Source organism: Corvus moneduloides, chromosome 3 (genome assembly GCF_009650955.1).
Source record: "Corvus moneduloides isolate bCorMon1 chromosome 3, bCorMon1.pri, whole genome shotgun sequence".
NCBI classification, from domain to species: Eukaryota; Metazoa; Chordata; class Aves; order Passeriformes; family Corvidae; genus Corvus; species Corvus moneduloides.
Genome location: NC_045478.1, coordinates 51,574,051 through 51,843,115, shown reverse-complemented (window position 1 = coordinate 51,843,115; position 269,065 = coordinate 51,574,051). Strand labels below are relative to the sequence as shown.

Below are 269,065 nucleotides of genomic sequence, written 5' to 3'. Positions count from 1 at the left end.
CAAAGTGTTAATACTTGTGCTTTTTGCCCTTATGCAGAACTTTTGGTCTGAGTCAGAATTGTTCTGAAATCAATGGAAAATGGGACCTTTAAACTATCAAAATCCTGATGCTCTAGGATTACACTTGTCTCCAAAAGGCAGCATTGCCTTGTCAAATTAGAGCTTGACAAGTCATCAGGTGACAGCTCATTTTATTTTTGCTGTGACACACCTTATGCCTCCAGACACCTGCATATCCCTAAAGAAGTTATTTAAACTTCCAGAATATTCATTTCCCTTCCCTGTGTTTCCTTTTCTCGTCAAATCCAACCAGCATTGGCTGGGTATGAGGCTTCTGTCTCAGTTTGAGCTTCTCAGTCCTCCAGTGTTACAGGGACATAAATAAAAGCTGTGCCATGTGAAAACACAGAACTGTTCAGTATTGAGCAACTTTTGGTGCTGAATTAATTACACAGAAGAAAAATGTCAGTTGTGGGCATCATGGTGAGTTTAGGGCATAAAACCATGGTTTGTCTGCGGAAACCTTTCCTAGCTGTTCTTTGCTGGGCGCAGAGTGTGGTTGTGTTTGAATTTCTGCTGTTGGTAATGCAGTTAGGGCTGAAGACAAAACAAAAGGAAGCCTGTCTTTCTCCTAAAGGATTGGTAATCCAATGTCCTGAGCCTGGCAACACTCACAAGCAGGTTTTATTTCATTAATATAAATGGTAGATACTTACTTGAGTATATATATCTACTTTTCAACTACAGCTACTGTGTCAAGAAAGGGCTTGACAAAAAGTTTATACCTATCAGGATAATTTTTTATTCTTTACTTATTTTCCTACCCACCAGTGTTAGGTTTCTTGATTTGATTTTTGTGGGATAATTCTGTGTGACAATAAAGTAGATTGAGAACCAAAGAAAGCCTTGGTAGGATCTGGGATGTTGAACAGCAGCATTGTGGCCTTGCTTCATCCTGTGAATAGTTTTCAGCATTTCCATATTTAGCCCACAGTGTATTTAAGAATTCAACTCAGACTGTAACTCTAGGAGGTAAACATTTTGTTTAATCAGGGTCTTACATATTTTCTTGGCTGTGTTCATCATAGGAAAACTTCTGAACTAAAATTTGGAAAAGAAGGTCAAAGAGGTTATTATTTCATTATATAGTCATGTTTTTTATGAAGAAAAATGAAGTAGAAAGCACACTAGTATTGCCAGATCAATTTTATAATGCCAACACCTTTAAAGGCAGCAGTTGCTAACTAGTTTTACATGCTACAGAGCAGAAAAATAGTTTATGTTGTAAGTATCCTTGCTCAGAAGAGAGGAAAAACACAAGAGCTGATTTCTGTGCCCACCTATGTACAGATGGGAGCCTATGTGAAAGGGAGATGTTCATGGCTGTGCCCACGATGTGCCAGTGGGTGTCAATCAGCCTTGTATCCTGGTGGCTATTGATGACGAACCATTAATCTTCACAGCACTTTGTTTCTAGTATTTTAATATATTTGAAGAGATGCACAACTGTCACTGGCAACAAAGCATCTCCTGATCATTGACCTCCCATGAAAACTCCAACAAACAGGACTGAACAATAAGAAGGATTCCAGAATGTGTTTAAAAATACTTTTGCTTGTTGAATCACTGCACATGCTTTGCTGCATTCAGAGAGTTTAGTATTTGGGTCTTGCCTGAAGCTAATGACAAAAACATCTCTCACCCCTGTGAAAGCTGAAGGCCTGCTTTAAGTGCTGTGGAAACAAGTTCGGCACCTCTTGATGTCAATTTGATTACATGTAGGTGGATCTGATTACACTTAATGCATACAATGCCTTAATACCCTCCAAGGCCAAGAGAATTCAAAAAATGGCACTTGCTGAATGGTTTCTGTCCTCCAGCTTGTTCCTCTGAACTCAGCACCTCATTGGGAAGCACGACAGCAAGTTTTCTGTGCTAGCAATATTTCAATAAGGCACAGTGTATCAAGGTGAACCAGAGGCTATCCAGTACTCCCTGTTCTTGATGTCTTCATCACAGGGCAAATTTAATACCTACTTGATTTCATATGCTGCATTTTGCCTGATTTGTGTAACGAGATGGTTGGCATATTCATTCACTGTTCTCACATATGTGTTGCCTAAACACTGTGCTGAAAATAGCAAAATATTTGGGGGACTTCTCCTGCCCTCGTTCTGCCCTGGAAAAAACTTGCTGTTGAAATGCACAACGTCTTAGGGGTAATAATAAATAAAAGGAAGGATATCTCATTGATATGCAGATTTCTGTCTGCAAGTTGTGCTAGAGCCGCTTCATCATTTTCAGTGGAGTTAGTCTAGACTTCCCCAAAGTGTTTTCACACTTGGCTAAGGAGAAACAAGAACATGTTTTCTGTTCTCCTCTTATAGTAGCTTCCAGATTGACATCTCCATGGAGGAGTGAGTATCCACAACAAAGGCAGGCTGCATGCTGTGTTTTCCATGCTCCAGCTGCACAGGAGCCATCAGGGCTCCACGTAACAGGGCGCACTGATCTAGCTTCTCTCTCTCTTTGGTAGATCAGATTTGCTAAGTGCTTAATGGCACTGAAGTTCTCCTGGTGACCAGGCTGGTATTGCCTTCCTTACGTGGACTGTTAAAGTGCACTATTATTCGCCTACTCAATTAATTGCCAAGGAGACAGAGGAAATACGTGCCCAGAGAAGAAAATGAAGCCATTTTCATTTGCTGGCTAATCAAAATCCAATGGCTTTTGAAGACAGTGTGAAATGATCATTAATTAGGAGGGATACCTAAATCTGAAGTTCAAAGAACCCTGTACAAGCCAAAGAAACAAGGCCTGGAGGACAGAACTCACTCTCCCACTGGGAAAGGGTGGCTACATGGAAGTGCATGAGACCCATGACCTGTGGAGCATGACCTGCCTAGCTGCATAAATTTATCATGTTTTCTTGTTAGGCTTTATCCCAGAAGGGAGAAGGTCAATGCTTTCTAGCAACACAGATCCTATTCCTCCATGTCATGTTAGTTGTTTGTCATGCCAGGGACTGGGGCAGGGCATCTCTGAGTCTCTGTGGTGACCTGAGCATAGCCACTATCATGAACCAAGTGGAATGTACTTAGAAGGTACTTTAGAAGAGTATTCAGGGCAGTAAAATAAAACAAAATTCATTTCTAAACTAAGAAAAATCTAGAAGTCTGAAGGTCTCCCAGCAGTCAGTGCCCTTAGCTTGCAACAGACCTTTGCTCTGTTTTCACTAAAAATAAGCTGATTTCAAAACTTACTGCCAATTGTGCGGAGGAGTAGATCTAGGATTCGTATTTTGCTTTTGCAAAGGATGTATATACAAAATATAACACCTGAAGGTATTATAAAAGATACTCTGCAAATACATAGAAAAAAGAAAGCATCTAATAATGCCAAGGCCATGGGTTCAATCCCCATATGGGCTGTTCACTTACCAGCTGGACTCAATGATTGTTGTGGGTCCCTTCCAACTCAGAATATTCTCTGATTCTTGTTTGTTTTTTTCAAAACAGTATCCCTGAAATATTTTGTGAGTAAAAACCTGTCTTCAGACTCAAGTCAGAGTTGGACTGTGGTTTTGAGAAGAACTTTTGCCAGCATTGTGCCTATTTATTAAAATAATTATGTGGTAACCCCAGACAGCTATATGGAAACCTGAGGATAATAGAAGAGAGCAAAACTAGAGAAACTTAGAAAATAAAATACAATTTTCCTAGAGTCAAAGGGCTGGGCTATTTCTCTCCTGGGAAGTAAAGACTTTAATACATGTAGATCTTACCCCAACCACTATCTTACAGATTAGCCTGAAAGATTGTGTTCTGGAAGGGCACGCAGAGAACTCCATGTGATAATTTCCTGGAATTTCTGGATTGAAACAGATAAGAGCTGCATGTTGACATCTGTGAATTGATGTAACCTTTTGTTTGTAAGCTGATCAGACTATGATCAAAAAAGAACTATGATCAAAAGCCTTAGATAAAGGATTCAATGAGTTAAATTCAGGAAAAAGAAGCAAAAAAAAAATTTTAACTTTAGTACTACATAGATTGAAGTGGTATTTGCAGACTCCTTTACAGAAGGACTGCTTCCTGGTTAAATTTACTGTCTTATTTCTGAATGCTAAATCATATTAAAATGTGTATACTGATCAGAAATCTTCAAGAAGGCAGTATGTATGGTTCCAAAAAGTACAAGTACGGGGAAAAAAATAGAGTTATTTACAAATATGTCGTATTTGGCACCTTCTTCTTGCAAATGAGGAAAATGAGGAAATATGGACATGATAAATAACATTTCTAAATCCTACAATTTTGAAGAATACTATACTAACCAAAGTTATAGTATCATTACTCTTCATAGAGCAAATTGGAACAGATCTTCAAGAATAAATACTTCCTCTTAATTTATAAAGTCTAGGTATTTTCATTGGGGTTATCCTTTGCAGTAATAGTGATACATGGAAGTTTGGAAACAAGGTCAGAAATGTCTAGACAAGAAGTGGAGTTTTGCCATGGATTTTAATAAAGTCAAATTCAGGCTTACTATGCCTTCTGTCCAGTACCATGCTACTTGCCCATGACATGACAGCCACAAGCCCTAACACCAACCTGCATTTGATGTAGTTCAGTGTGAATAACGACAAAATGTTTATGGGAGAAAAACTGTTGCAGTGGCTAAGTCCACTTTACACCCCTCAAGTTGCCTTAAAAGTGGTCTCTCCTTACAACACTGTGCTACAAAGTTCTCCCTTTGTCTAGATTCTGCTGGTCACTGGCTCTCTCCCCCTCCCATCCCTTTTCCCATTGGCCCCTGTTATGCCATTCAACCTTGCCTCTGCCCCCAGCCCTCAGACTATTGGTTTTGGATGCTCTGCCCGCCTTTGGGAGTTTTCAGGATAAAAAGGATGCGGGCTTTTGGTTGTTGCTCATTCTTGCCTCTGTTGCTTTCAGGGTGTGTTGCCATTAAATGCCTCGGAATTGCACACAGAGAACCCCTCTCACCTCTCTGTCTCCAGTCTGTGCATAGACTGTGTGTGTGAGTGGCTGCTCATGACTGCCTGCGAGGGTGAGATCGTGTGCATGCGTGGGTGCTGCGAGAGCACCGCCTGAGCGTGTCCACGAGGGACCCAGTAGGGACAAACGCAGCATCGATCCACCGAAGCCCTTTCTTTAAAAAACTACCTAGACCTGTTACTTAGATTATTGACTATTTAGGTAATTAACTATTTAGACCTGAAAAACTATTTTCAGGCCTGTATGGAGACATTTTTGTGTCCTAGTATAGAAGTATTGAGCAAGCATGTGGCCAAAAGCTGAAGGCTGAAGTTTAATGCAAAGCGCAGTGAAATACATTGCTATGCAAAAAAATCACTTCCTCTCAAATGACTCTCAAGTCTTGTCACTAAACACACATGTAGACAGTTTTCCCACGATTTATCAAGCCACATTTTCAAGGATGAAAATTCACCAGGTTTTCTGGACAAGTGTGTCAGTGCTTGTCATAAAAGATATTTTCCTCAAGTCCACCCACCAGCTCTGTTGTGACAACTTGTGACTGCTGTGTCTTGTCCTTCCACTTTCATCTCTGCCTCTATCATCTCCACAACCCCCTGTGGATACACTGCTAGAAGACTGCTATTAGATTCACCTTGCTTTGTCTTCTCCAGACCAGAAAAACACATCTCTCGCAGTTTTTCCTTTTTTCTTGGATGCTCCATACACTTAACTCTTCTGCTAGTCCTTTGCTAGACTGTTGGCAGACTGACTGCACCCAACTACTCCCAGACTGCCCTGCTCCTGGCAGGGGTGGTGGAACAATTCTGGCTATCAGGTGCCTTGTCACCCTAGGAGAGCCCTCACTGCTCCTGGTCCCTGAGGAGGTCCCTGACAATTCCATATGTACATTCCTGCAAGCAAAGGAGAAGGGAATAATTCCTTCTGTCAGGCCGCTGCTTAAATTCCCACTATCCACCATGCTCACTGGTGTCCAGTGGCTAATCCTCTGAGCCACTTCTCTAGCCTTCTTGTAGGAGACAGCTCTAGCTACCCTTACAAAACCTTCCTGGTAAAATGGTTGTCATAGTTGTGTCCACTTTCCACCATTTCTGTACAATGGCAATTGCAAGGTGTATTTTAGGGGCAGAACACATTTTATATTTCCTGTTTCTAATTACCAAGATGTTAAAAAGAATGTGTAAACCACTTGATAATAACATGCGTGTTAAAGACTGGCTGGAGCATTTATTAGACGAGCATTTCTTTATTCTTTAGCGTGTCAATGTATACAGGGAGGATGGTTTTCCTGTTCCTTTTAAAAAGAAAAATACTAGGCTTTGATTCTCTGGTTTCTTTTCATCTTCATCTAGCATAGAAAGCTTCAGGGAAGGTATACAAAAAGATAGAATAGCAAAGAAATCACAAAAGGAAGATATCAATAAGAAGCACCACTGACAATTCTCTAAGCAGTTTCCAAGCAACTTTTAATGGAAGGTCAGGCACAAGCAAGATAGAGGGAGGAAAAACCAAGACATTATTTCATACAATAAAGTGACTGTGAATGCTGCCAGTTACAGAGGAAATAGATTGGCCAGCCTGAGCACTTATTTATGTTTTCCTGTGAATACAAATGAAAATCCTCTACAAAGGGTACTATCAAATTTGAGCGGGAGTGTTAATTCCAGCAATAGGTTTGCAATACTCCTCAGAGAGGCTTTCATCACTGAATATGTGATGTTGACTTTGTGGTAATAATAATGATCCTGCTGGACTCCCTGAGCTCCTTCTGCCTGAAGATCTATAATGCTTTTTGTCTTCAATTAATCATGCCTTACATTTGCAGCTTCAAGAATATTTGGCATGAGTTATGCGGATGGGGCAACTGAAGGATAGAGGCAAGGAGTGGCTTTACCAAAGCTGCTGTAGCTGTCCACACACATCCTAACACAGACAATGGAATGGCCAGAGGTGTGCCTTCAGCCAAGAGGAGACAACCATATGTGCAAAGAAACCTTGCTACCCAGCACTGTGGGCTGCCTACCACAGTTCCTTGTGGCAAGAGAGAGAGGTTGTACCTGAAGGGCATATTTCTGTATGTGCAACTCCTGTATGATGTTTACTTCTTTCTTCATCCAGCATCTGGCAGCTTTAGAGAGTTGGCAGCTGAAGTAGTCCTTTTCAACCTGAGTGTCATAACAGGCAGTCTGAATGCATCACTTTGGTCCCAAAATCATAGAGCACAAAACATCTCTCTGTACTCTGTGGCTTGTTATCATGGTCAAGAAACAAAACCCCATGTGTCCGTGCCAAAAAAGCCCTAGGAAGGGTTCCAGGGGTTGATTTGGAGGCCTGAAATTGAAGAAGACCAATTATTAGTTACATTGAGAATGCTGGTCCACTGAGTAGTAATAGCAAGTACAAAATGAAACTTTTCTCTTTTAGATTCCATCTTGGTGAGCTGACAAGATGATAAAGTTTGGTTTGATAAAACTTTGCTTCTCATGGCTAGGTGTTCTGATGTCTGCACCAGGCTGATACTACAGCCTGTGTCTTCACATGGCACTTCTCCTTCCCCATCCAGCGCATCTTCAGGTTAAAAAAAAAAAAAGAAAAAGAAAAAGGCAAGTGAAACAATAGTCTGAATTTGAATTTTTAACCAGAGAAAATATTTTTGCCAGCAGTTACTGATGATGAGGTTCTGGGTCAGCATCCTATATGCTCAGAGGCCTGAACAAGAGCATCAAGAATCATTTACGTTGGGAATTCCTCAGCCTTGATCCTGCATTTAATCTGATAGCCCCATGTAGCTATCTTGGATACCCCTAGGACATGCCAGATTCATGTACCACCTCTATCTAGACGCTGTTAGCTCAGAGATTTAATATTGTCAGGCTGCAAAGGCTTTTTGCTATCTGGGAATAAGGTTCTCACACACACACACACACACACACACACACACACACACAAACACACACAAAACAGGCGGCGAGGAATTGCTGCAGCTGAACATGAGACTCTGGGAAGCACCTCTCTGCACATGCTCTTACGTGTGCTTTCCACAGCTGAGGGGTGATGCTGAGGCCACTTGTCTTGCTCTGGGCCCTTGCTTGCCAGGCACAGCTGGTTCATAATCCAGTCCACTGGGACCATAAAGTGAAAAGAAGTCACATTATGCCCTTGAAATACATGAGAGCTAGTGGCCAGATAGTCCAGTACTTAAAGACTGAGATTTGAGTACAAGTTTACAACTGTGATGCCCATACTACAATTTTTTTGGAGAAATTGATAACAGATATTAAAGGGAGTGGACCAGCTTCTTAACGGGGTTTCAGCTACTGAAATCTGCTCAGCTTCTACTTCCAATTTCCAGCAGTGTACATAAGAAGACTTTCCAGAGGGCACAAGAAACAATCTCAGAATTTATTCCACAGTATGAATGGGTTAGTTATAGTGCATTTTCCTTGTCCTAAAAATAAACTGAGTGAAGGTTTGAAGGATAGTTTTTGATAAACAAGTCTGTTTCTGTGTTCTGAAATGTGTTGTGAATTTACTTCTTTCTCAGATCAAGGGTAGCCTATGAACCAGGGTACACATGTCTGACAATATATACTTATGGAAGAAGCTGATATAGTTCAGAAGAACCTTGTCTGTAAAATACACTCAGATATATTTGAAAAAAATGCTGTGAAAATCTCAGTATTCTTATAACACTTCTCCTAATAGACATGATTTTTTATTTTTTATTTAAATGACAGCCCTTTCCAAATTGTATGCAAACCACATGCATCCCAAGCTGCTTCCTGCAAAGAAGGATACCAGTGAGAGCTAATTACATCCTTATTGAATGTGCTGAATTTAACCTGAAGCAGAGGACAGATTTTTCACAAGACATGCTCAGCAGTGGACATGGTAACTAATCATCAGGGGTGCAGTAATATCTTAAGGCTAGTGCAGCTGGTCTACAGAAAACTGAAATAAGACCTTAGGCAGTGTGATTTGGGCTACATATAGACTGATACAGGGGCCAACAGTTGGGCTTCCCTCTATTGTCTTCTTCAGCTGCACTAGACCAGCTTTCTGTTCCAGACCCACTTGGCTGAGGTCACCTCCTGGGCTGAAGTCAATGATGCAGCTGAAAGGTCTAGGTCAGAAGAGGCATGTGAGAGAAGATTTCTACCTCAGAGTAGGTTGATACTGGTTTTATCTGGGCTGCTCTGCTGTCGTCTGCAGAAGTGTGGTGCCTAGCTCTGAGCATGTGGGTTATGTTGTGGGTAGTTGGCTAAGAAGTGCTTTGGCAAGGCAGCACGTGTCTCTGTCAGAGGTTTGTGGTGAGTGTTTCTTCTAAGACAAAATGTTAATAGAATTTCAGTATTTTACTTACAAATCCTTTGTTTTCTTTGCTTGCTTTTAATTTAGCATTGTGAAAACTTCTTCAGTCATGATGGGAAAATAACATCTTGAAGCCCATGAAATTGCAATTATCTAAATTTAAACTATCTTAGGTGAGTTATTTATCATGCTGAAGTCTTGGGCTATATGAGACAGCATTCCTCGTGTTTGCTCACTACACTTCTTCCTGCCCTTAATATTTAACTTCTTCTTTACTTACTTTTAGGGTTGAGGGGTTACTTTGAGAGTTACTCGAAATTTTTTTCAAAGTAAAGATCTGCACAGCAGCCAGCAGCTGTGCTTCTTAGTGGGACCACAGTGTGTGTATGTTCCACAGAACTACTTGCTTCCTTGTTTCTGAGGCAAATTTAAAGCTCTCATCTCAGCCTCCATGAAAAATCTTTTGAGTTTTTTAGAAACCATCTCAGCTGGAGCAGTTTCTTTTAAGCCAACAAAGCTAATGGTGCCTAATAGAACTTCTTGTAACTAAGGAAAAAGCATGACTGGATGAAACCTCTGGGTGGAATTAACTACCAGAAGGAATGAGTTTAAGCCCAGTTTAAGTTGTTTTTGGAGCAGCTGAAAATATTTTTAAAAACAGGCTTCTTGCAAAAAACAAAGAGAAGAAATGACAGCAATAATAACAGGAAATTTGGGACTTTCAACTCATTCTCCATAATAGGCTTTAAAAAAAACATTACTAATGGGATAAAGTAAGGTAATATTATGGCTATAAAGACAAGGGACTGCAGGTAGGAGCTAAGGAATTCATCTTTCTAAATGTTGCTTTCAGGGCAGGGACATCTTGAACAGTAACATACAGATCTGCCTTTTAATTCCTAACCTGTTTCCTGCCTAGGTCCATTCAAATCTTGTCTCCTCTCTCTTGCAACACTTAATGGACGTTTAGTCACTGTTTCAGGATTTATCTAGCTAAAAATGACTCTTTTACTTTCTATAGCTTTTTCTAACACTGTACCAACTTACTGTTCTGTGGTCAGTACCATTCTCAGCCTTCCACTTCTCCCAGCTTTTGGCAGAGGAGTGAATGCAAGACAACGTACCCTTAGTCTCCTGGTAGCTGCTGTGCCCACCCTGATGCCAGTCCCATGTTCTTTCTCCCTCTCTTACTCTGATTGTGCTTGGTGAAATGTCTCAGGCACTTCAGTGAGTCATGCTGCTTTAAGACAAAACTGATGTTTTGGAAGGTTTGGTTTTCAGCTGTGTTGGTTCCCTGAAAAGCCTCACTGTAAGGTTTCACAGACTGTGGTGCCAGTCTCTGGGGAGAGAGCATCAGGGCTTCAGCTGGGTTAAGGTGCTACAGAGGAGTACCTTAGCTGATGGCATTTTGCTGTATGATTCATCAAAAAGGCACCCTTTCCTGTTCACAATGCACCTTCTGTTACTGCAAAATTATCTTACCTGGTGTCGTGGTTTAGGAATGGTATTCCCCAATTTAGTGTTCCCACTGAACCACTCCAAACCATGCACTGCTCACTCATTACCCCCTCCTGCTGCAGCAGCCTGGAGAGGAAAATTGGAGGCACAAAGAGTAAAGATCACAGGTTGAGATAAGAATGATTTACTGGAAACAGCAAAAAAAAAAAGAAAATTAGCAGTAAGGGCAACAATACTAATATTAATAGTAATAATTAATATTAATAATAATAATATTACAGAGTGTATAAGAAAGAAAAAGTGAGTGATTCACACGTGATTGCTCACATCCCAAGGAAAATACCCAAAAATAGCCAACAGCTCCCTCTGCCACACTATGTGACTCTTCTGCAATTCCCTCAAAATGACATGAGGTGGTATGGAGTAACTGTGTCCTGGTCATGCCCCCCTGGCTACTGCTAAAACTGAACCCCATCCTGGCCAGAACCAGGACAGCTGGTCTTGAAGACACACCATCCTGTCTCATCAATGTTGCTGTAATGACCATTTCTTATCATGTCAAGTTCCCTGGACAACACTTCCCTGTGCAGCCTCTACCAATTCCCCATGGTTCTGCTGCATTAAGGGCCTCAAACTCAGGTCCCTTTCTTGACTTTTTTAACCTGCGTCAACAGATCATAATCACTCTCAAAGAATTAATTTCCATCTCCATTTGTGTCCTGCTGCCATTACATGCTCAGTTTCAAGATGCTTTTGACCACACAGTTATCCACGTTGGGGAAGCTTCTTCATATCCCTGCTGTTATCCTCCCTGAGGCCTCTTCTTAAGATTCCTTTATTCTGTGATACCTACAACAGGAAAAAAAAAAAAGAAAGATGACAAATCACTGGTGTGCTCAGTCTATAGACTGCTGTGTCAGCCAGCATTGTATTGCTGTACCTCTTCTCATGCTCATATCTTTTTCAATACTTAATTTATGTTGCTGCAATATCTAAGAGCAGCATCCTGGTCCAGATTTCTGACGTAAGGGTTGAAAGGAGATTACTACTCCATTTTTATTGACTGCTCCATCTTTACTAGTTGTGCAAGTTGCCAGTATGTTGATCCATAGAGTTCAAAATTCAAACCAGAGGGCAATATGCATTGATAAAAATTATCTGAACAGCTCATTCATGTTGCTGGATTCAAATGTAGAAGCACTATCTGGAGTAATATCAGCAAAGAATTGTTGTCATTTGAATTCGCTTGGGAGTTTCACAAACTAGGAAATACTTTAAAAATTTATGTAATCAGAATTAAACAAAGTAAAATAAAAATTTTGGTAGGACTTTGTGGCTTGGCAGACTTCAATGCAGGCTGAAGAGACCTATTTCTCTGCTCCAATGTTTGTTTTTATGAAGACATTTTGTATATAATGATGTGGTGATATGTTACCGTGGATGTAGCACTAAATATAGCGTGAGAATATGTGTGCTATTTGAAGAGATCATACAAGGGTGTGTAGTGGGGGCTGCATTTGCTGTATGTGCAGTACCCTATTTATAACAGACATATAGAATGGATTTAGTGTACCAGAAGTCAGCATGTGAGCTGAAGACTTAAAAGGACATAGTGGTAGGGCTCAACAAACGTGTAAAAAAGAATATGGAATTAATGAAGTGTACTCAAATTTAGCTGCTTTTTGATATGCTAACAAAAACCATCTCTGGCTTGGTTTCATATTGCACCTAAACTTAGTAGTCAATAATAAATATGACCTTGATCTTTCTATTTTTGGTGAGTGAGTTTTTTGCATCCACACAAATCAAGTGAAATCAAGTAAATCCTCAGTGCATAAGATGTACTCATGTGGCAAATTACAAAATTATGTGCAAATGCTGGTACATGCCACTAGGAGCCATGACCACTAGGCCTGGTCTCTGTTTTCTGGTAGGAAAAGATGTTTTTCTAGAGACTACTTCTCTCTTTCCTCCTTCAGAATGCTTAAACACACCTTGATACAGCTTTGATAAGTTTTCTTGACCGTGCAACTTCCATTAACCAGATTAGAGAAGCTGAGCATCTGCATTCTCAATATGACTGAAGAGTAATTTTTCTTCCCCCTGCCTTTTGCACAGGCTATACTGTTCTACTGCACTTTTCTTTGACATTATCTCCAGTGCTAACATCCCTGAGGCATAAACTTCCTTCACAGAGAATTTAAATTTGTCCATAGGCTGTTGGTTTTGAACACTTAACCTATTTGAAGTAGGCATGACTTGCAGATTGATCCTGGAGACCAACAAAGGATGTATTGAGGAATTTCATTGCCCCATAGCAGTAAAAGGAAATGAATTGGTAGACTAGTCTCAAGTTAAAAATTCTTGGCTTACTTACTTACAGGAAGCTGAAGCATCACAAAATCAGAAAATTAAAGATATACACAATTCTGACTTCTTCATCTGTGTTTCCAAAACAAATCATTACAATGTAATTGTGAACACAACTTGAGAAACTTTTAAAATTCTAATCAGCAATTATATATTTAAAGTATTTTGAGAGATCAGCTGTATGTGTAGCCATACAGAATTTTTCTCTTAATTGCATCATTCCTTCAAAAATCATGAGGATTTTTTTGGCTTCCAGGAATAGCAAAGATAACACAGGGATGTACCATCCGCCCTGTTCAAAGAAATATCTCTGTCCAGCTTATTTTCTAAGGTCAGAAGCTTCTGGTCCTCTGATTCCTAAAGGAGGGAGTAGAGCATAAAGCTGGTTGATACCTGTCTACCACCTTCTCCTGTTGGTCTGGTGGGAGAGATGCCTGTTGCAATCCTGCCCTTTAGGGTTTAACACAAACTCCCTCAGCTGCAGAATGCCGTAGCTGCTCCTGGGTCTGACACACCCACTGCAGCAAGGGGAGGATGATGCCTTTGGGAGCACATGGAGACTCTTGCACAGCACCTCTCTCTCCTCAGTGAAGCTCACTGTCCAGGGTCTGTCACGAAAGGAGAACTCAGCATTTGGGAGCCCTGGTCTGAGCTAAAGTCTCTTGCTGTGTTTACTTTGAGCCTGACCCTGACCTAGGGACACTGCTGATCAAGGCTAGTACTCACTTAAATCTAAGTTTTTTAGTTTCTATCTCTCATTTACATCACACAGGTGCTATTAACACAGGTGAACAGTCACTTAGTGTTTAGAGATCCCTGTTGTCATAGCCTTGTGCTCTTAAGGAAAACCTGTGCAAGAATTCAGGAAAACTAAGGAGTTTCCCTGAGTTCCTTGTTGCCTGGCTCATGAGTCCCTTTTATCAACTCCAGGATGAGAACACAGATCTGCTACAGCTGCCAGAGACTGTCAACATACAGTGACTGAGGGAAACCTATATGCTCATCCCCACTACAGTGATGTAGGGTGTTTTTAGCTAAAGGCCCATGACCTTTGAGGGAAGTCATGCAGTGAAATGCAGACCATGGCCTGGACTGTGACATGCATTCAGCCCCTGGCCCTGTGGCTGCACCTCCACAGCCAGCAGTGCAGGAACACTGCAACATCTCTTCCTGCATAAATGAGGAGGAACACTTGGTTTATTTTCATTACATTGGTCTTTTATACATGGTTGCCTTATAGAAGACATCAGCATTGTAGGCAATCTAGAGCCTATATGCTGTGTTTCTATTACAATTCCAGCTTTCCTGAAAGCAGAAGTTACGAGAGCCTAAAGACAGTATTTTCAAGAGAAGTCTATTCACAGATAAGGTTTATAAGGCTAGCTTGTGTGTCAGAAGTACTGAACATACCTTTGGAATCCTGGGCCCAAATGTGCCCAACAAATTGTACCCAGGCTCACAGCACTTCTGAAAGTCCAGCATTCAGACCTCACGGGAAACTTGAGGCAAAGGCTGGAGAGGGACCCAGGACTGGCTTCCAAGTTTCTCTGGCTCAAGATGAACATTCCTGTTTACTCAAGAGAGCGTGCCATGTTAAGCTCCAAGTGTAAAGGAAAATTTGGTCAGTGCAGAGTTACCAAGACTATACTTTGGCAATGATGCTGGATTAAAATACCAACTCTTCACATGAGATTTAATGAGTGCCAGTAGGCAAGGTGAGGCCTGTTTGAAACTTTTTAAAAAAGAATTTTATTTAGTCAAGCCAAAGCATTTTCATCAAAAAGATAGAGAACTTTTTGAACAAGAAATGGAAACTTATTTTCTAATACAGGAGAAGGAACATACCTGTCCTTAATACTTGGTCACATACATGGTCTGCCAGAAGACAACATCCCCTTAGTCATAACCATAAAAGGTTCTGACAACTCTTCTTTCCTGCAGAAGGTCTTGGTTCTAGTTTGCAAGGGCACTGAGGCAGCCATGTACAAGCCAGGGATAGCTGGGAACAGTGCCTGGAAGAGAGCATGATGAGCCTTCCCACCACTGGCTCAGCCTAACCAAATCCAGGCACAAGTGTGGTGAGAGCTGCTCCAAAATTGGACAACCTTGAACAGAAACACTCCTGTGGCATTTTCAGAGTTTGAAAGGTTTTGTCTAGCCCTGATAATAGTCTCTGCACTAGATAGAGCATGAGGACAACTGTCTCCCAGTGTCATCCAGATAATGGGGTGATTGTCTGCAACAAACTCTGTTCTCTTACCAGTCTTCACATGCTGGAGATTGCTCAGCTTCACAAAACTGGGCTTGTACAGGGATTTTTCCATTATCTGGGGCATAGGTCTTCCCAAACATTTCTACAGAATTAGTTTTTGGCTTATTGCATGGATGGGCCTCTTGACATGACTGATTGTGAAGGAGGGGAGGCAGGTCTGGTTTAAGTTTTTAAAAAATTTATTATTAGTAGGTGATGTTTTGACTTCTTTGGCCTGGCATCTCCTGCACCAAAGAGGAGAGCAGGACCTATGTAATGAATGAAACCCTGAATAGAAAACACTATTGTTTCAATTTTTAAAAAAAATAATATTACAAGGGCTAATTGCATGATTTAACATTTGAAAACTCTGCATTCCTTCTCTGCTTTGGAGAGTAAAAGGGCCTATTATCATTTCCAGGCCAGATGTTTCAGTTTATTGAGCCTGTTTGATCCCTGCACCTGTCTAAGACCAGCAGTTGCTGGATTAGTGGAAGGAGCTGAATTAAAAAATCTGGACAACTGTTACTGAACAAGTGAATGGTGTGAAAATGAACAGACTTTCGGTATAAAGGATTTACTGTTTGTGACACAAGGCAGTACACATCATTTATAGTGCAAAATGAGCATGTAGCCTTCATTCTGCATGTCCATGTGCTGGAATATACATTACAAAGTGACAATTACAGGAACTTCCAGTGAGGGAAAGAAAGGAAGGGAGGGAAGCGAGGGAAGCAAGGGACACATTACACCATCCATCTGTGAGACAGCCGTTCAGTTACAAGGAATTATATATTTTTTCTGGTGGATTATGCTGATTATAAAAAGAAGAATTTGGTTCCTGCCTCCACAGCAAACATTACTGTGCATCCTGAAGGAAGCAATGGCTTTTCACTTGCCCCTTTCCTGTCCTCTGTCTCTTTCCTTTGCTCCTTGCTCCCTTAAACATAACCATCGGATAAATTTTCTTGCTTCCTGGTTTGTTTTTTTTCTCTTTTGACTAAATGAACTGTGCCATGTGACTTACAGAAGTTGTTTCATGTCTCAGGTCTGTTCAATTAAGTCACAAATGTGGCCAGCCCTAGTAGGTCAGAGCCCAAGATCCCTCCTGCCTGGTAACCCATCTCTGACAGGCAAGATTAAGTGGATGGCTGGTATTCATACATCTTTACGGCTTAAAACCCCTCAAAACAAATATGTGTCAAATGCACACTCTAGGGGATGAACTGCAAGAGGTGGCACCGTGGAAAGTTGTTTCACAAACTGCCATTGACTTCTGCCAGGGAAGGTTAAACTTTACTGGTTCCTATTACCCCAATTTACTGCTTATACAGAGCAGAGCCTAAAGAATAGGGGAGACATAGGTGTGAAAGTGAGTTAAGTGAAGATAAATGGCTTCCACTGCTGTGTGAGGTGTCTTGGATCATTTCCCAGCCCTGCCTATTTAGTCTGCCTCTTTCATTTGGAAAAAGTCAAGTGTGTATTCAAATACTCAGCAAAAAGTTTTTCCTGCCTCTGCAAAGATCATGCCTAAAGTTGATTGGGTTGAAGACCATGGATGTTACTTCTGATTTACAGGTAGATGCATAGCAAAAAAAAGTGACTTGTCCGATATCAAACAACTCATTCTATGATAAGAAGTGAAACCAAACATCCTCTGTGACAGCTCAGGGGTTTAACTACAAGTTCTTAAGCCCTCCAGCCTTTTCAACAGCATCTTCAGTGCTTTACTTATCTGTAAGCACTGACCCTGGTTTTGTGCAAATAAGCTGACCTAAGTGACTATGACTTGAGCAAGGACAGTTTTATGTGTCCAAGTGCAAAGATAGGCTTGGTCCATGTTCATCAGGAATCATTCTCATGCCCAGAGAGGAGGCAGCTTGTAAGGCTGGTTTGGAGACTGGTATGACAGAGACGAGCCTTGGATCTTCCCAGAACTTTCCTAGATGTTATTGCAAGGCGACTGAGCCAGTGCACAGGCAGGTTGCTGAATATAGACCTGATGTGCTGGCAGTGCAGATGTTCTCTGCATTTGGAAGACACTGTGTGGAGAAATCTTAGAAATCAATTTGTTCCAGATTTCAAAAGCTATGTTTGTGTGCCCTCTCCGTCATTGCCATATTTTACTAATGTAGGTTCCTAAACTCCAGGACTTCCAGGGGACTAGCGCCTAACAACCTAAAAAATCTCGGGCTTCTGGTCAATTATTACAATTAGAGAGCAAGAATAGCACATCCCAAAATGTCCTCTGTTGATGCAGCTGGACAACTGCAGTTTAGTTCTACTTCTTATTGTAATATGTCACACACAGGCAGGAAAGGGACAAAAGCTTAGCATCAGACACTGATTAATCATCTTCATATAAAGTCTTTGAGGAATAAGGAAAAAATACTGATTTTTCATTCACATTACAGGCAGTAGACCATCTCAATTACTTGTTAATGTGCTTATCAGTGACTGTTTTTAATAGGAACATAATGAAGAATTTTAGTTAAAAAACAGAGAAATTACAATTTTTTGTGCAGTTTTTAGTTTGATTTTGCTTTACAAATAATTGTTCTTTTTAAAGCCTTTAACTTACACAAATATGCACACAAGTACATATATATGCATTCAGCTTTTCTTTGTGTTTAATCCTGTACCTAAAAGATGCTTTCTCTTTTCCTGTCTCTCTATTCTAATGAAAAAAATATTTTACCTGGCAACATTTTAGTGTTGTTTTCCATTGGTAAAATGTGTCTCTTATTAAAGATCTCTGTAAAAATCTAATTCTTTTTTGGTCATGGTAGCCAAGGTAAAAGTACCATATATCCAATTAAGATGCAGCTGCCTAAGATAAACTTTGGTGTAATTGTCCTAAAACTAGTTGATGTATGCAAAAGGAAAAGGAATAGAACCACTGAAACTTGTTATTGAGTTATTAAAAAAAACCAAAAACGAACAAATAACCCCCAAATAAAAGGTTTAAAATGCTGTATTAACTAAAATTAGCTTCTGAAGTGTCCTGCCAATTTCAGTTCCATGGTGTAGCAGTTCTTCTGGGATGTTGATTTATAATAACCAAGCTGTGAGCTTTTCTGTGCACAGCTGTCCCAGCACAAGAGGTACAGCAAGCACTCGGCTAATCTGGTACTTCCACAGTAATTTCTGAGTTCCTCAAAACAAATTTGCCAGCAATGTTCTCTGCTTCTGAACTCACCCAGAGTGTATCACTGGCACAAAAATGCTTTTGTGTTTTGGCACTAACTGGCAGACCTGCCAGTGAGCTGGCATGTCTCTCAGATACGAGACAGTTTCATTACCCCGTAACAGCTTTAATGGTTATCCCTCTCGGGCAGTGCAGCCACTCTGAGCCCTGGGAAATGAAGGCATATATTCCCCTTGTTGGATCAAGCCCTTGTCCTCTGTACACTTTGTGAAGAAGCTGCTGAATGCCTGCAATGAAGACACCTGCTAATAAAAATATTTGGGAATACTATAATGTCACATTTTATTTATATGAGAACACAAGAGGTGGAAAGCTCCATGTGATGCAGAGAAGACATGGAAACTCGTGACTGAGTCGTGTTGGTCCTGGTGGCCATCAAGTGGTGTTTGCTGCTGTATCAGCTGATGTTGTCCCAGCTAAGCACAAGATGCAGTAGGGAAAAATAGTTCCCAACTATGATTATGAACTTCTGAGATAAAAAGTGACTAGAACTTGGACACGGCAAGGCTTCCAAGGGTCCAGTTTGAGTTGGGTACATCCTCAAAAAGGGCTACGTAGGCCTGAAAATCTCACATACTCAGAGGAGAGGGGGGTCTGAGGCTGTTGTGAAACACGTAGTCTTTGTCAATATGATCTTATTTTAACTTAAAACGACTTAGAGACCTTTAGAGCACTGAGCCTTCTGAGGGATGGCTGAGTGACATGGTGCCTTTGAAGATACAGCGGTATTGCTGGCAAGGCATCAATAGACAAAACATTAAACTCACCTGGCCTGTCTTGTATGTCACCCAGCCCTGCTTTAGGCACCCAACCTTGGTGGAAATCCACTGCTTTTGTTTGTCCGTGGCTAATCCAGATAGAGGAGGATGGGGAGCTGCAGAAAAACCATTTCCCTTTTCTGAGAAGGATTAGAGGTGCCAATTTTGACATTCTACATATTCTTAAAATTCTTGTGCTGTCTGTAAATGAGTTAAAAAAAAAAAAAGGAAAAAGAAAACAAAAACAAACCCAAGGGACTGCATTGTGTGTGCTGAGCCTGACCTACAGCCTGAAACTGTAAGCCAGAGACCCATTTTGTCACTTTTCACTTGCAGTTCATTTTCACACTAACCCTTCCAGTGTAGGGCTGAGTGAGAAAAAAGTAAACAGGCTAATGCCAAAATCCCCCCTGTGGATAGGATTACTTAGCAGTAAGAAAATTACTTGGATACCTGGGCTGGGGAAGAAGGGGATCCCCTCCCAAAGGAGAAAGGGGATGGAGATACAGAGTTTGGGGTACCAGGTTCTTTACCAGATAATGAGATGTTGGTAGAGAAAGGAAAAAAATCACAACTTTACCTCCTCCCAAGTCGATTTAAGCAATATTCATCAGGAGTGAATATACATACACATTTCCCTCAGTGGCATATTCAATCTAGCCTGTAACTTTTTCCAAAATTCATCTAAAGACTGTTTTGACAACCTGACCCACTAATGCTTCAGAAAAAGATCTGTAGCTCCTGTGCCTGCCAGCCTCACACAGCTTTCTCCGGCGCCTTAGAGAATCTCAAAGCAGCATCAGAGAGTTAAGAGTAGGCAAAGAAGCCTCATCACAAATGCTCATGTCTTAGGTCAGAGTTGGGCTTTGACTATCCAGAGAGCTGACAATTAATTCCTTCTTTTCTGAAGCAATTGTGTGTGAGGCAAGACACACTTCAAAGCCTTTACCACTGAATAATCGTATCGAATTACAATCACACTGTAAAACACTCCTTCACATGCTGATGTAAGTTTAATAATTAAAGAATCACAGTGAAGCTCAAACAGAACAAACAGAAATAGTTTCCACCATCAGAGTGCAACTTCTTTAACAGTTCTGTTAATTAAAAACAGAAGTGAACTTGGAAATAATCAGGGCCTGGTTACAGTTAGACTGCCACTGATAATTTATATACCAAAGTTCTGATATATTTCAAGTAAAATAAAATGAAGCAAGATTGAATTCAACACATATTCAGCGGTAGCAGCTCCTCCTCTTTTCCTTTTATTTAGCTTAGTAGTCCTGTTGTACTAGGCTGTCCACACTGGTTTATTTCCTGAATTGTTCAAATAAATATTTTCAATTCCCTTATAATCAGCCTGCTACTAAATTTCAGAAGACTGAGCTAACCAGCATCTATCTGAGGTGACTAGAGCTGCGTGGTACCAGGATGGATGTGGCCATGTAGAAAAGTTGAATCCCACTGTTTCTGGTCATTAGTGTGTTAATAAAAGAGACCATTTTTTAAGATGTTGAGAAGTCTGTGGGATAGCTAATGAGTTTGGATGAGTTACAAACAGTGATGTGGAACAAATGCTGTTACTGGCTCAGGATGGTTTATGTGACAGTGGAACCAGATGAGGAACAAGAAAGCAAGTGTGGCACAAGCTTGGGTCTCCCGTGGGCCTCTGAAGTACAGGAGCAGAGAGTGACCCAGTGGATGTTTTTTACCTAACTGATGTCACGTTACCTGTCAGGGAACTTCCACTGGTAAGTGGTTTTTCCACAGTTTATTAAATAATCTGTGTGTTTAGTAAAATGAGACTGAAATGCAGATTACCACTATTTTACTAAGCTCTTGGAATGCACTTTTGCTTTTGGGTGAGTGAATTACAGATTTGCTGGGCTCTCTGAAGAAATCTGGCTAATCTGAAACTGAAACCACCTTTGAAATTTCTTGCTGATGCTGACTTAAGGAAGCCTGAGGAGAACCAAAATCACCACTTGTGGTGATGGCTGTAAAATCAGTGCATGAAAATGCTACTTCACATTGGGTAGTGTGTAATAAGCAGTGTTTTCATCATGCAAAATGCATCTTAAACCTACAATTGTCAGAAGGACTGTCCATACCTGCACTGACGTTCTGTCACTGTTCAGCAAGGACTACCAGGTTAATGGGGTCAGCCAGAGTGAAAATAACTTTGTGCTTTGCAGATGAGTGAAGCAGGAAGAGAAAGCCCTCTGCTCTGGCTGTTGGCCTTGAAGTGCATATCTATTTTTCATCAAGAGTGATTTTGGTAGGAATCAGGGTTCAGAGAAGACATCTCTCTCCTTTCTTATTTTGATCTTGAGTGTATGAACTTACCTGGCAAAAGAGTCATGCTCCTGCTTGCATGATCTTGGTCTTGCTGATCCCTTGGGTTCCTAGCTGAGCCCCTCAGGGACTGTGAAGGGTAGATGCACTCCTGCAGAGCCTAGGGGCTAGACATTAAGGTTTGAACCTTCTCAAGGACCTCCCACTCCCTAACTCAGTCTATACTGTTATTGAGGAGAGCAAATTCCAGTTCCCACCCAAGAAGATACACCTTGAGTGACATGATGTAGGGCTATGAAACAGGCAGATTACCTCATTAGCGGGGCTTGTTCCTATCCTATGGCACCAAACTCCTTGGGTCCCACGGGGCACACAAAATCTACTTCCAGCCCCCAAGGCCTGGGACTGACCTTGTGCAATGTCTGTGAGAACAGACAGGAAACCTGTGGCACATAAAGGGCCTAAAATAAGGCCTCCTACAGGCAAAAGCTAGTTCTCCAGTCCTGCTATGCCCTTGAGGAGAGGAAACACAGGGAAAAAATTGTGTTTTTTCTGTTCAAAAATTACTGCAAGGTAATGGGAATTTACAAGGAAGTTGATCAAAATTTCTGTGGGGTATAGCAAGGGTTTAGTAGTCACTGGCAGATTAATTAACAGTGGGCAATAACTCGCCTTCTAGCTGCCTGTAATTGATCCCAGCCTCCATTACTCTGCATCTAATAAAACTTTTAATAAATTATTCTGTATAATTTTCATAAGTCAGAATAAATATTAATAATGTGCAGAAAATAAGTGAAACAGGTGGACATGAATATTCACCATGGGCTCTTGCCACTCAGAGAAACCTAGCAGAATCAGTCTGGTGACCAAAATATATATTTTAGAGTAGCAGGAACAACAAACAGCCACTGTCTTAGCAGAGCAGATGCCATTAACTAAAAAGCACCATAGAAAACACTTCTGCCTTTCGCTTGCTAAATGTAATCTTACATTTACCCACCAAAAGCCAGAGGTCAATGTCTCTTCCCTTCTGGCAAATGCTGGCTGTGGAGAAAAACTAAGGAGTAATGTTCTTCCTTTGAACAGTACTTCCATTAGCAGGAATACTGCTGTTTCTAAGTGGCTTTGCTGTTGAAGCACATGCCACTGTACTTGAGAGGTTTAGATCTTTTAAAGCAACAATGACAACAACTCCTTTTAAGTAAAACATCTTCTTAAACATTTTGAACAGAAACTTTCAAAAAAAGTTTGTGGCATCACTAAATGACAGAACTTTGCCTTTTAAACTTTAGCTTAGGGAAGAAAACCACTTTTTTCTCTTCCTCTGGGCTTATATTCACTTTACACTAAAGTACCCATTCTTCACTTACATGTCAGACTGGAGTAGGGAACCTATTCACTGATATGTGCTCTATCAGTTGTTAGTAAGTGCATGGGTTGTTTGGGCTTCATTTTTTGAAAACCCAGCAGAATACCTGTGGTAGCCTGCTAACCCCCTGATTCTGGGATGCCATGTCCCCCCTGTTCCCTGCCTTAGCCTTGGCCACTCCCTCAGTTTCTCCCTGTTGGCTCCTGTACCCCAACCCCGCCCAGGGACCACCCCTGGGCCCCTGACAAAATCACCCCACACCCAGACCACGAGGTCTCTCGCTCTCTGCCTCCGAGGGTGCGGAGACAAAATGTGAATAAAGCCATCTTACCACCCTCATGGGAGACCCTTCTCTACCTCCTTCATAACCACTGTGTTGTAACACTGCTAGCTGCTGGAGCCAGATCGAGGGGCTGTCCAAAATATACACCGGGATGCAGCTAGTCACACGGCCGTAGGTAACCCCCGCTGTGCTCACAGGGAGCTGCGGCCTCCTAGGCAGAGTCCAGCGGTTACACCAGATACCCACCATCCATATTCTTGCCAGCCCTTGATACTGCTTTCTGTTTTTTCACAGAATAGGTGAAGTTGGAAGGGACCACAGAGGATCATCTGATCCAACCTCCCTGCTCAAGCAGGGTCATCCCAGAACACATGGCACAGGATTGTGTCCAGATGGTTCTTGAGTACCTCCAGAGAGGAAGAATTCACCCCCTCTCTGGGCAACCTGTTCCACTGTTTGGTCACCTGCACAGTAAAGAATTTCTTCCTCACATTCTTGTGGAACTTCCTGTGCATCAGTTTCTGCCCATTGCCTCTTGTCCCATTGCTTGGCACCACTGAGCAGAGCCTGGCTCCATCCTCTTGGCACCCCCCTTCAGATACTGATGGGCATTGATGATGTCCCCTCTCAGTCACTTCTTCTTGAGGCTGAACAGGCCCAGCTCCTTCAGCCTTTCCTCATGCAAAAGGAAGGCACTGTCCCTTAATCATTTTCATAGCCCTGTGCTGAACTTGCTCCAGGAGCTCCGTGTCTCTCTTGTACTGAGGACAAAAATGAACACAGTACTCCAGATGCATCCTCACTCCTTCCAGCAGGATCCTGAGGGGCAGGGTCACCTCTTTTTTGGGGCATAAGGTGACCCTTGTGCATCACAGAGCTGAATTAGCAATGCCTATGCTTCACCTTCTTCATCCTCAGCAAAGGTTTGCTACAGCTGCTGAGCCAGGCTTTCCATTATTCTGCACACTGTCTTATACTTCAAACTAAACACAAGAGATATTAAGATCTAACAGATCAATGTTAATATTTTGCATAACTCTTGCAAATGATAAAATTCTCCTTGGGAAAAAAGACAAGTATATGTATTGCTTAGAACACGTGCTCGCATCCCTGACAAATTTCTATCTTTGAAAATTTCTCCTAAGGCTGTGTTTTGTTATCTGATGTACAATTTGATAAGGCTGCATGTGGCTTCTATACAAAGCGCAATATTATCTCTCCTTTATTATCCATTGTTTTGGTTAAGACCTGACACTCAAGAGACTGTTTTTGTCCCTGAACTGGGGAATTAAGTCTTCTTTTCCTGAATAATTCTTGAAAAATTATTATCAAGGATTTGTTACTTCTGATCACGTACATATTTTTGAGAGTATTAGCAGACAAAAATATGAACACAGTTAAGATACTTTAAGTCTGAAAAACGGCAAGTATTGTATTTCATGGCAAACATCACATTCTATTCAGGAGAATTAGTGTGTAAATGTGCCCTTTACACAGTTCACAGAAGCCCTTCCTCAGTATAATAAGGTGCATATTTATGACAAAAACATGGTAGCAGAAATCAGAGTGATTCTAAGCCAAGGTAAAGGTACTTCTTAGACTGTAAATAGCTGTATTAGAAGATATATCAGTAGAGTTGCACTTTGATTCAGTCTTTCCTTTGAGAAGAAATCCTATTCATGTTTTAGTGTTTTGATACAGTCAGCCTCATTTGGAGGTATTCAGTGGTTTTTGTATGGGAAACCATCTAACAGGCACTACTCAGCTCTTTATGAATAGAAATTCAATTTCTTAAGTATAATAGAGCTGTTCATTGGGTCTGTCCTTGTGTTGAAATTCAAAATATATGTTCATAAATAAAAAGTGACATTATTCAGTCTTGTCCAAAAGGGTAGAAACCTAAACATTTCTTTATGAAGGTAAAATGAGGTGACATGTAACAAAAAGGAGAGGCTTTTTTGTAGCATGGTGTAGCTGGATACAACAAACAATGTGGAGTCTATAATATAACAGCTCTAAGAGATGTGCTATGGACTTTGATGGCAGTCTTCTCTGGAGTATTCTTCATATGGTGCTGAATATCTGAGCAAGGCTGCCCATCTCAGAGCAACTAAACAGTATTTTTTTGTTCTGAAAAGAGTGAGTGAGACTAAAGAATGATTTGTAAATCTGGTCAGTACCTATTTATGTTTTTAAGTCAGGGTAGTTCTGAACTGGCTGCTTGCAAAGGCGATCTTGGTCAGCCTAAGGAGCTTTTCACTCGCTTCGGAGAAAAATTATTTGCGAGGGAAACAAGAGTTTACCAGTGTACAATAAAAAAGATCTTTTTCTTTAAGTCCCTTGGTTTCAGTGAAGGTGAACCTAATTGCAAAACTGGGTTAATTATAAAATTCCTGTGGAGAGTAAGATCCCAAAGATTTTTTTCTGAGGAGAAGGTTCAGTGTTCTGGGTTTAAAAACAGAATCACAGTCACAGAAAACTGGGGGAAATGCCAGTCTGCTTCTTGTTGTCCCCTTTCTCCTGGCATCTGAGTCTCCCTGTGTCTGTTTTTCTCACAGAGGCTAAAATGCCACCATGGAGCTTCTCCTGGGGTCCACAGAGATGTCAGGGTGTGCTGGACACCAAGGCTCCCTGCACCAATAACCTGCATCCATGGGACCATCCGTCCCTCACAGAGCCTCTGTGTGGTAGGATGGATGTATCACCAGGGCATAAGAGTGGGGAAACACTTCCTAAAGCAAGATGGGCTGGGAGAAGGGCTGGTCTGCTGGGATGCAGAGGAACAGCAGATGATCATTACCAGGGCCCATTCAAAGTCACTTTTTACCTCCCAGCATGGGGTACACTGAGGAGATGCAAGGTACATAGAATCATCATAGAATGGTTTGGGTTGGAAGGGACCTTAAATATCTTTTAATTCCAACCCCCTGCCATGGGCAGGGACACCTTGCACTAAACCAGGTCATTCAAAGGCCTGTCCGACCCAGCCTTGAACACTGCCAGAGACAAGGAAGCCACAACCTTTCTGGGCAATCTGGTGCCTCACCACTCTCACAAAGAAGAATTTCTTTCTAATACCTAGTCTAAATCTACCTCTTTCAGAATGAGGCCATTTGCCCTTGTCCTATCACTACACACCCTTGCAAAAAGATACATGGTTTTTAGAGAAGTGTGCTTCTAAGAATTTTGCTCGAACCTCAGCAACCAATAATGTCATAAACCTGAAGACAGAGCTTCAAGAAGCTTTTTCCATATTAAAATACACTGCAGAAACTTTAGGTTAGCAGGGTTTAGGCATTTAATTGCCCAGTGGGGCCTACACGCTGAACTCCTACTCACTGGGTGTGTTGGGTTCTCTGAAGTTCTGAATATAAGTGTTCCTGCGAGCTGACAAGAGCTGTATTCCTGAAAACTTTTGGAAAAAAGACTTTGGCACTTAAGCATAAAATTTTTCTCACTGAATTCAATATGATAATTGTTTAATTTGCTGTTTTAAGTAAAGCATAACATGTTTTTAAAGTTATATCCATTCTTCTTGTATTTCAAAAGATCCATTTAGTAAGTAAAAGGGAGACATTTCATTACTCTTTTCCTTCTATACCTTTTTTTAATTATCATTTTTTCTCTGTTATCTTGTGACAGAGACCTGGTTTGTTCGTTCATTCTGTTCTCACAGTGCAATTTGAGCTGTGTTCAGTGTTATGTTACTTCCTTCCTGCATCAAGAAATCTCTATCATGCCCAATTTACACTCTTTGCTTTCACTACACATAGTCTCAGCATTCCAGGCTGCAGTTAATGGTGGTTAAATAAGACAGAAATGCCTGAAATCCACTAGTGATCCTGCCTGAAACACAGGAGCTGACAACTTCTCTGCTACTTCTCTTCTGTACAAGTTCAACTTGCTTTCACTCTGCTCAAATGCAAAGGTTATATTTTTTTTAAATAAAAGAAAAACCCCAAACAATTTATAATCTGGAAAATATCTCTTCATTTTGTTTAACAATTTGTAAAACTTCTTTGACATATCACCACAGCGTTTTCCCTTCCACTGACATAATATTACAATTAAGGTATACAATTGAGTTAAATTGCCTCGAGGTAAAAGCTCAATTAAAAAAAAAAACAAGCTAAATCAATATGAAAATAAGTAGTCAAAATTTAGGGTTGAGTGAGACCTTTCCCCAAAGCTATATTCCAGCCTTTCATGAAACTTGATAGATTACAAGTGCGACCTGTTTTGCTAAAAAGCAGGATTTCTGTAAGCAAACTCTGCCTAGTCAGTATGTGTGTCTCTTTACATGCTACTGTCCATTTCAAAAACATCTGAATGAAGAATGGATGCTGCCATGATATAGGACTCCTGTCTTAAGATGGGTCCATCCCACAGTACTCCTAAATCTTGAGAAAGCTATCAGATAAATGTAGGAATCACACCAACGTTAGTACTCTCCCCAAAGGCAAATGCTGTAATTTGAGCATAAAATCAACCAGATTACTAGGGAGCAGAAAATCCATGCAAGGCAGCCACAGAAAACCTCTCTGCATGGCTTCTGCTGTTCATGGCATTATCGACTTAAACTCCTGTTCCTCCTCTGCTCCTGATGGTGAGGTTGGGTTGGCCATCTCCTCCAGTCTCTACTCCCACTGCAGGTGTTGGTTTCTAACAAACTCTTTCCCTCATCTCCCCCCAGTCCCTCGGACTCACACAGAGGGGTTCCTCTGGCTGCAGTTATGAATGCAGCAGCTGATCAGAAAGCAAGTGAGGACTTGATAACCTATGGACTGATGGTCCCCAACATGTCTGTTTGGACTACCTAGTCTGTGGTACTATTCTAATTAATTTATTTCATCTTTATGAAAGCCCTCCTTTAACTTCTATTCCCCTGCCTTACTGAAGTGCATCACCCATTAGCCAGTGCAAGTGTAAGGTTCCTCCCCTTAAGAGTATGGCTTCAAACCCAGAAATTGTCCTATGGTGGCTGGGATAGTGTTTGGAACAAGGCTCTGCTGCAGCAAATCTGGATTTCAGCTTGTTTGCTGCAAGCTGACTACTCCCAAGGGAGCAAACATGGAGATCAAGCAGATAGATAATCAGTGCTTGCTTTAGCAGGGTCTTTGGATGCCACAGGGGTGTGGAGAGGAGGATGGGTGTTCTCCTGCAGAGCGTGATGCCGGTGGAAGGCTTCAAGGCAGGATCGCTGTAACAGGACTTCCTCCTCTGATCAGAAACAGAGATAAGAGTGAAACTCTAACTAGAGCACTTCTTCTCAGAAGTAAGATTTAATGGCTTCTAAATGATTGTGTATCCATCTAACGGATTTGGCCTGTGACAGGAAAAAAGGAAAAAGAAAAGGGTTAGGAAATCCAGGACTGATGTTAAAGCTGCTATGAAGCAAATCTCAGCAAAATAACTGAGTACAGGTTCATTCTGTCAAAAAACATTCAGGGAAAACAATAGAATTGGAAAGCAATTAACATTTAGCACATTTACAAAATAACTGGAAAACCCACCTATTTCAGGAAGAACTGAATAAAGGTCAGGACTAGGGCTTTTATTTTTGCTTACCCTTCAGGTATTTTCTCAAGACAATACTAAATTACAGATAGGCACAGAGTATGTAATGCCTGATAACAGCACATAGTTCAGGCAAGTGAAATGTGTGTCTTGTCACAATATTGATGTGCTTTATTAAGGAATGTTTAGACACTGCCTTTGCAACAGTGTAAACATGACCATTAACCAGAGTGAAGAGGACAGGCATGAACAGACAGATCACCTGCATCACCTGACAAAAAATACACCCTTCCAGCATTGAAAAACATCAGTGGTGTAAACAGAGAAGTTGAGATAAGTGGACAGAAAACAAAGCAAATATGACCAGTGGTATTTTCTAGCTGTAAGTTTGTATCTCTGCACTTTGGGGCAGTTGGTGACATTGGCATGTGTCTTGTGAGGCGCTTCATTATCATCTGCCTGCATGAAATGTATTTATTTTCATTGATTCTTAAATATGTATTCTATCAGGCACCCAGGCTCTAAGAAAGAGAGATGTGAGGCATATGCTAAAGTGGGCTCATGTGTATTTGCCCTGTCTCAAGTGCAATCCCGTTTTTCTTTCCACTTCAATGACAACAGTCAGTGTCTGAACAATCAGTCCCAGACGGGACAGATCCCATACAAACCCTCTTCCTCAACTCAATCTTCTGACCAGCCCCCACTGAAAATGCTGTGAATGAGGGGCTCCTGTGCTGTCTTGTATAGGGTTGGAGCAAGGTGTTTGTTTACATGCCTCCCAAAACTGAGAGCAGGAAAGAGGGAAGTGCAAATAAATACATATGAACCTTAAAGACGTGTGAGCACTTCTTTCCTCTCTCCTCTCCGAGACCTGCTCAGCAAACATGTGAGCACACTTTCAGAGACTGGCCTTCCAGATCCATTCTGAGCAAATGGAGAACAACTGGTACCACTTAGAACAATATTATTAGCTCAAGAGCTTGTACCACAAGATTGTAGCTCACATGCTGCAGAAAACTAAAGGCCAAACCTGCCAGGAGGTGCTGATCTCACACTGTCCCCTCAGTTCATCCCTCCCCCCTCTTTTCAGTTTCTCAGAGGCTTCAAATAATGATTCTGTCATTGCTGCAGTTTAGTGAACACAGTTCCCCTTCTCCTCTTGCCATTAGGGTCTTTCATGTCTTATTATCGAGGTGTCTAATCTTCCTGCCTGTTGTTGAGCATTGCAAGCCTTGTTGCAGCTGTTCTGTATGAGTTTAATGTAACTCACTAGATAGAGGTGTGGATGAGACTCTCCAAATGCTTGTGTTCTGCTTAGACGTTATCATGAAAACATAGCAGCCTTGACCTTTCACATAACTCAGCAAGCCCTGTCCCCCAGCCACATAAATTTCATGCCTGTTCATCAGCTGCTGTTATGCAGAAGAGCATTTTATCTCCCTTACTTTTGACATCTTTATTTTGTTGCAGGGCTTACCTAGAAGCTATTCTTTGTATATTTTCACCCCCAGCTTTTGCCTGCTGGCAGGTATTAGACAGCAAAGTGCTGTCTGGACACTTTCATTTGTAGAACATGAGCTAATTAGCACTTTTAATGGGTTTAATGGATTGCACCAGAGTCTTATAGAAACAATGCTTCTTATCTAACTGGCAATAATTGGGAACACAAATGAGTGGATCCCATTATTCCTTGTAATTGCATTAAATCAGCTGATGTCTGAGCTGGAGCAGTACCAATGTGAATCCATCTATGAAAGCTGCTACACCTTGCACTTTATTTTGTCTCTGTGTCCATATATGTTCATACTTGTTTCAGTGAGACTGCCTACATGTGCTGTTTCCACTAGTGTGCAGTTCCCATTACATTTTGGTACCATTTATTCTTCGTAATGAGATCCTAAGGGATGACACAGCTTTTTGATGAAGAGCTACCTTCTATTTCTTAATCCTTTGTTATGCAGTGTTACATGTATTAGATGGTTTACATATTAGATGTTAATTAAAGGGGAGCAGATGGAATCTGTCAGCATCAGAGAGGCTGTGTGTTCAAGTCTGTGAGCCAGCAGAAGCAATCTACTGGTTTGTCAGGAAGCAGCCCGCTGAATAAAACTGTCATGCATGAATGGACAATCAGAACTGCAATTTCTTTGACATTTAACTGCAATGTGATTGATTAATAATCAAGCAATTATAAAGTGGTTAAGGAAAACAGACTTGCTGAGCAGCAGCTGCTGCTTATGTAAGTATATCCTTGATGGCAAAATAGCTTTGATGCCGAACATGAGGTGTTGTGCAAAAACGCAGCACTTTTGCTTTTATTCACTACTCTCCTCCCACCTTCCTGCAAACAGATTTATTTCTGTGTAGTAAAAAACATCGGTGTGATTTTTTTCTACTGCTGGTGCTTCAAAATTTCTCTGTATCTCTCCCAGGCAAATGAACCTCTCAATTTTCCAAGTGTGGGGAGTAAATTGAAGGGTGGGCTCTGAAATTGCTAGTATACACAACAGCTTCTGGTGGGAAGACAGCGAGTGGCTATGCTTCCAAGCTCAGCCTTTTGGTCACTGAGCCCCATCTTTACTCAGAAACGTCCGCAAGCATGGAAGCAGAGAATCTGGTCCCTGTGATGGTGATTGTCACTGGCCAGTGAGCAGAAATATTTTTTATTTTCTGTCTTTGAGTCTTTTCTCAGTGGTGCACATGATGATACAGCTGCAAGAGGGATGCTCTGTGACAGTTGTGGTGGTACATATAGTGAAACAACATTTAGCCCCTTAAAAATTAGATTATGAATCAACTTTTTTTACAGAAAGCCTGAAGTAATCTTCAGAGAATTCTGTGTGGAGATGAGCTGAGGAAAGATCAGAAGCAAATGGAAATAATGACTGGGTAAAGTATGGGAGAGAAGGAAAGCAGAAGTAGAGGCAACTGTAATGAATATTTTTGAATATTTTTGGGTATTTATCAAGCTCCCAATTTTGACTTTCAACATGTCCTAGTGCTGTTTCTTCTCCCAGGTGTGGAACCTTGGTTCACCTAAATCATATTTTTATATCAGCTTAGGACCTGGCAGAGAGACATGAAGTGAATCTGCAGTGTGAGCGAATGAAAGGAGGGAAAGGGAAAAGGAGGCTGTCAAATGGGGGATATGGCATGCTTGTGTACAGAGGCCTTTGGTGGTTTTGGCTTTTCACATCCTCATGCAAAGCAGCAGTCTTCTGATGGCGGGATGCCGCTGTGGGATTGAGTGTGGGCATGTGTTTGGTGAATGCCTGCGGGGAACGAGGCAAGCTCTCAGCTGCCACGACACTCGAGTGCATGACTAGGCTTCACCTCTCCAAAATAAAGAGGTGCAGAAACACCATCACAGCTGGTCAGAAGAGACTGACAGGCATGCCCAGTAAATGTGTTTATGTTGGTAGGACTCATATCTGGAAAGCAATTGTCTCAGCTGAAGTAGAGATAATTAGTTATGAAATAAATGAAAAGATATTTTCTGTGATCTGATGATGTCACAGAATTGCAATATTCTACACTGTGTGAAATGCCTTTTTGTGCTAAAAGGAAGGACCAGATCTTGATTCTTCTGGAAAATCCTTTTAAAAAAAGACGGTACCTTCTCAGGGGTGAGTGAGCAAGGTGGCATGTAAGCAGCTTCCAAGGCCACATGTTATATATTATATATAGGTATAATGCACCTGTTTTGCATTATGGTGGTGGCCAGGCTTCCCAACCCATTAAACCAGGCACTGGCAAACAGAGTATGTCCCTGGTTTTGAGTGAACTGGGGGGTAAAAATCAGTGTGGCATTTGGTGCTGTATCAGATGCTTGGGAAAAATCTGAGTTATACTATCAGAAAAAAAAGTTGCATTTATTGACCAAGTTAGTGTAACATTAGTGCTTTTTATGCTCAAGAGGGCCAACATTACAGAAAACACGCTGATTACCTTTAACCATATTTTTGTAGCTTGTAGTGTCTTAGTCTCGGTCATGTTGAACATAATTATTTCTTGGTAGTCTTGAGTAGACTTTCATTATTTTAGCTCAGGATAGGCACCAGGTAACTGGCACAAATTTCCCTTTAGTTACTTCCCTTTCTTCAAAAAAAAAAGAAAGTCAGTTTTCTACCCTTTGTTATCTTCTTAGTTTGTTAGTGTGTGGCTAAAACAAACTCTCCTAAGGGCTCCTTAGCTTACTCTTCAGGATTTCGGATACAAGTTTGAACCTGTTGGTTTTGAAAATAAGTAATTTTAACAGCTGTTTTCATAGTGTTCTTTTTTCCCCAAAGAATTCACTTTCTCTTCCATTTATAACTACTATAAAATCATCTGTTTTAAAGGTGGCACAGCAGTTTCTCCTAAATCTCTTAATTTTTACTCAATGCCATTTGTAATTGTAACATCCATTTCCATGTTAACCTGATGCCTGACATGGATTTATCTATTGTATATGGTTTTTTAATGCCTTATATTTATCTTTAATTAAGTGGCTACTGATATTTTAGATATTCCTTTAACTTCTCTGAATGAAAATGGTATAGTTTTTTTAATAGCTGAAAGCTTTCCTTTTCTTCTCTCCTTATAATCACTGTAATTAAAAAAATATACATCAAATGTTCATATGTATTTTGTAACTAGGAAAACATTTTCTAACAATTATTTCTTTCGTATCTGAGGACTTGTATCTATTGGTCACCCATTCCTCAAACAATTCATAATTAAAAGTGATTTTGACTTTTGTTAGGAACTGCTAAAAGCTTTCTGAAGATTCAAGTTTCAGGTATGCCAGTCTCTGCTGTAGTCTGTTCCCACCACACAGAACATTAGATCACAATATTCTCACTGTACCAAACGTGTTTTCTTTATTTTTGAGTCAGTGATTTTTATGCCATCAGACAGAGGCCAAATACTGTAAGATGTAAGGAATAGTGTGGTAAGAAAACCACTTCCATCTTTCATGTAATCACTTAAAACCTTTAATCATAAAGTGCCCTGCATTTACAATGTCATTGTAAGAGGCTGAAATGTCCTCTTGCAGTACACCCTTCCCCAGTTCTAACAGATAAAATTAGTTTTTCTCTTAATTTCAACATTCAGGATGCAATCTGTGCTACCAGTATCCATTACTTTTCTTCTGTGAGCTTAGGCTTACCCAGTTCACAGAGGGATTTTATGTCAAGTGCCCTTTAAGTTTCAGTGTGGTGCATGAGTGAGACACGGTAAAGCTGGATCCGATATTGGGCAGATGAAGAACAGGAGAAGCTTACTGAGCATGAGAGGGCTCACTGAAGAGGGTCTGTCCATCTACTGACTGCATGGTCACGGTTCTGAACCACATGGGCTGAAGTTGGAGGAGGTTGTTCCATTGACTTGATCTCAGAACATGGACCCAGAGCTGTTGCTGAGGATGTGACACTGGCTAGAATTTTCTCGTTGAAATATTTTACCTTAATTTCTTAGCAAGAGTTTCACATTCATTTTCATGTGCTGCACAGCTACATTAGAAAAATATATTTTCCTCCTGAGATTAAAGTATAATGACATCTATCCAAAGAATGCTTAAGTATTCACACTTCAGAGAAACTGACCTTTAAGCCACACTTAGTGAAAGTAAGCTAAAATCAGTATTGCGTTCTTGTTACCAAGGACACTTATAATAATCTTCTTAATTGTCCTTGACAATCTTATCATTAAAGATCTTGGCATTAATTAACTATATAATGTCTCTTGGTTGATAAAATCAGCCTTGCTGTCATAATAGGCATTGTACTTCCAGGCATTCTTTGCAGGACTGTATCTATAGCAGGGATCATTCATGCTACTAATGTTGCCTGGATGGCACACAAACATTTGGAGCACTTAATTGTCTGAGAAGTGAGCTGAATGAAGGCAGTGGTGTCGCTGTAAAATATGTTCCAACTCAGTGTTTCTTAAGGGAGCTTTTATGCCAAGATTAGTATCAGTGTTTAATTGACAGCCTCTTCACTTAGTTAATTACTTGGGCTATTGTAGCAGAAAGAGAGAAATGGACAAAGGCATTTGTGATATGAATCACTACCAATACAGAAACAAATATGTGAGTCCTGTGAAGACCTACAGGAAAAATACTGAGTCTCATCTTTCTCCTGCTGGAGTATGATCTTCTTTTAGCATTTTCAAAGGAAATCCTGAATTACTACAATAGCATCGGTGGTTCAAAGGTGGCCAGGTTCAATGCTTTTATAATTTTCATATGACTGTTAGGGAAGATTGCAAGTTGAAGGCTGAAAGTTCAACCCGTGGGCTCTATATCAAAACACAATCAGACAGAAGTTGCATGTAATTCCATATTTGCTCACACATCACAAAATTTTTTACTTTTTTTTTTTAGTATAGGTTTTTCAAGAAATGGGCAGCCTAGAAGTTCAAGTGTGGTCTGTAAATCTCTCACACATTAATGCACTGACTGTGGTTATGCTTAAAATGTGGGTGTGCACAAGGTCTTTCAACTGCAAACGTGGGAATACAGCAGTCTTGTTGAGAGTGCTTTCCAGACGGCACAGTCAGTCAGCTCAGTGCCTCAGCCTGGCCTCTCGGGTGTGCACGCAGTACCCACCTCCAGCTGTGCCACCAGCAGGCACCAGCCAAAAACACACAGCTGCTGGACGAAAGCAGCTTCTATCGTGGTCTTGTGTTAATTTTGCTGGGAACAGAAAATTTTCCTTCTGCCCAAATTTATCCTCCTGCCCATAAACAGAGGGAGACAACATCTTCTCAGTTTTGGCAGTAGGATCTTGGAGGGCTGCGTAACTTCCTACCAATGGCCATGGCAGAAATCTTAGTAACTGCCAGTGAAAAAATCCCTGTCCTCCCCTCTAAGCAGAGCTATAGGAGGCAAGAGGCAAGACTAGAAATACTCCTTTTGTAGCAGGATGACAGTGTCCTTTCTTTTTTTGTTCTGTGGTGTTTCATAACCCATTTGCTGCCCAGTTGTTGTGTATCAGTACAAAACCCCATAGGACTTAAGCAGTGAAGCAGGAAGGACTATGAAACTTCTTCCGTTTGCTAATGCTAGTCCCTCCACAGTGAACAGTCAGGGCATGATGAAACTGAGGGTGAACTCTAAAATCACTATGGGCTATCCTCAAAAGACTGGGGATCCAGGGCAGGTCCTCCAAAGTAAAAAAGATTTTTAGCTAAGATATTTAGCACTAGCAATCCTCAAATTCAGACCAAAACCAATGATCACTTGCAATTTTAGAAGACCTTGGCATGACCACCACTGCTGTGAGCAACAGCTCAACCCCATTAAGTCTTCTATTTCCAAACACAAACTCATCAACTGACATACCACTTTGTAACAGGCTTTTCTGGGGTGCAACTTCACTACCAACTAACACTGTGAGCCACTGATAAAGAAAGAGTCCAGCTCTCCTCCTCTCTGGTCCAGGTTATGCGTCCTCTCCCAGGTTCCTGGTACCCATCTGCTGCCTAGTCAGGCTGAGCCACCTCCGCTGGCTGCTCTGGCTGAAAGCTGGGAGTGAAGAAGAGCAAAGCAGTCGATGGATGAAGTGTCCTTCTAGGGGAGAGCCAGAATCTAGACTGGCCTCAGTATATCATGAATCCATGTATCTGTGATGTATGTGATGTGTCTGAAGGCAGCCAGAAGTCCACACAATGGTTCAATTAGACGAATTGTTAATTTTAGTGGAGGTCTTCTGACTCAATCTGCCAATCAGAGTGTTATTTGTCTTTTAGCTCTTTTCCCATCAAGCCTCCTTTGACTCAGCTTTTAGTATAGAAATTATATTGCTTAGGAAAAGGAGCAGACCTCTATTGCATACTGTCTCTCTTGGTGATCCTTCCAGAAAGTCATTCTCCACTAAGGAAACTGGTAGCAGGTGCTAGGCAAAGGGAGACTAATGCCCATTACTACTGCCGTTGGGTCTGAGCTGGATGCAGAAATCTGCAGGTATGTCCTGTGAATCTCTGCAATACTCATGCCCAAAAACAATCAGGGGATAGAATTTTTCCATACGAAGCACTCAAAGCACTCACTTTTTCCTTCTCTGATGGAATAAATCAGATTCCCAGGTTCAAGTAAATTTTTTCTTATATGACTCTGCTTTTACTTCACACCTTTTTTTTTCCTTGTGATTGTATTTCAGCTTTTGCTAGCCATTTTGCAGAACAGATTTCACAAAACCTTGCATATTCTAAGGCAAAGATAAAAGAATTGCCAAAGTTTGGATTCTTGAGCACTTTCTTCCAGACTACCAGGAGAAGGCTAAAGTTAATGCAAGAGTTTACTCTCTCATTTCCATTTTCCACAAGGGAAATATGAACACTAATGACTGTGTTGGGGAAAGCCCACAGCTGAACAGATGGGAAGACATAAGTGCCAGTGAAATTTAACAGTAGAGTAAAAAGATCACTCCAAAGCTTCTGCATTTGGATCTGAACAAGATCTGAACAGAGGTTCTGAAGGCCACTGATGCTTGAACTCTGACTTACTGTAAACTAAAATATGTCTTCCAGTTCATTCAGGGGCAGGGCTATATTTCATGGCTTTGGATACAGCTCACAAGCTTCCATCACCATCACCCTCAGCTCCTGCCAGATTTATAACCGAGGCCAGCTTCCTGTTATTTCAGGTCGCTGTCATTTCATCTGCCATTAGACACTATGTTTTCATAGCTTTGAGGAATGAATGCTACATTCACTATCTCAACAGCTAGGTTTTCACCCTGACTGCTCATTTCGGAAGTCATCATGTGTCATAAAAGTGTATCAAACAGATGGGGTTTGGTGCATGGGCTAAAATCAAAGACTGGGCCTGTAAAGATGTGCTTTTAAATGACCTGGAGGAGTAAGAACATCTTGTTCTGCATCAAGTTCATTCAGGTGGTTTGTGATATTGTAGTATAAAAACCAACCCTTTTCGTGACTTTCCTCGTACTATTGTTTTAGTCTTGTAAAATGACTCAAAAATGAGCAATGTATTTTGAAATTGCATGCACCCAGGGAAGATATAAACCTTGAAAGAATGAATTGGAGATGATAATAATCTGGTTTCTGGGGCTTGTGTTCAGACAAACAAGTCACAGTGAGGTCCAATTCTTGGCTACTTTTCCCTGTAGAGACAACCACTGGTAGGGCAGAGTGGTGATTTCTGTCCAAAAACTTGAGTTGGCAGCTAACTGCATCTGGGCGTTGATCTCCTTGATGCCCACTGACACAGGGAAACCCTTGCATGAAACCATCTCATTGCTCTGTGAGTCAAACTATCCTAGGCCTTCTGCTTGTTCTCACTGTTGAAGTAAATGAAGTGAAGCTCTAGAAAGAAAACAACTTGTGTCTCACAGAGAAAAGGTGACAGAGTGATAAGAAGGGCACACTTGACTGCTGCTTTCACCAAAAAATCTTTCCTTTACTTAGTTCTGCTACAAGCAGTAGCTCTTCCTATGTCTTTTTCTCTTGTTCTCCATACTCCATCTTGCAGAACTTCTGCTGTTATTTTCTCTGGCAGCTTACTAGAACCTTGAAGCAACCAAAAAAATTAATACAGGGGAAAGCCTAGAATGGAAAAAATAAACTGTATGGAAAAGTGCATCTGTTAGTCTCTGGAACAGTCTTCACAGACAGACTCTGCAACTGGTGTATTTCAGACAGAATCAGTCACTGGTCAAGAACAAAAATGGCTGGAAGAAGATAGATCATTTTAAAACATTTTGTTTTCATCTTGTCTAGCCCTGCTTATAGGCCGTGCCACCTGAGGCAGTTGCAGTGGCAGTCACTATTGCACTGCTACCACTCAGATCTCAGAGTTAGTTTCCCATCAAAGTAGTCGCTTGGAACTTGTAGTTTTGGCTTGCTGGCTGTCATTTTAAATAAAGCAAAACTGATACGTGCTTAGAAAATTTATTCTGAACCCATAAAACCTAGACTTTTTATGAATAAATTGTTTAATATGATCAAATCTCCAAAAGAGTACTGGGATTATCTTCTCTGTATTATTTAAATGCCCTTCCATAAAATGCTGAAGATATTAGCTTAAATTGTCTATCATTACCAGGTAAAACATACATAACATCCTTATTTTAGTTTTGGATTTTGTGTGTCATAATATTGAACAGTTTGATGCATGACAGCTCTTTGGGTAGTGACTGCTACAAGATGAGACCTGGCTACAATAATAAATGTTAAAAAATATTTTGGATTAAGAAGTTAAACAATAATTTATCATTAGTACATTGAAAGTCACAGCAGGTACCCACAAGGCCCTGTATGCTGTCTCATATGAAAAGCAGTATCAGTGTAAGCACCAACATAACATGGCACCAGTGTAAAGTGGGACACAGATCAGGGAGCAGGAAGGGAGAAAGCGGTTAAAGTGCAGTTTTCATTCAATTGACTTCTGGTAGCTGAATGGTATGACTGCTCCTCTGTGTGAGAGATCTCCTGATGCCCAGTGCACACGCTCAGTCCAGTGTGAGTGCATCTGTGCAACAGCAACAGGCCATCTGCAGTACAAATGGTCTGCTGTGCAGAGAGCCACAGCGTAGGGTGTGCTGGTCAAGGGAGAGACTTTTGCAAAGTGCAAAGTACAGAGCTTTCAGGTCACCCTGATGCTTTAAAAAGTCTTCCACAAACCCAGAGTCCTGGAGTGTAGATGTGTCTGCCAGGTCTTTTGCCTGCTCCTTTGCCTTTGCAACGAGCTAAGCTGTTGCAGGCTGAAAGCTGGGACACCATCTAACTATGTCAACATGCTGTTGAGCATGGTCTAATAAGCTCTGTTGAGAGATAGCATCTGTTGCCTCAGTCTCAGCTTAGCACTAACAGGGATATGCCTGCAAACTTTTATCTGGCTGGCTTGGTCTCTGAGATGAATTATTCTCAATGTCTGATTGTTCACACCTTGAAGGAGGATCTTTTTCAGCACAAATCAGCATTGTTAATTCTTTTCTAAGATATAAGGTTGTCTCTCTCATTTTTAGGAAAATAAAGAAGTAATTTAGAAAACTCTTATAATGGGAAAAAGCTTTCCATTCAATCCAGTGCTCTGCATAACCGATAGACATCCCCATTTTTCCCATGATACTCTCTGTAAAGATGGAAAGTGCTCAGGCCTCAAACCTAGCAGCTTCAAACAGGATCAATATAAATTAGCAGAGACCACTCACTACCTTCTGAAGGGTGGATATTTGCAAAGGATTGCTGTAAGTGAATGTCATCTACTCCAAGGCAAGCTGAAAGCTTGAACAATTGCCAAAGATGAGCCAAGCCAAGGGACATGACTTGGCTCTCCCTGCCAAAGTCTCGACAGGGCCAAGGGAACTTGCTGCATGCATATGGCAAAGCATATAAATTAAATGGTTTTTGACAGTGGCCACCAGAAAGCAGTGTCAGCATCCTGTCACTTGGCTCTGCTCTAGCCCTGTCTCACAGGCTGCAGAGAGCAGCTCAGGGTCAAGGGCACAAAGAGCCGGATTACGCCTGAATCCACCCGTGCATGCTGCAGGTCATGAGCTCCCTTTGGTATGGCAAGGAATAAGAATGGCAAAAGCCCTCAGTTCTCAGTCCAGGCTTTTATTTTGCCAGCTACTGGCATCTAACCATGGAAGAAAACTCCATGGCTTTTTTTACTTGTTTTGTTTCCAGGACATTTTTTTTTTTTCAGTTTCCAGTGCAATGGAGAGTGTGCGAGGGCAAGAAAAATGAGGTACCAGCATTGGCCTTTGTGAAAAATTAGTCACCAGCAGCACTGTTTAGCATTTCACACCACAAATCTGTTTGAATCGGATACAAGCCTAAATCCCATGGAACAGGAGGCATGATCTTCCTGGGATTAGTGAGCACACTCTGTTAATATATATCCTAACTTTTGGAATCTGTAGCTTTAATGATATTTATACAAAAAGAAAAAAGAGAAATATAAATGGCACTGCTAATTCAAAATTAATGCCAGCTGAATGTACCATAATTTATCTCTAAGTTATGGCTAAGCATAAGATTTACAGTGCCAAAAATGCAGAAAGATTTTCCAGATATTTCCCACCAATGAGAGAAATGCCTGTAATGCCTGATGGTGGAGTTGGCTTACACCACTCCAGCACCCACAGCCCTGCTCAGGTTGGGAGGCATGTGCTGGACACAAGGGTTTATGACACACCAGCCAACATATAGATAAGAATACACTTTCACTGCTGAATCACCTGCTGCTTCTCCACAGTTTTTAGCTCATGTTGCTTGATAAATAGGTAGGTGAAGGATTAGTATGTGAAATAAAGCGATGCTATTTACTTCTGTGTGTAAAAGATAAATGAGTGAAATGGCAAAACATTGCAAAAACATTTTAATGCCAGTACTAACAGACAACGTCGATAACTCTGTATAATGCAAAACCAACACATACTATAACACAGATGTATGAAGAACAGACCTGTTATACATGCAAAGAATAAATCTGACAGTAAGAGAAAGTCTTTGTAACTGTGAACTTCCAGGCTAACTGGAAGGCTAGGATCCGTACTCATATTGGCACGTGGGCAGCTGAGTCATGCACAGTTTGAGAGGGGTATCCTAGAAAGGGCAGTCAGTCTGCTGCAGGCTGGGCTAAACCTTGGGGACCAGTCTGTTGGCTGAAAGAACTGAGCAGTTTTTACTGAAGAAGAAAGCTATGGCAAGTGATCCAGGTTTGAAAATGACAGCAAGAACAAGTGTTCAGAAGACCTCACTGCATCATTTCATCAGCTCTCTTGTTAAAGCCTGATACCTTCTTTACACCCACCTACCTTTTTCGCCGAACCTAATGACTTCATAGGTTGCCCTAAAGTCTCACTAATTTTCTGGAGACTTTGTTTCTTAAGACAAGGAATTTGGAAAATTTTGAAAAAAAAAATTTATCATGTTAGTGTTTGATCTGAAGCTGAGGGTTCAACCATCTCACATGAAATACGACTGTCTAAATCAAGAGACACATCCCACCCTGAGTGGTTGTCTAAAATAGGTCAGATGAATCACCCTCTGGAGAAAGGAGTACACAATGCCTACAGAGGCTAAATAATTAGGGCTTATGACTTTTAAAGTTAATGAGATGAATCCTGTGCTGGAGAACTGTAGTTTGCAGTGTACTATGTAAAAGGACATGCATTGAAGGCTATGTACGAAACTGAGTATTTTAAATGCCCCTTCATCATCCCATCAGAATCAGCTGAAAACCCTGCTGGGGTGGGGTTGAATCAGCACACGGGGATATACTTCAAGGCTATGCCACAATGTGTATGCACAATAAAGCAGAGTTAAGATTGTTCAGGCAATTTTATGGTTTAATTGATAACACGAAGTCATTGGCTTAGCTTAGATTTCCCTCAGTACAGCTCAGACTGAAGAAGAACTGAAATTATCTTTTGATGAACTCCATCTTAGCTGGTAACCCATGGAATGGTTTGCAGGGTGTTACTAACAGGCTCAGCAAACCTGCTATTTCCACCAGCTTTTCATGAAGGCACTGTAAAAGAAAAGGTCACCTCAGAGGAACAATTCACTTACAAAAAATTTCCTCAAACAATTAATCTACAAAATACATTTTTCTTTTTGCAAGATTTTGCACACTGAGTCATATAATTCAAAAAAACTGTCTCTGGTTTCCCTCTTCCCACCTTTCAGTTCCACTAGAAAGCTCTCCCTAAATTGCTGGTGAAGTTGTCCCAGATGTCCCATTTCCTTCACAGGTGATAATGTTCTTCTGGAAGTGACAAGTAGCCCCAGCTGTTGAAACATTGTGAGGATTGGATGTACAGATGAAGAGTTACTTCGCGTGATGAAACTCCGGTCAGTACTCCAAACACAGGATTACTTCTTGCCCATTTGTTTTGAGACCTGCTTCACATATTACCACATGGCCTTAAGAACTAGTGGGATTTTCCCCTCAGGGGCGTCAGTTTGGTAAATCATTTGCAGGATTGAGAGTTTTGTAAGCTCAAAGCAGTGGTGAAGCCTGAAGGGGTCAGTGGTAGTCTAGCTGCATGAAAAAGATCCAAAACATTAAAGCATTACACAGAAAAAGTAGTCTGTAATTAAGTCTTCATTGGCAGATAAAAAGGAAAGGAGAAACCAAAATCTGGCATTTCCCTCTTGAAGGTTCCTGATGTGATCTCTGACTTCTCTGTCTTCTCTGACTTACAGCACAAAGAGGAAATTTTTTTGGGGGAACTGCAAAATCCTTCATACAAGTAAAATTCTTAGAAACATTTATAAATACTACACATGTCTATTTGTCTTGGTGGTTTTTTTTTTTTAATATGCAACACTATGTTATTCACATATGTGTAATAAAATAATATTGGAGGATAGTGTGCTTAGAAACTTAATGTAAAGGTAGACTGCATAACACATAAAGCAGACATTTTTTTTTCCTATATCACCCCAATTCTTAACAAGACCTTAAGGCTCTATGGTCAAGCAAAATAGTGACCCAAGAGCATATTAACATTTCCTCTGCCTCTTATTTTCATGGAAAAAAATACATCCACTGAGGTCTCAGCCCTGGGAGCTTGTTGCTACCCAGAATTGAACGTTTTGCAATGGCCAATATATTTAAAATAAATTACAATTATATAGCACCAAAGTTTTGACACAGAAATATTTTTTTAGGTAAACCAGCACTTTGATAACAATTTCTGTGTGAAAGAAGGGCGCTCAAACATCACAGTATGCACATATGTATACCCTCTCATAATATAAAGATTAATTCTCAGGCATAGCCAGCATGGCCTGAGAGCGGCTGGGTCTGTGGCCCCAGCTACCTGCTGCCATCCCTGGATTGTCCTCACAGGTAGCAGTCAATCCTTTGCAATCCAGCAGGCCTTGAGGGCAAAATGGGAATCTGGGCCATGGCAGAGGACAAAAGGGTGGAAGGGGAGGCCCTGCTGCTGCTCAGGGATGCTCAGTGCCAAGAGCCGTGTGGGATGTGCGTTAGAGGACAAGAGGAGTGTCCTTCTGCAGAGAGATGGAGCGAGCAGGGCAGCTGGGAGGTGGTAGGGCTCCGAGTGGGGGGAGATGAAAGGAGGAGACACTGAACACAAGTATGCACGCCTCCAGGTCTCCAAAGGCTAAAGCTGTTAAACTTTGGAACCACACTAGCTCCAGGAAATAGCTGAAGTTCACATCCTATCCTCACAGTCTGCATTTAGCTGCACATTTACTCTTAAGTTTATTTTTAATTTTATGGCTGGTTCACATGCCACTTGTTGGCCTATGCTCCTGGCTCTGCCATATTACTTGAGAGTTTCAAAGAACACTTTTCTTTTTCTTTCTGGTAGTACAATGCTAAATGACATTCATAAGCTTGCATGTTCTCCCACTTTCCTTAGTTGTTTATGGCACTTTTTTTCACATTTCTATAGTAACTTTTATTTCAGGAATACACAAGAAGACAAAGTAAGGAAGGTAGTTAAGAAGTTAATTAAAGTTATTAAATTATAATAACTCAGAATTTTTTTGCTTTATTAACAAGATTAAGTGCTTTAAATCATAATGAATCCAGGAATGGAGGAAATAAACCCTTGACTAAGTCCCAGCACTTCCTAAAACTGGGGACCTCAATTGGCACATCTGAATCCTGCACAGAGTGGGACCTGGTCTGAGGAGGCTAGCACTGATTCTTTATTATCTGCCCCTGTAGGGGCAGAGGGAGGAAGAAGATGGGGAAGAATGTGTCCAAGATCTCCAACCTCTTAGCATTGCACTGCAGAAGAAGGACGAGGAGCAAAGGGAATTCCATCAGGGGATGTTCCTTTAGGTTTTCCTGACCCATTATGGGACTAGAGGAGAAAATCCATCATCCAAGGGAACATCTGTAGCAGATGGATTTTCCCCACAAACACCAGAAGAATCTGAAAACCCACAGTAGCTGCAATGATGGCAGTTTTGACAATAATATTCATCTTGGCTGAGGTCAGGAACACACTTCTCTGAATGTGGAACATTCATAGGGAGTTAGTCATAAAAACCCAGACAGCAAAGCCAGCCACAGAACGGAAGATTTTACTGTGTATCAGGGCTGGAGCTATGGTGAACTCATAGCACATTGAAAAGAAAATGTCCTTAGAGCATCTCAGATAGTACTGCTCAAAGCAGTACTCACATACTGCTCAAAGCCTTCACACAGTTGTCAGAGGCTTTTTTTAAAAAACTACGCTTTGTTTGCAGTAAGACTTTTAAATTGTTAAGTCCCATTGCCATTGTGCAGAAAATTTTATGATAGTTGGATGTGGTTTCAGAGGCAATTTTCAAAGAAATGTCCTAGTTCAACTCCTTAAAGAATCCTATATTACGTGTATAGGAAACTCATGCATTCACCTCTGCTGTTAGTGTTAACACCTCTCACCAAATTCCTGCAAACAGTGCCCTTGTTCATGTGAAATCAGCAGTGACAATTTTTGCTGGATTTTTTTAAGTTCCTAAGTATGTGGTAGAAACCTGGCAGACACTGGGAAAAAATGAAGGTTTAACTGGCACCACAATGGTGTTAAAATGGGGATTAGTATTAGCATGTGCTTTGAATTCAGAGTAATAGAAGTAAAACCAGACGCGTTTTGTTTGGCATCTAATTCATGTCCCAGTGAAACTGGCATACCACCATTTGATCAGGCACGAAGCCATCCCAACAGATGGTCCCCAGCAGCAGCAGCCAAAAGACCATGTATGAACATCAAATGTGTTTGAGAAGGGCAGGACTCCAGGCTGCCAATGTCAAAATTGTTTTCCATTCCCAGCTTCCGTGCCGATGGCTAGTGGTGCTACGCAGTCCCTCTGCTGTACTGGGGACAAAACCAGCATCCTGGGGAGGATTTGTGGTCAGGAGCGTTGTCAGACCTTTTGTGCCCACCTTCATCTGGCCTCTTGCGGCAAGCCTTCATCATGTCAGTTTAAAAATGCTCCTGGACACACCATTTGTGTTCAAATAAAAAATTGGAGAAAGAGCAAGCTTCTGCTGCATGATATTCTCATGGCCTGTGTAGGCATAAGGGCACCAAGAGTGCTCACGGAATTCGTGCACCTGGGAGGCAGAGACACATTTCTTTCAGGGCCAAATGAAACGAGCACAGACAAGCACTTTCTGTGCCAGTGCCAGCCACTACACATTGTAAGGAGAGGTTTTGTTCAGTTCGCAATTAGATGGCTCCTGAGCAAATCTGCTGCTCGTGTTCCTGGGCTGTAGGTTGTGAATTTGGTTCGTAGAGGTTTAATTAATCCAGTGTGGATCTGAATGAGCCCCAGCTCTTGACTGTCCCAGTCATCACATCTTTATGTACAGCAGTGCCATTCAGGCCCTGTTGAGCCCTCTGCTTTCCCATGTTGTACCTGTGCAGGGATGTGCCTTCATTACCAAAAAAGACTGGTGCACTGAGATTACAGCCCAAATCTCTGCTTTTCCCTCCCTTTTAAAATCTTACTCCAAAGCAGAAGGTGTTTATACTGCCAAACACTCCCCCTCTATCACATGACAGGAGAAAGGCGGAGGCAAGTGAGCCTAAAACCTGTGAAGAATGCCTGTAACACCAGTTGGGCATGATGCCCCCTGTGCCCACGAGCACCCAGCCCTGCCTGGGCACAGCCAGGGGCACGGAGCAAGAGTGGCAGCAGGAGCTGCCTCCATCCAGCTCCTCGTGGTCACATCTCTTGCTGGTGCTCTGTGCAAAGACAGGAGCACCCTGAGGCCACCGGGCTCCAAGGCTTGATCCCCACACCACACAGCACACAAGGAGTCACTGGCTGTGAAGAGGGCTTTTTACCTCTTCTGCTTCATCTTCTACATGATTTTCCACTCTACGGGAGATTTTAGCCTTTTGAATTACAAAAGTATCCTAAAGTTCCTTTGGAGTTCACAGTGCTGAGGATCAGCTTCTTTTTGCTTGGGTTCATGGCCTAATTGCCATCCATTGCATATTGTGGTGTTGTCCATCAGGGAGCTTCCTGCAGCTTAACAACCCAGACATGTAAGCTTCACAAGCATGCAAACATAGACATATGTATTCCAAATAACTTCTCTCATTGCTGAAGCGCAGCCATCCCGCCATGAATTGTGGCAATTTTTCAACAATGTGCAGCTGCATTACCAAACCGTGCAGGATAGGAAGCAAAGGATACCTCATTTCAAGGAAACCCAGGAGGAATCTGAGGTTGGGTCCATAGAATTAATCCCACGTGAATTTGTCTCCTGACCAGGTTAAATAGTTGGCAAGTAGAAAGGAAAGGAGAATATTTTTCCTTAATACTGGGGCTTTAATTTGCTTATATTTGAACCCTATTGTGTGTATGAACCTTGAAAATAGCTTGTGATTCAACATTAAATGCTTTTGTGCAATTGTCCTGCCAAGTGAAACTTGTTTGAGCTTCACTGATGTTCCAATACCAACAGTTGATACAATCTGGCTAAACCTTAAATTTCCGTTTGTTACGTTCCTTGAATGTTTCCAATACTAAATAAAGTGTCAAAAATGAAATGGATCTATGACTATGTTGGAGTGCAGAAAGAGGGGTTACATGCACTGATTTGTATATTCAGTGAATACCTGAAGGTCTTGAATCTGACTAGGGTGCCAGAGATGGTGCCAAACTAACTCCAAACAGCTTTTGCAATAGCATCTCCCCTCATAAGGCCTCAGGTAGACCAGCTCTAGAAAATGCTGACATGGTCAACATGATGGCGCTTCCAGCAAAGACTTTCAGCACCACCTAATGAATCACAATTTTTTTTCCTGGCAATACCTGCAGGTCTGTGGGAATTCCTCCATCGCAGATGGAGCAAGCCTAGAGTCTGGGGCAAGAGAGAAGCAAAATATTTTTGCCTTTGCCCGCACTTTCGGAATGAAAGCTCATCTAGGAATAAGTCAGAAACAGTTCACTTGTAGTGATTTTAGTTTTGCTCAGGTTTGTTTGACTTTACAGGTACTTTATATTTTTCTACAGCTTTGGTTCTGGGTTTGCATCAAGCAGCAGATTCTTTGTGGGTCTGACATAAAGCCCTGCTTATCAAGCTAGCAAATTTTCAAATCACCTTTTTTACCCATTTAAAGCTTATGCTGGAAAACAGGAAAGAGGCATTTCACAATTTTATCTTTCTGTTGGTGTTGGTGATATGTGGACACTTCCATATAAACTCTTAAAAGGATTGAAACAATGAAGTCTCCAGTGGTATCTTTGCCATTTCATCTCTTGAGCGATTTTTTTTTCTCTTGTGAAAGTTTGCAACATTTTGGAGTGAGATGTGTGCCGTCACCACGCTTAAGGACTGATGCACAGAAGCAATTTCAGTTTATATCTCTTTAACTGGGTTCTTAGCCGTTCAGTTCAAATACTTACTGGGCATATGCATGGGTTTTCCTTTTAAATTCTTCTTCCAGTGGGCAGAAGGGTGCTTTGCTTCCCCGAGCGTCCTCGTCCTGAGGTTTTGATAACCGGCAGAGAGGGTGGGAGAGTTATTCGAGCTTTCCAGAACTGTGCTGCCATCTCCCGATCAAACTTGAGGCTCCCCCTAATGAAAGCCTACTGGGACAAAGGCTAGCAACGTTTTCCCTTCTCTTTCCAGAAAGGACAGTAGAATTATAGAATCATTTAGGTTAGAAAAGACTTCTAAGATCTTTGAGTTCAGCTCTGAACGCAGCACCACCAGGTTCACCACTAAACCACTAAACTTGTTTTGTTGCTTGCTACTTGGGAGAAGAGACCAGCACCTACCTTGCTACAACCTCATTTCAGGGAGTTGTAGAGAGACGTAAGGTCACCCCAGGTTTTCTTTTCTCCAGGGTAGAGAACCCCAGCTCCCTCAGTCGCTCTGTGTAGGACTTGTGCTCTGCAAGGAACTCCATCCCTTTCCTCACACCTGCTCTGTTTGCCATGGATGCTTGTGCAGAGGTCACCCATGGGCAGTGGCACTGAGGCTGGGCTCAGAGGAGGACCAGAGCTGCTGGGAGCTGCTTTTGCTAAGGGTTCTCCCCAGTCTGCCTGGCAGGCAGTGGAGAGGCTGGGCAAAGGCCTATTCTTTGAGTAGATGGTGAGTAACATTTTCTAAATGTTAGTTTTTGGGAAATTCAACCTCGATTTTTAGGAAAGCTTTTTTTGTTTTTCTGAAATGTCCTATCCCACCTTTTCCGATGCACTCACTATTTGCCCACGTCCATGACACAACTTTGAGACTTATATGTCTTTGTCTGCTTTCTTCTCCTCTCCCCACCTCAGTACTGAGACTTGTATAGTTCTCTTTTCCCTGAGGCTGCGTGAGGCTGCACCAGCCTCCGTGCCAGTCGTGCTCCTCTTTTCCTTCCTTGTGGGGTGACTGCCTCGCTGCGTCCCTTTTAACCATGAGGCAAAGGGCACTTTTGGGGTTTCCCCCGCAGCACAAACACAGGGTGGTCCCCTCGGGAAGACGGCAGGCACGGGCACCCGGGGGCAATTGACGCTCCCCGGCTTTGCGAGGCACTGTTCTTACCACAGGTTTAGAAGCAGTGCTGCCGGCCGTGAGCCGCACTCCGAACCTCCTCAAGAATGACGGCCTTGCGCGCTCCGCGCCCCTCCCGCACCGCGCCCACTCCGCACCGTGTCTGCCCCGTGCGCACGCCTCCCCCGCGCCCGCACCGCACCTGCACCGCGCCCGCCCCGCGCCCGCCCCGCGCCATCTCTCACTGAGCACCGCATCCCGCCCCGCATCCCGCCCCGCGCCATCTCTCACTCCTCACCGCGTCCCGCTCCGCGCCATCTCTCACTGAGCACCGCATCCCGCCCCGCATCCCGCCCCGCGCCATCTCTCACTCCTCACCGCGTCCCGCACCACGCCCCGCACTGTGCTCTGCGCCGCGCCCGCCCCGCCCCAGCCGCCGCACCGCATCCCGCCCCAAGCAGGCACCGCACTCAGGACCGCGCCCGCACCGTGCGCACGCCGCACTCGCCGCACGCCCCGCACCGCGCCCGCGCTGCCCCAGCCCGGCTCGGCAGCGCTGCCCCCGCGCCCCGCCCCGCGCCCGCACCGCGCCCGCACCGCGCCCGCCAGGGGGCACGCCAGGGCCGAGGCGGTGCCGCCCGCGATGTCAGCGCCCATTTACCTTCACTTACTGTATTTCATTCATTGTACCTTATTTTATGGTATTTTTACTTTATTATTTGGCTTTGGGGGGGTTTGGGGCGGGTTTTTTTCGTGTCTTTTTAATAACTTCCTTCTTCTGTTTTGCCCGAAGGCAATAAACCCTACCTGTAATAGGTCCAAGAGTTCCCTTCGCAGTGATGCTCTTAAGGTCACCCTTGCTGGCTTAAAAGGAACAAGTAAAGCATTAAGTGCCCCGCGGAACATTTATAACGGCAAAGGGTTTCCCTCTCAGATATTCAGACTCTTTTGCATCCAAACCCAGAGTGATATTTATTCTTTAGCCCCTGCTCCACTCATTTATTCAGGTTTATTTATAAATAAAAGTATATGGCTCAATAAGTGAACCATCATTGGAAATGCCTTTCAGCAATAAGGCATGAATTTGCTGCTATGTTCCTTCTAACACAGGAGTAAAGATTTAATGGTAGCACACCACCTCTCTTACAGTATGATTTCTGTCACTAAAGTAATGGCAAGTGGAGTCAGAGACAGGTGGTGGTATCTATAAACTCTGCTAATGGCCCCATCAACATATGTTTAATGTATTTTAAACTATACTTCACATCCTACTGTTACCAGTACATTTCCTCTGGCACCTCTTCTCAACAAAGAAATTTGGAGAGGAAAGGAAACATTAATAAATCCAAAGTGTTTAATTTGAAAGTAGATATAAAGCTTAACACTCTCATAAGAAGGCTTATTTGACAAGAGATCAGCTCATTACAGACCTCAATAATTTTGTTGCTAGCATTAGTGAAAGGCTTTGACAAAGCAAAGGCTTTTTAGATATAGTTATGGCCTTTCTGCTGTGTTTGGTGTTTGATCATGTCATGCAACAGCATCACCTTCTAATGGATTAGAAAAGTCGACCAGTCATGAGACAACCCTGGGTAAATGTTTGTTGGAAGGCAAAAAGGTCAGTCTACAACAACAGGATTCCTCCTGCTTAGTTTTTTAAAATGTATCTTCCTCTATATACTGCACAGATAGATTTCAGGCTTCAGATCCCCTGCTTTTTGATGAGGGCTTGAGGAAGCCTGCACTGCCATTTCACCTCCAGACTTTCAGAGGGTGAGCTTTGGGTGGTGACAACTTGCCTTTCTCCTCCTCCTCCCTGTGCCCGAGGTGCTGCCAGAGCAGCAGGGCCATAATCCCCGGCAGCATCACCAAGTGCTGTGAGAGCACCGATAGCAGCGATGACAGCACTGATAGTCCTTGTGCCAGCACTTTGCTGATGAATTTGGAGTGAAATCAGCTGTCTTCAGAGTGCAGAGATCCCATAAAGAATGGAAACCTGCAGGAGTAGTCTCCTGTGAGTGTGTGAAGTTAAGACTCCGTTCACTAGGACTGAATTCTGCCTGATCTGCTCATGAAATTCCTACTGAAACCAACATTTAATGTGGCATAGTAAGGAAGAATTTGAGTGCTGTGGTTTCTAGCCAGCCCATGGAGGTCATCCTCAATGTGCATTGTGTCAAACAGCTACTGTTGGACAGCTAGGTTTAGTAGCACTGTTTTAATGCATCACCAGGCACGCTTTCTCCCAAAGGGTTGTATTTCTTGAAAAACATCATAACTGTGATGTTGGCATGCTTTTCCTGGGACTGTGCTTGTCTAGCAATGATGACAGCCAAAATTCCCAACCGAACTGCAGTATTCACAGCAGTACCTAAGCTGAAATCACTCAAAATTACCTATTTACTTGTGCCCTCCTCAGGATACAAGGCCCCTTCCAAAAAGTGGATACTTGATGTGATGTTGGGCAAAGAAAGAGTGTCTGCTGTGAAGTGCTGGTGCAGGAGACATGGGGAGCTCTTAGTACCAAACTCCAGTTGGACTTTCGGTATCCAAACTCCTATGTATTTTTATCTATGGAGTCTACATAATGTATACCTGTAGGAAGACAGTCTCCATCCTTAGCTCCTCTGGGGGTTCAGGAGGAGACAGAGCAGATGCTTTCACTTCACAGCTTTTCCCTCAAGGAAGCTGTTCAGGCAAGGGATGCCCAGGTTTACTTTATATTCTGGCAGAGAAGAGTCCTGCTCTCAGAACTGGGCACTGAGCATCAGTCCCTCTGGTTCTGGGTGAGGGCAGTCACTAAAGAGCTACTGGATAAAAACCAGAATTATCCTGAGAGCAGACATGGCAATTGTGTCCAACATGCACTATGGGGAGAGGCTGAGATCGGATATAAACTCATGAGTTCTGCCCCAAGCCAAGATTTTTTCAAATCTTTAAAATAAGGCTGTGGCCATGCCTTATTTATTTGGATTGATTTCCTAGTTACAAGTACCTGCTTAGGGTAAAAAAAGCAGGCAAGCCTGAGAATTAAAGAAATTACTAGACATTTGCAAGTCCTCTACAATATGCTTTAAAGGGCTATTTGCTATTATAGATAGTAAAAAAACCATTTGTTATCATATTCTAGGAAAAAATACAAGTATTTTCTATTCACATATAAAAATAATTCAAATTGTTTTTGTGTTGTCAGTGTTATGCCAGTCATGCTGTGGTTTCCTCCAGAACATTAGTTTATGGGGTTCTTTTCTGTTATTAAAGAGGATTGTTTCCACTCTAATGAAATGAAGCACTTCAACATGCACTCAGTCTTAATCGAAAGTCAATGAATCTACTCATATATGTAAAGTTAACTTACTAAAAGCTGGACTGGAATATACAGCAACCTGAAGGATCAAGCCCTAGGAATGTTTCCTCTTTCCTCTTAATCATTAAAGAGGATTTTCTCTTGGATACAGCAGAGTGTCCCTTCCCCTCATTTTAGCCAGTGCAGCTCTCTGCCCCAAATGCTGTTACTTATGAAGAGCCCCAGAGAAACAAATCAGCTACTAGAAACTCTTATTTGACTTTTCAATTATGATCTCAAACACCCAAAGTTAGTCTGCATCTCTCAAACCCTGCAGTAAAAATTATAAAGGTGAAACACAGTTATGAGATCTCCTCCATGTTGTAGTGTCACTTTTGGAGCCCATTTTCCCCCTTGCTTTACTTTTTGATTTTGCTCACGGGTCAATGGTAAGAAAAAGTGTTGAAGACGATCTCCCATTTTTCTGTTTTGGCTTTTACATTCCTGGGTCCGTATCTCTTGTCACCAGCTTGCCCAGTGCCTGATTTACCCACCCAGGCAGGAGAGTGAGCAGTGCCTCACAGTGCTTCATGTGCAGCAGGGATGGTGGACATCTCCTGCTGTGTCATGATGGAGGCAGATGAGACTGGATTTTAGCGTATTGCTAGTAAAGTAGAGCCAGACTTGCTCTTCCAGCTCCATGTTTGACCATGTGTTTATAAGGGACACAGCCCAACAGAGGGAGGGTTTGTCACTGTTAAAGAATATGCAGCATATGTACACACTTGGCTAAGACCTCTCAGCTGCAAGAGCACAGCTTAGTGGGATTTCCCTACTACTTGCTTTGTAGAGCTGCTGCTTTCCCTGCATGTGAAAGATCAAGTCTGGGCTATTTGGCATCATCCCCACCTTTTTCTTTCCCCATGACTTTCCATGTTCTGTTATTTTTTTTTCTATAAAATCCAGCGTATGAAATAAAACATCACTTATTTCACTGAATTTTATTTTCATTTTATATGTAAGTACCTCAACCTGCTCATCTTTTTCACCTCTGTAGTCATTCCTGACAAGGTGCTAATAACTCCCTCAGGTGCCCTTGAAATATTGGACTTCACATACAACCCTGCTGAGCCTGTGCATGCAGTATAGTATTGCAGTTTATTTCCTTCGGGTTGTTTGTGGCTCTCTCAGAGCTGCCCATTGATACTGAGGCAGAGATGGTTAACAAATACAGGCTGGGAAAATCAGTTGATCTTCCGTTTGCTGAAGGCCTGATGGAGAGCTGTACTGCAGTAGCTAATGCAAAGTTCTGGTTAAATATTGTCCTACCGTTTGCGCTATACCGTCTGTTGTTTTTACACTAGGGGCTTAGCAGAGGTTGGAGGCAGTATTGACTTTGTAATTAAACTATTTTAACTTCAGGATTTTGTAATCACTGCACTTAAACCATCTGTTATGGTACATGGGCAATTTCCCCACCCCCCCGCTCCACCCCTCCTCTCTGGGAACAAAACGCCATCATGTTTTTAATTGCAAAGCCCCCCTTAGGATGGGGATAGAAAGGGAAAATGAGGATAATTTCCTTTTTCTAAGACAATGTGCAAAAGTGCGTGGAACTTGCACTCCTTGGAAGAGGAGATGCACATAGGACTTGCACTCTTGGATCCTCCTGTCCCAGGAGCAAAGTAGAGGGCTTCAGAGTGGGCACCTCCCTTTTCTGACTGACTACTCAGCCCTCACCAGGAGCTTCCACTGGGAGAAGTAAGAAAAATGGATGGAACTCCAGATCTACCAGGGCAGAGCCTGGCAAGAGAGATTGCTCCTGTGGAGAACCACTGAGCTCTTTGTGCTTAGGGAAAGAAAAAAGAAGATGGGTTAAGGCAGAAGTGAGAGAAGCAGCTTTAGGGAAGCCATTTGTGTCTGTTGACCTACCTGTGTATGTCCCCTGCAAGGTGTCCCACTCCAACACCTTGTAGCTGAAGTTCTCAATGCTGCTCAAACACTAGCACATCTGCTTGGATAATCTTGAACAAATCTCTCAGGATTTGTCTACTCCTGCAAGTTGCACTAAATCAGTATAGAGCAAGTCATAACAAATTGTTCCAGGGGTAAAAAGATCTGGCAATTCACATCAAAATGAGCATCAGCACTCGGCAACCCCAAATTCTGGGCCTTCACCAGTGTAACTAAGTCAACACAAAGACGATTATCTTAGTTGAAACAGTTATGACACAAATATGTATGAATCTGTAATACTGACAGGTATTAAAACCTGGGCTATCTTTCTCTGCCTTGGTAAAACAATTTATTTTCTCACAGCTGTGTGGGATTCTTTTCTTTTGTTTTGTTTCCATGAGTTGTTTTGGTTTGCAGTTTCAGCAGACCAAAATGCTTGCTGAATGTGTATTGAGATGAAGTAGGGGTTTTGCTGGATTCCTGCTTCCTACTTTCCTGCTCTGAATTTAAATCAGTAGGTCAGGCATTTTTGTGCACCCCTTGGGTAAATAAGTCTTTTAGTTTTGATTCATCTTGCCTCAGTTTTGTGTATTCACCTGCATTCTGTTACTGGCAGTCAGATTGGCAGAGCTCCTTTGACAAATACGTGAGAGAGACAAATGCACTCTCACATCTTCTAACATAGACCTGAGTTATTGAAAAATGGAGAGAGAGAGAATTGGCAGGGAATCTTCCTGGTTGTATTCATCAAAATTCACTTTTTTTTTTTCTCATGTTCTAGTTTGCCAAAGAAGGATTTTCTTTCAGGGCAGAGCAAAGTGCTAAATCAGGCAGCAAATGTTCAATATACCTAAATCTCGGATCCAAATGTTCTCCCACATATCATGTCCGTCACACAGGTTGTGTAGACCTGTGCTTTGATCTCAGTCTGATTTTGTTTGGCATTACAGCTTTTGAAGCTCTTCTTGAGGGACAGTAAATAAAACAGAGCTTGAGAGGGGCAGATTTTTGCTGTTTAAGTAGTGTCAGCACTCCAGGACCCGAGAAGCTGATAAGGGCTGGCCACCCTTTGGTGTGTCTCAAACTGCCTGCCCCAGTGGCTCGCTTCATGAACCTCTCACAGGGAAATTACAAATCTTCAGAATTCCTGAAGACTGACAGAAAACTGGTCAATGCAGTGTGATTGTAGGTTGCTGAAAAATTCCATTTAATTCAATCCCATCTGACAACAATAACTATTGTTATTAGTTACACTGGGTTTCACTAATTTCAATCCCACTCTAGCTCTTTATTTCTTTTCCTAAACCAGGACCATTGTACCATGCTGTAGTTGTGGAAAAGTGTAGCATTTGACCCAGTGCTGCTGTAGGCCAGTGACGTGAAGTGAGAGCCGTGCCCACACCCACCCACCCCCACTCTGTGAGTTTTCTTTTTATCTCCGTGGCTCTCCAGCATGCACTTTCCTGGTAAAGCCATTTCATTAATGCCAGCCAGCAGGAACTGCTGAGTGTGCAACACTTCAGAAGAACTGTTTGCTTACTTGAGAAACTAAATGCAGATGTGGAAGCCTTGCCTTACCTTTAGAATTGTCAATAAGATGAAAGAACAAAGGATAGCATTTTCAAATGTGGGAACAGCAGTCTCAGGGGGGCTTTACATGTTTCCATGTGTTGTTCTGCTCAGCACTGCAAGGATGAATATCAGTTTCTTTAAAGATAGATAAGTTTTGCTACAGAAGCAAGATATCTATAAATTAGATGTCGGGATATTTTTACAAGGTATTTTCTATTACTTACAGGATTAAGGGCTGGATTCCTCATATGTATCAACAGCTCTCTGTACCCATCAGTGTTAACAAAGCTGAACTCTAAATGCCACTCAAAAAGCCCAGGCACTTGTTGGCTTATCTCTCTGCTCACCTCTCAGCTTAGCCACAAGGACATACAGCACATAGCCAGGTGTTGACTGGACACATCTGTTCCACTGCACACTCTCTGGACATCATCCGGTTTTATCTTAGAGTCAGTGTGATGTCCAGTTCAATCTGGTCTGCCATGTGGCCAGCATTTCTTGGAGGTCAGAGTTAGCTCTTATGATTAGCACTGTTGCAGGGCTGCAGCCAGCCTGGGCTGGGGCTCACAGAGTAGTCCAAGCAGGTGGAGAAACATCTCATCCTCATATTGCAGACTCCAATGAGACTTCCCAGGATCATGGAAAGCCAGCCATGAAGGGGCTTAAAGCTTGTCATGTACTAACTGCATGACTATTACACGACCTCTTGCCAACCAGATATCTCAGTCTGAGATGATCTCTGTCTTGTTTGCAACAGCTGAGGCATCTAGGATTCCCACATCTAGGATACATGGAGAGGCTCATGGAAATCATGTGAGCCACAATTCTAAGAATCTCCAAGAGCAGCAAGGGCTAAGGAAAGGGATTTGCTGAGCTAACGTGTTTCTTAGGGACAGCCACCTGCCAAACTCTATCTTGTCTGGAGAGGGATGAGAAAGGGACAAAGTTCCAGGCCTATATAGTCCAGTTTTGCTTGAGAATGACTTGTCCAGGACTCAGAGGCATATCACTTCTTGACTACTGACAGAAGTAGTGTGAACCTCATTCCCAGCTCTTTGGACAGAGCAGGAGATTTGGGAGGCTCCTCTTGGAAGACTGTGAAGGGATGGAGATCACATTGATGGTCTAGAGTAGATGTGGACCCTGCAGTGGACAAAATATTGATCTTATTTCACTCTTTTTTTGCACAGGAAATTGCTTGGCTACAGGCTGAAGCCTGAGTATACTCTATAGGGTTGACTGTCAGAAGATAAAGACCACTCTGCAAACAGAGTAACAAACCAAGCTGACTATGTTTTTAGTTTCTTCTGACAGCACCATTCTACTACATGTAAATTTTGGAGCAGGATCAGAGATCTGACTTTCCTCCAAATGAGCAAACACCATGATCAGCTGGAATAGCTCAATATCAAATTTAGCCTATGGCTTAGTTAGTATTTATTTATTTAAGTGAAGTGTTACCTCCCCACTACAATGGACTGAGTCCATTTCAGTTTAATCCTCAATGTTTCACTCTTTAAAAAATTAATTTCCTTAGATTTTTCCACATACCTTTTATACAGAGTGAAACTCACTTTTCAGTTCTAGAAGGAACTTAGTTGTGTAGGAAACTTTTTATATTCTTTTCTAAAATTCCTTAAACATTGCCCATCCTATCAATCATACAATGAGAAGTATTTTGGTCATTTCAGAAGTGGAACTGAAAGAGAACTGTTACATCTAGGACACTGGAGATGTTTCATCAGATCTCTCTCAGGAGCTGGAAGCTGGGTAACTGCTATCTTAAGCATGCCTGAAGATTGGCCATGTGAGCTCTAAAATGCAAGTGCTCAGAAAAACTGAAAGTTGGGGACTGTAAGAAACTCACAGCTGTTGTGGATTGGGTGTAGAGGAGCACAGATCCAGTAGGTCAGTCATTGGATGGCACACCTACATGGGAAAAAACATTTAGAGTCAAGGGAATTATGCTGTTGGAGGATTCAGTACATCTAGCATAGTGCTTGAAGGCTGATCATACTTTGAAGATGAAGCTTGGTAAAAACCATAATAGAAAGAGAGGAAGGCCTATTACTGTATTACACACAGTTGCTATTTTTACTGTGATGGAGATTATTTCTAAAAAATAATTGTAGTTGAATTTAGAGTGATCTCTCTGTATTTTGATGCAAAACAGGTGACTAATCAATTAAGTCTGAACAAAACTGAATTATATGGGAAAATTAAACTTGACAGAAATCAAAAAGGCATGTAGTACTCTAAATGTACAATTTCACTGTATGTCTCTTTTTACTGTAGCAACCAGGGCACAAGGGCAGTATGAACATGTGGTCCTTTATTTGATCAGGGATAATAATCAACTAAGCCAAAAGGAAGGGAAGTAGGTTTTCCTAGTTCAGCTGCTACTATAATCTTTTACGTGTTCCCAGTTGTGTAACCATTGCTCCATGCAGCATTGTAACATGCAGCCATGGTTGAATGGGAGAAAACTGTGCAAATAGCAAAGAACCCAAATGTAGAGAAATGGTATTTGATGTCACTCTCATTATGCAGTGGGCACAATATTTCAGATCGCAGCCCTACTTTTTTCCTGTTTTGCCTGCTTATGCCTTGTTTGGCATAAGGCCTCAGGTCCTTTTAAGAAGGGATTCTGCTGAGACTTGTAGTTGCTGCAAATGTCTGGTGACCATGGCAGCACAGTTTGTGGTAGGATCTCCTGCTTTCCTGATCTTTCACCATCCCCATGGTGTTGGTTACTTGAGGTCTAACTGTTAGTAATGTTGCAGCATCTCTCTTGAGGCTACAGGTCCTACAGTCCTTCCACCAAAGATATCATTCTCATCTGAGGCTGTGAAAGATGCATCTCCTTTCCACCAAAGAAGTTTCAGCTAACTACTTAGACATGCATTGATCCTGTATTACACAATTACTGACCTAGTCCTAACCTTTTACTTCAACTCTTATCTGAAGATAGTGATTCTTATTAATTTCAATAATAAGCATAAATCCTTGAAGGTCTTAAACCCAGAACTAATTCAGGTTCATTGCTTCATGTTGGCCTGAACCCCAACCACAACTTCAGATTTCACAATGCCAGCCTCAGAAGTATGACCAGTAATGTGATTTCCGTCACCTAAAACTCCAAATTGTTGTTCCAAAAACAACTCGCTTGTTTCTTCTAGACCTGGCTTTATCCTAAATGGCTGATTGTCTTTTGTTTCCAAATGTAAATTTCAAACCAGTTCTAAGTCTAGTCTTAAGGCTAGACCTTGAAGGAATCATAACTAGATCATCTGGTCTGACAGTAAGCTTTGTGTAAGCTCAACAGCTTCACAGCTGCAGAAACAGCCCGCTTTTACCTGTTCCTGCCCAAGTAAATAATAATTATAGTTCTGAGTACAACAGTAATCTATATTGTTCTGTCTACATTCTGTTTTTTCTAGAACTAAGAATAGTTCGTGGGTCCCTCTAAGTAGTAGCATTAAGTCATGATTGATGGCCACTTCTAAATCCAACATTATCTTGTGGTCTCAGCTTCATGTTGACCCAACCTCTGAAGTTAACCCTCATGTAAAAGATTACTCAGATTTAAGCTCCATCCTAAGTACATCGCTAGGAAGAGAGCATCAATTGTTCATGAATTAACTATATTGAGTTAAACACATCATGCAAACCTTTATGGCAAGAGTCATAAGCCAAGCTCAGGTATTGTGCAGCCTGATCCAACATGGTAGCCTGAATCCAAGCCCATAAGCCCAGTCATAGCTATTCCCAAATCCTACAAACAGATTTCATCATAAAAACTAGACCTATGACCTGTTGCAGACAGGAAATTTAGCATAGTTTTACCAGCCCTTATTTGCAACAGTTCCTAGGCCCACACCAACCAGCCCATCCTTGCCCAGACTACATCCCTTGGCTAATATCAAATTTACTCCAAACTTTAAAGTTAGATTAGTGATTCCAATTAAACCGTAGCCCAAAACTATTCATACAAAAGTCTATTACTTACAACCTGGACTGTATCAAACCTAAAACTAATTCTAATCCATCCTCAGTTTTCAAAGGCAGGTCAGGCCTCCTGAATTATGCTGATCTAAGCACTAGCAGGCAGCCTCAACCCTTTTAAGTTTAGCTTGATGGCCAATTTTACTTTTAGCACAGTAACTGTTGCTGGGGGATGCCCAGTCTGTAGCAGTACACCTCTGTCCAGAGGTATGCCATTAATGACCTCCATTGTTTCTTTAGTCCAAATACCTGCTTTTCTAAGACTGAGAACATCTCTACAGATTTTCTCCAAGTGCTAAGTGTGGGGTTTTTTTTGTTCCACTGTTTCTTGCCCCATAAGCTTAAAGTCCACGCAGTCCTGACCCCATACCAAGGGAAAGAGTACTGTGCTGCATCATATGAGACATCTGTTCCTATTCCAGTATATCTGTGACCTTCTAATAGTCAGCACCAGATCTGAGATTCTGCTAAACGGCTCCACGCTGCAGACTTCCTTCCTCTCTGTGACCACCAATCACTTACATGAAGATGGAGAGAGGTGGCAGGATACTGATCTGACCATTTGGCATGTGGGATGACAGAACAATACACAGGTTTATGTTTTACAAGTTATTTCACTGTGTTTTCACTACATATTTAAAGGTAAAGGCCAACTTTCTCACTAATTTTGAGTTTGGAGCAATATTCCCATGGTCCTAATTACCTTCAGGGTCAAAGAACTGCAGCTCTCTTCCAGCACAAATTCTGCACAGCTAGGCATGGGCTCATGGTGCACAAGACAAATGGTTCTTCTCCAATACTGGCTTCCTCTTGGTTGATATAATTTGTATTAGAATCAATTTTACTTTAGAAGTGGAAGCAAATTTGACCTGCTCACCCACCTCTTCTGCCTTTCCTAGCACTAGTTCAAAGTGATTGATACTGTCAAATAGATCAAAAGGATTTAATTTTTCATCTTTCTTTCTCAGAAAAAGAAAAGCTTTTTTTTTTTCCTTTAGGCAATATTCATTTGACACTGATTGTGCTCAATATGTGTCATTTTTAACACAGATTTTCAGGCATGCATATATTAAAACCAAAGTATTAATGCATCCACAAAAACGTAGCTGAACTAAGCAATACAAAACCACCAAATAGCTACTCCATTAATTCTTCATATAATTTACTGTAATGCTGGTACACAACAAAAGGTAAAAATCTTCCCATGGGCTATTCACAAAAGCTATGAGTTATTTCATTTCATACAGACAAAACCTACTGAATTCATCAAACAATATATTTGATTGAATTGATGGGTCCTAAAATGGAAATTTCTCATTTGGTTTTGCTGGTTACAGTTATGATGGGTTTGTTTTGTTCTGCAGGACTATGAGAAACTTCTCTCAACTGGCTATTTGAATATTAGAATATTTTTATTGTCCTTTGCTATTGACAAGGAACTGCAATTTACAACTGTGGTACTTCATGCTACTTTGTGTTCTGCAGCCTTGTGGAGAATCTGCACATTTAATGACATATGATTGTATCTTATCTCAGATAATGAGCAGATACAGTAATTTATGGGGAGAAAAAAACCACAAAATCCCCCAACAAACCCCAGTGCAAAGTGGTTCACGTGAAAACAAGAAAATTACTGGAAATGGCGCATATAAATCCTATATCCCATATGAGAAATTACATACACAAGGAGTTATTTTTATGTAGAGCCTAACGGACTAAGACCCTGTCTGCTAGTGATTGCCTACTTTCTCTAAATTCAACATATTGCCCTCACATACACTCAACAGTCTGGAAGTTTTGACCATAAATTAATTGTTTGTGCCATGCCATTTGTCAGCAGAGGGAGCCAAGGATTTCAGGATAGTGACATATCCCTTGCTCTGGTGGCATATCCCTTACCTTCATACTCCCCTTCCCCATCCTTGAAACAGGAGGTATCTCCTCTCCTGTCACTGACTACAGAGGTGACCTGCATACATAGGAAGGGAGCATGACTTTTATAGGACTAATTTTGGGACAAAATTTATCCTGTTCTGAACAGTCATGAAGAAAGAACTCTTTTGCAGTACTTACTTCATTTGCTACAAAGCTTTGTCCAATAAATATTTGTTCGAACCATCTGTGTTACCACTACACATCCTTGTGAATTTTTATAGAAACCAAAGCTTTCTTGCACCATTTTGCTCACAGCGTAAGTCCTCATCCTGAATTAGGAAGCAACTGGGCTGAAGTCTTCTTAACACCTCAATTACTGAATTATGGTGTCTTGTTCCTACATGAAGTGTTTCATATCCAGAATTATTCATGACCTAGTCCAGTCAATGCCTTTGATTACTTTTCTGCAAGTCAGACTTCTCATGATAGAGAGATACTAAAGGAAGTTATGCAAAACTAGAAAGCAAGCTTCATCATGGTATCACCCATTTTCTTCCACCAAAAATGCACTTTTCTTCAATTTCACGATATTCAGCATATATTCAATGGACTAAATGGCAATATGAAAATCAAATATCCTTAGAAGTCTGGATTTAAGTCCCAACTTGAATCTGACGTTGGGACAATCTGACTATCAAATAACACCTGCCATTTCATGAAGAAGTTTGTTTCACAAGTGTGTTCCCTTTTCTGTCCTCTGTCATACCATTAGTGAATATTCTTGGCTTCTCCAGAAACATAAATAAATGTGTGTTTGTGCACAGATTATCACAGCACTTGTAAAACACTTTTTAAAATTAAAATAGCTATCTGAAAGGTTGCAATATTTTAAAATATTTTTTTATTACTTTCGGTCTCAGTTTACACAGTTGCCCTAAACCAACGAAAACTGATGAACATATTTTTGTGGATTTCCATCAGAAGAAACTTTGGGCTCACACCACAGGTAATTCTGAAATCCCATGATATTTAGTGGCATAGTTTCATTTCCTTCAGTTATCCAGCTACAGTAGCAGGCTACTGCAGTTAGTTAGCTTATGGTATTTGCATGTTTTGTTGGTTTTATTTTAAGAGGAAAAGAAATAAAATCTCTATAATATGTTTTATTTATTCCTGAGGACTTTCACTTATACAAGTAGGCACTAAACATTTGAAACTGACTTTCCAGAGCACAACAGTAAAAAACTTAAGAATTCGATTTAGTTTCATTTAAAACAGTAAAAATTGACCCTGTAAACATTTCCATAGGAGGTAGGATACATACATTTGACAATCTGTCAAATATGAGAAAGTAAACAGTTACTCTGTAGTCCTAATAAATAATGAGCAACACAGGCATTAAATAAAAATTTTTATATATAAAAAAAAGATGTAAGTGAAAGACTAAAATAGCATTTTTAATAAATTAGGAATAGATGCAATAATTTCTTTACAACTTATTCTGGCGTGCAAGAATCACTGGCTCTTTCTGCTTACCCTGAATTTCTAACTGAAAAGCTGTAATGGTGAGAACAATCCTGAGAGATTCACAAGCTGGACCCAATCTAAATATGGCTATTTTTCTGTGTGTGGAGGGCTGATAACATCTCTAAAATGGCCCCTTTAACACATCTATGTAATAATTTTATCTTCCACCAACTTGAAGGGGATTGTCATCATAGCCTTAATGTCTGGGGTTGGAAAGTAAGCTTAGGGCACAGACACGTCTCTCCCAGTTAGGTTCCTCCAGCAGCTGCTCCCATGAAGACAGTGTTGATTGGTGGTAAAGATGACACCATATCTCTGCTTGGTGGGGCATGGACCTCCAGATTTTCCTGAGAAGGGAACTGACCAGATGTTCCATACATACACTGTGAAGAAGATGTGGTTTGCAAGTTTGAAGCTGTGGGGAAAAAAGGTTACTATCATTGCAAGTTTCCAAGTTATTGAATTTAACAGAAATCACAATCTAATTTCATTTGATGGAAACTCCTATCTACCAGGCACATCCTCTGAAGGACAGAAATGGCTAATCTTCTGTGCAAGATTAACAGGTAAGCAGTAGGAAGATGTAATCTTAGGGAAAAATAAATGGTGCCCTAGTTTATATCTTCCATGCAACCCTTTTTGGAATGTGAGACCAAACTCAGTTGCCATTTGTTTAAGGCATATACCAAAATAAACCCTTTGGTGTTGAGTATTTGTGCCTAAAATTCACTGTCAGTGGGAGCTTTGCTAATACACACAGTTGTTGAAGCATAGGATGAGGGACCACACCACAGGAAGTATATACTGAGACACCCCTGCCCCAGGGTTCGTTTGCTCTGTTTGACAGTGAGGATCTCTAAGAGACCCTAATAAAGCCCAGCCCTATATTAGTTTACTTAATAGTTAGAAAGTGCTTCCTAATGCATATTTTTGTTCAACTCAGGCCAATCATTCCAGTCCTCATGGACAACGGATCACAGACCTCCTTGTGGAAGCCAATTTCTTAAATTCAATTTTAAGGAAAACACATCTTATGATACATCCTAAGTACTGAGCTGTCCTGGGGTGATAAGGGGTTTTTTTATTCCTCAACCATCTGCTTAATGCCCAAGGACGCTGTGTCTTTAAGATGGACCCAGGGGTTGGAGCCATGGGACCTGGGTGCAGGCCGGTTGAACGGCTGGGGCCCAAAGGCTCGGGGCTCCAAGGGTCTCGGCAGGGCTCAGGAGGGAGTGCACCAGGAGCACTGTGCTGCTCTTTGGGTTTTTTTGTTCCAGCTAGCTGCAAAAAAGTTGTGCTGGTTTTCCTTGGTTTTTTCTCCTCCCTCCCTCCCTCTTGCCTCACTGCCTTCCTTCCCTTCCCTCTGGTCCGGGGAGCCTGCGGGGTGGTCCTGGCTGGTCCAAGCCTCTGTGCCTGTTCCCTCTCTGGGCATTTGTTGTATTTTGAGGTTTGTTTTTTCCTGTTCTACCCTGTTTTGTTTTGTGTTAATAAACAGTCGGTTTTTTCTTCCCACTTTCACTTGCTGTTACCAATTTGTCTCATTGGCAAAGGAAAAGGGGAGGCCCTTTTTCCTTTGGAGGAGGCGCTCATTCCAGAGTGCTTCTGCCTAAAATTTTGTTCCCAAAACCAAGACATGAGCTATTTCATCTCTATGTTGCATTTCATATATTGTATATGTGAGCTACAGTTTAATACTCAGCATTTGTTAGGATGCTAAAAAGTTCATAGCTGCTCCTCAGTTGTTGGCTATACTTACGCATAGGGGTCCGGCAGACAATTGAAGGGGAGGACTCTGTGTAGTATGAGCCTGTTTGTTTTCTTCCACTGTCATCCAAGATATTCAGTGGATCATGTATATCACTGTATGATGGCAGGGACCGAATGCTGCTGACACTGCTGATTACAGAAACATGTTGGTCCACCATTGTTCCAAGTCGGTGAGATTCTGAATAATTTATGCTGTTTCCATAATATCCTAATTGAAGATTGAAAAAAAAAGATGAATGAAACTCCTGGGCAGCGCATGAGCCTGTGATAAACTTCAGAAAAAAGTACTTGTTACCGGCTGAAGCCCTTGAGAATAAGAGTATTTACGTACACATACAGCCTAGGAACATAAGCAACATATGCAATGACTGACCCAAAAGAGAGGTGGTAACAAGGAATCCAAAAGATTGTAAGGGTTCAGTCACGCCTTCAGTACAGAAAATTGCTCTTTCCTTCTAAGTTCAGAATCAAACATAGCCTGCAATCAGTGGCCATAAGAGGCACCATGGGGAGTCCTATCCATAGTTCAGTGCTTCCTTCTGAAGCTTACAACCAAGGAAAGCATACATGGAAAGAAAATCTGCAGGATAGTATGTACTCACTGCATAGACAAATCCATATGAAAGTAACATTTCCACTGTGTCTTTCCTCCAGAAGAGGGAGGTGTTTTGCTGACTATACCTCTGAAGCAGTAATTTTACATTTGAAGTATGAGAAATGAGAGGGCCAAAGTCTCGAACTATTGGTAATGCACATTTTTATACTTCTTTTCACCCTGTGACTGGAATGGTCCATTATGCTGATCCCAGAGGCAAGCTATCTTGTGTCTCCTCTATTTCATAGCAAAGGTTTTGGGGGCTTTTCAAGAGATTGTTAACCTCATCCTGGTTTTGCCTCCTTTGTGCAAGACAGGGTGATGATACCAAAGGAAGATTACCATAGGGCAGCAGATGCATTTGAGGTCAACTGAGGATTCGCCAGAGGAAAATAAACCCTTGAGTAGCTTATTAAACTGCTTTACAATCTCTGTGTGTTATCAGAGAAGTGGAAAACAAGAATGTAAAAATAAAAGCTGAAATACATCTTCCAGAGGGAAAAAAAACCGAGAGAAAAAGAGTTTTACTTCAGCAATGAAAGAGAAACAAAAGGAAAAAGAAAGTATGTATTAATACCGTTGGAAGCATTAGCAGGATAAGCTGCTCCTGGACATGTAGATACTGAGTTGTTCACGAAATTGAAACTCCCGGTATTCAGAAACTGCATATTGTGTGTGTCCTGAGACATGCTGGAGGAACCATAGCTGGAAGGGGATCTGGCATTGTAGGGAGACACGGCACAACTGTTGCTGAAGTAGTCTCTGGAGAACTGCTGTTCACTCAAGGCATTGAATCGGCTGGGCTCTGCTCTGTGGTCATAAACTCCTGAAGTGGAATGGGCCTGTGTTCTGAACATAGCCTGGTAATTGGAATTGTTTCCATAATAATTCTGATTAGTCTGTGACAAAGTCTGATAAAGGGGTTCTGAGTAGGAAGAGCACTGTGAATGTGTCGATAACATGGGACCTACACTGGGAGGTCTCACAGCCATTGGCCCCTGGTTGATGACACTTCCTCGGCTGACCATTGCTGGTGAAATGGGTGGAGTCATGAGGTGACCAGTGCTTTGAGACAGCTCCATTTGATCTGGAATAAATAAACATTAGCCGTGATTAGTGTCCATACCTCAGTACTGCTGTTAAGACACAAAGGCTCTGGGGAAGTGGAGATTACCATGTGAAACCTTTACAAAAGATATGCACTCACCCCCACCTATTTAATTCACAGCTTTTATTTAATGGCTTCAGGCTGTAAAGTTTCTCCTTTCATTCTCCAGCTTGGAGGTGCCACATTCAGTGGGAAATTTCCAGCAGTTACAACCCTCATGTGCTCCAGGTGTTACTGTTCCTTCTCTCCTCACAAGAAACTCACCAAGCCAAAAGTTATAAGATAGTTCTACCATTTTTCCAAGACGAACTATTACTGGCAAGGTAATTACAATTGCTGACTTCTGTAAATCACCACAGAAGGTGACCTCATGAAATGTTGTTTACTAGAGGTCTTCACAAATGCATGTGGTCATCGCCCCTCCTACAGCAACATGTTACCATGAACGGAAAGACTAACAGGCAAATTAGGGAAGGAGACGCTGGAAGAGTTGATACACACCTGTCAGCTGCATACTCTCCCTGTCTCCTGTGGTGAAGGGGTTCAGACCAGAAGGTGCACTGCTGGGCTGGCCAGCTGACAAGGACACGTAGGTTTGCTCTCCTAGGCACTCGTTTTTGACTGAAGTGTCACTGGGCAGAGGAGCGGCTTTGTTGCGATTTGCTAGGAAGCAAGAGCTTGGTGATGCAGTGAAGGTGGCTTTGCTTGCATCTGGAAGGGTAAATGAAAGCTCTTGTTGGCTGTTATGTATCCTCACTGCACATAAATTCTCTTTGTATCATTTCCCCTGACCACAGATCTACATCACACAGTATCAGCTCCTTACTCAAGCCATCACAGTGAAGGTATGAATCAGATTTATTCCCTTGAATAAAATGTCAACAATGAAGTCAAGTAAAGTGCATTAAGAGTGAATCAGGATTGACACTTCACCCTAAAGAATTAACAATGGCAACTTTAGAATGCTTGGACTCTCTTTTCATATTGGTATCCAGAGAAAAGCATTTGTTATACTCAAGAGTTCTGCTTTTTGCAGACTATTGATAAAGTCAGTTTTGCTATTCTTCAATGGAAACCATGATTTTACTTTATGGTTTCAAGTTCTTTACCTAAACACACAAGGATAAGGTAACTGTCAAAAAGGCCAAGTTTTTCTCCTGGAGGCTGAATTAAAAGAAGTGCTGCATCTACTGTCAGACAAATTCTATGCAAGTTTCTTGCAGCAAATTGCAGATTTAGAGTAACAACAACCAAAAAGTTAAGGACTGATTGCCAGTGCTAATGCTAATAAAAAATAATTCTGCAAGTTTCTGAAGTTCCACCGGATTTTTAAGGATTAACTTGGACCAGAACTTGATCCAAATCAATCTTCATTCTTTTGACAGAAAAGGACCTGGAATATATAACTTCAAACCGTCTAACTTTGAAGAAGCCTGGTAGATGGAAAATGTTAAGGGTACTGTTTTCAAATAATTTTATTTCTCTTCCACATAGTAATACTTCAGCCACATGCTACATAGGGCTCCAAACTTGCGTTCCAATGTTGAAGGGATATTTGCATTTTGGTAATATTTAATAAATTCCTACTTCAAGTTGTAATTACAGACTTAAGCTTTGGAGAAAAATGGGATTAGGAATTAAGTAGCCCTGTCTGCTACCTATACCTCTTTTCACACTTCAGTTCATGGCCCTTCAGATGTACCTACAAGCCTTTGTTGCATCCAAGATAGTTTCAGTGATCCTTAGTACTGACATTCCAACAGAACTGTTATGAACTGTGGTAGGTATGTGGGAATGAATTGCTGAGTGAATGGTCACAAACTTTTCAGGTGAATTTGATAATATTGTACATAACTACACCTTCAGGAGAATACAGTAAACTTGCTTCTGCTTAAACAAATACATCAATTTCTAAACATACCAGAGTACACGCAAAAGAACCAAGCTCTAGTTACCTAAATTCTTCATGTATTTATCCAGTAGATTCTGGAGTTCTTGTTCTTTGTCATTGTTGAACTGTGTCTCCATGGCAAGCAGGATGTACTCATCCAGTAACATGCGGATCAAATGAAAAGAACCTTTTGGAGAAGGAAGAGAGAGAGTAGCTGAGTTATCTTTGTGACCATCTCTCACCACTCCACAAGAAGCCAGTGAAACAAACAAATAATTGTGGACTTTAAATGACCTGGCAAGACCAACAAGAAATAGTGCCTAACTTCTAGCTCTAATCTTTCTTTGCACTGGCCCACCTAGCTCAATTGTTTACTGTCCTGTAGGCTATTTGACCACTAATTACATCAAAGAAAAATACTGATGAAAGTGAGACATGCTTTATACTTGAGGAGAGCACACAGTGGAACTAGATAAGGCTGAAGTCCGCTAGAATGCCTCTGCTCTATTTCTGTTTGCCTTGTGCTAAATAACCAGACAATAACTGGTGAAGTCTTTGACCTTATTTCAAGGATATATCACATTAAAAAATGTATGTGTCCCTACAGTCTTTTCAATTATCCTCTGAATTTTAGATAACAATGTACCTATGGCTAAACATATGAAATTACACACTAGAGTTTGTTTCACTTGTTCTACCATCTTCTCTCTTATAAAAGGTTCTTTCTGAGTGTTCCCAAAAATGTAAACATTCCTAAAGATGGATGTGTGAACCTTAATTTTTAAAAGCCACAAACACTGTTAAATTGATTATCTGCTGATTCCAAAATTAAGTATGTGGTGACTACCAAATTCCTTTTGCTTTTATTGAAACATGCCATGCACAAGAACTTATATACAACAGTCATTTTATACCAAACTGATCCACAGGTAAAACTAGTAATTTAAATCTTCTGTCTCTTATACTGAGATAGTTACATATATATGCAGTTACATTTCCACTGTCATATCAAAACAAAGTTTCTAGCACTTAAATGTCAAAGCAGTATCAAACCAGCAATTTAAAGGAAGAATACCTTTTAAAAATAAACCTGTGACACAGGTCACCAGCAAAATATTGCTAGCATTTACTGTGAAATGTTAGTTTGAAAAACACATTACACAGTATTTGTGGCTTTAATCGAATAATCTTTAAATTAGGATAGGTTCCTCAGCACAGGAAATGGTGAAAAGCTGCTAAGTGCTAACAAATATGTACAAAATATGAGTGTTTTTATAAAGCTCCGGTACCAAAACTTGATGCGTTGTTTAGAGTTAGGTTATGCATCACTCGAGCACCGAAAAAGCTCCATTTCAGAAGGAAGTCCTGAGCTCTCTTCTTTAAAGACCTCCCATTTTGCTTGCTTGCCTGAAAGAGAATAGTAAAATACTGTTAAGTATGCTCACTTGCTTTCTGCAAATAGAAGACCTGAGTATCCTTGAGAGTTCAAGGAGTCCTTGACTCAGGCTGATGTGGCAGAGTGAATCAAGCTGCCTGATTCAAGCTATCTTCCTGCTGTGTGACCTAACTTGGTAAAACAGAGCAGCCTTCACTCTTTCCAGTGCAAACATAGAATGGCTGTCTGTCAATGCTGGATGAAGCAAACTGCTCACTGCTTGGGCCCTGATGTACCCTGAAGGTACACAAATTACCTCATATTCTAGTACTAAAAGTGCCAAGTTGTTCTATACAGGGACAGAAGGAAGGGCAGTGGGATGGACAGACAGATGGACAGACAGACGAAAAAGGAAGGAAGGAAGGAAGGAAGGAAGGAAGGAAGGAAGGAAGGAAGGAAGGAAGGAAGGAAGGAAGGAAGGAAGGAAGGAAGGAAGGAAGGAAGGAAAAGAAAGAAAGAAAGAAAGAAAGAAAGAAAGAAAGCAAGCTCCCAGCCTCTGACACTATGGTATTCCACAAAAACATGGAGTAGAAATTAGTCTTTGTACTTTAATTTAATCTGTATAATACTGGTCAGAATTTCTCTAACAGAATGGTATGTTACAATCGTGATGATCAAAGTGATGCTTTTTATACTGTTCATTTCATACAGTCACTTTGCTCTGGAGTGATTTGTTCATGTGGTAACATATGCCTTGTTACTTTCTCAAACAGCAAGCAGAAAGAAGCTGTTGTGTTGAGTTTAGCTGTGTGCTAAAGTAGCCACAATTCAGCATGAACAGAAGGCAGACAGCAGTGGAAGGATTACATGTTCTGTAAATTATTAGCTTCTGCTCTGGTCAACCTAACTTCATATCAGAACTTGTTGGTACTCTTCCCGTAACTACAGGAAAACAATGCCAGGAACCATACCTGTTAGCTTTAAAAATACAGTATCACATAGTAGATGATGAATGGAAAATTGCTTCATCTTTCCTGCCTGACTTGTTTATGAGGAATTGTCTTCTGAAATTGTGGAATGAATGGAATTAAATTTACATCATAATCATTCCAGCCTAAAATAAGTTGAGATTGCTCAGCTTCAACGGGGTTTTTTTTTGCCTAGGGAGTTTTCTGTGTATGTGAGGACTTGCTTTGGCTCTGCTGCCCCGAGTCATCCAAAGCTCTTCACTGTGCTGTTCACATATGTCAGCAATTTTTAGGAAACTCAGAGTACTTTAAAAAGAAAGAAATTATCACTATCTCCATTGAAATTTGGGGAAACAGGCAAGTAAAGGAAAAAGGGCATGCTTCTGGTTTTCCTGTAAGTGGCAGTCTCTCTTCTGCCAGCCAGTTGATGCTAACTGTACTGTCTCATCCTTTTGTATCCATTCATATCAAGATCCTACCTAAAATGATGAGTAAGATATTTCATTTTCAGACAGAAAAAGCCTGACGAGAAGACCAGTGTTCAGCTATTAGCCAACAATATGTAACATCTTATTGTGATAGTTTACAGTAATTAGAGTCACAAATTGGGTACATATTTCTTACTTAGCTGTAAGCCAAAAAATCCTTTCTTTTGTTCTGAGCTGTAGTTTATTAACCCCTACATAACTATATGCATATAAAATACTTGTGATGAAAATGCATCTTGTAAATTGGAGGCAGGCAGGAGAATCCCATCAAAACCATCAATTACTGTGTTAAGCACCTTACAAAGCTACAAAACTGTATCTTCCATCCTGGAAGGTAAAAATCCTTCAGGAGGCTAGCTTCTTTTGAATCCACCCGCTGCAGTAACTTATACCACATACAGTACCCCCTAAATGCCATGGAAAAGAGAATTGCTTCCCATTTGCTCACCTTACTCAGAGCAATTCCCCTGTGATTCTGCAGGCACACATAAAGTGGGAGAGTTTCTTTCATGTAGTTTGTGAAAGTGCTGACTTTAGTGTTTTAGTTACAATGCTTCTTAGTTTGTCACACACATAAGATTGCTCAGCATGATTAATTAGAACTATATCACTGGAATCTTTGACACCAAATGACAAACTTCTGTGTTACAGTAAGGAGACAGGAACAGAGATAAAAATTCCTTGTGGAAAATCAGTGAGACTGCATAAGGATTTATGTAAGGAGTAAGGGGAGTAGGATTTGGTCTGGAGTCAGGCAGGACATTTGAAAGGTACCTTGATAACCCTTTGCTCAACCACAGTATCCAACCATTCAATAAATGATTCCACAGTGGCATTCTTCTTTAGAAGGTCCTTCAGTTCTTGGAACACTGTAATAGAGTCATCTACCATGTAAAAAGGAGAACATATCATCGCACACTATTCTGAACGTGAGAAAAAGCCACTCACCAGCCATATGACAATATTGTAGCATGGAAAGGAAAAGCAAAGAATTAGAGCAGTGAAGAAATACGTAACTCCCCAGCAAAGCAAGCAGACACACATCCATCACACACATGTATTTTAATTACTTAAGCATTACAGTGACACAGGTTGTAAGACAATGAAGTTTTATAAGAAAATAAAAGCAAAAGGAGATTATTATATTTTCCATTCCTTTGTAGATTCAACCTTGAAAACCTTTTTAATACTAAGTTTAGTAGCAAAGCTTTCTCTGTAATATGGCAGATTTGCAGTATCTTATGTTTCCTTTATATTTTACAAGTTTCTCACAACAGGATATAAAGTTAACTTCCTCAATTCCCATTTTCAAAAAAGTGTCTGAATGAACAGTTATCTCTCTTCTCCTTTTCTTTTTTAACCAGTGTGAAAGAAGACAAAGAATAAAATAAAAAATAACTACACAAAAAAAGCAGGAAATGGGCAACTCAAATGAAAATGTGAATAGGATTTTGAACCATTAAAGAGAACAAACTTTCATAATTGAAGTAATAATATTTACAGGACAACACACTGCTATTCCTTTCAGCTCTTGAAACTCTGATCAACGTGACTCCTATGACAAAGTTATCTTTTTAATACAGAAAATGGCTATATCTATTTTCCAACAATGTATATGAAAATTAACTACCTCAAAATTTATACTTTATTCTGTGTATGAAAAAAGCTGCTACACTAAATAGAAAATTACACATATTCTTAAAGCTCAACTTTCAGAAAAAAATCCGATTAATTAAAAAAAAGTAAACTAGTTCAAATACCCATTACATTAAGCCATAATTTTTGACAAATCTTTCAAGAACTGATATGTGCCCATATAATTAGGACCAAGTTTCAAAAGAGGTTTGAAGCTGACATGTAAATTTTTCAGCAACCATTTAAAGTCATCTGGCTGGGATGACTTCCCAGCACAAGCTTCTGTTCTTGGACATGCTAGGGCAACCAATTGGTTTTCTTAACCTACTGAAGGTTATGGTGAACTAGATTAGAGAATGCAGAGTCTATGGGTGCCTTGTCTCAATCAGTCCAAGTAGACTGGTGTGGCATGGAATGAAAGAATGAATTATTTTTAATGGTACAAATATGTCACCATGGACTTACATTCACTGTAGACTTCCCCATCAGAGTCTGTGCTCCCTGAAGCTGCAAGGAGGGCCTGAGAGCCAATACTATTCAAATCAACTTTTTCAATATCCGACACCATGGAATTCACCACATGCTGATCAAAAAGAGCTGGCCGAGCAATCTGCCAGAGAAAGCAAGATAAAATGCTGAGACCCTGTTGTGGTTTAGTCCCTGCTGGCAGCTAAGCACCACACAGCCACTCCCTACCCTGCCATGGGATGGGGGAGAGAATTAAAAGAATAAAAGTAAGAAAACTTGTTGCTTGAGTTAAAACCAGTTTAATAAATTTTTAAAAGAAGTAATAAAAATAATAACAATAATAATTTAAAAGTTTAAAAGAAACCCCAAAAACAACAGAGAAAAATACAGTCCAACAAAGACCAGTGAGGCTGATGAAAACAATTGCTCACCACCAACTGACCAATGCCCAACTGACCAAGGCCCTGAGCAGTGGTCCCCAGTTTTATTGCTGATCTGTGGTATGGAATATTCCTGTGATCAGTTGGGGCCAGCTGTCCCAGATATGCCCCCTGCCAAATTTTCATGCACCTCCAACCTATTTGCTGGCACGTATGGGAAGCAGAAAAGACTTTAGCTGTGTGTAAACACTGCTCAGCAGTAACTAAAATAGACCTGAATTATCAATAGTTTCCAGTACGAATCCAAAATACAGACCCATAATATGAGGAACAAAACTAACTCTATCCCAGCCAAAACCAGTACAGGCCCACAGCCGGGGATCACCCAAAAAACTCCTCAGAGAAGAATCTTATTATGTTTAATTTTATTGTCATGGCTGGGTTTATCACAGATCAGATGAGAGAATGTTTCCCTTTCATTAGACTCCTGATGCTCTTCTAATGTGCCTTCCTATCAGATTATCTTCACAATTTCACGCATATGCTGCTTTTGTATTAATATTTATGAAAGAGAAAACCAAGTCAAGATGAATAGGTGCTGTGTCTACAGTTATTCATGAGGACTACCACCTCAAAACCCAAGATGCTAGCGTGGAAGGAAGTTCCACGAAAGGCATTTTATCCTTTTGTATAAAACCATCACACGGAGGTGACTCCTAATTGCAGATACCTGTATCCTGACAGCACAGCCTCGGAGTCTCCAACTACCTGTCACTCCCGTTTTTTCTTTTCACTCAAAACTCAAAAAAGAAATAGAACATCATGGACAAAGCAGCGAATCTTTGCTAGGCAAGAAGGATCATCTGATATTTTCCAATTTGGTACTAAACAAAATACACATATATTCCACTTCATCATTTCATTGAAAAAAGTTCCTGTGATGACAGTTCATTATAACCATGGCCTTTGCTCTCTTTTCTGGTACAAAAGTTTGAAGTCCTAATCAGATCTATCTATGGTCACTTTCTAATTTCACAGTTAAAACAACAAGATATAAGTCTTTCATGGACAAAGGTCAACCTTGAAAAAATAATCCATTGTATTTCATAGACAGAAAGGTACACTGAATACAACTGACAAAATTTTGAATGTATCATCTTACTCTGTTTACCTGTGCTAGGTGTAGGAATGACGTCTGTCGTTTCAGGGAGGAAACAAATCTTCGTGCAATAGGCAATTTCTTATCTATCAGGCTTTCCGGTAGATTTTCCAAAGAGGAAGCAACCCACTGCTCCCAGTTTTTTGCAAAGCTTCTTATATCTGCCAGTAAACTGTAAGGGAAACAAAAAGTGATTTAGAGAATCACCAATAAAAATTGTCTGGCATTAGTTTAAATAACTGGGTTTCAATCTATGGCTAACAGACTTCTGAAGATATCTGGAAATTACTCCTCAGGTGTTACCAGAAGAAACAGGAGATGACCAATCATTGATCTATATATTGACTGCATATTGATATGTACCTCCTCTGGGAAAAAACTGTAAGCCAATTGGGACATTAAAATGCTATCTAATATTTTAAGGCTATTCTATAAGCTGCCCTCAGAGCTGACAACTATTTTGCCATACATACTCTACTGTTCTAAAAATGAGCATAAATACTGTAAGGAAATTTCTCTAGAATATAGAATTACTGGTATTTATCTGGAATATGTCTAAAAATCGGAACACACCAAGATTAACGTCAAATACCTACCTTTCTGGCATTTCTTGCATTGTTGCAGGGATGAGTACATCTGTAAGAACCTTCAAAAAGTTAACAGAAAATGACATCATGCTTCCACTGGCCATTTATTCATTCATTCATGTCTGTCTTGTCTACTTAGATCGCAAAGTGATAAGTACAGAAAATTTACACAGAATAAAGCCATTCAACCTACTGTCCAGCTATTTACATGCCTGGATTTTTCCAATCACTATTAGATAGGAACAGATGAGATATTCATATACTTAGATAGCACCCATTCTTAATGTATAACTTCATACCAGTAAATTGAGAAAAAAACCAAACAAGACATGCTATCCCCCATGTCTTAGATTAGGGAAATCAGTAGAAGCGAGATGGATAAGCACTTTGTCTTTTCTAGCACCACCAAGTCTCTGTAAAGCAGATACTCAAGCATCTCCCATGTCCTTGAGTGCTGTTGACTCTTCTTCCTGCCAAACTGGACACGGCACTGCAGGTATTCAGAGTTTAGCCACAGAGTTCCCTGTAGCTAAGTGTGGCGTGGAACAGTTTTGGCAAAAAACTGTGCCATCTGGCATGCTCCCTAGGGAATGTTATTGTGGAGGACAAAGTTGTTAGACTATATTCCAGAAATCTCCTTTCACTTTTAATGTAAATAGTTTGATAACAATCCAATGTAATTCCTTCTTCCTTCTGTCAGCTGTGATCTCAGGAATATCTAAACATGATTATAGGTAAGAAATAGTGAGAGACAAAGAAGAAGCACAATAGTAAATTTATGAACTTTTGAGAAATTCAGTCTTATTCAATTTATAATTTATAGCTCCTCTAGTATTTCTTCTTCTGTCACATTAAATCTATCATAAATAAAGTTAATATTAAATCTATTGAGACAGCACATTTAGAGCAGGAAAAACCTCATAAACTCAAGGTACATTATAACCTCTACAAGTAAATGAGGCTTAATGACCCATCTCCTGGGTAGTAATTATGATTCTTGATGCTAATTACCTTTGCTTTGCTATGCTAACTAAAACATTTCTTACTTTACAGCTTTATATGCTTCTAAGAAAAAAACATTTTCATCTTCTCTGGATTTTCCCCCCATATTTTTGTACAGTAAAGAATAACAGATTACAATAAGGCATCAGAGCCAAAAAGCCTCAAGTCTTTTGCTTTGATTGGTTGGTGTTTACTGTTAAGCCAATAGTTATTTCTTCTCATCAATATGTGATGTGAAATCTGTTAGAGAGACACCTATATGACAATCCTTTTCTATTTCTATGGCACATCCTATCAGAGGAACTTGAAGTACTTTGCATCTACTAAATAATCATCTTATCTGACTTTCCAAGTGAAAAACTCAGGAAACTGTGGTGGCATTATTTTTTTTTTCCCCAATGCTCTATAACTTATTCCTGACCTTGCAACACTCCTAAGGGTCACTTTGTTTCAACTATTTATGTCATCATGCCATGAGCTAGACCAAAGAACTCATATGGTACAAAAGCTCTGCAAAACAAGTATTGCTTAAATTTTTTTTAAACCCAGAGCAGTTTAGAGTGCAGCAGTTTTCCTGGTACCTCTAGCAGCACAGGAACAGAAATGAAAGGCAGCAGGCAGGAGAAGCAAGAATATCTTAACCCAGGATTGTTCCAGCTTGGTAACATGAAACCATGGCCTGACATAACCTGTGAGTAGAAGACTGGCATGTGGAATCACCTTACCGATGTGTCACAGACTCTCTTCCCTGGCAGAAATTGCAATAATCTTTTCAGTGAAAAAAAAGGCTTCAGTTTTCATCCAGGATTACCTTAGTCAGCCTTGTCAATGAGCACATGAGCATTTCTTTTAGCTACATTCAAGCAAGTAGGTTGGGGTCTCACTGTTAGTGTGCTGGCTGTGGTCAGGTGTTCAGCAGAGCTGAGACTGGAGTTCAGCTCTTATAGGCACCCATTTTATTTCTTGATTTCAATGATTTCCTTGGTGATTTACAGCAGAAAGCAGTCATGGCATCCTGTCACTCTATCTTTTTACAGATACAAAAGCTGTACTGCGGGCAAAATTATTCATGTAGTTAAATGCTTAACTTACCTTATACAGTATTGAGTCACAGACACAGAAAATGTCAATGATAATGGGATTTTCAAGCAGGGGAAGAAGATGGTCAGGCATTCCTTGCCAAAAATGTAATAGGAAATGCTGGATCTAAAGGAATAGGAACCAGATTCATAGACATAAATCATGCTGTCTTGGCTTCCCCTGCATATGTACCCAGAGTGCATGCTCAAACAACCTTACCTCTTCAAAGTTCCCATTAATTGCATTGTCAAGGACACACTGACAGTGTGTTTTGTACATCATGATAAGAGTATCTACCTGTTTTGGAAGAAAGAAATATTAAACAGAGTTTCTTGACTCCTTCCTTTACTGCTATGGTGATGTAAGTTTCTGCTTTCTGCAGCTAGTATGTAAACACATAATATAAACTGTATTGCAATGCATATTTACAAATAGGCAGCCTGTATATCCAGAAGTGATGAGGATGTCACTCATCGCTAGTTTTAGCAACAGCTTTACGTCATTATTATTCAAGCATTATTTAAGTCATTATTTAAGTCAAGCACTGATGCTGTTGTCAGAAATGTAGCATCTGAACCTGTATACACTGTGAAAATGTGGATAATAGAGTAAGGCAATAGCTAGATTAGTCAGTCAGATGGTAAATTCGCCTCTCTGAAGCTAAGATTAATCCCAAAGAGCAGTGCAAGTTAATCATTAGGCTACTATAGGCGTCTATGAGTGTTCTGAAACATCATCTAGTTGGACAAATGAGAAAATTGCTGCCAGTCATTTGGTCAAAGTTTAATCACTGCCTCACATGAACTGAACTTTAGAAAGCAGAACTCCCTTTCATCTCATCAGGCTACTTTATCTGAGTGGAGTGTTCTCTTATTTAAAAAAAAAAGAAAAAAAGAAAGTAAGTAGTAAGTTTTAAAAATTGTAGCAAATTATAAGACAAGAAATATGCAAACTATTTTAAGGAAGGAAAAGTGCTAGCAAAACCATTCTCATGGTCCTGAATCACAGGTTTGCCACAGCTTGTGAACTTCTCCAGCAAACCAGTCTCAGATTTTGATTGAAACTGGTGCCATCTTATTGCAGTAGGTTCAGGATGCAGATTTCTTTGAAAACGGACCTTTCTGACTCTCAGAGCTGCTTCTCTAACTACATATCTTTGAGAAGTACTAGCACAGTGTGAGACACAAGAACACTTTAAAGAACTGTTTTTGAAAGGAGTCGATGGAAGTTTAAAGTTTGGGTAAGTTCTGTCCAGAAACATTAAATGCAGGAATTACCCATCTATTTTAGTGCAGACTGCTGATTTATGGACTCTCCAGAGATTTGAATTGCAAGCAATTCCTTAGGAGTTTAATGCAGGAGTCAAACTTCACGTATGGGCTGTCTTCAACAGAGTACCTAAATATCTTAGGTTCAATAACCTTTAGTCAGATAAGCTGAAGGATGGAAAAGGCAGTATGAAAAGAAAAAAGGAAATAAAAGAACAAGAAATGAGCAAAGAGCAGCAAGGAAAGAGAATGCAGGAGACACACAGAAATTCATCTTTCCCACAGTCTCCTCATAAGTCAGTAAGTCTGTCCCCAGACGGTCATGCACAATGCTGTTGCCCCAAAAATGAAGACAGAATGAATTGCAGGTTTTTCTCCGTTGTTGGAGCAGTATAAATCAGTTTATACTGCTGTGTTGGATATTCAAGGAACCTCAAACATTTGTCAGATTTAAATTTAATGAGAATGCTGTCTATATGAGAGATGTCACTTCACTGATGGAGACTATAGCAGCAGGTGGTGCACACTGCTGAGTATACCAGTTCTTGGGCTTTCTTTACAAATGGTAAGATTTCCAGCTAAGATTTCCAGCTAAAATGGCTCCTTTTGTTTAGTTTCTCCCTACGGGAATCCTAGGCTTCACTACTTTCTCAGAACAAGCTTAGGAGGAGGGGGTCATAAAAAGTTTTAAAGCAATGTGTCTCAAACCAGTCACCATCACCACCTGCACTGGAGGTTAAATTGAAAAGTTCAAAATGTCTGTCAAAGGATTTCTAGCACAGTGCAGGGATGTAGCAGCCTGTAATATGACCAGAAACAACACAGACGTAACACATAAGCAAAGAGACAAGGACATAAAACATGAGAGAGATACTTCCAACTGAAGAGCTATCCTTAGGATAAGCAATACCAAGTATTGATTTGAGGAATGACTTAAGTAATTTAAAAAAACCCCAAACATGTTCAAATTTACAGTCTCTTTTCAAACAATTAATGAAGGAGAATAAAATTCATCCAACTATTTGTTGTGCATTATTTGTTCTGTTCTAATCAGAACAAAATTTACCTTAAATACAAAGGCATTTGTAAAGAACACAACTCTCAGTTATTTGTTTGTTTTGCTCTCCCCGTCTTACATACCATCAGTTTGTAAAATACTGGGTCAGTTAATAGGTAAATAATTCAACCACCTTTCCATTGGAAAGCCAGTTAATCGGTGTTAGTAAAGGTTTGCCCCCTCTATAAATCAGTCACCTCTGTTTGATTATGGACATTTCTGGCTCTTTCATGTCAATACCTCAAAGGCTAAGATATGAAGAAACATTCTATGGCAAATTTTTGATCTCTTAAGACAGAAGAGGAGTTCACATTTTACCTTGTCTTTAGAAATGCACCCTTGAAGCAAAAGGTGTTGAGCACTTGGAAACTCTGGGAGGAGTGTTCCAGTTTTGGAACTCAGAGAATATTTACGAGTAAAACCACCCTGAAAGGGAAGGGAAAAAACAGGAACATTGAAATAGCTAATGTTGTTACATCTGAAACCAACAATTCATGCTAAACTTGTATTTTATCTCATGAGCCCCTCAATGCTCCAGAATACTTGCATTCAGATAATCCTTCAAAAATATTGATGCTTATCCAGATCTGGACACCAGCTCAAGAAGGTTATTGAGTATGTGTCTAGATCTAAACTCCACCAAACACTCTTAAGGTCTCAAATGATACAATTAAGGTGAAACCCTCATCCTCAAGAAATACAATCTGTGTTATGGTTCTGTCCTTACTGGCTGAACTGTACCTATTCTCATAGGATTGCACTCAAACCTAAAGACCATTTGGCTGAAACCCTTCATTCTATTTTAGCCTAACCAGTCCTTATGTCAAGTCAGTGTGCAGAGCCACGAGCTGGCCTTCTGTGGAAAATCTGTTACCTCTGTGCAGGTTCCCTCTGTACTAAGGGAAGAAATTTATGATCATGCACAAGGCATTTGAATGGAACTTGAAGTGACCTCTTCCTACCCCTTTGCCTACAGGTAGATTTCACTGAAGTGGGAATGGTAGGTATATAGTGCAACTTACAGTGTAGAAGTGTGCAAATGAGACTATTTTTCTGTAAATGTTGACTCATTACTTGGACACCAGCTTCAAGTGAAATTCTCTCAAATACTGATTTCAGAAAACCACAGCTGTAACTGACTTATTCAACATATAGCCTTATTTTTATAAGGGGATATGTCTGACAAAACAGACAGCAAAACACCAAAAGCAAACATCATGTAAACTAATTTTGCCAGTGCTATCTACTATTCAAACACGTATAAAGCTCTAAGTAAAAGAAATTGTAGAAATTTAGAAACATTAGTACTTCTTCATGTAAATACTTTCGTAGTGTTATAATGGCCTATCAATACAAGGAGGGTATTTTTTTTAAACAGGAGTAATCTTAATGATTTTATTATGCAATTACCCATGAAATATATTAAAAGCTCTGATTAAAAGGGATTTGTTCATTTAAAAGAAGGCAGTGATGGTGGTGGGAGGTTTAAGAGAAGATAATCTGCAATGTTTTTTACCTTGCTAATGGACTTATATGACTGTGCCTCAGTTCTAGGCTTAATATTTTAACCTGCTGCCACTTGCCCTTTCTATTTAATGCCATCTGTTTCTAATGGCCATTTAACATTAAGATAATGACAGTAATATTATCTGCCTAATTAACCATGCAGACTCTAATGGTGCACTAACTGGTTTAGATAAAAGAATTTGCTGATATCTCCCCCTACAGAGAGAATACTAGAAAATGTGATAAAACATACCAGAAGTAAACAGTGTCCCTGGCACTCAATAAGTGTTCATTCAAATGCCATTTACTCAGTATATTTAGACAATCAGTGCTTTAACATCTTTTCAATGTCTTTATGTTCCTACTGAGAATTACACCTTATGCAATCATTGTAAATCTTTTTGGAATACCTAATTACATGTACTTTCAAGCAAATGAAAAAAGATGTATCTATCACTCATTCACACTAATGAAAATATAATGCCAAATTTTCAGTACAATGAGATTATTCTAATTCAGTTTTGACCATGAAAGTATTTTTTTTCTCTTAAAACCTGTCTGAATAATTTCAGACAATACAGAGCTAGACAATAAAGAACTCACAAGGATGTGCCCTTTCTCATTTATTTCCATTGACTTATCTGTGAACATTTTTTTCTGGGAGGACAAAGGAACTTTGGGGCAGAAACAAGACAGATTTGTGGAATTGTCAATTCCAAGGCAGACTGGGAATGCCACATCAGAGATAGAAGAAAATATACCTCCATTTATGCCAAAGGAACCAGATATATTCAATCCCAAAACTCTGAACAAATGAATGCCACAGTAGTGCTCATGAGTAATGCTGGGGATATCCCATGGCATAGCACTATCTTTTTTTGATAAGATAGCTGATTATCTGAACAGGAAAAATGCAGCAGATGTAATCTATCTGAACCTCACTAAAATACTTGACATGGTGTCACCATGGGAAATGATCAGTTATGCTGGTGAGAGTGGGGATTAGTAAAAGAATGTAAAAATGTTTAAGAAACTGACTCCAGCTGAAATGCTAACAAGCTGTGTTGACAGGGAAACTACTGGGTTGAAAAGGGATTGAAGTGAAGATTCCTGAAGATCAGACTTGGGGCTGAATAGATTAAACTGGTTGACATGAGCTAATGAACTCACCAACAGAGGAAGACCAAGAGGTCATGTAGAAAGACGTGGATGGCTTTGAGATAATGGTAATAAGGGGGATGAAAATCAATAGAGCAAAGCTACACTCTCAGGGACCAATAAAAATGCCTGCTATCAGCTAGGAGTCGCTTATCTGGAAATGAAAAAGGTGAAAGGCTTCCTGTGTATCAGTTGATCGCAGAAGGTATATTTAGTCTAGTAAATTAAATGGTGTCAGGAAACATTCCCAGGCAATACTGGAACAGTATTACTCAGAACAGCCTCTGGCATTCTTTTGGCCCATGCCAATTAGCAGTATCCCAAACACCTTCTAGTCATATTTCAACAGGTACTGCACATTAGGGACATTTCTTCATGGCAATGTGGCAGAGATGTCCCTGTGTTGTCCTTTTGCAGGTTCAGGAGTTTAGTAATACGGATGCAAGATATTCCATGCTAGCTGAACTCAGTGTCAAATAAAAATACTGTGAGCAACCCTTAATCCTTAATGTACAATAAACCATAATTTTCTACTATAAATATGACCAGAATGACAATGACAATGACTATACTGTAGTATACAGTAGTAAAAATGTAGACTACTTGTGGGGGGCTGGAGAGCAAAAACCAACAAAACCAGATCCAGTTCTAGGGTTCATCAGAAGGGATATTTCCAATAGGAATTGGAAATATGTCATTTACAAGACTTTATGATTTATTTTACTCTAAAGATATCAGAACAAGTACAGTGGAAGGCTATAAGGCTGATAAGACATTACTAAAAGCTGCTTTTGTCCCATCCAGCAAGCAAAAGCAGCAAAAAGGCATAGCACAACAACATGTCATGAAGAGCAAAAAATAGAGAAAGGCAATCCTGACTAGGAGGCACCAATTTCAGTTTATTTTAAAAAAATTTCTTTTCAACTTCCAGTCAGACAAATGAGATTCTGAAAAAGCCCTCCTGCAAAAGTAACATGTAAAAAAAAATAAAGCTAGAGCTTGATCCTTTCCTTAAATATGGTGATGGGTAACTGGATTGCAATGGGAACCCTAGAAGGTGTTTTTGAATCTTATTTTTCTTTGAATATTTAGAGGAGCAAATACTCAGCTTTGTTAAAAAAGGTTATGCACTCAAACATATAATGAAAAATAATGTTCCAATTTTCAAAGAAATTAATGTGAAGGAAACCACAGGTCACATAATATTTGGATTGTAACAGAAGTAAAAGGAAACAGACTACAGCACTTACCTCATTCTTTAGCTTGCTTCCAGAGAACCTTTGAAAGTGAACACACTTGATTATTTTTTTCCTAAGCAGAACATTTGTAGAGATTATATATCTATATACATGTCTGATCTATTAGAAAAATGATCACATTTTTCCAAACGCAATTACAGGTTTTAATAGGGTTTTAATGGGTTTTTTTCTTAACTTCTTCCACTGATTTTCAGATACCTAGGGATAACAGAAAACCTACTGATGTCTTATAAAACATGAAGATTAAGACCACTGACTAAACAGTAAAGTATAAAATCCAGTTTCAGGTTTTTGGTTGGATCTTTACCACTTCACAAATAGCAAAAGGGTAGCATAGGTGCAAGTCCATAACATCTTTATAAGGAAACACATACAGTTTTTGATAGAGATAGTAAATTCAGAGTAGAAAAAGTATATATATATATATAACTTACATTTCTAGGAAAAATTAAGAAATCATAGTGATTTCCCATTCTTTTTCACTACAGTACTAGTTTGATGCAATGAAATATATTTCTGAGATAAAAGATTCCTTAACTGGCAAAAATGTGTTGCAGTACAGTGAATGTCCTATTAAGTGTACAATTGAGAGATTCCCAGTGAAGCCATTGGACTATTAGACAACCCTTCAGTGCAGAAATCAGAAAGAACATTTTAAATTGTAACTACTAAAGTAGAGAATGTGTAATAATAGCGATTCTAATGGATCAGTATAATGATAAATGTTGTTTGACTATTGTTATTTCCTGTACCACTAGCTGCCAACTGATAAGATACTGTGGGCAATATGAAGTCTCATAATTATTAGTGGCAATATCATGGTTTCCTGCTGTTGAGATGCTCTCTGGCTGTTTCCTTCTCTCTGAGATGCTCTCAGAAGTCCAGAGGCTGAGCAGTTGTGGAATTCCTCCTGCCCAGGCCTGGCACAGGTGCCTGACAGCTCCCATCACATAACCCAGCATATGTTACCTAGCCAGTTCCCTTGCCTGTTGATAGATGAAGGCATCACTCAGCTGATTACAACGTGGATCTAATTAACTTCAAGGCTAGATGTATTTGTTTTGGACTCTGGATTTCCACATGTTCAGCAAAATGTACACGGAATGTACAGCAAGAATGTGAGGCAGCATCTGCTAGCACTGCTCTTCCAGAGCCTCACCTACTAGAAGAGACATAAGGACAGATTCCATGGATCACTATAAGCAGCAGCCAGGAACTGGGAGATTCATTTTTGAATCCCTCCACTGCCTGATTCTTTCCTTATCCAGAAGCTTATTCTTAACCCCAGGCTACTGCATCATTCTCTTCACACAGAAAAATCTAATCACCATGACAGGCCAGGCTGTGCAAAGTAAGTATCTGAGCTTCTGTTTTAATTCAGCTAGGGAGGCAATTGAACTGCTGGACCCTGAAAATTCAACATCTCATACAGGACAGCACAGGTCCTAACACAGACAAAAGGTTCCTAATTAGTGAATCTAGTCAGTAGCCCTGAAAATCTTAGAGAGTATCTGTGCCATCTTTACATGAGTGTATGCTGTCAGAAATCCAGCTGCAGGGAACTTTGCAGAACCTCCACTTTCTTTGCACTCATTGCTTGCTGCTACACTGTGACTGCCTGACATAAAGCTGAGGAGTAAGAATTATTATATTCCCTTAAATGAAAACAACTGTCTTTTAGTCAACAAAATGAACAATTTGTTCAAGGTAGTTCTGTATTATGAAAGAAAAATACACTGTGTACCAGCAACACCTCCACAGCTCCGGATAAATACCAGACAAAGAAATAGAATATTCCAATCTATTACACCCTAAGTATTGCTGTGGAGAGAACTCTCTCTTTTTAAGCATCATTGGCAGCATTACCCTCAATTTTTACACTTGTCCTATTGTTTGGAAAAGGTCTCTTTGGATATAACCGAAATCTGTCACCAGTCGAATTTTCTATCTGTGATTATAAACTCATTTATTCCTTTCTTTTCTCAGAGTCCTACTTATCCAGGTATACTGCCACAGACAATGAAAGCCGTCATTCAAGCCATATGTGAACAGAGACATTTGCTTTACGAACTATTAATCTTTGGCAAACCAACAGGCAGCTATCGTAACATATTGATCCTGCTAGCTGTCCCTTAAATAAATATAATTAGAGCTTCCTGGGTTAGGTCTAAACTGATATTAGCCAGTCAAAGGACCTGTAAATATTAATCTACACTGACCGCTCCCTCCTGCCCCACAGGTGCCAGCTTCACACCATTCTCCAGATGTTTCATAATGGAAAGCTGTCCTGGGGAAAAAACTCACAGGGTGACACACAAGCAAACAAAATTAGCCAAGTGTTCTGGAAATGGGATTTTGCTCCCTCATACAAACTTGAACAAATGGTCTGCTGTTAAAAGTTGATGCAGCTCTACACTGACTGTGATGAGGTCAAACTGGAAGACACTAGCAAAATATATAGATCAACCTCTTAAAACACTGAGATAAGCAACAATACTAGTTCTTGTAGAAACAAAAATTAGCGTCTTACAAATACCTTCCCAAAGGAAGGTTATAGTTAGACTTTCACTGTTAAAAGTCTCAAAAGTTATGTTATTTTACCTGGTTAAGCCCTTTCCAGAATACACAGAGTGGTAATATGCACTGCTTTCTTTAATGCCAATTCCATAATAGTGATACCTGCGGAAAAAAAAAAGAAGAGTGTTTATGAGTGACAGGTGAAGTAAAAAAAGCTGTCAAATTGATTTTAAATGCTTTCTGAAAACTTTTCTATACAGTGTCTAATTATTCCTTTCACTGACATGGAACAAAATCTGGTGTCATAGAAAAGAGTATTGTCATGATTTGATCCAAAATTCAAGGGTTAAACTTAGAATACTTTCTCTCTTACAAGAATGTAGCTGGAAAAGAAAATCCAGAAACATATTACATCTCTTTTCCCTAATATGCATTCTGTTTCATTTTACTTCATTTGTTTGAAAGGGTTTGATCCACCAGATTCATTTTATCTTGCTAGCCACTATTACATTTAGACAGTCCCTCAGAGCCATTCTCAGTTGAAAATAGCTTGCCAATGCACCTTATAACTTAGTGTTCTGTCGCCTATGACTAATAATGATAATTTGTCATCCATTCATTCTTCTGTCAGGTTGTAGGCTGACTAACGCTAAATTATTAAGCCATTTACACACATCTCATCCACATTTGTCTCCCCTGTTGCTCTCCTGGAGATTACTGCTCCCAAATAGAGCTTGAAAAAGGAAAGATTGCTTGGCCTTTGCAGTGCTCACACCCAACACTTTAACCAAAGACACCAAAGATGCTAAAGAGGATGGGTTGGTGCTAAGAAAACTGGCTGTGAAGTAGCTACTTACTGCTTTCCACTAATTTTGCTACAAAAATAAGTGACCTCTGAGAGAAGGGCAGGAGAGCAAGCTGGGAGCAGCTCTTTCCTTACTGATCATAGCAAAGTTTGCTTGAGTTCATCTATCAAAGGTAATAGGCCCTGTCTTAAAAATTCCACTCAACAGATTTAAAAACTGATTGTGTTAAATAAAATTTGTCTAAGACTGTTATGGATAGAATACTAAGGTTAATCTGTTTTTTACTAAAATTAGTTTGAAAATACCATGGCAGCTGGTTTAACTGAGCTGCTTCAAAGTAGCACTTTGCAACACACTGTATTGATTTCACTGACACTCCCCAAAAGCTTGAAGAAACGCATTCTTGAGACACAAAGCCCCAGCAAATAGTTCATAGAACACATCAACAAAAGTGTTAATCTCATCTCATCTCTGCTGATCCTGGTAATGACCATTAAAAAAAAAATCACAATATTTTGTTTATTCTTGTATGGAACTGTCACAGGCAAGAACAAAACCCTTACGTGCTTTGTATTTACAAAGCTGGTTAAAGGCATTAGATACAAATTATGCCTAAGAAAATGTTCATTTGGATGATATATTTGCCTAGCCTAGGTAGCTTTGACAATCTCAGCTGAAATGGTTTTTCTGTTTCTGGACAGTCTTTTGTGTGCCTTCAGGATTTTACAGCCAAGAAATGCAACAGAAAGTGGCACCATCACTTTTACTGCTTTCCTGAAACTGAGGAGTCTACCTAACACTGCTAGGTCACTGTGGCACTTGCCAACCTCTAGGAAAGCCAAAATTTTCTCCCCTCTTTCCTTACTGTGATACAAGAGGTATTGAAAATATACATGTATGGATTCTTTGAAATAACAGCATTTACTTAGTCTTTACATTGCAAAGGGAGTCCACTGAACAGGATGTAAAACATAATAGAGCTGTGACTGCTTCTTTAACAATGTTATCAGCACATTTGTCAATGGCCATGTAAGCAAGCACTTGCCCACATCCCATTCCAACAATTTAAATCTCCCAGCTTCAATCGCATGCAATTTTTAAATTCTAAGAAAAATACTTTTACACTTTCACCATAAATTTGGCATCCCCTCTTGCTAAGGTTGGAATGGACCAGAGGCAAGGAAAAGCATTATTTCTTTACAAAGTTAGGATTCAATATCTAGATTATTCAACATCTAATTCAATATTCATACATTTGGGCTAGGAAGAGGAACTGTTGTATGATTTAGATCCAGTGGTAGACAATATACTTGCTCCTGCTGGAATGCCCCAAGATATCAGAATTTATCACTGAGACATCTTGTTATGTAGAGAATAGATATTTTTCAGTACATATTCTGTGTGTATTAAAGGCACAGCTGGTATCATTCTGTTTTTCTTCAGTAATGTATAGCTGAATTTTTAGTGCTAAAAAATACAGCTTTCCATTCACGACACAGAAACAATTAAAAATAATGTGATCTTACTTTTCAAGATCTGTCTAGTATATTCCATAGAGTAATAACTTATGAAGATTATTATTCTCTTACTAGCCAAAGTCCTTAGTTGAATAGCTTATTTTAGGCTCCCTCTTGAAAGTAGTATACCCATCCCAGACACATTGATAACATCTTTAACCTACATCTTCAAATGCCTTCCTTGTGTCTCTTTACATGCATATTTTTATGTGTATGTACAGTATGTTTGTATTTTACTATTTATTATTCCTATTGTGCAATTAATAAAAGGTAATCAGTCACTACAAGGAATTTACTCTCAATTTTTGAAACAAACATTTTATAAAACAAGCTGAACTAATTTTCTCTTTTAATTTCAGTGGTTTCTTGTAACATATGTTCCTACACAACTTGTAGCTCTGATTTTAGCATACACTGACACAAATGATGGCTGATAAGGAAATGACAGGCTTAAGCTGCTCAGGGACTTGCAATAACTTCTTATCACAGGGCCAGCTGCCATATCAGTTTTATTAACCCACTAAATCACTCCTAATAAATAAGATAATAGTTTTCAGACATGATGGATAAAAGCTAAGATTCATCATTGATCAAAGTCTACAAAGAAATTAAATTGTAACTTGAGCTCAAACAGTCTTCCATGTGTATGGACTGAGCAGTTTGAATGTTTTCCCAAATAGCTGCTTCAGGTGGTTCATGTACTGTGAAAGTTACACCTGAGTTCTAGTACTGACCACAGTATGTTCAACATTACCAATCAAAAAGGTGGATTCAGAACAGAGAACTGTTGCTTATGAAATACTAATCTAAGAGAGCAGTTTGCAGTATTTCTGGTGCTGCATCTTCTTTCACTCGCAGTAATATAGAAAATTTCCCTTACTTTCAGCTATGTAGAGTGATTAGCATGGGCATGAGAGATTAATGTATTTTGTTTACAAAATTGTGTCCAATGTGTTGGACCTTCTTGGTCAAATGTTTGCAGGAGTTTTAGTACTGACACTTTTGTATAAACGGGTTGTTGGATGTAAACACAGAGAAAGAAAGATTCTGACTTGAATTCTAGGAATCATTAGACTCAGTTTTAAGTTTGTCCTTTGCCCAGAACTAGAGATGACAGATGCTGTTTGGGAACAGAGGAGGAACTAACATTTGTGTATCACACACCTTAGAACAGCAACTGTATTCCATATGTTAGTGCAGGAGCTTTTCCTCAAATCCAATTTGTGCTCATGTGGATGTTAGAAAGAGCTTGAATCAGTGTGGGAGAAAAACAATTTCCGTCACCTTGAAGATGATGGAAAAAGGAAATTATTTTCTTTGCTTTCTTCTGATCACGGCCAGGCTCTACCAATAGATTGCTGTGCATGCTTGCAGTGTCCAGGAAGGCACTTTTATCCCGGGGCGTTAACTTTTCTCTACAATATAAGAACAATTATTCCATTGGAGAAGAATTGTCTTCTTCCTTTTCATGCTTTTGCAGCATCTGACTCAGTAAAGTCCCGGACAGTGATGCGAGCTCCTAGGCAATATTGCCATATAAAACATCACTGTCAGGAATAGTTAGTACTAATACTGCTCCTACTAGCACTATATTGTAATAATGATAGCAGCAATAAAAATAATACAATGTCACTACACTATCATGCTTCAAAAAATATGATTTAATTGCTAGTAAGAGCTCTCTTAGTAGTCCCAGTAACCCAGAAACAGCCTGTAACGTTTAAGGTCCATGCTGACATAAAAAAAGCGTAACTAGTAATTTACTGAAACTAATTACAGTCCTTTAACTTTCTTATTAATTTAATGGAAACAGTTCTGTAAATGACATTTGTGTGACTAACTGCTACCTGGTGAAATCAGAAATTCAACTGCTCCTCAGTGAGTCTGTAGTTCTGAGGGGCCCGCAACACCAGAGACAGAAGAATAGACTATCAGAGATCATTAAACTGAGAAAGGGTAGATTTAGATTAGATACTAGGAAAAAAATTCTTTACTGTGGGGGTGTTGAGGCACTGGCACAGATGGCTCAGAGCAGCTGTGGATGTCCCATCCCTGGAAATGTTCAAGGCCAGACTGGATGGGGCTTTGAGCAACCTGGCCTAGTTGAAAATGTCTCTGCCTGTGGCACACGGGTTGAAACTAGATGATCTTTAAGGTCTCTTCCAACCCCAACCATTCTATCATTCTATTCCTCTATGATTCCATGATTCTGTGATTTATATTGACACTTCTCTATGACTACTTGCTGCTAAATTTGGTCTCTGAACTGGAAATATTGTCATCTATGCCTTTTGTGAGGTCCTTTTTAGCACAGCAAGATCAAGGTATATGAATCTTAGCAGAAATGAGAATTGCAGAGAAAAAGCCTCTGAGGAAAACTGATGAAAAAATATGGAGAAACAAGTGCCAGATGTTCAAATAAAACCTGCTGATGCCTTATTCCTTTGAGGAAATTGTTCAAGAACAGTTAATCCATATGAAAATATGGCACATAATACCAACAAGGTCAGTAGGGATATAGAATCTTGCCAAAGAAATGTTGGGCATGAGTTATTTCTATATTAATATTGTTTAATGTTGTTGAGAAAAGGGGAATATAGTCACACATGTTCCAACACAATTAATTTTGTAGATATATACATATTTGAAACATATTCATTTGCTTAATAAAGGTTGACTTACTGTGCTTAAATCATGCAGACACATGATATGTTTTGGAAGTTTGGATCCTCATTGGATCCTATCTATGAATCTGTTAGATATGTCAGAACAAATATATAATGAGCATGTGGGAGACTTCTCCCTTGTATTATCTTGTTCATTGTAACTAAGTGGTTCACCAAATATGTTGGGTTATGAACCCAACTAGGAATTCACCAAGGCACTGATGAATTAGGAGGTTGTCAAATATTCCTGCACAAATTGTGAATGCCAGATCTCTTAAAATCTTAAACACAACACCAGCAGCAAAGCTATGTCTATATCATCTTATGCCTGTAATCACATCTTAAGTTCATCACAGCAGACAACACAAAAATTCCTTCTTTTCCCTAATAAATAACCTTTCCAATAATTGCTCTCCTCAAAAACCCTCTACTCAGCATCTATAGGTCACCTACAAAAATAGAAATGAACTTCAGTTCCAGTTTTCCTCTATACATTACACACTGAGTACTATCTCCTAAAAGAGATTAATGGATTACAAATTTGTAAGACTGTGATAGACACTATGGAAGAACTATCCTCTGTTGAAACCAAAAAAAAAAAAAAAAAAAAAAAAGGAATAACATTCCATGAAGACTATATTTCCTTTATTTTTATTAACGGTTATTTAAAATAAATGCTTGAGACATGCTTAAGAAACAGAATGTCTCGGCAAAAATTTGGAATTTAAATTCTTTCCCAACTTCATTTTTTCTGCAACAAAACCTAAAATTCACAAAAAACATTCATTCTTCAGCAAAACTAAGGTGGATTCAACTATCTATTTCTTGTATTTCTAAGGCAGGAAGAAAAGCAAGTATAACAACACTTAACAACCTCCCAAAACTATGAGTGTAAAAGTTTATCTTTCAGACATTTCTAGTATCACTTAGGAAAACGAATCTTGTAGGTTTTTTTTTTCCTTTTCAGTCTCCCTTTGTTTTGAGTTTTGCTTATAAACTACTGAAAGACAGGAGTGACTTTGTCTTTCAAGGCTAAGTAGCTCAAAATTAAGAGTTTTCCAAAAAAAAGAGAATGTTTGAGTTTCTTCTGTTACTATCATTATTCCGGTTTTCTATCTTATTCATTAGCAAAATGGATGTGAGGGAATATGTGTGTTACCACTCTTCATATCAGTTTTACATTAAATTACTCATGGCCAAAAGCATAAGGCCAGAACCAGAACTAATAAAAATTTTACCACCAGGTGATATAGAATTGTCTATGATCTATTCCTACAACCTAATATTTCACAGATCAAATATACAAATTAACAGGATACATTATTTATTAAATGACTGCACTATAAATTGTGTACTTTTCAGAATTTTTTAAGATACCTACAACAATGAGCAGAAGTATACCTTATTCCCAATTTAAAACAATGCTTTTTTTGGTGGTGTATTTAAGTGAATCCATATTGTTATGTAGAGAACACAATGAAAGTTGTTAGGCTTGCAAAAGGGAAATAAAATCACTAGTTATAGAAAGATGGGCAGCTATAAAAAGATGTAGGTATTATAAATGCTTTTTAGATCTAATATTTTGACACATATTTGCAACATATGCATGGGTCTATAAATGCAATGACAAGATTTAGAAGCTGTATCGGTTTAATTTTAGAAATTATTCCTGCAGCAATGTTTTCAAACTTAAGCTCTTGAATATGAGCATCAGTTTCATCATGTACATGAAAGTTATCACTTGTAGAGTATCATCTGAATAAAGCCCCCAGACAGTTAGCACATATTAAGGAGACATGGAAATACTCATCATTCCTAAAATTAGCTCTATAAGCAGATACACACGTAATTGTGCCTTACTTTGAATGGCCCCTTGTTCCAAGCCGCCTTGTGGTAAGGAGAGGGAACTTCTGGCGAATGGTCTAAAGAGAAAATAACTGCATTAATTTCTAACACCGGTAAAATTTCGTAGCAATCTGTCTATAGAAAAATTGTAGTGTAAATACATGGTCTAAGATAGTTCAGTAAAAAACCTTTTTGGTACTTATGGCACAACATAAATGATTAGGTCCTGTTTCACACTGCAGGCTTTCTTCCATCCTTGTCCATCCTGCTGTGTATCTCCAGTCTTCCCACCTATTCTCCCTTTCTGTTTTCACTTTTACACTTTAAAATCTAGTTTTCTTCACCAGAATTCTATTATTTTCAAGTTCCTAAAGTACAACTGCATCTCTTGTTTCAGAGATCTAAACAAAACCAGGGGAAACTCTGTCATCTAGCTATTCGGTTTTCAAAAACAACAAGAGATAAATTGATTTTTTTTATTTGAAAGTGTGATCTAAAAAATTAATTCAGTAATAGAGATAGATCTAATAGATATGTCTAAAAGACAGATCACTGTAAAAACAATGTTTAAATGGAACCTATTGTCTTTTTCATTTATACTGAAACTGTATATGAAAATTAGATATCCACTTTTTTAGTGTATCCAATTTAATTAGAATAAAATAGGAAACAAACATTTTATGAACCAGATTTTAAATCCATTATTATTATTTAATTAATGCGTTTGCTATGTATGAACCATTACTAAATCAGTAGTGTTTAAAAAAAGATGATCCTTGATGCATTTTTGGTTTCCTGTTTCACTAAATACTCAGGATTTAACTTGGTGAGTTCAATTCTTCCTTTCATTAAGTTGCTTCAGGATTAATTGTAGGGAAGGGCAGAAAAGAAAATGAATCAACAATTTTTCATTTGGGAGCTCTTTGTGTTATTAATTTCTTTTCCCTTCTAGTATTGCTTGTGTCACATCTCACTTTACATTGCCTTTAGTATAATTATAAGTGTCTTCCATGTCAGATCTGGTTTTGTGGAAAGAACCTATTAATGTCATCAACTAAAAGGAAAACAAAAAAGCACTCAGAGAGAATGCCTTTTTTTTTTTTAATAAAAACAACAATAAATCAAAGGGAATTTCAGCTTCAATCTCCTAAAGGTGATGTTAAGAAATTCCCCCATAGGAGACAGTGTAGTTAATAGTCTGATTCCATGTACATTTGCAATAGAAAACACGTGAATTTCAAAAGATTTTTTTACACAGGTGGACTAAATTGTGATTCTATCAAACAATCGATCTAAGAAATGATGAAGGCATTTACTTATTACCTTCCCAAAAGTTGCAGCACAGGCAGGTTCCAGCTTCTCTTTTCTGCAGAAGTCTAAATAATGTGCATAAAGGATGCATCTTGGTAAACAAACTCCTTCACATACAATGTAGTTTTCTTCCAGCCTGTGTAGAGAAAGAAACTGCCAGAGTAAGAAGCAATATGCCATTTCTCCTGATTGCATTTTCCAGTTTTTGGTACTGCTCTTTTTTTCCGTTCTTCTTCTTTTTTTAATTTCACTGAAGAATTCCATCAGATCACACGGATGAGTTTCTCCTGAACATGACAGACACTACAGACTGACTCCACACTTGGTGCTTAGGCTAGCTGCAGAATATGGAAAAACTGGAGCCAGATTTCTTTTCTTAATGAGTCTTTTTCAATGTCTGGACTTTTTTGCTTTACTTAAATAACTAAATTATCATCACCTAAGAGCCAGCATTAGTCCAAAAATAAGCGCACTAACTAAACTATGAAAGACCTGGATTTAAGTCTGTCCTTTGAAAGGATTTTAGAACAGGGACTTGGACTTGCATCTTCTGTCCCACTGTATCCTCAACACCTGAGCTAATGTCTCTTTTCTTCCTCCTTCTGCTTTTTAATTTCCACTCTGGACATGCAAATGCTTCAAACCACAGTGAAAAAACAAAGAAGAGCGATTTTTGAAGGAGATGAATTTCTGTGTAGCTTCCCAATCAGTTTACAGAATACAAGAGCTGAGTGATGGTCATTAAAGTAAAATTTTTAAAACCGAAGCAAAAACCTGACTGTCTTCACTTGAACAGAACCCTTGGTAACAGCTGAGTATTTCACTGCTGTCCTGTTGGTTTTTTTTCTTTATCATTTTACATTGTTCACTACTCCTGGGATGAAGTGCAATAAATTTGTTTCTCAAATTACACAAATCTGTAAGAAAATACTGTGTAGTAAGCGCTGCATATTGAATAATTTTGCACTGACTCACCAGACTTAAATCCTTAACTATTTACACTCAGATGTAAACTAGAAAAAGAAACTGAATAATTTGGATTAGTCTAATTTTTCAGTTAGAAGGAAAACCAAAATCTCTATTGACAGTCTGCATTTGGTAGTTAAGTTCCCATTTAATTCAACAGCACTCCTTCCTAATTTCAAGTGTACTTTAATAGAAACATTTATCAATTAAGGTCTGCAGAATTTGACCTCTTAGTTGGTTAACTTTTTTCCCCAGATAAAATAAACCAAAGTTAGGGCCTCAGCAGGTGGGAGAACACAATGTAAAAGAAATGCATTGTAAGACTGTGAAAATCTGTCACAGCCTTAAAGAATAATAAAAGGAGCAGCCATTCACAGACGCAATTCTTAAATGTTCATTTCTACATTTTGATGATACATTTCATTAATAGCCACATAGTGTGAGAATCTGACCGAGACTTCTGTTAAGTGACAAACTTCTGATAATTTCAAAATGCAGAGATTTGGGGATGGGTGTCCTTATTTGTAGATAAGACTCATACAAAAAAACCAAACCAAACAAACCAAACAAAAAAAACCCCTAACCCTCGAAACAAAAACAAAAACCAAAAAACAACTAACGAAACACCCCAAAAATGACAAATTCTTTCTAAAAAAACTGTGAGATGTCGTCCTCCTTGCCGGCTCAGCTATTAGAGAAAGGTCCCTTTGAGTATGACAGACAAGCTGGCTCAGGCCTGGAGCCCACAGGGCGGGCAGCGGGGGCTCTCCGAAGCCCTACCATTGCAGGGTGAGCTGCGTCTGCTTCTTCTTGTCCTTCATGATCCGCGTGATGGTCTTCTTCGAAGACGGGCTTTGGTCGGCGGCTATCAGCGCGCCGTCGCGAGCATCCGCATCCTCTTCGTCCGAGGAGAGGGCTTCGCTGCCGAAGTGTGTTTCTGAGCGCCGCGGGGGACAAGAAGAGAGACCCAAGGGCATCGTTACGGTCCTGCAACACGCCGCTTCTCCCGCCTGCCGCCCTGCCCGCCGCGGGTTGAGTGACGGGCCCGGCAGCCGCGTCCCCGCCGGACCCCGAGCAGCGGCTCCCGCTGCCTGCCCCGGCTGCCCGCACCTACCCGCCGCGGGCTGAGCAGGGCACGCTGCCGGCTTCTCGCCTTTACCTGCCTTGATGCCGGCGGACAGCGGCGGCTCGGGCAGCGCCTCCCGGGCGCAGGGCAGCAAGCCTCGCCCCAGCAGCCCCGCGTAGCGTTCCTCTTGCGCCTCGGCGGGCACCGCCTGCGCGGCCGGGAGGTGCAGGAAGGCGTCCCCCTGCTCGGGTCCCCTGGCCATGCTCCTCAGCGGCGCCGGGTCTGCCCCGGCGCGGCGCGGGCGGCGCCCATGGGCGGCGGGAGGGGACGGGAGCGGGCGGACGGGGCGGGCGCGGCGGCGGCGGCCTGAGGGCGCGGGGGGCGCCGGCTGAGAAGTGGGCCGGGGCTCTGCCACAGCGGCCGGAGATGGTGTCGGCCAAGCGCCGCCGTGAAGGGGAGGAGAGGCGATGCGGGGGCGGCAGCGGGGGACAGGTGTGCCCTACGGCGCCGTCCAGGGCGGCTGCATGGCTCCCCTGCGGGCAGGGCTGTCCCGCCCGCCCAGGGGGCTCCGCCTCGCACGGCGGCCCGGAGGCGGCTGTCGGGCGGCGGCGGGGAGGTCTCTCCGTCCGTGCCTGCGCTTCCCCTCCCGCCGCGGTGCTCGGTCAGGCCAGAAGGGGACAGGGCACGGCTGAAGGCCGAGGCGGTTCAGGGGAGCCGGCCAGGAGCGGATCTGCCGGGGATTTAATGATTAACTCCCGCCGGCGGTAGCTCCGGCTGGTGTCAGGGAGCAGCTCCTGGCCCGCCGCGGCCAAGGCAAGGGGCGGCCGCGGGGTCCCCGCGTCCCTTCAGGGCAGAAGGCGGCCGCGGAGGCTCTCCTCGTTCCCCCTTCCGGGACGGGCCGAGGGCTGACTGACGGGCGCTCTGCGCTTCGCAGCTGCCTCCTGACAGCCGCAGACGTGGGACCCTTCTGGGCACTGGCTGTCACTGGCCGTATTCCCTTAATTCCTAGTGTAATTTTGTGGGTGATGGAACAAAACATCTTCATTTTATACATTCATCTGGCGGACGTGTCTTTGTTTTGCTCCTTTTCAGCATGCTAACTGAGAGATGGCAGGAGAGAATCACAGAAGATGGTCCCTGCTTTTTCCAGGGAACAAAATTGTCACTAGGATGGAAATTTAGTCTTATCACTGCAACATCCACTGTTTTAATATATTCTCATTAAAGCAAAATCTTAGGTGTTCTGCTCTTCCAGATAAGGACTGGGAAATTGTAGTATGACTTGTGGTAGCAAGCAGCCCTGAAATGTTATATTCAATTGTGAAGCATTTTTCCAGCCATCAAATAGTGCTGGACTGTCACAAACATAAAGTTTGTGAACAGCTAGCTGTTTTCCTTCTACTCTTCTACTCTCTTCCAGTCTTCTGTTGCAGCTCAAGTCATTGATCCCACCAACGCTACAAGGCAGCAGAATATGACCCCTTCCACTCCTGCACAGATGCATTGTCAGACCAGCTATCATCTATCAAATCCATATTTAACAAAACCCCAGGTGTGCCTATATCTGCCAAAAGGCCCAAAACCTCATCATAAGTATAAATGATGGACTTCAGACATGAGGCAGACAGACCTGTGAGAGGGTCCCAGAATCAAAAATGGCATTTAACCTGAACTTTCTGCTGTTTTGCTTACACCTCTTCCCTGCACTGTGTAAAATATATTTCTTTCCTTACCAGTTACTCCATTCAAACATTTCTTCACTGTTTCCATGTTCCCTTCTTAGTTCATTAAGTGTTGCTATGTATGGCTTTGACCTCACATGCCTGTGTCAGTTCTTAGTGAAACTCACTGAGACAGTTCGGCTTCTGGGTCCAATTGGCTTTGTTTTGAAGTTGTGGTAGAATTGCATTTGACCCTCTGACTTTTGGCTGGCCTGAGCACTTCACAAGTTGGTCCACCACGACCAGTATTTCCATGGTATAGTAAAACCACACAGCTGCTAATTGTTGCGTTGAATCTTTTGTGAGCAAAATCCAATGTGACAGTGGACGTGGATCTTTTTATTATTATGGAGCTAAATGTAGCTATTTGTTCTTAAAGGGCAGGCTTCTGGTTTGCTATGATGCCAGAATATCCTCAGTGACACTAATGAATTCTACCCATCATCAACACAGGGATTAATGGAGTAAGGGGTCCAGCCCAGGGACCGGTTAGTTTCCACCCTGGTGCAACAACCATTAGTAATTATGCTGAAGCAAAGGAGAGACGCCAAAAGCTTTGGTAGGTGGACAATCCTTCCCCCCATTTAAGCTCCCTCTTGCTGGAGTCAACAGTCCACCTGAATGTATGATTTCAGTCTTTGGGACACAGAGAGGATGGGGCAGGTATAGAATCGGGCTAGCTGGAACCACAAGTACCATGGACATTACAGCACCTCTAGAGCCTAGAAATTTTTATTATCGTTCTGTGGTGTGTCCATTGAGAATTGTGGTCCTAACCATATTGCTCATTACTGAACAAAATCTAATTATGAAGTAGAACTGTTAAAAAATATATCCACATATATTTGGTTTTGTAGAATTTTCCTATTCAAAAATTGTGCACACACAAAGACCTATACATATATATATGTACACACACATAGATAAATGCCAAGATGGGTGTATGCGTTGTCCCTGAAAACATTCAAAGTAAGGCTGGATGGGATGGGGCTCTGAGCAACCTGATGTAGTTGAAGATGTCCCTGCACATTGCAGGAGGATTGAAATACATGAACTTCAAAGGTCTCTTCCAACCCAAACTTACCTATGGTTCTATAATTTGTACTTGAAGTATGCGACACCTCTTGCCTGGCTTTGTCTCAGAGTTAGTTTTCTTAGTCTAATCTGTTCACCTCAGTCTCCCTTTAGAGTCAGTGGAGAAGAAAAGGTGTCTCCCAGGGGTAATTCATACCAGGCAGATTACCCAGCAAAACAGATCATCTTCTCATAAATATTTCCCTTCCTGATCTGTACTGAGAGCCTAGGAAGCCTTGCTTGGTTTTAGGTGAATTTTGTAATGATGTAATCCCACAAAAACTCAACAGAGTCTGTTATATAGCCTGGAGTAAATGATCACACACATGTGCTCTTGAGGACAACAGAATTATTTGTTTCTATAACTTACATGTGAAATATCTTTTGTATCAGCACTCAGGTATTGCACCATTTCATCTTGGTGCAGTGTTCCTTTTTCTTGTTGCCAACACAGCACATGAAAACAAAATGTTTTTCAACTTTATTCATATCAGTGTGACTTGCTATTAACAACAGTCTACCTGAGGGGTTCTCTGTTTTGAACTGCAAAATGTTTGGAAGATAAATGCCTCAATAGAAATACAATTTGTTATTGATCTGTTCCTGTGTAATCCTGCATGATGTTTACTTAAGCGTTGGAAACTGTTTCACCTCATATCCTCCCCAGACAAATGAACTACACAGAAGCCCTGATAGAATGTTGATGCCAGGACTATTTGGTAGACTCTAACACCTATTTTTTTCCAAATATGCTGATAGTACAATAACCATATGGTATGGTACATACCAGTATTCCAGAAGGATATAATAAAGTTATTTGTCATTACTGTCAGTGTTTGTCATTCTCTCTGCTTTGACATAGCACGAATCTATTTAGCTCTTCCTGAAACTCCATTTCTGTTTTTCTGCGACCCATTGCAAGACACAGTTCTAACCACCACCAATTCAAACAAGATAGCTTTCCCATTTATTTTGGTCCTTTCCACATCTCGGTGTTTACTTTTTGAGGGTATTTTTGTCTTGAAAATTTAAAAAAAAAATCACTGCTCTAATCTAAGACCTCCTGAATTCCTGCATTTGACGCTGTCAGTGGCAACAACTTTTGAAAGCATTTATCAAGGAATAGATTTTTTATCACAAAAATTTCTTTAGATAAGCATCTCTCTATTAATTAAAGAGCCAAAGCATTGAATCATCCTCCAGAATCTTGGCTTTATTGTTTTCAATAATTATTGAATCATTCCTTTTGATGAATTAACTGTAATGATGGCTTGAGGACATCATTCGGAACATCTTAGTTTTATTGTTTCTAATAATTATTGAACCATTCCTTTTGATAAATTAACTGTAATGATGGATTGAGAACATCACTCAGTGATAAGGAAAAATTCTTTGCCCTTGCAGTTTCTTTCTGAGCTCTTCTCAAGGTTCTTATACTTCAGCAATTTTTGCTAACTAATTTCTCTAAAGAATTTGCTTATGTCTGGTGTCTTGAGTTGCCAGTTCTGTGAATGCAACCAAGTGAAACCTTAGAGAAAGCAGAGGGGAAAAAAGAGTAGGGGCCTCAAATTTTAGCACTTTTCCATTGGATTTCTCTTCTACCACAGAGGAGGATACTTGTATCACCCCCTGCTGCCACTTCATGCTGTGGCTTCTCTAGTGCTTGTAGAAGAAGGAGGTAGAGAAAGGTAAAAGTGAAGGGAGGGCACCAGGCAAGGAAAGTGGCATCCTTAAATGTGGGGCTGGGAACTTCTGCTCTCAGTGGGGAAGCTAAGGAGCATCTTTCATTGCCCAGCTAGTCCAGCTCAGCAGCTATAGCAGGGGAGTGCCTGCACTGGTGCCTTTCAACCTCAGCAAGCTCTGTGCAACCCACTGCCAGTCCTGATGCTGTAAAATCACACAAATATGGTTGAACCTTATCTCTGCAGCCAACAGAGTGAAAAGTTAATATTCGAAACTATGGAACTCCAGTCAGCACAAACTACCCAGGAGGACAGCCTTTCAACTGCATGGGGTACACGTGTGTGTATCTACACAAAAATACTACAAGAAAATAAATTGATTACCCAGAGGATGCTATTGCCCCCATACCTGACTATTCCCACCTTCTTTTTGTAAGTTCTCATTCTGCCTTATTAGCAATATCATAGCTTTTATTATATCACCCTGAACTTTCTGAATTTTCATAATGCTGAAAATCTTTTCCCAACTTGGAATGGAAAAGATCTACAAACCTCACCCTGCCAATAACTTTACAAGCAGCACCAGATCTGTGAAAGCAGTGGCTTGTCTGACAAGTTAATTCAATGTAGAAGCTTGGTTTCCTTTGTAAGGAACAATTGCTGGCATCCAGTAGATGGTGATGTTTAATAATGTATTTCCTGCTCTGTCTCCAGCTGATAAAGCCAGACCTGTCTGTCTCTTTACATTTGGGCATTTTACTCACTGCTTGATCCTATGATATTTAAATGAAAACCCATTCTGTTTTGTATAGAAGTGGGCCCTTCTCTTTTTCTTCCCAAAGAACAAACTTCAAAATAAATAAACCATATATTACACTAAACCCTTCACAGTTCACATGTCTCTATCCTCTACAAACCCAGGGACACTCTACACTCTGTAGGTAGTCGAGGTAAACTGTATAGTTCTGACCTTATGTAGTACTTACATGTAAGTAAAAAATTTCAGTGCTTACCTCTCTCTTGAGTTGATGTTAAACTGTTATCTCGGGTTACTTATCTTGATTTTGAAATGACATTTTTCAGTATGTATTCTTTTTTCGTGTGCCAAACTGGGAGAAAATGTTTGTATTCATATAAGTACATGTTCCTACAAGCTTACAGACTGAACAGCCACTTCACCCTTCATGTATTTGCACTGTGCTTTGGTGGGCAGCATTCAGGAAAAAAATAGTAAGGAGGCCAGCCAAGTTCTTACACTGGGCAGCTATACAAACATCTCGTGTTCCTCTATGAATGATCCGAGAATAGAGCTGAGCTTAGAGGATATGTTCACCCTTAAAGAAGTGATTTTGAGAGTTTCTGCAGATACTCCAAGCAGCTCTAGCAGCAGCACTTCTTCTTGTGTAACTAGCCTATCTGCAAACAACTTCTAAATAGGTGTTAACAGAAGCAAACCACTAAAGTCAAGGGACTATTCTCTCTATGCAAAGCTGAGTCCTGAAGGTTCTACCACCAGCTGGGTACAGCTCGCAAAACTGCTGCATTCACAGACTGCTCACCACTACTCAAAACAAGTTTTTTCCCCTTCTGTGTCTCTCTGTCCACCCTATTCCTGGCCACACACTGTCTCTGCTAACATTCAGCACTTGTAGACACTTCTGTGTCAGTTTAATTCACTGAAATAACAGAAAACAAGGCCAAGATAAAACAGTGAAGAGCATTCTGATATTTCAAATAGTTAAATCAGCCCAGAAGTGTGATCAGAGACAGAATATAGAGGGGATGGTGCCACTGGGACTGAGGGAAAGGGAAAGAGGATGGGCAGGATAGATGAGGGACAGGATATATAAGAATGGAGGGGAGCAAGATTTCCTCACTTTTGCAGTAATGAAATCTGCTGAACTGCCTGTGGAACCACAGACCTATTAATGGGTGATGTGCAAAAGGTGCTTTTTAGATTAATGCATTTACCTTTGAACAAATAATCTCACACAACAATTTTACAATTTTTGCGCAACTTTACAATTCTGTCATGTAGAACAAACCTCTTCCTTTTTCCTTCCTTTTTGCTGATAACAGATTCTGGAATCTTCTCTGGAGGAAAATTAATTCAAATATCTGCATAAGAGCAGTTGCATTGCTTACTGTCAAAGATGTAACTTCAACCACAAAGTGGTCATGCTGTTTTCAGCACTTCTGACCATGAATCTTGGCCAAGGAAAAGATCTTTGGGATAGCTGGGATAGTGGACAGAAACACAGGCATGCCCTGGGGAGGGCACAGTATGAAACCTTGCATGACACAGAGGATCTCAGTTGCTACGGGTTCCTTGGTAAAGAGATACTGGATGTGCTGAGTAACATTCAGGTTCCTGGTGGTCAGGGCACTTCCCAAACCACTGACATTAAAAAAGCCACCTTGCCTATTTCCTGCTCTGTTTAACACACCAAGCCAAAGGAGGCCGAGTATCTCCTCAGCTCCAGCCAGCCTGAGCTAGTCCTTTCCTTCACCCGGAACACCTTCAACGCCACCTGTTCCACCTGCTACATGTTTTGAAAACACCAGAAAGGTCTTTGCTGTGTCTCTTATCAACAGATGGATTCTGTGATTAAGCACACAGAACATTTGTGCAGGATTTAGCAGTACATCCCACTGCAGTCCGAACTAACTCGAGTTAAGGGCATCCTGAAGCGATGCCTGGGTTACTGTGAGGGTAGTAAAGGGTGCTCCAAGAGACGGGTTTTATTCCGTGCTTTTAGCATGGTGGATTAGCCCTTCACCAGTTCTGTTGCCCTTGTTTGGACTATTTTCATAGAATTATAGAGTCATTAAAGTTAAAAAAAGACCTCCAAGGTTATCAAGTCCGACCTTTGACTGAATACCACCATAGCCACTAAACTACATTACATTGTGTCAACAGTCAGGGGAATTCCACAGAGAAACTTTGTAGGTGTCATAATACATTCTGTTTTGTGGTGAAGAACAATAACACATGGCAACAAAGACCAGCCCTTGGTCTTTATCTAGCTACATTTTTAATTTTTCATATATTTGCATGCAAGCTTGCAGAAAATATGCATGGATTTATCTGCTCGTTTATCTAAATTCCAATCAAATACTACTGCTACACTTCATTAAAAACAAGGCACTTGGAAATGCACTGTTTACAAATCGGAAATAACATAAATAAACCAGACTGAATAAGGGCTAGACCTTTAGACAAAGAGAAAGCTCTCATGGGAATTAAATTCCTGATGAGAAACTCTGGAGACTATGGGTTTTTTTCAAAGTATTTTTTTGGATCTCTGGGATTAAACTATTCTGACCCTAAAATTCACTTTCCATTTCTTTACTTTCATGTTTACGCTTACATTTATTTCGTAGTAATGCAATGGATATGCTACATTGCCATGTATTAAAACTTCTGTCTTCAAAGACCTTGGTACTTAATAGATCACACTGTGCTTTGAGTTGGAAGGCATATTGGGGCATTTCTAAACATGACAGTCTCACACTTAGTCTGGAGATCTGTCATGTTTCAATCCTGAGTGGTACAGATGAGTATAGCCTAAACATCTCTGCAGAACTGGGCTGTAAATTACTCTGGTGTAAAGCAGAAAATAATTTAGTTTTCTGTTTCCTAATTTCTCATTAATGAGATAGAACTGGATGTGGCACCTGTGCAGAGACCTTTTTTACTGCCTCACTTCTTGTAATCATGATATTATGAATCACCTTTCATTAACCTACAGATATATTCGCAGACTCTAATGGGAACTATGCTATGTACCATCATCATCATCATTATTATTATCATCATCAGGTTTTTATTGTGCCTGGTTGATGATTTGGGAATGCTTTCATGTGGAAATAATGATGTTACCTTTTTTAACAAGGTATTGTCTCAGGAACAATGAGAAAACATTTGCAGTCTTTCAGGACATAAAGGGAGCTTACAAGAAAGATGAAGAAAGACTTTTAAGCAAGTCTTGTAGTGACAGGACAAGAGGCAATGACTTAAAAGTGAGAGAGAGTAGATTTACATTGTATATAAGGAAGACATTTTTTATGTTGAGGGCAGTGAGGTACTGAAACAGGTTGCTCAAAGAAGCTGTGGATGCCCTATCCCTGAAAATGTTCAAGGCCAGGTTGAACAGAGCTTTGAGCAACCTGGTCTAGTGCAAAGTGTCCCTGCCCATGGCAGGAGGTTTGGAACTAGATGATCTTTAATGGTCATTTCAGCTCAAACCATTCTATATGTCTAAGAATCTGCTGCCCTATTCAACTGCTTAGACAAATGAATGTGAAAGAATTCTGCAGCCAGATAAGTACACTTATTCTACAGATTTAGAAGAAGCAGCATCTGCATTTCAATGTATTAGAGGAAGGATTTTAACAATTTGGATATTAGATGCCAGGAAAAATATGATTTTTTGTGTCACTAGGAGTGACACTGAAACAGAGCTTTCCCAGAGGGTGAATGAAATTTACATAAAGGAATTGATGTGTGAAAAGAAGGAAACCATTCTAATGTAAAACCAAACCAAACCAACCAAACAAAAAAACCCAAACCAAAGCAACAGACAAAAAAGCACTATATGCATTGGACTCAAACTCCTTAAGTTCTTTTTTCTTGCTGCCCCTCTGGATTACTTATAAATTATATAAAACCTTTTTTTCTGCTGGAAGAAGGGGAATCCTTAGAACAACGTGTAGTACAAGGTTTTATACTTATTCCTTCAGACTTTAGAGTGGCCCCATGTAACAGAAAAGACTGGTACATATCCCTATCTTTTAAACATGGAAATATTTAAGTATACTTCTAGGAAAATACTAACTTTTTTTTCTTTTTTCAGATAAAATTTCCTTGCTTTTCTATGAAATCATTAAATTTCTGTCTGGCAGTGTGGCAATAACCATTTCATCTCTGTAGATCATGATGGAAGTACCAGAAAATTGCAGAAAATTGAATGTCTGAAGATCTACTGGAGAAAATATCTAAAAATCTCTGGCAACAAGTAAAAGAAAGAAGCTGAAAAATTCACCTAGCTAATGTATTTTTTACTCTGTTCTTGGTTGATTCTAGTAAAATTTTGCTGTCTTTTGACTAGCTGCTGACATAACTTGTTTCTTCTTCCAGTTAGTGGAGGTCATGATAGTTGTTCTATCACCCTCAGCTTTAAAGACTGGGTAATTGCAAAGAGATTTAATACCAAACTTAAGATCAGCTGTGGGTTTATGTGCTGGTAGCTGTTTCATATTGTATTTCTAAAAAATGTGTATAAGCAGAATGCTTGTGAGAGTAACTGCAGATTAGTGGGTTTATCCATCCTTGAGGTATGTCTTCAAAGACAGTTTCTTGTCAGGGAACAGAAATTACTTACAGCAAAATTTTCTTTCCTATTTTCTTGTTAGTCAAAGTCAGTAATGCAGTATTTTTATATATGTAAGCTGTCCTTAACCAACAGTGCACAATATTCTGTAGGAAGTGTGTAGACCGTTATGTTACTCTACAAAATTAGAACAGTGAACTTTTCAATAGTAAGAATTCCCAACAGTTTTAATGTGTGAAACTTTTTTTCTTTTTTTTCTTTTTTTCCTCAGTCTTTGAATCTGAAGGTTGAAGTCATCCTCCAGAGTGACTCGTGGATTTGCTGTTTTGGGTTCTTTTCCTTGTCTGAAAGGAATTTTTATGAGTGTCACCTGTTCTGCCTGTACTCTCTTTGCAGGTGTATGTTTACTTTTATAACACAATCAGTTAAATCTTGTAAGGTGAACTGAAATCATTTAAGATCTGAAGAGAAAACCAAAGTAAATTAAAAAGTCCAGAATAAGGGTGACAATGACAACCTTGAATCAATAAGCATCAAACCTGGACTGAGCTAGCTAAGGCATAAAACCTGTCTACCTCCCGGAATCTTGTTCCTGGCCTGCAGAGCTCCTCCTTCCTCCTACAGAGCTGGGTAAGGAGCTCCTGACAGCTTATCTCCTGTACAAACATAAGGAGATTTAGGTTCTCAGAAGCAGAGTTCCCCAAGACCTGCTGTCTGAGCTCAGGACTGCCTACAGTAGTTTGTCCTAAGAGGAGCCTCAAATCCTCCATAGATGCCAAACTTGTGTGTACAGTTTGGCATCTACGGATGCCTATACTTCCCAGACACTACTGAGTGCGTCATTATCACAGAACTATGTGATAGATGATGTGGGAAGGGACATCTGGAAATCCTCCAGTCCAATCCCAAAGTAACTTTCTCTGTGTCAGATAACTGAGTATTCAGGGAGAAGCTTTGTACTTGCTCAGATATGTGGTTTCAAGACAGTGACAAGATGAAGATTTATGAAATCAGGGAAGTGAAGACCTGCTCTTTTCCTGGTGTGCCCTTCTAGGTCCTGTCAGCCAGCACATTTGGGAGACATGGACTTGATTTTCTTCTCTATCTGAAGAGTCTTAAATCCATGTTTTCCAAAAGTGTTCTCATTAAAGTATGCTGAGGGAGGAAAGCAAATTATTTCTCTCTTCTTTTTATGCTGATCTTTGCATAGAGTTGAACATTTGGGTGAGTATTTTCATGATACGTTTAATTTCCCTTAATTTTCATTCCATTAAAATTTGGGTCCACCTGACTTTCAGTTCCTGCTTCCAAAACCTATTTTCATTTCTTTTATTCAAATTACTGTTTAATACTACCAGTTCTGTTTTACCTCCAAAATTACTGAAGAGAAATTATTTTTAAGGGAATTTATGTGGGACAAGCAATGTAAGAGTTAAAAAATCACTAAGTGCTATTTGCAAAAGTGATTTAAGGAGAATAAGCACAGGGTCACCAAGATGGCTATCTCAATTTATGTGGTTATCTGTCCCTTTAACAGCCAACACTCTCAGATCCTCCACAATCAATACCCTTGGAGATGTCTAAAAACTGTAACCACTAACATTTTAAAATTCTTATCAACCTAACTTTATTTTGAACTGTGTTCCTTATTAATAATGCTGAAATGCTTGGCACCAACTTCACACCTGCTTGCCATTGGCATTTTTGTGTGAAATGATCTCCAGCCCGACTTTCTTGCTGATAGGCATTTCCAAAACATGCCAAATATACTAGGCAATACAAGCCCAGGAATTTCTGAATATGCTGAGTCTCTTAGGAGGGTTCTTACTGCTCAGGCAAGAAGGGCTTTCTCAAACAAATTGTCAATGACATTCCCGTAAGTAGGGGACACTGGGAGAAGAAAGATTTGAGCCCCCTCCTTTATGTAGCAAAGATCTCACTCTAGTGTTGTGAGCAGTCACAGGCAGAAGGACCCCTGGCCTTCAGCCTCTCAGGAGAAAGCCCAAATACCTAAGCTAGAGGTTTTCTTTCCCTCTGGGTGACCCTTTCACTACAAGCTGGGACCAAATATTTGCATTGTCAACAGATGAATGACATTTTTGCTCTCTTGTTTTTCAATTAAGAGAGGAGGAGATGGAACAAAGGAGAGAAATAAAAGCTGGTGAAAAATTCTGAATATGTCATCTCAATAAGCTCATTCCTACCATGTTGGCTTTTATGAAATTGTCCTGCATCCGGCATATGCAGCTGACTGTCTTGGCTGGGTGGGATAAGATCAGCATTGCTTTATTATTAAAAAAAACCCAAACAAACAGGTAATTTACAAGTAAATTCAATTTTGGAATGGCAAAAAACATTTTATGTCTACATCAAAAAATTCAAATCCCCTTGATTTTTCACATCAAAATTGTATTGACTTGAAATTTCATCTAAATATATTCAAATACCAGAGAAAAACTAAGTGAAACAAACATACCTGATCTGAAGTAAAAAAAAATATAGGTATTAGTTCAAATGTAGGCCCTTTCACAACTATGTTTTAATTTCTTATATCCTTTTTCTAGGATAAACAGCAGAGGTGCACTGAACATGCACAACATGGACTATTGACTGAAACCCTTTTCGTAAAACAAATTGCTGTCAGACTGCCCAGGATGTCCTTGACAGTCCAGGGAGGAGGTTGAAGGCACTGCCATGCCCCAGCATCTCAGTTTTCCACCAGAAGTGATCCAACAAGGTTATTTGCATCAGGGGAAATTCAACTTTCAAGGAACATCAGGAGGCACATTACAACATTGTGACCTGATAAAGAAAAACAGGATTTGTCCTTCCCATCCTGCAGCTCAGCTGACATCCTCTAGAGGACAAACCCAATGAACTTGAAAATTGAGTTAGTTTGTTTCTCAGGAATTAATGTGAACTGTTGGCTTCTATCCAAATTCCATTTCACTGTTGATGTATTTTTAATTTTTATCTTTGTTTATTTTTTATAACATACCACGAATCAAACAAATGGATATTTGTCTTCCCATTCTTTAATTTTCATATTTAATATATAGGTCCCAATAAATAGAAGAATTTTTTAAAGGTACTTGAAATTAAGTAAAGAAATACCTGCTTCTTTTGGTTCTTTCCCCACTGTTTAAACTTCCTTAAAAGAAATTTAGTAAATCAGAATCACTGGTTTTAACGCTATGGTTCTATTGATCAAGAAAGGTGGCAATCTTAACCAATATTTAATCTTCTTAATGCAAATGATGGGATTTTATTTGAATGTTGCTGACTTCTTCAAAAAGGACAATTTCCATTGTGTCAGGGTAAGTCCTGTCTCAGTGGGGGGGAGTTACCCTACTCCTCTGAATAACGGTGAGAATATCCAAATTATTCCTTTCTTCCCTTAGCTATTGTGCATGCCTGGCAGAGGATTTTGCTATCTGTTCTATGTTGGTTTGGAAACAGCACAATTAAAACCAGTTTAAAATAGAAAGTAATGAAAAATGTCTTTCTCCTTTAACAGTATCTGACTGAATGGGCTTCAGAGAAAAGATATTCCTGTTGGAACCTAAGCTATTATCTTCTCCATGAGAAACAGCAGCTAGCACAAAGAAGTTCAGCCAAAATGTTGGTCTTTGTTTCATGTACAGTGTAGTCTCTCTTTGCTGGACCAAGCAACTGAGAGCTGCAAAAATTCTTTCTGCACAAAAGCCGTAACCTGTCCAGGTCTAGAGGCTGCAAAGACAGGAGGAGCAGGTGGTCCATTTACAGGTGTCCCCTGCTGTGAGGGTACACTCTGTTGGTCTCATACTGAAGTCCCCCAGCTTCTCTTGTACATTTTGAATTGTGGGTCCTTTCAACACTTTGACAAAAATTTATTAGGCATAAATTTACCGGAAGCCACCTGAAGAATTAGTGCTGAGGTCTTGACAGGGCCATCCTCCAAACCCCACCAATTCTGGTGCTTCTCAAATTCCAAGTGGAAGAAGTAACCATTTCGGCATGGCAACAGGTAACTTTGGGGCTCACAGTGATACTAAGAGGACCTCTTTGTCTCCCACAAGATCCTCCAGAGTCTCTTACTGTTCCCCTGTGGCTCTCACAGTGGCTTTGGGATTGTTAGGTGCTGTTTACCGTCTTTGCACAGTCCACTAGAGGCAGCTTCCAGGAGATGATGGTACTTCAAGAAATTCCCCTGACTCTTATGCTTGAATCTACCTGCCAGGAAATACTCCTATGCTGACAAATGTGAAAGTCTAGCGTTATGTCCATGATATGCCACTAAATTCGAAACAAGGAACACTTTGTACTATACAGTTATTTCTATTGCATTTAAGTGCCAAAGAAAAAGGATATTTGCAAACAGTTGAAGTAAATTCTGCAATACTAGGTTAGGCTGAGGTATCTCAGTAAGACTGCTGTGTACTTCTCATCACTAGTAGTAATTATGAGATATAGGTCTTGAAAACAAACAAAACCAATAAACCCACTTTCTTTTGAAAATACGCTGTGACACAAAATCTGTTTAGTTGACTTGAAAGTACACCTCTTTTTATGGTGTTTTTATAAATAACATGAAATTATGCACCAATTATATGTGATGTTTATTTTGTCAACTTCCACTTTCCAAAGTGACCAAGTAAGGATTTTTTATTTGTAGGTAAAATCCTCTTCTATAGAAATCAATAGGTTTTTAAAGACTGGCCAGAGTAAAGTTCCTTTTCTGCTTCTAATCATAAATTGAAGTTTCAAATGATTGGTACTGTATTTCAATTGAGTCCTTATTACAACACTTAGTGTTAAACCCTTAGAAGTTACATTTTATACTAATATTTCTCATGACTTGCTTAAGGAAATGTCTAGCTCCAGTCTTATGCTTTAGTTACATCTAAATATACACAAGTTTTATATACAGAATTACATACAAGGTAAAGGAAACACTAGAGTGTGTGGAACCAGGTTTCAGGGTGCATTGCAGGGCTGGCAAGGAATGAGTACATGAATATTTGCAGGCCAGCATCTGACTACAGTTAATGCTGTTATAAGTCAAGAGGAAAACCTTTGGAATAGTTGGAATTTCTGTGAGTCAGTGCAGAAGCTGAATAAACTGGTATCAACATCTGCCCATAAATATATGTGGTCAGATACATTAAAGAAAAGACAGGATGATGTTTACTACTTGCACTGACCCAGCAGTGAGAATGTCACATGGAACGAAAGAAGGCAGATGAAAGAAACACAAGCTGTTGTATTATAATAAAGAAGACAAATGTTTACTTAACTAGGGATTAACATTTGCACTTGCAAGTATTTTGTCTGTTGCATTTGCATTTACAAGAAATATCTTGGTTTAAATGGATACTCCTACTACAAAGAGACTATTGAGAAAACAAGCAAAATATAATAATTTGAATAATTCATATGGTATGCATTATGCTTATCAGAAAGAATACATAACAGATATCCCATCTCTTATTTTGTTTGCCAGTAAATAAACTTTGGTTCAAATTTTCTATGTAAAACCTAGATTTTATACAATCACAGACAATAAGTATTATGACTGAACCTGTTCTTCTGGGAGTGTTTTGGCATACTGCCAAAAGAAGCAAAATCTGAAAAAGCCATCGTAAGAAAACAGAGAAATAAACCAATGTTGGAAACAGAGCAGGGTTATTGTCAGATCTGTGTCCCTGACATGAATTGGTATTGTTTACTAGTATAAGTTGTGTTTCTGTCCTAAGGATTTGATGTTTAAGGTTCGGGTTTACAAAAGCTGAGAGTCCAGCTTCTGCTTCTCTTTTCCCCCAGTTCCTTTCTGGCACAGTATCTGATTCCTGTGAATCTGATGGGAGCAGTGGCGGTGAGAACAGCCACTTCCCATTCCTCCCACAGCACGGGAGCTGCTGTTTGTGTGCTGGTGTCCTCAGTCAGCAGGGGAAGAAAGCAAAAACTAGGACTAATGTTACTGTTTCCCACTGTTCTGTGTTTATCTCATTAACCAGCAGCAGACTTGGCCTGGTTCATAAATACAGAACCTGATCCAAAGCCCACTGAAGTCCTGAGGACATGTGCCTCAGAACCATGAATATTAACTTATCCAAACAATTTTTATACAAGGATTTTAAAACATATAGAAAAGGGTTGAGAGAAAAGCAGTCTTTTGGTAGTTTGGGGCTGGGATTTTTGAACCAGAGTCTGATATAAAGGACACTGTGACAAGGGGTCTTTTATGTTTTAGCATTCTTCAGACCAGACTCTTAAAACATTGTCACAGCAGCATCGCTATTACCATATTACATAATTGCTTCTTTGCACCCTGCACTCAGTTGTAAGGTATTCAAAACAAGCCAAAATTTATACCAAAATATTTGCCACATGTTTCAGATAAGATATCATAAACTTTGAACACAGCATAAGAGATTTAATGTCCAGCATTTCCTTTTAAACTCATTTATGTTTCTCCTTCCCTCTTCACTCTCACACCCCTGCACCCTCACGTTTTATGTGACAGCACTGCTTTAGTACCTTCAATAAAATAGCCTTGGCCAGTGAGGCAAATACAAGCACCTTAGAGGTGTGACCAACTTTTGAGTGCAGCCTTTGTCCTTCACTGCTCTTTACAGATGACACAGAAGCCCGTGTTGGTGCTGCAGCTTGATTGACTCAAAGCTGGGAGTGAGTGAGGAAAACAGAAACATGGCATTTGTTATCTTTTTGATCCCCTGCTTTGTGATCAGCACCGACATCGCTTTCTCCTGCCAGAATGCTGACGATTTCGTGGGTGCCAGTGCTCCGGGGGACATCATTATTGGAGGTTTGTTTGCAGTTCATAGCGAAATGCTGCATCCAGAAGAAGATCCCATCAAGCCAGTGATTCAGAATTGTGCTGGGTGAGTAATCACACATATGGCAAAGAAGAGAGTGCTGACATTGGGCATGTAGCTCTTCTATTAAGGTCAACAAGTTCTGGTTCTCTTGCTTTGCTTACTCTTAAAAAATTCTTTGGACATCAGATACATTTCATGTAAATTAATACAAAGTATGGCAAAGTGACAATTAAAAATAGTGTGGCTGACTGAGGAAGGGAATGAGCATTTTATCCTATTTCAATCTTCACAGATAATCAAATAGCCTTGGAGGTTTCTGCTATCATCTGATTACCATGGAAATGCTAATTTGCTATAGGTCTGAAGGACTCTGCTGAGCAGCTATTCATTATTTGTTACGAAGCTGAACCTACATGATTTGAACACAGGCTAACTATTCCATTTTACCTAAGCCTGTTACAGTGCGGATACTGCAACACGTGTATCAGACAAGGAGGCCCGTGGAAAAGAAATATATATGGACTGATTCTTGATAGGTGTTTCAGAGAGATGTTTATTTCTCCAGCCACATGGCCGGGATCTGCTGAGGAACTGCCACAATCATGGGACCCGAGGGTCCTTGCCCACACAGGGGAACACAAAACAACCAATGGGGAACGAGGCTAACCAGGGGCTAGGGAAATCCTGTGCCTCCCACCCAGGGCCACTCTCCCAGGACCACATGGTGGGGGGGAAGGGACCCTGACCTTTCACCCGTTTATTTTTAACAAAAAGAGATTTAAAACTTAACATTGAAAACAATTGGATAAACATGAGATAACAAGGACAGTTTCAAAACAAAACAAGCCACCCTCCTGAGTCTTTAAATGTCCAAACAGATTTTCTGGAACATATTAAGGCTGACAGAAGGGAGACAGGACTCTCCGGACATGCTTTGTGGGGAAACTGAGGCAGGAGAGGGTTTCTTCCATTTGTACCTGTTGCAACTCTAAACACCAATAGTTAATTTCTTCCCTCCTCCTCTTCATCCCCCACTCAGTATTGGAAAGGGATTTCTGAGAAAACAATTGGCAAAGGCATGGTTTTGTGAGGGAAACCATGGATGAAAAAACAGATTGGGAATACACTGGGGGTAATAGGATATAGGATAAAAGGGAAAGGTGGGATTAGGAAAGGGAGACTGCAGGGGGCTTATAATGGAGATATTGTCTAACATGACTACGATTTTTAGCATATATACTGCCTTTTACAAGAACACCATCAGGCCCAGTGACCTCTGCTGCTTGTAACCCTTTTCTACCTTGCACAATTTTGAATTCCACCACCTTTCCATCTCCCAAGCTTGGGATGCATTTTTCAGGGTTATTCATTTTAATTGCAGTTCTATGAACGAATATGTCTTCTTGGTTGTCATATCTTGTTATAAAACCATAAGTTTGTTTAACATTATACCATTTTACTATTCCTAAAACCTTAGCTATGGTGATTTTTTCCTTTTTCCAAGTGGCTGCTGTTTTCTGTCTCGTTGTGTTTTTGCTTTCTCTTTCACTTTCGCTTGCTCCCATGTTGGAGCTGCCAGGGTTGTCAGTGCTGCTGGGGCCGCTGGGGCTGCTGGTGCCTGTGTGCTCTTCCCGGGGTCGCGTTCGGGGCTGCGCGGGCTGGGCTGGGCTGTGCCGCACCGCTCAGCTCCCCGAGTGCTGCTGCCTCTGCTCTCAGCTGTGCTGCCGCTGCCTGGCGCTGCACCCACGTCTCAGCCAGGCCCCTGAGCAGCGGCCCCCCGTGCCCTGCTCCAGCGCGCATTTTGGTTCGGCACGGCTCCGCTCCACTGCCACTGCCGCCAGCCGTGCACCGCCCCTCTCAGTCGGGCGTTCCCGGGGCTCGCTCCACCACGCGCTGCACAGGGCCGGGCGGGCACCGCTCCCACCGCGCCTCGCTCTGCCACTGAAACTGCGGCTCGCTTGGCTCTGCCCGCGCACGGGAACTGCCTCGCTGCTGCTCACAGAGGGCTCGATGCGTGTGGCCTGGGTCACACAGTCCCTGAAGCAGTTTTAACTTCGCAAGGACACAGCTGACATTGTTCAACAGTCTTGGTAATTAAATAATATTCACAAAAATATTCTTCCATCGGCATATATTTTGACTCAGAAATTAACTGTGTCCAAACGGTCTTCCAAAAGCCGTTGGTAAGAATCAGATCCCAAGAAACGTAGAAAAAGTTCTTAAACAACCATGAAAGGAAATGTTTCAGTTCCTTTTGAGCTTGAATTAAGCTAAAATTTACAAATCGTTGTTCAAGAATCTTTTCAAGTTTAAGATAAATGTCCATATGCAGCTCTGAGAGCCAAGAGTCTTTCCTCGGTTCCTCCATAGTTTAGAGATGGAACAGCAAAGCAAAAACAAGAAGAGAAATCCGGAGTTTACTCTCAAATCAGTTGCTGTCTTTAGGGATCAGGGATCGTTCTGCCCGCAGTTCTCTACCATTTGTTACAGTGGGGAAACTGCAACTTAAGCCCATACTGAAGTCTGCCTCCCATCTCTCAGGCAGCTCAGCTATAGTCTGTGATAGTACCATGCTAATGACGCTGTAGTTCTTTTTCAAATTACTATTACACTTGGAATTATAATTGTGGCTTTATGTTATAGGATAGCCTACATATAAACACCTCATCTTGCATGCATTCTGTGCATCAGAATATTTATTCTGTTGGCTCCAAATCCTACTGTGCTTGAAACATCCATTTTTCTGGAATGCATAAAAAGGAAACCTGGTGAAGAATTTCATTTTGAGCACATAATAAACCTTTCCTAAGACCAGGAATTCCAAACATGCATTTTTAAAAATTGAAATACTTGTCCGAATCCACAAATTTTATTTGAATTTTACAACTTGATCCCACATCTGAATCTAATAATCAGCTAGGCATGCAGGTATCCATCTGGATTTATATCAAAATGTTAATTAAGTTGATAATTTTGTCTATCTCCCATTATTTTTCTATGGAGACATAAATTATCTTAGGTCCATCTGAAATTTAATTTAGTCCACAAGATTTTTAATCTTTAGAGAAGCTTGCCTGAGAGGACAGTTGGTTATATTGCAGACATTTCGTGCTAGCACAGTTCTGATTAATCATCTGTTATAACAATCACTGGAGATGAGGGGAAATAGCTGGGCTAACTTTATCAGGTCTGAAGAGTATTTTAGAAACACCAATACAACCACTGGAGACCTGGATCTCTGAAATATTTTCTTCTATTCTGAAATACTTAGTACTTCCTTTTCTTTGCTTCATGCTTTTAGTGAAAGTAAATACATTTTTTTAAAAGATTTTGCTTCACCCTTGCTTCCAACAAAGTTTTTCTAAAAAATACCGCCTATGTTTCCTGACAGCTTTGAAATTCAAGTTTTTCTTCAGACGCTTGCAATGATACACGCTATTGAAACCATCAACAACTCAACACTGTTATCCGGAGTTACTCTGGGCTATGAAATCTATGACACATGTGCAGAAGTTACAAAGGCCATGGCATCTGCTCTGAGATTTCTGTCTAAATTCAATTCTTCTGAGGATGCTGTGGAGTTCAAGTGTAACTACTCAGACTACATCCCGAGAGTCAAGGCAGTCACTGGAGCCAGCTACTCGGAGGTGTCGATGGCAGTGTCAAGGCTGTTGGCTTTGCAATTAATCCCACAGGTAGGTCTGAGGGAATTATTTTATTTTGGACAGAGGTTCAGATTTACCGTGCTTAGAATAAAGGTTCTGATCACAGGAATTGCAAAAGCCACCTATTTACTACGGGCAGGATTTGGTTTAGCCTAAGGACAGCAGGACAGGTGAGCTTCAGCTCCAAGTGGAGGGCTTGATTCACTTGCCCAAACAAAGGCAGTAAGGGATATTTTATATACCTGAGGCACATTTATCCAAGTGCTCTTTCAGAGTGATGCTGGGCTCTTGTCAGCCTGGCAGTGCCTTTTGTCAGTCCTGGTTACTCCAATGTACCTCAGATGACATTCAAGGACTTTTTCAGGCAGCGAAATTACAGCTGCTGTGTCCAGTCTGCCTGGTGGAGAATATGAAAATACTCAAGCTAAAAAAAAAAAAGAGACCAGGTCAGATCTGGCCAGAAATTCAGAAATTCTCTCCTGCCCAAGAGAAATTAAATGTTGGAGTCAGTTAAAACTCTGGAAAGGGAAGTGAGGAAGATTGCTCTAAACCAAAGATTTACTCCTAATAGTCTTCAAACAATTGTAGACGTGAAAGAATACAACAGTTTAGATCCACATTGGTCCTTCCCAAAACATCCTTCTCTATTTCTGACCTCTCTAGGACTAGTACAGTCCCACGCTTGTGCTTAGGCCCTTGCTTACGTTCCTACTTTCACCTTTGTAAAAGAGTTGGGGTCAAGGCAAGGACTAACAAGGAACAAGCAGATCCACTTCCACACACCATCTTGTCTTGCACTTTGGTTTTGACAATAGGTATAAATTAACCAAATACATGGAAAAGACATAAAATTTGAACTAAATATAACTGCTAACTGAATCTTCTCCTCTGCAATGGTAGGAAGTAATTCCGACCTCCAACGCCACCCCAGGAGCTGTAGTAAGTATGAAAACTAAAATGCCACACTTGAACATAATCAAAAGGCAAGTGACTAAAAAAATCTGCATTAGGTAATAGATGGAAAATGGGACCCAATAGATTTTTCTTACAAATAGCATCTGCAATGTTCTGACACAGTAAGATTTTGGTATCCCCTCCAGACAGGTGACTCTCATTTCAGAAAACTTAAATTTATTTTTTAAGAAATGTCAACGATATAGGGGAAAAAAGTTCCAAAAAAAAAAAAAAAAAAAAAAAAGGATTAAAACTGGAGAGATTTAAATATCAAAGTTCTACTATTTTTTTTAGCTACATTCACAAGAAAAATATAATAAATCTTTCGTATGAAAGAATTACATCATTCTGTATTATTGTTTAATGTTCGTTTTTCTGTGAGGTTCTCCCAACAGATTTAATGATCCTTTTGAAATATAATAATTAAGTCTTGGAAAGAAAAAAAAAATATATATATATATGGATGAACCATACTAACACACTCAGTGATAGGAAAATAGTGCAAAATGTAAGAGCACTAGCAATTTGAATAGAGACTCAAAAAATAGCCAATGTTTTAAATATTGCTTTGAAAAGCATGCTGATGGTATTTGCACAGACTAAACCAAAATCTTTATACCATCATTACTGTCATATCCATTTTGAAAAGTTTTGTTCTCGACCTTCACTGAATTATGCAGAAGAGAGTGAAAGAAAAGGTGTGACTGGTACTGGGCAAGAGTCTGCATCCCAAGAGCAGGGAGAAAGAACCTGCCCCCTTTGGCTGCAGCTTGTTGATGCTCACTTGCAGGAGGAGGGAGCCCAGGTCAGATGGGAAGAAAGAACAATCATGGCAGTTTTGGATCTCTTGGCATCCTTTGGAGGACACCACATCTGTAACTGAATTGTTCACTCTTCCTAGGTCAGTCCTGCATCATCAGCTGAAATCCTCAGTGACAAAATCAGGTTTCCTTCTTTCTTCAGGACTATCCCTAGTGATTTTCATCAGACAAGAGCAATGACGCGCTTGATCTATGAATCTGGGTGGAACTGGATTGGAGTAATAGCCACTGATGATGACAATGGCCGGTTTGCTCTGGAGAGCTTTGGGGTCCAGGCCATGGCAAACAACGTTTGCATAGCTTTTAAAGAGATGCTGCCAGCCTACCTCTCTGACAGCACCTTTCACACCAAAGTTGATCATGCAATTGAGAAGATTGTCAAGGAAACAAGAGTAAATGTTATTGTTGTCTTTATGAGACAGTTCCATGTGCTTAAACTATTCAAAAAGGCAATTGAGAAGAATGTTAAAAAAGTCTGGATTGCAAGTGATAACTGGTCAGCTGCTTTCAAGATCAGTACTATTCCCAATATCAGACAGCTGGGAACCGTTGTGGGATTTGGATTTAAAAGTGGAGACATCTCCTCATTCCAAGAGTTTCTGAGAAACCTTCATGAAAAGCCCACTGAAAACAACAAGTTTTTACATGAATATATTATGCTTTTGTCAGTTTGTGCATACCTGGAATATCATGATTTCCAAACGTGCATTGCAAACCAGTCCCAGGATGATCTACTGGAAAATGCTGGAAGTAAACCTCAGATCTGGAGAGATGATTTTTTGAATGCTAACATTGAACAGGGATTTATCCATAGTACTATACTTGCAGTATATGCTATAGCCCATGCCATTAAAGGGCGATGCAAAGACAGAGACTGCAAGGATCCCTCTGCCTTCACTCCCTGGGAGGTATGATGCTAATTCCTTCAGGTCTCATTCTCTCTGCCTAACTTTCATCTCATTTTAGCTCCCATATTCCTGGAGATAAAAGCTTGGTCCTTTTAATAAATGACTTTTTACCAGCTATTTGACTACTAGTGGTTGGTCGCATTGCTGTAAAACAATGTGATACACATAATGAGTGCTCTTGAGAGATGGGGATACTGCAGGATAGGAGCATTCATCAAAGTTTCAGTTTTCCTCTCTCTTTCTCTCACCATTGTATCTGTTTTGTCTTAATTCAAGTATTTTCCTCTATAATGAGTCTCTACTTGAAAATGAAAATGCAATACATTGTTCCTCTGTCTGATCTTGACTTATATGTAAAGACATAATCTTTAAGATGGGTGAGGTACTCGTTATCACACTCTACTGGGTGGGAAGAGACGACGAAAAATCAGACAAGTAAACCTGACCTGACCTTTTACCCAAGAACCTGCTCAGGACTATTCACTTTTACACACTTTTACTCAGAGGATTAAACAAATGTTCATTTAAAAGTCAAACAACCTCTGAAGCACTCTGATTTGCACTGACCTCTTATCGTAGGTCAGGGCAGGTCAAACCAAGATATAGGATTTGAAAAAAAACCAACCAACCAATAACCCAGTCACAATCAGACTCTTACATGAATTAGTAAACACTAATGGGACAAATTCAGGACTGCTTTATAGGAATGCAGCTTTGTGGAGCTACATTTACATCATTACTGAACTAAATCCCATACCATCCAAATTAAAACTCCTTTTAAGTTCTTAAGCACTCATGAAGAGAACTGAAAGAGATAATTAATTTCCCTGTGATGTTTTCATAACATGTTTCTTCGACATGAAAATTCAACCCTCTAGGAAGTGAGATATATATGTACAGAAAAACCTCAGGATCCAAATAATCTGTATCACACATGTCCGTATACAGGGAAACAATAGAGTGATTGGTGTTCCAGACTTTGCAAAAATAATAAACAGTTACACCAAAATGTTGCTAAATATTGGCCCCTTCTGTCTGAAGCTCAAGATGTATTCAAAAAGCTCTGGTGTTCTCATATTGTTAGAAGAATTGGAAAAGTGGAGAAGAGAAAAATTAAGTGAATAGTCTGAGTATATACAATTAAAAAATCCTGTTCAGTTCCACACAACTATGCAGCATCCAAATCAAATTGGTTAGAAACACACTGGTTCTTCATAAGTTATATAAACACTGAAAAAATTACATTATCTATGAAAAAATGGCATATTATATACACCAGATGTGTTACATGAATTTGACAAAGCCTATTGAGGTAGTATACCTGTCAGCACATTTGTTAAATGCTGTGAATATCACAAATGGACTCATGTAACAGCATGCTTTTCAAATGCAGTTGAACTCAGCCTTTCACCAAACATCGACTTTTTTTCTTGTCGGTTAACTACTGTTGCTAAAAATCACTAGGCCTACAAAATAATAAAGCTTTTGCTTCAATTAAGAACCATGGTAGTTAATGGGAGTCCTCCTATGATCTCCCCATGAACTGGGAGTGGGTGATACGTGCCTTAACCCATCCTTTTCTAGATTCACACAGATCTTTTTGATCTGTCTGTTTGGAATGAGGGAAGCAGAAATTTTTCCCCTGTTGAACAGAAGGAATTGCAATATGAAGCTGGACAGTTGCCTTACCAAAGCATCCTTGGTTTGGTATTTCCTGTGACCTGTCGAATACGGCCTTCCTGTTCATTGCCATTGTGCCATTGATCTCCCCATCTGAACAAATTGGCATATGTTGTTCATTGATTATTAAAAGTTCTGAGTCTCACCTTGCCATACACAATTTCAGTCAGAGTCACAGTTGGGAACAGTGCTAGATACTCCCAGATGTGCTGGGGGAATTCACTCTGGAAGCAAATGTTGCCCAGATTGACTCTGCTGACAGTAAAGTAACAACAGGAGCACCACCCAACCCTGTTCTTTACAAGAAGGGGTGTGCCAAAAGACTCTTAGTTTTTGCAAGCAAAAATATTTTCTCTCCAAACATCATACCAAAATTTTCAAGGCTGGAAAAAAATACTATGAATATGATTTTATGAAATTATAATTTTTTTAATAATAGATTTTTAAGGCCAACAGAATTGTCTGTATAATGTAATTCTGTAAACAAAATGAATTTGAATTTTAATATTTCCCTTAGTCCTAAAAGCATTTCTTTTAAATTCGGTATTATCATACATATGTTAAACTACTCAGTTTGTCACTATGTTATCATTCCTTACGTTTATGTGCAGCTCCTAGAAGAACTTAAAAAAGTTGTAGTCATTGATGATGATAAGGAAGTAAAGTTTGACCCCAATGGAGATATGAGCACCAGTTATGATGTCCTTCTTTGGAAAGAAAATGATGGCCACGTGGAAATCACCACTATGGCAGAATATGATGCAGAGAAAGGTGGCTTTATCTTTGAGGATGAAGAGAAAAAAAAAGATTTTCTGGCTTTAAAGGTAACTTTTAATTTGTTGACATAGCATGTGAAATTCATTCCATATGATTTCTCCTTCCTGCAGGACTTGTGACTGAAGCATGTGTCAGCTAGAAATCTCTTGTGTGGTTTCATGTTCTCCTCTAAGAGCAAAAACTCCTGTCTGAGTTTATTCAACCCCTTTTATGCACCCCAAGATGCATGTTAGCCTGTGAGCAGGCTCAGTGATTTAGAATTTATTTATTTAGCCAGAATGCCCCTAGAAGGTTATGCCTGTCCTAAGGATGCTATTCCAGAATCTTACAAAGGGATTTTAAAATAAAAAATTATATTGTATAAAAAGCCCTGACTTATATACCATCTCTTTTTTTTTTTTTTTTTTACATGAAGATTCATGTGTGTTGACTTTATTGTTTGAAAAAGAAAGAAAGTTTTGTTGTTTATTTGCTCCTGTTAAAGCTGGGGTCAGCAACATGAGTAGATAGTGCGACCTGGAGCCCCAGCACAGGTGTAGACAGGACTAGTGGGTGGCCCTGGCCAGTTCCAGCTGGACAATCTGTCCTCTGTGCATGGGTGAAGGTCTGAGTTCATGGTGCAGCTCTGTGCTGCAAGGCATTCCCCACTAATGGGACAGGGAGAGGCTGCTTACTAGGTGGACATGAGGTGCACAGAATTCTAGTCTCCGCCTGTGAACTCAACTGAAGACAGAAGGAAATCTCAAACCTTGTCCCTCTATGGCACAAAGAAATGTCTCCACCTCCTTGTTAGCACCATCTTGGAAAAAGAGGAGATTGCAGTGTGCTTCAGGACAGATCGTTTGACAAAAAATTGTCTTTGGAAGGAGGACCTGAGGTGAGACCTCAAGAGAAGGCCCCGATCACACAGGCAGGAGTGGAGCTTCATGACTTGGGGATAAGCTGGCAAGGGTCAGGAATGTCAGAGCTGCAGTACAGAGCACCCTCCAAAGTGTCTCCCTCAGGCCAAGGCATCCTTCCTGGGCTCAGAGTGGCTGAGCAGGGTTTCAGGATCTCTTTTGTGAAGCAGTTCTCTCAAATTCCCCATCACATGCTTCTGTGTGTTCTTTGAAAATTATCCTCTGCAGTCTAAATACAGGTTCAAAGCTGAATGAAAGACTTTGATCTAGATTTTAAAGGCACCTACAAATCCAGTGACTGGCACTCAGGTCCCAAAAATAAAATTATGAGGTAAATAATGCCCCATTCTAATACTCCTTGACTGTGTGGAGGAAATACAAGAAATATGGACCTTAGAATGTCTCTTTTTCAACATCATTTTCAGATTTCCTTAAAATATGTATGATAAAAAAAATACAAATTGCAAAAATTCTGGAGGTTTATATTAATGTTCCTTTGTAATTAGCTGTGCCTGAGATGATGATCCTTTTTTTTTTTTCTCCCTCTGCACACTGCAGAAGGTTCAGTCAACATGCTCCCAGCACTGCAGGCCAGGCCAGGTGAAAAAGGTTACAGAAAGTCCACACACATGCTGCTATGAGTGTATTTACTGCCCAGAAAACCATTACAGCAACCAAACAGGTAAAGAATTGTGATCCAAATAGAGGTTCATTTATACATCAATGCAATTGTTTTGCTTGGATATAATTTGCCTTGACAACCTTGGGTTAAATTTTGGAATAATTTAAATATTTAAATATGCTCGGTTTCCCATAAAACTTGGTATAAATGCTTCTTAAAAGGCCAAGTTTAAAGCAATTAGATTGTCCAGCCAACCAGCATTACCCTTTGCCAGGATGGAAATTCTGGCTGATTTATCACTGAGATTGATTCTCATTTAATAGAGCCTTTCCTCCCTGTCTTTCCATAGTATACCCAGTCCAGTAAGGAGCAATTTCTTGACTTTGAGGGTGGTGAGGCACTGAGACAGGTTGCCCAGAGAAGTTGTTGTGGATGCCCTGTTCTTAGAAGTGCTCAAGGCCAGGTTGGATGGAGCTTTGAGCAACCTGGTGTAGAGGAACGTGTCTCTGCCCCTGGCAGGCGAGTTGGAACTAGATGATCTTTGAAAGCCCCTCCCAGCCCAAACCATTATACAAGCCTATGAACCTATGAAGTTCAAGGGTTATGTATTTTGCTTAGCAGCACGTTTTGTGTCTTACCACAGAGTACTGTGTATTTTGATATAACTGTACAGTAATATTTTCTAGTATCAAATCTGATGTATACTTTACCGCTGGTTCATTTATATATATTCATATATATATATATATTCATTCATATATATTCAATATATATTCATTTTATATTTAAGCAAAAATTTTTAAGGGGAAAATTATATATGGAGGAGAGAGATGGAATTGAGAAAATTAAGGTAGCATGTACTTTTAATATCCTAAGAGCAGAAAGAAAGTAAATTTTATCTTCTCAATCAATTAATTGTGATATTTCTCCATATCAGAGGATAAGAATTGCAAAGCAAAAGTACCTTTCAAATCATAATCTAAAGCAATGTCTGTTCTTGCTGTTGTATTTTAAAAGCTATCTGTAAAGAGAATGTTAGGATGTTTTCTTCTTAAAATAGACAAAAGAAAGAAAAGTAGTTCAAATTTTTGAAAGAGAATTGTTTACTCTCGAGTCATTGTGCAGGTTTCAATTAAAGTTTGTCTGTCCAGAGCTCCAGCCAGCTCACCTTTCACTGGTCAGTGATGAGCAAGACAGTTTTAGAACCCTGGTCATTTTGCCTCCTTGCCCCTGGCTGCAGGCAAGGCTCGCTCCCAGCTGGCAGGGAGCTCCAGGCACTTGTCCTTTGCTCGTTGTGCCACTGCCACCGCAGCCACCGCAGCCCTGCAGCTCCTCCGCCTGGACAGCGACAGCAGGAGTCAGAAGCAGTCAGACCCGTCTTTTCTCTTTAGCATCCCTTCCCACATTGCTCCTGTATCTCAAATCCCTACAATCCACTTTTTGCAGTTTCTTAACTTTGGGTTTCTAAGATATCTTCCCTTTTTTTTCTGCTTCCAGATATGGATTACTGCTACCGCTGTAACAACAAAACCTACTGGGCTCCCGTCAACAGCACCACATGCTACAGAAAGACAATCTATTTCCTTGCCTGGACTGATTGGTTTGCCATCTTCCTCCTCCTCCTCTCTGCTTTTGGGGTTGTGGTGGTTTTGTCAATTTGTATAATATTTACCAAAAACTTAGACACACCAGTTGTAAAGGCATCTGGTGGTCTGATTGTCTGCTATATTATTCTCTTCAGCCACTTCTTAATTTTTTTAAGCACTGTCTTCTTCATAGATGTACCTACAGATTTCAAATGTAAAACTAGGCAAGCACTCTTTGGTATAAGTTTTACGCTCTGCATTTCATGTATTTTAATAAAGTCACTAAAAATTTTACTAGCTTTCAGCTTTGATCCCAAGCTTCAAAATTTCCTGAAATGCATGTATAAACCTATTCCCGCTGTGGTCACCTGCACTGGAATTCAAGTTATCATTTGCACCTTCTGGCTAATATTTAGGACACCTTTTGTAAATCAAAATTTCTCAATCCCAAAAGCAATAATTCTGGAATGCAATGAAGGGTCTATTGTAGCTTTTGGGATTATGTTGGCCTACATTGCTGCCTTAGCCTTTATATGCTTCATATTTGCTTTTAAAGGTAGGAAGTTGCCAGAGAATTACAATGAAGCTAAATTCATCACTTTTGGCATGCTAATTTACTTTATAGCATGGATTGTATTTATCCCTGTCTATGCAACTACATTTGGCAAATACTTGCCAGCAGTGGAAATCATTGTTGTTTTAATATCTAATTATGGAATCCTCTGCTGCACTTTTCTTCCAAAATGCTATATCATCATTTACAAGCAAGAAACAAACACAAAATCTGCATTTCTCAAAATGGTTTACACTTACTCTTCTAAGAGTGCAGGCAGTGTTGCTGTTAGTCAGGCTTCTTTAGATTCAAAATCATCCAGCCTCCGAGCTACTGTCACAGACTCATGTAAAACTGAGAATGACTCTGTGAATGGAAACTGCCATTTCCAAGTGCCTGGGCAGCCACTAATAAAAGGCAAAGTTCTTCCTAAAAATGCTGCAAGGACTATGATCAGGAAAAGAGTCTCCAGTATATGACTGGCCAGTGTTAAAGTACTGGAAGTTAAAAAGCCATTTTAGGGAGCCATTTCTCTTTCAGATCTCTTTCCTTCTGGTATCCTCAAGGAGGGCAGGCCATGTGAAACACCTTTTCCTGTACTTAGACAGTTATCCATTACCGGATCTGAAAGGCTTTCCTGACTCAGAGAGTCCATCCCTTGCTCCTGCAAGCTCCCTGATGTGCAGTCCCTTTCAACAGCTCCCTTCCTTCCCCATCCGGCCCACACAGGCTTGTGGGAACCTATTCTGCAACCTCCCTTCCTCAAGTGAGGCAGAAGCAACACAGAATTATTTCTCACAGTCATGTAAGTGGGACCACATGAGTTTACCCACTTCTTTTGCCTCTTTGATGCCCAGTTATTTACAGAGCTCTTCTTCTCATCTGGCCTCATTTTATGGATCAAAGAGAACCTTGTCCCAGCCTTTGTTTGCTAAGATAAACAAGTCCAGTCCTTTAGTCTCCACTTTTAAGATAGGCTTTCCATTTTCCTGAACTTCCAAAAGTAACTCTTTTCATTTGGTATCAGCGAGTCTCTTTTTTTCCTCCCCCAAATTGCACACCTTATTCCAGATGAGTGCTGTAGTAACATTTAAGGTTCCTTGTGTTTATCAGCATGGTAATGAACTAGAGACAGATCTATAAAAAACTTAGAGAATTATTCTGGAGCTCTGTAGCTATACATATGTTCATCTGCCTCTTTTCCCCATACTCAGAAGAAACACACTGATTCCACTCATGCACCTTTTCTGATGCAAGAGGAGAGTGAGCCCCAGGTGTCCTCTTTATTTGAGAGTGTAAAGTCAATGTGTAATGTCAAAACTTAGAATCACTAACTGATTCCTCCCATTAGCATAAATGATGTAATGAGCAGTATCAGCACGACTGCATCCTAGAAAATTCAAGGGGTTTGATATATGCTTAAAAATTCTGTTTTTCAATAATAATATGACAATGCATCATTACAGTATACAGAAATAGCACAAGGATGACCTGGCATGATCTGCACTGAATGACTCTGCTCTGTAGAGAGCGTGTGCTCCATGAGCACAGTTGCGCTGTGCCTTCTGTATGAGAGGCAAAGGGCACATTCAGAGAAGGAGGAATGGTAGTGGTACTACGGAGCTTTCTCAGACAGACCTCAGGCAGCAGAGCTACATTGTCAATACAGGAACAGGAAAATACTTTTCCATATTCCTAAAGCCCAGAACATAGAAACTTTGCTATTTTAAGTTCTGCGCCATATTACTGTAAAATAATACTAAAATCCTGGATATTGTGTATCTATGAAGATATTTTAAAGTCATTTGGAAGGCAAGAGTGCAATTCACATACAGATTTGTGTAATTACATATGTTCTGATGCTAATTGGAGGAATGAAGGGTTATGTGTATATGTTTATATGTTGAATGCTGTTTATATGTTGAATGGTGTTTGTACGTCCATTGTTGCAAATACTTTTTTGCATATGAGGTTATGTATTATAAGGGTAAAATGCCTGCAATTTGACTGCCAGTGCAGCAAGAAGTCTTCCCCTAAAAGAGAGAAGCAAAACTTACATTGCATGACTGTCAGCAATCAGCTGGTTAGAAAAGTTAATTTGACTGGAATGTTGTACCTGTATTTGTTGTTTTCAAAAGTGTTGAGTGTAGCACACCTTGAAGCTACACAGAAGGGAATGATTAAAGCCATATTGTTATTTAAAATTGAGTTTGCTTACTTAATTTCCTTACCTCTCCCCATGAGCTTCTGTTAGACCTTGAACAACAGCGATACATGCACCTGTAAAGTGTTTCTACTGTAGAGCTCAGCCTGCTTCTTAGAAACATCCTTTAGATTGAAAGCTGTGTGTGCTAGGGGATTTATCCTGCAGGACACTGAGGAGAGTGTCTTGATGAACAGGGCCTGGTGACAGCAGTGAAGGTCTCTACCGTGGTATCTCTGAGGAAAGACATCACATATGGCAGAATTTCAAAGGAGTCCTACATGCTACATCTAATTCTCCAGCTACTCAGGTCTTCTGTGCAAAGCACAGTCAACAGTGGCGCAGAGAGGATGTAACAGGTTTGTGAGCCTGACTTGGCAGCAAAAAAGAGACATTATACCAAGATGCATTACATGTTTTTCAATGCCTTGTCTGCAAGAAGCAAGTGATCATATGTGAGTAGAACACAAAGGGATTGTGCTACCCTATACAAAGGATATGAAAAACCTTAAAATAGGAGTTCATTATGCTAAAGGAGTATTTGTGCACGTTCCCCTGCCCAGTGCAGTAAGTATTCCAGCAATGTAACTACTCCTCTTACTAGACACGGGGACATTAAATGAGCCTGAAACAGATTTTCATCCCCAGAGCACAGAAAAGGAATCACCTTCCAGAGCCATTGCAAAGTCTTTTCCTGGTTCTCCTAGAGCCATGGCCCATAGGTCAGGCTATGTGAGGCCAAAGGGACCAGCTCTTTTTTTCTGGCTCAGAGCACACTCTGCTTGCTTACTTTGGAAAGATCCTGAAACCACTTCCCAAAACACTAACATCCCACAGGCATGTTTTCCATCTCTGAGAGCAGTAGAGAGAACAAATGTCTCAAAATACAGCGCTGTTCACAGAGAAATCAAATGTGAAAATGCTGTTTGTTGAGGTCAGCAGGAGGCTGCTCTGGATGTAAACATTATTATCCTTGTCAGGGCTTATGTCATTCATTACTATTAATGCTAAATGATGCATTCTGAAGATACTATCCTACAATGTACAGTATCTTCAGAGACAATGAAGACTATGAAGGCCACCAAGTGTTTGAAGTCCTCCAGGGCATAATTCCCTCAAGATTTCAGTAGCTCTGGCTGTGTAGATGCCTTCCAGCTGCCCACAATCTTTAGAGCAGTTCTTTGACAAGTGCTGGAAACTACGTGAGCTCCAAGCTACCTCCCAGCAGCTCTGCTGATGACCATTGGAACTACAGCGACTCTGAATGTGTGGGTGACCATCATGAGTGGCAACTAACAGCAGTGTCTGGGATGCTGCTCATAATGTATGACGCTGAGCCCAGCCCAGATGTGCTGACTCTGTCTTCAGGGACAAGGAGCCCTGCTTGACATGATGCCACTGTCTTGGAGCAAAGGGAAAGTATCATCCCCTAGGTCATTTCTGTTGATATGTCTTCATCTCCTTGACAACATTCTGAAAGAGGGCACAAGTGCTTAAGGAGTGTGTGTGTGTGTGTGTGTGTGTGTGTGTGCAAAGAGATGCATCTCTTCCCTTTTGTTATATGCCCTGCTCCTGAGAAAGATAGCCAGTGGTTTTGGCTACAAACAGTTCCAAATCCCTCTTTAGTGCTGTCACACTGAGCACAGGACTTAAGCTGTTGCCAGACAGCAGACAGTGATCCATCCCTGGGGAGCAGGACTTCCTCTGTTCATCTGCAGCCATTCTGGCTTTGGCTGATGCATGTAAAATCTTCCACTACTTGGTGCATCAGACACAGTTCTGTTGAGACAGTCTTACAATGTCACGAACATCATGCTGACACAGGCTGTTACTTAGTAAATGTCTACTCTGTGCAGACTTCTCTGAATATTTTTTTAGGGGATTTTTTTGTTTAGTTTTGTTTTTTAATAAAGTCTTACTCTATGCAGGATTTGAAAGGGAAAAAAAAAGTTGTTCAGTTGAAGTAGATAGAGAAGTGTACCATGAGAATCAATATGTTTGAGCCTTCTGAAAGCAGTAAAATGATAGAAACACAAATGTGGGCAGGTCTGTGTCACAGAACTTATACTCTACATAGAACCATAGAATGGTTTGGGTTGGAAGGGACCTTAAAGATCATCTAATTGCCATGGGCAGAAACACCTTCCACTAGACCAGGTTGCTCAAAGCCCCATTCAGCCTTCCAGGGATCAGCCATCCACAGCTTCTCTGAGCAATCTGTGCCAGTGTCTCACCAACCTCACAGGAAAGAATTTCTTCCTAATCTAAACCCACCCTGATTCAGTTAAAAGCCATTACTCCTTGTAATAGGGGTATAGGAATCACTACATGCCCTTGTAAAAAGCCCTTCTCCATCTTTCTTGTGGGCCCCCTTTAGGCACTGGAAGGTGCTGTAAGGTCTCCCTGGAACCTTCTCTCCTTCAGGCTGAGCAACCCCAGCTCTCTGTTCGTCTTCACGGAAGAGGTTCTCCTGGCCTCTGGTCGTTTTTGTGGCCCTCCTCAGGACTCACTTCAGCAGCTGCACGTCCTAACATGAAGCTGAACTACCGCGTCTGTTTCTTTAACCGAGTTTTGTCTTGGACGCTGACCTTTCCACACTAGAGTTGCAATCCGTGACCGCGGTAGGTGAGCAGGATGCCTCCTCCGGAGGACCGATCCCCGCCGGGTGTCGGCAGCCATCCCGCCTCGTCTCGCCTCTCCTCCGGGCGCGGCTGGAAGGGTTCGCGGGCGGGATGGGGTAGGGTGGGGTGGGGTGGGGCGGGGCCGGGCCGGGCCGGGGCCGGGGCCGCTCCCGCTGCGGCAGAGGGTCCGGCCGAGGCAGAGAGGCCGGCCGGAGTAGACGGTCCTGCCGCTCCTCGCCATCCTCGCCATGCTGTCGACGCGCCTCCGCCCGGGGCGGCTGCTGTCCGCCACGCCGCTCCGCCCGCCCGCACCGCGGGGAGCCGCGGCCGGCGGGGATCCCGCCCGGAGCCCGGGCACCACCCGCGGTAAGGGGCTGCCCGCCGCGGCGGGGGGAAGCGGAGCGGCCGGGACCGGCCCCGCGGCAGCGTCCCGGGGCTGACGGGGAGATGCGCGAGCGGGCGGCTCGGGACCGGGCGGAACCGGGCTGGGCTGCCCGGTGGGGAGGCCCGCCGGTGGCACCGCAGCTCGGGTGGTCCCGAGCTTCTCCTGCTGGCTTGGGTACCCACACCCGCGGGCGGCGGGGAGGTCGAACCAGACCCGCAGGAACACTCGCTGCATGCGGGGATGTTCCAGAGATTGCGCGGAGGTGACTGCGTAGCCGAGACCTGAAGGTCTGATCCCTAAATTACTCTTCCAAATACCTGGATGGGCAGGGTTTTTCCCTTCCACCCGTTACTACCAGTTGTAGCTCTCTCGTAGTGCACGGTTTACAAAGTGGGTTTTTTTCCTACTCTTTAAGCTGAGCAGGCTCACAAGGTGGTTGCAAGTTACAAACCTTCGAAGTTTGACAAAAAAATCCTCCTCTGGACTGGACGTTTCAAGACAGAAGAAGAGATTCCTCTGAGGATCCCGTAAGTGCGCTGGCCTTGTCCAAGGGTAACATGGAGCTGAAGGGAAAGCAGTGGTGTGATCCCGATCCTGTGGAAAAATTAAAGCTTTTCCAGAGTTTAAAACAGTCAGTTTTACAACACTGAGACTTGGAAAAAAATTAGAGGGCAAGAGAATTTCCTGTCCTGGTTAGAGGTTAAGATGAGAAAATGTTCCTTGCTGGAGTCCCTAGAGCCTGGGATTAAGAACTGGCTCCATTTGAATAGACAGCCTTGGTTACATTTATGTACTGGCTTGTTTGTTTTGCTTATTCCTAACGTGCAATCAGAGAAGGATGCTATTGGTAAACAATATTTTCTGTTTATAGCTTGCATAAACTATTCTAAGGGAGCTGTCACTGAATGAATGTCACATACAAAAAATTATTTTTTATTATAGAATTTGAGGAAAAATAGGGAAGGAGGTAATGACAGGAGCATCCCTCATCAAGGAAAACTGAGTACTTGACATAGCCTCAGTCTCCCATTCTTGCTGATGCACTGGTCTAGATGATCTTTGAAGGTCCATTCCCTCCAAAACCACATGGATTTTACAGTTCTCTGACTTGCTGAAAATTAGCAACCCCTAAGGGAGTCAGTCACTAAATACCTGAAACCCCTCTAATGCTTAAGGCTCCCTTTTCTTATGATGTTAGATAGCATGTTAGACATCTCTCCAGGACACTACTTTTTATCATAACAGTATGTCCCTGCCTTGGGTGACACGTTGAGAATAAGCAGTGTGCAGAGCTGTGTAAAGCAACAGGTACATCCTCTGCCTGTTTTTGTTGGTTCCTGACAGTTTCACTGGAGTTTGCTGAGCTGGACAGTGGCTTTCTGGACAGTCTAACCTCTCTTGCGCTTAGTTTCACCATCTTCCTCTAGATGAAGGTTCAGATGTCTCAGAAGCTGTAAACGCTATTCAAGTCGTTGGGAGTTGTTTATAAAGACACATTGCATTTGCCAGTCATACACATGCACAAAAATCACTCCTTTCTGGCCTGGCAAGTGTGTGTCACCACTTCGTGCTTTCTGGATGAGCAAAGTATTTTTAGAACTCTAAGACCATAAATAGTAATATACTAGAAGTAGTTAATTGTAAGATATTGAAGCTGAACTGTGGCACTGTTTTAATTCATGTTAAAAAAAGAATTGCAAGGTGGTGTTACCTGTGAACACAATCTAACCGCTGAAGATTGTACTATGAAACAAATCTACAGTCTTTATTCAAGGTTGTTGTGGTTTGTTTTTTAAAAAAACCTCAGCTGTTGCTGACTTCAGCAGAGGTTTACCTGGAGTCTTGATTAAGGATTGAATAGCAAAGCCCCTAATATGCAATTAGAGAAGAACGCTGTGAGGTCTGTTTTCCTTAAAGCAGATGCAGAAAGCAGGGAGAAAGTGAAAATCTGCCTCAGAGGAGTTTCAATTAGTGTGCTGTGAAATATAATTAGGCTAATACATCAGACTAATAACATTTATGGTTTTGCTTTTGTTGCCACAAATGGATTATTGGATTAATGATCCTACGTGCCAGTCTGATGTACAGTTTGTTTTGAAGATGATTTTTATCACTGTACAAACCAGAAACAGGTCCTTAGTACTGCAGGCATTGTTAGTCAGCTCAAGAAACACAGCGTGCACAACGTGCTCCAGTGTGTGCTGGCAAGGAAGGGATGGCACAGCACTGCCACTCATGGGACCTGTCCTCTTCCACCACAGAACCTTACAGAGAAGCACTGCAGCCCTCAGCCTTGGTGCAGGCTGTCACGGGCACCGTAAAATCCCCAGCTCTGCCCCATCCCACCACGCTACTCTAAAGTAAAGCTAAAGGTGCTTTGGAGGAAAGAGAGCATTACACCATCTTTACTTAGAACACAACATCAATTCCTTATGCAACTATTCTTTTTACACATATAGTTGTGGGTTTATACATACGTATAAAACAGGTACTTATATCTCACAAATATATATTTATCTCTATATATATATATAAAGCATTCCCATGATGAATTATGAAAGGAAAATGGTGCACAGCCAATACTATTATGAACATCTTAAAAACTGTACTCCCAAGTATAATGTCTGACTTGGAAAAAGACTTAGCTGAACGTTTTGGGACAATTTGCACGATTTCCTGTACTGCTGGTTCTCAGGGCCACGCCGCCAGCTCGGAAGAGAGGAGGGTGGAAACGGGAGCTGTACCAAGGCAGATTGCCGGGCTGTAAAACGCCTCCTTTGCACCAACTACTGCCAAACAGAGGGCAGTTTGCACTACTTTCGCCTTTGATGACCAGCAAAAATAATCCTGTAGATTGTTCTTGTTTATTTGTGCGTTCCTGAAATAGTGGGGTGGCTGACATCAGCTGCCCACTTTCTGTCGGGCTGCTGCTTTAATAAAGAACTGAAACCTCTAACTCATAGCAGTACAAACTCTGCTTTAATCAAGAATCCAAGGATGTAAAGACCTTAGCCTACAGAACACCACCTGAACAGGTTAGATATAGCAGTAACTGATTTCTAAAGTTAACTTTGAATAAAGGGAACTTGCTTTTACTTCATCCATCTGACACCACATATACATCTCCATCTGTTTTAAATAGATAACCCCCCCTTAATTTTCACTACATTTAGAGTTTAAAGTATGATTTCTGGTCTATTTACCCCAAGCACTGAAATGCAAACATTTATTGCCTGAACAATTTTTCTTTTTCCAGCTTAAAAAAAACCCCAAACAGTCTAAATCCATTAAATGTTGCTTTTCCAAGGGAAATGGATTAGCATCAGAAAATGGCTGATACATAACAAACCACAGCAAGCTGAAGATGCTTGTTTCAGAAGCTAATTCTGTATTTATTTTTGAACTGTGATGTTATGTCTGCAGTGCTTTGAAGAGATACTTTGCCGTTTTGTAGTGACTCAATTCAACCACTTTAATTGCAGGCCAGAGATGCTAGACAAGGCAAGAAACAAAGCTCGAGTGAAAGCCTGTTACATCATGATTGGTCTCTCAATTGTTGCCTGTTTTGCGGTGATTGCTTCAGCTAAGAAGGTGAGTACGACCTTTTTAAAGTAGCACACTTTAAAATGATGGGCTTCTGTGAAAAGCACACAAACCTAAACCAAGAGCAGCAGCTTACAACTGCCTAAGTTTTAGCTAACCTAGTCTCTGCCACCCCCCCAGCAGATAAGTGGTTGTTGCCCATTCCCAAGGTTGGGTAGCTTTCCCCAGGCGCATCCTTACTCCTATGCTGTTACTTCCTCAGGCTGCTGCACGTCACGAGTCCTTAACAAGCCTGAACTTGGCAAAGAAGGCCAAGTGGCGGAAGGAGGCTGCACTGGCTGCGGAGGCTGCGCTGGCCGGGGAGACGAAGACAAAGTAACTTCCTCTGAAATGCTGAATGTCCTCGGAAGAGCAAAATGAACAGCTGCTGAGAGCAATTAGTGAGTTTCACCCCTAAATGGACAACTGAAGTATGCACACTCTGGAGCCAATATGGGCAGCTACAGCATCACAAAAAAAAAGGGAGGGTCTCTTTCATTAGGGAGATATTTAGGGTACTTGTTGCATGTAATTAAAATTATTTAGAATGTTTTGCATATGATTAAAAGTATTTAGTTTTAAAGGAGATGAGGTAGTTTCCTAAGAATATCAGGTATCAGATAACCACAAAACATTTAAACCCAAGAAATTTTCTGTCTGGTGACAGTGCAGTTTTTCAGTGCACAAATCTGCCAGTTTGAATCCATTAGCATCAATGCTGTATTCAAAATGGCACTTGCATTTTTTAGTTTTAAGAAGCAACACTTATTGAATCACTACATAAATACAATAAACATCTGTAAAATAGGTTTTATTGGTTTCTGTATGGTATTTGGAGATTTAACATTCCATAATATTGCATACTACTTATATGTGTTCTGTTACAGTAAAGGGCCTTTGGCCTGGATTTAAAGGTGCACTATTACTGTCTGAAGTTAATACAGGTAATTTAGCTTCCACACATTATATGAAGACATTGCGCCAGAAGTAACTGAAATTTCTCATTCCAGATTTCAGTGAAATCTTGAGGTCACAATTAAGTCCACATATCAATTTGCAGACCTATTACAAAAATTCTCAGTTGTACAATTTAATAAATTTAAACCAACTGAGAATTAACCATGGAAGAAAGACAATAGTGCATCTTTACTATTTTTTTAAAGACAGGCCCAACAATAAATAGTTTCCAGTTGCAAACTTGTTCTACAGCTAACATTTCTGTGCCCACATTATTACTATTTTCTGATTGCTGCTAGCAACAGTGTGTAAAGCAAATACTAGAAAATTAAAAAGCTGTATTGAACCAGTCCTCAGACAAAAGTGCAATGACAAAAGAATTAGATATGATTCAGTGTAACAAGAGTAGGGAACTAATAAAAAAAATTTTATGCTCTGCATAGTTGCATAGATTAGCTAGTTAGTATTCACATTTAAGCAGAACAAATGGTACCCTTTTAATTAAACCCAAACCCCTGTATTTTTAAACAGACTTTGTAACTGATGGGACATTTCAGATTGCATATAAAATGCCAAACTCAAAAGAGAAATTAGTATCACAGTTTTATTTTGTTTTTCTCTCCATACTGGTTTCATCTGTTTAGGTAACATCATCATAATCATGCCCCTACTTGCAAATGAGTACACCAGAGCTGACCTTATGTCATAATCTCTTGTTTTATTTTGTTAATTAATGTGCTTTTAACAAAGTATGATATAAACCCAGTGATAAAATAGGAGAGGCCATCCTGTATGTATATCCTTTAAAGAATCTTCAATTTTTAACAACTTAAGGGTAAACCAAATGTTGAGTTTAAATAAGGATTTTCATTATCCCAAGTCCATCAATTTTAGTTCCCTTTCAAACTGTTCCATTCAAACGTATCAGAGGCATGAAACAGCTTGTCTAAATGCGTAAAGTGCAGTCACTAACCGTCCACACAGATAGAATAATATATCCACACAACTGAAGACATTCTTTCAAAACAAATGTAATACTTTAATGTCCCCTCTTTTCTTCATTTTCAAGTCTTTCAATTAAGATTTTCATAGTTCAGATTTGGTTTAAATAAGAGAGGCTTATAAACGTAGTTTTACAGGGTTCTCCAAATAAAAAGCAGGCACAGCTGGTTGTTATCATTAGAAACAAAGGAATACCCTGTTACCTGAATAATTTTCTTACACTAGAACACTGAAATTCAGCATTTGCTAGTAATCTTGGTAGATTTCCATGATTGTTACCCTGTTCTTTGATAGATGGGGAGTGGGGAGACCATGGGAAAGAACGAAGGTTGGTGTACGAAAACCTAAAACTATGAGAGTAAAAAGGGCATAAGTACAATCACCTAACATTATATGAAAATTTGGCAGCTGTACTCAATATTATCACACTATTCAAAACTGTTGTATGCTGTACAAATCTAGGTTTAAAGTGTCATTTGCTAAAATATCTCATTGTTCAGAGTTCATAAAGTAACAGCACTCCTATATACACTTCTTACACTTCTATCTTCCACTAAAAAGACTTCAAAGGGAGGTTGCTTCCCTCCCAGTTACATCTTAGTCAAAACTGACCATTAATTTTAGAAAATCCACTTCAAGTCCCACATTCAATTACAATATAGAATATATTGCTGTAACATCAAAGTGAAACATCTTAGAATCTTAACCTGCATGTAAAAAAAATTCTAAATATAAAATGGTACTGTAAATGATACCACCTTTAACCTGTATTTTTCAGTGCATTAAAATATTTTTTAGTGACAAGCACAGTGCCGTGGGTAAGTGATTTGAAGTTTAAATTGCAGCTTTTTATGAAGCATGAAATGCTCTCATATGTCACAGATTTCACTTAACCCAGGAGTTTGATGTTAATACATTAATTACAGGTAATAAAAAATAGCAATACTTCAGAGTTAACCCAAAGTATTAATTTCTCCAAATGAGATATACTACTAATACACCAGAAACACTACTTATATGCAAGTCAAAGCAGAGCATACATTTTTCCATACTCAAAATTGTTAACGTAAATATTAGAATTCTATTTCTTTTAGTGTTTAACAGCAAACACTGTATATTGTAGAGCCTAAATATTTAGATGACAATAACTTCTAGTTAGTTTTGGTGTCCACATACTTAATGCTATTTACAGTACAACAACCTTTTCCTTCAACTGGAGTGATTCACTATTCATTCTTCACTGCAGTATTTCTATTGTCTTACCAAAAGCAAACCGAATTCATTAACCTAAGGAACAATTCAAGTGGCAGTAGCATACTTGATCAAAAATACCTACTGTCTAAACTTTTAAGAAGCTATTGTACTAAAAGGCAAACATTGCAACGTTTCTCAAACTAAAGTGATGTTACCACATCTCGACAGAAGACAGCTGTAAAACATCAGCTTGGTGATTTGTGTGCGTCACCCTTCTGTCATTCCTAATTGCAGCCTTCTTGTGGTAACTGCAGTGGCTGCTTCCACTGCAAAGTACTGCAGTTGTGGCTGACTTGTAATGCCATTTAGCAGCTTTCATTACAGAGCCAACATCAAATGACCAGCAAGGTCTCTGCTGATTCCAATTTGAAAACCTCTGAGATAGTCATCTTCCCACATAATTAAGAAAGAACTTTTTCATATATTCAATATCATATTAGGTAATTAGCATTATATATGTATATCTATTATGTCTTTAAATACATTTTATAAATAAATTCCAACAGTGTGTTGTAAAGTAAGTAATGCATAAAAGTTTCACAATTTAAATAAATATTTTTCACATTCCAATTCAGCTTCTTACAAGCTCATCTTTATTTCATGCCTTAGCTCTGAAGCAATGTTTCTGCTTCAATACAAGAGGTAGATTTGATAGAGACTGGGCAAGTCAAGCCTACTGCCAAAAATTCAACTGTCAGTAACTGTATTGCTGATATGAAGTTTGAGACTACATGAAAAATTCAGAACTACTACCTAAAATCCTACCAAGTCTTACCTAAACTCATTAAATCACATTTAATGCTTTTAGACATGATTACTCACAGCTGTTTTCTGTACATAAGAGATAATGAAGAACACAAATACAAAACAGAGAACAGTTGTCTCTAACACAATATATAAAAGTGCATGAGCTGCTTCTTCATCTATTTCTGCAAAACATATTCAGCTTTTCCTCTAACTTTGGCCACAAAGAAAAGACCTCTGAGAAAAAAAACCCCAAACCGTATAAGTGTTTAAATTTTATGCTTATATTCACTTCAGTAGTTTAGAGCTGGAACCCCTCCATTGGAGCCTCCTGCTGTTGAAACACAAACTGCTGCTGACTTTCATCCACCTGAGGTGCAATACTAGAGTCCTCTTCTTCAACACCAAAATAATGTTCTATGAGTTCAAAAGCCTTTTGGTAGATCTCCTGGTTTTCATGCCTCTGAAGAAATTCAATTTTATCAAGTCCTAAATTAAAAACAGAACATTTTTAAAAATCTAGTTGCTTAAATGAATGATGAATTCAAATGGAAACAACTTATATTATAGCAGTACTTCTTAAGACAAAAAGATGCTATCCCAAGTCACCTCAATTAATTTCATATCACTGGTTCTTAACTTCCTAACCCATGTATTTCTAGTCTTCATTTTCTGCTGTCCAAACTCATTTTAAAACTATGCTAGAAGCATTTCAATTAAACTAATATCCCAATTTCTTTTCTTCTACTCTTCAGTCTTCCCCAACTCTAAATTCTATCTTCACTCATGGAGTTGTCACTGGGCACAGTCTGGTATCTTTTTTCAAATTTAATTGTAATATTTAAAGATACTACCTTTTGGAAAGCTTACCATTTTGCAAGTAGAAGACATAACCTCTGCTCTGTTGGCTGAATTAAGTGCTAGGCAGTCAGTCAGGTTGATACAAAACTCCTGTTTAGCTTTTTAAGATAATGTAGTTTTCACTTAAGTTGGATTAGAAAGAGCTCAAATGAACCGTTCTGGTGACTGCAGAGGCCAAAGCAATGAGGGTGATATAATCAGCTGTTTTCCTTACTTGAACTTATATTCTACAACTTCAGCACCCTATGCTTAATGCTAAAGGAAAAAAGAGAACCTAGAGAGTCAATACTTAAAATTATGAATGGACCAAAAATCTGCAACACAATAAATTCCATTAAGGTCTTCAGTACTTATTTCTCTTATGCATTTAATTGCTCAGTTCTTCAAGCATGCATTTGATTAAAGAAATTGAGCTCTGTAACAAGGAATTTAGATGTAAAGAATGCTTTACAGAAAGTTAGTACCATCTAATCAGATATAATGTGGTCAATTAGAACTGTTACTAGCAGTTTCTGAAATACAAATGTCTGCCAATTTTGGTTTGTCAGAGCTACAAAAAAGCTAACTCTCCATAAAGATTGCCAGTTTCATTATAAGCCAACTGTAACACTAATTTTGTTAAATCAAAAGCATCCAGTCATGATATTCCACAAATTAGTTTTTATAGTATACTTTTACATAGTGGTTTAATTCAAGAACTTTTATAAAAAGCTAAACAAAATACTTGCAAAAGTAAAAACTTATTTAGTTTTATGATCTGAAGTTAATTTTGCTGTTACTGATATTTACTATATTAAAAAGTGATCCAACTTTGGGATCAATTTAAAAACCCCTGATCTTACATCCCTGTTGGTAATGAAACTGTACCAGACAGGACTATGTATTAAAGTATTAAAAATTTATTTAGGAATGGCTGATAAACTTATGCAAAGCATGGTCCCAGTAGACTGGGACACCTGTGTTAAACCCTTCTGAGAATGTTTCTCTAGAGGGACATTTCATAAACTGACCGCAGACAAACACCCAGACATTTTCTGTATTTAACCACTTTTCCCTACGTGTTACCTTACTTGTGATACTTTATGTCTACTTATGCTTGGAGTAATTCTTGTATTAAAACTTACCTGCAAATTTCAAAATGACTCACAATGGTTTTGTTTTTACAGCCTAGAATAAGGAAGTTCAGGTAGTTTTACAAGAAGCGTTTCCTTACCATACGCTTCCTCTATGAGGGCACAATAAGGATTAATGCCGATTCCATTTTGCTTTGACTCTTGTTCTCCAAGACGTAGAATATTTTCAAGTCCATTTAAAGCCACCTGGACTATTTTTGAATCCATCACAGTCAGGAGGTCACAAAGAGGCTTGGTACAACCTAGTGCTACCAAATACCTTTATAACATAAAAAAAAAAAAACAACAGAGGAAGGGGAAAAGAACTGATAATCCAGCACATTTATTCTGACATACCCGTCTACTGCTACTGATACTTATTTTTGCTAAAAAAAGTGGCTGAAACAACAAAAATTTCTAAAACATGCAACAATACAAAGAGAAACTTAGCCCAAAATGAAAAAAATATTAAACTTATCCTAATAAAAAAAGTTAATATGTATATTCCTAATTAGAGTGTGAAATCTGTAGTTTTTTTAACTTCTTTCACCTACGATCTTCAGGTGGGTTTAACTGAATATAAGAGAAAAAAATTTTAGCAGGAAGTTATTTTCTCAGGCAGTCGAAATTTTCTAGTGGTAAAAATATCAATAAGCACATTAGATACTTGTAAGAACACTGGGCACTGCTCTGTGCTAACACAATCCACACCAGCAGTCCATGCTAAGTATTAGCATCACCTACTATAAAGAGAAGGATGTAACTGTAAATACAAAGACAAAAATACTGGGATTCTGAGTATCCCATTCCTTTTCCCAATTTTGAAAAAAATTGTGTATGAACTTTTTCAAGTTATAACCTGTGTCCTTGCTTCTAGTATGTAAGTAAAATGAAGACAACAACGTTTGCCTAAATATAGTTTAATTCAGTGGTTTAAAACTATCCCTGCAGTTAGGCAGTAATACCTTGAGGACATTAGGAGGACTAAAACTTCATGACACCAATAATATAACTATTTTTGATGAGAAGCCATTGTTGTGGTATAATATGCACATCTACTATTTGAAGATCCTGAATTAAAATTTTCTTTTAAAATTCTAGATTTTAAAATGTTACATTATATAAGCAATTAAAATAGAATTTAAATTTAAAAAACCAAGACACTTTCCTTTGTTATCCCTGTTATCTCTCTGATAACTTAGCAGTTGTAAGAAAACCAGAAGTAGTTACATTATAAATAAGAACGTACTTCTTGCAACAGATCTCCCAAATTTGCTGCGAAAGTTATCACATATCTTTCAGTTCTGGCTTCCAGATAATACAGTAATTTATAAATCAAATTATCAGCTACTGATTCAAAGTGATCATTATTCTGACAGTATTCAGAGAAACCAGAGAGTATTTTATTCTAGAAATTCAGGAAGTCCTATCTTTGCAGCATATAAATAGCTACTGACAGTAAAAGTTTAATCAAACTCAGTTCTGAGCAAGGAGTTTAGATATCTGCTTTAAAATAATACTTATAGTGAGTTTAAAATACATGAAGAAACCACTAAAGTCCCTGAAGTCTGTCCACAAATATACAACTACACTGCACAAGTTATCTAAACAACCCCCCCCCAAAGTTTTCCATTTTCAAACACTGAAACTACTGTTCATCAACTGTTCCAATTGTATTTGACTATGTAATATCAGCTCTGGAAGATAAGCTTGTGACAGCTTTAGGTGCAACACCACTGAAACAAAGCAGTATTGATAAATTTATTAAGATTTTTCTGAATTTCTACATCTAGTCTCTGTACAGAGTTTCAAGGAATTGAGGCTATGTTTAGGATTTTGTTGCTATGACTGTCAAGATTCAAATGCAGAAATCCAAATGCCCTATATAAGATCCTTAGGCAGAGAAAATAGTAACATACACAAGCTTACCTAATCTGTTCAGGGGTTCCTCCTGATGTTGCATTAGTGATAGCCCATGCTGCCTCTTTTCTGGTGCGAAATTCAGCTTTTTGAAGAATTTCAATCAATATTGGAAAAATATTTGCATCTATAACAGCCTAAGAGATGAAATTGTAACATTTTACAACAATTAATAAAGATTTCAGAGCACTAGTAGCCTTAACTACAAGAATTAGTGATGCCTGCTGATATCAAAGCAAAGAATATTTTGTTTAGATGGTGCCATACAAACTAGAAATGCTAAACTAAAATTCAGAACTATTCCAACATTGCAGTGTAGCAGCCACCAGAATACCTGGGGGTTTTTACTTCTCTGTTTCTGGTGGGCAGAGCACAGCTTACTGGATTGGCCCATTTAAAAATCATACAACACATCAGGAGTGTTTGAACTGAAGATCAAGCCATTTTGTTGAGGTCTGAAGTCTCCATCAAGAGACTATGTCTGTAATTAGAGACTACGACATGTTTTAAATCACATCAGGAAGTAACATTTTCATCTCTGATTGAAGTAGAAGGGGGAAAAAATCATTTTGGAGTATGTATTCTGATTCAGAATTCTCATTTTTATGGATCAGAACCTTTTTTCAGGTAGCTCCAGACACCTGGAACAATAGTCAGGATGCAGTTAATTTCCAGAAGAATACAACTCAGGGTTGATGACATCATGCCGGTTTTTTATCCAAGCGAATGTTCAGCATTTTCAAACTGGTTCACTTTTCACTGGACAAATTTGTAGTACAAATTGTGACAGCTATTTCTACTCAAAATAGTATCTCAAAGTTTAGAAGAATACATTTAGGTTAAATAAAATTATAGACAGTCAGGACTAAAACAAATAACAGTGTCAATACAGTATCTGTTTACATCTCCTTGTGAAGGAAAATCAAGTGAAGTAGCAAAATGAAAACAAAACCAACCAAGTAACAAATTCCCAGGCTTTACCTGAATTTGAGCTCTGTTTCCTGCAGTTATATTAGAAACAGTCCAGCATGCTTCTTTTCTGATAGATTCCTTGGGACTACTAAGCAAGTGCAAGAGACACGGTAATGCAGAGCAGTTTAGAATCACCTAAAATAATTTAAAAATTGAAAACTGGGTTGTACTATATATATCTCCTTGTGCAATATACATATATATAAAAAAATATAGAAGCATTTTACAGAGGACTTCAAAAGATTTTGCAACACATTTATATTATACAAAATGTCATATCCTGCAAAATTAAAGTGTCCAATGCTGTAGTGTGTGACCAGACAATCCAGCAATTTGAAAGAATCTGCCTTCAATTAAGTTCAGACCAAAAGACTGAAAACGGCGGAACTAAGTAAGGCTGCTTAAGGCTAAAATATGAGCAAGTCAAAATAACTGACAAGTGGACATCTAATTTGTACAGTTATTTGTTAACTTTTTAAGAGAAAAGGTTTTCCATTTACTTCCTTAGCAAAATCCTCTCTTCTAGAGCTCATAAATTATGCAATTAACATTTTTCCTTATGTTCTCTTTACACTACTGCTGTCAGCCTTTTAGACAGAATTCTTTTTAAAGTAGGACCTGTCCTGCTGTTTCCTGCATTGCTTCAAAATCAATTCCATTGCCTAAAATTAATAAAATAGATCTTTAGAATAAATTACATCAGTAAGACTATCACATACAAATTCACAGTAAAATCAAGTATAAGTTTAGCTTAGAAGTGAGAACCTTGACTGCCTTTAAGACTGAAAAAAGGGGAACCATAATAAATAATTGAATTTTTTTCCCCTGTAAGGAGGGGAAAAAAAAAAAACAAACAAAAAAGACAAGCAACAGTCAAAGTACCATACAGAAACGATGCAATCCACTACACACAATGCTGTAAAAAACCAGAAGTTCATTCTTGCATTAACTTAATGCTTAAAATAGAAGCCTAAACTATCAAATCAACAACAGAGATTTCTAGAAAGCCTCTTTCAGCAATGTACACAGATACCTGTACTGGCCATGTATTTTGTCAAAGTTTTTACAAAATTCTGTCTTGCCAAATAATTTTCTTAAATCAACTAGTCTTACCTGTGTTTGGACATCATCCCCAGTAACAATATTTCCAACTGCTCTTAATGCAGGGGATACCACCTTGTAATCATTATGCCTGGAGACAAATATTATATTGCTTGATATTACCAAGTGTTAAAAGATTAATTTTGCATTTTCAGCAAACGGTTTACTTCCAGTGCTAAATATTTAGTTACCAAAACCACTGTATTACTTACTGCACTCTCCCCCTGTTTAGCCAAATTTGACTACTGCAACCCTACAACAGAATTGCTGATTCAAAGACTGAGCACCTCGATGGGAAAACACAACTTAGAGCAATCTGTCCAGCAGATCCATTTCGCCCAGCTCAAGTATTATTAAATATGATACTAGAATGTGTGTCATTCAACAGTCACAAAAACAGAGGGGGTGTTATGAGGTGTATACTAAAGCTTAGTAGTTTTAGTAAGTAAAATTCCCCCTTTTTTGAGTCTGTAATCCTAGAAGCCAGCGCATGAAATCCATATTAAGCTGCCTGATGTGCCGGGGAAGGAAATTACTCAGTTGTCCTAGAGCTTCTATGGAAAAGAAAGCAATCTTACCCTCTCCTGACAGCTATAAAAATGAGCTTTTCACAGGGAAGCGTGCCAAGCTGTCCATGCTGGGAACTACTGTCCCTGACCTACTCTGCAGTTCCATGTGAACACAGGCATTTAGTCTCCCTTTCCAGGAAAATAATGAGCCATAACCCAAATATATTGCAACAGTTCAAAAGTGGCTCTAGCCTGCCTCTGCACTTCGCTGAGTCCAAGAACTGCCTGTATAGCAATTACATGTCCTACAAAGGAAAGTACAACAGTGAAATTAAAAAAAAAAAAATTAATTTACAATTCAAGATTGGTCTTCGCCCTTCTGTTCCTTTATGTATATGAAATCCTGCATTAAATTTTAAAGAATAAAAAGGAATACTTTGGAGAAAACTTTTTTCACTGTCAATGTCAGGAATAATTCCAGGAGCTGAGCAACCTAGCAAGCAGCTTAAAAGATTTCAGACTGAATTCACGTTCATCAGTTTTCACAAAAACAAATTAAGACTTCACATGAGAAAACACAGCTCAATTTTAACATTAACAGTACTATAAGACACTTATTTGGTGAAAAGAAGACTTACATAAGCAGCTCTACCAATCTTCGACACACTCCAGAATCAATAACAGCTTGAATTTTATCATTGGGACCATCTGAAAGGTAAGAGAGGGCCCAGCAAGCATCTGCTAATACATCCGGGTCACTGCTAAACAACAGTCTTGATAAAACATTTAAGCAAGGAGCAACCTAGGTTAAAGAAAAATATTGCATAAAATTAGGTGTTCTAAAATTAGGTGTACTTTCCAAGTTTCAGAGAACACTCTGCAATGGCTTAAATGTGCAAAACTATTTACTGCTCAAGTACACGAGGTCATTAATGAATGAGGACCCACGTGGAAAACTTTCTGATTAAACCAGATATCCAATTCAAACCAGCAAATTGGATAAATTCTGATTCACAGCATATTTATTGAGAGATACTCTATTAAGTAGGTAATTGTTCAGCTTAAATAAAAAACATCTGCTTTTACAGGTAACCAGATGATCAGGAATTACTGATGCTTTTCTTAATCATTCAGGGAACAGAATCTCTAAGTATTAAAGGGGATTTTTTATTGCTGGCTTTGTAGGAGTACTGGCAGTTATTTGTAATAACCAACTCAGAGTAACTCACAGAGCATCCAACATTCACTGAACCGGTGAAACAAGCAAGGTCTCATTCCAGGTCTCACTGCTGCTGTACCCTCTGGCCTTAATCTCCGTAACTTCCACACGGAGCCAAATGAACTAGACCATCTTGACACAATTTGGAACCTGACAGGTTTCTGCTGTATAGCCTGGGAATGTCATATTCTTTGTAGAACTTATTTCTTTACCTTACATGGGTTATGCAAATTCAGCCTCTGTTATGTGTCCAACTGCTGCTGTTGCAAAGGGCAAAAAGCAGAGGACCTATTCTTATTAGTAGCTGCCTATAGGGCATCCTTTTCCTGTGAAGTTTTGTATTCAAGCAGCAACAAATCTTGTTTTTTCACTACCAGAACAAAACACTAGTAAAGGATATAGCTTAGGCAGAGTCATTGTGAGGTGATCAATTAACTGACATCAGAAATCCCCCCTTTTTGTTAATATTTCTTCAATAAGTAGCAGTAACAGTAATTACTAACTCATGCAGTAAACTCTCTCCAGACTAACTTTAGTTAGTTTAACTTTAGTTAAACTTTAGTCATTTAACCTCAGTCTCTTCTACCAGAATATCCAATGTCCACCGCTCTTAAAGTCATTGACCGTACCAGAAATTAATTTCATACTGAAAACAAGAAGCTAAAACTCCTACTAGTCTCTAGTCTTTATAGCCACATACTAGAGAGAAGAAGAAAAAAAAGGGGAGAGCATATAGGCTTTCTCTGTCATCATAGTCTGATCTAACTGCATCTGACAGAGCAGGAAACTCAGAATTTTATTCATGCAGCATGCACTCACAATAATAGAACAAAAAAAAATTTGAGGAAGCTTCAACTATAACTCACATTCTCTACTACAGTTCTGGAGAAAATACAGCCCCACATAGTTTAGTGCTGAATGTATAATTTGTCCATCACTTCACACCAGTGTATGACTATTTGCATCAGACTACAGTCTCAAGTTTTTAAGTGATGTGATTTTACTGCTGATAGGTGCCAAAGTAGATGATTTTTCACAGATACAACAGATGGGCAAGACTGTGTGATGACATTAAAAACATAAAATCTATGTCTATATCCAGATTCAAAGAATCTGTTTGTTATAAAATATTACAAACGTAAGTATGCTTTAGCTTTCTGATTTCTCAAAATTACTACTTTACTATACCTTACTGAAGTCTGGAGGTGGGTTCTTTCCTCTACAAAGATTGGAGAGAGCCCAAACTGCATTTCTAGTTGTTGTAAGACGATTCGAATTTGTTAACAATCTGTGAGAGACAACAGTAACAAAAAGAAAGTAATTTCTTATTAAAATTAAGTAACTTTATGTCTGTTGTTACCAACAGAACATCAAGTCAAGAAGAGAAATTCTATTATTGGTCACTAGTTTAAATTTATTTCTCTTCATAGCTTATATGCTGCAACTATTTTCTTAAAATCAACTGAATCTAAGCAGATTATTTTGCATGGATGTCTCATTCCCAAATAATGTACATGCATAAAAGTAAGCAATTGCTTATTTGAAAAATCATTCAACTAAACTTTTCTGATCATCTTTAGAAGGGGCTAGGAGATGCAACCCTCCTTTGAATGAACTTTGATGTTTTCATTCAGAGAATGCAATTAATAATAATAAAAATAGTTCCATAAAAAAGTTAAAACTTTGAAGTCCTTACAAAAAAATTAATGCATTCCTTCTGCTTTTGCCAAACAGAACATAAAAGATTCAACACCTGAAAAATCAGGTTCACTTTCAGATACATACCAAAATGTCTAAAATGTTAATTCTTTAAACCCTCGGTGAAGGTAATCTGCTATTCTAAGCTATTTTACAAATGTTTTAAGTCATTTTATTACTTCAAGAGGTAATAAACTGAACAACATTTGTGTTGCACAGATTTTTCCCTGTGGTGAAGATACTATGGGAAGCACATAGTAAATGCTGGAACGATATTCCTAGTGAAATCTTCTAGTGGAACACAGCTCATGTGACAACTACTCTGTCAACTCATGTCAACAAGCAAATGGATAAACAGAAGACTAGAGCTTGGAGCTACTGGACAAAGGTGGAGAAAACAGCCTGTTGTGCAGGCAGATGGAATCATACAAATACAAGTGGGAATTAAACCATTTCTCCTACCCTATACATTCAGAAATCTGGCAACACAGAATTTGCACAATACAGAAATCTCATACCTGTGAAATAACACTTCTCTCCTTTTGCAAACATCAAAAAGCTTCCATCATGGACTAATTAATTAAAGATATGCATGAAGCTCGTGTAATCCAAAATATTAAATTGCTTCTTATTATATCATTATGATTCTCAATTTAGAAAAAAACTTATATTCTTCTCAAGTAAATTCTAAGTTGAAGTTTTCATTTATCTATACATGTGCAATATATTATAGTATTAGTTTACTATACTTACTCCAAGAGAGGTGGCAATATTCCACAGTTCAAAACAAAGTCTCTGCATTCTGCATTATCACCAGCAATGTTCCCAAGAGCCCACACTGCCTTAAAAAGAAAATCATCCAAATGAATTTATACATGCTTGCAAATCAACTTTCACAGATAATCTGTATTTTTTACAGCAAATGTTACAGAATAGAAAAAGAAATCCATGATGGAAAAAATACCGTGACAGTAAATTTTTATCTTCCTGAAGGCAGATCAACTAGCTAGTAGGCAAACGGGGCTCAAAGCCTCTCTAAACCAACAGCCCCCAAAAAAGACATTCATTACCGAATTTTAAGTAGTTATAAAGCCCCTCAAGAAGATAGTTACCTGCTCCTGTACATCTTCATGTTCTGAACTAAGCAACTTAATAAAAATGGGAACAGCTCCAGTTTCAATTACAACTTTGGTGTGTAAGAAAGTTCCAGACGCTATGTTTGTCAAAGCCCAAGCTGCTTCAAACTGTTGAGGAACACAAAGACAACCATGTTAAACAACTCAGCAGTAAAACTTAAAATCGTGACATGAAGTTTGACATAAGAGTTTCAGAGGTTAATTTTCCAACTTTTTTTCCTTTCCACTGAAATGCAATTACTACTGTAGTACTCTATATAATAAAATACCTCGTGTTGACAAAATCTCTATTTAGTAAGAACCTTCAGTAACTACATTATTTTTAGGTTTTGGCTTACAGGACTAAGAAAGATTTCAAATCACTATTAACTAGTACAAATACCCTTTGTTTACCCAATATTAAGTTAATTCTTCTAGTACAAATGTCCACAAGGACTAACTGCTATTCCCATGGGGGAGCAGACAGAACTAGTTACTCCTATCATTAATTAGATATTTCTCAAAAATTTTCGAAAAGAGTTTCAAACAAGCCTTTCAGTTTCCCACAATTTTTTTTCCTAAGATTTCAGCTGAAAAGTACTACAATATATTCAACATTAACGACACAGATTCTGCTCACACATCATTGCTGATGATCTTAATATACCACTCTGTTCATCCTCTTGGAACACCTTCTGCTTTCAACACCCAAGTTTTTGTCCAGATGAATACATGACCCTAAAGACTACTAAGAAATTCACAAAGCTAAGCCACATTTTTAGCAGCAATAATGAAAACATATGGCTTCAGTGGTAACAAATAATTATATTTGGTTACTAAAAACCCCCACCAAACAAAACAACATGTGCCTTCCAAAGCTCTTTTGGAAGGTTTCTAATCCCATTCCAAACCTCCAATCAGTACCAGCCAAACTCACTTGCAGAGTGTAATTTTCACTCCTCTCTAGAAATTTCACAAATCTCTGTACTACTCCTGGTTTTTGAATGACTTCATCTATAGGTGGATTAGGCTCTAGGGAATAAAAACAAACATATCCGTGTAAAAAGACCAAATAAATTACTTTTTCAGTATGACAAAAACCATGAATATGATTTGTAGGTCTTATCATAATTTCATTCAATCATTTCCAAAAGAAGGCGTTACAAACTTTTCACTTGAGAAGACTGCAGGATCTTTATGACGAGATACAATTTAGTAAATACCCTGTTACATATAACAACAGTAACACATACTATTATCCATTGGCACGTTAGTAGCACATCACAAAACACTGTTCCTTCAACCAACAACTCAGGTTGGTGGAAGAGCAGTTATGACTGGGTGTTATTTTAAAAAGACCAAGCACACCTTTACCTATCATGCTATACACATACCAGCACCAACTTAAGATTGCATGTTCTACAGCTCCAACAGAAACAAGTTACAACTCTTCTTCGCCAGCCATGTAATTTTTTCCACTTGAGAACAGAATGGGAATGAGAAGCTGAATCACTGCAATAATTACTCTAAGTATGTTAACGTGCAGTTAGTTACTGCCCTGGACACCTCAATCAAAACATCCTTGTTTTTTACTTTGTCTGAAAGGCTTAACATTGAAATAATGAAGATTTCTGTATTTAGCCATTAGTTCAGAAGAGATTTGGCACAGTTTCTTTATAAACAGAACTACAAGTTTCTGCAAGCTCTATTTTAAAATAAAACGTAACTAAAGGTTAACTGACTCTAAGTATAATTCATAATAACATAGAAGGAAGCAAATAGAAAAACCAGGCAATGTTTACCTACCTTTAGAGAGCAATTTTCTGAATTTCTGAGTTGCTGTGAGTTGTTGATCAGGATCATCCGAAAAAATCATCTGTACCATATCTACCGTAATAACTTCTTCCTAAAAATGAAAGGAGGATTTCTTATGTGTAGTACTATGCACACTAATAGGTAACATTCTAAACATACTCTAAAGTACTTACCTCTGGAATAGGTACAGTAGAGCTGACGTCAGGATCCTGAATTGGGCTTTCTACCATAGATTCTTCATTTCCCGGAAGAGAAACATTTCGGCGTTTAAACAGCTGAACAAAGGGGAAATGTTTGGGAGACGTTAGAATTTACCAAAGCATGGGTACTGATGGCATACACTTGAAGAAATGCTTTCACCAATACCAGTCAAAGAACTTTAACTACTCACCTTCCTATTCACCCATGCAAGGTGAATTCTACACAAAAGTTTAGAAAACATAAAGGAGAACAACACTATCATGTATATTGATAAACTGTAAAGCAACACTTCAAATAGACATTTAGAACTAAATTCTTACTAGTTATAAAGATCCATAATTTCTTCCACATGAAAAAGAAGCTACAGATCTTTTTGCTTTTAGTCTTTTATCCCTTATAATCAGCATTCATTTTAAGCAAGGAATGGTATTCTACAAGCTACTTTCCCCTTTCTTAGTTTATAGGCTAAAGTCACCAACACATAGGCAGTGTTTGTGCTTCAGCACATTGCATTCCTCCCTTCTACAGAAGACTACTAAGCAGCACCTGTATTTTATACCCAGCTGAAAAAAGATTAAACCAGAAACATAATTTTCATATAGAAGAGACAGAAATTGTGTAGCTTCAAGGTGAACTTTCAAACTATGTAATATTAAACATTCTCTATGTCCAAAAATTGCTTTACAATTGGCTGCACACACTGCCTATGCTCAGAATACATACCAGCACTGTAGTATTTAATAAACTATGTTCAATGAGTGCCTCTTCATTTTCTGGCATACAAGCAAAACATTCACATTGCCCTGTTTCCTTCTAGAAACCTGTGGGGTATGCCCAGCCTCTGCCCTGGAGGGAGGCCTGCTGAGATAAGGAGAGTGCCTAACCTCCCAGCAGAACTCCCTTGGAAAGGCAACCACTTTTCAGTTATGGTGAGAAGAAGACAGACCCAGAATCCTCTTGGAGACCCTATGCAGATCCTTTGTAACCCATTGGCCTTTACCCTCTGACACCCACTCCCTGTATCCCTATAAGATCTAGCCCTCTGCCTCTGTGAGAGCAGAGAGAGCTTGTCCTTGGCCTCCCCTTCGCGGGGTGCAGACTAATAAAGCTGCCCCATGCGGAACTGCTATACGAGTCTCCTTGTCTCTCTCCTCCTGGTCTGGCCTGGAGATTGCCCCGCAGAGCAAGAGCTGAAATCACGAGCTGAGAAGCACTAAAGAGCTGACAGCCTCTCTGCACAGGCACTCTGGCTATGGCTGAGGGAAGACACCGGGCCCCGGGAAGACGGTTCCTCACAGGACCATCTCTCTGGACTGGTCACAGCTTCCTGGGTCTGAGCTACAGACCCCACACTAGCCACCTCAGAAACCAAATCTAAATTTTTATCTTTATTCCAGTTCTACACTTACAACTACTGTAACCAACAATTCTAAGAATATTACATTTGTACCTTTGGAAAGAAATTATAGACTCTTGGTCCATTGACTAAGATTTCAGCTGTAAGCATAATAATGAAACCACCTACTAAATCCTGGCTATTTTGCCCCTCTAGATCTCTACAGACCTACGTTTCTGCTGTTGTACATGTCCAAAACTGCAGAACAACTCCATGTTTACATCCAGCTCTATTTCAACAGGAACCTAAACCAAGGCATTCTCTCCCTTGTTCTTATGGATTGGGCATAATTCTGGACACAAAAACCCTAGAGAATCCTGAATGCAGATGAGGCTTAATTCCATTTAAATCCACAAAAGAAGAAGAAATAACATTCCACTTTTGGAAGACCAGCCATTCTTTCTAGCACTCAACAAGGACCCAGAAGCTCTTGGTTGAAAAGAATAAACTTGTTTGGTCTATCTACCAGTTACAGTTTCTTCTGGAGCACAAGCAGTCTCATCTCCCTGCATAAACTCCTCCTCCCCAGTTCAGGAAGAGCTGAAAAACACCAGTCCAACAAATTAAGATCAAGCAGAGCGTAACATTGTTACAACAGCCAGCATGGGAGAGGAAACACCCATTATTTTCATAATTTATCTAGGGAGCATTTACTACAAATTATGTAAACAAAACTTTCAGCAGGAACTGCAATGCACTTACCCATTTACAGATAAGTGCTCCAGTACCATACCACTTCTGACTCTTACCCCTCTGGCCCAAATAATTGAAATTCTTTTTCCGTGCACCACTTTCCCAGTAGCAGGGTAAGCGTTCCCACCTCAGAGCAGACTGTAGATCAGAGCCTGGGACACTCTAGGTTGTGGGAGACAAACTCATCCACTTTAGACCAACCACAAAACCAAACTACATGCCTTACCTTCCTGGCAAGAAACTACTAAACATTTTGCCAACTGGAACTATGACAAACAAATTATACAATATTCCATGTATTCTGATCACTAAAAATTCAATGAGAACAACTGCAAATGTTTATGTAATAGTTCAGGGACACTAACTGGTAGCTACTTTATTAAGTTAGTGTAGAAAAGCTCTTGGGCAATTTGAAGCATGGTATCAAAGATGAAAATAATCCTCTCCCTTCATACAGAAAATCTCTGACCCCAGCTCTAGCAGAGAATGCAAGGTTTCAAATTCTTACTGGAAATGTGAGTGTTCTTTCAGTCTAGTCTCACATGTTTAAACCTAGACTATGAATTAAAGTTAAAAGTCATGGCTCTCTCCTCTGTAGGCCCTAGTAACTTAAAAGGGCTTCTGTTCATTTTTTTATGATCCTATTGAGACACGCCTGATGCTTCCCACACTTGCAAAGAAAACAGACATTCAACCTGGCACTCCTGGACTCTACTCCAGAAGGTAAGTCTGCTCAGGTCCTTTCAGGCCCCTGAATATAGCTCCACAAGCACTGAGCAGTGAACAGCTCACCAAGATGCTTACCTGCTCCTCTCTTTTCTGTTTCCGAAGCTGGATTCCTTCCTCCTCTCTTCTCCTGCGCATTTCTTGGGGATTAAGCGCATTATTCTTGTAGCTTTTCATTCTGAAGTTATCTTTACCTGGGCTTGCCATGTTGTCTATTGAAAAAATACAAAATTACTCCAAAAGACCAAACCTGCCATCTCTTGTATTATGAAAATATCTACAGCAGCCGCTATATATTCCTGCATCTATTTGCAATACCCAGTTCACCAACAAAAATCTTTAATGCAGAAATCACAGAAAACCTGTGCCTAGATAGGCATTTCCAAACTGCAGATTGAACTACAGTTCATCTCAAGGATCAGATACATCATTAAAGCACATAAGCTACTGTAAAAAGAAACCATGCATCTTACAAGCAAACTGAAAAACAAAAAGCAAAGATATTACATTGTTAAATTTTGATTCTGTCAGCAAGCAAACAAATTTTCTTCCTCCTCTCATAAAGATGACATTAAATGTATTATAAATAAGGACAAACCCGAGAAGAAAACCTGTCACAGTGACACACCACATCACCACAAAAACCTGCAATAATTACTGCTTCATTTAATACCTTATGGCATTGTTTATTTACTTTCACTATCTCACAAACATAACAGAACCTAAGAGCTATGCTTTTCCTTCTAAACTGTGTGCAGGAAAATAATTTAAGGGTCAGCAGCACCCAGACAGGCATACTCTTTTTCATTTTAAACTAACAAAATTATTGTCTCGCTCCAATTACCAGTTCTTTTAATGGACTTAGAAGTTTAGAATCTGACTGTCACTTCAGGTATTTCAGTTGTGGGAAGATAAAAGTGATAGTTCATGTTTCTGTCACCAGAATGATCAAACTGAGTGGAAAAGGTTGTTAATAGCATGGTGCCTTTTTTTAAAGCTAGAACTGAAGTCTTCATCTGAGAAACAACTGTCAAAAACACGATTCAAAACTACACAAACTAGCACTTGTCTGGAATTCTTCTACAACGAGAAAACATGTAAACTACAGCTCCGGAGCTGTAGATTTGGGGTTTTTGTTTGTTTTGTTGGGTTTTTTTTTTTAATCAGCAGTATCAAGGACCACTAAGCAATAAACACAAGCTATGAGAGGAAAACAGACTGCAGACTTAGGCTGGCATCAAGATGACTCCCCAAGGACTCAGCAGCCTGCTTCACAAGAACCTGAGTAAACTACTGACATCTCTGCATAACAATGCTAAGTGTGCCACTGTCTAAGGCAAATTTATAACAACAGTCATGTAACTTTATTTTCCCAACAATGCTACTGGCTTACCTAGTCCTAGAACACCATCCCTTTCTTAATCGTTCGTGCCTTGCTAATTTAGTTGTGCCAATGAAACTATCAGGCCAAGAAATGAACAAGAGAAATGCACATTTAAAGTAACCCAGCCACCAGCTCTGTGAAGAGTTACAGAAGGTCACCTGGAAGGAAGGTCTAAAACTGTTTTTAAAAAGAAAAGCTTAGAAATTTACAGCTTCATTCCCTCCGCAAGGCTTTTGATATAGACACCGTAAGGGCAAGAAGACTGGAAGTCCCTGGTTTCACACCTTCTGCATCTAGATCCAAGCAAGCCTGCACTTCTGTCCTACAAAACTACACCCGTTTTAACATCAAAGCCCTCCACCCATCACATCCTGCACTGCGCCCACTTGTTGTGCATAGTCTAAGACCTACCACACTAGTTTGTTTTTTTTTTCCTCCTTGTCTACACGAGGTTCCCTAAACCCGGCGCCTCGCGGTACCTCCGCCCCCTCCCCGCCCGGCCGGACACTGCCCACAGGCTTCGCACCGGCCCAGCCCGCAAGGACTGACCAGTCCGAGACCGCCAGGACTGACTGACCTCTCAGCCCGAGAGGCCGGACAGCCACCCACCCACCTTGCCCGGCTACACACAGCGAGGAGCGACGCTCTTCACATACGTCCCCAGCAGAAGGGGTGGAAAGCTCCCTCCATCAGCAGCAGGGCAGGGAAGGCGGAGGAGGGCAGAGCCCTCTTGCCGGAGGAAGCGAACACTCCGCCCCAGCCCCCACCGAGCTGCCGTGCGGGCAATGCCCCGCCGGAGCCAGGGGCACACCGGCCTGCGCCGGGGAGCCCGACTGCACCGGGCACCCCGCCCCACAAGCGGTGCAGCCTCTGCTGCCCCAACCCGCCGGCTCTCATCGCTTTTCCCTCCTTACCCATCGCGGCGGACATGCCCGGCGCCCGGCGCCGTCCAAGCCCGAGATCCCCGCGCCGAAGCGCTCCGCACTGGCGGCAGACACCGATGCAAGATGGCGGACGCCGCCCCGCCGCGCGCCGCACTGGCCGGGGGGCGGGGCCCGCCGTTCCCAGCAGGCTCTGCGCGGCACGCACCCCCCGCGGCCCGGGGAACGGCGCTTCCCAGCGGGAAGTGCGCACGGGGGGCGGGGCGCGAGGCGCGCTGGGCGGGAAGGGAGCGCCGGGAAGGGAGCTCGGTGCCCGCGGCGCCCCGATGGTGCTGTGCGACGTGTGCGGGCAGGCGCTGCCCTCCGAGGCGGCGGCCAGGCGGGACCTGCGTCGCCCGTCCCTGTGCCGCCGCCAGCCCCGCTGCCCGCTCTGCCCCGCCACCGCCGCGGGCTGCGGCGAGCTCCGCCGGCACATCGAGATGGCCCACCCGGAGCCGGGCCCGCCGGGCTCCCGCCGGCCCGAGGCACCGCCCGAGTGCCCGTTCTGCGGGGAGGCGGCGGGACGGGAGCTGGAGGAGCACGTCAGGGCGCGGCACGGGCACCTGCTGGGCGCCCCGGGCGGAGGTGAGCGGCGGCGGGAGGCGGGAGGGATGCCCCCGCGGGCATCGGGGGTGGCTACGGAGAACCGGCCGGCGATAAAGTTGGAGCAAAGGAAGTAGTTATGTATTTAGATACTGTATTTTATTTTAGGCGTGAATCAGAATTTTATTTTGACTAACTGGCCGTAGTTATTTCAGGAACTTAAATGTGGCATCTCTGCTAGTGAGTAATACGCCTGGAAGACTAGCGTTTGTGATGTAGCAAGCTATGCATACGGACTAAAACGATAATTAGGATGCAAAATGTGCCAGTGCAATCAACCGCACCGCATAATCTGTGATTAAAATGTTCTTATTAGCAAACCCACAACGCACCCATCCCATCCCGAGGTCGTTGCATTGAACACTTTACTTCCATGGGTGCAAATAATACAGAGGTTGAATAATTTACTTGCCTGCATGCCAGTTTCTACTTTAAAAGCAGTTGTTTTAAGAGTGTTTTGATTTTTTATGTATTTAGCATATTTCAGAAAACTAGCATGTTTGCAGCGTTACCTTAAATGCCGCTGGTGAATTTAGATGATTATACCACGAAGTTTTCTTCCAACCAGCCATAAACATTTAGCTGGGACAAATGCTTTCCAGAAACTGCTAACACAGGATATCAATTCTTGTGTTTTGTGAACCGAGGAAGATGCAGATAAAATCTAGGGACTCAAGAGGAGAGCAGTAAAGATGGAGTCGGGCACTTGTCTGTGGTTCCAATGACAGGACAACAAGCAGCAGGCACAAATCAAAACTCGAGGAGTGCCATTTAAATGCAAGAACACTTCTTTTTCCTGTGAGAATGGTTAAACACTAGAATATGTTCTCTGGGTAGTTTGTGGAGAGTCTATACTTGGAACTGTAAAAAAAAAAAAATGACTGGGAAAAGTTGTGTGTAACTTACTCTATTTAATTTGGCCATTCTACCAGGGACTGGATGATCTCTAAAAATCCTTTTGAACTTTACCTATACTATGTGGTACCCTCAATAATAATACTAAAACTGCAGAAAGAGTGTTATTTGAGGAAATGCAGGAAGACCAGCAAAATAAGAATGGCAGCACTTTTTTTTCTTTCAGCCCACCAACTGCTCTGTTATTACGTGAATGTTAAATTTTTGTAAGCAAATGTTCTTCTGTTAGCAGAACTGTCTTTTTATTTATGGTTTGGTATTTCTGTCTAAGCATTTCTTGATACATACATTACCATAGCAAATTGTGATCTGTAAGCTAAATGGGGAAAAACTTAATTGAAAGAAGGAAAATATGTCTTAAAATTTTTGCATATTTAGATACAAATTCTTAAGTGGTTAGGAGAGTAACAGCTGTGTAGAATTTGCTGCCTTTAACTGGGGAATTTCAATGGCAACACAAACTTCATTGCTGTGTATATGTCTTAGGGTGTATATCAATCAGGGGATGATTCTCACAAAAACCACAGGAATTGCATTAATCAAGAAACTGCATTTCTTTTTCAGACACAGGAAATGGTGAACACCTATATGAATGTCCTATGTGTAGTCTTACCTGTACAAACATTCAGATTCTTGAAGAACACGTGGATTTACACTTAGAGGAACATAGCTTTTTAGAAGGTACATGAAAGGATACAGGCTTGATAATAATACTTGAAAGCTTTTGCAAATATTTGCAGGTTGTAGTATAGAATCTCACACAAAATTTAAAATAGATATTTCTGTATTTAAAAGGAACTGGACCCGTGTATAGTGAGGTTAACACAGTTAGGTCATATCACTTGCCCAAGTGCTCAACTTAATTACCGTGCTAAAAGAAATCTTTGTCTATGTGTGGTTGTTAAGTAAATGAACTGCATGTTAGCCAAAAGAAAAACTTAGAGCAAAAAATGTTTAAAAGACAGCAGCATTACATATTTGTTTTTCTAGCTCTATAGAAGGTTTACATAGATGGAGTTTCCAATGGCATGTTCCACTGTGATGAGTTGACAATTGATAGCTTATGAAAACTTAATTTTTTTTCTCAATCCTTTTCTGCAAATAATTTGCTGATTCGTTAGTCATAGCGTTAAAGTAAAAAGTCAAAATTGATTTTATTTTATAATATACCTAACAGAATCCTAGCAATTCCCTATTCAGTTTTCTGATTGTGAATTTTTGTCACTTCCTTTTGAGACTGCTGGCAATGGTCCTGGAAGCTAACAAGTGTGGTAGTAAAGGAACTGTGACTTCTTGCTAACAGTGAAGTGAAACACTGTAAACAAAAGCTGTCTTCTCAGTGCTAGAGGTACATTCAGTATTTGCTCCAGTAGCTGCATAAACTTTGTCCAAGTCAAGAGTCTGAGTCTTGGTAGAGTGAATGCAGTCAGCCCTGTTCAGTGTTCATTGCTAATGGCTCAAAATAACGTGGGGTGCATCTCCTGAAATTAATGCCCAGTCGTGTTTACATATGTCTGCTTAGAAAGGAATCTTGAAAAATTAAACAAATGATCCCTCAAAGCGTTACTAAGCTCCTGACCAAGTCCCCTCACTTTGGAATGTTACTCTGGGGTAGGCGGAAACATTAGAGATCTAGAACTGGCTCAGCGGCTCCAAACTGAAGAAGATGAACGGCAGAGATCAGAAGAAGAGAAGCGAGAGAGGGAAGAATTTAAAAAGCTGCAGGTACGCTATTGTTTCTAAATGGTAAACTTGCAAACAGTTGTGCCTTTAGAAGCTGAGTATCTTGGAATTGTAATGTCCTGGAATGGCCTTACCAAATCAGACCTGTGCAAGTCACATAGTCTGTGTTGAGGTAATGGTGCAGGGGTGGATTGGAAGCAAATTCAGTCTCATGGCAATGTTGATCCTGGCAGAGGTACTGGACATGACAGCCTTGAGCTACTTGGCTTTACTGTTTTGAGTGGTGCTGGTTCAGGATGGGGCTGGCTGCTCCCTGTGCTTGGTGTTCTGCTCTCCCAGCACACCTGCTGCCTGTGCACCACCCAGCTCTAGAGCTCTGCCTTGCAATGCAGCCTGGGGCATATTCCCTGCTAGAATGGCTGTCCTCTACCGGAATACCATCAGCTGCTCCCAGTCCTGCTTCCCTCTGTCTCCCATCTCACAGCCCTGGTAACTCACTTCCCACTCTCACTACCTCCTTGCCAGACTGCCTCTGTGCCAGTGGCTCTGCCAAAGAGGGAGGAGAGAGATGTACCTGCTCTTCCAGGTGTGGCTTTCCTAGTCCCACATTCATATTCAGGAATGAAGCTTGGTCTTCAGCTCTAAAATAATTGTAATTCTGAAGTTTTTATGTCTCACCATCTTTAAAAGGTACTGATAGTGATTTTGGGAAACTGCATGCGCAAAAGACGAATTTTAAAAATGTGATTTAAATCATGCACATTCCATCCCTAACAGAGACAGTATGGTTTGGATAATTCTGGTGGCTTCAAGCAGCAATTTCTGAGGAATATGGAAAGAGAAGTTGATAGAGGAAGGATGCAGCCCTTTGAATATCATAAGAGAAAAGCTGACATGATGGAAAGTTTGGCTTCTGGTATAGATGATGGGAAAACAAAGACCTCAGGTAAAGATGGTGAAATTATACAACTAAAACTGTACTTTCTAGACCTAGATTGTAGTGACCAAACCAGTCTTTAACAAAACATATAAATCATTGTTTAGTATTGGTTGTGTCCTAGCTCTAAACCTTATTTTCTGGCTCAATCTATATTGTAATAGTCCTAAACTAATAAGGAAATTAAGGCTTGGTATATTTTGATCAGTATTCTAACCTGAAGGCTGGTTTTTTGTTGGTATTTTTTTTAATGTAACCTTGGAACCAAGTTGTCTGGTTAAGGGCACAAGTGCAGTATGTATCAGAAGATGCAAATGTCTTATTACAAGCTGGTTGCCCTTGACTCTATGCTTGTTTACTGATTAGCACTCATTGGTTCCTAATCCAGTGTAGCTGTTCAAATTTACAGCAGCTTTTTGTCTTGTGTTTCTGTTAATTGTTAAACTGTGTAAGCTGGTTGCAAGTAAGCACAATGTTCATCTGATTACAAAGTCCAAGAGAGGACTTCAAGGAGTGGACATCTACTTGATGCATCTTCTTTTAAATGTTTTATGGTTGGTGCAAAAACACAGGGCAGGTGGATTTCTGTGTTCCTTTCAAAAAGCTCCCTTGTCTTTACTTTCCAAGACAGTTCAAAGGTCTTTTAGCCTACTGCTAGTGGTTCTGGCTTACAAAATATCCACTTGGTTCTTGACAGGTAAAATAAAATTTCTTCTGTCAAATGGATTGCATGGAAATAACTCAAAGTTTTCATTCTTGGTAATGATTTAGATTTCAGAAAGGTTCTTAGAAAATAATTTGTGGTGACTATGGAATAATTCTCTTCACAACAACATGGCAATAAAGGGGCTTTGAGGATTTACATATATGAATTGGAGAGAGCATTCCCAAGCATATTCTTTCATGTAACAAAGGAGAGCTTGGAATATCCTGCAGGAGGATTATTTTAAAATATTTACAGTAATTCTCAAATTCAATTTTCAGTAATTTACAGTTCAATTCTCAAGAAGTGCAATTCTTTCCCCCCCCCCCCCCCTTAGTTTTTCCAAGAAAAATAATATGGGGGGAAATAAAAAATTTATATAGTATGCATAAGTATTGCCATGTTTTTAAGGAGTTGTTGTACTGGAGGTTGCAGGGGCGTAGGAACGCTTTATTGGTGACGTACTTTTTCTGTATCATTATAATAGTTCCTGTGACTATCACAGTTTATAATTTAGTCCAAGCTGTTTAATTTAAAATAATCGTTGTATAGCAATAGTTAAAAAATAGATTTAGTTTTGAAAGCTTCATAGTACATAAATTCATCAAAGTAAAGACCACTGAAATGAAATAGGTTCAGTTCTGTGACTTGGGTTCTAAATGTAGCATAGGGTCACATAGAAGTTTTAAAATAAATTGTATTAATCTATATCTGTTCCAAGTTGGGGAGGGACTCTTCTGGTGGATTCTATAGTTCATTTTACAGATAAACCTTTTATTTTGTCTTCCTTTAGGAGTAATTGAAGCATTGTGCAAGTACTATCAGAATGAGACCAAAGATGTGAGACACGTGTGGCTGTCAGCAGGAGTAGATCACTTCCACTCATCTTTGGGTGACAGAGGCTGGGGTTGTGGTTATAGGAATTTCCAAATGCTCCTTTCCTCACTGTTGCAAAACAGCTTCTACAACGACTGCCTGAGAGGTATTAAACAAAATGTTTGTTCCACGTACCTTGGATGACAACCTGCTGACTGATGTTTTGCCTTTTCATTTACACAGCAAGTCTTACAAGGTCAATGGTACCTATTAAAAGGTTGTTACACCACTGGAACTTAATGTGAAAGAGTCAGAGGTGAATACTGGCAAGACACGATACGGTTAAAGTTTTACCTTTGGTCTTTTTGGTGCATCTTTGTACCATCAACTGCCTCTTATAAAAGAAACTGAATATTTTTAGTTAATACACTGTTTCAATCCCTGTAACAACAATTCAAAAGCTTTTCTGTTCCAGGTACTACGCTAATTCCTAGTATACCAAAGATTCAGTCCATGATTGAAGATGCCTGGAGAGAAGGTTTTGATCCTCATGGGGCATCTCACTTCAACAACAGATTACATGGTTCCAAAGCATGGATAGGAGCATGTGAAATTTATTCACTGTTAACCAGTCTCAGGATAAAGTAAATATTGCTTCTTGTTGTTGTTGTTATTCTCAACAGCTGATTTAACTGCTGTACCTTTAAAGTTTAGAATTCCCAACTGTGTGATGACAAAGCCACCTTAGTGACTAAATTTAACTAATATATAAACAGATCTGATTTAATGCAGCATGAAGCTGTGTAACTACTTGTAGGTACATACAACTACTTACAGGACATACGTAAACTGAGTAACTGTTTAAATCATTGAGACTTGATGCTGAATTATGCCACATATGTGTAAATTAAAGCATTGATTAAAAACTTCATTTCTCTAAAAGTTTCTTCTCAAGAAGAATCTGAATTTCAGCTGTTTTCTATGGCTTTTAACTGGATTCTCTAGTGTACATGTATCACATACAAAAACATGTGACATTAATTTTTGCAAGTTTCACAAGTTCTTGTTAGATTGAATAGAGTAGTATTTACTTTGTTATGTAATAAATTTTCCAGTTGGGGACAGTACACGTTATGTTGCTTTGTAATTATGTGTCCCCTCCTCCTGTATTAAAAAGTAAAAAAGTAGTAGGGACCACTTGGTGCAGGAGGAAGGGACCCAGAGGTGAAAAAATTGATTTAACAAGCAACCTGCTTGAAATTATATTGTTGTTTTCATTCTCAATGTTTTGCAGGTGCCGAATCATTGACTTTCACAAACCCACTGGCCCTATGGGTACACACCCTCGTTTGTTCGAGTGGATTTTGCATTACTATTCTACAGATAATGAAGGTGGTGCAAAGGTGGTGTGTACTTCCAAGCCACCTATCTACTTGCAACATCAAGGTCAGTGTCACAATATGCTGGTTTCTTAGTATTCTCTATCCCTCTTTATACGTACTGCAGTTCAGAGCACCATTTTTTAGTTCTTCATTGAATTGAAGGCATGACTTTATTTCCTGTAATTTTCCTATTTAGTAAGAGCAACATTAAAGTTTGTGTTTTTGTTGGATGGAAGAGCTGAATGTGATTGGGATCTCAGCTTTTTGACATGTACTCTTATAACTATCTTCTTAAAATTTGAGTAATGCCTTCCTTGAACTGAAAATCAGTCGTATGTTATAAGGAAGTAAATGGGATTTATGTGTTTTTAAAGTACTGAAACTTTGTTTTGGTATTAGGTCATAGTCGTACTGTTGTTGGAATAGAAGAGAAGAAGAACAAAAGCTTATGTTTGCTACTGTTTGACCCGGGATGTTCTTCCCAAGAAATGCAGAAACTGCTGAAACAAAACAGTGATGGAACTGGTCTCAAACTACTTCGGAAATTTGTGGGTAGCCTAAAAGAAAAGCAATACCAGATAGTGGCTGTAGATGGGGTGCTCTCTTTGGAAGAGAAAGCTGTAAGTATCTCAGAGAACAGTTTGTGTTTGTGAAAATTTAAGATCATCTGCATCTCTTCTTTGAATGCATATGCATATATGGTTGCATGATGGATTTTTTGCATCTCTTCACTTTCCTTGTTCTCTTTCTCTCCTGCTTTCTACTTATATAATCCCAGGATATCAAAACCAAAAACATTTTGCATATAAATGGATGCCACCTTGATACAACAGACAAAGATTCTAAGTCTTGTATGAAGCTTTCAGCTGTTTGCAGGTGTAAATTAGGCTTTTTTAAACTTTTCATTTTTTTACAAGGTATTCTCCTAAATAACTGACTGTGAGCATGTATGTTATTTACAAACACTCATAGTGCAAAATTACGTTCAGAGGTTTGAGCTGTTGAAATTTTTATAAACCTTATCCATGTGTTTGACTTGGGCATTTTACCTTTTTTAAGACCTTAGAAGTTTTCAGCTGAGTGCCAGATATGGTTTTTGTTCCTGAAGCTTTTTTCTTTCCTACACTAACAAATTGATTCTGAGGACCCATGTTCCAATTCTGTGGTGTCTTATCAGCACTGTTCAGCATGTTCAAGCTTCAGGACACACTTTTATTTAGACTATGAAATAACTGGCAACTGAATCACTAGCTCAGCTATATTTAATGTGTATGTTGAAATGAGGTATTGTATGAAGTGTTTTCTGGTCCTGAACATGTCAGAAATATCAGTGAAACGTGGGCATCCTCTCCTCCTACTGGAAAAAGCCTTAAAATTCAGGAGTCAGTGTTGTTTGGGATTTCACGGGGGTGGGTGGTGTTCAATTTTTTTTTGTTTGCCACTTTATTTTTTTTCTTTTCAAAGATTTGATTTATATTTAAAAATACCAGTTGTTTAGTGTTGTCTTGGAAGCTCCCATTTAATTAAGATGAAATGTAACCCCTTATACTAGTTAAGATTGCTAAACTACTAATTTGGAAGAAGCTCTTTAAAGTGCCGGTTTCGTTAATTAAAGTACTTTTCCTCTCTCCCCACCTGTTTTTAGGCTCGCTGCCGTGCTTCTCAGGTCTTAACATCAGAGAAGATACCTTAAAGGATACCTTTGTAACCTGCTTTTGGAACTTGCTGGGTGCAAAACATTAAACTGCTGGACTGTGGACCCTAACTCAACAATTTTTAGACTTACTTAAACTATGTCCCCAAAAATGCTTGGGAGCTCTGAGGAAGGACAACATTGGAGTAAACCTGTAGTTTTTGTGTTCAGTCAAAACTCTGGCATCCTGATACAACTGTAACTCTGAAGTATTGTGTTCCTTGTCTTACTAGAAAATGTGTTATTTTCTTAGTTGCTTAAATTAGCAACACCTACTGTCTTGTAGCAAGTTATGCACTGTTGTCAGTGAGCAGTGGATAAAGATACTATGGAGCTACTTAATTGGAGTTCCTGGTCATGGTTTACCTCTGTGAGTGTGTTTGTGCTGCCACTGTGACCAGTCTTCTGTTTCTTCACAATTCAGTGTGTTCCACCAGGGATTAGTTTACTAGTGAACTTCTTGTCAGTTAGCTGGCTTCTCTAGATGTATCACTTTTAAACATGAACACGTGTGCTTAGGAGGTGGATCAGTGTTGGCATTGGCTAAGAGCTCTAAGAAAGCGGTGTCCAGAATAGAGCGTGTGTGCTTTAGGTGGTGTGCAAGACAATCCTTTGGGGTAGAGGAAGAAAATATTCCTTTTGTACCATGAATGAATAAAATTAATATATTTTTTAAAAGTGTTTATTCCATCTTCATCCTTTTTAAAAAATTTCTACTTTTTGTATGTTTTATAATGTATATCCCAAAAGGACATTCGGACTGCCTTTTGACTAGTGGCTCTGTTGTGCAGGGTTAATGCCATTTAAGAGACTGGAGCTGTCTGCTGAAACAAGTATCTTGGGCGTTTGAGGCACTTTACTGTACCTAGAACGTGCTGCTCTAATTGAATATAAGAGCCCTGCCCCTCCAGGAGGGTAGCTGGAGGCTGGGAGGGATGGTGGAGAGTGTTGCAGGTAGCACAGGCTATCTTTGCTTTAGCAGCTGTATCATGCCAGAGCATCCAGTTATTGTAACTGGAGCTTAGATACATCCCTTTCATTTAGACTCTTCTATGCTGACACCTAAATACAAGTGTAAGAGCCTTACCAGTAACCTGTTTCTCTCATGTTTAATGTGCTCTGGCAATGAGAACTTGTCGTTTCTGGAAGTAGTGAAGCACATGGACATGTAAAGATATTACAACCCATAAATCACTGATTTTTTTTTTTTTTTTTGAAGTATGCATGAAATTAAATAGTTATGCAAATACATTCAGCAGGTATGTAGAAGCCTTTGAGCTGTGAAAGGTTTAAATACTTTAGGACACTAGAGGGGCTCAGACTGGGGTCAGAGTTCCTGGGAATTGGGGGACTATCAGCTCCCTTATTAGCCCTGGTCTGTAATGCATGTGAAATAGATGGGAGGAAAGAAAAGATGATATGCCAATAATGCAATCATAATTTGGATGTAAAATCCTAGGCTTTGCAGCATGCTTGAAATTTTACCCACAGCATCTTCATGTGGTAGGCACCATCCTCTGAATTTTAACAGAGCTCAGGCACCAACTATTCAAAACAGCCAGCATGTTCAAAACTAAATTCACTCTGGTCATGGTGCAGCGTTGCAACTCACTCTTGCCTCCCTCCGTGCCTTACAGTGCATGCATTGGACTGAGGCAGTTAAGAACAATATACCAGGAAGATTGTCAGCACCAGGATTTTAAATTACTGTAATTCTGTAAAAGTTTATGAATGGGATTTTATTCAATTATTAAGAATTAGTTTTCAGTCTAATCCAAAGTACATATGCAAATTTCAATACCCCACCTAAATTTTTTCCACCAAAAAAACCCTTCTCTCTGTTCACTTCAGCAAAGTAACACACACATAGAGCCAAGCTTACTTTCAGTCAAATTCCCTTTTATTTCACAGATGTTAACTGCTAACAAAGCTAAAACAAATCTGCAGTTCAGATTGAATCACTAAAACTTCTTCCAAATACCTGGAGGAACAGACGTTATGCAATTTTTTGTCACTTCAACCCTTTTTCCTCTGCTTTGAACTATAACAGCAAAAACACATTTTCATGTTTTAACTTGTTTTACATAATTTTAACATTTTTTAAGCTTTCTCTGCATGAAAACCAATAAATATGTTAAGTGTGAAAACAGACTAGAAAATTTCATTATTCTAGCAATAAAATTCATGAGAAACTTTCTTTTGTATGTAGATGACTTATCAGTGATCCGCTTGGAAAATTTTCTGCTTACCACATTTGCACAGACTACACAGCATTCTTGGATTCAATCCAAATTTAAAGAGATCCAATTCACTCGTTTTATGAAAAAGCGCCAGTTTTAAACATAGCTAGAAATGGAAAGCAGCCTTAGGAATTAAATGGGGTTTTATGCAGCTGAGTAAGACATACCAGAAATAAATAAAGTTCAGTGCTGAAGAGCATTTTAAAGTATCCTAGCAATTACACAGGCAGCTGGATGTAGTAACTATGAAGCTTTCAATCCAACTCTATCTTTGGAAAAGACACTATTTAATATCACATTAGCTCGTTACGTTTTTAATGTATTTGGTAACTGCTGGAGCACAGATCCTGCTTATTGCTTTGAAACATACAACATTATCATTGAGACCTAGATGCTTATCTAGAGTTCTTAGTAGCCAAAATTAAAAAGATCAAAGGGAGGACAGTAGGAACAAAGGCACATGGTTAATTTATAAAAGTATTTACAGGGTACTTGAACGCTTATTTCTATCTACTAGAAATTCATTCATCTTGAATAAAAAAAAAAGAAAAAAAACAGGTTAAAGGAGTTCATCCTAAACAGATATTCTCAAGCAGCATGAGCAGAGAAACTTACACACCATTAACTTATTTCAGTAATTAAACTTCTCATTTTGAATATGGAATTTTCAAATACTAAAATTAATAAATGTGTTATTCCTCTAAGCAATGTGACACTTTAGTGCAACCCTCTTCAAAGACTGAAGCTGGCACAGTTAAGGCAGTCTACTAACAGTGTTTAAAATTCAGCACACAGTGTTTAATCATTGAGGTGCCTGTCTCTATTTGGAAAGCTGTCTCTTGACACCATCATCCTTCCAGCGCTGCAGTTTCAAACACAGCATGTTTAAACATCGCAGTTCTTGCAGTGTTTGGGCTTTCTGGAGGTGGTAAGGGAGGAGTCTAACATCTGTTAGCTCCAGAAGCAACTCTGCAGGAAGGGTAACATCCCCAAGTTGATGCGTAGCTTTACTGCATTCTGTGCTAACCTTCACAGGCTGCCAACAAGATGCTTCCAAAACTACACCAGTTACATTCAAACCTATAAAGCACTCTATAAACCCTGGTGCTGTAATGTGCACTCCACTCATAGTGTTTCCACACAGTCTGCTGCCAAAAGCAAACTGATCTTCCTAGGATGGGTTTTGATTTTTCGTAGAAGTTCATTGATGCAGACATTCAAAAAAACCCAAACCCTCGCTGAACGAATCAACCGAACTTCAAGAGGACTTAACACTGGTATTTTTCCCCTACTGACTTGAACTTGCCATTTTGAAAATATTATTCATGACTATGGCAAAAAATTTTACTCTAATTGTATAGAAATGGTTTCCATTAAACTTTAATAAGGCTATCCAACAAAGGTGACTAGTGCTGTCTATCTACAGCTGATAAATTGGGGCACCAGAACTGACCTGAATTATTAAAAAATTCCACAGGAGGAAGAAACAAAAATAAGTAACTGCATAGTATGTGATCCCTTTTATTCACCAAAGCTGCCCATGTTTATCCCAGGTGGAAGACAGCAGAACAGCTGCTCAGCATTCAGATGCAGGTGTGTTTAGTGCTTGCTGTAACATCTTTCCATCTTGCATGTTGCCGCATCTCTTCAAAGGACAATTACAGAAGTGGGAAGGAAAAAAATGAGAGAAAATAGAAAAGTGTTTGCAGACAGATCAACATTTCTCAAATTTTTCATTTGAAATATTAAAGTAAATTTATTTATAGTGAAAGTCATCAGAAGACCATTCTCCTGGATTTAAAATATTTTGGTTTTTTCTTTGGAAAAAAAAAATTAAGAAAAAAGAAAAACAATACACATTACTAAAACCACAGATGCTGTGGCTTTCCTGCCTGCCCCTCTCTCCTTATGTATGTCCATACTGATGACAGAATCAGTTCAAGTAAGTCTAATCACTATCTAAATTAACAGGGTTGTAGTCAGGGTCATCCTCTTCATCCTCCAATTCTAAATCATCCATTTCTTGGAATAAAGATTCATCAACCTCCACATTGTTTCCAGCTGTAAGGAACAGAAAGATACTTTATTTTCGTGCAACAAGGAAAACAGTAACAACAACAAAACACACAAGACTTTCATACTAGCTCTTCAATGTAGGTGGTTGCTAAATTACTTGGTTTTTTATACATCAGATACGGAAAAGTAAATGCCACATTTTATCTTTTCACAGCTAAAGTGAAGGTTTTTTTTCCCTTGCATCAAAACCTAATCAAGAGAAATGTTGTGCAGGAATTCACTGGGAACACAAAATTAACATTGACATTTACCAGAAGCAGAGATCCTTTCTCCCCAGGACAGTCGAAGTAGGAGCTCAGGACCTCACAGCTGGAATAATTACTGCTATCCCAGTGAGATAAATGCACAGGGTTCATAAAAAATCCCTTACACGCCATATGCTGACATACACACATTGGATTTCAGATTTTAATTTTACAAGCAAGATGAAGAAGCTTTGCCTTCTTTCTCATTTTCTTCTGAAAGATGCTGCTGACCCAAGGATAAAACTTGAGGACTCCTACTATTTTATTTTTATTTATCAACAGTGACATCTTCTGGCCACCAAATAAAGGTTCTACGATTTCACTGGATTTCAAAGCACCTTTACAAGATAATGCCATTATCCTCTGAAAAACAGTAGTACATGCTACTGTAATATCAAAATAATGTTAGTAACCTGCTGCATCTATGACAGAATGCAGCCAGCAATAAGAATGGGAGTTTTTGTTCACCAGTAGCAACAGGATTACAAATTAATGTATTAATCCTGAATCATTTGGGCACAGAGCCCAGGTAGACATCTGTTCCTCCCTTGAGGCAGGCAAATGTACCATCAACAAACCATCTTCACTTTAGGTATTTTGGAGGAAGACAAGATTAAATTATTCCCTGTAAAAGAAACTAAACTTCCCCATTACTACCATTTCAAGTTCATACTCACTGACATTCATAAACTTTTTTTAAAATTGTTACTTGCAGAGAAGAATCTTGACTCTCTTTCACCTGTATTTTGTGCTACCATCATGCGGCTGCATTAAAGAACTCTCTTACCTCAAAACTCAGATATTTTAAACTAGGGTACTAAAAAGCAGTACAGCAAATTAAATAGGTATATTACTGTAAGTAGTTTTATATGCTTTATCTACAACTGGTTTTCCAAGTTTAACATTTTTCTGGCACAGGCTTACAAAATTTCCATCTGGCACCAGGTCAGTATTTTAGGTAAGGTAACAGGAACATATGCACAAACCGGGAAGAAGAACTGGGTTGCACAGAAGCAAATAGCATTTATTTTGACCTGCAAGATGTTTACTATTGGTGTTGAGGTTCAGAGAGAAGGTGACAGAACTTTAAGACCCGTGCTTGAAATCTGGGGTGAGAAGGCTGGCTATTAGAAAAAAAAGAAAAAAAAAATCAGGGTTGTGTTGGGGTTTTTTGTTTTGTTTTTGCTTTTCTTTTTTTGGTTTTGCTTCCAGTCCATTCATTTGAATAGAAGCAATGGAAATAAGATCAACTCAACCACAAGGCTGCTAATAAATACACTTTATCATCTTGAAAAGGTTTTGTTTTTGAGAAAAGTTAAAATCACTTCTGGTCACTCTGCAAAACAGTACTTCTCAGAAAGTTCTTCCAATGTAAAAGTGATTCTGATGTAAGATGTTAAGTCAGAAAATTTTGCTTAGGAATTTTGACCTATTTTAAGCCACTGCCTTTCATTTGTGGAATAAAATAAAAATTTACCTTCCTCCAAGAACTGGATGTCAGAGGTGTCAAGGTTGTGATCCATTTCAAACAGCTGTTTACCTAGAAATAAAATAAAAAATAATACATAAGCAAGTACAGTTCTGAAACAATGATCAACCTAAGGCAACAAGAGTCAGCATATGTATTTTAGTCTTCTCAAATTAACCAATTCTAGCAGTCTTTTTTTTTAACTGCTCATTTCTGTAAGCTCCCCATTCTGGTTTTTTTTTTTTTTTAAATTCAGCCAGGATTCATCCAAGCCAACAAGTTTCCTCCTCGTACATGTGAAATGGGTCACTGTAATGTTATTAAGACTTTAACAATGGGGGGGTCAGAAAAATTTACACCCCACAGCCTGTGTTCAGTCCTTATTGCTTTAGTCTTCATCTTGCATTCCACAAGAAATCCTCTGTGGGAACTGGGAAAGGAATTAGCTCCTTCACATTTTCCATATATTGTCCCATTCAAAAAGCAACTTGGATCTACACGCAAATCACCAGCTCCTACACACACACACAGAGAGCAGTGAAGGCAACATCACGGAAGACAAAGTGAAGCCTTTCTGACTGGGAGGGACAGGAAGAAAAGCTCAAGACTCTTTCCACATAAATCACCTGTCTTCCATCTACATTTGCATTGCTTATGTAAGCGTCCACAAACAAGACTGGTTGGAGTCCAAGGTAATCCTGGAATTACACTAATAACATCCAAGAATAAGCCTGGTTTTGGTTTTGGAAAGGGAAGCTTCTATAGACTACATCTGTATAGAGGAAAACAGACACCACATACTAACAATACTTTAAAGAACAGAAAAACCAGAAGCCTGATTTCTGTTACCTTATCATTGCAGATTCCCAAATGCATGCCCTTCAGAGAGGAATGAAGCATGCCCCCTGTCCTGTACAGCTTTTTATGAAACTTAATGCCATTAAAATTTCCATCTCTGCCAAATTTCATCAAAACTAGCCAGAAGTGAGGAGAAAACAGAACAGTGATGCACCATGACCACACTGGTTATGTTTTTTCCAGGTAATCAAGTTAAAAAGTAGATCCAGCATCACAGGAGAACCAATTCAAAGCTAAGCCATGCAGACTATGGAGCAGGATGCCAAGACCTATCATCTGTGTAAAAATTACTCATCATTATCGTCTGGTACCACTGCAGACACTTCATGACCAGTGTTAAAACATACCACTTAGCTTATTTTTGCCTGCCTGTTCTTCTTCTTTCATCTTTTTCCGTTTTATTTCTAGGAGCTCTGCATCAAACTTGGCTTTCCAATTAAGGAAATTCTCAATGGTAACAGGAGTGCCATGAAAACGTTGCTGAAAGAACAGAAAACAAGGCTGCAAACACAACTTGCAAAGCTACAGGTGAAGATGAGCATTCTCTTAATTATTTAAATTACAACAGTCCAGAAGCACTGCTTGCTGTGAAGTATGCTGAGAAATTAATCCTAATCCTGAGAATATACAAAGAACACATTCTTAAGGTTTTTGCCATGGGACTCTCCCTTCAGGGAACTATTCTGAGGTGTAAACTCTCATGGAAGAACCCTGCGTACTCCTTTTGGACCCAAAGTGCAATAGTTCACAGCTCCCCACTAATACAGGTTTTATCAATAAGTAGGCAGCACTTCTTATCAACCCTTAAGTGCAATCTACACTGAAATATTGTCCATTAAAATACATTAACCCTTTTACCTTGTTGAAACATGAAAAAAAGGATTATTTTTTCTCAGATTTTTTTTGCCATTTTCAGAAATACAGAACCTTCCAAGTCCCATCACCCTCCAGCTATTTCTCAGGAAGTGAGTGAAGACTCATTAGTTGGCCTTATCACAGCACAATCCACAAATGGTAAAACTATTCTACAGGAGGGCAGACCAGTCTTGAAGACTGGTCCCACTGCTTCCACCCTATCCACTCAGTCTACCAAGGAACACAGTCTTCCTCAAACCATGGAGGCCGTGTGCAGCATGACATATTCCAGCCTTTTTTGCTCCCCATTCCTTTCTGCCAACAAAAAACTGTCTACAGAAAATCTGATTTTGTGTGGGAAAAATCCCTGCCTTAGGATGTAATGCTAGAGGGGACTGTGAACATGCAGTTAGACTCTAAAAAGACTGCTTTAGAAAAAAGGAAAAAAATAACTTAAATGCATTAAACAATCTTCTTAAGTTTCAATTATATAATCTTTGGCATAGCTGTTCCTTTCCCACTGCAGCTACGAACTGCTACTTCATCAAGCCAACGCATTTTAAAGAAGCGGAGAGTCTTTTTTAGTTGAAAACATTATTTTACATACTTTCTCTTCTTCTTCTGCCTCTCTTTCTTTCTGTTTCTTCTCCTCTTCTCTTCGTGTTTTTATTTGATCCACTATTTCATTTAATTTCTCCTGTACTGCTGAGACTAGAGTGAAGATCATTACCATTCCTAAATTTTCTTCTGCCTACAACACAAAGAAGGCAACTTTAAACACAAGAACTTCAAACCTTCAGCAACCAAATGCATAAATACGTTTAGAAAGCAGGATATTGTGCAAATGCAGAGGCACAGCTGACACACTACACCAGTCACAAAAGCTCACTGTAAAATTCAAATTCAGCTGGCCAGTTAATCCAGTTAGTTATTCCCAAGTGGGTGTGCAGCAAAACACAAAGACGAACGTCTGTGTTCAGGTTATCAGCACATTACAGACATCTTCTGAAAGGCTTTCTCATGAATAAAACAAAACCTACAGTAGAAACACAACTCTAAAATTTGAATATCATAAATCCTAAGAGACAAGTCACTCAGAACCTTTCTTCTCCTGAAGTAGTTTATTCCTTAATAATATTACATGCTCCTTTTAAGTGAGTTTCCCAGGAAAACCAAAAAAACATCAGCTGATGGAAGGAAGGTTATATGAAGTAAACTGAAAATGAAAAAATGCCCACTGAACATATTATGGCAATTTCAAGGCAGTGAGGACTTGTCAGGAATTCCTGAAACCAAAGAAGTGCTTCCTTCTTTCCTTCACAATGCACTCTCATTGATGCCAAAGGCTGATGAGATCCACCCCACCCCCCAAACAGTTATGTTATTAAAAAGAATCAATGTGACATTTTTTAATATTTCCAAACAAAACTGACGTGGCTTATTTTCATAAATATATATGAAATATATATACAGTGAAACAAATTCACCTTAAGCTAGAAGTGGAAAAGAGGGGAAGCCCTAGTGCACTTCCATTTCATTATTCTATGTTACTGCATACACTGAATTAGCCCTGTATCTTACCTCATTAACATAATCTACCACAATAATGTCATTTACCAAACTCAAACCTCAAAGTCAGTCCCTATGGTACGGAACAGGTTTCAGGTCAGTAGCAGACACCTCAGAGAACAACTGATTTGAGAGAGAAATTCCAGCCAAAGTGCAAAGTGGTATCAAGCTGTACGAAGATATTCCATTTTCCTTACCTGCTGCTCTAGCAGTTTTATTATGTTCATGACATCATTATCGTCAAGATTCTCCTGTGAGACAATTTCATACAGTGGAGTTTCATCAGGGTATTTTTCTCTATAGGTAAATTTAAGGGTTGTTTGGACAGCTACAAGATAAAAAACCACATATTCTTATGGTGATAACTGTATAACTTTAATTGTGTATTTTTCTACTGCATCAACAGCCTAAAGATTGTAGAATATAAAATATTCTTGCCTTTAAGGAACAGTCTTCTTACACAGATGTTAAAACAATATGAACAGATTTAAACATAACCCAAGAGTTCAAAGAAATTAAGACGATGAAGTTTACACTTGCACAAGCTATTAAAACCTACTCATGTCTGAAAGGTCTTTAGTAAGACTGAAAAACCTTCTGCTGTATGACGGGTACTACAGCAGTAATCTCTCTCCCTCATATTCTACTCAAAGCTGGAAAACAGGGAAGAGTCCTAACAACAGAACTAGAGAAAAATCTCAGCATATTAACACTTCAAATTCTGTGTACCTCGTTGGAGTATCAACCTCCATGTTGGGTTCCAGGGCTCCACACTGTGGACACAGACACTATGTCCAGTAGAAGTTACTAAGGAGAGAACTGCCTAAGAAAAATGCATTCAATCTGAAGCTGCCCAGAGCCAGGGTAACATGGAAACAGGGCAAAAAAGAATCAAGTTCTTTTACACATCCTCCCAGAACACCAGGGAGAAGCTTTCCTTTAGTTCCAGACTCACTGTTCTCAGCAGCACAGCAGTCTCTTCAACACAGACACCTGCTCTAAGCAGGACTTACTCCTTTAAAATGAAACAAGACAGTGCCAGTTTATTCCTTCTGTTATAGTATCCAGAATAGCAGCTTTTGAACTTGCTTGGAGCAAGGCTTGCTTACAATGTGCCCACGCAATTGTTGGTACTTAACAAATACACAGGGACTTGGGACCCACAGCCTTCTGCTCTGGAACTGTTCCTTAAGAGCTGCACAATCACAGCACACAGACTCAACTCTCCCACGTGGCTGGCACAGTTGCCAGAAAAAAAATTCCCCCACAACATATCTGTAAGCCACTACAAGGATGATGACAACCCATACTTTTTGAAGCTATGCTACAAAGCCTTTGCGATTCAGCAGAAAGCAGTCCTATAGTGAGAGAGCATAACATTTCTGCAAACTGAACAAGGATCACCCAAATCCTTGAACTGTATTTGCTAAGGAATGTTTGCTGTATCAGGCCCCTACAAGGGTTTAAGTGGAGGCATACATAGCTGTTGCTGTTAGAATTAGGTTTGAACATATACAGAAGTTTCTGAGTAAGACCTGACCAACTTACTTTCATCATTTTCTCCAGCTTCAGATGTCACAGTGATTGTGAAAGTTGTTGGCTTTTCCGACAATACTGTTCAAAGGAAAACAGCAAAAGTTAGGGAGAGTGTCCTTAAATCAATTACTTCTTCACATCACTAAAACTGAACTTCTCAAGGACTGATGAAGAAAATAAGCTCTTGATACAGTATTTAGGGCCTTTTTAACATATTAATATAACACTTTTCAATTAACAGCTATTTTCCATATGATGTGATGCCTGGAGTGCTCGTTGAATGAGACCACCTATCATCAAACAATACCAAAAAGTTTCACTTTTGGAAAAATTTTTGGAACTTTCACTGTTCCAGAAAGTGCAAATCAAATCAAACTACTTCTGGTAGCACAGTGACTGTGTGCAGGAAACTACCAAAGCTAATTTGCTTTACTGCGCTAGATGTGTCTGATGAGCATCCAGTGCACTCTTGACTCTGGACTATTTTTACAGCATGCCTGCACCTATATTTAAGACAGCTTAATGTAAGAAATGTGACTAACCAAGCAATGTACTAGAAAGAAAGTGTGTGATTAGGCAGCTAGAAGACAGACACCAACGCAGCTGTTACAGACAACACAACATAGCAAGAGCAATCACCTGTGCTTCACAGGCTAAAAACCTCACTGCACAATTGTGAGCTGCAGACCATATCCCCATCTAAGGAGTGGTCTGCATTACTGTTATAACCTATGCCCAAATTAGTGTACATGCTCTCCAAATATCAACTGAATTCTGCCTAATTGCTAATGTACTACTACTTCATTCCTCCCTCTTCTCTTGGACATAAAAACCTTAAATGAGTGAACAATAACTCTGAGTAAGCGTCAGAGTAGAGTATGAAAGAATATTACTTCCGTATCAGTATCAGATATCCAGCATCCCCCGCTACCAGAGACCATCAATTCATATACCTTTAAGTAATCTTTAACATAAAACTGGAAACCTGAAAAGATTTTCAGGTAGAAGCAATGGGCAATGGTACTTGGCAAATGTCTGTGTGGTGAAGTTACTGCCAAGTAAGATACTGTGGAACTCTAGGCAGGGTAGATACTGTGCACGGAGGAAACAGAAAATGCCCCGATTTTTCCAGTTAATATTCTTTGGATACCGAATGCCAAAAATCATGTTGGATTCACCGGCATGGTAGATAATCTTGATTATTTGAGGGTAAATTAAAAAGCCTGAAAAACTGATGAACCAATGTATCCACAACACCAAAGTTTCAGCAATATAACATGCTGCACCAGGGAATTAAAGCTTGCCTTTTTTCCACCTGCAATGGAATAAGGCAGGTAGTGGCAATACATTTACGGAGGAAACAGCACCTTTAAGCACCCCAAAACGTCCCGTGCCTTATGGTCGCGACAGGCTTGCTCCCAGAAAGGAAAACCGGTCGGCACACAAGCCAGTTCCGCGATTCCCACCTAGGGCCGCATCTTCTGAAAGGCTTCTCCGAAGAGCATCCTTCCAGCACACGGGACCGGCTGCCCACGCCGGGCTGGCTGCCGTGCCACGACGCTAAACGCGGCAGCGCCCTCGCACCGGGCCACAAGCGCCATCAAGCGCTCTGCTCTTCCCGGCCAGGGAAAGCGAACCAGCATCCCGAGCACCCACCCAAGCCGCGCGGCTCCGAACCCCGCGGGGCCGGCGGCAGCCCCGGCGCGGCCTCCCGCTCCCGCCCCCGCAGGCCGGCTGCGAGCGCGGCCCCGCACCCGTGAACGAGTCCGGGTAGATGGACTCCAGCGCCTCCAGCTCGTTGCGCTGCTCCTCGCTGTAGTCGGTCATCGTGGCCCGCCGCCCACGGCCATGGGCCGACCGCACCGCGACGCCGCCGCCCCCTCCTCCCGTCACCGCCCGCGCCTGCGTTCTCCCGGCGCCGTCCCGGCCCTTCCTAGCATGCCTCGCGCTCGCGATAGGCGGGGATACCGCCCATGGGCTGGGCTGCGCTGGGCTGGGCTGGGCTGCGCTGGGCTGGGCTGCACCGGCGGACGGAGGGAGAGAGGGAGGCGGTGCAGCTGCCGGCGCGGGAGCGCGGGCGGGCGTGCGGAGCTGGCTTGGCTCGTCGCCGGTCGTTTTCACAATCGCGGTGCCCGCTGCTCAGTTAATTCCAGCACTCGCTGCCTGGCGCTAAGCTCCGGGCAGGACGGACCGTAGCGATCCTGCTGCCATCCCCTACGCTGCTTCCGCGCTCCTCCCGGGAGCGGCGGCCTTGGCAGAGCTGAGGTTGGCAGTCCCTGTGTTACACAGACTAGTGATGGTATGGTTCACCTTTGGACGTTCTTCCCCTGAAAATTTACAGGCATCAGCAAACGGAAGAGGATTCAAACCCGGTGCTATAGGTATTGCGTACGGGTGCCGTGAAGGCAGCTGAATGCCATTTCTGCCAGAAATTGGAGATTTATTTGATGCAGCTGGTGATTTGCAGCTTGAGGTTAAACAGCACCTGCAAACTCGCCCGGAAGCCTTCACCGTGATTCCAGAAGTCCCGTCACATCGGCGGCATCACCATGATGGATGTGCAGAACAGGAGTCGTCAAGGCTGACGATATTGGGAGCTACCTTGCTTTGGGGGTTACCTGCAAGGGTGAATTTAAGACTGTCGAGGGTTAAACAACAGCAGACCCTGAAGGGTACTTGGTACACAGAGTAGTTTTAAGGTGCATCAGGTTCCTGGCCCCATGGCTGGCATTTTTCCCACAGATACGTATTATAAGCCCAGGGTTTCCAGAAAACTTTTACCATGGACATAAAAAGAATAATTTTCAAGTGAGCAAACTGGAATTCTAAGTTGATTCTTAGGTAAGATGACTCATTTTAGCAAGCACGGTTTGACTCTTCAACTGTACCGACTCATAGATTTGTCTGTAATCACAAATTCATTTGAAAGCTGCGCCTTCACTACCAATCCATTACATGCTTCAAAGAGCAGAGGAGTAAAGGGAAATACACCAAATCACTTAAAATACTACAGCTGTAGTACTATGGATTAATTTATGCTAACAGCGTGATAGTCTCTTAGTCTATTGGCAGGCTGACTTCACAGTGACAGATACAGTTAGTATTTCCACTCAGTATTTTGAATTATATACTATTAAGAAAAATACAGGGCAAATAATAACCAGGACAAAATCAGAAACCATGAAGCTTAATTTAAAAATTAGGTGTACAAGAAATTAAAATAATTTTACGGCTCACTCTTAACTACAAATATTGCATCATTTTATAATAGTACTGTAAAACAATAGAAGAAATTGAAAGAATTCACATAGACTAAAGACAGCAGTTTTTTGTCATTTGGATCCAGAAATCAGCATAGGGGTTTTTTATCAAAGCTTTCAGGTACACAAATCAGTTGCATGTGTTCCAGATTACAGTGTTCCCTCTTAAATAAAAAAAACACAAATATTTTTTAAAATTAAATCAAAAGTTGTGTTACTACTAGAGGTACTTTTTTTCCTAAGGACTTCACATAAAAACAGTGCAGTTCCATTACCCTTTATTAGGTTTGCATGGCCAGATTTTGGTAGCAGGGGCACTACAAGGGTACCTTCTGTAAGAAGCTGCCAGAAGCTTCCCCTGTGTCCTGCAGAGCCAATGCCAGCCAGCTCCAGGACAGACCCACCAGTGGCCAAGACTGAGCACCATCAGCAATGGTGGCAGCACATCTGGGATAATAGATTTAAGAAGAGAGGAAAAGAGCCTGAGCAATAGAAACTGCAGTCAGAGTGAGAATGTGTGAGAGCAACAGCTCTGCAGACACCAAGTTTGGTGACGGAGGTGCTGCAGGCTTCTGGAGCAGAGATTCCCCTGCACCCCGTGGTGCGAGCCATGGAGGTACCTGGTGGAACAGATCCACCTGGAGCCCATGCTGAAGCAGATGGATGGCTGTAGGAGACTGTGACCCCACTGGGGGCCTGTGCTGGAGCAGACTCTTGGCAAGACCTGTGGGCAGAGGAGCCCACACAGAAACAGGTTTGCTGGCAGGACTTGTGGCCCTGCAGGGGACCTACCCTTGAACAGGTGGGTCCTGAAGGGCTGCACCCCATGGAAGGGGCCCACACTGGAGCAGTTCATAAAGAACTACAGCTTCTGGAAAGGACCCACACTGGAGAAGTCGGTGGAGGGCTGTCTCCTGGAAGGAGGTACCCCATGCTGGAACAGGGGGAGAGTGTGAGGAGCCCTCCCTCCAAGGAGGAAGGAGCAGTAAAGACAATGTGTGATGAACTGACTGCAACCCCCATTCACTCACACAGCCCCTTGTGTCACTGGAGGAGATGAGAGAAAATTTGTGAGTGGAACTAAGCCCAGGAAGGAGAAAGGTGGTGGGGAAAGGTACTTTAAGATTTGGGTTTGGTTCTCATTATCCCCCTGTGATTTCATTGGTAATAAAGTAATTTCTCCAAGTGGAGTCTGTTTTGCCCTTGACAGTAATTGCTGAGTGATCTCTCCCTATCCTTCTATTCTCTCTCCCCTATCCAGATGAAGAGAGGAATGACAGAGCAGCTCTGGCTCCTGCATTTTCTAGTGAAATGTACTAAATAATTATATTTTTCCATTTCAAGCACCTGGGGTAATTTATTAGTAGCAGATAGCATCCTATCATGTAGCATATGGCTCTGGAGCCCACATGTATACATGTACATAGCAAGGCAACACAGGAAAGATTAAAAAAATTATGGTATGCATTTCCCTCCACCTTAGAGTTAGAAACATCTGTGTGTTAGGAGATGAGTATATCCCATCATACCAAACTGATTTAACAGAAAAACATCATTAAGCCTTCTTTCACAAAATTCAGTAGTTTTTAGTCACAGTAATATTCATGGACCCAGTATATGTATAAATTACAAGTTTACAGAGGCAAAGCAAACTCTTCTGCACAGACTGAGATTTTTCCCCACCCTCATTTGCTATTTGTACAGAAGGCAAACACACAAACACCTTAGAGATTTTGAAATATTTCCAGAAAGGAAACTGACCTTGCTATTGCTTTCAGCCAGAATACAATTCAACTCAGCTTGCCATATGTCAAGTGTTTGTTCATGCAGCTGCTATATGTTATACACCTCCACCATGTGCCTCAGTGGGGATTTTAATCTCTTTATCAGAATTGAAAGTTCTCTCATCATTGTATCTAAATTCAGCCTTTGAAGATAAAAATTCCCCACGTGTTTCCTATGTGCTACTGTAGCCCCAGACTTAACCAGTAGTTAGCTCAGTGTAGTTTACTTATATGATACAAAAAAAAGTGGAAGAGGAGAAATAAGTCATTTCTGCTAGCTGTCACTAAGGAAAAGCTGGATAGCTGCCCTTGCTCTATACAGAATGGACCAATTCATAGAATCCAATCAAGGTCTACCTATTAAAGATCCTTTTAACGGAAAGAAAAAAAACCATAAAAAAGCATCTGCAAATAACTAACTTTCTCAGTACATACTTATCCTTTAGCACAACTATTAGAAAGCAGAGAGCTGAAGCTTGAAATAGCCCACCCTAATCTAGGCATAGATCACAATATCCCACAGGAGTCAAAATGCCACCAGTAAAGGCATCTCTAAGCATGTGCTAAAGGGCTACATTAACAAGATGCACTTGCTCACATACTTTCTATATCAATGTAATACTGTATTGGAAAGTTCCAGAGCAGCTCAGGTCTGATACAGAGCTAGACAGGTTCCTGCTTTCCTGCAAAGTATTGTGGGGGCTTGGATCTTCAGAGCTGTGTTATGATCCCAGCACCTTCATCAATCCTTAGATATTTTCCATTTGCACGCTCCTTGAGTGCCCAGTCATGGAGGAGGCTGTAATCATAGTGCTCCTCATCCACTCGTTTTAGAAAGGCCAGTCCAGAAATGGCTTGCCACTCCCTGAGAGATGGGATACGAATTTCCTTTACATTCTCACTTCCTGGGACAAAGCCAAAGAACTTCTTCACATGCTGCATGGCATAGAGCCTGGAGTGCTGCTCTGTCGCCTCATCAAAGAGCTCCTGCTCATTGTGGACATAGCTGCTCCAGTATCTGAAATGTAGAAAGCTGAGTGGGGAGAAACAGCTTGCCAGGCAGTAGGAAAGGAACACGGTGATGACTACCACAGCAATCAAAAGCCAGCCAGCCACCTTACAGAAAGAAAAAAAAGGAAAATAACTGTTAGAGCTGAAAATACTCAGAGTGGTAACTTCTGAGCAACAAAAAATCTGTAATATGATCTTTACTTGCTTTTCCTAAATAATAGCATTAACAAGGTATAAGCCTGGAAAGTATCTGTCATCACCAAACCCAGTCCATAGTGGAGGCAGCTGTGTGGTATAAAATCACCTGTTCCTGCCAAGTTTAAGGAAGTTCTGGGTTTTGGGTATATTGCTTTCCCAGCTATTATTGTAAGAAGATAAGCCATCTAATTCCTAGACTGTATAAGCTTATAGCCTGTTTAAAACCAATTTTCTCTAAGTAACAACTTAATGCTCCCCCTATTGTTTATCCAGTATGCAAAACTTTAGAATTGAGTCTGATCTAAAACCCAAGATTTTACATGGGTTCACATAAAACTCTCACAGCCTGGCCTCTTAGTCACATGTTTCTTCTGCTTTAATGAAGAAACTTTATACCCTCCCTGGCTCTAGAGCTTCCATTTATCTTACTTAATAATACTTTTTAGGATACTACACAAGGAAGAGTACATCTTCTGGTAGCAGGTAACAAATGGGACAAGCAGAAGTAGTGGTTTATATACACCTAAAGTTCAGTTCCACTTGAAATAAAAAGTGGGCTTCAAAACACAGAGAGATTTAGCACTCAAGACAGAGGACACTGATCTTGTTTTATCCTAAGGCTTTGCCTGTTGAATTAGCTCCCTCTCTCATCATCAGGTTCACAGGCAACAGAAGCAACATGAGTTACTCACTTGTGACTGGTATCGGAGGAGGAGAATCACTTCATCTCTCACCCGGGTCAGCTCTGGAGGAACCAGCTGACTGCAGGGAAACATAGCCAGTATCCTTCTGCGTTCACTAGCGGTAACATTGGGAGCAGCTCCATAGTGATACACAGGAACATACTCACTCACAGCACAGATATAATATGAGCCATTTATCAGGGTGACAGCAAGCCATGTGACTGGAGCAACCAGTGCCCTCCCAGTGATGCTGCACAAGACAAAGCACACCAGTTTGCATTTCAGCAACCGGTTTGATGAAGTCACCTTCTCAAAATGAGACCTTTTGCCCATAACCAGCCTCCAAGTCTGGCTGTTCAGGGCATAGCCAACAATCAGAAGGATCAGTGCAGGCACTCCTAGGAAAGCTAGCCCATAGATAAGGTTCTGTCCAACATGACAGGGACAGCTGAACGTGAAGAAAGAGAAGAGTTGCTGCCCACCAATTGTCAAGATCGCAATTATTGCATTGGCAATAACAACCTCCTTGCCCTTTAGAAAAGTTAACCACTTTGGAAGGAAAGTCATTTTAGACCCTATACTTTACCAGATTCTTTTGCTTTAAGTCGACACTAGCTTTTAGTTATATCTAACTAGTGTTAATGGCAGAGCAGAATAAGCACCAACAGCTTGAAAAGCATACCACCAGACACAACCCCCAAAACCCCCCCCTTGCTAGTCTTTCTCCTCCCACTACTTTTCAGTGGCTTCTATGCTAGCTTTAAGTATGCTTGCAGACATCCACTGATGTGTTTTAATTGATTCAGTAATTTATCTCAGCTGTCCTGGAAAATCGAGCTTTTAGGCTGTTGTGAGCTCTGCCAGCTCCTTGCTAATTGTCTGAAATAAACAATAAATTCCCCCTACCTTTTGGATGGCATGCAGTGCTATCAAACTGATGGCTAACCTGCCAAGGTTAATTGCCAAGCTGCTGTTTGCTAATCAACAGTAATTAGCAGAAACATGGCATGAGACTAGGAAAAAAAAAAGAGCCTTCCAGCTGTTCTTCATAAACATCATCCAAACAAATCCTTGGCAAATTGACTGATTTTTTAAAAAAATGAAGTATTTTAAATGCTTGTGCTCTAAAATAAACTTAGAAAATATTCCGTAAGTTGCACAATGTTTGGAATCCCAGTGCTGTTTGCATTTGATGTCAGTTCTGGGGCAATTCATTCTCCAAACACTGGAGTCTGAGATGTAGTTAGCTGCTGGACCATGAGGATTTTAGCGTTTCACCTCTAGGTGGCAAGAAGCTGGCATGTCTCTTATCCTGACGGTGCTGAACGTTTCCTTTGGAAAGTTGGGTGGGGTCTTTTGTTTGAGGTTTTTTGTTTGGGTTTTTTTTGGTTTGGTTTTTGTTTGGTTTTTTTTGATAATATACATATATATATAATCTGCTAATCACTTCACAAAATGTCAAGCCAGATGGTATTTATTTCTATAGCGTGCTTGTGATTACAAGTTTTAAGATTTTCTGCAAGTATAGCCAGTCCCATTCCATGGACAGAGATAGACAGAAAATTTTCAATTAAGCGTTTCCAAAGCTAGCTTCTGGTTATTGGGATATGTGACCTGGACTCTGAGCATCTCTCACAAATCAAGCTTTAAGCAGGGGCCTGAAAAGCTGAAAACATTTCACTCCTGATGAATTTCTCTGGACCAGACTTTTTCTATGGCCACACTATCCAGTAGTTCTGTGCATTGCATAACCTAGGCTGATCTGAATATGCAAATACTTGTCTTTAAGTACTGAAAAGTCTGACTGTCTGTCATATAAACATTCTTACCAAGAACAGAAAAAAAAGTTAGCCAGAAAGTTTTTGGGGAAAATTGTCTTCCCATTACAGACGTCTATCTCCAGCATGTGTGAATTTGGTTGTGTGATATAATAGTGTCCGTCTGCGTAGCCTCTTCTCTCCCCTTGCTGAGAGGGTTGCTAATAATAAGTTTCATCTCAAACAGTGGTTTTAGCACCCATGGTGTCTGCTTGGATGGCAGAGACACTCGCTCAGCTGTTGTACACAGGGGTAGCATGTTATGCATGTCTCGCTGTTCACTAGGCAGGACCCTGTTTCTCCAGTGCACTTTTAGGGTGGACATCTGCATGTCTCGTCCCCAGCCACCATCTGAGAAAGAGGTCTTTGCTGGTAACTGGCTCTCAAACAATGTGACACTGTTCCACAAAATTAAAAGCAGTAAAGAAACATGAAACATCCAGCAGCACTTTGTCGCAGCTTTTCTGGAACTTGTTGTTAAGTTCTTAGTTGTTTGGACAGAGTAATAGCACAATGAAATCCCAGATCTGTCTGAATATTGCCATTTTATACCTTCATTTTATTTCAGTATCACAGGATTTTCAATAATTTTTTTCAGTACTAGTGACATTATATTTTGAAAAAAAAAAAGTGAAATAAACTTATCAGGCTATTACAAAATTATTTTATAAGAGTCTTCCATTATGCCTCAGTTCATTTTAAAATCTGTGATTGATTCCTTCTGAGATTTCTTTGGGAACCTGTGTCTTATTTTGTTTATAAGGGAGGAAGGCTTACCCAAGCATCACTTGTTTACTCAAGAAACACATTAGATGTGAAACTGGTGTCCAACACTGAAATATTAATAGTCAGCCTGAGGCTGTTGAATGAGGCAATTTTTACAATCAATACAACAACTTTGTACTTATGCATTTTCACTTCTTTGGCATTTGCTTTCATGCTCTGCCGTAAATGATCCTGCTGGGTCATCCTATTATGGGACAAATTACAGGGTTGGATCCAATTAAGAGCTTGCGTGGCACATCAAACCTTTAAGTACTTGCCTTTGCAGAGGAACCCAGGTCCTGAGATAGACATTTAGGCTCTTTATTGAATTCCCAGGAAGAGTGAGGACTGGATGCAATCCAAAATACCACTACCTGAGGTGGCAGCCGGCTGGCCTGTGAGGCAAAAAGATGCTTATAGCTGACATCTGAGGCAAATAGGATGCATGAACAAACCTTAGTCATGGTTTTGCTTTTCATATTGCAGAGCTCTGTAAGCTTGAACTCACTGCCAGTAACCTCACTTATGAGAAAAAGAGATTTTATTTTTTTTTAAGGAATGCAAATCATTTGTCATTTCTTTTAAAACATGGTTATTGGAAGACATATTTCACCTTCCCATACACAGCAAACAGTTTTATTCTCCGGTTTGCTTTTTATTGAAATAAAGCAACCATGGCAGAATGAAGAGATTGGTTTCAGCTCTCTTCTCCACCTGATCTAGTAAAAACTCATTCACTCATCTCTTTCTTCCAAAAGCTCAGTTATTATTAGTGATGTGATGTGACTATGCTGCAAAGAATCTGTGTTCTCCAGCTTTCCTGACATAGTTCTATCAGTTGTGCTTAGTTTCCCCACTGAGATGATTTTGATATTTTTTGGATCAGAAAAAGACCAGGATTTTGTTATTTAATGCCCAGGGAAAGGTAAGGACAAAGAGGGAAGTGATCTTCTGTTTTCCATCTGAAGTTTGGAGGATGAGACTGATGAATCCTGGTCTCTCTGGTCCTGCACACGTGTTTTCATCACTCAACAGTCAAAAGGCCAATATTCTGTGGCTCTTCTAGCTGCATTTTGAGTTCTAGTTTGCATGGATGTCAAGCCTACCTGTGCATGTTAGAAACCATGCTATGAAAGGACCTTCATGCCAGATTTCCTGTGGGAGCAGAGGGGAGCACTGCCTGTGTCCTGTGATCTGCCAGATCACCAGTTGCATTCAGGTTGCAAAGTCATTTTCATGGTCACTTTGGCCTGGTTAGGGGAGAAGTTCCTCTCCCTGTAATCAGAAGTTCCTCTCCCTGTAATCACTGATGAAAAACATAATAAGCTTTTTGTTAATGGATGAGCAGAAACCTGTTAATGATTTTTTTTAAAACTTACATATTTCACTTCAGAATTCAGCTGTGCTTTATAGGCAAATTTATGAGATTTCAGGTCCCTGCAGAGAGCAGAAAGGAAGCACTCAAATCTCAAAAAACCCTCTTGAGAAACATAACCTAACCAAGGAAGTTTCAGCAGGTCAAACTGAGAGTGCTTCCCAGGCAGGGCACTACAGCAAAGTGACAGCAATTGCATTGCTTTATTTGGAAGCATGGTCAAAGAGCAGCCACCTTATGAGAAAGCTGTGTTCAAGTTCTCTTTTGAGCTTGAAGCCCTCAACACCTACCTTCTTGTGATTTGAAAGAATTCAATTTTCTGTTAGAGAAAATTTAATACAAGGCCTATCCATCTGGAAAAAGGAGAGCAAACAAAAGCTTGACCCTGTATTTTACTAATTTGGACACCCACCTTTTGTGGTTAATGCATCCTTGTTTTGGCTCAAAGAACTTTTTCACTTTTTTTTTAGGCTTTCTAATTAGTCAATATCTAATTTATTATTTACTTCTATATTGCACTCTGCTCTGGGATATTCATGTTTGTGAGAATCGTTAGGCTGCCAAAGAAATCATGTACTTACCTCTACAGGTATCAGTTTTCCCATAATAGCTAGTCCACTGCAAGAGACAGGGTGTTGGTGCACACTTTTGTTTGTGCTTTTGAGCTTTGGGATATATTTTGTGGAGTTTTTATTAGTGTTATGGGAATGAAGAGAACTGGTGTAGTCTAATGCTCAAGCAGGGTGTCAGACTGACCTTCTTGGGGCTAAAGACTAAATTTCTCTCCTGAAGAACATGACAGAAAGGGAGGTGTGGGGTGATGCTAACTTTCTCACTATTCCAATTGCCTTGGATTACTTCTAAGAAGTATATGTTCAGGATTAAAACAGGTGCCAGATATGTGCCCACCTCTATTCTTTTCGCAGGGCTTCAAGACAGCCCACCAAGGACTTGTTTCCTTCACTGGAGCCATTGAACTCCCAGTTTATTTGGACACACCACGTCAGCTTCATTTTCTCAATCATGTGCAAACCTTTCAAAATGTAGTCCATTCTACTCAATGCATAGCAATATATGTGTGAATTTACTCGTGTACACGTGGGCACATATGTATTTTTCAAAGGATGTTGATGTGTCCTTACCATGCATTGCTCTGTCTGGTGTGCAGGGTTCCTTCATGATTATGGTATTAATAACGCAGGCTGAAGTAATTCATCCACGTATTCTGAACCGGATAAATAAAATTGTGCTCATTTATGGGTAGCCTTAAGTGCTTTGCGATGGGTTCACTGGAGTTAAATTACAGTAATGATAATCTTTTACAGTTTGGTGTTTTTTTTAAATGTAATGCAGTACACTTTGTTGTGGAATATGGGATTACTCTTGCAATGTGAGGCATGTTTGGTGCTTGTCTCCAGTTGGAGACAATCTGAGAAACAAACCTATCTCAGACTCAATTTAGAAATGCAAGTAACTATCTAGAGAATTGTCATGCCTGGCTTTTAAAATTTGTTTAAATTTAGATATGGAAAGTACCTACAAGAGTTTAACTTACAAAATGGAACAAGACTTTACAGGGCCAGAAGAGCACCTGCAAAAAAAAAAAAAAAAAAAAAAGGAAAAGGTATTGCATTGTAAAATTGTCAATACCAGTTCATTCTGTGTAAAATAAAAGCTGTTAGGATGACTAAGCTTTGCACAGAAAAAGCTGAAAATCCTTTTATCTGTCCCATTTTTCCTTGTTGAATTGTGTCATAACTTTACCATTTTTTAAAGTAAATTAATCTTCCTAATCCTAAGTTAATCACATCTGAATGCTTCCTGGGTATCTGCAGTAGTAAATATCTGTAATTTTACTCTAGCACTGGATCTATTAGTTAAAGGAAATTTAATAAGAGCATGTCGTTCAGAGGAGGCCATATATTTTGACTTGCTTTCCTGAGAGGACTCAGTGGGAATGTATATGAGGGTAAGTCCTATGAGGACTGATAACTACCTAATTAATTTCTAAATTCATCAGTGACCATAGTCAAAACTCATTGCAAATCTAAGCTACCACGTAGACCAAATTTACCACAGGGGAAAACAGACGAACTAAGCCTGGATGTTCATAGGAGGATATTAAGAAATAGGGGCTATAACAGGTTAAGAATGATAGAATACCCCCAGGAACATTGTTAATGAAAGTGCCATTTGCACAAGCTGGCAGCTGTAGCAGGTACAGAGTTTATTCCTCTGGAAGGCTGAGTTCTCTCAATCTGTCCTGGCAGCTTTACACGAACGTGGTGGTAGCAGTGCCTTAAAAGCCACACTTACCCTGCTCGGGCAGATGTTAACTCACCAGACTACAGCAGTCGGACTGGCAGAAGACTACAGCTTTTTTAGATTGAAAACAATCAATTTTTAATTACCTTGTGCAGCAGTATCTTGCAATTATGTTGTTATTCTTCAGAGAGGATGTTTTTGTTAGCTCTCCAAACACCAAAGTCTGATACAAACAACAGAATAATTTTGCTGTCCCTAAAAACTTAATACCTGTGAATCTCTTGGGGCTGTTCTATTTGGCTTCCCATGTCTGTTAGCTGTGTATTTGATTACAAAACATTCCTATGGACAGAGTGGTTATTTATGTTGTGGACAGTGGCAGATCTGTTGCCAGTCAAATTCCTCCCAAAGGGTTTGGTGCACGCAGAGAATAGGAGGAGCATCAGCAGCATTACAGACTGCAGCAAACACATCTCATGCAAAAGACAGAAGAGCAGAGAGGAGAAAACTTAAGAGAAAGAGGAAAAACAGTGATTGAGAGAAAACTGTGCTGCTTGAGGAAGAAAAGATATAAACTGACAATCAAAATACGTCAGGAGTTACACAAGCAACATGTCTCGGTCACCAGGAAGAAAGCAGGAGAACCACAAAATAGTAAGATATTTTTGTAATGTGTTATTAAAATTGTGCATGGAGTAAGAATAACCTATTATTTAATTGATGCATTTTATACACTCCTATTTCTGAACAATCTGAAAGTATTGAAAAGATGGGATAAGATTGGTGGTACAAGAGCAGAGCTGCTGGCAGCATTTATAGCTACTATTCCTAATGCTGGGATTCTCTACAGGCTTGGGAAAGAGGGGCACAAAGTTTCTGAGGCTGAAATCTGTTCAGAAGCAGAGGTCTAAGTGCTTCAAGTGTTTATGGTCTAAGATATAAATGCATGGTAAGTTTATGGACCTCTGTGGTTAGATAGTCATTCAATGAAACACAGGAAGAAGGAGATCTCTGTTCTATGCTTGAAAGGTTCGATTCCACACAAACTTTTCTTCAGGAATTTAGACCCCTAGGTCTTTCTGTATGGTGAATGGTGATTTTTGACAGGAACTGGGCAGTGGAAAAATTCCAGAAGGCTTTAAGACAATGTTGTATCAATTTCTGAAAAGAGAAGTCTCCACTGAAAAAGAAATGGAAGAGTGTAATATAATTACAGTTAATGTACCTAAGTTTATGGTCGAAAAGTGTTCCAGTGGATTGCAAGTGTGGCTGATAAATATGATTATATTGATATTATGCTTAAGTTTTTCTAAGGTAATTTTCTTACTACAACAGAGACTTTTTGCTGAACAATAATAATAATACAGGACCTGTATGACATCAATTTACTCCATTGAAAACTTGTTAATGAGAATTTGGCCAAGAGTACCATCTTACTTTAAGCACGAGTTACCACCAAAATGAGTTTGTAAAATGGTTCTGCTTAAGATTTTGAACAGTGACTTGTTAAAACAGCAACACTGATCAAACTTCTGATGCAAAGGAACAGGAAGAAATCTTTCCACCAAGCTGTTCTTACTTTGCTAGTGTGATTAGTTCTATTGTTTTCATTAGTATTCACTATTATTTTTCTACAGGCTAGAGACAAAAAGCAGCTCTGATCTGACCACATGCCACAGGGCTGTAGCACTTCCTTTAATTAATTTGTGTCCAAGAAGTTTAGTAAGAGTCAGCCTAATCTCTTGCCTAAAAGCCAGCTGCTACTCCTGCTAAATACAGACAGTTCTGCAGTGCATGGACGTGATCTGGCAGGGCAGAGAGAGAAGGAAACTTCCCTCCAGACTGTTGCACAGCTGAAGACCTCACACTAGTGCCTGTGACAGTGCAGAGATATACCTTTGGCATCTTCAGTTGCTCTCCATGTTCCTTGGGCAAGGGGCTGTAATCCTCACCCATCCCCTTCATCTTGTTGTTCTTCTTTAGACTTGTGCTGAATTATAGTATTTTTTCATTATTCTGAGCTGAATTTTTGTCTACTTTTTACTTTTTTGGAGGAAGCAGCTAATGATTTGAATCAGATCAACCCTACCTTTGTGAACTGTTGTTCCTACTGCAAAAGGATTAAAAGCTCATTGCCTCTATTACTCTTCCTGCCGCTGTGTGTCATTATTCTTGGATGGCACTAGACAGCATTTGTCAATCCAGCCAACATACACTCATAAGATGCAAGAATGCACCTGATGATGGTAACTCTGAGTATACCAAGAAATGGTATTTTTGGTAAGCAAATCCCTTACATATTCAAGTGAGGATCAATATAGAGTCTGTCCCACTAGAAATCTCGATTTCAGTGATTATGCATCCATGGACAAAAGTTTCTTTATTAGTGTAAATGTTATTTTGCTTGCTTTTAATACAGCAGCAGCTCAAAACCATGGAAAAGTTGGATTCTAGTTTGCTTCGTTTTCAATTTTCGTATTTTCTGACAGAGCAGAGAACTTTTTGTACTCACATATGGGGCTTTGGTAGCCCAGCTGTGCAAGGACTATGAAAAAGATGAAGATGTCAACGCCTGTTTAGATAGAATGTAAGTATTGCTTCAAATGTTTGGTTTTATCCATAGTGCTATTTGTTTACATATATATATTACCTTTCAGCTTTTTTTTTTGTTATCTTACAAGTTCCAGCATTTTGTCTATGGTTACAGAGAAGACGGGAAAGTTTCAATGTTCGGTCAACAGAAATAGCACTAATTTGTGAATTAAGATCAACAATTAGCTTTTTAATTCTCTGAGGAAAAGTGTCAGGATTGTTTCTATGGCTTACATTTGTTCCTTGCTGATTCTTTAGTTATGCTAATTATTAATATAATCTTCTGAAATTCATATCCTGGATCCCTCAGTGGGGTAGGGGCAAATGGGCCTCTCACATTTAAAAGATCATACAGCAGGGGGTGAGATAGCACAAAAGGTCAACAAGGATGGATTTTCACATGGATAATGTCTTTGGAAAATGAAGATCCTATGTTTACAAACCCTGTCATCCTGATATTCACTACCATAAAAATAATTACGTCATGGAAAATCAGCAAGAAACAGCTTTTGATCTGGTTAACAAGAAGATATAGTAAGGTCTTTGGCAGAACAGTAAGGCTTATGCTTGTGGGCAAAGTGGACATATAAAATGGATTTACAACAACCACAGTGGACAGAATACCTGACCACTTTACTAGTAACCTGAAAGTTTGCAAACTGGCTGTAGTCCAATAACTATCCGTCAGAGTAAATGAAAAAAAAAAAAATCATTGTTGGAAAAAAGAAAAGCAATTTATTCACAAACTTATAAGGGATAACATCCCTCAGATTTTTTTTTTATATTCATCTCTCATTCAGCCCTGGTGAAAATCATATATTTAAAAAATGCACAAAGTTTTTTAATGATGCCATGGTAGAAATTACTAGAGAGCAGTTTTGGAATATGTGGAGGCAGATTTTGCTCCTTATGTTTTCATTATTGCAGTTGTTTCTATAAAATCTTCTTTTTTGAGGAAGACTTGATAATATAATGACAGGTTTCATTAAAACAATATGTTCTTTACTTCTGTGATTAAGAAAACAGCCCAGCTTCAGAAAAAAACCTCACAGCTCAGCAGCTGTGTGACAGCTGGGGACAGTGTACTTCTCTCTCTCTGTGTACATGTATAGTCTGTAGTGAGAAGGGTGTTCTTCACTGTACACTTGCCAAGTAGCTGCTTACCCATCTGTTATTAATTTGACTTTGCAAATCTAAGGCATAAAGGTTGAAAAGTATCTTAAGTAGTCTTGTATGTCACTAGTGCGTACCTTGCTCAATGCTGGTTACACCTTTGCCAATGTCATTGCTATTGATACTTAGGCAATAGATAAATACCTAATTGTTTCTAGGCACGTGACATACTGCAGTTTTAGTCTTCACACTGCCAAACCCACTTTTTGGTTTTGTCATCACATTAGACATCAGATCTTATGTTGCCTTTCCTTGTTTCCTCCTTAGGGGATACAGCATTGGCATAAGGCTGATTGATGACTTTTTGGCTCGTTCAGCTGTGAAAAAGTGCCGCAGTTACTCTGAAACCGCAGACATGATTGCACAGGTAAATGAGGTTTGCATTTTCTAAAGTGTCATCAGATTCAGTGGTTTTAGCTTAGAATCATATATTCCCTTCCTTTTTCTCTTCCTAGGAGCATAAGTCTTGACCATCTCATACAGATCTTAAAATTTGATATTTTTACTTCTGTCATTTGTCTCCTCTCATCATCTCCATAATTATCTTAGAGATCTTTTAACTTTAAAATCATAATATTAAGAATAAGCTGCAGGATTTTCTGCAAAAAGAAAAACCTCAGTGATAGCAAAGAAGAACTGTAAGAAAAGAAATTGAGAGGAACATTTTCCCGACTACCCACAAACCTAATAATAAAATCAAAAAGATAAAATCAGAGCATATACTTTCATCTGCTTTAATGGAAATTTCCCTTTAATTCAGTAGCTGTTCACACTTCTGTCAGACAAGAAAGACACAGGTTTCTAAAGATGTACTTTTGCCCCCATTGGCAAGTTAGAATTCCAGGGAATTTCAAAGAGAAATTTAAATAAGAATGATATATAATAAAGTTCATCCTGGTAAGCAGCTGAGCTGGGGTAGAGGATCCATTGGAGACAGTGAGGACAACTGAATGAAACTGGTGAGACAAGCAGCATTTCAATCACTGTTTTAAAATACACTGCCTCATTAAAAAATTAAAACAGGCTGAAAAATCACATTTTTGTTCACTTTTACATTCTTCTTCAGGTGGTATTGGTACCTTATTTTCACATATATGTCAGATATCTTGTTTTCTGGGTCTTATTCCTCATAGTTCCCTTCTTTACAAGTGCATTATTAGAGTTGAACCATCATTCTCAAGTACAGGGTATTCAACAGCAAAGTACAGTGAGAAATTAACAATGGAAAAAGACACTACTTCTCTGCAGGTTGTACTTCAAAAGACACTTACTAAGAGAAGTAAAAAATTGCTTGGAAAGATTGGAACAAACTTGAAAGCACACAGTGTCCCTTCGAAAGACTATTTTTAGCAAACTGAAAGAGGAGTTCTGTAGTAGGAGTATAACATTCCTGAGGCAAAACGCGATATGGACAGCATTTTCACTTTTCTTTGGCAAAACAATTATAAATTAATCTTTGAGCACATTTGTCTGAGACACATACCAACAAAACATGGAAAGTGACCCAGTAAGTAACTGCAAATACTCTACTAGAATTATGAAGCTGTTTACATCATCTCCTTAACACTTCAGCATGATTGCTCCCAGCCAGGAGAAAGTGCTTAAATACTTAATTGCACTAAGTCTTCACAGGTATAAATCTGTTTGAGGATGAGTAAAACCAGTTCAAAGTTAAAGTAATTAAGACAGTTAAGCAATTCATGTAGTTAGAGCCAAACCTGCTGTTAACATAGCTGTTATCCTGCAGTCCTTTGGAAAACAAAGTGTGTAAGGCTGTGGGTGTTCCCTGTGGAAATGGAAAGAGATGAAGCAAAAGAAAAAAAACATAATATGAGGACTACAAAGCCAGCTTCCCAGATCAAGAAATAAATACTGGAGAAAAGGTGCACCTAAGGCAGTGACTGGGAGCTTAAAACTTCCACCACTGGTTCAGACTGCAAAGCCTGGGCTTACTGCTACCTTATACAGGATTGGAGAAGGGCCAACAAGTTTTGATGAGGAGCCAAAGAGAGCCCTTCTACACTGAGTTCCCATGGTGTTCACTGACTTCTCGTGTTGGTCCTGTGACTTGGCATGGTTATAGTTGGGATTGAATTAAAAAAGAGATTAAACAGGACATGTAAAAGTAGGCTTTCTGGCAAATCAAGGAATGATACTAAGAACAAAGCCCAGCTGAAGAAGTAATGTCCAAGATGGGATTCGGAATTTAGATCTGAGTATAACTGAGAATTACTTTGGAAATGAGGGTGATAATTTTTCTCTATAATACTGTAAAAACAAAAGTTTAATTCAATTCCTCCTCATAGGACCTTGATATAATTGATCTGATCAAATGAGTTGCAAAAAACAGCTTCTGGTTTTAGATCTAATCTGTACACTACCTTCTCTAGCACCAGGAGGTGTCTGTGTGTGCCAGAGCTGGAAGCAGCCAGACCACACCCTCTGGTCCACAGCGAGCTGGTGCTGGCTGGCAGGCTCCACTGCTGGATTAAACAGTGCTGTGCCTAAGGGTAGATCTGTTCCTGAAAAGCAATGGCTGCAGAGATGGGCTTTCTTTTAGACCCTCGGTACCCTGTGAATGCAGGAAATAAACATCTCTGGAGCTTTTTGAAGAGACCTCCCTGGGGATAACAAGGGATGGGGTAATCCAACCATGTCACCCCCTAGTCCAGAGCTGTGGGACAAGAGAAGTGATGCCCCTTGTCATGGAAGGTGCTGCCACACAAGGTCCCTGTATATTGACATATGGCCAGTTTGAAGGTCTGGCAGAAGCTGGCAGAATTCATGAAGCTGGTAAATGCTGGTTTTCAGATCTCAGCAGGGAGAGGGAAACGCATAAGCAGGTGGCCATGCTGAGTAATATAGTCTACAGTGGTAGAGAGTTAACAGAACATTGAAGTGCTGCACTGTGAAGAGTAAAGAAAAGTTCAGAAGAGAAGTTTGGAATTGGCAACAGATGGCAAGACCTTTAATGCATCTTCCTCTTTGCAAACACTGACTGGAAAAATACTAAGAATGAAAAGTATGCTAGCAGAAATATTATTTTGGCTGCTTTTCTCCTTTTAAGGAGATGAATCCTGGTCCTTCATTAATCTTGCTATTATGCCATCTGAAATCATGGTTTTAATTTTTTTAACAGTTTGTATTTACTTTCTTGGCATCATGACTTATGCAATAAAATGTTTGGTAGTGAAAAGTCCCAAGTAGTATGGAGAGGGACTGATAAGTGAGTGGCTTCCCAAATATTTCAGTAATTCTAGACTGTGTTTAAGCACCATCAAAATGTTAATGATTTTTATTCTTGCTGCTTGAGAGAGATTGAATGCTGGTTGAGACTTTGAAAAAGGGCCGTGATACATTTTTAATTCTGACTGCATAGATCTCATTTTCTCATTAAGCAATACAGAATGTCATAGAGCTGCAAGTAACATTTTCAAAAGTGAGATTTTGCTTTATATGGGCATCATTTTGGTGGCAAGCCTCTGTAAGTGTCTAAACAGATATTCTTTTTTCTTCCATAGCTTCATAGAAATATGAGACAAATTTATGGGATGCAGCTTCTAAACCACCTCATTCATTTTACTTTCCAGTCTTTTGGAGTCACAAAGACTGAAAAGACCTTTGTTTTATCCTCTGAGAAGCTGTAATTGGTAGTTTTAAAGTAGTTGCTGTCCAGTTATAGCCTGGTTTAAAAAAAATTATGTTTTTATATTCATTGAATTGCTTATCTATGCACTTAAATTATTGTTCCTGCCAAGACATTTTCACAATTTTCACTTTACAGCTTTGCAATTTGGCCTTAATTTGGTGCTGCATTGTAAACCAGCTACTTCTTTTGCATAGTTTCCGTGCAAGTTCTCTTTTACACAGGAAATTTTAACAATAGAATTTGGACAGATTCATCATACCATAATGCAAAATACAGCTGAAACTAAATTTAAAGCATATGAGGGCTTAGCATGGTTAAAAAGCCTTTATTGTTATAACAAAGACTTTGAGTTTGATGGAGCAGCAGATGTGTAGTGGAAGAAGAGTTAAGAGAATTTTAATGAGTAAACTGAGGGGCAGAGCACAGAACATTGGACAGACATTTCCTGTTTTCCTGTGTTCTCATATTTTGATGGGTATCAGAATTAATGCAAAATGTAATTTTCCAGTAGAAAGTGTTGATCTTGCTATTTGGTTTTATTTGTTGTTTTTTTTTCCTCTCTCTCTCCAGTTTGTTTTGGACAGTGTTGACAACAGTCTGTCTCTTTCTGAGCTGCCACGGTAGCTGCTGAATTTGGGGACAATGTTGATAGAGAGCAGCTTTTTCAATAGCCCCTTGAAGGACAAAGTTAAATTTGCCAAACCCACATTCCACTTGAAAACATAGGGTCAAACTGGCTGTTACTGCAGTCTGTTTTTATAGAAGTATTCTAGGATACACATGGAAATTCCATTAAGTCACAGGTGTTTTGGTGAGATAAATGAGTCACACAGCCCTGGGAATGAGGATCAGTGAAAGATGGGCTCCTACCAGGCACACATTGCAGCACAAAGCGTTCAGCAGCTGCTCTTGGGTGTGGAGACACTCTCAACATGAGTTACCTGCAAACATGAAGCAGGGAAGGAGGAGGAGAGGGGAATTCACCTTGGATTTGCCCCTCCACAATAAAGCAGAAGATAGGGCTGGGAAGTGCTGCCATTTCAGATGGCCTGGGCTACTCAGGTGCAGAGCCCTAAGCTTTCTTCTGAGGGAAAAGAGGATGCCAGAAGCTCTAAGTGGGATCACTCTGTCCTCCCACCCTTTCCTCTACTAGCTATGCTTTTGCCTCTATGTCCCAGCTATTATATTGCACTGGAGGCCTTATCTTTACATCTACCTGCTTGTTTTCCGTATTTCTTTGATCAACTCATTAACCTACTTGCTGTCGTCCCCAGTGCATCCCTACTTGCTTTGAAGGTGGAAACACAGTTTTGGAAAGGGAAGTTTGGCCCAGGGAGGAGGTGAAATGGGGCTGGACAGAAAATGTTGGGGCAGCTCTCATAAGGAAAGATAAAACCAGACAAATGGGAAGGGTCATATAGCCTGGAAGTAGGTAGATGCTATAGCAGGAGAGGATCCTGGGGAGAAAATGGTTGGTGTATGTGCCAGGCACAGTGTCAGACACATCTGCTGTTGTGACTTTCATTTTGGCAGTGTTGCATCTGTGCTTTCAGCTGCAGCAGGTGCATTTAGGCGTATAACGTTGTAAGTGTGCTACTAAGTGGGTCATCTGGGATGAAAGAACTTTGAAACATTGTCTCAAAGGTCTTGAAAACGTAGAGAGTTCTAAGCAGAGAGTTGAATTAGCGCTTGGATTTTATTTCATCAAGAGTAATGGCCTGTATATGCATATAGATGCTTTAACTTGCTGAAGAAGCACAATGAGTATGAGAAGACCTGGGTAGAATACCCTGGTTTGTTGAGAAGAGCATGATTCAAGCACAGCAGAAGTACGATTCTTTGCAGACTCGGTGAGACTGGCAGTAAAATGCTGCACAAAAGCCTGCCCAGCCACCCCAGGGAAAGTAACTTTTTTCTCCTTTAATACAGTGTTTTCGAATACTCTGAACACCCTGAGAGCCACGTGATGAATTCCAAGTGCGTGAAGTAAAGCATACAGCTCTGGGGTGAAATGCATTTGTCAGAGGCACTGACTGTGCAGTTGCCTCACCTGCTGGTTCTTCTAGCTCTAGACACTAAGTTTTCCTAGGATATTCAAAAAAATGAAAGTCAGTCTTCTGCAAAAATATTTTCTTGTCTTAAAAAGTGGGATTTCCTTCCAGGCCCTCTGTTGTATTCTGGCTGCAGGCCCAGTACAAACATATTACATAGCACTACAGGCTGCACCCAGAGCCTGAAAGCCACTCAAAACTAGAACTTTATAGCCATACAAAGAGAACATCTAGAGTGGGAGAAGATAATAGGGAGATGTTCTACAGAGGCAAAACATCGAAAGACAGAGAAGCCTTGAGGGATCACTGGTGCCTCAATACAAAGCTGTACCTGCAATTGCCCTGGAAATGACCTGGACAGAAAACCTTTACTTTTTGTGGGCTGTCAGAAAGCCACACACATCTTCTGTTATTATATTCACAAACTTTAAATGACTTAATGTATTGATAGTCTCTTGACTTACATATGACGAGCACACTATAGCACATTTTATATAGCATATTGTTAAAACCCTCTTGTAGAAGTCATTAACCATTTCTTTGTGCTGTCAGCTCTTGATGCAGAGCCAGTGACCTGAACCCTGGGTGCCATGAAGTACTGAGCCTTTTCACTCATGTAGGGAAATAATTTCATTCCGTCCTATTGGAGCAAGTATCTAACTGGGAGGGAACATGATGAAGAAGAAAGAGGCCACTGTGAAAAAATATAGAGATGGGACCATCTAGAAGTATGCCATATTAACAAGACGTAAAAAAGCTGAAAATATACTTGATCTATGGTATTTCCCTTCTGTCAGCAAGGTCCAGCATTGTCTCTCTTTCCTCATTGATTCCTTTCTGGCCTTCTTCAACTAGCCTGTGAATCATGCTGTAATGCTGTTTGCTGCTGCTGAAAGAGTAGAGCTGGGAAGCATCTTCCCATGCCTGGAAAGCTGGCAGGGAAATGGGTTCTGGTTCCTTGTTTTCAAAAAAGCACTTCAGGTTTCTCTCACTCAGCTTTGTGGCATACAGCTGGAAAATCTGCTCCAGTTGCTCCTTCTCCGTCCCCTCATACACTCTCCAGAACATCAGCTGAAGGTGGCTGACTTTTGACTGGCAGCTGGCACAACAAGTAGTTAGCAGGGAGAGGAGAGCTGTGGTAACTATCACACACCAGCCTAAAATCTGGGAAGGCAAAAGAAATCAGTTTCAGGTTAAAAAGACCCAAGTGAAAATGCTACTTAAATCACAAATGTCTGACAGAGTGACCACACTTCGCTTGCATTCGGTGCTGGCATTGACGTTAGTGGGACATCCATATGGGGACTGAAGGGAAGAAAAAGTCCATCAGCATGGAGGCTTCCCGGTAGTGCTCCTTTTGGTGTCTCTTTGGTAAAGGGTAAAATGTTTTATATTGCCTGAAAGCATTACATAAAACTACCCAACAAGAATTACTTATTTTGAATCATGAGGAACTATAAAACCAAAAAGGGCAAGTAACTTTTGTCCTAGATCAACCAATTTTTTAAACTGTGACCACTATTAGATGTGTTGTTTTCTGACTTCTTTTTAATCTAAAAAAACCTCTAGCACAACAACTACATTAATTAACTAAGAGGAATATAGAAGATGGTCTTAAATTTACAGTGTTCCCCAATTCTTTTGCCCGATGATTCACCAAAATCTGTGCTATTCTTCTGAACCTTTGTTTACTTTGATGAATCAATCCTTTGCTGTGAAAAGCAATCTTTATGTCAAAACTGGCTTAAAATTTGCTTTTTTGTCCAATCTTGTTAGAGTGCTAGGAAGGGAGGGCATGACAAGGAAGAAATAGCTTGTGCATTAGTAGGTCTTGGTAGCACTGGAATAGAACCTGATTCATCTACACACTGATTACAAATAGTTGCTGTATCTTCAGAGAATTTTGGTTTTGCTGAAATACACTTTTCCAGCATCACTCAACTGCTTTCTGTAGCAGCTTCAGATTTTGACAAAATTCTGTCAAGAACATTTTAAAATAAAGACCTGCTTCCAGAATATCTTCCTCAGCAAGGGGAGAGGGTGGAAAAATGTGCTTGAAATTGTTATTGTAGGATGTTCTCCCCTAAGGAGAGCAGAAGTATGAACATATTTTTTTCCTGCCTGTGCCACTGGCCTAGCCAATAGTTTTACTCCTCTACTTCATTGCAATGTGTAAAAAAAAAAAAAAAAAAAAAAAAAAAAAAGTAATATTTATTTTCAAACAGTGGGAAAAGTTCCAGTGTGGGACAAATATTCTAGGGTTCAGAGGCTTGTATGAACTGGAACTGATTTTCCATGCTGTAATGGAGATGATATGGAGAGCTCCAGCCTTTCTTGTGTGAACTCTTGCACTAATGTTAAAAAAAATAACCACCAGTAAAAATCTGTATTTAGCTGATGGAATATAGAAACTTTCCTCAGGAAAGTCTGTGAAAGAGAGAAGCTTGACGAACAACTATTCTTAGGAACTATTTTTCTCTTGGAAGAATAGTTAGAGCTTTCTTCTATTTTTCCCAATCACTTTGTACTGACTGATGATTTATATGGGTATTTGAGAAATTGCTCTTTTTAGCAATTTTTTCACTTTCTTGCAGTTTGGAAAATGAACTCATATGTTCTCATGTTGAAACTAAATCACTAGTTTTTTACTATTTCTTATACATACAACTCAAAGTCTGAAGCACTGTTTGTTGTTTCCTTCTAAAACTAACAAATAAATTGCTTTGTCTGCAGTGCAGGCTTTGTCCTATTTGCATGAGGACTTGAAAATAAAACCAGCTCTTGGAGAGGAAATTGTTCCAGATGGAAACAATTCCGGAAAAAACTTGCTGGCTTCACAGTGTTTTCCCTTTTCTGTAGCCTTTTTAAATTTTACTCTCTCCACCGTTTTGATTTTTTGTCCCTGAATATATTTGCATTACAATGCAGAGAGCAAAACTGTATTGCACAAATGTTGTAAAATGTAATAAGATCTCAGCTTTGCATGATCTGCTTGCTTTATTGTTTCTCACTTCCTCCAAGCAGGACAAAAACATGCTCACATTTGGCATCATGAAAATGAGGAACACAAACAGAAACACATTATGTAAGCAGTCAAAAATATTTCACGAATCTTATTTTCCAGTATTTTTCTGCTGTTAGTGACCTAAGATTTCTGTACAGTTATCACAGTGGTTTAAAATAGGAGAGTGTAGCATGAATTTTTTAATAGGACAGACCCCTTTAATGGGGTGACATCTGTTAATTCAGCCTCCTAAACAATCCAGTTGGGCTTTTTGTTCCTCTTCAGCAATCTCCATTCAGGAAGAAAGCTTTGGGTTTTCTGGTCTTATTGACCCTGCCCTGGAAATATGGAACAGCTCAAACTGAACCAAAAGATGGATTGATTGTATTTTGCAAGGCTGCCAAAACATTGTTTACATGAAGCCAACAGTTTTAACATAACATCTGTCACCAGGATCTTCCACAGATAAATCACAGCAGCAGTACAATCTGGATAGTGCTCTTTGTTTATAAGATTTCTTACCTGGGACTGTGCTTGAAGTGTTCGTTTCAGTTCATCACTCTCTGAAAAGGGCATGGAGCTTTTGTCACAGGCTACCTTATGTAGCTCTTCAAAGCACTTTTCCGATTTGCTCTGGCAGACTGCGTGTAAATAGGCAGGATTTTTCAAGCCACTCATGGCACATTCGTAAAAAGTCCCGTTGAGCAAAGCCACAGAAAGCCACATCACTGGAGCTACCAGAGCATTTAGAGTGATTTGTCCAAAGACGTAAAAGAAATGGCAGACATTTCCTCTGGGGAATATTTTCCTGGGATTCACCCAGCAGCCTGTAAAGAGCTTCCAGGTCTTGGTGTTCAAGAAGTATCCAATAACTAGCAAAACAAGAGCTGGCGAGAAGAGAAATACCAAACCGTACCTGAAGTTTTCATTGCTGCAAGGGCATCTGAAAGCAACAAGAGAAAACACACGTTCACCTCCCATTGTCAGCAGCGCCATAAAACTGTACCCTATAGCGGTTTTCCTGTTCATAAAGAACTTCAGGATTGTTTGGAAAGCATCCATGTCTGATACTCACTGAAGAGGTGAAAATCAAGACAGTTTCCGTTCGTTCGCAGCGGTGCGCAGCAGGGCAGAGCTCTGCCGAGGAGCGCAGCCCGCGGCTCCCCGCTGCCCACGCCCTGCCGAGATAACGCCGTGATGTCACCGCCGGGAAGGGCGCTCGCAGGGACCGCGCCGCTGGCAGCGCACACGCTGCACATTTACGGTGGCATTCACCGGCAGTGGAAAGAGAGCAAGCAGTGCTCTCTGAAACCAGTTTGCAGTCTTGGCGTTCTTGCTCTTGGTGGGCTGTTTGTTTTTTTAGTGACTGCAGATGTGGAGATCAGAGGAAAAAAAACCACGCACTTGGCCAGTTGCAGGAGATCTTGAGCTGTGATTATAGAAGTTGCTGGCAAGGTAGTGGATGACCTGATACAGATGCTAATGATCCCAAGGGAGTATGACATGACTGAAAGCAGTCTGAAAGCAGACGAGTGATAGCAGTAAAACCACTTTGTGTGGGGTTGTAAATGTAGGAACATCAAAGAAGAACAGCTCTCTGCTGTGTTTTCCTGGGGCATCACATAGTTTTAGATTTGCATCGCTGGCTCAAGCTGATCACAGAAGAGACAAATGCACCTTGATTTCTAACCTGTCTGGCTCTCCCCCCTTTTTTGCCAAAATTGGTCTAAGGGATGCTGCTTCCTAAAGTTTCACCTCTGGTTTGCGCACAACACATTCAAGCAGCAGAGTTTTGTTCTTTTGCAGGTTGCTTTCAAGATGTACCTTGGGGTCACCCCTAGTGTGAGCTGCAGTAGTGCCACAGGGAATGAATTCTCCTTAATTCTGGACAAAAACCCACTAGTGGACTTTGTGGAGGAGCTGCCAGCAGAACGAGCATCACTTTGCTATTGTAACCTCCTCTGTGGGGTGATTCGAGGTGCCTTGGAAATGGTGAGGAAGTGCACATCTCTTTTCTCCATTCTTTGTTAATTCCCAGAAGCACATGAAAACAAAATCACTTGTTGAGATAAATGTAGGAAATACAGTATTGTTTAACCTCTCAGGTTAAATGTCTGTATCTAGACAAAAGAGGACAAGGCTGATCCCGGATCCTGAGGTAGAGAAGCACATAGACACTTCCACACTGTCGCTGCCTGGCTATTCAGTCTGTTCAGTGGCTGATTTGGGTGCAAAAGCCAGATGGGATCCGGAAGCCAGGTAACACTTGAAGTGGAAGGACAGAGGGGCATATTGGGTTCCTCCACTGCTCCTGGAGCCTATCACACTTCCCTGCACAGCTGTAGCCAGTCATAGTCATCCCTGATTCTTTCCACATCCGTCAAGATAAATAATATTCTCAAGTTACTGTGGTACCTACTGAAAGAGAGAACAAAGTGTGGATAAGTATAATGTTAAAACCAAAGCGTCAGAAGTGTATCAGATGGCAATCCAAATTTTGTTCTTAAATTTAAGGTTTTTACAAACAAATAAATAAAGGGCATCATTTGAAAATTTCTGACCTGTAGAGCTTCTTTGGGGAGATTACTTTTGGCCTGCTTTATGTTTCTGTCAATATCCAATTTGACATATATCTTATATTTCAAATAAAAAAAACTCAACCAGTGTTATGTATATACATCAGTCTCAGAATTATAGTATCTGATACAAGACTAATTTTAAAAAGTATTTTGTCATAAGTCTTAGTACATGACTAGGAAATTCTGTGATCACTAAATTATCAAGTATGCAATTTAAGGTCTCAGAAGAAAGCAAAGCACTGGGATGAAGGGTAATGTATTATACAAATTCCAGTGTCTATAAACTTCCTTTGTATTAGCTTAGTTGGAAAAGCTATCTGTTTCCTATGAAACCTGAGAAAGGGGGTCCTCTTGTGGTAAGTGAGAGAGAAAAAGCTCATTTAACCGGAGGAGGGTGGAAAACTGGGCATTTCTTTGCTTAACTGATCAGTCCTGATTCTTTCTAGGTTCACTTAGCAGCAGAAGTTACCTTCCTCCAGGACAGGCTGAAGGGAGATGCTGTGACAGAAATAGGAATTACATTTTTAAGGAAGCCTGAAGACAGAAAGCACAGAAGGAACAAATGAAAGAAGTATTGGGAGAAAGCCTTGCTGAGGAGTACTTTGTGCCTTTTGTTTCAGAAGAAGACATGCAGGGTAAAAATGGCTTTGCTGAGCCAACTGCACCAGTCACCTGGTTGAAAGGTGAAGAGAGCTGGGCAGCAAAGAGGAGGTGCAAGGCAGGGGAGAGCAATGTTAATTGTCATGACACAGATACCAGTAAAAAAGATCTAAATGATCTGCCCTTCCTTCTCACATACCCATGCTCTTGAGCTTAATGGCAGTTTTATCTCAGTATTTAGTGTGTGCTAAATATTCATTTGTATATCAACTGTTTTCAGATAAAGACGACGACTTTTCCCCATTTTGTTTGTCAGTAATGTTTCAAAGCATGGCTGCTAGAGGCACTTTATTTCCCTGGCTGTGTGTGGTTAGCTATGAAAAATTCATCTGCTGTGGTTGCTGTATGCAGTGTCTTGCTGACAGGTGCATGTTTTGATGTGTAATGCTTTGCCATTCGTTGTCCTCCACACCAGACCTCCTGCTGTCTTTGAAACCAGAGAGGGAGGGGTCCTCACTGGTGGCAGGAGCTGGTTGTGTTCCTTCCAGCTCTTCAGGTGCCACATGCAGTTTTGCTGGCACTCCTGCTCAGTCCTGTGCACGCACCAGGCTGCAGCACTCCGACAACCGCAGCAACGCTTGTGTCACTCCAAGCTATGGAGCCATATCGGTCTTCTCTCCAAGAGCACTCATCTTGTGACCAAACTGAACAAAGCATGATGTATGTAATGTGTAGCCACTGTGGATCTGTACCTGCCCAAGGAAACTTGAATAAAAATTCTGAGATTGCCACACAATTGATTTGGTGGTCGTGTTGTCTGCTCTTACCTGGACTTCACCACCAGCTGTTGAACATCTTCCTCTTGGCAGTGGACTTGTTACCACAACATGACTGGGAAGTAGAGGAGCAGCCTCACAGAGACCCAAGTTATAGGATAGGTTTAAAGTTCTTAGGTGTAATGCAAGATGTCTGGATATTTTGTCTGTTGGACAAAACCCCAGGTAATAGCACAGCAACCTACCCACAAAGCCAGCTTACCCTCTTCTCACCAAAATGCTTGTTTTAAACTGAAATACCAACAGCTAAGTTCAGTGTAGCCCCGAGTTAACTCTGATTATATCACTGTGATTTGTACCTTCTTCTCCTATTTTTCCCTCAGTCTGTTTACATCTTAATCATGCCAAGTGGGGGCATCTCTTACCTTGGTGACACCAGGGTTCATGCTCACCAGATCTGTACAGTCCTCATGATAATCTCTCTCCCTTTGTTTGTCTTAATAGTGTGGTACAGTGGTGGCATAGTGTAATGGAGCTTTAAGTGAACAATTTTGTAGGGAACAAAACCTAATGTGTTTGTTACCCAGCCTTGGTCTCAGCCCAACTGCTGTTACCTGCTACCAGTAAGATGTGGCAACATGTACACCAGTAACAAGTTTCCCTGCCTTTTTAATTTTGTTTTTTTTAATTTTTTAATTAGAGATGAAAGGTGTTGTGGAATTTGTCTGATTTCACTGCCTGTGCAAGAGCCCTCAGTGGGGCTTTTGCTGGTTATGACCAGCTGGTAGAGATGGACATGTGGCTAACCACAATAAAGGTTCTTTATTGGCAATGGCCATTTTTACTTTTTCCAGCAACACTAGCCAAATATTCTCTTTTTAAATTATTATTATCTTGAAAGTGAATAACCTATACTGCCCTTGTTTGCTTACAGAATTACAGAACTGCTAGGGTTGGAAGGGACCTCTGAAGGTCATCTAGTCCAACCCACCTGCCAAGGCAGGATCACCTAGAGGTTTTGGATTGTCTCCAGAGAGGGAGACTCCATGACCTCCCTGGGCAGCCTGCCAGTGCTCTGCCACCCTCAGCATAAAGAAGTTCTTCTCATGTTGAGGTAAAACTTCTTAGATTGTGGCCATTGGTCCTCCTCCTGTGGCTGGTCACCACTGAAAAGAGTCTGGCACCCTCCTCTTGGCACCCACCTTCGAGATGTATTAATGAGATCCTCTCTCAGTCCTCTCTTCTCTAGACTAAAAGGCCCAGCTCCCACAGTCTCCCTCATAAGAGAGATGCTCCAGACCCATAATCATCTCTGTGGCCCTTCTGCTGGGCCCTCTCCAGTAGCTCTTTGTCTTTCTTGTACTGAGGAGCCCAGAACTGGACATGGCACTCCAGATGCGGCCTCACCAGGGCTGAGTAGAGGGGGAGGGTCACCTCCCTCAACCTGCTGGTCACACTCTTCCCAATGCACCACAGGACACCACTGGCTCTCCTGGCTGCAAGAGCACTGCTGGCTCATAGTCAACTTATCACCCACCAAGACACCCAGGTCCTTATCTACAGAGATGCTCTCTAAGAGGTCAGCCCCCAGCGTGCACTGTTACCGCATAATCATCAAGTTTCTTGGAAGGAAAAGAGCACTGAGCAAGTCACTATGATGAAATTTTTTAAAAAATTCTTTTCTACATGCAGAATTAAATCTTGTTTTGCCTTTATGTGTGTGTTGTTTTTGTATGGCCTGGTTTTTAGTAGCGGGGGGGGCACAGAGGTTGCTTCTGTGAGGAGGTGCTGGAAGCTTCCACCATGTCCAGCAGAGCCAATGGCTGATGGCTCTGAAGATGGACATGCTGCTGGCCAAAACTGGGCCTGTGAGAGAGCTTGGTAATGCCTCTGTGATGACATATTTAATAAGAAAATCAAAGCAAAGTCACAAGATTTTGGATTCTAGCCAGAGAAGAGGAGGAGGTGAGAACATGTGAGGGAAAACAACAAGGTGACACCAAGGGCAGTGGAAAAGGAGGGGGAGGAGGTGCTCCAGGCGCCGGAGCCGAGGTTCCTCTGCAGGCCGTGGTGCAGACCATGGTGCAGCAGGTTGTCCCCCTACAGCCCATGGGGATCCACGGGGGATGCAGAGATCCACCCGCAGCCCATGGAGGAGGTGCCCATGCCGGAGAGGGTGGATACTTGGAGGAGGCTGTGATCCAGTGGGAGAGCCAGTGGAGAGAGAGGGCCCTTGCTCCCAGGCTGGAGGAACCTGTCCTTGGAGCACTGCACCCCGTGGAAAGAGAGAGCCACGGTGCAGCAGTTTTGGGAGGGCTGTGTGCCCGTGGGAGGGACTCATGCTGCAGCAGATTTGGGTGGACTCGTGCTCGTGAGAGTGGAGCCATGTTGGAAAATTCATGGAGAACTGTCTTCTGTGGGAGGATCCCAGGGTCTCACGGGGGAAAGACTCCTCTCTCTGAGCAGCGGAAGAAGAACTTGGGTGTCAAACTCACCAAACTCCCATGCCCTGTCTCCCTGTGCTGTTGGTGGGAAGGAGGGAGGGGCTGGAGGAAGAAAAGGTGTTTTAAGGGGGTATTTTACTTCTCATTATCCTCCTCTGATTTTGTTGGTAATAAATTCATTTTCACCATCTAAGTCAAGCCTGTTTTGCCCTTGGAGTGTTTTCTCCCAGTCCTTATCATAACTTCTGAACCCTTCATTTAAATATTTATGTCCTCTGCCCAGCTGTGCCAGGGGAGGGTGAGTGAGCAGTTGTCATGGGTGCCTGGTGTTTGGCCAGTGTCAAGCCATGACCATGTGTTATATTTTCAGTTTATAGTGAGAAAGAAGCTCCCAAGTTTGTTATAGTCATCCAGTTAAAACAGGGTCTTCCCTTCTTCCTTCCTTGCAAAATGAATGTAATAAATAACTTCTTGGGATTCTTCTCTGTCTGTCTGAATATTTTCCAAATTTATTGTGTAGAAAGAGAGGATTTCTGCAAGGAGTAAAAGGACAGCCCGGACCAAACAATCTGACTCATGTCTCTAAAACACTCTCTTAAACAAAAGCTTTTCAGAAGAAAAGTGAACTTTATTAAATATTTTTCACTCAAAACTTGTATCTTTATTTCTTATAATTAGATGTTCTTTGATAAGAATATTACTACTTGCTAATATGGATTGCAGATTTTTAATGTCCTTAAATATATGAATGTGCTTTTAATGTTTGTTAATATATAAGCTTCACCTACACTGCCATGTTATGCATAAGCCTAACTCCTCAAGAAAAGCTAAATACTTTGATCTACAGCTTGCCCTAGGCTTCACTGAAAACTTCATTGCAAAGAGAAAGCTAATAAACTAAGCTAAATTTCTGTTCAAGTCTTCCATTCCTTTTTGTCTCTTTGATAAGGTTTGGTATTGTCACTCCATCTGCCAAGCACTTTTAAGGTGTTTGGTAATAATTTGACACAGTACGTGCTGACATTTTTGTGGATGCTGATTATTTTATACATGACACCTCTTAATGGACAACAACATAAGAAAACTCCCATTTAAATGTACTTAAGCAAAAGTATTAAAATGCATTTAAAAGCAAATCTACTGAGGGTTACAGCTATCAGCTTTCACCTTCAATTTGCATAGATTTCAGCAAGAGCAGAGAATAAGCCTCTTCTTATATCAGCAGGGTTAAAAGACTGCCAGCATTGCAAAAGATTTGTTTCATTACAACCCTGAATCACCTGCCTGGGCTTCATCCACAAAACAGTGCGATCCTAATCTTCCTCCATGGATTCAGCACTCTGGCCCCCCTTTTTGCTCGTGTACTTGTGTATCGTGTCGTAATACACCTCTTGTGAATCAAATGTACACAGCAATGAAATCTTCCGCCATTCTTCCTTGCTGGGAGTTGGAAATGGTGCTGGGTCAGTGGTTGTAAAAAAGCAATTTGTATTTCTTTCTGCCAGCTTCGTTGCATGCTCTTTGGCTTTGATCTCAAAGACTTCCTGTTCTTCTTTTGAGTAAATTTTCTGGAACTTGTGCTGAAGATAGCTGACTGAGGAGCAACAGCGGCTGACACATTTTGAGATCAGTGCCACAGTCATGATGCTGGCTATCAGGAACCATCCTATCAGCTTGGAATAAAGATGGATATGTTAATGGTGGTTTTGTATGGTCCTGTGTGGGAACATAACATTGAAGAAATAAGAAAACTGTAAGCAAAGACACCCTGGAGTGGCTGTAACTGTCTGCTTGCTGCCAAAGAGGGGATCCCATGCACACAATTCAGCCAGACATACAGAGATTCTGCACCCCCGAGCTGATCTTGTCAGATTAAGGATGAATACCCAAAAAAGAGAAGATGGACAGAAGTCACTTACTCATTTATATCCAGCTTTCTTAACTTTTAAGGCAAGATACTGACCATCAGTTTCTGTGGCTGTAGTCACATTCATGGTACAGAGGGTGCAGAATCATCCTGTCTGCCTCATGCTGTGAATCAGAGCTCCTGCTGGCTGTGTTCCTGTGGAACGTAGCTACTCCCCCTGATGTCTGAGCCTGCTAAAACAGCCAGTTTCGACAAGAGAGAGGAAAAGTTGTATCCTGTATATTTTGTAGGCAGGACACAGATTTGGCTATTGAATATGGGAATTAATTCTTGTTTTGCACCTGATTTTAACACGCTTAGACAAGTCTCAGAGGTCCCATCAAAACCAAGTGTCCTAGTAGATGCTGGTCCCTCCTCTACCCAGGAGTATTTAGCTGGAAGCTCCAGGCAGAGATCCTGCAACACGGTCTTTTACCTCAGAATTACTTTTTCTTTAAATGAAAAAGTATTGAGTACTAAAAGAAAAGGACTTTGTGTTCTTTTTGATTCTTAATTTTGTTGAGAGTAGATTGGATATTAAAAACAGTCAGTAATAAAGCCCTCTGACAATTTTTCTATTTTAGTTTGACTGAATGTTTCTTTTAGATTCCACTGCAGTGTCAGTAACAGCCAGTCTTCCTTGATTTTACTCCTTTCTTCCCCTGTCCGAATTCAATGGTATAGAGTTTGCCCCTTTCCAGCCTTTTTCTTGGAGAAGCAGCATGCTAAGTATTTAACAAATATAAACACTTTTTTGTTTTAATAAGGGTTTGTACTAAACAGGAACTTACAAAAATCCAAGTAATTATAAACTCTTATAAAACTTAACTCCCTTAACCAGCCCGCAGTATTTTCCTTAGAAAAAGTTGCAAAACCTGATTTTCCTACTGGAGTTAAGATTCACACAAATGTAGAAACAAAACTGAAGTGCTGCCAAAATTTGGAGGTCTCGTTTCACTCCAAACAAGAAAAAATCCACACGAGTGTTACTGTTTTGATCATGCAGTGCAGTTTGCCTTCAGCACAAGAAACTTTAAGAAGACAGATATATATTTTAACTATTCTGCTGGAATACAAGTGTGAAATTATTAAGAGGTTCAAGCATTGAGATTTACAGTCAAATAGGTTGTTCTAACTTGTTTCTCTTTCCAGATGTCTCCTTGCAACAGCTCTGTTGCAAGGAGACATCAGCTTCCTCTCTGTTAGTGATCTCAGCTTCCCCTCAACTAATGCTGATTTACAGAAGTTTGGGGTATTTAGAGGCATAAAAGTGGAGAAGAACTCACACCATGACTAAGTTAATTGAGAAGAAAACTTGCTGTGGAAAGTCCCGTTCTCTAGGCTGGTTGTCTGCCCAGCTTGGAATGAGGTTTTGTAAATGACAGTGCCGAGCCATTACCATGCAAACATGCAAAACCAGAAAGTAGCATAAAAATACACCTATTGCTTCTCTGTTACAACTTTTTTGCCAATGAATTTTTGCTAGCTGTGTGCTTTTGGTACGTGATATTATATAACATGAGAGAAGGACTGGTTACAACCCCTGGCAGGCACCACTATACATTGAGCAGTCAGGGTTGAAGCCCATATTGTGAGAAGAAGAGCAGCGAGGCTTTACCTGGGACTGTGCCTGAAGGCTGAGCCTATCACCTGGTATGTGTGCTGCTAATTCCACATCACAGGGTATTTTGAACAGCTTCTCTTGGCAGTCAGGGCCTTTATCTTTACAGAAGAGACGCTGTGTCAGGCTGCTCCCGCTGGCCGCACACTCGTAGAAGTTGGCTCCGAGCAGGGCGACCGCTATCCATGTGAGAGGGGCCACCAAGGCTCTGGCTGTCACCGGTACCAGCACCTGGCAGAAATGGGCACAGGACTCCGAGGCACTGCATTCCTTCTCCTGAGAGCAGCCGCCTGTCAACTGGTGCCATATCCTGGTGTTCACCATGTAACCGAGCAGCAAGAGGATGAAGGCAGGCACTAAGAGGAAGAAAGAGCCATACACCATGTTCCCAGAGTTGGAGGGACACTTGAACACCACAGATGAAAAGAGATGTGCTCGGTGGCAGCCGTCAGCAGGGACACAGCACTGGAGCCCAGAATGGTCTGGTGGCGGATGCAGAAATCCAGTGTTTCACGTAACCTATCCATTTTCTGCCTCCCCTTACTTTGAGAAGAGCAAAATCTCGGTCAGAAAAGGAAAAAAGAGAGATAAGTGTCCTGCAGTTTGCATGGCTTAGAGAGGCTTGCAGAGCTTTCAGTTTCTGTTTGTGGTGGTGATGCCGTGAGACATAGAAACAGCCCTTCGTAGAGGAAGTAAAAGAGCCTGTGACTACTGCACAGTCAAGCAGAGACCACACCAGAAAACCACTCCAGTTATCAACAGGAAAACAACGAGGAGAGTTGTTTCTATAAAAATAGTCTGCGTTTGTCCACACATGCATTGTAACTAGCAATGGCTTAAATCTCATCATCTTTTTAGTGAGGCTTTTCGGTGAGGCAGATTCAAAGTGTGACTAAAATGTGAGAAAACCACCCAGAACTCTATATAGATTTTTATCCTGCCTTATTTTTAGCAATACAATATGGCTTCTCCTCTTATGGAAGAAAATTCAACTATAATCATGTCAATTTTCCAAGATAATCAATCAATCTGTCTTTTTAAAGTATTTATATTGGAAATTATATAAGCCTTAAATTTTTTTAGTTTAAAGTAACATTTAGTCATGGATTTGTTTGCCAAGGGGAAGGGCAGCTAGACTTTGTTGTTTGTTTAATCTTTAAACCACTGAGGCTTTGGGTCTTGCAGGGCAAGGCCTGTGTCTTGGTTTAAAAGACAGGTGTCTGCTAAGGAAGGCAGGAGTCTCCCTTGGAATGGCAGATGCAACCCCCCTCCCTCCGAGTTATTATAATTTTGAAATCAAGGGGCTTTTAGGCAAAGATGTGGGAAACAGGAATAACAGTTCTTTACTATTATATATCTATACGTGTATAACCAGTCAAACAAACAGCAACAACTATGGCAGTAACAGCGAACAATCACAAACCCAGTGCCAGCCTTCTCGGCTGTCGGGCCCTTTCCCCTCGGGTGCAGTTCCGCTCGCAGCCGGCAGGGGCGCTGGCGGCTCCCGGTGAGCAGGGCAGGTGCGATGGTTCCCCCGCGGCTGCAGGGGGCGCTCCGGAGCGAGCTCGGGGAGCACGCGGCACCGGTGCCCTGGGATCCCGGGAGGGATGGAACAAAAAAGCTTCACAAACCCGTGGGCAGCCGATCCTGGTGTCCGGCTGGACCCTCGGGAACAGCAGGCTGGAACGGCAGACTGGAACGGCAGGCTGGAACAGCAGGCTGGAACGGCAGGGACAAGCACAAATCCCGGATGGCAGATGCGATGTATCCAAACGGGGAACCCCCCGGAGGTCTGGGCAGGCAGATCGAGCAGGGCTACAACGTAGCGAAGGCTCGAAGCAGCGGTGGGGCAGGGCAGCCACAGCCCGGCTCCAAGAGGGGCAGGGAAGGTGGGCTTGGGATCCCGGGGTTTCTCCAGCAGAAGGAAAAAGCAGCCGAAGAAAGCAGACTCCTTTCTGTCCTAACGCCAGAGACCAAACTGCCCCCACACACTCAGGTGAAAACAAAAGAGTAGCCAGCTCTTTTGTTTTCCTTAAGCACCCAGTAATTTGTTCCCCTGGCAACATGTATGGGCAAAATTCCTTTAACAGAAGAAAAGCCAGGAGAGCTCCTAAAACCCCAACAGCCTGATAAGCTCTAATAAAAAAAATTGGTGTTTTGGAGGTCTGGGATTTTAAAATTCACAGTTCCCAGTTCAGCTTTTGGGCAGCTGAGAGGATGGCATAGAGGCTCCAGAGCAGGCAGCACTGGTTCAGGTGGCTGCCAGGCTTGCACCAGTTGTGCTGTGCTCAGTACTGAGCTGCTGCTGCTGCAGAGGAAAAGGTGCTGCTAAATGAAATGCTTGCCTTGGCCTGGAGAAGACTTTGTTATTATGCAGCAGTGTACTACAATGACATAGCAAGCAAAAAAGGATGTAAAACCAGAAAGAATGGATCAGGCTGAAGGTTAGTCTGGCCACATCTCAGCTACAGCCAATAGCTGAGTGGGAAGAACAGGGACAAGGAAAGGAAGCTTGGCAATGCACTCACACCCTGTGTGATTTCAGGGATTTCCTTGTATCTAACACCTGTTGTTTTAACCCATGCAGACTTACTGACACCCAAAATATTGTATAGCAAGTCTGCTTAACCTTCATTCGAACCTGACACCATCCCATTTGATGCCCCCAAGATCTGGAAGGGAAAGAGAAAAAAAGAATAGATCCTTGGTGTCTCCATCAGCTCATGGTCTTGTACACCTTCACCATAGCCCCCTCTTTCCCAGGCTGGGGAGCCCCTAATATAGTCATTCCTCATCTGATGTTGCATACTTTTGTTATCCATGTTGCCACCTGAACTGTTCTTTAGGATTCAGGTATCCTTTTTCACATGAGAGGAAATAGGAAGTATACCAGATTTCCAGTGCCTTGAAGATGCAACTGAATCACAGTTTGCTACAAAGGCACACTGACATTTGGTTTCTATTTCCTTGAAATAATTTCCAGAATTTTAATTTTGTTTTGATCATCCATGAATCAATATTTTAGCAAGATATGCTTTATAATAAACCCCTTCAGTCCTTGAGGGATAACCTCAGCAAGTTCAGAGTCCATCAGTGTATATATGAAGGTAGGATTTGGCTTCAGTTTGAACACCACTTCTTCTATACTGAATTAGACCTGCCATTTTGCTTTTTGGTTGGCAGCCTAAGAAAGTATCTCTCCAGTTCTTTAAAGCAGTGGTTCATTTTTAAATATCAAGAATAACTTTGCATTATTGGCAAATACTGTTACCATGATTTTTACTTAGAGGCAGCTAGAGACAGAAGTTAGCAAACCTTGAAACCAGAATTCACCATGCTGGAAAAAGTCCTAGCAGATGCCTCATCCCTGGAAGTGTTCCAGGACAGGTTGGATGAGGTTTTAAGCAACTTTGTCTTGTGGAAATTGTCCCTGCCTATAGGAGGGGGGGTGGAACTGGATGATCTTTAAGGACCCTTCCAGCCAAACTTTTTGATGATTCTATGATTCTTTGTCAGCATGGCAGAAAAAACAGATGCAAGGTAAAATTGCTGCAAGGGCACCTCCTTACAAAGACCAGGACATGGGCTGCCTCCAGCAACCACTGGTTACACAAAAGAGCCAAAGGACCGGAGGCAGCTCTCTGGAACAGATTACGACCACACAGGGAAAGCATAGAGCCAAGAAACCCTGCTGCTTCTGCTTCTGAGCCTAATTTTACCAGTGCTTTATTTATCTGTAATAAAATACGATTTCAGGAACAAGCTTCCTGCAAAAAAAGGAGGGGACCTCTGCATGAAAAAGGATTAACCCTCCTCCAAGAAAACACGTTTCCAGTAAATATTCACAGAGAGCTGTGGGTGAGGGAAGAGAGACCACCCTAGTTGAGCAGTGGGGAGCAGCTGTGCTGAGAGCTAAGTGGGGTGCAGGAGTGTCCAGGGTGAGCCCAGCCAGTGGCAGCTTTGGGAGCTGGGGAGCGGCCCAAGGGGGCTCCTGGGTGCAAGGAGCTGTGGGGCTGGGGAGCGGCCCAAGGGGGCTCCTGGGTGCAAGGAGCTGTGGGGCTGGGGAGATACAGAACCCCCATTCACTCAGAGCTCTCTTCTCCCAGGGCAGCTCTTTTTTGCCCTCTAAATTAACACTTGTCTGGCCACAACAGCTGCAAAGCATTATATGGAAAGTATTCAGAAAACCAGTTTTCTGTTAAAGGACCCAGAATTCCAATTAAATGGTTGTTTTTACACTGATTTGCATTAAATTTCATGTCTTCCAAGGGGGATGGGAACAGTGTGAGAATTTAAAAGATGGACATTTTTAGAACAAAAGGTTATTTTTTTCATTTGAAACATCTTTCTGTTTTGAAATATTCTTTGTTAAAATGAAGGGCTCAGCTGAAAACAAGTGGACTTGTTTAATATTTTATTTTCTCCTTGCCATTTTAACTTCTATCCTTTCATTTGCAGATGAACAATTCTCAAACATTTTCTAGGTTGAAAAAGCTGTACCCTGAACTAATTCTGTGGTTCAATGAAGTGCATAAGACTGGTTACAAATACAGCATGTACAAGTGTGTGTATGGGCATTGAAGGGCTTTACCAGTACATATTGTGCAGATATTGTTTTAGTTATGTTAGTAAGTCCTTACAGTAGGTTCTTTTAAAATTTTTTTTCTTGCTGGAACATTTTCTACTGGTTCAGAATAGCAAATGACTGGTTTTGGTTTCCTACAAGTCATTCTCCTTCTAGCTGTTACATCCAAGGCCCATCCTGTCCTAAATTACTCCCATTAGTCTTATCAAGCTCAACTCCCTCTTCATGGCTGCAATGGAAAAGAGCACCTCTGCACTGGTTTTCCGCTTATAAGAACCGGACTTGCTTCTTCAACTGAAAGAGGTGTAAGCTGCATTTCTCCAGTTCAGAAAGACACATGGATAAATAGTCTTTTTTATTCTAGGAAAATTCTTGTAATGCCTTTTGTCTCATTGTGGGTGAAATTAATGCTTAACATGTTGGAGGTCGTGTCCACAAGCAGATCTGCACCTACCCTCCAGGTGGACTCACCTCCCCTGGAGGCTCATTGCCTCACTTTGTGAAACTGAGGAAGTTATTCTGACTTTATGGTTGAACCGGCCTTCTTACAAGTTTGTGAAGCGTCACACAGCTCAGTGGCACCACATAAATCATTAATAGTACTAATACTTAGTAGAACAGCAGCCTGAGAAGTAGCACTGTGCCTGGGCCTGCACAGCTTACAAGCATTTGTGTACATTATACTGCTATTTTAAGGCATTACATTTATTAGCAATTTTTGGCTGAAAATGAATTTTAGCGGGTAGGAAGGAAACAGGTCTGGAAAACCAAGTGTGGCTCTGAAGGAGGCTCTGACGGGTGAGCTCTGGTACAGAGTCACATAAGCCATGGCACTAATTTTTCCTTGCCGTTATTTACTGCTGCTCTTTTAACACTATGGGTCCACTACAGGTCTCATTTCTGTATGGGGAAGGTCCTGTGACCCAGTCCAAATGTCCTGCAGCAACCAGCTGTATGAGGGTTTTACTGTTCAATCTACAGTCTATATGAGCCATTAATAAACCTGTGTGATTCTGTCTGTGGATTAAGTCACAAATATTTGCTGATCTTATAAGAAAATATGGATAGAAACATAGGATTTGAAAGGTAGAAGTTGTCATGTTTTATGATGAAATTAAGTAGCCTTGGTGAGGCAGATTACAGTTAAGAGTAATCAGGTAAATCACCCTGGGTAGTTAACTAGTCAGTTCTAAGAAAGAAAAGCTCAGTCTTTTTCATTTACTATGGAAAATGAAATACCATAAAATGACTTTGCAAATTTAAGCACATTAAACCCAAATTATTTGTATACTCTTATTACAGATGTTTTGTATTCCATGTGTCCTTGCTTTCGTCAGGTTTTACCATGGCAACTTGCTGCCTTGGAGTTGCTGCACAGCTGAGAGGTCATAGAGTCATAGGATGGTCTTGGTTGGAAGGGACTTGAAAGATCACACAGTTTCAACCCTCCTGCCATGTGCTGGGAACCTTCCACTAGACCAGGGTACTCAGGGCCCCATCCTGTCTGGTCTTGAACACTTCCAGGGATGGGGCAGAACCTCTCTGGGCAACCTGTTCCAGAGCCTCACCACCCTCACAGTAAAGAGTTTCTTCCTGTTATCTAATCTAAATCTGCTTTCATCTTAAAGCCATTGCCCCTTGCCCTATCAAACAGATTTGATCTGCTCCACTCTGTGTGTGCATATGTGTGTGTCCTAATGGTGGCTGATCATGTGCTACAAAACATGCTTTGTACTTCTCCATTCAATTCATCCTTCTTTCTCTTTTTAAACTTGAACAAATTAACTAGTTCTTTAGTTTGTGGTAGTACATCACTGTCTCCAGTTTCCCATCTTGGGTTCCTTTGCTGCCAAAATTTTTTCGCTTATAGAATATTTTCTAACAGTAATGGAGCCCAAGAATTAAGACCCTATCCATTTCAAAGTTGTCAAAGAATTGAAAAGTTTCTGGCTTCTGATCCTCAACTTCCTTTGCTCATATATTTTTTCTAATCAATCTAATCCTTAGCTACAAAATACCCAACCTATTTCAGCTCACCACAACTGTACAAGCTGTGTCAGACTCTGTGGTAACTATGTCTGGCTTGTATTAAAAGCTGAACTCTATTACACTCAACAGCACTTGTATGTGCACTTTCCATTTTTTTTTAATGGGAAGATATGATTCAAAAGGAAAGAATGATATATGGGACATAAGGAGAAAGTATTCCCAGTTGCCTATATTTTATGTCAGCAGTAACTTTCCGAGTCTCTCTGTCTGCCCTCATTTATTCTGTAATGTTCAAATACTCCATCATCATTGTCATTTTATTTGCATGGCATTTGCAGCTGTATTTTATAGCATTATTGAACATTTTCTATATTCCTCTAGCTTCCATAAAGGCAGAGTTCTTCGAGTGCCCTCCCAGGGACTCTGGTCATCTGCCCATTTTCCCATTGCTACCAACCTGCAGTTGGGACCACCAGAGGAAACTCCATGACAAATGTAATAAGTGAAAGAATACAATTACTTCAGTTGATCAAAATAAGAGGCCATATAAAAAAGGACAAGCATGAGAGAAGTGAATATAGTTCTAAACTACAATTAATAGCAAAAATCTACTATAACTGCTTTAACGTCTTTACTAGGTCATGGAGAAACTTGGCCTTCCCTAGCCTGTCCCAAAGAGTTCAGCTTCTCATCCCAAGGATAGTCCTGCTCTTTAGGGATAAAAAGAAATGCATATGCTGATCACTTTTTCCCTCTTGCCACAGGGCAAATTCATCTAGCTCGCTCTCACAGCAGTGTGACAGTGTAGGGAAGTTTCCATGCCCCAATCCTCCTCAGGTTTTCTTCACTGGCATTTCCTGTAGGCATATCCAATGGGCCCAGCTTTCCTGGCATTCCTCGCTTCGTGTGCTACAGTTTTAATGAAGACAAAGTGGGAAACCAGGGGTTTTATGCTCGTGATTTTAGAATAATTCCACCTCCTTGAAGAATGGCTTCAAACTGGTGATAGGTACGAAGCTAGGCTGAGTATGGAATGTTTGGTGAAAAAATGTATGTCAATATTTTAAGGACAGTCATAAACTCATATATACTTGTTATGGATTATTGTTCATGGTAACACAACCCCGGGGGTTGGAGTGGGACAGTTTTCCTCTTGATTGTTCCAGGGTCAGTTAGGAATGAAACCAGTAAAATCATTGATGGTTTTGGGCACAAGTCAAAGGGGGAAAAGGCCACAACATCATGCTAAATGTCTTATACAATAATGCATTTCAGCTAGAAATTTTTCTCTGCATCCTGAACTTCTGGAAAATCATCATAAATGCTATGAATGCTGTTTTTCTTTATGAGCCTGAAGAACCTGGCAGGAAAGGTAGCATCTGGGGAAAATGCTATGCATGCATTTCACTGAAGAAGTGCACTCATATATTGTGTCATTTGGTCCAGCTCCCCTGCCTGAAGCAGGTAATCATTTTGTTCCTTCCTTAAGAGGGTCCAGGGCTCTTTTTTTGAAGTGCTTTGACATTATTTGTTTCAAGGTTGAACTTATTTGTAAAACAGTCTCTATACTGGTGACAGTACAGACATATCCAGCACGGGATTTCTGCTGCCGAGAGCTCCTGGAGTCAGCTGCCAAGAAAGGACAGAAAATGACATCTTGGCTTCATTAGCTCAGTCTGACTTACCAGCCTGAAGTTACCCTACTGATTTTAACAGACTAGCCAGAGCAAAGGGATTAAAGTTAGACAAAAGTGTGTTTGATCCCAACTCAGCCTTTTGCAGACCAAATAAATGTGAATGTAATGTCCCGGTGCAGAAACATGGCTATTTTCCAAACTCCGTACTTTCAAACACTGAGAAAATGCTTTTCATCAGTGGAAAATACATAGGCCAACAGAAGAATGTGATGTATTTCAGACATATAATTCTTCAGAGTAAGCTTTGATCTTACAAGTTTTAAGAAATGAAGTAATAAAGCTCCTTTCCCTTTACTTCCTTGAGTCACAATGATATATATAACATAGACATTTTTTGGCTGGACTCAAAAAAATCATTAAAAAAATCTAAGAACAAGATTCCACTTCCACCCTCAAACATATACACCACTACCTGTGGTCTGAATTGCCATTCACTTTGTTCAGAATACAGTGAATGAACTTTAGACTAAATTAGACTGCAGCCCTGAAATGAAGCATACATGACTGAACAGCAGCTATTGAAGAGAAATTGAGTGAAGTCAGCAGGGTCTCAGATGAGTGTAGGAACCCACCCACATATACCCATTTCTTGGATAGCCACTTTTTCCTGTGGCCAGAGATGCAGAAAATGAACATTTTCAGAAATGAAAAAGAAGTGGAATAAGAATGGGAGCAGAGGCATGTGCCAGAAACACCTCAGTCTTGTTACTCCATTTAAAATAGGGAACAAAAAATAGCTTTGCTGCTGGGTGCCATACAATGACATTTCAAAAGTTTGTCAGTATACCCAATCTAGAAGAGCCCAGTGCTAAATGCCTCTACCATGGACACAAAGCTCACCGAGGCTGCTTCTCTCTGGCAGTTCAGATGAAGGATGCAAAGGTGAGGAGAGCTTCCTCTCCTGCATAAGCAAGTGTTGAGGAACACCATTTTTCTCCAGCCCTCCCACAAGCCAAGAGGGCTGTCGGGCTGATCCCATTTACCTGCTCTTCCTCACTGCACCTCCTAGAGAAGAAAGGGCAGCTTGAATTTTTCAGTGTACGCTGCCACCTGAGGCCTTGAACTGTTTCTGTTCTGTGACACAGACACTTCTACCCAACACCCCACTGCCCATGCCACATTACTGATGGCACAGAACCATCTGTTCTTCCATTTGTCTCAAAATCCATTAAAAAGTTACAGTCCTTGGTAAGGAATGAGAGAGACAAGAATGGAAGAAAAGAGTGGAAACAAAACTTAAGTAACCACTGGAGAGGGACTTTTTAAAGGCTCTGGCCTGGAAAAGAATAAGTAAGGATTCTTTTCATATCTAAAAGACAGTCAGCACAATTAAGGCTTAATTTGCTTCTTTAGTTCCCAAACTGAATCAAAGTTACATCTGTGCAAGTGGAGTTCAGAGCAGCAAGTAAAGACAGTCATACACATAAATCCTTAACAGATGCAAACCAAGCACAGGCTGGAAAACCCCTGGATGCACACTTTATGCTTAAATGGGTCTGGTCTCTCATTCAGGAGGTCAGGCTGCTGCATTTCATTTCCCTTTACAGTATCAATGTACACACTATTCATTTGAATGCTGGTCTGCTTTAAAAGCTGCTTTAAGACCTGTCTGTGAGCATGGGCAGCTCTTGCAATCACCTCTTTCCCTTGGCACTGCTGGAAGAGTGCTGAGAAGTGTAGTGTAAATGAGAGCTAACATGCAAAACCATACCTTAATTTCTAATCTCTGCAGTTTCATTTGACAGCTACACAAAATCCCACCCTAGAAATTAGATGCCACACTACAAAGCAGACAAAGAACTGCAGGCACTTCTCAAGTCTTCTAGACTACAAGGTGGCTTTCTGGTTGTTCAAAGCAATAGCAAATTGACATAGGGGAAATGTGCATGGACATGAAATAAACCCTTGACTTTTTGGTGTTTCGTGCCAATAATAGTATCACCTAATACTGAAAAACTAACAGTGTCTTTAAAATTGAACATAAGCCAACAGCTATTTTTGCATGTCTTTATGTCATCACAGTGCAAAGGCAGAAATAAAGAGTTTTCAAGTTATCCACAGCCTGTCACAATTTAGTTGCTTTCAGTAGGCACCACTACCCACATGGACCTATATGGGTGATACTCCCCAGGCTCAGCTCCCTTTGCCATAAGAAATAAAGTGAGTTGAAATAGACAATTAATCATCTCATATGCCTTTAGCAATTAGGGAAAAGGGGAAGGTATGTTTTGAAGGTGTTCCAAGGTCTTAGGTGGGCTGAGTTACTGTCTGAATACTCTCATAATCCAGTGATGATGCATGGATCAGAAATTAACTGGGTACCTAAATCTTTGCTCAGATAAAATGTAGCCAATTTCATTGAATAAATCCAGGCATTGGAGACTGCAGTAGAGCTTATTTATGTGAATACAGTGCTCTGAACTGACTCAGTAGCTGGAAGCTAGTGAAAATATTCTGACCTATTCACTGAAGATATTTAGACAAGGAAAGCTTATCACATTTCAACACATAGACTTGCAGAAGGCTTAACAGGAGTAATGTAGAACATACATCTAAATGGTGTAAAGAAGGGGAAACAAAGGTTTGTGGTTTGAACCAAGTGCTGATGAACATAATTACTGTCATTATCAGTAAAAATATTTAAATAAAATAAAAACAACTTTTCCATAGAGATAATTATAATGCTTTTATTTAGCAAATGTACTGAAGAATTGTTTTTCTGTAAAGACATACAGGTATGCCCCAATTCCATAGAGCTTCCATTCTCTCAAATAGCTATGAATTTTTGAAATTAGTTTAATGAACAGAGGGAATATATGTGGAGATGTCAAACTTATTTTTGTCATAGACCACATGATTCCATTAACCACTAATCCCCAAATAATTGACCTGGGGCCACCAAGAGCTTGCAGAACCCTTGCTGGTACTTTATAGAGAACAGGCTGTTCACAAAATTTTAACTGTCCTCTTTCTAGCCATGTGAAAAGAAAAAAGGCATTAAATACTTCCTTAATACATATTTTTCCATACTGGCAGTTGCTGAGGTTACCGCAGGATTGCTTTGGTTCTTTGTATTTTTAAAATTACATATGGAAAGACATTGATTTAGGATATTATTTCCCTACTAAGACGTGCTTCAAACTATAGAAAACTTTCTTGAAACCCTGCCTTGTAAAATGGAGGACAGACCCTGCAGAATTCAGCATTCTACAGCCTACACTTGGCTAAAACAGAAATGTGGCTTTTTTTCCTGAGAATTGCATTCTGTTCTACTTTGAATTAACCCCATATTTGCCTTCTACTGCTTACTAGTGATGTGCCTCTCACTTGGCAAGCACTGACATGACTGTCATTTCCCCACTGAGCCAGTCTGTAAAGCATGGTAGAGATGACACAATATAAGGGTCTGCAATAATGATACAGGGGTGTCCCATACTGAGCCATTCTTTGGTTTGGCAGAGAGAAATGAAGTCTACTGCTAAGATCTGCCTCGTATACATGCGTTTGAATGGCCTCATCTTAGGAGAATGTCCAGAGACATCCCTAGCAGCCTGAAATGAAAACTCACTACATGGAAATCAAATTCTGTATAAAAAAAGACCTTAGAAACAAACCTACCAAGAGGGCTCTTCTCACCAAAAAATTAATTACAACTTTACATTACTGAACTCTGATGGACAAAACATAACATTCCCTCAGATGTGAGGCCCAACTCAAAACACGAACGAGAAGTACTTATTAAGTACTGAGTTTTTGGAGATATTCATTGCTTGCCCTATTCTTTAATCCCTTCTGGTCTGAAAACAATCTTTCCCCAGCTGTTTTTGGAATGTTTCAGAAAAAAAAAAAAAAAAAAAAAAAAAAAAAGACTATATAAACTTTGGCCCTATTAGGGTTAATGCTTTTGCATAGACATATATGACCATAAACTGGTCAACTAGTAGAGGTCTTCTGCTAACATTGTGACTGAGAACAGGAAGAATACAGCCACAATAATATACAGCTGTCTACTAAAAGTATTGCATACAGACATCTTTGGCCATGCAGTCTCTTGGCCTTCTGGAAATATGTGAGCTGCATTGCTAACATGACAAAAAAAATAGCAATGTTGAGAATCAGGAAGAGGCGAGTATAAGAAGCTGATATTGATGGGGCACTACTTCGAGCAGTCGTCACCATCTGTGCCAGCCCTGATCGGCCTTTGATTGACAACCCAGTTTTGTGCTTCACGTAAGTGATATCTGCAAAATCCAGAAGATCTTTCATTTCCTCATCTTCATCTACAGGCAACTCTTTTTGTGCTTGAGTCTGTGCCTTTTGTCGCACTTTTCTTTCATTTACCTCAATTTGTGCAAAAATGTCAGGAACAGCATCAACAAATTTGTAGCCTTTGGCTACCTTTCTGTTTTTCTTTGCTCTGCCACGCTGCTGCTGCTGCTGCCTTTGTGAGATTGCAAATATCCTGTCAATGGCCTCCTCTGTCTGTCTCTTATCTGAAAACCTCAGCAGGCGCTCAGCAGTCTTCCGAAAGCTGGCCGTGTTGCGTACACGAGACAGGATCTGCTTCTCAAGCTGCTGGAAAACAGGCTTAAAGTGTTGCAGGTTCCTCTCCACAATCCCTATGTAGTCCTTCACTTCTGGCACTGTGGAGGTCCTAATGGCAGAGGCTCGGTCAAAGACAATTTTCTGGCGGTCTGCAATAACCTGTGCAAAGGTGGAGCGGGAGCCGTCCTCGACGGGCCACAGGTACACGGCGTAGGCGTGCTCACCAGTGGTCACAAAGACCTCCAGCTGCGGGGAATCTCCACGGACAGTGAAGCTCTGCACGTCCACAGAGGGCCCAATGAAAAGGTAAATGGCCCTCGTGACGGGGCGCCGCAGCAGGGTCGTTACGTTCACGTAGTTCGTTCCATTGTAGGGGTAGCCCCGGGGATACATCCGTGAGGCAATGGTGGCTTTCTCACTGTGGCCAGTGTCGTCCATCCAGTACATCTTATATATCCCATCACGGTGCCTAATAAAGGCCCCGTGGACATCATCAACAACTGTTTCTTCAAAAGGCACATCCACATTGTGGAAGAAACTGGTTGCTGCCTCCAGAGGACTGTCATCTTCTAGGTGGATTTGGTCCACTAGCAAGAGAAGCTGGGGATGGAGAAGTATGAGGTTTCGCTGTAATTTTCTCAGCTTCAGTTTAGGATTGTATGCACCCACTCCTTCTCCCCTGATAAAAACCACCCCGCTTCTCTCTGTGGCGGCAACCACTCGTCCCTGACAGTCGCCAGCCAAGTCATGTTTATATTTAAGCCACTTTGAGGAACAGTCTTCTGTAATCTGCCCTTCCCATGGGGAGAAGCAGCTCTTAGACACAGCAGGGGAAAACATCAACACATTATTAAAAAAAGTATATTTTGGCCCATACAGAGCTTCTGTTATGAAAGGTACGCCATTGGGAGCAAAAGTAAAGGAGTTCTGGTCTGGGTGCTCATGGCCAGCATTGAAGTTCCTCCACCCCTTGATCCACTCTTTGTACTTGTTCTTATGAACAATATCATATATTGCACGTCCTCCCAGCTTTCCTGACTTGAAGGAAAGGAAAGGCCTGTTGATTTCAGCTGGCAAAGCACTTCCATAAGTTACCACTCCCCAGTCCTCAAAATAATGCAGCTTAGGAACCCCGTAGTCTGGTGGAGGTACAGAGCGCAAACTTGCATCATACCTGTGAAAAAAGGTGACAAAAATGCAGTTAAAAATCACTTGGCTGATTCCATTGTCAGCACTTGTACACAACTCAAAATCCATCCAATATTTACATCAAGGAGCAAGCCAAAAATATAAAGCCCACAGTTATGCTTCCTAATCATATAGATGTAATTAGTATTCATCACATTAATTCCTACACAAATTTGTTGTGTGTTTTTTACAGAATAACAGCTGAAAGCATCTGCTCTTCATTTGGAGCAAGCAATCTTTCTGCAGTTCAAAAAGAAGAGTAACACTAATTTCAAACTACCCATGTTTTGTCTTATATAGTCATAAAACTACTCTGTAACACAGATGTTTAAAAAAGGCAGATTAGATCAAGCTGCAGACACTGCCTATTCTGCACTAGACATCAGCATTTGTGCCTATTTACTGACTACTTAACAAAGAGAAGCAGAGTATCAGTTTCCCCAAAAGGATGATTACAGAAGTCTGTAGTCTTCAAACAGAATAGGCAATAAATTAAAAATTAATGAAAAGGCACTCTAAAGGATAAATGTTTATTATTTATATCAGTTAATGTATGTTAGTGTCTTTCTCGAAACTAGGCTGAAGAAAAATTTTCATGGTTTTTCTTTTATAAATTGTAAGATATAAGACATTTTGTTTAAAAAGAAGCCTTTATTCCAGAAAAGGTTACAATGACTACAATTTTATCTATGGGAGTTAAAACAACAAAAATCCAAAACAAAACTTAACCTTCTGGCATTGTTTTTAAGCAACCAAAATACACAAAACCATATTAAGCCCAGTAATATTTCTGTTAGACGGTTCCGGAATCAGATTTATTCTTACAGCTAACCAGGAGCTTCTGGTAGGCCCTAGAAAGTCCCAGAATTTCCATGAAGAGACAGGAGAAAACAGTGATGGGATGAAGTTGTAGAGGAGAGATTCTGTATTTTGCAAGTAACAAGATGAAGGCTGCCTGGAACCTAACAAACATGCACTCTAATGTGCACATCATAAATGCAAACTAACAGATAGTCAATAAGATTTTTCTTGCAAGAGAGAGAGAGCTACACTGACTCCTCAAAAATATTCTTGTTATCTCCCCAAACCAAGGGAATTCATAGGTGGATTTAAGCTTCTTAAGTCTTTTAATTTCTTACTTTTAGAAGATTGACATAGAAGTTAGCATAGCTGGAAATTGCATGGAAAAATATCCATCTAGCATGGCATTTTTTCCAAGCATATCTTGCAAATTAGTGTGCAAATCCAGTTAACAGTAGCCTTACTGCTTGGATTATTCAGCTTTTAAAAGAAAATTTATACTATTTCACAGAACTTTTGAAAGAAAACTATGTTTTAAATATTTGCCTAATTAATTTAAAAGAACACAACAGGATTAAACCCCATTAGAATAGACCAAATTAAACAAAGACTATATACAGGAAAATTTTCGGTTCCTTTGGAATGGTCTATATTCTATGAAAGCAATAGACAGTGGAAAGAAACCATAAAAGCAGACGTAGGACAAGACCAGGGTGCTCCCTGTGGCAACCTGTATGGTGTATCTGTGCTAAGTGAAGAAGTTCTTCTGTGCCTCATGACCCTGGGTGGCACATGGACAGCCTGATCCTGGCTTCTACGGTGCACATCTAAAGATAATGAACTATCACTAACAGTAAACAGCTGCCAGGTTCCTTTTGAGCCCACTCATTCCCTTTCATACCAGAGAAATTCAGTGTGGAGAGTGCACCACCTCTGCCCTTTGGATGGTGTGCCCGGGCCCTCCACCACTCGGTTCCTTCTGATCTGCTCTGCCAGCCAGTTCCCACTGCCATTGCGCATGACAAATTTGTCGAGAAACACCAGCTGACTCTCTGGCCCGTAGAACCAGTTATAGTTGGAATCTGCGATGGCCACAGTCCTCTGGAACCCTTGGGAAAAAGTGAAAAGGAATGTAAGAAAGAACAAATAAGCACACAAAGATGCTTTTGAAGAGCATGATGGTGAAGCCAAGCAGTGCAAACAGAAGCAGCTTTTTCAGATGTTTATAGACCTGCTTGTAAATGAGCCGTAAATAGGTTACACAGGAGCACCTTCCTTCTGCTGCAGCTAACTTGAATATTCACCTTTCTTCTTTGGCTTTGGGCTACAGACAGCCAAAGTACTACACAAAATGTAAGATGCAATCCACTTCCTCTCCTCATTTAAATCTGGCAAAGGTAACTTTCCCTTTACAGCTTTTATTTTTTTAATGTGAATCTATACTCTCCAAAGGAATAAACCAGAGGTGTCCCCAAAGAACAAAATAATCAGCTTCACCTTGAAACCATCATTGTGAGTTCATTTTGCTCTTAGGAACCTCTTCCCAAAGGATGCCTGAGGTCTCACACGGAGTCAGCACAATTCCTTATGCGCCTTTGCTGGCACACCAAAGCTGCATTCAGCCCCCCTTACATACATGGATAGATCTGGGGTTCCAAGAGAGTAACCAAAGATTTTTTAACTAGGAATTTGAGCAATATCAGTTCCTAATGAAGTGTCCTGCAAATAAGCAACACAAGGAGTAACAGCTTTAGACTGAAAGAGGGTAGACCTAGTTTACATATAAGGAAGAGGTTCTTTCCTGTGGGGATAGTGAGGCACTTGGACAGGTTGTGAAGCTGTGGATGCTCCATTCCTGGCAGTGTTCAAGGCCAGGTTGGATAGGGCTTTGAGCAACCTGGGCTAGTGGAAGGTGTCCCTCATTAGTAGGCAGTGATAAACAAGGATGTTACTGTTTTGATGACTGATGAAGGTAAAATCCAAGGAAATGGTTATTTTGAAAAAAATCCAAGTAGAGTGTTGTTTTAAAATGGCCTGTTTCAAGCATAAAATTTATTGCTGCTTCAAAAATAAAGAGATTCCTCTTCATTCACCCAAAGGACCTACCTGGCAGGACAGTCCTGTACATAAATGCAAAGTGCTGCTTGAGCCAGGGGTGGCTGAAATGATTGATGTCAAAATGCCTTTGGACAAGAAACATGTACTGAAACAGTGATCTGGTTGTGTAGCTGCCATATGCCACCCCTTCATAGAGGGAGCCATCTGTGACCTCCTGCAGCAGGACTACTGACTTCTCCATGATTGCCAACACTTGCTTGGTCCACAAGTAAGCTTCCTGAAGGTAGCCTGAAAGAAAAAGTCATTGGCAAAACTAATTACAACACAACAGTTCATAGATGGTGCCATCTGTACCCCCACAATGGGATCCTTCACAGCAAGGAATCTGCAACCCTAAAAGGGTTAAATACAACCTACTGCTAACCCCTTGGTTAACGGGGTCTATAATACAACCTACTGCTGCAGCATCTCTGTACCTCTAGGGTGAAAAATAAAATACCATATTTAAACACAGCAAAGCAAGGTCACATGAGCATGGGATAATCTATCAAACACCTTTCCCAATAATGTGGGACTGTGCTGTTTTACAACTTAAAAGGAAATTTCCTTAATGTGGTCAGGATATGCAAAAAGGGAAGAGGCAAACCAAGACTATTGCATTTCAAATTAAAGCTCTATGAAAACAAACCAATGGCCCCACTAGAGGGCTCCAACAATGCAACAATTCTGATCAGTCATTTTTCACTGGCAGGATCACCAGCATGATAAGGAGATCCTCAGAGACTAAAAAAGTAAAAAAGTTCACATCTGAGCTGCAGTTAACTGATATTCTACTAACTCATGCTCTATTTTAAGACCTGCTCTGTTCTACTTATATTTTCAGTTTGTTGTACAACCTAAAGGGTTATCCAAATAAAAGCTATTTTGGAAGAGCTTTGCATGAGTCATTGCAAAAGTAGATTCCTCAATTCCAGAATAAAATTAATCTTCCAAGTAGATAAATTCTCAGCCTCCACATATAGAAGCCCTAAGCAGTTTTAGTTTTTCTAAAGAAAAGCATTTCAGAGATTTTACTATTTTGGTCTGCTCTACACAAATCAAGACCCTGGAAGAGGTCACAAGAAACCTCCTCAGTGCCAGTCTGCTTTCACTAAGCACAAGCATGAGGGCCTCAGCACAGCATTTATGTATTGCAGAAGTCAGCACATGGAACCCAGCAGAGGAAAGGCTTCGTGCCTTCTCTTATTTTCTTTCGGACTGAGTAGCAAGAGAGGTAGGACTAAACAGAGATCAACTGCCTCATGCTTCTACATGGCAACTTCGTGTTCTCCCAGCTCAAGGTGTCTGGGCACAGATTTAACCACACTTAATTCCACCCGGTAGCAAAGCCCAGCTGGTACATTACACCCCACTACGTGGTGAAGCAGTGCAGGCTGAATGAAGCACATGTGCCAGGCTAAGGGAGTAGGAGCTACATTCAATCCTGTTACTCAGAGTGTTTAATCTCATTGCCACCAACACTGTATTTATGCTCAGCGGTGCGATGAGTAATTCAGACATCCTACTAGTCAAGGCTGCCAAATCCTGCTCAGTTAACAGAGAGAAAAAAAATAGCAGTGTCTAAGCAAAACAGATAACGTGAGTCTAACATGGTATTTTGAACACCTGGCTGAAGAGAAAACTGTGATGGGGAAGGCCTGAGCAACAGGGGCAGTGGACTACTTACTTCCACTTCACTCACAGCTATTAACACACTCTTTCATTACTCTTGATGGAGTTGGCAGCACGGTGGTCTGTCAGAATAAAATCCTGAAGGTTTCCACTCCTGTTTTCCCTTGTGACATAAAAGGGAAGCTAGTTTTTGACTGCAGCAAGAATGTTATTTGCCATGGTTCAGTACAGTGCCTTTACCACTGTCATGCATTAAGTTCTGTTTACTTAGTGTATATCGATGCTGTAACTCTATACTTGTAGCACACTAGAAGAATAATATATTGAAATGAAAAAAGACTCAACACTCTGTCAGGCTACATGACAAACCAGAACAAATCTCACCTAAATTTAGCAGTATATAAACCATGTATCTATATCAATATCAAGGCCTTACTCAAGTTTCTATTTTGAATACCTGCATGTGTCTAAGTGCAAAGACTTCACCATATGCATGTGCCTAGAATCAATTTCAATTAGTTTCATTTTTCATTCCTATAGCAACATTTACATTCTTTTAAATTGGCTATTTAGTCTCTACAAGCTTCAATAGCTGAATTGTGTTTAAACTTACTAGCTGGAATTTAAACCTTCTGTGAGAAAGGTCTACACTGGGATACATTATTTGCAATTGTTAGGTATCTGATAGAGAAGCATAATATGTTCACCCCTTTTTTTCCTCCCTTTTTTTTTCTCCTTCAGATTATTTTCTTTCATATTGGAATTAGATGGTTTTTTTAATTTTATACCAACAGAAAAACCACATTTAAGTTGCTATTTTTTAAAAAATAAAGTTGTTCTATATCAAAACCTAAAATTTTAATTTAGAAATGTACAGTCTGTTTTGACCTATTTTCATTTGAAATATTACTACTATTTTCAAATTGCTCAAGAATTCATGAATTTCCTGCTTTTCTCCTTCCTCCTCCCCCCAAACACCATCACTTTAGTGAAAAAAATATTGCCCAGCTTTGTGATGTTTTCACTGTCACAAGGCATACTTATGGTCTATATCTTAATGAAAAGCAGAATCATCTTGCAAACTGCCAGCTTTCTGCACCAACAAAGGCTTAGGGAAGGATGGAATTATATGAAATTTAGCAAACCCACTGGATAAACATTCAATTTGTGGAAGGCAAGACAGGAGGATAGGGAATAACTTCCACACATGCTCTTGATGCTTTTCAACATATACACATCAGTCAGTGTGTTTGTTTTGACAGGCACTTAGCAAAAAATGACCCTCCAAACACAGTAGGTGCCACAGTTTTTTGTCACACTTCTTTCGGCATTTGAAAGCTCCAGTGATGTGCAGATGTGCCTGTGCTTGGCAGGGCTGAGCAGCTTGGCAACACCATCAGCATCTAGAAACTAGATTTTCCTGGACTGGCAGCATGTAAGTAGTTCCATTGGGAACAATGTTTTCAAAATACTTCCAGCACATATAAAATAATCACCTGATGAAATACTGATTCATTCTTATAAAAGCAGAAGCTGGCTCCACGACTTTCATCTCTCAGCTGAAGTACCTCTGGGGTTTAAAGTCAGGATTGCTTACCTGATCTCTCTCTCTGACTCTGACTTGCATTCTCCAGGAGGACAGGGATACCCCCCTGATAGATCAGGCAAAAGCTACTGGCCAGGGTATTCACTTTGGAAATGGGAAGGATGGTTTTATGTCCCCAAAGCAAAGAAGAGGAGGACACCAGGCACAAAAGTTGGTTGTGCGGTGCAATGGCAGAGTTCAGAGGGAAGAAAGTACAGCCCTGCTTATCTCCACAGAAAAGGCTTTTGGGAAGACGGGTCCTAAGCTGTGGCATTTGAGTGGATAAAGTTACACTTTTGCAGCTCTCCCAGGTGACAGGACAGAAGTCTTGGATGAAACTCCAGGTTATCCTGTTGTCTGGCTCCCAGGTCAGAGCACTGGGTGTTTCTGACTGCTGACCTTCACAATGCTTTGTGTAAGGAGACCAAGTGCATCGTTCTACATTGACAATCTACTCTGAAAGACACTGCCCGTGAATCAGGGCTGGATACGTTGTACACAAGGAGATTTTTAACTCCTACAAACTGTGAGGTGAGAATTTCAGAATCACTTAGAAAACTGAATTTATATACACACACATCATGCCTTGTACATCTGCCCACAGACTTTTGTTCTACTCAGTAAATTAAATTTTACTAAGCAGCAAAAGAGCAAATCCAATACTGGAGTACACTCAGAGGCATTTTTATCAAATCCTGAACTTTGCTGCATAAGTGGCTGATTTGAGTTGACACACATTCCTATGGCTTAGCACATACCTTGATTCATCAGAACCAGGCTTCCAGCCAGCAGGGCCACACAGTTGGTAGGCTGGTGGTTGTGAAGGTACTGGAAGCCCCATCCACGTCTGTATGATGTTTCGTACATATATCCTGAGGCATTGGCAATCACTTCAAGAAATCTCTCCTGTTGAATCTTGCTAAGGTAGCTGTACAAGAAGTCATATGCAGTGGCAAAACCAACCAAGGAGTGAGCAAGAGGGACCTCATCCCAGGGGGCATCCTTCACTAGCCTGTCAATAAAGAAAGATGGCAATTAATTGAGTTTCACCTACTTAGTTTCCCTCCTTACTGTACTGTGATATGTATATGACCTAAAGTCTCCAAAGTTAGACAATTCCTGTTGAATTTTAACACAGCTACTTACCAAGTCTTGAGACCTTTCTTTCCTATCCTAAGTATGGACAATATTAGCCTTCAAAGCTCATGAACTTTATTAGAAAGATTAAGTTGCTAAATATGAAAAAAATGTTTGAAATATTCTGGGTTTTGCTAGGAGAGAGATAGGCAGAATACTGATTGTACAGAAATGGAATCTATTCATCTGAAGAAAGATTCCTATAATTTTTGTGATAAAGTAATATGCCATGGTTTATACTCCTCCAACATCCTGTAACAAATCTTTTTTCCTTTCCAAAGGAGTCAGTTGATGATAAATGGTGCCTGTGGGACTAAAGCTGTCTTTAAAGTAAGTATAATAAAATAACTCACTATACTGTTTCTTCATGTCCCAAATGCATTCAAGGACAGAAGTAGGGAAGATGAAACTTTGACTACAGTTCAAACTAACATACTTAATAAACACTGGGGTTTTTTAAATGCTAAAATAGAAAAGAGGTAAAACGCTGTCAATACTCAAAATTATTTTCTAGGAACTACTGGCTTGTATTCAATGGTTACACTGAACTTAGCAAAATAGTAAATTTATACCAAGAAAACTCATAATATAGGTAGTATGGAAGACTTATTCCTCTTAAATCAAGCATCCATTGTGTATCAAAGACTTTAGTATTGCAGTACTTACAGTACTTCCAGGCCATGGTCCTACAGAAAAGAAAATGTGTAGGAATACATAGTGAAAATAAGCTTTTATAACCTGAAAAATCATCAGTTGTTTTCATGCTTGTTCTCCTCTTTCACTTTTTTTTCCATATATTTTTTATTACAGAAATGAATTTAAATTGTTGAGATGAGTGTTCTACTACAATCAGCAGAAATGAATTTAAATTGTTGAGTTGAGTGCTCTACTACAATCAGCAGAAATGGTGCTGTGCTCCTGAAGGCACACACATTCCAGCTTCAACTATTCTATGACTCTAAAAATATGATTTCATCTTCGTTTGTGTAAGCAGCACTGTGAACAGATGAGGAAAAATCCCCAAAGAGTAAGATGAAACCAAAAAAAATCTGCTACAGAAGCATTTATTAGCATTCCAAATGCATTAATAAACCATGTAGAAATTATGACCATCAGCCTAAGGCACTGCAATGATGGTAAAAGACATCATGTGCAAGTGAGAAAAAATTACTTTTAATTTTTATTTCAGCATATTTTTAACATCATTGGAAGGACTCAAATTTGGCACATTCATATTTCCATGTAAGGAAACTCTCTGTATGCTTTTTGATTAGCTGAATTTCCAATAGTTTTAACTGTTCACCTTCTCTCAGCTTTGATCCCATCTTCCGCTTCCAGTGAAGTTAAACATTCTTTTTTCCTTCTTTTAAATGAAATATTTGTCTCACAGATTTAAATTAAATACATCAATCTGAGTTATATGGTTATTTGTCAATCTCAATTAATTCTCTATTTCTGCTTTTCCATCTTTCCTTATAATTGAAAAAGCCCTTAAAATGTTGTGGGTCCTATACATAAAACTAAAGTTCCATTCTATGCCAATTATATGCAACACTCTGGCACCACAATTCCTGTCAGGAATCCTTTGACACAGAAACATTCCTTTGATCAGCTATATAATGAATTCTAATTTCCAAAGTATTTTTAGTTTCACTAAACCTTTGCATATTCAGAAATCAGAGTTCAAATGGGTACAGGAAACTTCACTTTAAAGGCATCTGCTTGGAACAATTACAAAGAGTTTGAGGCTAAGCTATACATTAGGGTGGAAGAAAAGTACAATGAAAGAATTTGAGCTAATTTAAAATATTTAGTTCAAAGTTCAGTATCCTTTTAACAACACACAAGCTCCTAGTTAGATTCTGCTTAAACCTATTCTGCTTAAACCTGATCTTTACCTGACTTAACTAAAAATGGGATTTGCCAGTGGAACTGATTTATTGTAACTTTCACTGTTGAGGTGTATGCTAACTTTATGTTTAGTTTCTAACAGAATACTGCATCAAATTCTACAGTGTAAGAGCATATATAAGTCTCCGTGGCACTGCTTCTGACAAAATAGAAAGCAAAATAGGAGGTGCTAAATTGAGAAGTTATAACTGCATTTAGGCTCCCAATCTCTTAAAAAAAAGCAAGCAAGCAACCAACCAAAAAAAAAAAAAACCCCAAACCCCACAGCCTTTCAGTGTAAAAACCCTTATGTTAGGCACCCTAATCACACATACTGACATAGTTACCCAGCTTGGGTTAGACAAGAAACTTTGTCATAACTTCCCTCAAATTGCACTTCTGTACAGTTAAGTCTTGTATAAAATTTCACAGAGGAGATTCATACAAGTAATAGAGAAAAATTAAAGATGACGATTTAAAGATCTCAATTTCTAAACACACAAACCCACAGTCAACATCTGTTCTTAAGGTGAAGCTCTTTTGAGGAAACAACTCTTTAGTTGCTATAAATCACTGCACCCCCCCTCAACTTAGTTTCAAGGGAACCAAGCAATGTACACCAAACATGTGGAAAATGATTCACAAGAAGAATGGTCAAGTAGCAAGCATTACATGGTTTTTGTATCTAAATCATGTTCTCATTTTTCAAATGCATCTCCCAGTGTCAGACTTGGTAAATAGCCTAGCTGATAAACTGTGGGAAAGCACAGACCCACAGGCATGCACTGAATGTACATGAAAAAAGTGTTTTCAGGGCTAACAATTAACTATTAAGAAAAAGTGGTATGTATTTATACAAAGATAGGTAAAAACAAGCCAACACTTTGCCCTGTACAACAAGCTACTTTCTAAGCCACTCAAGACTAAAAGTTAACATCAGAGAGTATGAACTTCAGCTTCACAATTAACTGTGTCTGATGACAGCAAGTAACCTCTACCTCAAGGCTGCATTAGCCTTGTCAGCCTTTAAAGGCAGCAGATGATACAAAAACAAATACAAAAAATCCAAAGCAATAAAAGTATCTATAATGCATTCTTTAATATAGAACAACTACTTAGTTGCAGACACATGCACTTTGAGCAAGGCAAGTGTTCCAAAAATTCTAAAACATATTTTAAATTCTAAAACATAAAGGCACCCCTCTACAACACCTTTTTACACTTATATACCTGTATCTGTAGGTATATGCATATTTGGAAGAGATGCCTATCTGGAAACTTGAGAAGATTTATGAAAGAGCAAAAAGTGCTGAACAGGTCTGCTACCTCATGATCAAACTGCATGAACATCCAAAGCCATATGCATTGTTCTGCACAAAAAACTGCTGTCTGAACAAACCCTGTGAACGGCACAGGATAAATACATGCCTGGGGTGTTCTTTCAAGTTTTGTTCATCTGTGTCATATAAAATATCTTTGTTACATTATTTTAAACATTTACAGTTTGATATAAATCCTCCATGAAGAAACTGGAGAAATAAAGAGATCATGGATAAGACTGCAATTATGGATAAGTAGGATGGTTTTCCTACATGTGTTAAGAATTTTAGCATGGTGCAACGTGGTTTATCTGTTTTAGATTTGCCACCTTCTACAATGAACAATGAATCTGAAGGGGGGGGATTAAGACCCTGTTTTCCAGTGATCAGTACATGACACCAAGAACCATAATGCATGCACTGCATTTGTTCTGTGTATACACAGCACCCTCATTAAATGCAATTCCAATCTCTAAATAAGCATACCATTTGCATGAAGTTTTGGATGGAAAGTAAAAATCACTATCACCAACAAAGCCAAGATCATTACAACCCCTCAATTTCTTTACAACATTCCTGATGCTACTACTGTCTCTTCTCTCAGTAGAAACATGTTTCTGTAATTTCTCTCTACTCACTACTAAATAACCACTTCCTCACTGAAAGCAGGGTCACCTGGGTTTGGGCAATCCCAGACATGAGTACAGACTGTGAGAAGAATTCACTGGGAACGGCCCTACAGAGGTGGATTTTGGGGTTCAGGTGGATGAAAAGCTGGACATGACCCAGTGATGTGCACCTGCAGCCCAGAAAGCCAATTGTCCTGGGCTCATCAAAAGCAGTGTGGCCAGCAGGGTAAGGGAGGGGATTCTGCTCCTCCACTCCACCCTGATAAGACCCCACCTGGAGTGCTGTGAACTGCTCCAGGTCCTCAGCATAAGAAGGACATGGACCTATTGGAGCGAGTTCAGGGGAGGCCACAAAGATGCTCAGAGGGCTGGAGCACCTCTCCTGCGCAGACAGGTTGGGAGAGATGGGGTTGCTCAGCCTGGAAAGGAGAAGCCTCCAGGGAGACCTTAGAGAAACCTTCTAGTACCTAAAGGGGGGCATATAAAAAAGAGGGTTTTTGCATGGGCAGATAATTATAAGATATGAGGTAATGGTTTTAAACTTAAAAAGGAGAGATTTAGATAAGTGTTAGGAAGAAACTCTTGACTCTGAGAGTGGTGAGGCACTGGCACAGGTTGGCCAGAGAAGTTGTGGATGCCCCAAACCTGGAAGTGTTCAAGGCTGGGCTGGATGGGGCTTTCAGCAACCTTGTCTAGTCCAAGGTGTCCCCGCCCAGTGCAGGGGTTTTGGAACTGGATGATCTTTAACGTCTCTTCCAACCCAAACAATTCTACATTTCTACGATTCTATTAGCATTTCTCTCAGAAATACAAGCCAGGAGGGAAAAATCACTGTCTGACCAGTTCAAGGCAGGATTTAAATCAAACTCTACTGCTCAAGTGAGTTCCTTGATGTGGGATGTTTAGAGTCATCTTTCCTTCACTGTGTATCTAGTTCTTAAAAACAAATTGAAGTAAATAGGAAAATAACCCTCTTTAATCTGAGATACAGAATACCCTTCCAAGCAGTGTGAGATCTGATTTTTTGCCTCTATGTCAACATCTAACATGGTATCAGTGCATGCAAAATGAAGAATTAAGCACATCCTGACACGTGCATTACACAAGTAACCCACATCCTGAATTTTATGCTCCAAACTTTCCCATGACAAAATACTGCAGAATAACTCCTGGAGGTGGAGACTGAAGGAAGGATGCCAGTACTCCCTCCTCAGTACTAAAATTCACAATCTCACTAGGTGTATGCAAAGGAAATGAGCGAGAACTCTCTTCTAATGGCTTACAGGTGAAAATTAATTCTAAGACAGCCCTGCAGTGCATTTCAATGCCATCTACCTCAAACATGGTAGCCAGCTGAGAGCATAGCTGCATTTCATGCACCCTAAATGTCAAGTGTGGATGCAAATGAGGCACATAATGGGGCCAACTGACCTCTTGGTCACTTGTGTAATTGTACAGCCTTCCCAATGACAAGGGCAATGCCTTGGAACTCTTGCTGTTGTCCTGACCCAGTTCTGAGGGAAGCAGATACAGCTTTGAACCTCCCATCAGGCAAGAAAGAAATATTCTTCCATGGCCACACAAAGCATACATACCAAGAGGGAGCACACCTGCCAAGGGGAATGAGACCACCAACATTTATTTTATAAACCAGACCAAATCTTAAATATTTTTCTTACAAAGTCTCCAAAACAAAGTATTTTCTTGTGCTCAAATGGAATATTTTCTTAGTAAATGGAGCAATATTCTACAATTGTCATTTTGGGAAGAAAAAGGAAGACTCTTTGAAAGAAAACCAACCTCTCAGCTTTCACCCTTTCCACATTTTTCTGGTTGGCTGCCAAAACAAAAACCCCATTATCAGCCCAACCTTAGTGCTCTGTCCTTTGCAACAAAAATGTTAAGAATAAAAAACATACTTGAAAAACTGATGATTTATGTTCCTGGTGTCTAAGGTAAAACAGGTTTGCCCCTCTCTCATTACCAGTCATGTTTCAGCAGCAGCCAAAATCACATGCTTGTGTTCATTGCAGCTCAGTTGACAGGAAGAAAGGCAAAGGAGTGGTTAAATGTAAAAGACTACATTCATGTCAGAGTGGAAAAAAAAAAGGCAACATATAGACAGAAGTTTTAAGAGCTTATAATAAAAATAGAGTTGTACTGCTTAGGTGCTTAGGGGAGGAAAGTAAAATTTTAGTTCCTTAAAAGTCTTAATCTCCTTTTTAACCTCTTTGCCTCTGTTTCTTCATAGGTCTATGATCATCATTCTGATGCTTCTGAAGCTTCTTTCAGATCTTCTTTCATTTTTGGCTTTGATCACAAGAGAGTCCTTCTCACACAGGGCTTGCTTTTAGCATCCCTCATGTTGCTTCTGCACTGACATGTTAACAAACTAGAACTGACTCTGTTTTAGTTGTTCTCAGTGTCATATTAAGCAGACACAGAAATTTAATTCTGTTTTATTATTTCAAGAGATTACCTCTGGCTCTTGTTTTAGCAAATTTTTATACCAGTCATGCCACAAAGTGAGCTCCCTGTAGCTACCACAGAACTTCAGCATCAATTTATCTCCTATTTCAATTTAAAACCAAGGTATTAAAGAAGCTCTCCAAAATCCAGCTAGCCATTTAATTTCATAGACATGCACAATTTCTATTTTTAAACACTACATATGTAGAAGATAAAAACAGCATAATGGTTTGATATTTCACTTACTAACATAATATATATTCCAGATACCAAATTAATCCTCCTACCCTTCCTTTACTTTTTCTTCCTCTCTGTAGGAGACAGCATATCAGCATCCCCCAAGCTTCTTTTATACCAACTTTTATTCCACAGTCTTATAAAGCCCCCCTAAGTTTTCTTTGAGTATGACTGCTGCTTGATTATTGGGAGTCAAACAGATGTTATGAATTTCTAGTGTCAGCACAGAGACTTGCTTTATTTATTTATTTATATGAATTTATTTTAGTTAAATGGTTATCCACACATCTAATTATTTACATGTATTTATTTTTACTTTGTAATCTGTATTGTTCAACACCTATCACTATCTGGATACTAACAGCAAGGGTCCTACAGGATGCTCCAACACTTTTTAATAAACAGTGACTACAGAAGGCTACGTGATTGCTAGTTTATAAGAAAGCAGCAGAAAGGTCACAGATTTGTTATTCCGAAGCCCCCTATTAGCTTCTCATTAGCTGCTGCGATTTCCCTGGAATGTCTGCATGTGCTTGACAGTAATTATCGGCCCCGTGAAACCCACAGAGCCGCCTTACTGTTAAATCCCACACCTTACTGCACATTGGTAGCATACTTGTCTTTAAAAATGGGACATCAACTATGTGCAAAAAAAACCCCAAAACCAAACCCACAGAAATCTGTTTCTCGCCATTGCAAATCAGGACATCTCTCCTGCTGCAAGAAGAGTGTGGCATTTGTGAACTCCCAAGGCATTTGTTTGCAAGGTGGGCTTAGCAAAGAAGAGAGTTTTTCGCTGCTTTGTCCGAAACAGAGAATCTGACTGAACTCTTATTTTTGCACAATGTGTGACTCTGATTACATCATTCCGCTCAGTGCGGGAACGGGACGAGCCAGCGGCATATGGAAAGAATCACGAGTACAGATCTCCTCAGCCAAAACGCCCTTCTGGTGGGGAGTGCTCTAGGGGCCAGTCAGAGATAAAATGCCAGAAAACACATCAATATCCTCTGTTCCCTCTAAAAAAAGATAATATGGTTCAAATATAAGGACAAACTTTCCGTAAGATTTTAGACATCCAATCCATGGAAAACCAAGGGGTTTATTTAATACCAGCTTTTAATTTTTACAGGAAAAATCATTAACAGTCATCTATTTTAACTAAAATATTAATGCACATTTGTTTGCTGTTGCTAGTCCCTAAACAGTGTCATTCCCATATTATTTTGGGTGATTGTTACAGTTAGCTATTACCCAGTGCCCCTCTGTTTATTTTAAAATGTAAACCTACTCCAGGATGTAGCCATTAGGGATGCTCTGCTAATGAGCAGCACGCCTATCAACATGGGTTGTTATGACAAATGGTTCAACCTCTTAGTTGACACAAATGGGAACTCAGTTAAGGGTGTACTTTATTACGTGACATAAAATGACTATTTTAATAGATGAGAAAGGACAAGAGTTCTTAATTACATGCCCCTTCCATGTATATATCAATTACCAGTAGACTTTCTCATAATTGTATCCTGGGATACTGAATGATATTTAGACTATTGAGGATTCCACTAATGCAAAGAAGAAATTTAAAACGTCAGTCTCCTTAATCTCCTAGCATTCTGAAAACAAATAACCGGTGATATTTTAAAGCATATTTCTTTTATTTAACTACTGCACATGCTAAAAACATACACTTTTGTTTTCTGGTAAGGCTTAAATTTTACTTAACATTGCCACAAAATTTAGAGGGAACTCATTAAGTTGAATTTTTTTTTTTTTTTAAATTCTAAAGCTGTTTTAGAATCAATGCCATGATGGCAGAAGTCAAAAGAAATCCAGATTACACTGCTGAAAGAATCAAGCTGCCAATGCCAGATTTAACTTTCCAACATGTTGATGAATCTGCCAGTGATAAAAAAGTCATTTTTCCATTTACATGGCAGTCTTGGCACCTACATTATTGAGAAGGCTTAAGGAGAGTCCTGTTTTACTTACCTTACTGATACCTCTTTGGAAAAGCCCTCTTTACTGATGAAATAAGGAGTTCTGGCAGATGACTCTCCCAACACCCAAGGCTCCAAAGTCAGGCAACATCACAACTGTTCCTTCTTTCCACCCTCTGGATCAGAACACACGTGCCCTCAAATTATTTAATAAGGGCAACACTCATATCACCCAGAATGGTATTTTCCCAAAGTCTGAGGAAAACCAAAGATGCCTAGATAGACTGGACAAAAAATTTCACCACTGTGACACTGCCAGAACAGCTCATAGAACAGCCAGAACTCCTATTTATCATGTTTATTCTCCTAGTCTTATCCTAAGTGGGGAAGTGCGTGCAGTAACATTTTCTGGTACTTTTGAGTTTCTTAGGAAAAACAGATTTACACAATCTGCCTGCCCACTCCTGCAGCCTCTGAACCTGCTAGTCTATTTGAGCAAAGCCAGACAGTGCAGTATATACCTCAGAGATGTCACATTCCTACTTTTCTGAAAACCACTGTTGGACAAGGGGGAGAGATCTATATTACTGCCATCACTGATGGGGCTGTAGTGTCAACTCCATGCTGACAGCATTCAGACATAAGTTCTCAGGGGGAAAACAAAAATGGAAACCAGATCCATGTTTCTGTCACAGCATTTGAAGAGCTGGCCAGCTGGAGGTTATACAAAGGGCAGCTTAGCCCAGCTATATCGCCTATGTTTATGGTTTCCTCCTTCCGCACTTCCACTACTACATTGCAGCCACTTCTCTTGCAAAGCTGAGAACCCTGATTAAACCTTGATTGATTGCTGAATGGGATGTCTACATCAGAAGGGAAAGATGGGAAAAGCATAGCTGCTCTTTCACCAAGGTAATGCAAGATACTTGAGAAAAAACAGTAGTTTGAGGCAGGTAAATAACATAAAAGCCAAGTGGAAATGGGATATCTGCTTGGTTCTGATTAGTATCTGGTCAGCTGGGACAAAGGAGAGCATTATAACAAGGGACAGAACAACCACAATTAATCCAGGGCAGGAATCACAGGACACAAGGAACTTAAATCAGGTTGGGACAGAGAGTGAGATGTAGGAAACTGAAAAAAAGAGACACAAACAAGTTCTCCTACTTGAAATAATGATTCCTCCTCTTTCTTATTTCATTAAAACAGATGGCCATGTAACTATACACTACCCAAAACAAGTTAAGAAAGAGTGTGAACAGTGAAACTAAGGAGGAAGGTGTTGACTTTGGAGAGGTCTGTCTCCTACTGGAGATGGTCACACATCCTTGGATTCACCAGTGTAAGCTATATCCCTTTGTCAGCGTGCCAGGAGAAACACACACTGTCTCCAGAGCTAAGACTGAAGCTTTGTATTGCTATGCTTCAGTGGAAGATTTCAGAAATTACTACCACTGTTGAGACAATACTTTTCTTCCCAAATCCCACATGTCCTCTCTTCTGTGGCATGCTGGCAATACATGGCCAGTGTGTCCCTTCTCTCTCCCATCACTTCTTTTGCTCTAGATCATGTATTTCTGTGGCATTCACCATTTTAGTACTCAGTGTGGGGGAACCCAAACACTATCATGCCTTTTTAATCATGCCCATCAGGAGGATATAGATCCCAAGTTATGCTAGCTCAAATCCAGCATAATTCCAGTGATGGTCCATGGAAGGATAACATTTACAGGACACTAGCTGGTTACTAGAAGTTAAGGAATAGTAGCTTGAGCAATGAATACTGCTTGAACAGCTAATGCTTCTCTTCCTGTGCTAACTTGAATCTTGACTCACACTTTTGCTGAGCTGCTGTCTCCACAGAGCTGTAGAACAGCATCTATGACAGAAGGGAGCAGTGCCCCATCCAGCTCCATCTCACTGCCCTGGGCAGAAGCCACTGCCCTGGGCAGAAGCCACTGTCCTGGCAAAGCCCACATTTCCATCCTCTGACCTATTCACAGTGACAGCAATCCTGGACTGCAGTCTGCAAGGTGCGCCAAGTGGCAGCTGCTGCAGGGAGGTAAGGGAAATGCATCTGCCTGAGCAAAAAATGGAAATAAATTGAAGAAGGGTATGAAAAGGACGAGAGCTTGGGGTCTCAATTCTAGAATCGCTCCTACAGTGAGAACATTAGCTTCTGTCCCCATAGAAAGAGTGTGGTGCAGAGAGGACAGAGTAACTTGTAGGATGACAACTCACAACCAGGGGAAGTTAATCCAGGAGGTCGTCATCAAAACGCCAGTTACTCAGGCAGTTCCAGTAATCACATGGACAACTATCAAGTCCTAGTATGTCTTAAGGAGAGGCCCAAGAACCATGCAGCCAAGTGAAGCTGTAAGTCTGAACTAAAGCTCAGACAGATGTTAGAGCAGACTGCAAAAACCCAAGAGTGTAACTTTTACTTACACCTAATTATACCTTTTTCATAAGTCCCCCTTTCCTAAATTCTTCCTAAGGAAGAATTACCCAAAAGGTATGTATGAATCTGGGGAAAAAAAAAATTTAAAATTAACACTTTTAGCACTTCTTGCCACAAACCAGATGTGAGACGACTCCTTCTGACTGAGAGTGGGTTTAGATTACTTTTTTTTTTTTACAGCAAATAGGGTGGCGCACAAAGAGTCATGCTCCTTTCAGCATCAACTTTCAAGAAGGTAAGTCCACTGAAGGTGAAAAGCTGTGTGTCTCTGCTGGTCCAGATGAGGGTATATGCATTCAGCAAGTTAGTCACTGTTAAAATTAATATTAGTACAACTGACATAATTTAAGCAATTCACTCATCCACTCACTCCTCCAGCTGTAAGCAGTTTATACAGTAAGAACAACTTAAAAAAAAAAAAAAAGACAAAAATCTACCAACTAGGCTGAGCCGCCATCCTCTCCATGTAATCCTTGGCCATATTGATGGCCTCGATGTTTTCAGGGTAGAGCACACAGAACATTGCCAGGGCCCCAAGGTTGTTGCCATAAATTTCATTCCAGCGAGCGCTGAACTCCTTTGGGTCCCAGGGAGGAAGGTACTCCAGGGGATTCGACAGCATGGTTTGCACTGCTTCAATCAGACGAGCCGCAATGTGCTGGTGCGTGGTGCTGGCCTGCAGCCGCAGAGACTCCACATCCCCCTTGGAGAAGTAGAGCATGGGGTAGCTGTCATAGTTGGCGTTGACAAAAGGAACCATTGCGTCTCGGTCCTCCCTGGCGCCGCAGGCAAAGGCAAAGCAAACTGCGTTTATGAAAAACACACTTGGGGCTCCCCGTGTGTGAGTCCTCATTGTGGCATCAGATCTCCAGGTCTCAGTGGCAGCCAAACCATCTTTGAAATGTCCTGTGGTAGATGGACATGAGAGAATGGGTTAGAAAATGAATCTGTGAGACTATAATTCAGGAGCTTCTCTAGGAAATACGATTCCATCTAAAGAACCCGATGTATTGTCCAGGTGACTTTCAAATCATTTCTATATGAATACTTCAGTCGAAACATCTACTGAGCAATTCATCCAGAAGAAAAAGCTGTACACTTTGAAGAAAGCCCCTTCCTTCCTTCCCGCATCTTTCCCTCTAGTTGCTGATACCAGGTGAAGGGAGACAACAGCTCTTGTACTTGAGATCTCAGATAATTGCAATGGTGCCTAATATGAAGCAGCGCTGACGGTACTGGCAAGAGAAGAAGGGTGGGAAGGGAGGAGGAAGGGGGAGAGCCAGGGAGCTGGCAGCAGCCAAGCCTGTGCGCTGTCTTGGCTGATCTTAGCAGCTGGAGAGGGAAAGATGAGGAATGCTGGAGGTTTGTGCTGGGGTCATTTTATACAGTGCTTATGGCCTCTGGTTCTGACACGTCCTCATTTTAAAAAAAGAAAAAAAAGAGCAAGTCAGGAGTCAAAAAGGGAAAGAGAAAGTGGCAGGGTCTCAGAAAAACAGCTGAACAGCTGAAATACTTTGCCTTCCAGGCATTTAGGGGTTTGCATTACTAGTATTTTTTCCAAGGGGCTTTCCATTTTACATGTGGAGATTTACTGCCAGTTACCAAGAAGGCTGAACACTGAATTAAAATGCATATTCTTCTACCTACATGACTTTTTGAAATGTGCTCAAATGGGAAATCTATGCAGAGGCAAATGCACCTATTTAAACATAGTAAGTTACTTTATAGAAATTACCAACTATGCGGCCTAAAGTCACAGATAAAACATGGCCAAGATCCCCCTGAGGAAAGCCAGCAAATTCCTAGAATTCTTATGAGGGAAAAGGTTACGGAAAGCAGGCTCAAGTGAGACAGTTTTATGTAAATAATGAACAGTAGTTTTCAATTATTAAAAGGAGAAATAGAAGGAAAGAAAACCTAAAAACAGATACAATTTTTTTGTCCCATGGAAAACCTGTTTCATAGGATTCGGTCATAAAACTTGTAGGAAGTTAAAGTACAAAACAACCTTTTACTTCTCCCCACAGGTCTCTACTACATAGCCAAAATTTTCAATAGAAACTGAGGCTGCTAAAACTTTATTTATAGACCCACATCCTGTTTCAACAAAGTCATTAATATGAGAAAACTTTGACAGAGAAGAGCCCTTCATGACTACTGGGTGCTCAGACCCTCTAAATTTTTGTGCTCAGCTCCTAAAATTAATTTGGGAGCAAACATCTTTGGCCAAGAAATACGTAATTTTTTGTGCAGTTCTACCCAGGGCACAAATAATATTGTACTCTCTAACTGCTTAAATTTGTCTATCACAGCAAGTAGCATAATTGCTTAAACAGAATGTAATGGAAGATGACATTTTCATAGTATTTTAATGCATTTTGCAAGTATATTTTGCCCTCTTTTGGACGTGAACCAGTTGTTACAGGACACATTATCACAGGCTGGTTTATTTGGTAACACTCTTACTGCATCTACACAGTGCCTCACCACATACACACACACAAAAAGATACATGCACCACAGTTTATCCAGATATATTCAAATCTTCTTGTATTCTTCTCTATGGTGAAGGAAACTATACAACAGTGTATTTTGACAGGAAGGAGGTAGAAACCAGCCAAACCAGTATATTATGGTTGAAACATGATGTCATTTTTTTAATTGATGAAAAAACTGCTTTGTCATAAAAAACTCCACTTTAAGTTTTTTTAATGCCTCTGTGATCCTTCAGAACTGTGGGCAGAGGAAAGAACCTAAAAAATACACAAAATAAAGGTAAAAATGCTTGTAGCTTCTTCTGTGTCAACCATATATTGAAAAAGTTTCCTGGCTTACACAAGCAGAAAAAAATCCCAGCTAGCAGTTAGGACTTCATGCATTCTTTCCTTTGGTTTGATTTCTGTAAGTACTTCTGCACATCAGTGAGAATTAAGAACATGCATAAATTTTGGGATGGTTTTAAGAGATCCCTAAATTAAGGTATTTCTGACCAACGACTAGGGAATATACAGTAAGGTTTCCCAGAACTTCTCCTTTTCAAATCTGAACACACATTTCTCAGCATTACACTATCATCAAACATACCCAGTGTTGCCAAAAAGTCATAGTCTGTATTCTCAAGTATTTAATAGCCTCCCTCATTTTCACCCTTCATTAATGTGCACATCTCACAGAGAAGGTAAACCCTTTTTTTACCCTTACATGAGTAGGTAAACCCTTTCTTTTTACCTTTACACTGCACCACATTGTTTAGGCTAACAACAGAATAACTGGAAAACCAACCTATTGTATATTCATAAGCAGCTTATTCACAGTCAAGATCTGGAAAAAAGTAAATAGGCAGTGACAAAAGCAGGAGTACAAAATAATTTATTCTCGGTTAAATTCTACTGACACCCTTCCTATGATATGAAGACCATAACTCACAGCAGCCATGACTCAGTAATGACAGTGAGCCCTGTCCCGTAACTTTGCAGGGCTCAGCCTGGTGTCACTGATGGATGGGAGGAGGCAGCTGGAAAGGAGTACACCTTCCTTTCCAAGCAAATCTCTGAACCTTGATTATCAGCATAGCTTAGGTGAAGCTGGATCTGTGCAAGTAAGTGTCCTCCAGCTTACCAACTGTGAGTGAACCTACTACAAGTTTGCTTGATACACAGGGCTTGGAAGAATAGGAGTCTGGGCCTTCTGATCACTTAATGTGCGCTCACAATACCATTTTTTAAAGCTACAGGAATTTCTTACTCTCATATTACACTGCATCTTTACCAGTCACATCTTCCAAGATAAACTTTACCAAGCAATTCAACCTTCTCTGAAAACGAGGGGGTTTTATTCAGTTGGGAAACCATGACCTGATAAAGTATTAAAAATTAAAAGCAGAATGAAGGATACTTGCCCATGGAAGAAAATGCTCATATACAATGTGCTTTGAAAATGTTGTCATTTAGTCCTAGATTGAAAGAGCATTTTGCATGATTTCCACTCCACTGCCAGCAGAAACAAACAGTAAAAAACACCAATTATTCCAAAAAACCCACCCAAAACAGATTAAATCTTAACTACTTTAGTTTTCCCCATCTTCATCAACTGTTAGATGTTCAGCTGTAGTAAAAAAAAAAAAAGTATTGTAAAACTGAAACCACTAACTAAACTAAACATCGGTTTATACAGGTAAGTTTACCAAATAAACTATTTAAAAGAAAAGAGAGGCCCATTTACTCCTGCCACATGTGCACAGAAACATCACTTCATCAGTGAGAACAGAGGAGGGAGAGAGGGACAGAGCACGAGGGACAGGAAATGATGGCACGGTTAGAATCACCAGCTTGCACAGCTGTGTGTCCTTGAAGCAATCTGACCTTCTTGTGAGTGATTAAAAATTAAAAACAGGTAAAGAACTGTGGCTTTCTGTAGTATCAGTTCTGAAGCGCCACTCTGCTTTGTAGCTGCTTTTTACTGGGACCACACTTCTATCACTTCTTAAAAAAGCAGAAATTGCAGGTGTCTCTCATGCTAGCCACGATCCACCTCTGACATGGGCATCTTGTCAACATTTACAATCAGGAACAAAAAAGGTGGGATTTCAGGTGACTAAAACTACCACAAACTGGAGGCATTACACCACCACAGATTACTCAGGTATCTGAATAAAAGATCTTCCCAGAGCCCAGGACTGGGACATGGACACGTCAGACTCTTTGTCTTCTTTTGGGAAGCTACTATGTTCCACAAAGGCTACAGTTCTCATTATCGTTAACTGAGACACCTGAGAAACAAATGTTTGTGTAAGAAATGTGTTCAAATATTTAAAGGAAAATCTGTTCCACCATACTGACAAAAATCAAATCTTCAGGTTCAGTGTGCAAATTTTGACTTTAGACAATGAACTCTGAGTCAGGACTTAAATTTCATAATTTCTTTGCACTTCATAAATTATTGACAGTGAAAATGAACTTTTTTACTCAATTTGTTTCAATGCTTTTAATATTATAACATGCAGTTTGATTTTGAACAACAGTGTCACTACAGCTTTGTCCCAAATTACATTACAAGAACTGGTATTAAAACCAAAATAAGCAAATTTAGCACTCAGCGCTAAAACAGGTAAGAAAGTCATAGATATTTTACCAATAAATGGTCAAACACGAGAAACAGCTGCTGTCCTACCAAAACTGTGAAATTAATAGGTAACATTGCAATGAGATGTGTGTGGAATCTATTAAATGGAGAGGGATGTGCAACTTTTTGTCCCAATGCTGACCACTGCCAAAATATAACACAAGGAGCAGTAGGTTAGATCACAGCAGAGAGAATGAAACTTCTGTAGGAACTCCTTTTTTTGTACTTTGTCCAAATATCTGAAATATCTTTTCACACACATTGCAGCTGACTTTGTTGCTGATGAGAGGAGCAAAATCTGTAACATGGAACCTCTCAGTTGGAAACTTCGGCAACATTATATAATGGTAACGTTCTAAAATCGTGGCAGTTACATCAACTGAAGAGCTGTTTTGTTCAACAAAGTCAGTTTTACCACCAATCTAAATATTTTGCAAACATATTTAAAAACGGGAGAGCAATTAAGCCTTCTAACTGAATCCAACGGCATTTTAGTACTAAAAAATGCAGAGTAGCTCCGTGAAAACAGAGTTGAAAGGGTCAGTAGAGACTAATTCCCATATATACATTGCCATTTCGTTCCAGAGAAACGTATCTGATACAGCATAATTAGGTAGCAGATGGAGCAGAACCAATAAAACTATAAGCTTATCTTTGTGCTGTAATAATCATGATGAATCTATTGACCAAAGTCCCAAGCTGTACAGCTTCTACATCAACAAGCGGTACCGCTGAGACCCTTTCAAAGCTGTGGGGCAGGACACCAAGGTGGGAAACTCCCATGTCCCAAGAGTTAGGAGCAGTCAGGAGTCCTTCACCCACCTTTTGGTTGATGAGCTAAAACCAGTGACTATCTGGCTGTCCAATAAAAAGACTAGAAAGGTATAAAAATTGCTGCTTAAAACTTGAAAAATACCTATTAAGACCTTAGCCACCAGGGGACATTACTTCATTTCTTCCTCTGATTTTTTCACTATGAAAAACATGCTACATCACAATTATATAATTCCAAAGGTATTTCAAAACTTAAATACTGAAATCCCAAATATAATTCAGAAGTACATCTGCCATAAATAAAGTACAGCTCAGGTATCCAGGTGTTAGTGTTGCACTTGTTCTGAAACGATCTGAAATACCTTGAAAGAAGCTTTGTATCAACTTTTACGTCTAACAGCTGTGCTATGAAAATCCTAATGGCAACCAGGAACAGCCAGTTCCTATAGAGATTATCAGCATATGACATCAAGTCAGCAGTCAAGATTTAAACTTGTGTCTGTCCTTTGATCTAACACAAAATCAAATGGATCTGTGCAGAGCAGTACACAGCTGTGTCAGGCCATAATTCCGGGAGAATGGAGGGTTGCATTCATTCTCCACCATGCTACAGGTAAGACAGCAACTGCAAAATATTTTTATAAGTTCACAGCAGGATGTGTAAGACAGTTGTGATGGAAGTTTTATCTGTTAATTTCTTTCAGTTAAAAGCTTATTTGTCTATTTTATCAGTGTATATATAAATTAACAGGGCATACACACACACTCTGAATGCATAACCTTCTCTCTGCCTCAAGCGAAAACATGATTGAAATTGTCTGCATGTCCAAACCATAATCTGGGAATTTAGAACTTCCCTCTATTTTACAGTTTATCCTCCTGTAAAAATGCTTTCTCAGTAATTTTTTGGTTGCACTAACACTAGTATTCCTAACCCTTACTGGGATCTTTTATTCCATACTTCACTCCACAGAATGAGTAAGGAAGTAATTTTGATATCTGGAATCCTGCAGGCGATCATTCCCAACCAGTACAGACATGCCTGTTAAGGCATCCACATTCAGTGAATGAAAGCCCAGTCACTTTTACCATCAAAGGCATACACCTATAAGCTACCACAGAAAGACCTCCTCTAGAACATCAGCACTGGATCCTGTGCTGACATAATTTCAAAAGGCCATTTCAATAATTAAAATTAGGTTTTGTTTTTTACTTCAGAAATGTTTTCACAGATGTTAACACTAGAGGAAGGCAGCTTGAGACTTTTCATCTAGGCCAAGAGGATATACTCCCTACGTTTAATATCCCAGAAGTCAATCAAACCACTCATCCACGTGTTACACTGTTACAGCATGTAGGGCACCTCTGGGGTTTAGGACTATGACAGTAACAGGCACTTCAGAAACACAGAACAAAGGCTCCTGCACAATGTGGGTGGTGAAACAATATTCCTTTGGCAGCTACCGGGAAGTAACTTGTCTTCCTGGCCCTCGCACAGAGATCCACGTGGGCTCGGTACGGCTGTGAACCCTTTGGTGTGGGGTATTAGGAACAATGTGTAGGGTTTCCTCTGACAGCAGCTCACAGCCCTAAGGCACAACCACCCGTCACAAGAAGGGAGCAAGGGAACAGAACGCCTAGGGCAGACTAGAGCCTCTGTGTGGATCCAGTAGTACAATCATGGAGCACAGGAAGAACTGGAAATACTTCACAGGGTGATGGCAATGCCCAGGAGGTGCAAATAAAGGACAGGAAAAAATAATCATACGTGCAAAAGGGGAAAGCCAATTACTGCTGTCTGAATTCCTCCTTGTGCCTAATCCGCCCCAGGGAGTTGCATGCTATCCATCTTCCCTCACTTCTGAGGAGGCTGATTACAACACCAGAAACTTCTGATACCAAAACAAGTGTTTTCATTTCAGACTTTAACTTTTATCCTCTTTCCAACTAACTCTTCTTTGCTGGCCTTGACCTTTACTCTTCCAAATACTTGTAAATATTTTAAATCGTAAATATTTTAAATCCTCTCGTTTGTTGTTCTTGACTATGTATAATTAACAGTTTTAATATTCCCTGCTTATTGTTTTAATTGTCCTTCATTCAATTGTCTTCAAGAAATTGTAAACAAATGATGTGATTCTGGTGGAGTTTTACAAGGCCAGTTCTCACTCTGTATATCTATATCTATCTACAAACTTGAGTAGCTGAAGATATCAAATATTTTTATTTGTAAAGCATTTCCAGAGAACTTCATATTAATAGACAGGAATTCTAAAATGCATCATATCCTTCAGTTGCTATAGGATCAAAACTCATTTTAACTGTTTCCATATCCCATTTCGGACTCCGTGTTGCATACAAAACTATATTAATATTTTATTGTTATTTTTATTGTGATGACTTTGGCTAGGGTAGATTTAATTTTCTTTGTAGTAGCTAGTACAGGGCTATGTTTTGGATTTGTGCTGGAAACAGTGTTGATAATTTAGGGATGTTTTAGTTACTGCTGAGCAACATTTATACAGTCAAGGACTTTTCTCCCTCTCCCCCCACCCCAACAACAAGAGGGCCAAGGATGCACAAGGAGTTGGGAGGGGACAGTCAGGCCAGCTTATCCCAACTGACCACAGGGATATTCCATAACATATGATGTCATACTTAGCATGTAACATTGGGAAAGAAGAAAGAGAGGCACATTCAGAGTCTCAGCATGTCTTCTCAAGTAATCATCACATGTGATGGAGCCCTGCTTTCCTGGGGATGGCTGAACACCTGCCTGCCCATGGGAAGTGGTCAATGAATTCTCTGTTTTGTGTGGCTTTTGTCTATTAAACTGACGGTATCTCAACTCACAAGTGTTCTCACTTTTATTCTTCCAGTTCTCTTCCTCATCCCACTGAGGGGAATGAACAAGTAGCTGTGTGGGGCTGAGCTGCCAGCTGGGATTAAACCGTGGCAACCATATATGTTAAATTATTGTGACAGCATACAGGAGCACCAGCAAAGTCCAGAGATGCTGATGCAAGTCAATTTATGAACCTAAGGAGTTTGCAATCTAAGCAATTTAAACCAACACTTGCTTTTATATCATCTACAGATAATCTTAAGAGTGTGAGTATGCAGAGCCCAAATGTGTACTCACACAGAACTACTGGTTGATTTGTTACAAGATAAATGTCACTGTGTTCGTAGACCTAAATTGTACCACCCTACCTGGTAGCAGCAGAGATAACAACAGAATTGTATCAATAATAATGAACAACCTACTCATCAGTAGAGAAATGCAGCTATCTCATTATCTAGGGTTTCTCCACAGAGAGAGAGAGAGAGAGCATACAGCTCCTCTCTCTCCCCATAGATACAATATACACTCAGATGCAACTGTTTTTTTCAGGGTACAAACTTGGAGAGAAAATAGAATGTATTGTCCTGTAGTTCCTTCAGGGCTATTATTGTCCTCAGTGCACCCCAGAATACCCTTTAACAAAAGCCTTGATAAAAGTGATGATTACATTTTCAAGGACAGAAGCCTCAACTGCAGATGGAGTTAAACTGCTACATTATTCCTGCAAAATGTAGGTACTCACAGTGTACATGAGCAATCTGTGAGCAGCATCAACACAACCATTAAATTATGGGTTAATTTTGAGATTTACAATCTAATGATCTAATTTCTGACTAAGTTGCACAGGCATGGCTCTCATAGCAGAACTGAAACCAGACAGATCATTTTGGTAAAAAGTGTGATGAGCCATGATTACAAGGATATGATTAAAAGGCTTTAAAGGAACATGATATCCACAGAAATGCCTGTGAATAACTTTTCAAAATACTTTAACAACTCTAGGCAGCCACTTGACCAGAAAGCTGAAAGCAGCCTACCAGGTTTATAGAAAATGTTCAGCATTTTTAATATTTCTGATAAAAACCCCCACAAAATAAAGGCATAAACCAGACCAACTGTGGTGAAAGAACTTGTATGTTAAAATTACATTTCTCTTGTACTGAGATACAACACCTACCAGAGTCAAGTGACCAGGGTCCCTACAATCCTTTGCCTACTCTAAACAATGCTACTGCTGATTCCTCCTGTATACTTTGAGTCTAAGCAAGGAGAAAAACAGAAAGAAAGACCAAACAAAGGTAATTTCAGACTGTGTACATAATAGTCACATTGTGACTGTGCTTTCACACCTGACGATGTCCCAAGAGTTGATGAAAGTGCCATGCCAGTACCTGATGTGATAATTATTTCCAGTGCTCTGTCCTTCACGTGATTCCCAAAATAACCAAACCCCTTTGGTCAGCTCTCTGTTACCAACAATTTACTTCTGCTAAGCTTTTATTGGCAAAGCATTCATGAGAGAGATCTCTGGTGGCATTTGCTAAATTTCCTTTTTCCTAGCAGGCTTCTCTGCCCAGTTCTCATCCTGTGCACGTAATCAAGTCTGCACAAAGTGCAGTGCACAAGTGTTTAGGGTTTTACTAATGCAACACTGTCTCACCTCACCATATCCCAGCTGGGCTTAGCTGGGTGAAGAGACACCAGTACAAAGTTTACCCATATAAACAGAATACTGGCTCAAAGGGAATCAAATGCAGAATCTATTAAATTATTTATATTAAGTATGTGGCTACAGTCTTGAACACAAACTGGCACCATGTTTTAACAGCTTTAGGAGACTCCACCACTGTAACTATGCTCTTTAATCTACCTCAGCTGAAAGGAGAGAGCAAAGAAGGTGAGAACAGCCAGGACAAACTTGCTGCTGAGGTACCATATTTACCAATTAAATACATCTTGCTAAGAAAAAGTCAATCTCTTTCACTCACCAGACACTTGCATTACCAAGTCTGAGCAAGAAAACAATAGTTACAGAAAGTTTTTTTTTCATTATTTTTTAATTTCTTTAATTTTCTTCTTTAATTTCTTCAGCATCTCTCTCCCCTCTCCCCCCTCCCCCCCCCCAACCAAAAGGCTTTATTTCTTGCAAAATATCCAGGAACAATAGCAATAGGAACTAGCTTTATTTATGCTCATTGCTGTAGTATGCTGTGGGTGCCAGATGTGCAAGTTTCCCTACCCAAGCCTAAGAATGTGACTGAATTTTAGTTAAATGCAATCACTTCTGAGAAAACGGACACTTCAATTTTATGGACAACTACCTCCTCATTTAACCCTAGTTTTCACTGCTCAGACTGCTGGGTACTGATGGATTTGTCTATTTCTCTACTAGGATATAAACTTCCTATGTTCATTCACAACCCGACAGCTGCCTGGTGATATGAATGACTTCTTACCACCACTGATCTCGGTTTTATTTGAATTCAGTTTTAAAAAAGCTTGTGTACTTGGTGTCATTGTCCTTGAGGAAAAGAAATGGTACACACAGACCTCATGAACCTTTAAAAAGTACCAAACCCAAGCTGTCACTCTAAAACAAGCTTTCAGCTACTCCTTTTTACTTACAACTGTATGTAACCTATAAAAATCACATCTAACATTTGGCTAGGTAATTAAATACATTTTCCTCTCCATTGTAGTGCAGATACTTACTCAATATCTAGTTATGATAACTAATATATACAGCGATAAAAACTGAGCTTGCCTAGGCAACCAAAATCTATCGACTCTTACCATAGGCAATCAGTGGTTCAGTTCATGCATTTCTTTCTTGCAACATTCTCTATAACCAAAGGACAGGTTGTAAAGAAGACTGTATATCAATGTGTAGTGGAAAATTAGCACCAAGTGTCTTCTGAGGTCAGTGTCCACAGTAAAGAACACAGACACGTTTAGAAACTATTCTCATATCTTTCTCTTGTATTATCTAAAGAGCACTCAGGTGTTTCTCATGGCAATTCACATCACAATAGCTCAAACAAGACAACAAAGGCAAACTCTTACTTTGAATAAGAAGAAAATGACTTTTTTTAAAGGACCTGAGTAGCTCTGCTCCATTAAAATACATTGTGGTTGCACATCTCAGTGAAGTTCACAGAGAGTCAAGACAATCCCAATCCAGAGCTGCTACTTTGTTAACTTCCCCATAACACTTAACTAATTCAGGTCACTGAAAAAAACACATATAAGCAATGAAACGCAGTAAGGAAACTCTTAGCTGGAATAATACTTAGCACTTCTGTAGAAAGATGCATCCAAGGATCTACAAGTAGTTATGAAACTAATTAATTAATTAAACTTGTCAACACCCCTGTGAAGCAAGCAAACACATTTATCTCTTTTACAAGGAAGAAAAGACAGCCATAGAGAGGTGGAGTGACTTGCCCAAGGCTACCCAGCCAGAGTCTTTCAGAGTAATAAACAGCATCTGAATTACTGACTCCCACTGCTGCCCTTCAGCTGAATTGCTCCTTTTTTGAAATACTACAATGAGTTATAATAATAGTTGGCATGATAAACATAATGTGGCAATATTTAGGCTGAGATTTTCTTTGTCTTTGTTTAGACTATATTAAAATTTTAGTGTTATTTAAATTGAAGTTGATCTTCTTAGTGTGACTGAAAAATCTCCAAGTTGAGCAATATTTCTTGTATTTCATTCACAGCTGTGTCTACTTTTTATGTTGCCATTCGTTATGGCTAAAAACCAAGCCGAAAATGCAGGAAAATTTCATAGTTTTATATTGCTTCAAGAGAGAACAACAGAAGAACAGAGAGGGTGGTTACTTTCATTCATACCAAGTTGAATTTTAAGAGTTGGCATGAGACACACCAAGTGATGATGCACTGCTTTCATGCAATACTAGCTACAGCAATTGCAACTCGCTGCCTGGGGCTGAGAAGACTGAGCTCCCCGAGTTGACAGCTCCGGTCCCAGGACACTAAAAACTTTTCAAATAAAAAAAAAAAAAAAAAAAAAAAAAAAAAAAAAAAAAAAAGGAGTGGCAGGAAGTTGCATCGGGCAAGTCGCTCTGTTCCTGTCTCTCAGCGTGCCTAGGTGCAAGACAAGGATGCTACTACCGCTTACCTTTCACACACGCATGTTTGGGAGGCTGAACTCAGCAGCAAAAGGCTCGGAGGCTGTCGCGGTCGCGGTGCTGCGGAGAAGCAGAGTTGTTACCCACGGCGCCCACAGGTGAAGCTCCGCACAGAAAGCGCCACGTCCCTCCGCACGCACCCACCGCCGCCGGACACGCGGGGCCCGTCCTGCGGGTGCCCCAGCGGGGCAGAGCCGGGCAAAGCTGTGCCTGCCGGGGGCTGCTCCCCGCGGGACGCCCCGGCCCCCGCCCGCGCCCACCCCGCTGCCGCTGCCCGGCCCCGCGGGCACCTGGAGCCGCTCCCCGGGCGCCGCACGGCCTGGGGACCGTGTGCCGGCGGCAGCGCTGGGACCGACCGCCCCTTCCCAAACCCGCCGGCCACCGGCGCCCCCGCCCCGCTCCGCGCCCGCCCCGCCGCCAGGCGCCCCGGGAGCCGCGGCGGAGCGCAGGGGCGGGATGGAGGCGCGGGAGCGCTGCCCGCTCCGCACGGGCACTCACCGCCGGCCGCTCCTCGCCGGCCAGAAAGTTTCTCCTCCGCAGCCCCGGGCGACGGAGCGGGGAGGGGGGTGAGGGGTACGTTTTTCAACGCAGGAAGAAAGTGACTCCCCCCTCCCGCTCCACCTCCCGCTTCCCCGCCCTCCTTCCGTACCTCTCCCCGTCCTCCTCCTCCTCTCCTCCCCCCGCGGCTCCGCCAGCCCCTCACGCCATGGCGGCCCGGCGCGGTGGAGCCCGCCCCGCAGCTCCCCGGCCCGGCCCGGGCGCTCCTCTCGCTCCGTGTGTGCCCTTGTGTTTGTTTATCCCTGGCGCGCACACCGCTTTTCCTCCCCCGCCCGTTCCTCCGCGGCTCGAACTTCGCGGAAATGCCCTAATTCTCCCTTTCAGCGGGAGGACTCGTTTCTCCGCTGGGAATGTTTTGGTTCCAATCCCGGCGCGTTGGCACAGGATTCCCTGGAGCTGCAGAGCACGGCAGCGGTACCAGGGACCGGGCAGGGTGGCTGTGGAGGTGACAGCATCCCGGCTGTCCATTCATATTCATTGCCCATCCCTAGTGCTGTCACCATACTGCGTGACAGGAATAGGACCTCCCACCCAAAAGTCCCCTCAAACCGGCAAAGAAACAAAAAGCCGATTTGTCAATCTGCTGTTTTAAGAATGGTGTGGCTACTTACATAAACGTTTCCCATGTAAAAGAGGAAAAAAATAAAAGTGAAACGCCGTGACTGTTCAAGTCAGTCATCCCAACATTTTTTGCAGCCAGACAATTGCAGATATTTCAGAAAGTAACCTAAAAGAGGATAAAATAAATGATCCTTTGGAACATTCTCTTTTCTTTCTCAGTCTCTATAGCCTATACAAAGTTTGAAGTGAAGAATTCCGAGTGTTTGTTGGGTTTTGAAAGCTGAGCATGTTTTATCGACTATGTAATGAAAATAAAAATATTTACATGGGATAGATCAAGATGGTCTCCAACTACCTGAAGTTTACATCTCACAAAGCGTATTCCTCATTTTAGTAATGCGTTTACTGATATTACTGAGTCAGTCAGCAGGCTCATAAGTGCTCAGTTCCCTGTTTTAAAATGCAAACTCTGTTTTTTTCTGAGGATGGTTTTGAACAGCTTCATTGTGGTTTAAAGTGTGATTTCCCGCTGTTCTATCAGGACTAATAAACTTGTGGAAGCTAGACAAAACTAGAAACTATAAATTTCCCTTCACCCTTTCATTCCTGTTGTATTTCTCAGCAACATCTAGTGACAATCTCAGCCCTAAAGACTAGGGATCCACATGCTGATGCTGCAAACTCCGAGACCAATGCCGGAACCTGGAATGAAGCCTTGCTTTTTTACCAGTAATGACATGCCTAAAAGCACTAAGTGCTTCAGTTTCAGTCATGCAAACACTAGATTAATCATTAGAACATATCTTTCTGAACGCCTATTTGAATGGTATTAGGCTCTACGGCATTGATAGTAGAGTTGTAAAATATTGCTGTTGTGATACAAATGAACATGTGAAGAGCTGCAGACCTCACAGTCAGACCAGATGTGGCAGATAGACTGATTCTACTGGAATTTCTAAAATTACAACGGGTGCCTAAAGTGATCATGAGGAAGGTGTTTAAGTACTTGTCATATGTCTGCATCATTAGGAATGTAAATATATTAAGTACCTGACTCTAAGTTAAATGGAATTAACCCTTAAAATTCTGAAAAGCGTAATGTCTGAATGGCTTTTGAAATCCTGCTCTTGGTCTGTGCATGGATCTCTCTGTATTGTAGAAAAACTGCCCTGTTCTGCCCTGTCATGACGAATACCCAGGCAAAGCACACCATGGCTCCTTTATAGCATGGCCTCTTGGCTTTCTGCCTCAGAAGGGATGAGATTGGATGTGCTGCTTGGATTTTGCTCTGGTGTGCAGTTAGGATGCGCCGGAGATACCAACAGGGTGGAGAGCCACAAATCCTCTCTGCCTCGTGTCCTCTTATGCAAAATGGGGCTCATTTTACTTCCTGGTAACTCAGAGTGCTTGTCAGGATAAATAGATAAATTAAAATTTATAGGATGATTCAGCGATATCTAAGAGAGGTAAGATCTGTCCACACTAGGTTAATTTCAGCATTGCCACTAGCTATTTTGAAATAAAAATGGCCCCAGCTTTAGCAAGCATCATGTCCAGTGAAAGACTGAAAAAATTAGCCTCAGGAATAGAAGCTGGAGCAAGATTGCCTTCAGCTATGTAAAAGCTGCTAAAAAGAAGATGATAATAATCTCTTATCCTCATCCTCTGAAAACACCATGTAAATTGCAGTAAGAGAAATTTAGGCTAGCTAGGATAAAAAAAGTATTTGTAAGAGTAAGTAAAGAAGGAGTGAGCAGCACTTCTCTCCTTGGAGGCTTTTTAAGTGCAAGTTGGACATATATTTGTCAAGAATGGTTCAGATCTAGAAAGTCTGATGAATATTGCCTTAGAGCAAGGGGTGGACCAGATGACCTGTCAAGGTCCTGTTTGTGTGATTATGTTTAAAATGCTACTTGCACAGGCAAGGTTATGGATCGTCTTTGATCTCCTTCTGCCCTTCACTTCTTTAGCCATGGGCATAACTCCTCTTGCTGAGGTTGAGTTTCTCTCAGTGGTTTGCTAGCCTTGCTGCATGCCAGTGAATTCAGTGCTGACAGCAAGAAGAAAACAATTAAACAATGAAACAATGTCAACTTGGAGCAGCAACGTTGGGTGGGATCCATCTAACCTCTGAACATGTCATGCAGTTTTGTTCTATACTTGATGGGTAACTACCTCTGATCTAGTTATGTTAGACTCTTGTTTATAACACTGCAGAGAAAAGTAAATTCTTTTACAGCAGAATTCATCTGACCTGTTTTAGATGTCTTCATTAGGATGTGATGAATCATTTCCCCAGGCTATCTATTCTTGCCACTGACCATAAAGTTGTTTTAAATGACTGACTCAGTAACATACCATCATATATTTTCCATTCCCCTGGTGCTTCTGTCCCTGAAATCACTCATTCCTTCTCTCCTTTCAGGTATCAAGTCCCTAGTTTATTTGTTCCTTTCTTTTTAAAAAATTTTTAATTTTAAATTTAATTTAATTTTATTGGAAAAGTCCCACTGAGGTAAATAGTTTTTGTAGCTGTCATTTCCTTAAATTGCATCATGTGACACTGAAACATACAGCAACCTGACCTTTTGGGTGGCATTGCTCCAGAATGGATTTAGGAAATGAGCTAAATTTACCTGTTGGAGCTAAGACCATTGACTTGGCCAGTTGTGCAGAGTATGTTTCATGGAAATTGTTTGAAAACTTCAGGTCAGACACTGTTCTACTCCTACGTCACATGCTCAGTATTTTTCCTTGGTCTTTATGGCAAGCCACATTACATGCAGTGGCTGATGTCTGTGTGACTGAGCCAAGCACAAGTGGGAAATGCTGCTCTTTTCCAACAATGGCAAGTTTTTTAGGTCATGTTCATAGAAATCACTGTACACCTAAGTACAGTGCGTGTCTTGAAAATGTCTGTGGCATCAGAGACACCGTGAGCAGCCACCTCTTGGTAGCATCTATCCTTTCTTCTTGGGGAAGGAAAAATTTCCAAGAAAGCCTGGTAATTATCTGTCTTGCAGGGAAGGGAAACACACTTTATTTTCCTCCTGCACTGCCAAGCTGGATTATGAGGATGTGAAGAGGGAACAAACCCCAGTTGCCTCAGTAGGACAGGGAGAAGGAAGGCAGCAGGGCCACATGGAGCAAGTGATGTAGGGCTCATTCTGGGGGAGACACCAAGTGTCTTTTGATGCTTCATACATTTAAAAGCCTTTGGTTCTCAATTATTAGAGTTTGTATGTTTGGAGGTGGTTTCTCTTTCTTCCTAACTGAAGATACTAGCCTAAAGAGGGAAGCTGTATGTCATTCTACCTGTTCCACGTATGCAGCCTTGGCCATCCTTTTCTTCTTTTCTTTCTTCCTGCCCAGTCTATGCAACAGCATTTTTTTCTTCTTTGAATTTTCCTCTGTGTGCATGGGGTTTTTTTTGTCTTTTTTGTTTGTTTGATTGATTTTGTTTGGTTTTTTATTTTATTTTTTTTTAAGTCCCCGCCTCTCACTAAAGACTCCTGTGTTCTCTATGTGATCTGTTTGGTCTCTAATTCCCAAGTAAGAAACACTTCTACATTTGTCATTAAGTGACAAAACAAATGAAAAGAGAGAGAAACAAAAAATTCTCCAGATTCTTTCACTAATTCTTCAAAACAATTGATTTGGTTATGACCATAACCCTTGTGTTTTCTTTGCCTTTTGTGTCCAGCTGTGATGATTTCTGATCTTAGTGCTGTGAGCTGAAACCCTGTACGACAAGAGCACTAGGCCAGTCTCTTCTTGTAGCTGAACTGCAGAACTGCAAATCTGGATACTTGCATCTGAGATGCTCTGCCCAACTCTTCTCCTTGGACTTATTAGTGCCACATGAAGGCAGCTTTAATTTTCCAATCTTATCCCAGTTCCAGACACATATGGGAGAATGTTGGCTATCTCCTATTTTCCAACCAGGGTGTGGACCAGACAGTGTCCTACTGTTGTTCCTGCTACATCCTTAAAGTTTATGAGGCTGTTGCATGATTCATTCCATTTAATACTTGGGCATTGGGGCTTCTGGCTCAGTGCAGGCAATGGACAGAAACAGTCACAGCTCCAAAACTAGGATGAAAAGGAGTTGCCTGCAATCAGACCTAAAAATTAGAAAAAGTCTGATTCTTAGGGCTGATTTCCATCAAATTTCAGGAATTTGGAAACTTGGTCTAAGCTCATCAGGATACCTGTCTGGTTGGGACACATTCAGTGTGGCATAAAGCAATTTCTCTCACAGGAAAATCCTTTGACTGCTTCTACATCTACAGACTGGAAATGCTTCTCTCTTTCCCACAGATGCAGCCTTTTACTCTTCTACTTCGTGGTAGCCAAAGTATCAGTAGGGTAGCTGGAAGGGGAAAACACTAGATGTTTCCTAAACAGCTCTTCTTTGTATGTAAATGGGACATCTTTCTCTGCTTTACATTTCCTTTCTTTCCCTCTTTCTTGCTCTCACCATGTGTTCAGCCTGATTTAGCCTGAGGCCAACAGACAGAAAGTCAGATGAAAAAAAATTCCTGCAGATTTCTTAAGGGATGGGAAGCTGCAGCATCAGTAATCAGAGGTAAAACATTTGTGAGTGGAGATAGATTCATGGTCCTGAGATGTGTCAGGAAGACAGTAATCATAAAGAAGGTACATAGGCACTTAAATGGGAAGTGTCAAGAAATACCTTGATCCAATAAAAAAATTACTTCCATCATCTGCTCTGTGCCTTTTAACAGCAGAATCCATGTTACTGCTTTTACATTGCTGTAGATGTCAACAGGGTTTAGGTTTATCTTCTTCTAGCAACTGTTCCTCTGCCTAACTGGCCTCCTCATTCTTTAGCACATATCCCTTCTTTTCTCTGCTGATGATCAAAACAGGTTGGAGAGGGGCAACTCTCCAGAAGCATGTGGCTTTTTATTTATTTGAATTGGTTGTTACTTTATGTTTTCAAATGTGTGACCTTTCTCAACATGTATGATGAGAGTCAACTTCTCTCCTTCCAAATTTCTTTGATGCTATAAGCCAAGCACCATCCCCTGGGAGCACAAGCTGTTAATGCTCATACCAAGAGGAACCTTCCAAAGCCAGACTTCATCAGTGCTCTCTTAGAGCTGACTGCCACAACCTCCCTCTCTGGATGCCAGATATGTCACAATAATGTTTTCCATTTGTAGAATGCTGTTTTCAGTGAAAGGCATTTTTAAGGCAAGAATCCACCTATTTTATGGAGTCACTTGGTATGTGGAAAGCCAAGCAGACAAAAAAACAACTGCTGGAATTCATGAAAATCTTTACAAGTTGCTTACTTATCCCCACCCCAGTTGTAGAGTTTCATAGTCCCATGTCTCTCTCCTCTTCCTTAGAGACTTGAACGTGAAAAAGGTTTGTCTCAGAGACTGTATTTGAACTTGTCGCTGATTCTCCATTTCTCTTTGTAATCTTCTCCCTCTGATTTACTCCATTCTATTTACTGCAGCCAAGACTCAAGGGTGAGGTATTAGATCAAACACAAAGCAAGGCATGAAAAATTAATTTCTGCTTAAGCATAATACTTACCTATACCTACTTATCACTAGAGTGTACTGTAGTGATCAATTCTTCACACTTGACTCTAAAGCAATGGTGCTCAACAACTGGGGGCTCTTGTTGCAGTCATACCTTCTCCTTAAAGGCAGCTCCACCACTGCTCTTAGTTTTAGGGCCTTCAGGAAGTTGTTGCACTAGTCTGCATCAATAATTGGTTATTTTGTCTGTTGTTCTGGGGCTTTTGGGGCGCTGCTGCTGAGTATTTCAGGGGACCCTGTAACCACCTCGTGATGGGTCACTCATAAGCACAATCCATATTTACTGAGTTCCTGGCAGTGTGCTCTGCACAGCAGGGGTTTTTAAATGTGCACACAAGTATCTATTACATACATACGAATACTTTTGCAGAATATCTATCTAACAATGGTCACATTAATGGTTATTAAGTCTATTTTCTTAAATTCATTTAATTGTCTTCAGGTTACTTTTTCCCCCCTCATTTTGTGTATGGATTAATATCAGTAATGTACCAGCTATCTCCAAATCCTGCACAAGAACAGGAGGAAGATTAGATGAAAGAGGAAAATCCCACACAGTAGGATATATTTTGGTAATTATTATTTTCTGAGATATACGTGAACTCCTTTCCCTGATACCCTCTGGCCATCTATTGCCCTGTTGATCTATTATGGTCAGCTCATGCTGACCCTCAGCCTTTTTGTCCTTGAGCTCCATCTATACTCCATTTTCCATCACCTGTCCAATATCGATCTAGAGATTTCCCTGGTTACTGCCTAAGAGTGCTTAGTTTATTTAATTGACCTAAAACTCCAGATCTCCTATGAAATGCAGATAATTCCCTCATGTCTGGGTTCCCATGTCATGGTATCCTACCCTTTAATTGATGACTGTTCATGTGTATACATTTTCGGGGCAGCTTTGAGGGAAAAAACAGGGATAGAAGTTCATTGCTGCTGTCTCCAACACTGATGTCTCCAACATCGCTGCAGTTGCTTCAACAGCAGCCCTCCAATAGGTATTTTTGAGGCCTCTGTCAGAACAAGATAATTTTTTCTCTTAATTTCATAACATATTGTTTCTTTTCACAAAATTTATAGTAGCATCTTCTTTCTCTGGATTAATATAATTTACAGGCTGCTTAGCACCCGAGAGTGCACATTTGATTTCTTATTGAGGTCTGAGGTTACAGGGGATGATAGAGAAAGAAAACTGAAACTCTCAGGTATTATTTTGAGATAAGGCAAGAAAAGAATTGCTATATTCACCTGTACTTTTATTCCTCAGAGATAGCAGAGGCTTTAGAAAGTAATCTTTTAATGTAAATTTATTAGGCACATGGAGTCCCAATTTTTAGAGTTCCTTTAGTGCTGTAACAGAACAAGGTCTACTGAAAGTTAATGGACTTATTTCCTAAAATATACCCAGAAAATACCACTCTCATAAATTTTCAACAAGAACACCTATTTTTTTCCCTCCTGTATACAGGATAAGATGGTTTATGATTTTCTTCACTTTTAAAAGGAATCTAAGTTCCCAGCCTTGTAAGACGGAATCAAATGGAGTGTTTAAGTGCTTTTACTCAACATTTAGTAGCCAGTGGAAAGCAGAAATACCTTTCTGGCTAGAGGATCTGCTCCAGCTGGGCTATTGGAGCTGCTGTGCACACTGCTGCTCCATTTGTGCTGCTGCCATTTTGCATCTTGCAACCTCTAATTTTCAGAAGGGGCTGGAAGCCATCACATCATTTTGAAGTGGCTGCGATGGTTTCTCACCCCTGTGCAAGTACTTAAAAGTCGTCATGGCCATGTGTGAGAGAGCCATGTGTGCGCTGCGGCAGCGGGAGTGGGAGGCATGAGGGATTTTTAGCACAGTTCTGATTAAATCAGTTTCGCTGCAGCGGGGCAGAAGTTAAATGTGCTGCTTCAGATGTTTGCCCTTCTGTGAACTGTGACATCTGGTCAGCTGTAAAACCTCTGTGGTCTTGCCATGGCTGCCAGAGATCGGCCGTGGGTACCCACTTCATCCTGGAAAGATTTGCCTTACACATTTGTCCCATATTCAGCAAAATGATCGGTCATGCTGGCCACAGCACTAGTCCTGTAGACAGAAATCCCCAGCTTGCCCTGTAAAGATGCTAGCACGCTTTTAGGGCTGGAAATCTCTGAGTCTGTTTCACTTCCTGGATTCCATCTTATTTTGGCCCTAATCCAGGCTCCGTTTTCCAGTTAAACATTTCTATTTATAATGCTTACTGAAAAACAGGATTTGTTTCTTGCACCAAAAACATTCAGAAGAAAACCTCTTTTAAAATTTTTTTTCCCTCCTGTGACTCACCAAGGGGGATTGATGTTCCACTTACTTAAAATTGCAGAAAACAAAATTACAGGCAACTGGATTTATAATGGGATTGAACCTTTCCCCTGGGGGTTCTGGATCAGCTTGCTGGAAGGGCTGGTTTGTGGCCAATTGTTAGCAATAGATGTCTGTGGCTACACCATTTTAGCCATTATACCATTACAGGGGGCACTCTCCACGGAGGTAAGGTTCCTGTAGCTTAGCCATGTGCTTTGCCTCCTAAATCTGATGCCATGAGGCAGCTGAAATGCTATTTGCCTCCAGGCATGTGTACAGAAAGAGGCATATTTTCTTTTAAAAGTCAGTCCCTTAAATGTACTGTAAAACTTGTCCTGCTCCTTCCATGCTGCTGAGGAGCAGCAGGCTGCCCCATGCCATACTCCCTTCCCAGGGAAGTCAGAAGCAACATCTTCCCGTCAGATCCCTCTGGTGGAGCGTGTGAGACTTCTACCTTCTTGCACAGAGGTGACTTTATTTCTAAACCTGACTTTCTGAGAAACTGTGCTGTGAAACATCAAGTTTGTGTACAAAAGCCTCTTTTACACTTTCTGTGGTTTTGTTCCCTGTGGTGGCAAAAGGGAAGCTCAGATGTCGCCTTCCCGCTGGTGGCATCTCTGCTAATTAACATATTCTTACACTCTGCTGTTGTTTACCTTGGTATGGTTTAATGCATACTTGGCCTCAGAAGGAAAAACTTAAACTAGTTTTGGGAATGCTGGTTCCTGGTGCCTGTAATCAGACAAATTTTCCTGGGAATTCCCTTAAGAATCGCTACTGCATTACCACAGACCTGGGACTCAGGCAAGCTGGAGAGCCCCATCAGCCTGGGGAAGGAGCAGTCTCAGAAAATCCTGTGTCCAGCAGTGCCCCGTGTCTGCCACGGATAATCTGCCCATGTTTGTTTATTTAACTTCTCACTGGGGATGAAGAAACTTTCAGTTCCCAGGAAGAAGCCCTAGTCAGAAAACCTGCACTGAGCTCTGCTGTGCATCAAAGGTGACTTCCCTATCAGTATTAAAGGTATCAATTTATTGAAGTATTTATATGTCTTATGCTGAGCAGGTCAAGTTTTGTTTTGTTCGAGACTGTAGCAAAACCTCTCCTTGCACTGCTTTGAGACAAGCTTATCTCCCCTTTCTCATTTTGCTACTTAGCTATAAAGTAAATTCAGAGAACATTTGTTTTTTTTCCAGAAATAAATTCTCTTTATTCTAAAATCTGGACACATGTGCTTTATACCAAAACAGACACCAAAGGAGACTTGGTATTCATCTCTGGTTTGAAGCAAAACTGTGGCTTTCAGGGCTGTCTAACCAGACACAGTGATTTTAATGAAACTTTACAACTTTATGTCTCCCTGCCGATGCTCAAGATATTTTTGCAGGCACTTCAGAAATCTTTTTTTCAGTGGCCTCTCACAAGAGAATCCAAGAAATTTCAGAGATTTCCAGGGGTTAAAAAAACAAAGAAGAGAGACAGAAATAAGGAAACGGCAAAGATGGTGTCTTTATAGTGCCATATTAAACATGGCCAGCTCTCTACCAGTTTCCTGCTACCTGCATTTCTTCTCCCTGGTTCTTCATGTTATTTCCAACAGCTCTCCTCTTGCCACAGCACCAACTGCATCCTCATTCCTCCATTGACAATCTCTACTTTGTAATAAGACCTCTATAATTTTCACAGATTGTTGAACAGAAGAGTCTTTAGTAAGAGGAACTCTGCTTTTTGGGTAACTACTTCAGTTATTTTTCCCAAGTTTTCCTGCAGCCACAGACTATGGTGGCACATGGAGTTGTGCTTACAGTATCTTTCTGTTATTCTGTTCTTTCTCTGCTACTGTGAGGTCCTTCTGGCAGCAAATGCAAATGGCTGGTGACAGCCTTTGCCAAAGATGGGCATATGTATTTCTTCTGGTGGGTTTTGTATTCAGGCTGTTCTTAGAATCTGCCACCTTCCCATTAAAAAAAATAATGCTTCTCCACTGAGACACCAGGACCCACGGACTTAGAAGATTTTCAGCATGATTTTCCGTAACAATTCGATTAGTTTTCTTTAGAAAATCCAGAAAAAAATCCCCAACCTAAAAAAATCAGTTCCAAATTTGTAACAAAAGAAGTGTGAGGGTACACAATATGGCTTTGCAGCACAAATTAGTTAGAAATTATTTGCAGAAGATTACTTGATTCAGGCTAGAATTTCAATGATGCTGTAATCAGGAATCTGAGATTTTAATCTGGTTATCTCTCTCCTTAATACAAATCATAGTGCTGTAGTGAGCCAGATTTGCTGCTGAAGACATTGATGCTAATTAAAAAATTTCCAAATTCAACTATTACTAACTGTTACCATCTTAAATCAAGTATTTTCAGCCTATAGTGTATGAGGAGGAGAATGGCACTTTCATTTTCATTCCTCATCCACCCTGATTTAAAGGAAGTTTTTCTCAGTTTTGTCCCCATTTATTTTATGTTTCCCTTTCAATAAACCAATGCTTAATGCTAATTTGGAAATGTTTATTACTTGCAAGTATACTGGTCCACAAGAATGTAAAAATAACATTCTATGTAAGGCAGGAAAAAGATATGCAGACTGAGGCTGGTATCTCTAAAATGAGGCGGAATGGTGTTTGCGTCTGATTCTGACACAAAATATTTTAACTGGTGAAGCCACAAAGATACAGACTGAGCTGTGGTGACACAAGTTAAGTGTTAATATAACCTAAATCCATTCTAGTAATCGTCTAGGCCTAGCAAAATGAGTTCTTTTCCTTGGAAACAAGAAAATTAAGTTTCTGTTTATTGTTCTTTAAAGTTTGAGGGGAATTTAGCCAAAATTATGCCATCCTAGTGTGACAAAACTGCTGACTAAACAAATATTTGACATGTTTTTGCATCTGCTCACCTGTGTTAGTTACTGGGGGCTCCCTGTCCTAAGTGCTGGAGCACAGGTCTTTGGACCTAAATCCACAGAAAACAGGAGCCCTGCTGCTTAAATAAGCAGGTAAAAAAGCACATATTTTCAGTTCATGCCTTCAGTCCTGGCTGAGGCTGTACTTTGCAAAGATGGCTGGTTGCCATATCTTTCCTACTCTTGGGAGGTTTTCGCAGGGAGGTGAAGAATGTGGGTTTGAATCCACTCCAGAAGAGGGAACTGTATGCAGGTTTCCTTCCTTCTGCAGAAGAGCTCTGATGCTTGAGGTACTGAAGACTAAAAGAGGAAAAGGCATGTAGGGAACCTTATGGCTGAAGAATGGTCTGGCATTTTCAGGGATACAGAGTATGATAAAGGCTTTAAGAATTATCAGTCTGCACTTAGTCGCCTAAATCTCATTCAAATCCCTCTTTGAGTATGATGATCTTTCTCTTTAGGACTCAGTCTTTCTCCATC

At 40.4% G+C, this 269,065-nt stretch overlaps 11 protein-coding genes across 19 annotated transcripts; 4 read left to right on the top strand and 7 right to left on the bottom strand.

Annotated features, from left to right (window-relative positions):
* Window positions 1-62,832: 62,832 nt before the first annotated feature.
* On the bottom strand, window positions 62,833-97,251 carry RFX6 (regulatory factor X6). Of its 2 annotated transcripts, none has more exons than XM_032101545.1 (19): window positions 97,020-97,251; window positions 96,641-96,797; window positions 94,907-95,030; window positions 93,599-93,660; window positions 86,834-86,911; window positions 84,224-84,251; window positions 80,628-80,735; window positions 78,204-78,281; window positions 77,997-78,110; window positions 75,912-75,961; window positions 75,328-75,487; window positions 73,774-73,918; window positions 72,448-72,557; window positions 70,132-70,249; window positions 68,907-69,029; window positions 67,453-67,662; window positions 66,421-66,930; window positions 65,238-65,456; window positions 62,833-63,896 (listed from the first exon to the last, which is right to left on the bottom strand). In XM_032101545.1, the coding sequence occupies exons 1-19, from the start codon at window positions 97,186-97,188 to the stop codon at window positions 63,730-63,732; spliced, it is 2,730 nt and encodes a 909-aa protein (XP_031957436.1). In that variant the 5' UTR covers window positions 97,189-97,251; the 3' UTR covers window positions 62,833-63,729. The 2 variants fall into 2 exon arrangements, with proteins under 2 accessions (XP_031957436.1, XP_031957437.1); XM_032101546.1 differs by having other exon boundaries at window positions 72,448-72,542.
* A 16,175-nt stretch (window positions 97,252-113,426) lies between these two features.
* On the top strand, window positions 113,427-127,096 carry GPRC6A (G protein-coupled receptor class C group 6 member A). 3 transcript variants are annotated; one of them, XM_032104148.1, is made up of 6 exons: window positions 113,427-113,620; window positions 116,949-117,252; window positions 119,078-119,389; window positions 122,197-122,409; window positions 123,820-123,943; window positions 125,381-127,096. In XM_032104148.1, exons 1-6 carry the CDS (start codon window positions 113,427-113,429, stop codon window positions 126,499-126,501), a joined length of 2,268 nt encoding a protein of 755 aa, XP_031960039.1. In that variant the 3' UTR covers window positions 126,502-127,096. The 3 variants fall into 3 exon arrangements, with proteins under 3 accessions (XP_031960039.1, XP_031960040.1, XP_031960038.1); XM_032104149.1 differs by having other exon boundaries at window positions 119,078-119,905; XM_032104147.1 differs by lacking the exon at window positions 122,197-122,409 and having other exon boundaries at window positions 119,078-119,905.
* Window positions 127,097-130,997: 3,901 nt separating this feature from the next.
* On the top strand, window positions 130,998-137,495 carry FAM162B (family with sequence similarity 162 member B). Its single transcript, XM_032101543.1, has 4 exons — window positions 130,998-131,212; window positions 131,647-131,758; window positions 134,714-134,822; window positions 135,037-137,495. The coding sequence occupies exons 1-4, from the start codon at window positions 131,095-131,097 to the stop codon at window positions 135,151-135,153; spliced, it is 456 nt and encodes a 151-aa protein (XP_031957434.1). The 5' UTR covers window positions 130,998-131,094; the 3' UTR covers window positions 135,154-137,495.
* On the bottom strand, window positions 135,610-156,535 carry KPNA5 (karyopherin subunit alpha 5). Its single transcript, XM_032101536.1, has 14 exons — window positions 156,407-156,535; window positions 154,187-154,320; window positions 151,266-151,367; window positions 151,084-151,183; window positions 150,215-150,309; window positions 149,275-149,406; window positions 148,916-149,004; window positions 147,653-147,752; window positions 145,884-146,047; window positions 144,749-144,827; window positions 143,645-143,770; window positions 142,673-142,800; window positions 140,845-141,023; window positions 135,610-139,259 (listed from the first exon to the last, which is right to left on the bottom strand). The coding sequence occupies exons 1-14, from the start codon at window positions 156,420-156,422 to the stop codon at window positions 139,072-139,074; spliced, it is 1,632 nt and encodes a 543-aa protein (XP_031957427.1). The 5' UTR covers window positions 156,423-156,535; the 3' UTR covers window positions 135,610-139,071.
* A 105-nt stretch (window positions 156,536-156,640) lies between these two features.
* ZUP1 (zinc finger containing ubiquitin peptidase 1) lies at window positions 156,641-167,498 on the top strand. The gene is made up of 9 exons (XM_032101537.1): window positions 156,641-156,997; window positions 158,495-158,611; window positions 159,546-159,655; window positions 160,391-160,559; window positions 162,047-162,235; window positions 162,545-162,713; window positions 163,364-163,515; window positions 163,851-164,071; window positions 165,097-167,498. The coding sequence occupies exons 1-9, from the start codon at window positions 156,700-156,702 to the stop codon at window positions 165,142-165,144; spliced, it is 1,473 nt and encodes a 490-aa protein (XP_031957428.1). The 5' UTR covers window positions 156,641-156,699; the 3' UTR covers window positions 165,145-167,498.
* Window positions 167,027-177,914, bottom strand: RWDD1 (RWD domain containing 1). The gene is made up of 7 exons (XM_032101541.1): window positions 177,746-177,914; window positions 176,004-176,069; window positions 174,653-174,783; window positions 173,494-173,637; window positions 172,379-172,511; window positions 171,183-171,245; window positions 167,027-169,445 (listed from the first exon to the last, which is right to left on the bottom strand). Exons 1-7 carry the CDS (start codon window positions 177,816-177,818, stop codon window positions 169,333-169,335), a joined length of 723 nt encoding a protein of 240 aa, XP_031957432.1. The 5' UTR covers window positions 177,819-177,914; the 3' UTR covers window positions 167,027-169,332.
* Window positions 177,915-178,606: 692 nt separating this feature from the next.
* CALHM4 (calcium homeostasis modulator family member 4) lies at window positions 178,607-189,618 on the bottom strand. The gene is made up of 2 exons (XM_032101538.1): window positions 182,937-189,618; window positions 178,607-182,151 (listed from the first exon to the last, which is right to left on the bottom strand). Exons 1-2 carry the CDS (start codon window positions 183,492-183,494, stop codon window positions 181,747-181,749), a joined length of 963 nt encoding a protein of 320 aa, XP_031957429.1. The 5' UTR covers window positions 183,495-189,618; the 3' UTR covers window positions 178,607-181,746.
* Window positions 189,589-205,597, top strand: TRAPPC3L (trafficking protein particle complex 3 like). Its single transcript, XM_032101542.1, has 5 exons — window positions 189,589-189,803; window positions 191,639-191,736; window positions 193,182-193,281; window positions 203,425-203,610; window positions 204,644-205,597. The coding sequence occupies exons 1-5, from the start codon at window positions 189,762-189,764 to the stop codon at window positions 204,761-204,763; spliced, it is 546 nt and encodes a 181-aa protein (XP_031957433.1). The 5' UTR covers window positions 189,589-189,761; the 3' UTR covers window positions 204,764-205,597.
* LOC116440618 (calcium homeostasis modulator protein 5-like) lies at window positions 193,633-202,892 on the bottom strand. 2 transcript variants are annotated; one of them, XM_032101540.1, is made up of 4 exons: window positions 202,694-202,892; window positions 202,535-202,561; window positions 202,141-202,259; window positions 193,633-199,778 (listed from the first exon to the last, which is right to left on the bottom strand). In XM_032101540.1, exons 1-4 carry the CDS (start codon window positions 202,875-202,877, stop codon window positions 199,389-199,391), a joined length of 720 nt encoding a protein of 239 aa, XP_031957431.1. In that variant the 5' UTR covers window positions 202,878-202,892; the 3' UTR covers window positions 193,633-199,388. The 2 variants fall into 2 exon arrangements, with proteins under 2 accessions (XP_031957431.1, XP_031957430.1); XM_032101539.1 differs by having other exon boundaries at window positions 202,141-202,779.
* A 2,923-nt stretch (window positions 205,598-208,520) lies between the features above and the next one.
* LOC116440614 (calcium homeostasis modulator protein 6-like) lies at window positions 208,521-212,228 on the bottom strand. The gene is given in 3 exon segments (XM_032101535.1): window positions 208,521-209,690; window positions 211,542-211,970; window positions 211,973-212,228. Coding segments are annotated over 3 exon segments (888 nt in total). The 5' UTR covers window positions 212,072-212,228; the 3' UTR covers window positions 208,521-209,330.
* A 10,254-nt stretch (window positions 212,229-222,482) lies between these two features.
* Window positions 222,483-257,641, bottom strand: DSE (dermatan sulfate epimerase). Of its 5 annotated transcripts, none has more exons than XM_032101530.1 (7): window positions 257,292-257,641; window positions 256,633-256,702; window positions 244,183-244,651; window positions 232,422-232,675; window positions 228,456-228,695; window positions 227,251-227,458; window positions 222,483-225,534 (listed from the first exon to the last, which is right to left on the bottom strand). In XM_032101530.1, exons 3-7 carry the CDS (start codon window positions 244,596-244,598, stop codon window positions 223,770-223,772), a joined length of 2,883 nt encoding a protein of 960 aa, XP_031957421.1. In that variant the 5' UTR covers window positions 244,599-244,651; window positions 256,633-256,702; window positions 257,292-257,641; the 3' UTR covers window positions 222,483-223,769. The 5 variants fall into 5 exon arrangements, with proteins under 5 accessions (XP_031957421.1, XP_031957420.1, XP_031957422.1 ...); XM_032101529.1 differs by lacking the exon at window positions 257,292-257,641 and adding an exon at window positions 257,141-257,269; XM_032101531.1 differs by lacking the exon at window positions 257,292-257,641 and adding an exon at window positions 256,933-256,954.
* Window positions 257,642-269,065: the final 11,424 nt, after the last annotated feature.

Bases quoted from the DNA above. Each gene is read 5' to 3' on its own strand.
- RFX6 (XM_032101545.1), bottom strand. From the start codon at position 97,188: ATGGCCAGGGGACCCGAGCAGGGGGACGCCTTCCTGCACCTCCCGGCC. The intron at 95,031-96,640 runs GTAGGGCTTCGG...TTCTCTACACAG, and splicing joins ACGCAGCTCACCCTGCAATG to GCTGGAAGAAAACTACATTG. The intron at 69,030-70,131 runs GTACCGGAGCTT...CTTCTCCAAAAG, and splicing joins AAACAACGCATCAAGTTTTG to GTTCTTTTCATTTGATCCGC.
- GPRC6A (XM_032104149.1), top strand. From the start codon at position 113,427: ATGGCATTTGTTATCTTTTTGATCCCCTGCTTTGTGATCAGCACCGAC. The intron at 113,621-116,948 runs GTGAGTAATCAC...GTTTCCTGACAG, and splicing joins GTGATTCAGAATTGTGCTGG to CTTTGAAATTCAAGTTTTTC. The intron at 123,944-125,380 runs GTAAAGAATTGT...TTCTGCTTCCAG, and splicing joins CCATTACAGCAACCAAACAG to ATATGGATTACTGCTACCGC.
- FAM162B (XM_032101543.1), top strand. From the start codon at position 131,095: ATGCTGTCGACGCGCCTCCGCCCGGGGCGGCTGCTGTCCGCCACGCCG. The intron at 131,213-131,646 runs GTAAGGGGCTGC...CTACTCTTTAAG, and splicing joins GAGCCCGGGCACCACCCGCG to CTGAGCAGGCTCACAAGGTG. The intron at 134,823-135,036 runs GTGAGTACGACC...TTACTTCCTCAG, and splicing joins TGATTGCTTCAGCTAAGAAG to GCTGCTGCACGTCACGAGTC.
- KPNA5 (XM_032101536.1), bottom strand. The intron at 151,368-154,186 runs GTAAGCATCTTG...CCCTTTGTTCAG, and splicing joins AACAGAAAAGAGAGGAGCAG to CTGTTTAAACGCCGAAATGT. The intron at 151,184-151,265 runs GTAAGTACTTTA...TTTCATTTTTAG, and splicing joins CTACTGTACCTATTCCAGAG to GAAGAAGTTATTACGGTAGA.
- ZUP1 (XM_032101537.1), top strand. From the start codon at position 156,700: ATGGTGCTGTGCGACGTGTGCGGGCAGGCGCTGCCCTCCGAGGCGGCG. The intron at 158,612-159,545 runs GTACATGAAAGG...ACTCTGGGGTAG, and splicing joins GGAACATAGCTTTTTAGAAG to GCGGAAACATTAGAGATCTA. The intron at 162,714-163,363 runs GTAAATATTGCT...AATGTTTTGCAG, and splicing joins TTAACCAGTCTCAGGATAAA to GTGCCGAATCATTGACTTTC.
- RWDD1 (XM_032101541.1), bottom strand. From the start codon at position 177,818: ATGACCGACTACAGCGAGGAGCAGCGCAACGAGCTGGAGGCGCTGGAG. The intron at 176,070-177,745 runs GTGCGGGGCCGC...TCCTTTGAACAG, and splicing joins CTACCCGGACTCGTTCACGG to TATTGTCGGAAAAGCCAACA. The intron at 169,446-171,182 runs GTAAATTTTTAT...TGTTCCTTACAG, and splicing joins CATCCAGTTCTTGGAGGAAG to CTGGAAACAATGTGGAGGTT.
- CALHM4 (XM_032101538.1), bottom strand. From the start codon at position 183,494: ATGACTTTCCTTCCAAAGTGGTTAACTTTTCTAAAGGGCAAGGAGGTT. The intron at 182,152-182,936 runs GTGAGTAACTCA...TCTTTCTGTAAG, and splicing joins TCCTCCGATACCAGTCACAA to GTGGCTGGCTGGCTTTTGAT.
- TRAPPC3L (XM_032101542.1), top strand. From the start codon at position 189,762: ATGTCTCGGTCACCAGGAAGAAAGCAGGAGAACCACAAAATA. The intron at 189,804-191,638 runs GTAAGATATTTT...ATTTTCTGACAG, and splicing joins AGCAGGAGAACCACAAAATA to AGCAGAGAACTTTTTGTACT. The intron at 193,282-203,424 runs GTAAATGAGGTT...GTTCTTTTGCAG, and splicing joins CCGCAGACATGATTGCACAG to GTTGCTTTCAAGATGTACCT.
- LOC116440618 (XM_032101539.1), bottom strand. From the start codon at position 202,680: ATGGATGCTTTCCAAACAATCCTGAAGTTCTTTATGAACAGGAAAACC. The intron at 199,779-202,140 runs GTAAGAAATCTT...TTGCCTTCCCAG, and splicing joins CACTTCAAGCACAGTCCCAG to ATTTTAGGCTGGTGTGTGAT.
- DSE (XM_032101530.1), bottom strand. From the start codon at position 244,598: ATGAGGACTCACACACGGGGAGCCCCAAGTGTGTTTTTCATAAACGCA. The intron at 228,696-232,421 runs GTATGTGCTAAG...TTTTTCTTTCAG, and splicing joins CCTGGTTCTGATGAATCAAG to GCTACCTTCAGGAAGCTTAC. The intron at 227,459-228,455 runs GTAGGTCCTTTG...CTTTTTCCCAAG, and splicing joins GTACAGGACTGTCCTGCCAG to GGTTCCAGAGGACTGTGGCC.